The 288,358-nt window shown below is 42.4% G+C and overlaps 9 protein-coding genes and 2 pseudogenes across 36 annotated transcripts in view; 4 read left to right on the top strand and 7 right to left on the bottom strand.

Moving 5' to 3' along the window:
* The first annotated feature begins 6,725 nt into the window (after positions 1–6,725).
* Positions 6,726–7,326, top strand: LOC143670303 (protein FAM3C pseudogene; annotated as a pseudogene).
* Positions 7,327–68,890: 61,564 nt separating this feature from the next.
* On the top strand, positions 68,891–121,837 carry LOC143672057 (thiopurine S-methyltransferase pseudogene; annotated as a pseudogene).
* On the top strand, positions 111,577–131,139 carry PQBP1 (polyglutamine binding protein 1). Of its 9 annotated transcripts, XM_077145289.1 has the most exons (9): positions 111,767–111,891; positions 127,620–127,817; positions 127,996–128,030; positions 128,124–128,206; positions 129,680–129,791; positions 129,989–130,101; positions 130,221–130,484; positions 130,696–130,759; positions 130,925–131,139. In XM_077145289.1, the coding sequence occupies exons 4-9, from the start codon at positions 128,140–128,142 to the stop codon at positions 131,079–131,081; spliced, it is 777 nt and encodes a 258-aa protein (XP_077001404.1). In that variant the 5' UTR covers positions 111,767–111,891; positions 127,620–127,817; positions 127,996–128,030; positions 128,124–128,139; the 3' UTR covers positions 131,082–131,139. The 9 variants fall into 9 exon arrangements, with proteins under 9 accessions (XP_077001408.1, XP_077001406.1, XP_077001407.1 ...); XM_077145291.1 differs by lacking the exons at positions 111,767–111,891; positions 127,996–128,030 and adding an exon at positions 111,592–111,701; XM_077145292.1 differs by lacking the exons at positions 111,767–111,891; positions 127,996–128,030 and adding an exon at positions 111,594–111,701 and having other exon boundaries at positions 127,630–127,817.
* Positions 122,988–127,510, bottom strand: TIMM17B (translocase of inner mitochondrial membrane 17B). Of its 2 annotated transcripts, none has more exons than XM_077145298.1 (6): positions 127,376–127,510; positions 126,381–126,480; positions 124,586–124,649; positions 123,649–123,777; positions 123,457–123,567; positions 122,988–123,362 (listed from the first exon to the last, which is right to left on the bottom strand). In XM_077145298.1, the coding sequence occupies exons 1-6, from the start codon at positions 127,399–127,401 to the stop codon at positions 123,274–123,276; spliced, it is 519 nt and encodes a 172-aa protein (XP_077001413.1). In that variant the 5' UTR covers positions 127,402–127,510; the 3' UTR covers positions 122,988–123,273. The 2 variants fall into 2 exon arrangements, with proteins under 2 accessions (XP_077001413.1, XP_077001414.1); XM_077145299.1 differs by lacking the exon at positions 127,376–127,510 and adding an exon at positions 127,156–127,270.
* Positions 131,140–131,235: 96 nt separating the features above from the next.
* Positions 131,236–139,358, bottom strand: SLC35A2 (solute carrier family 35 member A2). The gene is made up of 5 exons (XM_077145284.1): positions 138,692–139,358; positions 137,043–137,225; positions 134,471–134,622; positions 132,845–133,578; positions 131,236–131,514 (listed from the first exon to the last, which is right to left on the bottom strand). The coding sequence occupies exons 1-5, from the start codon at positions 138,780–138,782 to the stop codon at positions 131,487–131,489; spliced, it is 1,188 nt and encodes a 395-aa protein (XP_077001399.1). The 5' UTR covers positions 138,783–139,358; the 3' UTR covers positions 131,236–131,486.
* A 1,010-nt stretch (positions 139,359–140,368) lies between these two features.
* Positions 140,369–145,235, bottom strand: PIM2 (Pim-2 proto-oncogene, serine/threonine kinase). The gene is made up of 6 exons (XM_077145297.1): positions 144,967–145,235; positions 144,729–144,838; positions 144,004–144,054; positions 142,264–142,636; positions 141,534–141,710; positions 140,369–141,428 (listed from the first exon to the last, which is right to left on the bottom strand). The coding sequence occupies exons 1-6, from the start codon at positions 145,025–145,027 to the stop codon at positions 141,265–141,267; spliced, it is 936 nt and encodes a 311-aa protein (XP_077001412.1). The 5' UTR covers positions 145,028–145,235; the 3' UTR covers positions 140,369–141,264.
* Positions 145,236–148,094: 2,859 nt separating this feature from the next.
* On the bottom strand, positions 148,095–180,336 carry OTUD5 (OTU deubiquitinase 5). Of its 10 annotated transcripts, XM_077145510.1 has the most exons (12): positions 179,933–180,336; positions 178,881–179,751; positions 168,209–168,259; positions 167,697–167,790; positions 160,819–160,883; positions 160,574–160,730; positions 160,331–160,479; positions 151,436–151,639; positions 149,790–149,991; positions 149,588–149,701; positions 149,099–149,190; positions 148,095–148,807 (listed from the first exon to the last, which is right to left on the bottom strand). In XM_077145510.1, exons 2-12 carry the CDS (start codon positions 179,472–179,474, stop codon positions 148,523–148,525), a joined length of 2,007 nt encoding a protein of 668 aa, XP_077001625.1. In that variant the 5' UTR covers positions 179,475–179,751; positions 179,933–180,336; the 3' UTR covers positions 148,095–148,522. The 10 variants fall into 10 exon arrangements, with proteins under 10 accessions (XP_077001625.1, XP_077001626.1, XP_077001629.1 ...); XM_077145511.1 differs by having other exon boundaries at positions 149,099–149,187; positions 178,881–180,332; XM_077145515.1 differs by having other exon boundaries at positions 148,523–148,807; positions 149,116–149,190; positions 178,881–180,332.
* Positions 180,337–181,943: 1,607 nt separating this feature from the next.
* KCND1 (potassium voltage-gated channel subfamily D member 1) lies at positions 181,944–192,848 on the bottom strand. 2 transcript variants are annotated; one of them, XM_077145863.1, is made up of 7 exons: positions 190,868–192,848; positions 188,274–189,420; positions 186,355–186,517; positions 186,163–186,246; positions 185,972–186,070; positions 185,461–185,711; positions 181,944–184,184 (listed from the first exon to the last, which is right to left on the bottom strand). In XM_077145863.1, the coding sequence occupies exons 2-7, from the start codon at positions 189,392–189,394 to the stop codon at positions 183,959–183,961; spliced, it is 1,944 nt and encodes a 647-aa protein (XP_077001978.1). In that variant the 5' UTR covers positions 189,395–189,420; positions 190,868–192,848; the 3' UTR covers positions 181,944–183,958. The 2 variants fall into 2 exon arrangements, with proteins under 2 accessions (XP_077001978.1, XP_077001979.1); XM_077145864.1 differs by lacking the exon at positions 181,944–184,184 and adding an exon at positions 184,201–184,424.
* Positions 192,849–192,952: 104 nt separating this feature from the next.
* On the bottom strand, positions 192,953–214,758 carry GRIPAP1 (GRIP1 associated protein 1). Of its 4 annotated transcripts, none has more exons than XM_077145858.1 (26): positions 214,702–214,758; positions 212,468–212,534; positions 212,272–212,333; positions 211,239–211,265; positions 210,144–210,251; positions 207,337–207,487; positions 206,341–206,525; positions 206,097–206,144; positions 205,373–205,404; positions 205,223–205,270; positions 204,890–204,989; positions 203,321–203,398; positions 203,019–203,111; positions 202,121–202,255; positions 201,219–201,314; positions 200,767–200,979; positions 200,531–200,644; positions 199,054–199,131; positions 198,839–198,934; positions 198,658–198,714; positions 198,461–198,560; positions 196,876–197,006; positions 195,721–195,843; positions 195,489–195,582; positions 194,369–194,523; positions 192,953–193,502 (listed from the first exon to the last, which is right to left on the bottom strand). In XM_077145858.1, exons 1-26 carry the CDS (start codon positions 214,741–214,743, stop codon positions 193,410–193,412), a joined length of 2,526 nt encoding a protein of 841 aa, XP_077001973.1. In that variant the 5' UTR covers positions 214,744–214,758; the 3' UTR covers positions 192,953–193,409. The 4 variants fall into 4 exon arrangements, with proteins under 4 accessions (XP_077001973.1, XP_077001977.1, XP_077001975.1 ...); XM_077145862.1 differs by lacking the exon at positions 214,702–214,758 and adding an exon at positions 214,552–214,650; XM_077145860.1 differs by lacking the exon at positions 203,019–203,111.
* A 47,616-nt stretch (positions 214,759–262,374) lies between these two features.
* On the bottom strand, positions 262,375–273,203 carry TFE3 (transcription factor binding to IGHM enhancer 3). 2 transcript variants are annotated; one of them, XM_077146381.1, is made up of 10 exons: positions 272,779–273,203; positions 270,477–270,590; positions 269,181–269,484; positions 268,218–268,463; positions 268,006–268,110; positions 266,300–266,417; positions 265,882–265,938; positions 265,659–265,734; positions 264,607–264,754; positions 262,375–264,150 (listed from the first exon to the last, which is right to left on the bottom strand). In XM_077146381.1, exons 1-10 carry the CDS (start codon positions 272,892–272,894, stop codon positions 263,707–263,709), a joined length of 1,728 nt encoding a protein of 575 aa, XP_077002496.1. In that variant the 5' UTR covers positions 272,895–273,203; the 3' UTR covers positions 262,375–263,706. The 2 variants fall into 2 exon arrangements, with proteins under 2 accessions (XP_077002496.1, XP_077002497.1); XM_077146382.1 differs by lacking the exon at positions 272,779–273,203 and having other exon boundaries at positions 269,181–269,419; positions 270,477–270,588.
* Positions 273,204–283,066: 9,863 nt separating this feature from the next.
* CCDC120 (coiled-coil domain containing 120) overlaps positions 283,067–288,358 on the top strand; it is a 15,600-nt gene continuing 10,308 nt past the window's right edge. For 2 of the 5 annotated variants that reach the window (XM_077145763.1, XM_077145764.1), the window contains exon 1: positions 284,722–288,264. The gene's annotated coding sequence lies outside the window, so the exon portion shown is untranslated. Of the gene's footprint in view, positions 283,392–284,719; positions 288,265–288,284 lie in introns of those variants that run through there. The other 3 variants (XM_077145766.1, XM_077145767.1, XM_077145765.1) reach the window with 3 other exon arrangements.

Here is a 288,358-nt window from a genome sequence, read left to right as displayed (position 1 = left end):
CAACTTCATTTCTTCTTGTGGGTGATCAGTAATCCATTGTATATATACACCACAGGTCCCACTTCCATTCCTCAGTCGTTGTACCCTTAGGCTGCCTTCATCCATTGTTGATTGCGAACACTGCCACCATAAACACCAGTGTGCAAATGTCCACTCATCCTCACTCTCAGTTCCTTCAGGTATATACTAAGCAAAAGGGTTTCAGGATCATATGGCAACCCCACCCCTAGCCTCTTGTGGAACCATCACCCTGCCCTCCAAGGGGCTGCACCCCTCATTTTCCTTACTGACAGTGAATAGGTACATCCCTTTCTCCACATTTTCTCTAGCACTTGTATCTCTCTGTTCATTTTTTTCTCTGTTCATTTTTAAACAGTTTTAGTCACATATCATACAATCCAACCTAAGCATATAGACATGCCTTCACCATAATCTACCTGAAGACACTTGAAGACATTTCCTTTTCTTCCACCAAGAATCCATATCCCTTCCCCATCCCCCCACTTGTTGACATTTAGTTTTGTAATAATACCTTTGTTACATTCAGTCGAAGCATATTACAATGTTACTGTTGACTATAGACCCTAGCTTGCATTGATTGTACTTTTTCCCATATACCATCTATTTTCACCACCCTGCAACAATGACATTCATTTGTTCTCCCTCATGCAAAAACATTTTTTATTTGTACATTTAATCACCATCATTGCCCACTCTAAGCATTCCTAAATTATCCTGTCTCAGTATTTATCCTCTATCTTTCCTTCTGGCTTCATACAAGCCTGCAGCCCTTCTCTCTCTATCATACTCACATTCAGCTTCATTCAGTATACTTATATTATTGTATTATAATCAGGTAATATTGTGCTATCAATTTCTGAATTTTATAATCAGTCCTGTTACACAATCTGTATTCCTTCAGCACTAAATGCCCAATCTCTACCCTATTTCTATCTCCTGATAACATGTGCTCTTAACTGAAATTCTCCAAGTTCACTCATTAATGTTAGTTCATATTAGTGAGACCATACATTATTCTTTTATTTCTGACTTCCCTTGTATGTGATGGATTGCTTTTCTCTTGCTGCTTTCAAAATTCTCTTTCTTTTTGACATCTGACAGTCTGATTAGTAAGTGTCTTGGAGTATGTCTATTTGGATCTATTCTGTTTGGGGTACACTGCACTTCTTGCATCTGTAATTTTATGTCTTTCATAAGAGATGGGAAATTTTCAGTGATAATTTCCTCCATTAGTCTTTCTCCTCCTTTTCCCTTCTCTTCTCCTTCTGGGACACCCACAACACGTATATTCATGTGCTTCATGTTGTCATTCAGTTCCCTGAGACCCTGTTCAAATTTTTCCATTCTTTTCCCTACATTTACTTTTGTGTGTCAAATTTCAGATGTCCTCTCCACTAGTTCACTAATCTTTTCTTCTGCCTCTTCAAATCTATTGTTCTAGTTTTCCATTTATTTCATCTCTTCTATTGTGCCTTTCATCCCCATAAGTTCTGTGATTTATTTTTTAAACTTTTGAGTTATTTTTCTTTGCCCAATGTATCCTTTATATCCTCCCTCAACTGGTTGATTTGATGTTTGATGAGATTTTGCATATCTGTTTCTACATCCTGAATAGTTGTTTCAATTCCTGTATCTCATCTGAAGTGTTGGTTTGTTCTTTGACTGGGCCATATCTTCGATTTTCCTAATATGACTTGTTATTTTGTATTGGTGTCTAGGCATTTGAGTTCCTTAATTTGCTTATTCTGGAGGTTGTTTTCCCTCTTTTACCTAGGGTTTTCTTGTGGGATGGCTTTGTTCTCTATCTGTTCTTTAACATTCAGTTCAGCTTATTCTAGACCCCTAGCATAGGTTTTGTTTAACTGATCAGAATTTTTCAGTTCTTATTTTTCTGTTTCTTGTCCTGCCTATATGGAGCCTTTTTATTTTGAGCAGGGTCTCCTCAGATATTACAGACCCCAGTCAGATTTTCCCAGACCAGACAGGCCCACATCTCAGGAGAAAATAGTAGGCAGCATCTGTTTTCCCTGAGGGTGGGATCTGGCAGATTGTCAGACTTTCCTATGAAACCTCTAGACTCTGTGCTTTTCCTATCCTTTCCAGTATGTGGCATTTGTCTGCCTGCAGCTTCCCACCAGCTTAAAATGATGTGGTGCCTATAATTTCAGCAGACTTTCCCTGACAGGCGTGTGGTTGAGACAGAGGAAGGGTAATATGATGGCTTTAATTGCTTCAGTTGTCCATTCCCAGGGGACTGATTCCTCTTGAGCTGAGCCCCGCCCCCTTTTGTCTTTGGGAAGATATGTCCTTTAGAGAATTAACTCCTTTCACCTGACTAGTTACTTTGCCTCTCAGACGGCTTAATTCTGCCGTTGCCTGGGGCAATGCTGGAGCCTGACATGCTTCCGGTTCTATTTAATGAGCCCTTAAGGACTGAAAAAAAAAAAGCCAATTCCAAGTTGGACCCCTGCTTCTTCAGTTTGTCAATCAAGAGCTTAAATTGGCACCTGGCTCTATATATCTCAAGGCTCTAAGTGTCCCCTACTCTTGGGATCCAGCCATTTTCCAGTATTTGTGCTGTCCAACTCAAAAAGCTTATTTTCTTTTCTCTTTTTTTTTCATTAGCCACACCCCCTCTCTGTGGGGGCAAAAACTCCTACTTCCTTTAGTGCTAATTCCAGGTTTCTCTGTGCTGGGGGCCTATCTTCAGGAGTCAGAATTTGTTAATTAATTCCTCAATTGGAGCATGGTTGAGCTAAGCCCTTGCTACTAGTAAAGTCTGTTTCCTTTCCCCTCAGGGAACCACCCTGCCATGCCCATGGCAGAGGGCACCAGCCTTTGTGGCTTGGGGGACTTACAGTTCTGTGTGAGAGCTCAGCTGTTTCACCTGATCCAGGCCGATGTACACTGTGTGTCTGGTCACTGATGTAGCCCCAGCAGGTGTTTTGTCCCATTCCTGGCTATTACTAGCTGCTTTCGAGGATGAACTAAATTTTACACCTCACTATACTGTCATCTTGCCTCACCTTCATTTCTCTTTAATTGAAACCCAGCTGCTTTGTTTTTCTGATGCTATGCTTTGAAACTGTACCCTATAGTTTAAACAACTCCTGACTGACCTCACTTGTATCCCCTTATATTGTTTTGCCACCCTGAAATTGGGTGCCCTCACATGTAGCTCCCTGAAGTTAGGTGCATTTGCACCTAGCCCCTTACTAATTAATATAAGTCAGCCCAGAACTAAACACCCCAAATTCCTAAACTATCTTGCCGAACCAAACCAATTCTAATCAAAGTTAGCCCACGTGACATGTGCAGTAGCTGAAGTATGTAACCATTCTACACATACTCAGTAATTAGACTGTCTCTCACGTTGTCGTCTAAAACAACTTTGCTTATTGTCCTAAGCCTACCTGCCTTTGTCTGAATACTATAAAATAATGAATGTTTCTCCAGTTTGGAAAGACAGGTTTGAGGAATCTGTCCTCCTGTCTTTGCAAGGCAAGGCTTTGCTAAATAAACTTTTGTCTTTTCAAAATCCTAGTGTCAACTGATTGACTCTGTGCACATCAGATGAGGACTCACTTTTGAGCTGCAACAATTTGGCACCCAACATGGGGCCAGGTCTCTGAGACTCCTGCTCAAGTACTCCACGATCCCATGAGACAGTGAGTGTCAGCTGCTGATCCTGAGTGGGCACCTGGACTTCTTTGTCTACAGGCTCAGTGGATGAAGCTCAACTATGTCCTTACTGGCATTGCTGATCCCAATGGCGCTTCCTTTGGGGGAGAGAAGCAGTTCTGGGAACAGATGCTTCTTGGGTGAATAACTTTGTATACATGCCTACTCTTTTTTTCAAAGTCTGTTAAATTTGCTTTTGGTTGTGGGCTAAAGTCCCACTTTGGTTAGTGGTTATTGGTTAGTATTGTGGGTTGGTTCCACCTTAGTCAGGCCATTGGTTATAGGTTTATCAGAGTTAGCCACTGAAGTACTCACATTGTTCTTGGATTTGGTATTTGGTATTCTTGTACTTTTCATCTTTGTACTTAATTGATTTAATTCCACCTAGGCACCATGAGTGACAATTGTAGTACTACTAAAAAGAGTTACAACCCTCTTAAATGTATTTTAGAAAATTGACCAATATTAAGTTATGAATCTATGAAAGAGAAGAGATTTTTCCCATAGAGAAAAATATTATATTATAATTAAATTTACTTGGTAGTTTGAAGCTGTTCTGTACCCCAGAAAAGGTCAAGTTCTTCTAATAAATTTCTGTGAGTGTAGGCCTATTGTGGGTGGTATCTTTTAATTAGGTGGGTCTTAATCCTCCTTCTGTAGTCTTTTATAAGAGGATAACGGACACACAGAAAAAAGCCCAGAGAGCTCAGAGAAGCCCCAGAAAAGCTGAAAGACAGAAGTTGAGAGAGGAAGCCACTGAAATCAGAAGCTGAAAGTAATGAAACGTGGGAGAGAAGTACCAGCAGAAATCAGCATGTGCTTTCCAGTGCCTTAATTTGGACATTTTCACAGGCTTAGAATTGTAAACTGATAAATCCCCATTGTAAAAGCCCAACCCTTTTCTGGTATATTGCATTCTGGAAGCTTTAGTAAACAGAAACAACTTATAAAAGGAAAAAAATGAAATGTGTACAATCTTTTGTGTCTTTGTATCAGAATAAAAATTTGCATAAAAAGGTACAAAATTATGGTTCAAACTAGTGAGTTTTGTGCTTTTATGTTTTGTATCTGACTTTCTATTTGTGTTTCCATCTGTTTAATTTATAATCTCGTACCTCTGGATGGTAACACCAAATTAACAAATAAAATTCATAGGAAGGCTCGATTCAAACTGCTTCAAGATAAATGAGTATTTGTGTATATATATATATACATATATATTAGTACTTCTGGAGTCCCAATCTCTGGGACACAGAAAAAAAAAAGCCCAGAGCTTCTGGCACTCTTTAAAATCCACCTGTCTTCTCCCTCTGTGATTTCACTTAGCCTAAGTCTCCTTTTATAATGAGGAGATTTACAAACTCCTGTTGGAGATTCAGTGAATCTTGCAAAGAATTCAATCTTGCCATTCAGACATGTAAGCCTGGATACTCAGACCTTTGCCAATTAATTCACGGGACTGCTGGTGAAGTCACACAGAAATCTGAATAAACAAAACCATTAGGAAAGAAAAAAAGAGAGTCTCTTGAGCTAAAACTACAGCTAAGTAAGTCCCCAATAGACCCTCCAGGCACCAAGGTTCAGGGCACTAGCATTTGTGATTACTATAAACCACCTTGGAAAAGAAAGTCCTTAAACCTTCTCAAAAAAACAGCACTCTTCCAATGCTCTTTGCCCTCTAAGGAAGCCAAGTGCCTTTCAATACTCTGCATTCTGAGGATCTTACAAGAATGGAGTAAAATCTAAAAATAAACCTTTTGAATGCTTATTACTTATGCCTTCATAAATAAAAGTAATTCACTTAAGAAAAAACCTCTCTCCAAGCTTTAAAAGAATTAAATTTGTGTATATACCGAATTTCAAATAATTTGACAAAATTGTAAGGACAAAGTACCTTCATGGATTTCAAAATTCATATACAATTAAATTGTATACAACACAATGCTTTTTAGGGGCAGTGTCACACCTATATGTACCATTAATCTTTGTTAAAACAGTATATTACTGTTTCAAAAACGCATTGACTAGGGTGCAGGGGTGGTTCGGTGGGAGAATGCTCGCCTTTCATGTGGGAGACCCGGGTTTGAGTCCCGGACCATGCACCCCACCCCCACCCCCACCCCCCAAAATGCATTGACTAAAGTGTTTTAAGTGTTTAACATTCTTCGGACAAGTTTGATTTTTATGGTAATTCTATGTTGTAAGATGTTTACTTAAAAACAGTGTCCGGGGGAAGCAGGAAGGAGGCCCAGTGGCGAGCTGCCTTCCTCCTGGCCACTCGCGGGGGTGAGGGGAAGTCGGAGGATCCCGGGGTGAAGCCCAGGAGCGAGTGGGAGACTTACTGCGGGGAGGTCCGAGAGGCAGGTGGGAAGCTGGAGCTGTTTCTTGAGTGAAGGTAATCTCTTGTTGATGCCTTAATTTGGACATTTTTATAGACTTGCTTTAATTGGGACATTTTCACGATCTTAGAACTGTAATCTTGCAACTTAATAAATCCCCTCTTTTAAAGGCCATTCTGTTTCTAGTATATTGCATTCCAGTAGCTAGCAAACTAAAACACCATCTAATCAAAAGTTACCACCCACAATTGGGTGGGTCACATCTCCATGGAAACAACTAAAAAGAGGCTGATGAGGTTCAGGGTCTCTCTCTCAGCTAGAAAGGCACATAATGAGCATGGCAACATCTGCTAACTTTCTTTCCAGGCTTTTTGCTTCATGAAGCTCCCCGTGGGGTGTTTTCCTTCTTCATCTCCAAAGGTCTCTGGCTGTGTGGGCTCTCATGGTCCTCATGGCTCTCTCATAGCTCTGCTTGTTGTTCTCCAGCTTTCTCCAAAATATTCCTCTTTTAAAGGATTCCAGTAAACTAATCAAGACCCACCTGGAATGGGTGGGGTCACATCTCTATGGATATAATATAATCAAGTTTCCAACATACAGTACTGGATAGGTTTTAAAAGAAATGCTACCTCCACAAGATGAAAGCTGTTTTAATGAGAACATGCCATAAACCGAAAAGCCAAACAAGAGGGTAGCAGGTGCTACAAAGTTGGTGATAGCTGTGGCAATATTTTTACTGACATTTTATGTTATATTTCAAGTATTTGAAATAAAAATGGATGCAAGTTTAGGAAATCTATTTGCAAGGTCGGCACTGGACACAGCTGCACATGCTACAAAGCTTCCCAGATATAAATGTGGGATCTCAAAAGCTTGCCCTGAGAAGCATTTTGCGTTTAAATTGGCAGGTGGAGCAGCCAGTGTGTTGGGACCAAAAATTTGCCCAGAAGAAAATATTTTAATCAGTTGTGTTAAGAATAATGTTGGAAGAAGGATCAGTGTTGCCTTGGTAAGTGGGAAAACAGGAGAAGCATTAGACACTAAATATTTTGTCATGTGGAGAGGAGATGTGGTGCCAATGATTGAGTTTCTGAAGTCCATACCAGTTGGTGCAATAGTCTTAATGGGAATGTATGATGATGGAGTAACCAAACTGAATGATGAAGCAAGGCAACTCATTGCTGACTTAGGGAGCATATCTATTATTAATCTTGGTTTCAGAAACAACTGGTCTTCTGTGGTGGAAAAGCCATTAAGACAAAAAGCCCTTTTGAACAGCACATAAAGAACAATAAGGTCACAAACAAATATGACGGATGGCCTGAAGTTGTAGAAATGGAAGGATGCACCCCCAGAAGCAAGACTAAAGGAAATATGGAGAAAATTGAAGAAGGTCCACTTTGACTATTTATGGGAAAGCTGTAACAGAGAAACTCTGTGTAAATATTTTAAGAGCATGCAGCCATCTCGGTGTGTGCATGAACATTGCCTCTTTTGATATCAAGATTATTTATTGCTAACATAAAGAGATATCTTTGTAAATAATCATCATAATGAGCAAATTACTGACCTATTTCTAAGCACAGTTCCCTAATTATACAATGTTTAGCCTTAGACTGCTGTGGTAATGACATTAATTCTATCAGTGTTCTCAACAGATAACTGAACAGGACAGATTGTGAAACGTATAATTGATGTATAAATCTATGCCATGTGTATGGATATATGTACTGGTTGCTGTGAAAATTGACTATGGAATAACATGTATTTTAGGAAGGGGACTATATGTTCTTTTATATACATATTGCCTTTTGATAAGTGTCTTTTGAATTAAAAAGATACTTGGCTAGTTTGTGTGTGGATAACATTAGTCTACAGGCTGACTCTCCTGATGTACATCTTTTCTTAGTCTTTCCCTTCCCTCCCCTCATTCCAATAAAACTGGAAATACAATGCTTGATAATAAAACTTTATATCAGATATATGAAAAGCACAACAAAATCTTTTTTTTCATGTAAACAGTACAAAATAAATATATAAACGTAGATGGTGCTCAGAACTACAGCTTGCTGGATTTTGCGTGAGCAGTGTGAATAACTTTATTTTGTAAAAGCTATTCGGAGCAGGGCTGGAGGTGGCAATGCCACAGAACTGGGGAACTAGGCCAAGTCTCCCACGTGACATTATTAGGTCAATTAGGGTGACTGCACCAGTGTATTTAGAACAATATCGGCATATATTTTCCTCATTTAATTGTTATCAGCGTTGACCAAGTGATTTGCAGTGGGGGCATGCTTTAATGTCAGAATAATTTTCATTCTATATTCACTTCATCTGACTTCATAATATTATTTTCTACCTGAAGTTATAATGGCATATTTAGAGAAGTGTTAATTACTAAGAGGACTAATTACAACTTTTAAAAAATAATTTTTTTCCACAGATGGCAATATACCCAATTCCACATAAACATACGGAAGAGAGATCTAACATTTTTCTTAGCTTGAGATGTTCACTAAATGATTCAAGGTGTGTTTGTTTTGTTTTGTTTTAGGGCACTAAGTACCTATTGTGTATCAAGTACATTAGACTGGAATGTAAACAAATTTAATGATCAAACTGCCATTCACAACATAAGGCAGCACTTAAATTTTGAATCTAAATTTTAGATGGCTTGTATAAAAAACTAAAAGCAGTATTTGTTACTTTGCTGTAAACCAAATTAGAAGATATTCAGGCATCTCTTAAATATTAAGGAACTTTAGAGTAATTTCTTCCTTCAAACTGAATATAATCAATGAATATATGCATCTTACATGTTTAAACAATTTCTGTAAACTTTTCAGATTTTTGGTGCTTATATGCTAAATCATATTCAGCATGTACATTTTGACATTTCAAATACTTTCCTTGGCTCAGTAGATTGAAAGAAAATCTATTTTACAGTTCCAGGGATGATAGAATAAATGTTGTGTCAATCATGAAAATAAACACTCTTGATTTTGCATTGTGGAAAACAAAAAACAGTGTCCAGAATCATTGTGGTAACTTGAGTATGTAAGGTATAAAGGATGTGTTTCTATTAAAAGAAAGAAAGAGTAATGTTGCTCTAAATAACTGGTTGTTACAGAATTAAAAAGAAGAAAATGTAGGACAAATCCTGAATAGACAGTGAAAGTTGCAGAAGGTTCACAGAAAGAAAATTTATTTCTTATAGTCAGAGCTGGATAAAATTTGATGGGCCTATCTTTAAAAAATTTTCAAAACCTGAGCATCAAATAATATAGCAATGCAGAATGCACAGATGGTTCAGTGGTAGAATGCTTGCCTTCCATGTGGGAGACCTGGGTTCGATTCCCAGACCATGCACCCCCCAAATAATTAGAATAATAATAATAATAAAGTGATGCAAAACAAAAATTTTGTTTTATCTCTATTAAAGTTACACAGTTTTCTTGGATTATTGGTTTGTTTTTAATAAGAAGTTATAAAAGTTTTGTTGAATAATCAATATAAAAGGCAGACAGTCTGTGTTTCATCAGAATAACTTCTTGTACTTTATGTTGACTTTGTCATGTCTTTGGTTGTTTAAGAGAATCAAGTCTTCTCATTTTTAAAAGAACTTGGTCTTTTCCTTAACTGTAGTTAAATAAGAAACCAAATATTGTTTCACAACAACCCATTTTCCTGTTTAACATAATGTTCAAATCTGACAGCTTTTAATATTTTGATTTCTTAAAAATCAAACCCTAAAGGATATCTTTTTGGGGGGGTGGGGGGGTGCATGGTCCAGGAATTGAACCCAGGTCTCCCACATAGAAACGAGCATTCTACCACTGAACCACCGTGCACCCTCTAAAGGATATCGTTTTATTCCAAACAGTTGCAAAGAATTTTTTCTTTCATCTTATAAGAAAATGAAGTGGTAAAAAAGTAAAGTTCATTTGATATAAGTTGCATAGGAAATGTTTAGAAAATGTTACAAAAATTAAGAGATTTTCTAACCTTCTTTTGCTTGAATTTATATAGATGGAATTTTCATATAAATATTTTTTTAATTATATAATAGTGGAAAGGGAAAGTTTAGAGTCATGTATGCCACCAGAAGGAAAGCTGGAGATTAAAACATGGGAATGTATAACAGTGTATCTTGTGGTAGACAATGACTGTGATTAACTATAAAAATATTAAAAAGTAATTTCAAAAACTAGAAAAAACACACAATATTATTACAAGGTGTATGGGGAAAATGTACCTATTGTAAACTATGGACTACAGTTAACAGTAATATCTTACTATTCTTTCATCAACAGTAACAAATGTGCCACACCAATATTAGGGGTCAATGGTGGGGGGATAAGGGGTGTGGGAGGACTTGGGTCTTCTTTTTTCCTTTTATTTCTTTTCTGGAGTAATGAAAGTGTTCTAAAATGGTCATGGTAATGTATACACAACTATGTGATGAGATTGTGAGCCACTGATTATATACTTCAGATGGTTTGTATGGTATGTATTTCTCAGTAAAATTGCATTAAAGGAAAGAACAATTATATAAAATTCCTAGAGACTTGACCATGTTCTCACCGTCCATGCTATGTCCTGATTCTGATATGCATAATATTAGTCAACAATATAGTGTTGCTGGTCATGCTTTTAATTATTTTAAAGAAGTTATATGTCACAAAAACAATAAACTCTTCTTATCAATTATATTGTTTTACTCTAAGTCTTCTTTGAAAGTACTTACAGCCAACTGCAAATCAAAGTTTTATCTTAAGCAACAACAACTAGAAGCTTTAAATGAGAAGCAAAGAAAGTATATAAATTGTGTTCTACCCATTAACTAATGTAACCCTAGTAAAAAATGTAAAGAAGAAAGAGGAAAAACTTCTACGATAGTCTGTGATTAATAATCTCTATATAACTTAATTGTCAAATATTTTGTTTCTAGAAGTAGCTTCATTTGGAAAATGCTTCATGTTTTTGTGTTGTTGTTTTGGTTTACTAAAGCTGACAAAATGCAATATAGCAGAAATGGGTTGGCTTGTATAATGGGGATATATTAACTTACAATTGGCAGTTCTCAGGCCATGAAATGTCTATCTCAGGGCATCAGCTGGAAGATACCTGAACTCTGAAGATAGACTGCTCGCATCCAAGATTACCTCTGTCACATGGGAAGGCACATGGCCAGCCAGTGTCTGCTTGTCCTTTGCTCCTGGGTTTCATTGCTTTCAGTTTCTGGCCTCAGTGGCTTCCTTTCTGAGCTTCTCTCATGCTCTTCTCTGTGAGCTTCTCTCAATTTCATCTCTCTACTTCTGTATGTGTTTTACCTTCCTATAAAGGACTCTAGTAAGTGGATGAAGACCCACTTTGAATGGTGTAGGTCGCATTTCAACTGAAATAACTTAATCAAAAGGTCCCACCCACAACAGGCCTACACCCACAGGAATAGATTTAAAAACATGGCCTTTTCTTGGGTACATAAGAGCTTCAAATTACCACAATCATAATAAAAATATGAAAAACACCAGAAAACTCAATCCCAAAAAAAGGAGGTAGTTCCTGATTCTAACTTGGATCAGAAATGATCCTTATTATACCTCAAGTTTCCAATGGCTGCACCACTTCCATGTGCAAGAAACGAGGTGGAAGAGAGCCCCACCCCCTGACTCCAGGATGGGTCTACGGGTGATCCCCTGCCACCTCCTCAGGAAGGATGGTCTTTCCCTCACATATCCAACAGGGTACTCAATTAGGGTGGGAATCTGCTCCATTCTAAACAGGGCAATATCCGCTAAGGCAGGTCCCCTTTAGTATTGGTAATCAGGTAGCAATAGTTAAAAGGCAAATTAAAGATGCCCATGTCTCGACTTGTGGAAATCTATTTGCTATCTACAAGAGACACATTTTAGACCCAAGGACAAACAGGTTGAAAGTCAAAAGTTGGGAGAAGATATTTCATGCAAACAACAACCAGAAAAGAGCAGGGGTAGCTATGCTAATATCTGACAAATTAGATTTCAAAGGTAAAACAATTAAAAGAGACAGAGAAGGACACTATGTATTAATAAAAGGAACAATTCAATAAGAAGACATAACAATCATAAATATTTATGCACCAAGCCAGAGTGCTCCAAAAAAATACATGAGGCAACTGGGACCTAGCCCAGGAGAAACAGAAATATCAAGCTACTTTGATTGGAGCAGCCATCCATCTAGGAATAATATGTCCTGGATGAAACTGGAGAATCACAAGAGAAGATCAATGAATGGACCCCCAATCATGAAACCAAGACCCACTCATCCCCTAGTGTCACAACAGTTTGCCTATTACAAAGGAAAAGGGAGACTAGAAGCAAGAATGTCCAATCCTTTGTAAGAAAAAAATGGAACTCAGACCTGTTATACACCCATGTTTCAACTTCCACAATTTATGAGGGACAACAGTGACCAAGTATGACGAGGCTAGGGGGTACCTTCCAACATTAATAATTATATTGCCATCAGCTACCAAGAGCTCTAGGTATCTCTAAAGGTGGGAAATATGAGGGCAATAAATTCTCTCTTAAATAATAAACAAGGGAGTATATCTTTTAGGTCAGTCCTTGTCATTGGAGTTTAAGACTCAAAAAATAAGCCCTTTTTACATCCACTTGATTGCTAATTAAGAGCAACTCATCTTCAGCACAGTTTTACTATGTGCCATAACAGCACATTCCTTTGCTTAGCTGAGACTTGCTAACTAAACTAAATGCCCAAATTATCTTCTTGTCTGAGAAAATAGATGTTGAAGTGCCTCTGGACCAGGCCTGTGCCTTCCAGGCAGCCTTACTACATCCAGAAGACCTGCTTCTCTGGTGCTAAAAAAAAAACTGCCAACCAAGGTACCATCTGGAGGATAAGCCAAATGCATACTGGAGGGGGGCCAGGACTGCTGAGCCTGTTAAGAAGAAAAGGAGATACTGGCTCAGTCCTGGACACCTCTGTAAATATCAGGCCATTTTACCTGATAATTAAAATGTAAGGTTCAAGGCTATCTCTTCACTAAACCCAGCAACTGTCTTGCCAGAGAATAACTGGGAGGAAACTGAACTAGATACAATTAATTGAAGAAGTTTATTCTAGCTGCTCTGACCTTGTAAGCTGCCTCTGAAAACCCCCAACCTGGAAATGTTTACCAATGGAAGCAATTTTATGAACAAAGAGCACCAAAGAGTGGGGATGCTATTGTAATTCTTCCAAAGACTCTAGGTGCTGGAGCCCTTCCTCCAGGTACATCAGCTTAAATGCATCGAACTCATTGCACTCACTAGAGCTCTACACATAGGTGAAGAAAAAGAGAGTTAATATCTACACTGACTCTAAATACACCTTTTCAGTGATGCATGTTCATAGAGTTATCTAGAAAGAGAGAGGCCTTTTAACTTCAAATCATAAGGACATTAAGCATAAAGCATCTGAAGGAAAGCCCTCCTAAAAGAAATCATTCCTAAATTTGGCCTGCCTAACACTATTCAAAAATGATAGCAGAGGTGCATTTATTTCTTAAGTTACCCAGGAAATGTCCAAAGCCTTGCATATTACTTGAAACCTACATATCCCTTGGAGGTCTTGATCTACTGGAAAAAATGGGGAAAAATGAACCAAACATTAAAGAAAAACTTGAGCGAAAATTTGCCAAGAAACAAAGTTACCTTAGAGCAAAGCCTTGCCTGTTGCCTGCTTAGGGTAAGAGTAGACCCAGAAGCAGACTTGGATTAAGCCCTAAGAAATGGTTTATGGGAGACCATATCTTAAGAATGACCACCATAATAATGCTCACATAGCCTCAGAAATAGAAACTATTAAACATGTTAGATCTTTGGGGACTACACTATCAGTTATTCATAAGTATGCTTTTGAACATCTCTTGTTTCCCACAGATTTTCCTTTATATAACATAGATTGGGTGTGGCTTGAGACCTGGAAAATTCAACATCTGAATAGCCAGTTAACATCTAAATGGGAAGGGCCATATTTAGTCTTACTTGTTACTCAATCATCTGCTAAATTGCAGGGAATCAAGCCATAGGTCCACCACTCCAGAGTGAAATTCCAGACTGTCCAGACAGGAATTACCTCTTCCGCTAGAAGAAAGAACAGCTCAACTTCATCTGAATACATCTGCAAACCAATCTCTGAATTCAAATTCCTCTTCAAAACAAAATCACCGGATAAGTGATGAGCAACACTGATTGCTCCGCTTGGCCTTGCATCTTATCATTACTTGTTGCTGCAATAACTCTCATAATCTTTATTTACACTTCAGCAAGCTTGCTTGTTACCAGAGAGTTGGAATCACTTTTTCTATTGTTGAAACAATAATGTCTCTTTCTAGCCATATTATTAGTCTGCTCTTATTTCCCCTCTTTAAAAGCTTTATCTCCACAGAATGGGAAAGCAATTATCTATACCTGATCTGACCTTGTCACCACTAAAGCCAGCAGCCCCTGGAATCGAGGAGTTCTTTCAGCAACAAAACAAGATGCTCCGTTACTCTTCCATCTCCCCAACTATGCCCTAAATCAGCAGAAAGTAGGTCGAATGGTCATCAGTCCATTTCCTCAGCATTGAGAAAAGGACAGACCCTGCCCCATTTTTTTGTACCACACCAGCACCACTTTCCAAAGTGGCTCCCTCCCTAAATTGTAAGATTTTCCATTTCTCTTTTAACTGAGACCGAGATGCTTTGTTTTCCTGATGCTAGGCTTTGAAACTGCACCTTGTAACCGAAACAACTTCTAACTGACCACATTTGTATCCTCTCATCTTGTTTTGCAACCCTGAATTCAGGTGCCCTTGCACCTAGCCCCTTTTGAATTATTAAGTCAGCCCAGACCTAAACACCCCAAATTCCTAAACTGTCTTGCCAAACTAAGCCAGTTCTAACCAAAATTAGCACACCTGACACTTGTAGTAGATGAAGTATTTAATCAGTCTATGCATACTCAGCAATTAGACTATCTTTAACCTTATCATCTAAAACAGCTTTGCTTATAATCCTAAACCTGCCTACCAATGTTTAAATGCTATAAAATACTGAAAGGTTCTCCAGTTTGGAGAGACAGATTTGAGGAAACTGTCCTCTTGTCTTCATGAAGTTAGCCTTTGCTAAAGAAACTTTTCCTTTTCTCAAAATCCTGGTGTCTACTGTGCACATCAGGTGAGGATTCACTTATGAGCTGCAACAAGACCACATGTATAAGCAATTTTGATGAAACATTTTGCTAAACATTTCTGAAATGATTAAGGCTTTTGGGATATTGTGATAGAATGGATGTATTTTGTATATGGAAAGAACATATCTTTTCAGGGTCTAGAGGGTAGAATGTGGTGGTTTGAAACTCTATGTATTCAAGAAAAGCATATTCTTAAAATTAATCCACTCTTGTGGGTGTGAACCCATTGTAAGTAGGACTTTTTGGTGAGGCTACCAAAGGTGTGACCCATTTCCTTCAGGATTGGTTTTATTCTTCTTACTGGAATCCTTTATAAATGAGATGAATATAGACAGAAAGAAAGCCACAGCAGAAAGAACTTGAAATCAGTGAAACCAAGAAGAGAAAGGAGAAACCAGCAAATGCCTTGCCTTGTGGCAGAGGACACGAGGATCACCACAGCCACTCTTCAGGAAGAAATCATCACTTTGATGATGCTTTGATTTGGACATTTTTCTCATCCTCAAAACTGTAAGCTAATAAATTCCCATTGTTAAAAGCCAATCCATTTTATGGTAGCTGCTTTCTGCAGCTTGGCAGACTAAAATAATGGGTAAATATAAAAGACAGTATAAATAAATATTTTTAACTCTTTTCCTCTCTTATTTGATTTAAAAGATAACAGCATAAAGAAAAAATTATAAAACTGTGTTGAAGGATTTATAAGGTATAAAGATAATTTGCATGCCAATAATAGGATAAATAATAGGGTAAGGAACAGAGCTAAACTGTAGCAAACTTTCTGTATGCTATTAAAATGAAGTTAGTGCAAATACAAACTATATATCTTAAGGTTAAATGGTCATTTTAATCCCCAGGGCAACCACATGAAAATGATTTTAAAATATTGTAATAGAAATAATAAGAACATATAGGCACCTGACAACAGAGCACCAAAATGCATGAAGTAAAGACTGACAGAATTGAGGGGAGAAATAGACAGTTCAATATTAATGGTCAAAGACTTCAATAACCCATTCTCATTAATGAATAAGACAACTAGACAGAAGATTAACAAGGAAATAGAAGATTTAAACAGCATCATAAATAGTAGATCTAATAGACATCTCTAGAACACCTAACAACAACAGAGTGCACATTCTTCTCAAAAACACAAAGAACGGTCTCAAGGATAGATAATATGTTAGACCATAAAGGAATCTTCAATAAATTTAAAGGATGAAAATCATACAAAGTATGTTCTCCAGTCACAATGGATGGAAATATGAAATTAATAACAGAAAGAAAAATTGGAAATTAAAAAGTATGTGCAAACTAAACAGTATACTACTAAGTAACCAATGTTCAAAGAAGAAATCACAACCTCTCTTGTTGCTCAGATGTGGCCTCTCTCTTCAGCCAACACAACAAGCAAACTCACCACCCTCCCCCTGTCTACGTGGGACATGACTCCCAGGGGTGTGGACCTTCCTGGCAACGTGGGACAGAAATCCTAGAATGAGCTGAGACTCAGCATCAAGGGATTGAGAAAAACTCTAGAATGAGCTGAGACCTAGCATCAAGGGATTGAGGAAACCTTCTAGACCAAAAGGGGGAAGAGAGAAATGAGACAAAATAAACTGTCAATGGCTGAGAGATTCCAGAGTCGAGAGGTTATCCTGGAGGTTATTCTTATGCATTAAGTAGATATCACCTTGTTAGTCAAGATGTAATGGAGAGGCTGGAGGGAACTGCCTGAAACTGTAGAGCTGTGTTCCAGTAGCCATGTTTCTTGAAGATGATTGTATAATGATAAAGCTTTTGCAATGTGACTGTGTGATTGTGAAAACCTTGTGTCTGATGCTGCTTTTATCTACCTTGTCAACAGATGAGTAGAACATATGGAATAAAAATAAATAATAGGGGGAACAAATGTTAAAATAAGCTCCTCTGAGAGACAAAGTAACTAGTCAGGTGAAAGGACTCAATTTCTTAAAAACTGTACCTTCCCCAAGAAAAAGAGGGGGGCAACTCAAGTGGAATCCCTCCCTCAAGGAATTCGAGCCCCACTGACCAGAAAACCAAAGCAATTAATGCCAACCTACAACCTCCTCCCTTTCTCAACCACACCCCTGGCAAGGAGAGTCTGCTGAAATTAAAGGCACCATATCCTTTTACGCTGGTGGGAAGCTACAGGCAGACAAGTGCCACATGCCGGGCAAGCCAGGAAAAGCACAGAGTCTAGAGGCTTCATAGGAAACTCTGACAACCTGCTGGGTCTCACCCTCAAGGAAAACAGATCCTAGCTACTCTTTCCTCCTGAGACATCAGCCTGTCTGGTCTAGGAAAACATGATTGGGTCAATAATATCTGAGTAAACCTTCTGCAAAAAAAAAAAAAAGGCTCCATATAGGCAGAAAAACTAAACTGAAAAATTCTGATCAGTTAAACAACCTATGCTAGAGGTCTAGAATAAGCTGAACTGAATGTGAAAGAACAAATAGAGAGCAAAGCGATCCAGCAAAAACACCATAGATAAAAGAGTGAGAACAACCTCCAGAATAAAGTAATTAAGGAAATCAAATGCCAAGATGCCAGCAAAAAATAATGAGTCATACTAGGAAAGTTGAAGATATGGCCCAGTCAAAGAACAAACCAACAACTCAAATGAGACACAGGAGTTGAAACAACTAATTCAGGATGTTTGAACAAACATGGAAAACCTCATCAAAAATCAAATCATGGAGTTGAGGGAGGATATAAAGAAGGCATTGAACAACAAGAAGAAACAGAAAGTTTGAAAACAAACAAATCACAGAACTTATGAGAATGAAAGGCAGAATAGAAGAGATGAAAAAAAATGGAAACCTACAATGACAGATTTGAAGAGGCAGAAGAAAGGATTAGTGAACTAGAACACTGAAAATCTGAAACCCAACACACACAAAATATATAGGGAAAAGAATGGAAAAATATGAGCAGGGTCTCAGGGAATTGAACGACAACATGAAGCACATGAATATACATACTGTGAGTGTCCCAAAAGGGAAAGAGAAGGGAAAAGGAGAAGAAAGACTAATGAAGGAAATAATCACTGAAAATTTCCCATCTCTTATGAAAGACATAAAATTATAGATCCAAGAAGTACAGCATATCCCAAACAGAATAGATCAAAATAGACATACTCCAAGACACTTACTAATCAGACTGTCAGATGGAGAGAGAAAGAGAAAATTTTGAAAGCAGCAAGAGAAGAGCAATCCATCACATACAAGGGAAGCCCAATAAGACTATGTGTGGATTTCTCAGCTGAAACCATGGAGGTGAGAAGGCAATGGTATGCTATATTTAAGATTCTAAAAGAGAAGAATTCCAAACCAAGAATTCTATATCCAGGAAAATTGTCCTTCAAAAATGAGGGGGAGGTTAAAACATTTTCAGATGAGCAATCTGAGAGAATTTGTGACCAAGAGATCAGCTCTGCAAGAAATACCAAAGGGAGCAGTACAGGCAGATAAGAAAAGGCAGGAGAGAGAGGTCTGGAGAATAGTGTAGAAAGGAAGACTATCAGTAAAGGTAAAAAGAAAAAAATCGATATGACATATAAAATCCAAAACGCAAAATGGTAGAAGAAAGTACTGCCTTTAAAGTAATAACACTGAATGTTAATGGATTGAACAACCAAATCAAAAGATGTAGACTGGCAGAATGGATTAAAAAACAGGACCCAGCCATATGCTGTCAACAGAAGACTCATTTTAGACCCAAGGACAAACATAGGTTGAAACTGAAAGGTTGGGAAAAGATATTTCATGCAAACAACAATCAGAAAAGATCAGGAGTAGCTATACTAATATCTGACAAATTAGACTTCCAAGGTAAAACACTTAAAAGCAACAAAGAAGGACACTAAAAAGGAAAAATGCAATAAGAAGACATAACAATCATAATCATAACAATCATAAATATTAATGCACCGAGCCAGAGTGCTCCAAAATATATGAAGCACACACTGACAGCACTGAAGGGAGAAAGAGACACCAATACCATAATAACTGGAGACTTCAATTCCCCGCTTTCATCAATGGATAGAACATCTAGACAGAGGATCAATAAGAAACAAGAGAATTTGAATAATGCAACACATGAATTAGACTTCACATACATTTACAGAACATTACACTCCATAACAGTAGGATACACGTTTTTCTCAAGTGCTCATGGAACATACTCAAGGACAGACCATATACTGGATCACAAAACAAGTCTCAATAAATTTAAAAAGACTGAAATAATACTGAACACTTTCTCAGATCATAAAGGAATGAAGTTAGAAATCAATAATAGGCAGAGGGTCAGAAAATTCACAAATATATGGAGGCTAAACAACACACTCTTAAAAACTGGGGGATCAAGGAATAAATTACAAGAGAAATCAGTAAATATCTCGAGGCAAATGAAGATGAAAACACAACGTATCAAAATTTATGGGATGAAGCAAAGGCAGTGTTAAGAGGGAAATTTATTGCCATAAATGCCTATACTATAAAGGAAGAAAGAAGGCGGTGCAATGCTGGCTCAGCAGGCAGAATTCTTGCCTGCTGTGCCACAGACCCAGGTTTAATTCCTGGAGCCTGCCCATGCAAAAAGAAAGAAAGAGTAAAAATTGAGGAATTAATTGTTCACTTGGAAAAATAAGAGAAAGAACAGCAAACTAACCTCAAAACAAACAAAAAAGAAATAAATAATAAAGATAGAATAAAAATCAATGAGATTGAGGACATGAAAAATTTGAGAAAATCAAGAAAACCAGAAGTTAGTTCTTTGAGAAAATCATTAAAATCAATGGACCCTTTGCAAAGTTGACAAAAAGAAAAAGAGAAAAGATACAAATAAATAAAATCAGAAATGGAAGAGGAGACATAACCACTGACCCTGTAGGAAAAAAAGAGAGACAATAAGACAATACTATGAGCAACTATATGCTAATAAACTAGACAACATAGCTGAAATGGACAACTTCCTAGAAAAGCATGAACAACCAGCACTGACTCGAGAAGAAATAGATGACCTCAACAAACCAATCACAAGTAAAGAGATTGAATCAGTCATCAAGAAGCTCGCAAAAAAGAAAAGTCCAGGATCAGATGGCTTCACATGTAAATTATACCAAGTATTCAAGAAAGAATTAGTACCAATCATCCTCATACTTTTCAAAAAACTTGAAGAGGAGGGAAAGCTACCTAACTCATTCTCCGAAGCCAAGATCACCCTCATATCAAAGATACTATGAGAAAAGCAAATTACAGACCAATCTCTCTAATATAGATGCAAAAACCCTCAACAAAATACTTGCAAATTGAATCCAGAAGTACATTAAAAGAAGTATACACCATGACCAAGTGGGATTTATTCCAGGTATGCAAGGATGGTTCCACATAAGAAAAGCAATTAATGTAATACACCATGACAACAATTCAAAGGAGAAAAACCACATGATGATCTCAATTGACACAGAAAAGGCATTTGACAAAATTCAACATCCTTTCTTGATGAAAATACATCAAAGGATAGGAATAGAAGGCAACATCCTCAACATAATAAAGGGAATATATGAAAAACCCACAGCTAACATCATCCTCAATGGGGAAAGTCTAGAAACTTTCCCCCTAAGATCAGGAACAAGACAAGGATGTCCACTGTCGCCATTGTTATTCAACATTGTGCTGAAAGTTGTGGCCAGAGCAATTAGACAAGAAAAAGAAACGCGAAGCATCCAAATCGGAAAGGAAGAAGTCAAACTCTCATTGTTTGCAGATGATTTGATACTATATGTCCAAAACCCTGAACAATTCACAGCAAAGCTACCAGAGCTAATAAATGAGTACAGCAAAGTGGTAGGTTACAAGATCAACACTCAAAAATCTGTAGTGTTTCTATACACTAGTAATGACAAATTTGAGGAGTAAGTCTAGAAAAAAATTCCATTTACAATAGTGACCAGAAGAATCAAATATTTAGGAATAAATTTAACTAAGGAAACTAAAGACCTATACACAGAAAACTACAGGAAATTGCTAAAAGAAATCATGGAAGACCTAAATAAATGGAAGGGCATACTGTGTTCATGGATTGGAAGATTAATATAGTTAAGATTCAATTAAACCACATTCAATGCAATATCAATTAAAATCCCAAAAACTTACTTTGCAGAAATAGAAAAATTGAATAACCAAATTTATTTGGAAGGGCAGGGGTCCCCAAATAGGCAAAAATATAATGAGAAAGAAAAATGAAGTGGGAGGTCCCACACTACCTGACTTTAAAGCATGTTACAAAACTACAGTGGTCAAAACAGCATGGTACTGGCATGAAGATAGATATACTGACCGATGCAATTGAATTCAGTGTTCAGAAACAGACCCTCTCATCTATGGACATTTGATCTTTGATAAGGTGGTCAAGCCAACTCACCTGGGACAGAACAGGCTCTTCAATAAATGGTGCTTGGAGAACTGGATATCCATGTGCAAAAGAATGAAAGAGGATCCATAACTCACACATTATACAAAAATTAGCTCAAAATGGAGCAAAGAATTAACCATCAGAACTAAAACCATAAAACTTTTAGAAGAAAATATAAGGAGATATATCTTATAAAACTTGTAATAGGAGGTGGTTTCCTTGATCTTACACCCAAAGCACGAGCATTGAAGAAAGAAATAGATAAATGAGCGCTCCTCAAAATTAAACACTTTTGAGCATCAAAGAACTTTGTCAAGAAAGTAAAAAGGCAGCTTATGCAATGGGAGACAATATTTGGAAACCACATATCAGATAAGGGTTTAGTATCCAGAATATAAAAAGAAATTCTTCAACTCAACAACAGAAAGAAAAACAACATAATTCAAAGGGCAAACACATGAACAGACACTTCTCAGAAGAGGAAATACAAATGGATAAAAGGCACTGAAAAGGTGGTCAACTTCACTAGCTAGTAGAGAAATGCAAATCAAAACCACAATGAGATATCATCTGACACTCACTAGAATTGCCATTATCAAAAAAAAAAAAAAAACCAGAAAATGACAAGTGCTGGAGAGGATGTGGAGAAAGAGGCATCCTTATCCACTGTTGGTGGGAATGTAAAATTATACAACCACTCTGGAAAGCAGTTTGGCAGTTCCTCAGGAAGTTAAGTATAGAATTGCCATATGATCCAGCAATCCCATTGCTAGGTATCTATTCAGAGGAAATGAGGGCAAGTACACAAATGGACATTTGCACACCAATGTTTATAGCAGCATTATTTACAATTGCAAAGAGATGGAAACAGTCAAAATGTCCATCACTAGATGAGTTGCTAAACAAGCTGTGGTACATACATAGGATGGAATATTACACAGCTGTAAGAAAGAATAAAGTCATGAAACATGTAACAATATGGATGGACCTTGAGGACATTTTGCTGAGTGAGATTAGCCAGAAACAAAAGGACAAATACTGTATGGTCTCACTGATATGAATTGACATTAATGAGTGAACTTGGAGAACTGAAGTTAAGAATACAAGTTATCAGGAGAAAGAAACAGGGTAGAGACTGGGCAATTGGTGCTGAAGGAATACAGATTGTGCAACAGGCCTGAGTGTAAAAATTCAGAAATGGAGAGCGTAATGCTACCTAATTGTAGCACAATAATATAAGTACACTGAATGAAACTGAATGTGAATATGATGGAGGGAGAAGGGTTGGGGGCACATAAGAAATCAGAAGGAAAGATAGAGATTAAGACTTAGAAGGTATAATTTAAGAATTCTTAGAGTGTACAATAATAATGATTAAATGTACAAATTAAAAAATGTTTGTACATGAGGAAGAACAAGTGAATATCAGTATTGCAGGGTGTTGAAAATAAACGATATATGAGAAAATGTACGATCAATGTAAGCTAGGGTCTATAGTCAATAGTAACATTGTACTATGTTTCCACTGAATGCAACAAGGGCATCATGTCAAAACTAAATGTCAGCCAGTGGGGAGATTGGGACAAGGGTATAGATTCTGTGTGGAAGAAAAGGAAATGTCTTCAGATAGAATATGCTGGTGAAGGCATGTCTATACACTTAGTCTGGCTTGTATGATGTGTGAATAAAACTGTTTTTAAAATTAACAGAGAGAAGGGCTGGAGAAAGAGATGTACCTATTCACTGTTGGTAGGGAAATGAGAGGTGCAGCCCCTTGGAGGGCAGTGTGGTGGTTCCACAGGAGGCTAGGGGTGGGGTTGCCATATGATCCTGAAACCCCATTGCTCAGTAAATACCTGGAGGAACTGAGGGTGGAGACATGAATGAACAATTGCACACTGGTGTTTCTGGTGGCAGTGTTCATGATCCACAATGAATGGAGGTGGCCTAAGGGTACAACAATTGAGGAATGGAAAGGAGAACTATGGTGTATACATACAATGGATTACTTAGCAACCACAAGATGGAATGAAGTTGTGAGGCATGCAACTAGGTGAATGAACCTTAAGACCTGCATGTTGAATGAAATGTCAGGAACAAAAAGACAAATATTATCATGCCTCAATTATATGGACTAATTATAATAGAGAAATTCAGTGAATGAAAGTTGAGAGCATAGGATATCAGGTTGAGGCTTATTGTAAAGAGTCCTAGATTGCAAGCTCTTACAGCAGTCACATATGTTCAGGAAGTGTAATTTGTTAATTCTAAACTCTGAGATATTGAGCTGTTTGTATTTAACATGGTCTTTCCCAGAAACTTCGTGTATTTATGTGACACATGAGACTCAGAGTTAGAGCTCTGAAGCTATGAAAGTCAGCAGTACCCCATTCAGGAACTGCTTAAAAACTTGAAAAACTAATCAGATATTGAGTACAGATATGAATGAAGCTGATTTGGATAGGACTAAGCTATATCAGAAGATTGGTAACGGATGATATCATCCATATTTTAAAACTTCAACTTCTGTGTGAGACTAAAGGGAGAGATGTTTATTCGATGCAAAATTTATATTTTGGATAGTACATTTCCTAATTTAACTTGTATGGTCAATTTAGTTGAATACCATAAATGCATGGAAACTTGAATAGGGCATGAGATCTTATTGGTTTGTCCAGGTTAGTGTGATGCCCCAATAAATCCCAGAGTGATCTGGAGAGTGAATAAATAAATAATTGCAAAGTTCCCTTGCGTAAATGGGGAGAAAGGGGGAAATATTCAACTCCCCCATTTAGAGAATTCCTGATATTCTTGCAAGCAGTGGGGACAACCAAATCAATTGACTGAGCCCTGGATTTTGGGGGTTGCCCCTATGAAACTTGTCCCTGCAAAGGATAGGCTAAGTCTACTTAAAATTAGTCTTAAGAGTCACTCTCAGAGAACCTCATTTGTGGCTCAGATGTGGCCTCTCTCTCTCTCTAAGCAGACACAGCAATTGAACTCACTGCCCCCTCTCCCATGTGGGACATGACTTCCAGGGGTGTAAATCTCCCTGGCAATGTGGGACAGAACTCCTGGGATGAGTCAGGACCCAACATCAAGGGATTGAGAAAACCTTCTCAACCAAAGGGGGGAAGAGAGAAATGAGACAAAATAAAGTTTCAGTGGGCTGAGAGATTTTGAACAGAGTCAAGAGGTTATCCTGGAAGTTATTCTTGTGCATTATATAGATATCCCCTTTTTAGCTTATGGTGTATTGGAGTGGCTAGGGGGAAGTACCTGAACTGTAAAGCTGTGTTCCAGTAGTTCTGTTTCTTGAAGATGATTGTATAATGATATAGCTTTTACAATGTGACTGTGTGATTATGAAAACCTTGTATCTGATGCTCCTTTTTTCTAGGGTGTGGACAGATAAGTAAAAATATGGATAAAAATAAAGAAATAACAAGGGGAACAAAGGTTAAAATAAATTGAGTAATTTGAAATATAGTGGCCAGTGAGAGGGAGGGGTAAGGGGTATGGTATGTATGAGTTTTTTATTTTTTATTTCTTTTGCTGGAGTGATGCAAATGTACAAAAAAAATGATCATGGTGATGAATACACAATTATGTGATGATATTGTGAGCCACTGGTTGTACACCATGTATGGAATGTTTTATGTCAAGAATTTTTGTGAGTTTGTATGGTAAGTTTTTCATTAAAAATATTGAAATAAAAAAAGAAGAGGGCCAGAATGAAAATAAATAAATAAACAACCAAGACTGCAGTTGAATCAGAGAGACTGGAATAAAGAGAGAGGTGTGAGTGTCCTCAAACACAAGCCCCCTGGATCTGGGTGGCACATGAGGATTACAGGTCCCAAGGGATCAGCATATTCCTGCGTTCTGGTCAGCTCCTGGTGCAGGTTGGGGAATCTTCCCTCATGGCCCCATGGCTGGGAGTTCCTGCAGGGAACCCAGATGCAGCAGAATGCTTCCTATGTTGACAGGGACCAGTGGGTCAGTGCATAGTGCTTGATTACCAACCCTGAGGTGGGCTGCAGTAGGTACTTGGTTTTGGTGGAGACCGGGGGTCCCCCCTACCAAGGGAGGAGGGAGGGAGGCAGAGCAGAGCTGGCCCAATAGCTGGCCAATGAGGGAGGCTCATGGGGTCCTGGTCCTGCTCCACTTTACCCATGGAGGCCAGCGGTTCTTGTGTGCAAGGATAGAGAGGCAGAACCAGAGAAGCTGGCCAAGTTACATGCCACTATCACTTCTTCCCCTGGTGCCTGGGTCAGGAGTAGAATTCACGTGCCCAGCATGACAGGTGAGCTTTCTACCACAGACCTACCTGTGTACACATATCTGCCTAGTTTTTTTTTTTTTAATTTTTTTATTAATCAAAAAAAAGAAAAGAAATTAACACAACATTTAGAAATCATTCCATTCTACAAATGCACTCAGTAATTCTTAGTATCATCACATAGATGTATGATCATCATTTCTTAGTACATTTGCATCGATTTAGGAAAAGAACTAGCAAAACAGCAGAAAAAATATAGAATGTTAATATAGAGAAGAGAATTAAAATAATAATGCTAATAATATATATATATATATATATATATATATATATATATATATATATAAAGGAAAAAGAAAAAAAACAAAAACAAAAGATACAAACACACAAACAAACAAACAAAAAACCATATTTCAGGTGCAGCTTCATTCAGTGTTCCAACCTAGTTACATTACACTTAGGTATTATTGTGCTGTCCATTTTTGAGTTTTTGTATCTAGTCCTGTTGCACAGTCTGTATCCCTTCAGCTCCAATTACCCATTATTTTACCCTGTTTCTAACTCCTGCTGGTCTCTGTTACCAATGATATATTCCAAGCTGATTCTCGAATGTCGGTTCACATCAGTGGGACCTTACAGTATTTGTCCTTTAGTTTTGGGCTAGACTCACTCAGCATAATGTTCTCTAGGTCCATCCATGTTATTACATGCTTCATAAGTTTAGTCTGTCTTAAAGCTGCATAATATTCCATCGTAGGTATACGCCACAGTTTGTTTAGCCACTCGTCTGTTGATGAACATTTTGGCTGTTTCCATCTCTTTGCAATTGTAGATAATGCTGCTATAAACACTGGTGTGCAAATGTCCGTCTGTGTCTTTGCCCTTAAGTCCCTTGAGTAGATACCTAGCAGTGGTATTGCTGGGTCGTAATCCATTCTGCCATTCTATGTCTTTTGATTGGGAAATTCAGTCCATTAACTTTTAGTATTATTACTGTTTGGATAATATTTTCCTCTACCATTTTGGCTTTTGTATTATATATATCATATCTGATTTTCCTTCTTTCTACACTTTACTCCATACCTCTCTCTTCTGTCTTTTCGTATCTGACTCTAGTGCTCTCTTTAGTATTTCTTGCAGAGCTGGTCTCTTGGTCACAAATTCTCTCAGTGACTTTTTGTCTATAAATGTTTTAATTTCTCCTTCATTTTTGAAGGACAATTTTGCTGGATATAGGAGTCTTGGTTGGCAGTTTTTCTCTTTTAGTAATTTAAATATATCATCCCACTGTCTTCTAGCTTCCATGGTTTCTGCTGAGAAATCTACACATAGTCTTATTGGGTTTCCCTTGTATGTGACAGATTGTTTTTCTCTTGCTGCTTTCAAGATCCTCTCTTTCTCTTTGACCTCTGACATTCTAACTAGTAAGTGTCTTGGAGAACGCCTATTTGGGTCTATTCTCTTTGGGGTGCGCTGCACTTCTTGGATCTGTAAATTTAGGTCTTTCATAAGAGTTGGGAAATTTTCAGTGATAATTTCTTCCCTTAGTTTTTCTCCTCCTTTTCCCTTCTCTTCTCCTTCTGGGACACCCACAACATGTATATTTGTGCGCTTCATATTGTCATTCAGTTCCCTGATCCCCTGCTCAAGTTTTTCCATTCTTTTCCCTATAGTTTCTGTTTCTTTTTGGAATTCAGATGTTCCATCCTCCAGTTCACTAATTGTAGCTTCTGTCTCTTTAGATCTACCATTGTAGGTATCCATTGTTTTTTCCATTTTTTCTTCTTTGTCCTTCACTCCCATAAGTTCTGTGATTTGTTTTTTCAGATTTTCTATTTCTTCTTTTTGTTCAGCCCATGTCTTCTTCATGTCCTCCCTCAATTTATTGATTTGGTTTTTGAAGAATTTTTCCATTTCTGTTCATATATTCAGCATTAGTTGTCTCAGCTCCTGTATCTCATTTGAACTATTGGTTTGTTCCTTTGACTGGGCCATATCTTCAATTTTCCGAGCGTCATCCATTATTTTCTGCTGGTGTCTGGGCATTTGATCAGATTTCCCTGGGTGTGGGACCCAGCTGGTTGAAAGGTTTTTCTGTGAAATCTCTGGGCTCTGTTTTTCTTTTCCTGCCCAGTAGGTGGCGCTCGTGGCGCTCGTCTGTCTGCACGGCAGTCGGCCCGGGAAACCGCGCGTGGAGGTGGGGGTCGCTGGCCGCCGCGGCTTGGGAGAGTGCCGGTCCTAATTGCCCAGCTGGCCGGAAACGCCAAGCGTGACGGGAGGGCCCCGCTATCCAACGTTCCCAGTCAGACCGGGGAACCACGTGTGTGGAGGAGACCCCAGTCGCCAGCCGCCCCGGCCGGGAAAACGCGCGCCCCTCGGGTAGCTCACCGCAGCAGATTCTCCCTGCCCGTTCAGCTGTTCCAGAATGGGGTACGCTGTCTTTTTGGTCTCTGTCGTGACTCCGGGAGCTGTTTCGTATTGTTTCTGTTTCTTTAGTTGCTTTTCTGGAGGAGGAACTAAGACCCGCGCGTCTTACTAAGCCGCCATCTTCTCCGGAAGTCCTCTGCCTAGTTTTTAACAGACCCTCAGTATATTTCTATTTTGCATGCATGGGCCAGGTGTCAAACCCAGGTCTCCCATGTGACTGGCAGGCATTCTGCCACTGAACCACCCATGCATCTTTTCTGCCTAACTTTTAATAGACTGCTGAGTAGAATTACACACCTTACATAAGGTCCAGGCTTTGGTTTGGTGGGAAATTATTGACAAACCAAGTGCAAAAGGAGACCTTCAACACAAGAGAAATAAATACAAAACTTTGGATAAGTAAAGGGAACCAACTTGCAAAACAGCCTTATTAAACAACTATACACCAACAAATTAGACAACTTAGATGAAATGGACAAATTTATGGAAACACAAACAAGCTACACCAATTCAGAAAGAAAGAGAAGATCTCAACAAACCAATCCCAAGTAGAAATTCAATCAGTCATCAAAAATCTTCCTACTGGGGGAAGAGTGAAATGAGACAAAGTGGCAATGGCTGAGAGATTCCAAATAGAGTCGAGAGGTTATCCTGGAGGTTATTCTTACACATTAAGTAGATATCACCTTGTTATTCAAGATGTAGTGGAGAGGCTGGAGGGAGCTCCCTGAAAATGTAGAACTGTGTTCCAGTAGCCATGTTTCTTTATGATGATTGAATAATGATATAGCTTTCACAATGTGACTGTGTGATTGTGAAAACCTTGCATCTGATGCTCCTTTTATCTACCTTGTCAACAGATGAGTAGAATATATGGAATAAAAATAAATAATAGGGGGAACAAATGTTAAAATAAATTCAGTTTGAAATGCTAATGAAAGCGAGGGGTAAGGGGTATCGTATGTATAAACTTTTTTCTGTTTTCGTTTTATTTCTTTTTCTGTTGTCTTTTTATTTCTTTTTCTGAATTGATGCAAATGTTCTAAGAAATGACGAATATGCAACTAAGTGAAGATATTGTGAATTACTGATTATATATGTTAATGTTTTAGTTCATTTGTTAATTTTTTTAATTACTAAATAAATTTTTAAAAAATGAATGTGTTATTTGACTCCATATAAGTATAAATATATTTTCCAACAAAAAAAAAAATCTTCCTACTAAGAAAAGCCTAGGGCCAGATGGCTTCACAGGGGAATTTTATCAAATATTCCAGAAGGAACTAACACCAATCCTGCTCAAACTTTTCCAAAAAATTGAGGAAAAAGGAACATACCTAACTCATTTTATGAAGCTAATATCATTTTAATACCAAACCAGGGTAAAGCTGCTGTAAGGAAAGGAAAACTACAAGCCAATCTCCCTAATGAACATAGACGCAAAACTTCTCAAAAAAGTACTAGCAAATCAAATCCAACAACAGGTGGTTCAACACAAAAAAATCAATTAATGTAATACAGCACATTAAAAAATTGAAAGAGAAAAATCACATGATCATCTCGATTGATGCTGTAAAAGCATTAGACAAAATTCAGCATCCTTTTCTGATAAAAACACTTCAAAAGATAGGAATTAAAGGTAACTTCCTCAATATGATAAAGGACATATATGATAGGCAGCATCATACTCAATGGTGAGAGACTGAAAGCTGTCCCCCTAAGATCAGGAATGAGAGAAGGATGCCCACCGTCACCACTATTATTCAACAATGTGCTAGAAGTTCTAGTGAGAGCAATCAGGCAGGAAAAAGAAGTAAAAGGCATCCAAATTGGAAAGGAATAAGTAAAACTTTCATTATTTGCAGATGGCATGATACTACACTTGGACAATCCTGAGAAATTTGCAAGAATTTACTTGAGCTAATAAATTCAGCAAGGTGGTGGGGTATAAAATTAATGTGCAAAAATCAGTAATGTTTCTATACACAAGCAATGACTATTCAAAATAGCAGCTAAAAGAATCAAGTACTTAGGAATGAACTTAATTAGGGACATAAGGACTTGTACACCAAAAAGAACATAACGTTGCTAAAAAGAAATCAAAGAAGATCTAAATAGGTGGAAAGACATTCCCTCTCATGGATAGGAATGCTAAATATAGTTAAGATGTCAATTCTCCCCAAGTTGATCTACAGATTCAATGCAGTACCAATCAAAATTCCAACAATCCACTTTGAAGACTTGAAAAAGCTAGTTACCAAATTCATCTGACACTAAATAACTAAAAACATCCTAAAAAAGAACAAAGTGGGAAGATTAAACTTATGACTTTAAAAATTATTATAAAGCCAGAGTGGACAAAACAGCATGATACGGCAAAAAGATAGAAGTATTGACAAATGGAATCAAGTGAAGAGTGAAGAAATGAACCAAATCTATGGTCAACTGATTTTTGACAGGGTCCCTGTTCTACTTTTCTAGCTGCTGGAATGCAACACAACAGAGACCGATGGGCTTTCAATAAAAGGGGATTTATTTAGTTGATGTATAGTTCTTCAGAGGAAAGGCAGCTAACTTTCAACTGAGGTTCTTTCTTACATGGGAAGGCACAGGATGGTCTCTGCTGGCCTTCTCTCCAGGCCTCTGGGTTCCAACAACTTTCCCCGGGGTGATTTCTTTCTGCATCTCCAAAGGCCTGGGCTGAGCTGCGAGTGCTGAGATGAGATATGCTGAGCTGCTTGGGCTGCACTACGTTGAGCTCTCTCATTTAAGCACCAGCCAAATAAGTCAAATGTCATTCATTGCAGCAGGCACACCTCCTAGCCAACTGCAGATGTAATCAACAACAAATGAGCTTCATATGCCATTGGCTCAAGGCCACCGCAACAGAACGAGGCACTTTCACCTGGCCAAGTTGACACCTGAATCTAACTACCACACACCCTATACAAAAATTAACTCAAAGTGGATCAAACACCTAAATATAAAAACTAGCACCATAAAGCTTCTAGAAGAAAATATAGGGAAACATCTTCAAGACCTGATAATAGGAGGTGGCTTCCTAAACTTGACACCCAAAGCACAAGCAACAAAAGAAAAGAGAGGTAAAGGGAACTCCTTAAAAACAAATGCTTCTGCACTCCAAAGACTGTCAAAAAGGTGAAGAGGCAGCCAATTCAATAGGATAAAAATTTGGAAATCACACATCGGATAATGGTTTGATATCCTATATACATAAAAAAAAATCATACAACTCAACAAAAAAAGAACAAACAACCGAATTATAACATGGGCTAAATATGTGAATCGGTTTATGAAGACCAAATACAGATGGCTCAAAAGCACATGAAGAGATGATCATCTTCATTAGCTATAAGGGAAATGCAGATCAAGACTTAATGAGATACCACCTCACACCTACAAGAATGGCTGCTAGTAAGCAAACAGGAAGCCAAAAATGTTGGAGAGGATGTGGAGAAATTGGGACATTTATGCACTGCTGGTGGGAATGTATAATGGTACAGCTACTTTGGAAGACAGTTTGGTAGTTTCTTAGAAAACTAAGTATCAAGTTGCCCTATGACCCAGCAATAGCACTACTTGTCATATACCCAGAAGAGGTGAAAGCAGTGACACAAACAGACTGATGTTCATAGCGACATTACTCACAATTGCCAAAAGATGTAAACAATCCAAGTGTCCATCAACAGACGAGTGGATCACAAAATGTGGTATATAGATATGATGGAATATTATGCAGCAGTAACACAAAATGGTGTCCTGAAGCACATGACAAGATAGATGAGCCTTGAGGACATAATGCTGAGTGAAATAAGCCAAACACAAAAGGATAGATACTGTATGACTCCACTTTTATGACCATGGTAAATGTAAAATCAGGGGCTTATAATAGAGAATATAGGGGACTTAGAGATACAGAGAAGCTACAAATAGGTGGATGGTTAGCTAATGGGGTTGAACTGAAATATAAGGGAATAGATAGAAGTGGTGGTTCGCTAGTGGCTCTATAAGTAATATTACCATATTGAAGGTGAACATGATTAAAAGGAGTTGTATGGACCTGTGTTTCCCACTGATTAACACTACAAATATAAATAAGTTATTACAAGAACTACTTCAAAGGTTTGGTTCATGTACAAAGTGTGTTTAAGTCCAGGGTACAGGGGTAAAAATGGTTCTTGCATGCTATGGATTATGTTTAAAAGGAAAACATCAACAAGACCACAGCAACGGTGGGGATAAATAATGGGTGGAAGGACAAGAGTTCATCGAATTTTTAGATTTCCTATTTGGTGAGGTTATTTTTCTGTTTATTGGTTATCTTTCTCTTGGAAACAATGGATTTATCTACAAATGAGAGTGTTGATGGGCTGTGGACTTTGGGCATTGCACATGATGTCTAATGTATGCAGGTGGTGGAAGGATGCACTGACTGAGTAGATTGGGGAACGATGGTGTTTACATATGATCAAATATTGTGCTGCTGCACAAAGGAACGAAGTCATGAGGCATGCAATGATGTAAATAAACCTGTGGGACATTTGGTAAGGTAAAATAAGCCAGAAACAAAAGAATGACAGTGGTATGGTCACCTTTAGAAAATGCTTGTAAGAAAACAGGGGCCTAGATTGTAAGCTCTTATAGCAGACACATTGAGTCCAGAGTGGTAATTATTATTTCTGGATTTTGAAAGGCTGTTTTATATATCTATAACCTGGTATTTAGAGATAATAATGAAGCTGATCAAGTCTGGATTAAGGTAATTCAGAACACAGAGGTAAGGAAGACACTGTCCATATTTTAGAAATGTACCTACTCTTTGAGACCAAAGGAAGAAAGATATCTTTTTCCTGGCGCCTAAATTTTCTGTACCACATTGTCATGGTCATGTTCATGTGTCAACTTGGCCAGGTGGTGGTTCCCAGTCATCTGGTTGGGCAAGCGCTGGCCTCTCTGTTGCTATGAGGCTATTTCATGGATTTAAATCATGATTATGTTGGCTGCTTCCACAGCTGATTGCATTTGTAATCAGCTAAGTAGAATGTCTTCTGTAATGAATGACACTTAATCTAATCACTTGAAGGCTTTTAAGGAGGATTCAGAAGAGACAGTCACTCTTCCTGCTTCAGCCAGTGAGCCTCTCCTGAGAGCTCATCCAGACCCTCCATCTGAGTCACCAGCTTGCAGCCTGCCCTCCAGACCTTGGACTCTACATTCCCACAGTTATGTGAGACACTTTTATAAATTTTATATCCACAGATATTCCTGTTGATTCTATTTCTCTAGAGAACCCTAGCTAATACAACCTCTCTGGATAGCAAATTTGAACAATTGAAACATAAGGGGGCCAAAATAAGAATGAGGGCCTTTAATCCTATCTAGCTTAATGTAGTACCTGGATTATAATATAGTAAGCAGATAAGCAAAAAGTATCAGCAAAGTCCCTTGAGGGATGGGAGAAAATATATGGAACTATTAAACTTTACCATCAGGAAATCCCCTGGTACTGTGTCAAACATTAGGGCCACCCAAATCAATAGGACAAGCCCTTGATCTTGAGGCTTGCTCTTGTGATGCTTATATAGGTAGCAGAGAAGTTTAGTCTACCTATAAGTATGCCTAAGAGTTACTTCTGGAGGGCCTCTTTTGTTGCTCAGATGTTGCCTCACTGTCTCTAAGCCCAATTCTGTAAGTGAAATCATTCCCTTCCACATATGTGGGACATGACATCCAGGGTGAAAGTCTCCCTGACAACATGGGAAATGACTCCCAGGGATGAGTCTGGCCCTGGCACCGTGGGATCAACAATTCCATCCTGACCAAAAGGGGCGAAAGAAGTGTAACTAATAAAGTATCAATGGCTGAGAGAGTTCAAAAAGAGTTGAGAAGCTACTCTGGTGGTTGCTCTTAAGCAACCTTCAGTTACACATTACTACCTATCACAACTTGCCAAACCCCAACCAAAACCATTCCAGCCAGTCCCAAAGAACACCTAAGACAATATATAAGATTCCACAAAGGTTTCATGCACTAGGGTAGCTTTCTAGAAACTTACAACCACCATACGGGTCCCTGGACCAGATAAGTCCTGAAACCTAGAGGGGCCAGGCTCTCTAGAACATCAGCTAGTTCTATCTTCCTACCTCATATTATTGACAGCCCCTTCCAACAGTAAAAAATTAGAATATACCACTATAGAGTGTGACATAAAAATCAAAGGTGATGGTGGAGTTATACAGAGAAGGTAGGGTTTAACAAACGAATATAATTGCATAATCATTAATTGGATATTTCTTTTAGTCTCCAGTATCTTATAGCAGCTACAAATAAAAACCTAACATCATGGAAATGTAATCCATATCAAACTCTGAAATCTGTTCTACAACTAATTGTTGCGGTGTGCTTTGAAATTTATTGCTTTTGTGTGTATATGCAATTTTTCACAAAAAATGTTGATTGTGATGATAAAAAAATATTTATGCTTTCCAGCCTCCTATATTCTGGAGCAGCTAGAAGGAAAAATCTAAGAGGATGGTATGGTAGCCCATGACAAACTCTGTCACTACTTGTTGAAGAGTGCTCTGAAAATTATTGCTTTTTTCTTTCTCTGTATGTATATATGTTCTATTATACAATAAAAAACTTTAAAAATAATAACTTCATTAAGATAAGTAAATGTCCTGGATACAACAGAAAAATCAGAAAGCATGAAAATATCCATGCAGAAAAAGCCCAGCAAAATGATGAAATCAAAACATGGGAGGGAATACAGAATATGCAACAACTACTCAAATACACTTAAAAAGAAATAAAGGATATCCAAAGGTGATGGTGGAATTATACATAGAAGACAGGACTTAATAAATGAATATGAATGCTGAATCATTAAATGGATATCTCTTTTAGTCTCCAGTATTTTAGAGCAGATAGAAGTAAAAAACCTAAAATTGTGAATGTGTAAACCATGTCAAAGTCTGAAATATGTTCTATGATTAATTGTGGTGTTGTGCTTTGAAATTTATAGCTTTTTTGTATATACATTAGTGTTCACAAACAAGGAAGGGGAAAAAAAGTCGATTGTGATGATAAAAAAGTATTTAAGCCCTCTAGCCTCCTATATTGTGAAACAGCTAGAAGGAAAAATATGAGAGGATCATATGGTAGCCTGTGACAAACGCTGGGATCTACCCTGTAACCACTTTTTGAAGAGTACTTTGAAAATTATTGCTTTTTTATTGTTTTCCTTTGTATATATGTTATACTATAGAATAAAAAAAGTTAAAAAATAATAAGAGATCTGATAGAAATTGAAAGGAGAAGAGAATTACAGAACATGGAGGGTAAAAACAGTAGTATGTGGACATTTTAACACTGTCTAAAATTCATAATTAAAAAATGGAAGTTTAAGTATATCATTTTATGCTATATATGTAGCAACTAGCTGAATTGGAAATAAAATGAGAAGATGAGAGTCAATAAATATTAAAGTTGATGAATAAAAAAAGAAATAAAGGATATCAAGAAGATACTAAAAGATTAAATAGAAAAATAGCAGCTCTCACAGAGTTGAAACATATTGTAGACCAAATTAAAAATATACTAGAGACACACAACAACAGATTTGAAGAGGTGGAACAAAGAATAATTGAACAAGAAGACAGGAAAATTGAACTCAAGTGTACAAGAGAACAAATGGCAAGAAAGATAGAAAAAGTAGAAATGGATGTCAGGGAACTGATGAACAACAAAATAAAAGAATCATTGGTTTCCAGAAGGAGAGGAGAAGAAGAAAGGGCTGGGAAGGTCAGTTGAAGAGAAAAACAGAGAAGACTTTTCAACACTTATAAAAGACATAAATGTACAAATCAAAGAGGCTCAACAAACCCCAAATTGAAAAAATCCAAATAGGCCTTACTCCAAAACACAAATGTTGAAGAGAAGCAGAGAATCCTGAAAGCGGCATTAAAAAAATGATCTACCACATACAAGGGAAGCCACAGAAGACTGAGTTTGTAGTGCACGACAGGTACTATGAAGACGAGAAGGCAGTGATATGATATATTTAAGATGCTGAATAAGATAGGCTTCTAGCTGAGAATTCTTTATTCAGCCAAGTTGTCCTTTAAGTTTGAGGAAGAGATTAAAATCTTCAAAGAAAAACAAAAATTGAGAAAAATAGACAACAATAGATCTGATCTCAAGATATACTAAAGGTCTCAACAAACCAATCACAAGTAAAGAGATTCAATCAGTCATCAAAAATCTTCCTACACAGAAAAGCCCAGGGCCAGATGACTTCACAGGGGAATTTTATCAAACATTCCACAAAGAAGTAACACCATTCCTGCTCAAACTTTTTGAAAAAATTGAGGAAAAAGGAGCTCTACCTAACTCATTTTATGAAGCTAACATCATTTCAATACCAAAACCAGGTAAGAAGCTATAAGAAAGGAAAACTATAGATCAATCTCCCTAATGAACATACATGCAAAAATTCTCAATAAAATATGAGCAAATTGATATAGCACATTAAAAGAATTATACACCATGACCAAGTGGGGTTTATACCAGGAGTGCAAAGATGGTTCAACACAAGAAAATCAATTAACGTAATACAGCACATTAACAAATCAAAAGGAAAAATCACATAATCATCTCGATTGATGCTGAAAAAGCATTCAACAAAATTCAGCATCTTTTTCTGACAAAAACACTCCAAAAGATAGGAATCAAAGGTAACTATCTCAATATGATAAGGGGAATATATGAAAAACCGATACCAGCATCATACCCAATGGAGAGAGACTGAAAGCTTTCCTCCTGAGATCAGGTACAAGACAAGGATGCCCACTGTCACCACTATTATTCAACATTGTGATAGAAGTTCTAGCTAGAGCAATCAGGCAGAACAAAGAAATAAAAGGAATCTAAATTGGAAAGGAAGAAGTAAAACTCTCATTATTTGCAGATGATATGATACTATACTTGGAAGATCCTGAGAAATTTACAGCAAAGTTACTTGAGCTAATGAACAAATTCAGCAAGGTGGCAGAATATAGAATTAATGTGCAAAAATCAGTAACATTTCTGTACACAAGCAATGACCTAGCTGAAGAGTCAGTTAAGGAAAAAAATCCATTCAAAATAGCAACTAAAAGAATCAAATACTTAGGAATGAACTTAACTAGGGATGTAAAGGACTTGTAGACAGAAAATAACATAACATTGCTAAAAGAAATCAAAGGAGACCTAAATAGGTGGAAAGACATTCCCTGCTCATGGATAGGAAGGCTAAATATAGTTAACATGTCAATTCTCCCCAAATTGATCTACAGATTCAACACAGTACCAATCAAAATTCCAACAACCTACTTTGAAGATTTGGAAAAGCTAACTACCAAATTCATGGGAAGGGAAACAGACCCTGAATAGCTAAAAGCATCCTAAAAAAGTAGGAAGATGTGGGAGGATTAACACTCCCTGGCTTTAAAACCTATTATAAAGCCGAAGTGGTCAAAACTGCATGGTACTGGCATAAAGACAGAAGCATTGACCAATGGAATCAAATCGAGAGTGCAGAAATAGACCACCAAATCTATGGTCAACTGATTTTTGACAAGGCCCCCAAATCCTCTGAACTGTGACAAAATAGTCTTTTCAATAATTGGGCATGGAAGAACTGGATATCAATAGCCAAGAAAATGAAAGATGACCCTATTTTACAACCTACACAAAAATTAACTCAAGGTGGATCAAACACCTAAATATAAGAACTAGCACCATAAAGCTTCTAGAAGAAAATGTAGTGAAACATCTACAAGACCTAGTAATAGGAGGCAGCTTCCTAAACTTGACACCCAAAGCACAAGCAACAAAAGAAGAAATAGACAAATGGGAACGCCTCAAAATCAAATGCTTCTGCACCTCAAAAGACTTTGCCAAAAAGGTGAAGAGGCAGCCAACTCAATGGGAGAAAATATTTGGAAATCACATATCACACAAATGCTTGATTTCCCATATATACAAAGAAATCATACAACTCAACAAAAAAAGAACAAACAACCCAATTATAAAATGGGCTAAAGCTATGAACAGGCATTTTTCTAAAGAACAAATACAGATGGCTCAAAAGCACATGAAGAGATGCCCATTTTCATTAGCTATTAGGAAAATGCAGATCAAGACTATGAGATACCGCCTCACACCTATAAGAATGGCTGTCTTTAAACAAACAGGAAACTATAAATGTTGGAGAGAATGTGGAGAAACTGGGATACTTACGCTCTGTTGGTGAGAATATATAATGGTGCAGCCACTATGGAAGACTGTTTGGTCAATCCTTAGGAAACTAAACATCGAGTTGCCCTATGACCCGGCAAAGCACTACTTGGCATATACCCAGAAGAGCTGAAAGCAACGACACAGACATTTGCACACCAATGTTCATAGCAGCATTATTCACAATTGCCAAAAGACGGAAACAAACCAAATGCCCATCAAGAGACGGGTGGATCAACCAAATGTGGCATATACATATGATGGAATATTATGCAGCAGTAACAACAAATGACGTCCTGAAGCACATGACAAGATGGATGAACCTTGAGGACATAACGCTGTGTAAAGTTAGCCAGACACAAAAGGTTAGATACTGTATGGGTCCGCTTTTATGACCAGCATAAAGGTATAATCAGAGGCTTATAATACAGAATATAGGGGACATAGAGATACATAGAAGCTAGAGATGGGTGAACCATTAGCTAATGAAGTTGAATTCCAATGTAAGGGAATAGATAGGAGTAAAGGTGGTTCTCTAGTGGGTCTGTAAGTAATATTACCATATTGAAGATGAACAAGAGTGAAAGGGGTTTTATAGCCCTATATGTGCCACTGATTAACACTAGAAATATGAATTAGTTCTAACAAGAATTACTTCAAAGATATGATTCTTGTACAAAGAGTGTTTAAGTCCAGGGTACAGGGGGGAAACAGCTATTGCATGCTATGAGCTATGTTCAAAAAGAAACCATTAGCACTACCACAGCAACAGCAGATGTAAATAATGGGGTGAGGGACAAGAGTTTAAGAGGAGGTTTAGATTTCCTATTTGGTGAGGGTGTGTTTATTGATTTTCTGTCTCTTGAGAACAATGAAATTATCTAAAGTTGAAAATGTTGATGAACTGTGGACTTTGGGTCCTCTACACGATGCCTGATGAATGCAGGTGGCTGAAGGATGCACTGACAGAGAAGTAGCTTGGCTAACAATGGTGTGTACTTATGAACAAAGGATGTGCTGCTATAAAAAGGAACAAAGCTGTGAGGCATGCAATGATGTGAATGAACATGTGGGACATTTGGTGAGACAAAATAAGCCAGAAACCAAAACAACAACCAGGGTATGGTCACCTTTAGAAAATGCTTGTAGGAAAACATGGGCCTAGATTTTTAGCTTTTAGAGCAGACACATTAAGTCCAGAGTGGTGAATATATATTTCTGGATTTTGAGAGATGTTTTATATATATAACCTGATATTTAGAGATAAGAAAAAAGCCAAACAGATTGAGGTTAAAGTAATTCATAACATAGGGGTACTGGAGACAGTGTCTAAATTTTAGAACCACACATACTCTTTGAGACCAATGGAAGAAAGTTTTATTTGGTCTGGAACTGAGATTTTCTGTAGTGCATAATCTAATTCAACCTGTGTGTATAACTTACTTGAACAATTGAAACACAGGGAGCACACAATAAGAAAGAGGTCCCTTAAGCCTGTATAGATTATTACAATGCCTGGAGACATCCTAGAGTATATTAAGGAGATCATCAAAAAGTATTGGCAAGGTCACCAGAGGAATGGGAAAGAAATATGGATGTATTAACCTTACCATCAAAGAATCCCCTGATACTGTGTCAAACTTTAGGGACACCTGTATTAGGTGTATTATTCTATGAAGTGAAGTGTCCTCATAGCAACAGACAGGCCAGCACTTGCCCAACCAGACAAATGGGCACCAACACCTGGCCAAGTTGACACATGAACCTGACCATGACAGTTCACTCCTTGTCAAATTGGCAGCTATTCACATCACCTTAAACCGTACTTAATTTCTAAATAGAAAACAATGAAAGACTCATTTTTTCCTCGCCTAACAGTACTTAACTGTCCTGCATACAATCGTAAACACATTAAATCTCCCCAGTATAAGGTGCAAGTTCCTTGGGTAATATTCATTCTTAAACTTGATACCTTACAACTTAAATACTATAATATGAACAAAACAGCATCACGGTCCTTGTTTCTGTAACTGACCACATGGTCAAAGTTCATATTCATCACTACCTTCTCTCACTACCCATTCCATGTTCCCTTTACCCTCAGCAAGCACTTCAGCTGGCCGTGGTTCTTTGCCTGGTGGGGTGACCCAAACCTTCATTCCTGAAGTTTCAGAGCCATTGGTAGTCCTGCCTAGATTGTGTTGTTGCAGTTTTCTATTGATTTTAATCACAGGGCACAGAAGTATTAAAAGATGCCCTAGGGGATCTCCTATATTCCAAGAAAACTCTTCTTTACCTCCATTGTGTAGTTGCAGTCCTATTTCCCCCTGCTAGTCAGGGTCAATCACCCCAACCAGTAGTGTAGTCCCCTTCTTGGCTTGTTGATCCAGGGGCGTGAGTACTCCAAAGTGACAAGGTGGCAGTCTTAGATTCCAGTTCATTGGAAACATTGTTATTTCTCCTGGTGGGAGCACTCCCCCTTTTGGAATTAAAATCTGTAGACCAGCAGAGCTCAAGGTCGCAGGGACAGGAAGCAAAAATTTTCCTAGTGGATCACTAGAGGTAATAGTGATTGGTGCCACTTCCATTTCCACCCCTTGGTTCCTGGACCCATGGATCCTGGCTATGGGAGAAACAGCACCATACAATGGAAGCTGATTCAGAGATATATACAGCTTCCTGGAGAACATTACCCCAGCTCTTCAAGGTATTGCCACCTAGTTGGCACCATAATTGAGTTTTCAAAAGGCCATTCGACTATTCTATCAATCCAGCTGCTTCTGGATGATGGGGAACATGGTGAGACCAGAGAATTCCATGAGCATGTGCCCATTCCCACACTTCATTTGCCATGAAGTGTGTTCCTTGATCAGAAGCAATGTTGTGTGCAATACCATGATGATGGGTAAGGCATTCTGTAAATCCATAGATGGTAGTTTTGGCAGGGAAAGCAAACCCATACCCAGAGTATGCATCTATTCCAGTTAGAAAAAATCGCCGCCCCTTCCATGAAGGGAGTGGTCCAATGTAAACAACCTGCCACCATGTAGTCGACTGGTCACCTCGGGGAATGGTGCCACATTGGGGGCTGAGTGTGGGTTTCTGCTGCTGGCAGATTGGGCACTCAGCAGTAGCTGTAGCCAACTCAGCCTCGGTGAGTGGAAGTCCATGTTGCTAAGCCCATGCATAACCTCCATCCCTACCACCATGGCCGCTTTGTTCATGAGTCCTTTGGATAATGACAGTGGTTGCTAGGGAAAGAGGCTGACTGGTATCCACAGAACGGGTCATCTTATCCACTTGATTATTAAAATCTTCCTCTGCTGAAGTCACCCTCTGGTGTGCATTCACATGGGACACAATTATCTTCATATTTTTAGCCCACTCAGAAATATCTGTCCACATACGTCTTACCCAGACCTCTTTGTCATCAATTTTCCAATCATGGTCTTTCCAAGTCCCTGACCATCCAGCCAAACCATTACCAGCAGCCCATGAGTCAGTATACAAACGCAGCTCTGGCCATTTTTCCTTCCAAGCAAAATGAACAACCAGGTGCACTGCTCAAAGTTCCTCCCACTTGGAGGATTTGCCCTCACGATTATCCTTCAAGGACACCCCAGAAAGGGGTTGTGGTACTGTAGCTGTCCACTTTCAGGTGGTACCTGCATATCATGCTGAACTATCTATAAACCAGACCCGAGTTTTCTCTTCCTCAGTCAATTTACTGTAAGGAACTTCCCAAGAAGCCATAGTTCTGGTCTGGGAAATAGAAGGTAATGTGACAGGAGTGGAGACCATGGGAATTTGGGCCACTTCCTCATGTAACTTCCTTGTGCCTTCAGGACCTGCTCTGGCCTTGTCTTGTATATACCATTTCCATTTTACAATAGAGTGCTGCTGTGCATGCCCAACTTTATGGCTTGGTGGGTCAGACAACACTCAGCTCTTGTTAGGCAACTCAGGTCTCATTGTAACTTGGTGGTTAATGGTTAACTGTGCCGTATCTGCTAAGGCCCAGTGGCAGGCCAAAGCTGTTTCTCAAAAGGAGAGTAGTTATCTGCAGCAGATAGTAAGGCTTTGCTCCAAAATCCTAAGGATCTGCATTGTGATTCTCCTATAGGGGCCTGCCAAAGGCTCCAGACAGCATCTCTATTTGCCACTAACACTTCCAGCGCCACTGGATCTGCTGGATCATATGGTTCAAGTGACAGAGCAGCTTGTGCAGCAGCCTGGACCTGTGGCAGAGCCTCTTCTTGTTCAGGTCCCCACTCAAAATTAGCAGCTTTTCTGGTCACTCGATAAATGGGCCAGAGTAGCACACCCAAATGAGGAATATGTTGTCACCAAAATCCAAACAGACCAACTAGGCATTGTGCCTCTTTTTTGGTCATAGGAGGGGCCAGATGCAGCAACTTCTCCTTCACCTTAGAAGGGATATCTTGACATGCCCCATGCCACTGGACACCTAGAAATTTCACTGAGGTGGAAAGCCCCTGTATTTTTGTTGGATTTATCTCCCATCCTCTGACATGCAAATGCTTACCAGTAAGTCTAGAGTTGTTGCTACTTCTTGTTCACTAGGTCCAATCGACATCATATCCTCAATATAATGGACCAGTGTGATATCTTGTGGGAGGGAGAAACTATTAAGGTCCCTGCAGACAAGATTATGACATAGGGTTGGAGAATTGATATACCCTTGAAGTAGGACAGTGAAAGTACATTGCTGACTTTGCCAGCTGAAAGCACACTGTTTCTGATGGTCTTTACTAACAGCTATTGAGAAAAAAGAGTTTGCCAGATCAATTGCTGCATACCAGATAACAGGGAATGTATCAATTTGCTCAAGCAATGATACCACATCCAGAACAGCAGCTGCAATTGGAGTTACCACCTGGTTGAGCTTACACTAATCCACTGTCATCCTCCAAGACCTATCTGTTTTCTGCACAGGCCAAATAGGAGAGTTGAATGGGGGTGTGGTGGGAATCACCACCCCTGCATCCTTCAGGTCCTTAAGAGTGACAATAATGTCTGCAATCCCTCCAGGAATCTAGTATGGCTTCTGATTTACTATTTTGCTAGGTAGGGGCAGTTTTACTGGCTTCCACTTGGCCTTTCCTACCATAATAGCCCTCACTGCACAAGTTAGAGTGCTGATGTGGGAATTCCGTCAGTTTCTCAGTATGTCTATTCCAAGTATGCATTCTGGAACTGGAGAAATAAATACAGAATGGGTCCGGGGGCCAACTGGACCCACTGTGAGATGGACCTGACCTAAAACTCCATCAATCATCTGACCTCCATAAGCCCCCACTCTGACTGGTGGACCAGAGTGACATTTTGGGTCCCCTGGAATTAATGTCATTTCTGAACCAGTGTCTAATAATCCCCCAAATATTCAATCATTTCCTTTTCCCCAGTGCACAGTTACCCTGGTAAAAGGCCGTCTGTCTCCTTGGGGAAGGCTTGGAGGAAGATTCACAGTATAAATTTCTGGCAGTGTAACAGGGCCATCCCCCAAAAGGACCTGACCTCCCCCTCATTCAAGGGGCTCTGGATCTGTAAACTATCTCAAGTCTGAAATTGATTAAGGGGCTGTGACTCTTTGTTTTTGTAATTCAAGTTAGACTTCTGTTCACTTGACCTAGAACTCTTTTGTTTATACATCTCAAACAAGAATTTAGTAGACTGCCCATCTATTGTACTTCTAGGTACCTCATGATTTACTAGCCAATGCCACAAGTGTCTGTGAGTCAGATCATTTTGACTCCTGCTTTGAGTCTGCTGTCTATTATGCTAGCCATATCCATCTTGTCTTTGGCGATTAAGTGCTGCCACCTGGCTTCTGCAAACTTGAGATCCAGTCATCCCCATTGTGTTTAAGGATTCCAGCTCAGTGACAGTAGTTCTCACAGTAATAGCTGACCTACAGAGAAGTACAACTACAGAACTCTTCAGGGATGATGGTGCTAGTCTCACAAATTTATTTCTCACTGTTCTAGTGAAAGGTGCATCCTCCAGACATTCCTGGGGTGTAAGAGCAGCCTTTGCATGATAAATCCACTCTAGCATTCCAATCTCTCTAAGCCTCTAGATCCCCTCATCTACGTTAAACCAGGGCAGTTCTGGCATTTCAACCTCAGGTAATGTTGGCCACCTTGTGATCCATGTCTCAGCCAACCATCCAAACAAACTGTTAATACCTTTTCTAACACCTCAAACTATAATGTTGAATGTAGAATCACTGCTTAGTGGGCCCATATCAATAATATGGGCTGGAAAAAAAAGGCTGAAAAAATTCAGCCTCATCCATTTTTATGTTCCTCCCACCATTATCCCACACCCTTAAAATCCATTGCCACACATATTTCCCTGATTTCTCTCTATATAAATTGGAAAACTCACAGTTTTTGAAGTATAACGTACCTCTTCATGGGTGATACTTTTTACCTCACCTTTAGGGGCCTGTTGGGACTGTAGTCTAGTTACAGGTCTGGAAGAAATGAGGATTGATGGGGGTGAGTCATGAAAAGAATTAGAAATACCTTCCAAGCCATTTGCTTCAGGGCATCCATTTGCAGTTTCATCTGGTGAAACAAGATTAATCACTCTAGGGCTAATCCCTTCAGGTGGAGGTTGTATGGCCAACTCCTCAGGGCAGGCTGGAGGTGAGGCAGCTATGTTTTCAGGGCAGACTGTTATAGGGTTATCTAGAGAAGATTCAGCATGACCTAGGGTTTCAACCTCACCCCCGACATCATTATCAATCCATATGTCACCATCCCATTTTTCAGGGTCCCACTCCTTTCCAATCAATGCCCTCACTTTAACGGCAGACACCACGCAAGTTTGAAATTTCAATTTGTGTTGTGAAGTTGCTACTCTAACAATAACAATAAGATACTGAGTCTGATTTTCAGAGAGCTCAAGTCTACAGCTACAGGAAATAAGATTTTCCTTCAGGGCACTCATAGAAGCATTTACATCTGCAGATGGCATGTAAGCTTCTCATTTGAAGACTTAAGCCTTTCCCTTTCACTCATTAATGTGTACAGTGTATATAACAACAACCAGCCAAGATCTCTACACCTCCTATTTCCACAAAACTCCATAAAGGTGTCAAAAACATTATCCCCTAGAGCCTGGCTTCCTACAAGCGAATCATTAGAAGAATCCAATGGTGATATTTTGACCATCTCTTTTGCCAAGTCACCCTATATATTAGCAGTATCATTCTGCTTACAGGAATCAGTCCTTAATGCCTTTGAGTTCAGTCGGAGTAGAAAACCAATCATAAAAACCCATTTTTAAGATTCTGTTTCTTAAGAACCAATCCTAGTATCAAGCTGTATTAGTTAGGGTTCTCTAGAGAAACAGAATCAACAGGAAATATCTGTAAATATAAAATTTATAAAAGTGTCTCATGTAACCATGGGAATGTAGAGCCCAGAATCTGTAGGGAAGTCAGTGAAGCTGACGACGCCAATGGAGTCCAATCCAAACTCCAACTATGGAGTTTGTCCAATGTCTGGACAAACTCCACAGGAGAGGCTCGCCAGCCAAAGCAGGAAGAGAGAAACTGTCTCTTCTGAATCCTCCTTAAAAACCTTCCATTGTTAGATTAAATATCACTCATTCCAGAAGATGCTCCCTTTGGCTGATTACAAATAGAATCAGCTATGGATGCAGCCGATGTGATCATGACTTAATTCTATGAAATGTCCTCATAGAAACAGGCTAGCACTTGCCCAACCAGACAAATGGGTACCACCACCATGGCCAAGTTGACACGTGAACCTGACCATGACAACACCCAAATCAATAGGCCATGCCCTTGATCATGAGGCTTACTCTTGTGAAGCCTATATAGGTAGTGATGAAGCTTAGACTACCTGTAGGCATGCCTAAGTGTTACTTCTGGAGGACCTATTTTGTTACTCAGATGTGACCTCAGTCTCTGTAAGTCCAACTCTGCAAGTGAAATCATTGCCCTCCCCCATATGTGGGACATGACATCCAGGGGTGAAAGTCTCCCTGGCGATATGGGAGATGACTCCCAGGGATGAATCCAGACCTGGCACCATGGGATCAACAATTCCATCCTGACCAAAAGGGGGAAAGAAGTGTAATTAACCAAGTATCAGTGGCAGAGAGAGTTCAAATAGAGTTGAGAGGCTACTCTGGAGGTTGCTCTTACACAAGATTCAGGTAGAACTTGCTACCTATCATAAACTGCCAACCCCCAACCAGGACCATTCCAGCCAATCCTAAAGAACATCTAGGGCAATATATGATTCCACAAGGGTTCCAGGCACAAGAGTAACTTTCCAGAAACCTACAACCTCCATATGGGTCCCTGGTCCACATAAGTCCTGAAATCTAGCCCAGCCTCTCCAGAACATCAGATAGTTCCATCTCCCTACCCAATATTAGTGACAGACCCTTCCAATATAAAAAATTTTGAATTGCAATAGCCCAAACACCACTAAAGAGAGGGATGGAAAAATCAAAGGTGATGGTGGAGTTATGCAGGGAAGAGAGGATTTAACAAATGGATATGAATGCTGAATCATTAAATTGATATCTCTTTTTGTCTCCAGTATTTTAGAGCAGCTAGAAGTAAAAACCTAAAATTGTAAAATTTGTAACCCATGTCAAACTCTGAAATATGTTCTACAACTAACTGTGGTGCTGTTCTTTGAAATTTATACCTTTTTTGTACATATGTTATTTTTCACAAAAAGAGAAGGAAAAAAGTTGATTGTGATGATAAAAAAATATTTAAGCCCTCTCGCCTCCTCTATTCTGGAGCGACTAGAAGGAAAAATGTGAGAGGATGGTATGGTAGCCCATGACAAACTCTGGGATCTGTCCTGTAACTACTTGTTTAAGAGTGCTTTGAAAACTATTGCTTTTTTATTTCTTTGCTTTGTATATATGTTATATTATACAATTAAAAAAGTTAAAGAAAAAAAGATACACTAAAGAGAGTTCAGTTGGTTTGAAAAGAAGATGACAGGAGAGGGAGGTCTTGAGGAGGGCACAAAATTGAAGAGCACCAGCAACAGTAATTCAAAGGATAAAAAGAGAAAGAGGGACAAGAATAATCAAATCTGAAAAATAAAAACTAAAAGATTAGAAGGTAGATTCAAGAACTGCTTTTACAATAAAAACTTTGAACATTAATAGACAAAACTCACCAATTAAAAGATGCAAATTGGCAGAATGAATTAAAAAACATTATCCTACATTCCAGGGTATATTAAGCAGATAATCAAAAGTATTGGCAAGTAAAAAAATATATATTGGCAAAGTCCCTTGGGGATGGGAGAAAAAATCAGGAACTATTAAACTTTACCCCCAGGGAAAATCTTATACTTTTTCAACATTAGGGACACCCAAAATCAATAGGCCAAGCCCTTGATCTTGAGGCTTGCTCTTGTGAAGCTTATGGATGTAGCAGAGAAGCTGAAGGCAGTGACACCAACAGACATTTGCACACTGATGTTCATAGCAGCACTTTTCCCAGTTGTCAAAAAATGGAAACAATCCAAGTGCCTGTCAACATATAAGTGAGTAAACAAAATGTGGTATACACATACAATGGAATATTATGCAGCAGTAAGATGAAATGAGGTCCCAAAGCATATGACAACATGGATGAACCTTGAGGACATAATGCTGAGTAGAATAAGTCAGATGCAAAAGGACAGATACTGTATGATTTCACTATTTCTGACTCTGGTAAAGGTAATCCCAGAGGTTACACGGTAGAAAATAAGGGAAAATAAAGGAACATAAAAGCTGAGACTGGGGAAAATCTACCCAATGAGGTTGAACTTAAATGGAAGGGAACAGATAGGAATGGTGGTAACTAATTAGTGGGGTTACAAGTAACATTGCCACACTGAAGGTGAATATGATTGAAAGGAGATGTATAGTGCCATGTATTCCACTGATTAAATTTACAATTATAAAAAAGATATAGCATGAACTATTTCAATGGTTTGATATTGGACAAAGAGTAAATAGTAGAGGGGGTATAAATAGAAAACTAAAATTGCATATTATGGCCAATAGTTAACAGAAAGACATCAAAAGTACCACAGCACTACCAGGGACAACTAATTGGGGAAGGTGGGGAAAGTGATAATGGGTAGTTTTTATTTGATATTTGATGAGGCTGTGTTTGTTGGTTGTCTCTGTGGACCAATGAAAATGGTCTAAAATTGAGAATTGTGCATTCAAATGATTGTACAACTAAGTGAGGATACTGTAAGGCAAGGTTTGTTTATTTTGGACATTATCTATGATGCCCAATAGATGGGGGGGGAGCCAAAGGGTACAATGACAGAGAAGCAGAATGGTGAACTGTGATACAATGATGATATAATATGGTGCAGCTACAAAAAAGGAAGGACACTGAGAGGCACACAATGAACTGAATAAATCTTGGGGACAATACATTCTGATAAATAAGCCAGAAGCAACCCGAAACAAAAGAGCAATTATTGTATAGTCTCATTTAGAAAACATTTATAGGAAAACAGGGGCCTAGACTGTAAACGCTGGAGGTCACTCCTTTGCAAGCTTCAGTTGGACGTTGCTACCTACCATAACTTGTCAAACTCCAACCAAAACCATTCCTGCCAACTTAAAGAATACCTAGAGTGTTATATAAGATTCTACAAAGATTCCATGTACTAGGGGAACTTTCCAGACACCTACAACCTCCAGATGGGTCCCTGGACCAGATAACGCCTGAATCACAGAGGGGCCAGTTTCTCCAGAACATCAACTAGTTCTAACCCCCATCTCATATTTTCGACAGCCCCTTCCAACATGAAAAATTTAGAATGTCTATAGCCCAATTACCCCTAAAGTGTGAGGAAAATAGCAAAGGTGATGATGGAGTTATACAGAGAAGGTAGGGTCTAACAAGCTAGTATGAATCCTGAATCATTATATTGCTATTTCATTTAGTCTCCAGTATCTTAGAGGAGTTAGAAGTAAAAACTTAAAATTGTAGAATTGTAACCCATATCAAACTCTGAAATTTGTTCTGCAACTACTTGTTGTGATGTGCTTTGAAATTTATAGCTTTTTTGTATATATGCTATTTTTCACAAAAAAGAAAAAGTATATTTCTTCTAGCCTCCAGTGTTTTGGAGCAGCTAAAAGGAAAAATCTGAAATAGTGGAATGGTAACCCATAAAAAATTCTGAAATCTGTTCTGTAACTACTTGTTGAAGTGTAATTCGAAAATCATTGCTTCTTCTTTCTTTTCTTTGTAAATATGTTTTATTTAATAATAAAAAAATTAAAAAAATAAGCAAGAGGCAAAAGAACAAATATGCTGAGGTCTCTTTCAGAAAATACTTATAAAAAAATTGGAGCCTAGATTGTACGTCCTTATAATAGCCACACTTAGTCAAAAGTTGTAAGTGTACTTCTAGATTCTGAGACACTGAGCTATATGTGTATCAGCTGATAATTCCCTAGAACTTTGAGTAACTCCATGACACCTTAAGTCCAGAAATGGAGTGCTGCAGCCCTGACATTTAGCATAGCTACATACAATAACAGTTAAAATAAAACAACAACAACAAAAAGAAATCAGGCCTCAATGAGCAATAAAATGAAGCCAATGTGACTAGGACTAAGGCAAATCAGAATATAAGGGTAAAAGATGATAGTGTATGTACTCTAGACCTTCACCTACTCTATGAGGCAGGGAGGTTTATTATGTCTAGAACCTAAATTTTCTGTAACACACACTGTAAATCAACTTGTCTGGAGATCTCATTTAAACAACCCAAACTCCTGTAGTCCAGAACAGGAATGATCCTTGTAATTATGTATAGTTTAATGTAATATCTGGATACATCTCAGACTATGGTGGGTTGAAAATGTAAAAGTATTCATAGAGTCCCTTGAGGGTTCAAAGGAAAAAAAATGGAACTATTACATGTCCTCATCTGGGAAACCCCAGATACCTTCTCAATCATTGGGAATACCCAAGAAAATAGGCCAAGCCTTTGATTTTATTTACTTATTTTTTGTATGCTGTATGGCAGGGTCACATTTCATTCTTTTTCCATGTAAGTAGCCTGTTATTGCAGCACCATTTGTTGAGTTTTTGTTATTTGTTTGTTTTTCCCTTTGTTTGTTTTGCTTGTTTGTTTCTTTTGGGGAAGTGTATGAGCCAGGAATTGAACCCAGGTCTCCTGCATGGCAGGTGAGAATTCTACCATTGAGCTACCCTTGCACCCCATGCCTTTGGTTTTGAGTCTTGCCCTTATGAAACTTATTTCTGTAGTGGAGAAGCTAAGACTACCTATAACCAGGCCTAAGAATTGCATCCAGGAAACCTCTTTTGTTGCTCAGATGTGGCCCCCCTCTCTCTCTTTCTCTCTCTCTCTCTCTCTAAGCCCAACTCTGGAAGGAAAATCATTACCCTCCCCCCTATATGGGACATGACATTCAGGGGTGAAAGTCTCCAAGGGATGAGTCTGGCCCTGGCACTGAGGGATCAACAACACTTCCTTGACCAAAAGGTGGAAAAGACGTGTAATAAAATAAGGCTAAGAGAGATCAAATCATGTTGAGAGGCTGTTCTGGAAACTACTCTTATGTAAGCTTTAGTTAGACAGTGTCAATTGCTATCATTAGCAAAACCCCAACCAACATCACTTCTGTTAACTCTTAAGAACATCTAGGGCTCATACTGAGACTCTATAAGTTTCATGCACTAAGTTTGCTTTCTAGGAACCTATAATTTCCAGAGGGTTCCTAGGCCAGATAAATCCTGAAGACCAGAGGGACCAGCCTTTCTAAGATTATCAACTAATTATATCCTGCTATCCTTTAGTGTCAACACCCGTCTTAAACATGAAAATGTCAGAACGGGCATTGCCTAAAGATCCCTATAGATTGGGAGAAGGATCCAAAGAGAAGGAGGAGTTATAATAGAAAAGAGGATTTAACAAATGAGTATGACTGCTGAATCACTATACTGATATTTCTTCTAGCTTCCAGTGTTTTGGAGTGTCTACAAGGAAAAATCTGAAATAGTGGAATGGTAACCCATAACAAACTCTGAAATCTGCTCTGTAACTACTTGAAGTGTACTTTGAAAACTATTGCTTTTTCTTTAATTTCTTTGTATATATGTCATATTTCACAATAAAAACATTTTAAAAAGAAAGAACAAACAACCCGATTATAAAATGAGCAAAGCATATGAATAGATACTTTTCCAAAGAGCAAATAAAATCAACTAAAAAGCACATGAAGAGATGCTCATCTTGATTAGCTATAAGGGAAATGCAAATCAAGACTACAATGAGATATCACCTCACATGTATAAGAATGGCTGATATTAAACAAACAGGAAAGTACAAATGTTGGAGAGGATGTGGAGAAATTGGAACACTTATGCAGTGCTCGTGGGAATGTATCATGGTACAGCCACTGTGGAAGACAGTTTAGCAGTTCTCAGAAAACTAAATATCGAGTTGCCTTATGACCTGGCAATACTGCTTCTTGATATATACCTAGAAGAGCTGAAAACAGTGACAGAAACAGATATTTGCATACTGATGCTCACGTGGCACTTTTCATAATTGCCAAAAGATGGAAACAATCCAAATGCTCATCAACAGACGAGTGTATAAACAAAATGTGTTATATACATACAACAGAATATTATACAGCAGTAAGATGACATGAGTTCCTGAAGCATATGACAACATGGACAAAACTTGAGGAAAATGCTGAGTAGAATAAGTCAGAAGCAAAAATTCAGATACTGTATGATCTCGCTAATATGACTCTGGTAAAGGTAAACTCAGTGGTTTTCATTGTAGAATATATACACAGACGCTAGAGACCGGGCAATGGTTACCCAATGAGGTTGAACTTAAATGTAAGGGAACAGATAGACGTGATGGTAACTAATTAGTGGGGTTATAAGAGACATTGCCACATTGAAAGTGAATATGATTGAAAGGGATTGTATAGAGCTATGTATCCCACCGATTAACTCTACAATTACAAAAAAGTTCTCACATGAACTCCTTCAAAGGTTTTATCTTGTACAAAGAGTCAATAATAGAGGGTATGGGGAGAAAACTACTATTGCATGCCGTGTGCTATAGTTAACAGGAAGACATCAGCAGTACCACAGAAATACCAGGGGTAACTAATCGGAGGTAAGGGACTAGAGATTAGGGGAGGGTTTCATTTGATATTTGGTGAGGCTATATTTATTGGTTCTTTGTCTCTTTAGACCAATGAAAATTGTCTAAAACTGAGAGTGCTGTTGATTTTACAACCAAGTAGGGATACTGTAAGTCAATGTTTATTTATTTTAGACATTATTCATGATGCCCAATGAATGGAGAAACCTGAGAGTACAATGACTGAGAAGCTGAAAGGCAAACAGTAGTATATATATGATGGAATACTGTGCAGTTACAAAAAGGAATGACGTCATGAGACAATGAACTGAATGAAACATGGTGACAATGTGTTTTGCAAAATAAGCTGGAAACTAAAGAATAAACATCCTATAGTTCCTTTCAGAAAATACTTATAAGAAAATTGGAGCCTAGATTATAAGCTCTTATAGCAGCCATACTTAGTCTAAAGATATTAGTGTATTTCTAGATTCTGAGATACTGAGCTATATGTGTATCAGTTGGCATTTCCCTGAAACTCTGAGTACCTATGTGACAACTAATATTCAGAGCTGGAGTTCTGCAGCTCTGAAAATCAGCATTGCTACACACAATAAAAGTTAAAGTAACCAAAAAAGAGATCAGGCTTCAATTAGAGGTTAAAATAAAGGTGATCTGGTTGGGACTAAGATAAATCAGAATACAGGACAAAAGATGATAGTCTATGTACTTTAGAGCTCCAACTAAAATTAAAATGCATACAAGGTAATGATAAATCTAGGTTTTTTGACATACAACCTACAAAGATGTGTGGTAACAAGTACAAAAAACATGGGGAGACAAAGGGGTATAGGAAAATTATATATGCATGCTATTGAAGTTAAGTTGGTATACTCCGGAGCCATCAGCCTTTCTTGAACCAAGATATCTTTATCTGGAGGCCTTAGTTTGGATATTTTTATAGCCTTAGAACTGTGAACTTGCAACTTTATTAATTCCATTTTTAAAAGCTGCTCTGTTTCTGGTATATTGCATTCTGGCAGCTTTAACAAATAAAAACAGATTTTAGTACTGGAGAAGTAAGGTGCTGCTGCAGTTTGCAAATAGCAAACATGTTGGAATGTCTTTTTAAAAGATTCTGGAAGAGTTGTGAGGAGCTTGACAGAGAAGGCCAAGAATCCTTTGAAGAAACTGTTGGTAGAAATGTGGACTCTAGAGGTACTTCTGATAAGGCTTTAAACAGAAATGATAAATGTGTCATTGCAAACTGGAAGTAAGGCATTCTTTGTGGATGGAAGGAAGAATCTGAGAGTATGAATTTGGATATTTAGCAGAAGAAATTTCCAAACTAAATGTGGTAAATGCAGTCTGGCTATTCCTTGTAGCTTATGGTAAAATGTGAGAGGAAAGAGATAAGTTGAGAATTGAACACTTGGATACCAAAAAAAACAAACAAACCTGAAATTGATGCCACCACATTGTTCTGGAGGAGTCGAGTGTGCAAGAAATTGCTGAAAGAAGTCACAGACGACCTAAGTAAATAGAAGGGCATACTGTGTTCACGACTGGAAAACTAAATAGAGTTAAGATGTCAATTCTATCTAAATTGATTTATAAATTCACTGCAGTACTAATTAAAATCTCAGAAACTTACTTTGCAGAAATAGAAAAACCAATAACCAATAGAGGGATATACCACTTGAACTGGGCCCCACCTTTCTTTTGAGGAAGGTACAACCTTTAGCGATTTAACTCCTTTCTCCTGATTAGTCAGTCGCTTTATTTCTCAGACAAGCTTAATTCCACTCTTGCCTGGGGCAGTGCTGGAGACTGAGATGCCTTGCAGTTCTGTCTAGTGAGCTGTTAAGTAATAGAAACAAAGAAAAAAAAGCAGGATCCCAGTTCCCTGGGTTTTGTCAATCAAGAGTTTAAGTTGGTAATTGCTCTGTTTATGTCTAGGCTCTATGCGCCCCCCTTTTTTAGGGACCAGCCCTTTTCAAGTATTTTGTGCTGTCCAACTCAAAAAGCCTCTGGGGTTTCTTTTTTGTTTTTGTTTTTGTTTTTCTCTGCTGGGGCAAAAACTCCTAGTACCTTTATCTCTTATTCCAGATTTATCTGAGCTGGGGGCCTATTTTCAGTAGTCAGAATTTGTTAATTAACCCCACAATTGGAGCTTGGTTGAGCTCAGCTGCTTGCTGTTAGTAAAGTCTCTTTCCTTTACCCTCTGGGAAGCAGCCTATGGGGGAGGGGTACTAGCGTCCTCGGTTTGGGGGACTCAGCTCTGGGTAGGCTCACAGCTGGTCCAGCTTGTCCAGACAGGGGTACACTGTGTGTCTGGTCACTGATGTGGCCCCAGCAGTTGTTCTGTACTGTTCCGGGCTATTTACTAGCTGCTCTGGAGAACGAACTAAATTCCAAATCTCACGAAGCTGCCATGTTGCCTCTGACTGAGATATGACTCTTAAAATACCAGTATGTATGTAGGTACTTGTATACCATGTGCTGCTAAACAGAGCAGGCTTGTAGAAGTACATGCATTAAACAGAGGTTTGGTAATTTATTGTAAACCTAAGAGAAAAAATTCAGACTTTATATTTTTGATAATTGTGCATTGATTTTTTACATTAATATAATTTTTTATAGACATAGAGACTTGTGAAATTTCACTTCAGTCATTTCCTTCATGAGTTGAAATCACTGTACTCTGTTCCATTTTTACAGAGACCTGCCTCAATTCTAAATGGTCATGACTTCCTCCTTCCACCGTTTTTTTTTTTTTATGGTATTTTAAGTCAAAGAAAAATAAGTGCTTTTCAAATCTGTAGTTCTCATTTTTCCATTCAATAGGACTTTTCTCCTTTTTAAGAGGAAATATTCTTGTTTATTTTTCTTGGATTCATTCTATTTTCCTTTAAACAATTGCCAGTGCTGGATTTTTCATTTTGTTTTTATCCATTTACATTAGCTTACAACTGTACACTTACAGGAAATTGAATGTACTTTTACCATCCCATCCTTTCACTATACAAACAGTGATGGCCATGCATATTTGCATTGCACTTTTAGAAAAAAAAATTTTTTAGGTTTCTTCAAAAACATATGGGAGTTCATTTTTATATACCAGTTTCTTAAGGAACACAAAATTCCTGGGATTCCCCTCCCCTGAAAATATTTAAGAGCCAATTCAACTATAAAAGTGTTTGAAAGTTATTTATTTTTCATGTAATTATGCACCCGAAAAAATCTAAACTCTGCGGTTGTGTATGTCCAATGCAGACTAAAGAGGGCCTGCAGCTTGGGAGGAAAGCATAAATAATAAAGTTCTAGTTAAACAATCTTTATTCATATGTTTTCCTTCCTACTAACTGTGATTGTTGGCTATTTGAGTCTTTTTGTCTATGTAGGCAGAAACGTGAAATTGATTTTTGGGAAATTAAGGTTACGGATTGTTTTGGACTTCTGAAATATTACATTTTTCACTTTAACGCTGGATTTGCTGGAAAGGAGATGCAGTATATAGAAGGTAATTTTAAAGATAAAAGCAACTCATTGTAATTAGTTTTCCTTAATCTCCATAAATGAATAAGAATCAAGTATATATAAAACATCTAAAAGTCACATGTATTATTGGGAAACATGTATAAATTCAGTTGGTTGTATTTTATTTTATGGTGTACAACTTTGTGACAAGGAGCAGTATGTGAGCTTTTTCCTTTCTTTATAAAAATATTTAGAAAATGCAATTTAACATTAGAAATAAAATACTTGAAGAAAAGAGGCCTCAATCATTTTATGAAGCATAGTTAAACAAACATACAAATCACCAAAATAGATTTGTGTTTACTTTGTTTGACTAGTTTGCTGCTAATTATGTCTTCATAAGTTTATGAAAGTTCTTTGATTTTATTTTTCCCGTCATAGCGGCTAAGAATTTAATAGGATCCTTAGTAGTCCCTGAGGGCATCATTGTGATCAAATTGCACAAGTGATGTTTAATAATGAATTTGAATCAAGATAAACAGTGAATTCATTAAGAAGGTAGGATATGTGTTGCATTCAGTGATACCAATTTCCATTTGAAATAGCTAAAAGCTTAGTGCTTAAAGTACTACATTCAAGCAGAAAATACTTGGACTTATTCTTTGATAACTGAAGACTATCACAATTCACTTGTAACATGTTTCATTTGGGTGACTAATTTACTACATACATTAATTTATTAAAGCATGTGTGTAAAAAACAGTTTATACTGTTTCTAACTTGGTATTTCATTTGTATTGCTACTGAAATGGTTTAAGGATTTCTGATATTGTTATGAAATTAATGTATTTCGTATATGGGAAAAACATGTCTATTTTAAGGGCCAGAGGGTGGAATGTGCTGGTTTGAAAGGAAGTATGCCCCATAGAAAAGCCATGTTTTAATCAAAATCCCATTTCAACAAAGCAGAGAGTCCACCAGCCAGCGACCTTTGGAGATGAAGAAGGAAACGCCTCCCAGGGAGCTTCATGAAAGCAGAAGCCAGGAGAAGAAGCTAGCAGATGATGCTGTGTTCACCATGTGCCCTTCCAGCCAAGAGAGAAACCCTGAACTTCATCGGCCATTCCATTTCTGGTATACTGCATTCCAGCAGCTTTAGCAAACTAAAATAAGAACAGTTATCAAGTCCAAGAAATTTAACATTGATATAAGACTTACAATCCATATTTAAATTTATTCATATGTCCCAATAATGTTCTTTTGGGTATTTTCTTCTCCATCTTTAGATCCAGTCCAGGATCATGTAATGTGTTTGTCATCATTGTTTTGGCCTCTCTTTTTTAAAACTTTTTTTAAATGGAGACAGTATACAACATAAACTTTCCCATCTCAACCACTCCCAAACGTAACATTCAGTGGGATTAATCACATTCACAATGTGGCAGTACCCTCACCGCCATCCATTACCAGAACTTCCATTACCTCAAACAGAGACCCTACACTCATTATGCAGTAACTCCCTGTGTTAGTAAGCTGCTGGAATGCCATACACCAGAACTGGAATGGCTTTTTAAAAGGGGAATTCAATGTGTTACAAGTTTATAGTTCTAAGGAAGTGAAAGTGTCCAACTTAAGGCACCAACAAGAGGTCACCTTGGCTCAAGAAAAGCCTGGAGCAGCTCTGTGAGCTGGTTAGTCACGTGGCTGGCATCTGCTTGTCCCTTGCTCCTGGGCTCCATTGCTTTCAGCCTCTGTTCCTGTGGGGGCTCCTCAATTTACTTCTCTGGGGCTGACTTTCATCTCTTGGCTTCCCTTGGCTCTCACTAGGTTCTGGCTTGCTTAATATCTTATGGCAATGTCTGCTGGCCTCCAAACATCTCCAAACATCTGTGTTTCTGTTCTCCATGTGTCTGCATCTGTGTCAGCTCTGCTGTGAAGTTTCTGTTGGCTTTGAGGTTTCTGTTGTTTCTGTGAGCTCCGAGGTTTCTGTCATTTCCATTGTTTCTGACTCTCTGATGGCTCTGTTGCTTCCGGCATTTCTCCAAAATGTTTCCCCTTTTAAAGACTCTAGTAATCTTATCAAGACCCACTTAGAATGAGTGGAGTCACGTATCCATCTAATGAAAAGATTACATACACAATTGGGCATGTCACATCTCCAGGAAGATAATCTAATCAAAACTTTCCACCTTGTGATGCTGAATCAGGATTAGAAGAAACAGCTGCTTCCGCAAGACTGAATCAGGATTAAAACATGGCTTTTCTGGGGTACATAATATTTTCAAATTGGCACACTCACCATTCCCCTTCCTTTCCACCCCTGGTAACCTGTACATTAATTTCTGTCTTTATGAATTTGCGTATTCTAGTTATTTAACATAAGCAAGATCATACAACATTCATCCTTTTGTGTCAGCCTTATTTCACTCAATATGATGTCTTCTAGGTTCATCCCTGTTGTTGTTTATGTATCAGAGATTCAGTCCTTTTTATGGGCATGGGAGAACCAGATATCAATAGCCAGAAGAATGAAAGAAGACCCTTACCTGACACCCTATGCAAAAATTAACTCAAAGTGGATCAAACACCTAAATACAAGAACCAGTAACATAAAGCTCCTAAAAGAAAATATAGAGAAGCATCTTCAAGACCTAGTAATAGTAGGTAGCTCCCTAAATTTTACACCCAAAACACAAGCAACAAAAGAAAGAATAGATATATGGGAACTCCAATCAAATGCTTTTGGGCCTCAAAATACTTTGTCAAAAAGGTGTAGAGACAGCCAACTCAATGGGAGAAAATACTTGGAAATAACACATCAGATAAAGGTGTGATATCCTGTATACATAAAGAAATCATACAATTCAACAACAAAAGACCAAACAATCCAATTATATAATGGGCTAAAGATATGAATGGACTTTTTTCTGAAGAGCAAATGCAGATGGCTAAAAAGCACAAGGAGAGATGCTCATTCTCATTAGCTATAAGGGAAATGCAGATCAAGACTATAATGAGGTGCCAGCACCGGCGGCTCGAAGGAGAATAAACTGAGGCCTGGAGCTTGAGTAATTCATCCAAGGTCATCAGTTGGTGGCCCTGGCAACAGTACAGTTACTGGGAACAGACAGCTGCTCTTGAGTCCTGGACAGTCCAGCAGGAGGGAGGCTGCTCTTCGCGTCTGCTTCACAAGGTCGGCTCTCCAACCACCACCATGCCCTCTTCCGCCTTCACCGGCTCCTCTGCCAACGTCCTCGACAGCCTTGCCATCCTCACCTTTCCTCCTCCAGAACAGCTACTAGGGGAGTAGAAACGATACAGAACAGCTCCCAGAGCCACGACAGAGATCAAAAAGACAGCGTACCCCATCCTGGAATGGCTGACTGGCTGGGAGAACCCGCTCCGGTCAGATCACCAAGGGACGCGGGCTTCCCCAGGCGGGGCGGCAAGTGGCCGGAGTCCCTCCCCTCCTCCTTCCCGGGCCAGCTGGCAGAATTGGGCAGGCGGTCCCCTCAAGCCGCAGCGGCTGGTGCCCCCACCACGCACGGCCCCCCGGACCAGCTGGAAGAATTGGATCGGAAATCCCCTGGCCACAGAGAACGGTGACCAGGGGGGTCCCTTCCAAACACGTAACATCCCGGTCCAGCTGGGAACGGTGCACTCTCCCGGGCCGCGGCGACTGGCGCCCTCCCACCACACTTGGTGCCCCAGGCCGATTAGGAAATTCGGACGGGCGCTCTCCCGGGCTGCGGCGGCCGGCGACCCTCCCCACGTTTGGACCCCCGGGCCAGCTGGCACTCTTCCAAGCCGCTTCGGCTGGTGAACCTCCCCCACGGCGAGAGTTTTCCAAAGTTAAAGGACCCACAGCACCTTTTACTAGCGGGACCCGTAGACAAACGTGTGCCACGAGCGCCACCTACTGGGCAGGATAAGAAAAACAGAACCCAGAGATTTCACAAAAAATTCTTTCAACCTGTTGGGTCCAACACCCAGGGAAATCTGACTAAATGCCCAGATGCCAGCAGAAGATAACGGATCATGCTCAGAAAATTGAAAATATGGCCCAGTCAAAGGAACAAACCAATAGTTCAAATGAGATACAGGAGCTGAGACAACTAATGCTGAATATACGAACAGAAATGGAAAACCTCTTCAAAAACGAAATCGATAAATTGAGGGAGGACATGAAGAAGACATGGGCTGAACAAAAAGAAGAAATAGAGAACCTGAAAAAACAAATCACAGAACTTATGGGAGTGAAGGATAAAGTAGAAAAGATGGAAAAAACAATGGATACCTACAATGATAGATTTAAAGAGACAGAAGATAGAACTAGTGATTTGGAGGATGGCACATCTGAATTCCAAAAAGAAACAGAAACTATCGGTAAAAGAATGGAAAAATATGAACAGGGTATCAGGGAACTCAAGGACAATATGAACCGCACAAATGTACGTGTTGTGGGTGTCCCAGAACGAGAAGAGAAGGGAAAAGGAGGAGAAAAACTAATGGAAGAAATTATCACTGAAAATTTCCCAACTCTTATGAAAGACCTAAAATTACAGATCCAAGAAGTGCAGCACACCCCAAAGAGATTAGACCCAAATAGGCGTTCTCCAAGACACTTACTAGTTAGAATGTCAGAGGTCGAAGAGAAAGAGAGGATCTTGAAAGCAGCAAGAGAAAAACAATCCATCATATACAAGGGAAACCCAATAAGACTATGTGTATTTAGATAAGAAATCTTATCTAAATAAGATTTCTCAGCAGAAACCATGGAAGCTAGAAGACAGTGGGATGACATATCTAAATTACTAAAAGAGAAAAACTGCCAACCAAGACTTCTATATCCAGCAAAACTGTCCTTCAAAAAGGAGGGAGAAATTAAAACATTTTCAGACAAAAAGTCATTGAGAGAATTTGTGACCAAGAGACCAGCTCTGCAAGAAATACTAAAGGGACCACTAGAGTCAGATACGAAAAGACTGAAGAAAGAGGTATGGAGAAGAGTGTACAAAGAAGGAAAGTCAGATATGATATATATAATACAAAAGGCAAAATGGTACAGGAAAATATTATCCAAACAGTAATAACACTAAATGTTAATGGACTGAATTGCCCAATCAAAAGGCATAGACTGGCAGAATGGATTAAAAAACAGGATCCTTCTATATGCTGTCTACAGGAAACACATCTTAGACCCAAAGATAAACATAGGTTGAAAGTGAAAGGTTGGGAAAAGATATTTCATGCAAATAACAACCAGAAAAGAGCAGGAGTAGCTATACTAATATCCAACAAATTAGACTTCAAATGTAAAACAGTTAAAAGAGACAAAGAAGGACACTATCTACTAATAAAAGGAACAATTAAACAAGAAGACATAACAATCATAAATATTTACGCACCGAACCAGAATGGCCCAAAATACGTGAGGAATACACTGCAAACACTGAAAAGGGAAATAGACACATATACCATAATAGTTGGAGACTTCAATTCACCACTGTCATCAATGGACACAACATCTAGACAGAGGATCAATAAAGAAATAGAGAATCTGAATATTACTATAAATGAGCTAGACTTAACAGATATTTATAGGACATTACATCCCACAACAGCAGGATACACCTTTTTCTCAAGTGCTCATGGATCATTCTCAAAGATAGACCATATGCTGGGTCACAAAGCAAGTCTTAACAAATTTAAAAAGATTGAAATCATACACAACACTTTCTCGGATCATAAAGGAATGAAGTTGGAAATCAATAATAGGCCGAGTGCCAGAAAATTCACAAATACGTGGAGTCTCAACAACACACTCTTAAACAACAAGTGGGTCAAAGAAGAAATTGCAAGAGAAATTAGTAAATACCTCGAGGCGAATGAAAATAAAAACACAACATATCAAAACTTATGGGACACAGCAAAGGCAGTGCTAAGAGGGAAATTTATTGCCCTAAATGCCTATATCAGAAAAGAAGAAAAGGCAAAAATGGAGGAATTAACAGTCCACTTGGAAGAACTGGAGAAAGAACAGTAAACTAATCCCAAAGCAAGCAAAAGGAAAGAAATAACAAAGATTAGAGCAGAAATAAATGAAATTGAAAACATGAAAACAATAGAGAAAATCAATAAGACCAGAAGTTGGTTCTATGAGAAAATCAATAAGACTGATGGGCCCTTAGCAAGATTGACAAAAAGAAGAAGAGAGAGGATGCAAATAAATAAGATCAGAAATGGAAGAGGAGACATAACTACTGACCTCACAGAAATAAAGGAGGTAATAACAAGATACTATGAACAACTTTACGCTAATAAATACAACAATTTAGATGAAATGGACGGGTTCCTGGAAAGACATGAACAACCAACTTTGACTCAAGAAGACATAGATGACCTCAACAAACCAATCACAAGTAAAGAAATTGAATCAGTCATTAAAAAGCTTCCTAAAAAGAAAAGTCCAGGACCAGACGGCTTCGTATGTGAATTCTATCAAACATTCCAGAAAGAATTAGTACCAACTCTCCTCAAACTCTTCAAAAAAATCAAAGTGGAGGGAAAGCTACCTAATTCATTCTATGAAGCCAACATCACCCTCATACCAAAACCAGGCAAAGATATTACAAAAAAAGAAAAATACAGACCAATCTCTCTAATGAATATAGATGCAAAAATCCTCAACAAAATTCTAGAAAATCGTATCCAACAACACATTAAAAGAATTATACATCATGACCAAGTAGGATTCATCCCAGGTATGCAGGATGGTTCAACATAAGAAAATCAATTAATGCAATATACCATATCAACAAATCAAAGCAGAAAAATCACATGATCATCTCAATTGATGCAGAGAAGGCATTTGACAAGATTCAACATCCTTTCCTGTTGAAAACACTTCAAAAGATAGGAATACAAGGGAACTTCCTTAAAATGATAGAGGGAATATATGAAAAACCCACAGCTAATATCATCCTCAATGGGGAAAAATTGAAAACTTCCCCCTAAGATCAGGAACAAGACAAGGATGCCCACTATCACCACTATTATTCAATATTGTGTTGGAGGTTCTAGCCAGAGCAATTAGACAAGAAAAAGAAATACAAGGCATCAAAATTGGAAAGGAAGAAGTAAAACTATCACTGTTTGCAGACGATATGATACTATACGTCGAAAACCCAGAAAAATCCACAACAAAACTACTAGAGCTAATAAATGAGTACAGCTAAGTAGCAGGTTACAAGATCAACATTCAAAAATCTGTAGCATTTCTATACACTAGTAATGAACAAGCTGAGGGGGAAATCAAGAAACGAATCCCATTTACAATTGCAACTAAAAGAATAAAATACCTAGGAATAAATTTAACTAAAGAGACAAAAAACCTATATAAAGAAAACTACAAAAAACTGTTAAAAGAAATCACAGAAGACCTAAATAGATGGAAGGGCATACCATGTTCTTGGATTGGAAGACTAAATATAGTTAAGATGCCAATCCTACCTAAATTTATTTACAGATTCAATGCAATACCAATCAAAATCCCAACAACTTATTTTTCAGAAATAGAAAAACCAATAATCAAATTTATCTGGAAGGGCAGGGTGCCCCAAATTGCTAAAAACATCTTGAGGGAAAAAAACGAAGCTGGAGGTCTCGCGCTGCCTGACTTTAAGGCATATTATGAAGCCACAGTGGTCAAAACAGCATGGTATTGGCATAAAGATAGATATATCGACCAATGGAATCGAATAGAGTGCTCAGATATAGACCCTCTCATCTATGGACATTTGATCTTTGATAAGGCAGTCAAGACAACTCACCCGGGACAGAACAGTCTCTTCAATAAATGGTGCCTAGAGAACTGGATATCCATATGCAAAAGAATGAAAGAGGACCCGTATCTCACACCCTATACAAAAGTTAACTCAAAATGGATCAAAGATCTAAACATTAGGTCTAAGACCATAAAACAGTTAGAGGAAAATGTAGGGAGATATCTTATGAAACTTACAATTGGAGGCGGTTTTATGGACCTTAAACCTAAAGCAAGAGCACTGAAGAAGGAAATAAATAAATGGGAGCTCCTCAAAATTAAACACTTTTGTGCATCAAAGAACTTCATCAAGAAAGTAAAAAGACAGCCTACACAATGGGAGACAATATTTGGAAACGACATATCAGATAAAGGTCTAGTATCCAGAATTTATAAAGAGATTGTCCAACTCAACAACAAAAAGACAGCCAACCCAATTATAAAATGAGAAAAAGACTTGAACAGACACTTCTCAGAAGAGGAAATACAAATGGCCAAAAGGCACACGAAGAGATGCTCAATGTCCCTGGCCATTAGAGAAATGCAAATCAAAACCACAATGAGATATCATCTCACACCCACCAGAATGGCCATTATCAACAAAACAGAAAATGACAAGTGCTGGAGAGGATGCGGAGAAAGAGGCACACTTATCCACTGTTGGTGGGAATGTCAAATGGTGCAACCACTGTGGAAGGCAGTTTGGCGGTTCCTCAAAAAGCTGAATATAGAATTGCCATATGACCCAGCAATACCATTGCTAGGTATCTACTCAAAGGACTTAAGGGCAAAGACACAAATGGACATTTGCACACCAATGTTTATAGCAGCGTTATTTACAATTGCAAAGAGATGGAAACAGCCAAAATGTCCATCAACAGACGAGTGGCTAAACAGACTTTGGTATATACATACGATGGAATATTATGCAGCTTTAAGACAGGATAAACTTATGAAGCATGTAATAACATGGATGGACCTAGAGAACATTATGCTGAGTGAGTCTAGCCAAAAACTAAAAGACAAATACTGTATGGTCCCACTGATGTGAACCGACATTCGAGAATAAACTTGGAATATGTCATTGGTAACAGAGTCCAGCAGGAGTTAGAAACAGGGTAAGATAATGGGTAATTGGAGCTGAAGGGATACAGACTGTGCAACAGGACTAGATACAAAAACTAAAATATGGACAGCACAATAATACCTAATTGTAAAGTAATCATGTTAAAACACTGAATGAAGCTGCATCTGAGCTATAGGTTTTTTTTGTTTTTTTGTTTTTTTTTTACTATTATTATTATTTTTATTTTTTTCTCTATATTAACATTCCATATCTTTTTCTGTTGTGTTGCTAGCTCTTCTAAACCGATGCAAATGTACTAAGAAACGATGATCATGCATCTATGTGATGATGTTAAGAATTACTGATTGCATATGTAGAATGGTATATTTCTTTTTTCCATTAATTAATAAAAAAAAAGACTATAATGAGATACCACCTCACACCTATAAGAATGGTTGCGATTACACAAATAGGAAACTACAAATGTTGGAGAGGATGTGGAGAAATTGGGACACTTATACACTGCTGGTGGGAATGTATAATGGTACAGCCTCTACGGAAGACAGCCTGGTGGTTCCTCAGAAAACTAAATATCAAGTTGTCCTATGACCCAGCAGTAGTATTACTTGTTATATACCCAGAAGAGCTGAAAGCAATGACACAAACAGATTTGCATGCTGATGTTCCTAGCAGCATTATTCACAATCACCAAAAGATGGAAACAATCCAAATGCCAGTCAACAGACAGTGGATTAACAAAATGTGGTATATACATACGATGGAATATTATGCAGCAGTAAGACAAAATGACATCCTGAACCACACAACAATATGGATGAGCCTTAAGGACATAATGCTGAGTGAAATAAGCCAGACACAAAAGGATAGATACTGTATGATTCCATTATTATGAATATGGTAAAGGTAAAATCAGAGGCTTATAATACAGAATATAGGGGATCTAAAGATACACAGAAGCTTGAGATAGGCGAACAGTTAGCTGATAAAGTTGAATTTAATTATAAGAGAATAGACAGAAATGAAGGCAGTGCACTAGTGAGTCTATAAGTAATATTACCATATTGAAGATGAACATGATTGAAGGAGGTTGTATAGACTCATGTGTCCCACCAATTAACACTACAAATATAAATAAGTTCTTGCATGAACTACTGCAAAGCTATGGACCTTGTACAGAGACTTATAATTTTGGAGTATGGGTGGGGGGAAATGATATTGCATGCTCTATGCTATGTTTAACAAGAAAACATCAACAGTACTGCAGCAATACCAGGAGTGCATAATGTGTGGAAGGGACAAGGGTTAGGAGGAGGTTTGGATTTTCTATTTGGTGAGGGTGTGTTTATTGGCTATCTTTCTCTTGGGAACAATGAAACTATCTAAAATTTAGAGTGTTGATGGACTGCTGATTTTGGACATTATACATGAGGCCCAGTAGGTAGAGGTGGCTGAAAGATGCACTGACTGAGAAGTAGATTGGTAAATGATAGTATAAACATATGACTGAACACCATGCTGCTACAAAAAGGAACGAAGTTGTTAGGCTTGCAACATTGTGAATGAACCCGTGGGACATTTGGTGAGGCAAAATAAAGCAGAAATAAAAGAGCACATGTTGTATAATCTCATTTGGAAAATACTTTTAAGAAAGCTGGAGCCTAGATTGTAAGCTCTTATAGCAGTCACATTTAGTCTGGAGTGGTAATTTCTGGATTTTGAGAGGCTGTGCCATATATATATATATATATATATATATATATATATATAATCTGGTATTTTGAGATAAGAATGAAGCCAATTGGGTTGGGATTAAGGTAATTCAGAATACAGGGTTAAGGAAGACATTGCATATATTTTGGAACTTCACCTACTCTTTGAGACCAAAAGAAGAAAGTTCTATTATGTCCAGAACTTAGGTTTTCTGTAGCACATAATCTAACTCAACCCGTCTGGATAGATCATTTAAACAATCCAAATGCAGGGAGCCCAGTATAAGAATGAGGACCTTTAATCCTGTATAGCTTAATGTAATGCCTGGATACATCCAGAGTATATTAAACAGATAATCAAAAATATTGGCAAAATCCCTTGAGGGATGGGAGAAAAATTATGGAACTGTTAAACTTTATCACCGCGGAATCCCCTGATACTGTGTGAAACATTAGGGACACCCAAATCAATAGGCCATGCCCTCGATCAGGAGGCTTACTCTTTTGAAGCTCATGTAGGTAGTGGAGAAGCTTAGACTACCTATAGGCATGCCTAAGAGTTACTTCTGGAGGACCTCTGTTGTTGCTCAGATGTGGCCTCACTCTCCTAAGCCCAACTCTGCAAGTGAAATCATTGCCCTCCCCCCTACATGGGACATGACATCCAGGGGTGAAAGTCTACCTGGCGACGTGGGAGATGACTCCCACGGATGAGTCTGGCCCTGGCACCATGGGATCATGATGCTGTTCTGACCAAAACTAATAAGGTATCAGTGACTGAGAGAGTTCAAATAGAATTGAAAGGCTACTCTGGAGGTCACTCTTATGAATGTTTCAGTTAGACATTTGCTACCTATCATAACTTGCCAAACCCCAACCAAAACCATTCCTGCCAATCTTAAAAAATACCTAGGGCATTATATAAGATTCTACAAAGGTTTCATTCACTAGGGTAACTCTACAAAACCTACAACCTCCAGATGGGTCTCTGGACCAGATAAATCCTGAAAAGCAGAGGGGCCAGCCTCTCCAGAACATCAGCTAGTTTCATCTCCCATCTCATGTTATTGACAGCCCCTTCCCCAACATGAAAAATTTAGAATGGGTATAGCCCAAATACCCCTACAGGGTGGGAGAAAGATCAAAGGTGATGGAGTTATACGGAGAAGGTAGGGTTTAACAAATGAGCATGATTGCTGAATCATTATGTTGATATTTCTTTTAGTCTCCAGTACCTTAGAGCAGCTAGAAATAAAAATCTAAAATTATGCAATTGTGACCCATACCAAACTCTGAAATCTGTTCTACAACTAATTGTTGCAATGTGCTTTGAAATTTATTGCTTTTATGTATATATGCTATTTAAAGAGAAGAAAGAGCGTAACAGAAGATAGGATTTAACAAATGAGTATGACTGCTGAATCATTATGTTGATATTTCTGTTGGTCTCCAGTGTCTTGGAGCAGCTAGCAGAAAGAAAAAATCATGGAACCGTAACCCATACCAAACTTTGAACTCTGTTCTATAACTGCTTGTTAAAATGAACTTGGAAATTTATTGCCTGTATGTATATAAATGTTATATTTCACTATAAAAAGTTTTTTTTTTTTAAAAAAAAAAGGTTATTATGGTGGTAACAGGTGGCCGAGGAGATCAGTGATCCCAAGGATATGATCTTTAACACAGGAATTAGAAGATCCTTCTATGGAAAGTCTGACCAGCAAAAAGAAAAGAAAAATAATGACCTCTGGGTTTCTGCTACTGATCAAAAAGTGGCTTGGAGATATCTGCTTGTGAGGCAAAGGTGTCTACAAAACTATGATACAAGAACTTTCCTCAAAATTAATGAGTACCCCAATAATGAGGTGCAGAAAAACTGAGTACTAAATATGGAAGAATGACAAGAAAAGTGGGTGAGCCTCAACATTTCATTTCATCAAGAACAAAGACATCAGCTATTAAAGAAGCATTTGGATACTTTTCTTAATGGCAAGAGTGGGCTCGGAATATTTTTTCCTCTTTGTGGAAAAGCAATTGAGACGTGATGGTTTGCAGACTGAGGACACAGCATAGTCAGTTTGGAGATCAGTGAATTAGGGATTTGAGAATTTTTAAAAAAACAGAATCTTTCTTACTCGGTAGAACCAATTGCTGAAATTCCTAGAGCCAAAGTATTTAAGAGCTCTTCAGAGAACATTTCATTGTACTGTTGCAGCATTTTTTATATTTCCAGAGTAAATAATGGTGAATTTGACAGCATTTGGGATAGAGAAGTCTTAGTCGCTGTTAATCTAGGTGATCGAGAATGCTATGTTGATGCAATGTTGTCCGTAACAAGAAAAGGCTTCCAGTACCTCGCATCTGCTGTTTCTTATGATCCAACTAAACATGGAGGCCAACGATTTTGTATTCCAGACACTGAAATTTAAAGGCTGTTTGGCACAAAATGCAATATTCATTGTCTTGAGCAGGTTGATGCTTTTGAAGAATGTCATAAAAGTTGGGGAATTAATTACATATTTGAAAAGTTACATCTATTTGCAGACAAAGCTTAGCACATCAACATGTTTTTGAGCAATTAAAAATCATGCTTAGGCATGGAAATATAATGAATGACTAAAAAAATCATTTACTGATCACATCACAGGTCTTTGTTCAAAAATGCACATAACTTTTTAGAGAAAAACACATAATAAAATGTTTAAAGTGCCTACCTTCTAGAGGAGAGGGTAATTAGGGGTATAGGCAGACTATATTTGTCTGTTTTACATACAGATTATAAAAAATTTTTTACCATGTGCATGTATTAGATGTATAATTAATATATAAAAGAGAAATACAAAGCATATAACAAAGAAATATGAGAGAAAAATTGATATTGAGTGTAATATTTTAATATGGTGCAAGGTAATCTAAGAAATCATATAAAATAATTTTTACTATAAATACTTCTTACGCACCCCTTTTCACATTTTGTTTCTTTATGTAATAATTTTATATGTAATAGAATTAAGAAACAAATTTAAAAGTTTAGTTAAGTGAACTAAAAAAATGTAGCTCTTCAAGTGACTGTGAGGTGGTATCTCATTGTAGTTTTGGTTTGCATTTCCCTAATGGCTAAAGATATTGAGAATCTTTTCATGTACTTATTGGCCATTTGTATATCGTCTTTGGAAAAATGTCTATTTAAGTCCTTAGCCCATTTCTTTTGCATTCTTTTTTTTTTCATTTTTTAAAGCAGTTTTAGTTTTACAGAAAAATCACACATAAAGTACAGAGTTCCCATATACCGCACACACACACACAGTTCTCCTTAATATTAACATTTTGCATTAGTGTGGTAACTTGCTATAATTGATGTAATAACATTATTATAATTATACTGTTAATTATAGTTTATAGTTTATTAGGGTTCACTCTTTGTGTTGAATAGTCCTTTGACTTTTAAAATTTTTATTCTGGCAATATATATATGATCTAAAATTTCCCATTTAAACCACTTTCAATTATATGGTTCAGTGGTGTTAATCGCATTCACAATGTTACCAAAATTTTCCATCAACTCAAACAGAAACTCTATACCAGTTAAGCATTAACACCCCATTCCTCACTCTTCTAGTTTGCTAGCTGCCAGAATGCAACATACCAGGAACTCAATGGCTTTTAAAAATAGGAATTTAATAAGTTGATAGTTTACAGTTCTAAGGCCGAGAAAATGTCCCAATTAAACAAGTCTATAGAAATGTGCAATCTAAGGCATCCAGGGAAAGATACCTTGGTTCAAGAAGGCCAATGAAGTTCAGGGTTTCTCTCTCAAGTGGAAGGGCACGTGGCAAACACAGAGTTTCTCTCTCATCTGGAAAGGCACATGGTGAACATGGTCAGGGTTCCTCTCTCATCTGGAAGGGCACATGGCAAACACAGTGTCATCTGCTAGCTTCTTCTCCTGGCTTCCTGTTTCATGAAGCTCCCCGGGAGGCATGTTCCTTCTTCATCTCCAAAGGTCGCTGGCTGGTGGACTCTCCTTCTCATGGCTATGTCGTTCTTCTCTGCCGTCTCTGAATTTCTCATTCTCCAAAATGTTCCTCTTTTATAGGACTCCAGAAACTTATCAAGACCCACCCAAATGGGTGGAGACATGTCATCACCCAATCCAGCTTAACAACCACTCTTGATTAAATCACATCTCCAGGGAGATGATCTGATTACAGTTTCAAACATACAGTATTGAATAAGGATTATTCTGCCTTTATGAAATAGGATTTAGATTAAAACATGGCTTTTCTAGGGGATGTACATCCTTTCAAACCAGCACACTCACCCTATCTCAACTCCTGGCAATTTGTGTTCTAATTTCTGACTCTATGAGACTACATATTCTAATTATTTCATGTAAGTGAGATCATAAAATATTTGTCCTTTTATGTTTGCTTATTTCACTCCACAGGATGTCTTCAAGGTTCATCCACATTGTCACATGTATCCAAACTTCATTCCTTTTTATGATTGAATAAAAGACCATTGTATGATAGACTACATTTTATTTATCCATCCATCTGTTGATGGACACTTGAGTTGCTTCCATCCTTTGGCAATTGTGAATAATGCTGCCATGAGCATCACTGGTATGCAAATACCTGTTTGAGTTCCTGCTTTCAATTTGAGGGGTGGGGTATATACCTTGAAGTGGAATTGTTGGGTCATGTCATAATTCTATACTTAACTTTCTGAGGAATGCCTTTGCCCATATTTTAATTCGGTTCTTTGGTTTTTTTATTATTAATTTATAGGAGGTTTTTACATATTCTGGATAGTAAACCTTCATCACTGTATTAGTCAGGGTTCTCTAGGGAAACAGAACCAACTGGAGATATCTGTAAATGATATGAGATTTAAAAAATATTTTTATTGACAAAAAAACATACAAACACAAACATACTTAACATACAAACATTCCATACATGGTGTACAATCAATGGCTCACAATATCACATAGTAGTATATTCATCACCATGATCATTTTTTAGAACATTTGCATCACTCCAGAAGAAGAAATATAAAGAAAAAACAAAAAACTCATGCATACCATACCTCTTACCCCCCCTCATTGATCACTAGTATTTCCATCTACCGAACTTATTTTAACCATTGTTCCTCCTATTATTTGTTTATTTATTTTTTAATATTATTATTATGATCAATGAACCGACATACCAACATTCTTGCTTGATTCTGTACAATCATTCTTTTTTCTTTTCTTTTTTTATTACTTCTTAAATTTAAAAAAAATAACAACAAACAAGCACATTCTTAACTTATGATCATTCCTTTCTACATATATAATCAGTAATTCACAATATCATCACATAGTTGCATATTCGTCATCATGATCATTTCTTAGAATATTTGCATCAATTCAGAAAAAAAAATAAAAAGAAAACAGAAAAAAAATCATACATACCATACCCCTTACCCCTCTTTTTCTTTGGTCACTAGCATTTCAATCTACTAAATTTATTTTAACATTTGTTCCCCCTATTATTTATTTTTATTCCATATGTTTTACTCATCTGTTGATAAGGTAGCTAAAAGGAGCATCAGACACAAGGTTTTCACAATCACACAGTCACATTGTGACAGCTGTATCATTATACAACCGTCTTCAAGAAACATGGCTACTGGAACACAGCTCTACATTTTCAGGCAGTTCCCTCCAACCTCTCCATTACATCTTGACTAACAAGGTGATATCTACTTAATGCGTAAGAATAACCTCCAGGATAGCCTCTCGACTCTGTTTGGAATCTCTCAGCCACTGATACTTTATTTTGTATCATTTCACTTTTACCCCTTTTGGTCAAGAAGGTTTTCTCAATCCCTTGATACTGAGTCTTAGCTCATTCTAGGATTTCTGTCCCACGTTGCCAGGAAGGTCCACACCCCAGGGAGTCATGTCCCACGTAGACAGGGGGAGGGCAGTGAGTTTGCTTGTTGTGTTGGCTGGAGAGAGAGGGCACATCTGAGCAACAAAAGAGGCTCTCTTGGGGGTGACTCTTAGGCCTAATTTTAAGTAGACTTGACCTATCCTTTGTGGGGTTAAGTTTCATATGAACAAACCCCAAGATTGGGGACTCAGCCTATTGCTTTGGTTGTTCCCACGGCTTGTGAAAATATCAAGAATTCAACTTGGGGAAGTCGAATTTTCCCCCTTTCTCACCATTCCCTGAAGGGGACTTTGCAAATACTTTTTTATTCACTGTTCAAATCACTCTAGGATTTATCGGGGCATCACTCTGGACAAACCAACAAAATCTCATGTCCTACTCAAGGTTCCCTATACTCATGGTGTTCAATTAGCTGTCTACATAAGTTATACTAGGAAATGCATCAGTCAAAATATAAATTTTGTACCAAATAAACATTTTTTGCTTTAGTCTCATACATAAGTTAAAATTCTAAAATATCAATTATCATCTATTTTCAACACCCTGCAGTAATGACATTCCTTTGTTCTTCTTCATGCAAAAACATTTTTAAAATTTAATTCTCTACAATCATTCTTGACATGTGAACATCCTTGACATAGTTACAATCAGTGACTTACAATAACATCACATAGGTGTGTATTCATCACCATGATCATTTTTTTAAATATTTGCATCTCTCCAGAAAAAGAAAGAAAAAAGTAAAAACTCATACATACCATACGCCTTACCACTCCCTTTCATTGACCACTAGTATTTCAATCTACTCAATTAATATTAACCTTTGTTCCCCCTATCATTTGTTTATTTTTTACTCATCTATTGATAAGGTAGATAAAAGGAGCATCAGACACAAGGTTTTCACAATCACACAGTCACACTGTGAAAGCTATATCATTATACAATCATCATCGGGAAACATGGCTACTGGAACGCTGCTCTACATTTTCAGGCAGTTCCCTCCAGCCTCTCCTTTACATCTTGGATAACAAGGTGATATCTACTTAATGCATAAGAGTAACCTCCAGTATAACCTTTCGACTCTGTTTGGAATCTTTCAGCCACTGACACTTTATTTTGTCTCATTTCTCCCTTGCCCCTTTTGGTTGAGAAGGTTTTCTCAATCCCTTGATGCTGAGTCCCAGCTCATTCTACGGATATGAGATTTTATAAAAGTGTCTCATGCAACCGTGGGGACACATGAGTCCAAATTCCACAGGGCAGGCTGCAAGCTGGCAAACCAATGAAGATCTTTGATGAATTCCCTAGCTGACTGGCTGAAGTAGAGATTAAAGTTCTGTGTTCTGACTGCTGAAGCTATCACCTCCCCCCTAAAAGCTTTCAACTGATTAGATTAAATGTCTCTCATTGCAGAAGACACTCCTCTTTGGTTGACTGCAGATGTAATCATCCATGGATGCAATCAAGTGACTGATGATTTTAAGTCCATGATATGTCTTCACAGCAACAGATAGGCCAGTGCTTGCTTGACCAGACAACTGGTACCATCACCTGGCCAAATTGACACATGAACCTAACTACCATAATCAGATATATGGTTTCAAGTATTTTCTCACATTCTGTTGATTATCTTTCTCTTTCTTGATAATGTCTCTTGATGCACAAAAGTTTTTGATTTTAATGAAATCGAATTTATCCATTTTTTCTTTTGTTGCTCATGCTTTTGGTGTAAAATCTAAGAATTCATTGCCTAATACAAAGCCAGGAAGAGATTTCCCTCTTTTCTTCTAAGAGTTTTATAGTTTTAGCTCTTATATGCAGGTTGTTGATCCATTTTTATTTAATTTTTGTTTATGGTGTGAGTTAGGGGTCATTTTCATTCTTTTGCATGTGGATATCTTGTTTTCCTAGTACCATTTGTTCCTATGTCGGTTTTTAGAATATATATATATACACATATACATATATATTCAGCTAATTGAAATGGTAATAATGGATGTCTTTCTAAAGAGTTTAATATTATAAAGATTTAAAATTGCTACAGGATGTTAGGATTTATTGTGTTAGCTAAAATTGTAATTTCCAGATACTTAACTACTTCATGATGTTAGACAAATTATTAAGTTAAGTAATAAGTAATCCCTGTGTGTCCAGATAATTTCTAAGCAGGAAACAAATACAAAATACTGGTCACTAAACATAATTTTAATTTACCCTTATTTCCCAGAATGGCTTTTAATTAACCAAATATACAGACTTGTTTGGATGATATAATATATATGTTGGGTTTTTCTACCTCAAAATTATTCACATGATATTAAATGAGTGTATGAAGAAAAAAGAACTAAATAATTATTGGTTTCCTGTAATTTCACTCTCTTTTGCGTTTGGAGAAAAAAATCACTTAACTTCCGGAGAAGATGGCAGCTTAGTAAGACACGTGGGTCTAAGTTCCTCCTCCAGAACAGCTACTAGGGAAGTAGAAATGGTACAGAACAGCTCCCGGAGCCATGACAGAGAACAAGAAGACAGCGTACCCCATTCTGGAACGGCTGACTGGCTGGGAGAACCCGCTGCGGTGAGATCACCGAGGGGCGCAAGCTTCCCCGGGCTGGGGCGGCAGGCGGCCGGAGTCCCTCCCTCCCTCCTTCCCGGGTCAGCTGGGAGAATTGGACAGGCGCCCCCCCCCCCACGCACAGCCCCCCGGACCAGCTGGGAGAATTGGATCAGAGATCCCCCAAGCCACAGAGACCGGCGACCGGGGTCTGTTCCAAACACGTGGCTTCCCGGTCCGGCTGGGAACAGTGGATAGGCACTCCCCCAAGCTGCGGCGACCGGCGCCCCCCCGCCACGCTTGGCGCCCCGGGCCGGCTGGGAAATTTGGACAGGCGCTCCCCCAAGCTGCGGAGGCCGGCGCCCCCCCCACCATGCTTGGCGCCCTGGGCCGGCAGGGAAATTTGGACAGGCGCTCCCCCAAGCCGCGGAGGCCGGTGACCCTCCCCACAGGCGGATTCCCGGGTGGGCTGGTAGATTCAGATTGGCACTCCCCCAAGCCGCTTCGGCTGGCGACCCTCCCCTACAGCGAGAGTTTTCCAAAGTTAAAGGAGCCACAGCATCTTTTACTGGTGGGACCCGCAGACAGACGAACGCCATGAGCGCCACCTACTGGGCAGGATAAGAAAAACAGAGCCCAGAGATTTCACAGAAAAATCTTTCAACCTGCTGGGTCCCACACCCAGGGAAATCTGATTAAATGCCCACACGCCAGCAGAAGATAACGGATCATGCTCAGAAAATTGAAAATATGGCCCAGTCAAAGGAATAAACCAATAGTTCAAATGAGATACAGGAGCTGAGACAACTAATGCTGAATATACGAACAGATATGGAAAACCTCTTCAAAAACCAAATCAACAAATTGAGGGAGGACATGAAGAAGACATGGGCTGAACAAAAAGAAGAAATACAAAAACTGGAAAAACAAATCACAGAACTTATGGGAGTGAAGGACAAAGTAGAATAGATGGAAGAAACAATGGATACCTACAATGGTAGATTTAAAGAGACAGAAGCTAGAATTAGTGAATTGGAGGATGGAACATCTGAATTCCAAAAAGAAACAGAAACTATAGGGAAAAGAATGGAAAAATTTGAACAGGGGATCAGGGAACTGAATGACAATATGAGGCGCACAAATATACGTGTTGTGGGTGTCCCAGAAGGAGAAAAGAAAGGAAAAGGAGGAGAAAAACTAATGGAAGAAATTATCACTGAAAATTTCCCAACTCTTATGAAAGACCTAAAATTACAGATCCAAGAAGTGCAGCGCACCCCAAAGAGAATAGACCCAAATAGGCGTTCTCCAAGACACTACTAGTTAGAATGTCAGAGGTCGAAGAGAAAGAAAGGATCTTGAAAGCAGCAAGAGAAAAACAATCCATCACATACAAGGGAAACCCAATAAGACTATGTGTAGATTTCTCAGCAGAAACCATGGAAGCCAGAAGACAGTGGGATGACATATTTAAATTACTAAAAGAGAAAAACTGCCAACCAAGGCTCCTATATCCAGCAAAATTGTCCTTCAAAAATGAGGGAGAAATTAAAACATTTTCAGACAAAAAGTCACTGAGAGAATTTCTGACCAAGAGACCAGCTCTGCAAGAAATACTAAAGGGAGCACTAGAGTCAGATATGAAAAGACAGAAGAGAGAAGTGTGGAGAAGAGTGTAGAAAGAATGAAAATCAGATATGATATATATAATACAAAAGGCAAAATGGTAGAGGAAAATATTATCCAAACAGTAATAACATTAAATGTTAATGGACTGAATTGCCCAATCAAAAGGCATAGACTGGCAGAATGGATTAAAAAACAGGATCCTTCTATATGCTGTCTACAGGAAACACATCTTAGACCCAAAGATAAACATAGGTTGAAAGTGAAAGGTTGGGAAAAGATATTTCATGCAAATAACAACCAGAAAAGAGCAGGAGTAGCTATACTAATATCCAACAAATTAGACTTCAAATGTAAAACAGTTAAAAGAGACAAAGAAGGACACTATCTACTAATAAAAGGAACAATTAAACAAGAAGACATAACAATCATAAATATTTACGCACCGAACCAGAATGCCCCAAAATACGTGAGGAATACACTGCAAACACTGAAAAGGGAAATAGACACATATACCATAATAGTTGGAGACTTCAACTCCCCACTCTCATCAATGGACACAACATCTAGACAGAGGATCAATAAAGAAATAGAGAATTTGAATATTACTATAAATGAGCTAGACTTAACAGATATTTATAGGACATTACATCCCACAACAGCAGGATACACCTTTTTCTCAAGTGCTCATGGATCATTCTCAAAGATAGACCATATGCTGGATCACAAAGCAAGTCTTAACAAATTTAAAAAGATTGAAATCATACACAACACTTTCTCGGATCATAAAGGAATGAAGTTGGAAATCAATAATAGGCCGAGTGCCAGAAAATTCACAAATATGTGGAGGCTCAACAACACACTCTTAAAATCGAGTGGGTCAAAGAAGAAATTGCAAGAGAAATTAGAAAATATCTCGAGGCAAATGAAAATGAAAACACAACATATCAAAACCTATGGGACACAGCAAAGGCAGTGCTAAGAGGGAAATTTATTGCCCTAAATGCCTATATCAGAAAAGAAGAAAAGGCAAAAATTCAGGAATTAACTGTCCACTTGGAAGAACTGGAGAAAGAACAGCAAGCTAACCCCAAAGCAAGCAAAAGGAAAAAAAAACAAAGATTAGAGCAGAAATAAATGAAATTGAAAACATGAAAACAATAGAGAAAATCAATAAGACCAGAAGTTGGTTCTATGAGAAAATCAATAAGATTTATGGGCCCTTAGCAAGATTGACAAAAAGAAGAAGAGAGAGGATACAAATAAATAAGATCAGAAATGGAAGAGGAGACATAACTACTGACCTCACAGAAATAAAGGAGGTAATAACAGGATACTATGAACAACTTTATGCCAATAAATACAACAATGTAGATGAAATGGACAACTTTCTAGAAAGGCATGAACAACCAACTTTGACTCAAGAAGAAATACATGACCTCAACAAACCAATCACAAGTAAAGAAATTGAATCAGTCATTAAAAAGCTTCCTAAAAAGAAAAGTCCAGGACCAGACGGCTTCACATGTGAATTCTACCAAACATTCCAGAAAGAATTAGTACCAACTCTCCTCAAATTCTTCAAAAAAAATCGAAGTGGAGGGAAAACTACCTAATTCATTCTATGAAGCCAACATCACCCTCATACCAAAACCAGGCAAAGATATTACAAAAAAAGAAAAATACAGACCAATCTCTCTAATGAATATAGATGCAAAAATCCTCAACAAAATTCTAGCAAATCGAATCCAACAACACATTAAAAGAATTATACATCATGACCAAGTAGGATTCATCCCAGGTATGCAAGGATGGTTCAACATAAGAAAATCAATTAATGCAATATACCATATCAACAAATCAAAGCAGAAAAATCACATGATCATCTCAATTGATGCAGAGAAGGCATTTGACAAGATTCAACATCCTTTCCTGTTGAAAACACTTCAAAAGATAGGAATACAAGGGAACTTCCTTAAAATGATAGAGGGAATATATGAAAAACCCACAGCTAATATCATCCTCAATGGGGAAAAATTGAAAACTTCCCCCTAAGATCAGGAACAAGACAAGGATGTCCATTATCACCACTATTATTCAACATCGTGTTGGAGGTTCTAGCCAGAGCAATTAGACAAGAAAAAGAAATACAAGGCATCAAAATTGGAAAGGAAGAAGTAAAACTATCACTGTTTGCAGACGATATGATACTATACGTCAAAAACCCGGAAAAATCCACAACAAAACTACTAGAGCTAATAAATGAGTACAGCAAAGTAGCAGGTTACAAGATCAACATTCAAAAATCTGTAGCATTTCTATACACTAGCAATGAACAAGCTGAGGGGGAAATCAAGAAACGAATCCCATTTACAATTGCAACTAAAAGAATAAAATACCTAGGAATAAATTTAACTAAAGAGACAAAAAACCTATACAAAGAAAACTACAAAAAACTGTTGAAAGAAATCACAGAAGACCTAAATAGATGGAAGGGCATACCATGTTCATGGACTGGAAGACTAAATATAGTTAAGATGTCAATCCTACCTAAATTGATTTACAGATTCAATGCAATACCAATCAAAATCCCAACAACTTATTTTTCAGAAATAGAAAAACCAATAAGTAAATTTATCTGGAAGAGCATGGTGCCCCGAATTCCTAAAAGTATCTTGAGGAAAAAAAACGAAGCTGGAGGTCTCACGCTGCCGGACTTTAAGGCATATTATGAAGCCACAGTGGTCAAAACAGCATGTATTGGCATAAAGATAGATATATCGACCAATGGGATTAAATAGAGTGCTCAGATATAGACCCTCTCATCTATGGACATTTGATCTTTGATAAGGCAGTCAAGCCAACTCACCCGGGACAGAACAGTCTCTTCAATAAATGGTGCCTAGAGAACTGGATATCCATATGCAAAAGAATGAAAGAGGACCCGTCTCTCACACCCTATACAAAAGTTAACTCAAAATGGATCAAAGATCTAAACATTAGATCTAAGACCATAAAACAGTTAGAGGAAAATGTAGGGAGATATCTTATGAAACTTACAATTGGAGGCGGTTTTATGGACCTTAAACCTAAAGCAAGAGCACTGAAGAAAGAAAGAAAGAAATGGGGGCTCCTCAAAATTAAACACTTTTGTGCATCAAAGAACTTCATCAAGAAAGTAGAAAGACAGCCTACACAATGGGAGACAATATTTGGAAACGACATATCAGATAAAGGTCTAGTATCCAGAATTTATAAAGAGAGTGTTCAACTCAACAACAAAAAGACAGCCAACCCAATTACAAAATGGGAAAAAGACTTGAACAGACACCTTTCAGAAGAGGAAATACAAATGGCCAAAAGGCACATAAAGAGATGCTCAATGTCCCTGGCCATTAGAGAAATGCAAATCAAAACCACAATGAGATATCATCTCACACCCACCAGAATGGCCATGATCAACAAAACAGAAAATGACAAGTGCTGGAGAGAATGCGGAGAAAGAGGTACACTTATCCACTGTTGGTGGGAATGTCAAATGGTGCAACCACTGTGGAAGGCAGTTTGGCGGTTCCTAAAAAAACTGAATATAGAATTGCCATACGACCCAGCAATACCATTGCTAGGTATCTACTCAAAGGACTTAAGGGCAAAGACACAAACGGACATTTGCACACCAATGTTTATAGCAGCGTTATTTACAATTGCAAAGAGTTGGAAACAGCCAAAATGTCCATCAACAGACGAGTGGCTAAACAGACTGGTATATACGTACGATGGAATATTATGCAACTTTAAGACAGGATAAACTTATGAAGCATGTAATAACATGGATGGACCTAGAGAACATTATGCTGAGTGAGTCTAGCCAAAAACTAAAGGACAAATGCTGTATGGTCCCACTGATGTGAACCGACATTCGAGAATAAACTTGGAATATGTCATTGGTAACAGAGACCATCAGGAGTTAGAAACAGGGTAAGATAATGGGTGATTGGAGCTGAAGGGATACAGATTGTGCAACAGGACTAGATACAAAAACTCAAAAATGGACAGCACAATAATACCTAATTGTAATGTAATTATGTTAAAACACTGAATGAAGCTGCATCTGAGCTATAGTTTTTTGTTTGTTTGTTTGTGTCTTTTTTATTATTATTATCATTTTTATTTTTTCTCTATATTAACATTCTATATCTTTTTCTGTTGTTTTGCTAGTTCTTTTCCTAAATCGATGCAAATGTACTAAGAAATGATGATCATGCATCTATGTGATGATGTTAAGAATTACTGATTGCATATGTAGAATGGAATGATTTCTAAATGTTGTGTTAATTTATTTTTTTTCTTTAATTAATAAAAAAAATCACTTACTTTGGTTAAGGATAATAATACTAGGTAAAAATAATTACATAGAAGTACAAATATGTTCACAAGATAATGGATATGATTTTTATTTGTTTATTAAGAAGTTAATTTAGCTTATCAAGATGGTAATACTATAATAATACATTGTTTTATTTATTACACCAACTAATTGTATTCTTAAACTGTAGTCAAAAACTTTACATCTATTGACTATTTGTATATTTATATTTCCAAGAAGTACTTATTACATATAAAGGTATATTAACATATCCTCTATTGCAAATTATTACATGAAAAATGTACCAAAGGAGTAAATTAGAATTTGGATATTTTTTTCTATACAACGACTAAACTATTCTGTTTCCAGATTAATGGAAGTTTCCTTTTGTCAGCAAAATAATCTATTAACGCTCAGTCGGTGCTTTGGGACATGTTCTTAAATAATTTTTAAAAAGAGACCTTACTTTTGAAAAAAGTTAAGTTCCTACTTATATTATTGTTAATTGCTGTGTGATTTTGAAGTGTTGATTATAAATATTTTTTGTGTTTACATAGCTAGGACATATTTTCTCTCCCCTAAGGACTACTTTTGATTTTTTTCTTTCATCAATTCAGGATAATAAAACTGGTAAAGTGTCTTTTATGTCTAAATTATTTTAGTGTTTCCTAAAATGGCCAATAGGTAACCCAAAGACTTCTCCTTTACCTTAAAAAAGGAAGGATCATAGGAGCAATTAGGTTTGTCTAGAATTCTCCAAATTTTTATTAAAGTTGCTACGAGATCTCTGTGGTTTACTAAACTTAAAAAGAACTAGCAAATCAAAAGGAAACTTTATCTTCCTAGGTTAATTACACAAAAGTAAAATATGTTAATATAAATGTTCCAATGAATTTATACTTTTCATGTTTAAAAGAAGCATAATCATGTTTAAGCAGAAACACTGGTACAACAACTGTCCACAAAAAGATTTGTGATTTCTTTCCAAGGTTCTAGTAACCCATTGTTTTAGTTTCCTAGGCTGCTCAAAGCAAATACCATGAAATGGCTTGGGTTAAACATGGGAATTTATTCACCCATGGTTTTGAGGCCAGGAAAATGTGCAAATCAAAGCATCATGAAGGTGAGGCTGCTAGCTATCCTTGACTCCTCTGCCACATGGCAAGGCAAGTGGTGGTGTCTCCTGGCCTCTCCCTTCTCTTCCTAGTTGTGTTGATTTCAGCTTCTTGCTTCTATGGTTTATGTGCCTGAATTTCGTTCTCTTAAAAAGGACCCCCGACATCCAATAAGATGGCAGAGTAGAGGAGGTTGGGGTCACCCCGACTCCATGCAACAACTAGAAATATGATAGAAAAATGCCCAGGATATGGTGGACCTGGGTTGCGAGTGATCATGGCAGGTCTTCTGCCCTGCATGGGGAGCCCCTGGGAGAAGTACTGAGAAATTCGGATGGAGAGAACGGGGTGAATGTGCTCGGTCACGACTCCGCCTACTCCTGCAGCTGGTTTGGGATGATTTTCCCTTCGGTTTCACAGCTGGGAGTGCCTGTGGTGAATTTGGAAGATAGATGAGCGTTTCCTGTGCATGGACTCCACTTGGACAGGAGTCCATGCCTGCGCCCCACCCTTGCGGCACGTTGCTGTGGGTGCCTGTCTTTGTTTGGTTCTTTTGGTGAGGACTGGGAGGCCCTTCCCTAGGGAGCAGATGAGGAGTATGCCAGCCAACAGCCAACCAACAATGGAGACCTATTTAGCACCGCTCCCCGCCCCCCATGGAGGTTGGAAGCCTACAGATGTGTGAAGCTGAAGTGCCTGGTCCCACAGCCCGGTGTCATCCCTGGGGGGAGTTTGGGGGCCATCAGCTGTGCAGGAGGAGTCTCTCTTGGGGAGCGTGTCATTCGTCCCCAATTCCCAGAGTTGGTGAATTTTGGCATGTGCTTCAGTTAGTAACCCTGGCTGGAGTACCGATTCCAAATCTTAGACGTGGAAGGGAAATAAATCTGCATGATAACTTCATTAATACATTAAAATGCCCAGTCCACAACAGAAGATTACAAAGCATGTGAAGGACCAGGCAGACAAGACTCAGCCAAATGAACAAATTAAATCACCCAAGGAAACTGAATGTGGAACAGCTGCTTAAGCTTGTTTGGAAAGAAACAGAGGATATCCTGAAGATACTGGGGAAGTAGAAAAAGAGGCAGATATGGCTTAGCCAAGTGACCAAGTTAAATTATCCGAGGGGATTCAGAATTAAGAACAACTAATTAAGGTTGTTCATAACAACATGAAAGATATCAAGAGGTTACTAGAGGAGTATTTCAAGAAGAATTTGAAAGAATAAATGGAAAAATATCAGACATCATAGAGGTGAAAGATGGTGTAGACCAAAAGAAAAACATATTACAGATTCACAATAGTACATTGCAAGAGACAGAAGAAAGAATAAACAAATTTGAAGATAAGACAAATGAGCTTGAATGCTCAAAAGAACTAACGGCAAAAAAGATGGAAAAAATGCAACTTGATGTCAGGGAAATGACAGACAACATGAAGCATACAAACATAAAATGTATTGGTGTCCCAGAGGGAGAAGAGAAGAGTAAGGGATAGGAAGACTGGTTGAAGGTAAGGGGGAAAACTTCCCAACCCTTATAAAAGACATAAACATCCAAACCAAATGAGACCAGTGAACCGCAAATAGAGCAAATCTAAGTAGGCTTACTCCAAGACATATTTATCAGAATGTCAAATCTTAAAGAGAAGAAAAAAGTCTTGAGGGCAGCAAGAAAAAAGATATTTATTACACACAATGGAAACTATATAAGACTGAATTCAGACTACTCAATAGGCACCATGGAGGTGAGAAGGCAGTGGTATGGTATATTTAAGATTCTGAATAAGAAAGACTTTCAGCCAAGAATTCTTTATCCTGCCAGGTTGTCCTGCAAAATTGAGGGAGAGAGTAAAATCTTCACAGATAAACAACACCTGCAAGAATTTGCGAACTAAAGACCTACCCTACAAGAAATATCAAAGGGAGTTCTGCTGACTGAGAAAAGACTAGAGAGGGAGGTTTTGAGGGAGGTACAGGATTGAAGAGAAGTACTGGGGACGTATTGGTTTGCTAAAGCTGCCCAAATGCAATAAACTAGAAATGGAATGGCTTTTAAAAAAGGAATTTAGGGTGCATGGGTGGTTCAGTGGTAGAATGCTCACTTTCCATGCGAGAGACTCAGGTTCGATTCCCCAACCATGCACCCAAAACAAAACAAAACAAAACAAAAAACACCGGAATTTAATAAATCGTAAGTTACAATTCCAAGGCCATGAAATTGTCCAAATTAAGGTGCCAAAAAGTTTACCTCACTCAAGAAAGGCCGAGGCCATCCGGAACAGCTCTGTCAGCTGGGAAGTTATGTGGCTGGCATCTGCTGGTCCCTTGCTCCTGGGCTCCATTGCTTTCAGCCTCTGTTCCTGTGGGGGTTGCTCTCATGTTTTTCTAGGTACATATAACTTCAAACCACCACACCTGTCTTCCTTTTTGTTCAGGAAAAGTCTGAACAAGTATTAGGAGTATTGATTCAATAATATGGACACCATCAGAGGCCTACTGCTCTTTTTCAGTCTTTCGTTAGGTCCAGTAGCCAAGGCATATCCTAACCTCCTATGAAACAATGCTGCTTTCCCTTCACACACAACTATCCACTACCACAACGTTCTAAATTCAACCACCCTCTTTCCTTTATCTGAAGAAGCAGAACCCCATGATTGCCTACCTTTGTTAGGCAACTATCTGTACCCTGCTCAGACCTTCTACAGACTCCCTTGGCTCTCCCTGACTTAATCATAGTTATAGATGATTCATTTTAAAACTGAAAAATTTCTAAGTAGGCTATACCATCACAGATTTGAATTCATCCTTAAATATATAAGCTTCTCCCAGAAGCTAAATCAGTTCAAATGGCTAAATTAACTGTTCTTACAGATTTGCCAGTTGACAAAAGGCAAAAGGTGCAAGTATAAATATAGATATGAGGTATATGGCTTGAAATATTTTATAAACAAAGAAATTCCCTGAACACTACAGGAACCCTTATAAAAAATGGACAACAAATAATTAAAGATTTCTACATGTCTTGCTATTACTTAAGGAAATAGCCATAATAAAAGTGGAGTTTAGCAAAAATATTTCATGATATTACCCACAATAGGAGAGGTAAATTGGCCAGGATATTGAAACAACATTGATGGGGTAACTTCAAGGGTGACTTAAGGGTTTTAGTTTCCTAGATGCTAAAACAAACCCCACAAATGGGTTAATTTAAAACAGAAATTTATTACTCAAAGTTTCAGGTAGAACGCTTGCTTCCTCCCTGGGATGGTATCTTCTGGCTGGTTGGCAATCTTCAGGCTTCCTTGGCTTTTCTGTCACATGGCAATGCATACGACATTGTCTTCTCCTTTCTTTTCCGGACTCCATTGGCTTCCAGCTTATGGCAGCTCCCCTGGGCTTCCTCTATATTTCTGAATTTCTTCTGGTTATAAAGGCCTTCAGTTATCATAAGACCCACCTCATTCAGTTGGACCACACCATAAGTAAAATAACATCTTCAAAGTTCCTAGTTACAATGGATCCACACCTACAGGAATGCAAATCAAGACCAAGAATATGTCTAAATTGAGGTATATGATTCAATCCACCACAACAATGGAACAAGATTTATTTTCTAAATATGGAACTATTAAGCTTTACCGCCAAGGAAATTCCTGATACTTTCTCAAGTATTAGGGACACCCAATTCAATAGGCCAAGCCCTTAATCTTGAGGCTTGCTCTTGTGAAGCTTATATATGTAGCAGAGAAGCTAAGCCTACCTATAGTTATGCTTAAGAGTTACTTCTAGAGGACCTCTTTTGTTGCTCATAAGTAGCCTCTCTCTGTCTAACTCTGCAAGGAAAATTTTTACCCTCTCCCTTACATGGGACATGACCTGCAGGGGTTAAAATCTCCCTGGCAACATGAGACATGACATCCAGGGATGAGCCTGGCCCTAGCACCATGAGCTTGACAATGCCATCCTGACCAAAAGGGGGAAAAGAACTATAACAAAATAAGGTATCAGTGGCTAAAAGAGTTCAAATAGAGTCAAGAGGCTACTCTGGAGGCTACACTTATGCAAGATTTACTGAGATATTGCTAATTACCACGGTTTGCCAACCCCCCAACCATTCCTGTTAATCCTAAAGAACACCCAGGGCTCTATCTGAGATTCTACAAAAGTTTCACTTACTAAGATTACTTTCCGGAAACCTCCAACCTCCAGATGGGTTCCTAGGCCAGATAAGTCCTGAAACCCAGAGGAGCCAGCCTCTCCAGAACATCAACTAGTTCCATCCCCCTATCTGTATTGTCAACACCCCTTTTCAACATGAAAAATTTAGAATGAGCAAATTTAGAATGAGCAAAACCCTAAAGATTGGGAGGTGTTATAACAGAGAAGATGGGATTTAGCAAATGAGTATGACTGCTGAATCATTATATTTATTTTAGACTGCAGTGTCTTGGAACAGCTAGAAAGAAAAACCTAAAATTGTGGAACTACCAAACTCTGGAATCTGTTCTATAACTACTTATTGCAGTGTACTTTGAAATGTACTGCTTTTTATGTATATATGTTATATTCCACAATAAAAAAAAGTGAAAACAATATTGATTTTCTGATTCTTCAGCACCCTTTTTTGTTTGAGCTCCTTTATTCTTCTTGACTGTTTTTGTGCCTTGACAATCTCTAGTAACCAACTAAGAAGATCTTTCACTGTGATCTCTTTTATTTTCACCCTGATACTTTTGACCTCCTGTGTCTTCCCTGGTCACTTAAGAAAAAACGAAACTATCTTGGATGTTTTCTCAGACCATGACTACTGCTCTGAATTTAATTGATTGCTGTATCTGCTCCCAAACAACCACACAAAATTCTGACAAAAATTAAATAACTATTCCTTTAAATATCTGAGAAGGTAGCTTTCTTTTCGTGGGTTCCTTCTAGTACTTAAGTTTTCCTCACAAATTAATCCCAAACGTCAGTCTTGTAAAAATTGGGCCTTGACCTGAAAAATGATGTGTCTGAGGGCTATGCCTGGTTACAATAACCAGTCTGTTCTCTTCAGAGATACTCTAGCTTGTTTTGCCATTCTGGCTTTTACTCCACTGGAGGAATCTTCCTATCTTGAGATATACAAATTGGCTCTTCCCTGCTGTGAAAAAAATGATATTTATGTTCTTAATACAGGCTATGTGCTCTCAATTTGGATACTTACTGCTGCTTATGCAGACAACAGGCTTACCCCTGCCTGCAGCACACTAATTTATCTTCTGTATTCAGGGTAATTGCTACAAACATTCAGATAAACTTACAATTCCCACCCTTCCTGTGGGCTATGCTTTTCTGAAGACATCTAGAGATCTCCAAAATGAGGCAAGTCTGAGAGTGGGGATGATACAATTGGAAAAGGTGGTCCAAAATTTGTCTCTGGTCCTAGTAGACGTCTAAAATCACATGCTTTCTACTTTAGAAGCCCAACACGCTAGTTTAAATTTAAGTTCATTAGCCAATAGTTGTCATGAACAATTGCATAGTCCTTGACTTCCCTTTAGCTAGCCATGGGGGGAGTTTACACTTTGGCAAACACTTCTCTCCGCGCCTAAATACTACAGGGAAATGTAGAATGGTCTTTGTTGAAGCTCAAAGCAAAAGCCATCCGGGGATGAAGAGGTGTTCTCCATTCCATAGGTGTGGCCGGAGACCCCACAGTGCTTGGGGGATACCTGAAGTGCAAATATCAGCTTGTTGGTTCATGGGAAGGAAGTATAAATTTAGGGAGGATTAATTGAAGCCAAGGGTCCCTCTTTCACATTCCTGTCCATCTTGGGTCCAGCAGCTCTGCTTAAAAGGTTAACCTAGGGCCACAGGAAATGAAAGTAAGGCTTCACTGGTGGTGTTAAATCCAGGGATTATGAAGGATTTCGGACATGTCCCAAACATTTGAGGAGAAAGGGATCAGTGACATACCTGAGTGTAGCTGTGGACTTCACCATGGACAAGTGGCAGTTGCATGATTGTGCTCAGAGGCAACTCTGTTGTGATGTGAGGCTGGGGAACTTGAGGAACCTAATCTCAGTGGGATGTCCAGTCACTAAGACAAAAGTGATCTTCAGTTGTTTTTTTATGTCTAATTTTGAAGGCTTTCCTGCACTTACTGCATTCATAAGGATTTTCATCAGTATAACTTCTATTATAACTGAATAAGTCTAAATTAGCTTCCAAACTCTTTCCATTTGATTCACATTCATGTTGTTTTTTTCTTGGATAAATAAGGTTTATGTTCAAATTGTAATTTTGAACTTTCTCCTTAGTGTTTCTTTGAAAGTGAACACATATGGGTTCAAAAAATTATCTGTGCTTTGCCATTTTCTCTCTAGCTCATTACCAAGTAAGTAGACAACTTCTGGATAGCTCTAATATGGGTTCTCTCCCTCCACCATCCATGGTGTCCTTGCTCTCCCACAAGGGTCCCATGCACTAGGGTAACTTTCCAGAAACCTACAACCTCCAGATGGGTTCCTGGTCCAGATAAGTCCTGACACCTAGCCCAGCCTCTCCAGAACATCAGATAGTTCCATCTACCTACCTACCCCATATTAGTGACAGACCCTTCCAATAGCAAAAATTTAGAATGGCCATAGCCCAAACACCCCTAAAGAGAGGGATGTAAAGATCAAAGGTGATAGTGGAGTTATACAGTGAAGATAGGATTTAACAAGTGAATATGAGTTCTGAATCATTAAATGGATATCTCTTTTAGTCTTCAATATCTTAGAGCAGCTAGGAGTAAAAACCTAAAATTATGGAATTGTAACCCATGTCTAACTCTGAAATAGGTTCCACAGCTAATTGTAATGCAGTGCTTTGAAATTTATTGCTTTTTTGTATGTATATTATTTTTCATAAAAAAAGAAGGAAAAATGTCAATCACGATAAAAAATATTTAAGAATTCTAGCCTCCTATATTCTGGAGCATTTAGAAAGAAAAAAGTCTGAGAGGATGGTATAGTAGCCCACGACAAACTCTGGGATCTGTCCTGTAACTACTTGTTGAAGAGTGCTTTGAGAACTAGTGCTTTTTCATTTCTTTGTTTTGTATGTATGTTATACTATACAATAAAAACAGTTAGAGATCCACCCTCTCTCCTTTGCCAGAGCTGTGTGGACTGCACCTGAGGGAGCTGCTGGCCTGTGTGGTTCAGGCTTTGAGCCTTGTGAAGACTGTGGTGAGAACAGAGAACAGGAAAACCTAATGTGCCCGGCTTAGGCAAGATGGCGGCTTAGCAATGTGCATGTTTTAGTTCATCCTCCAGAACAACTATTAAATAACCAGAAACAGTACAGAACAGCTCCTGGGACCACATCAGTGACCGGACACACAGCGTGCCCCAGTCTGGACCAGCTGGACTGGCTGCAAACACCCCAGAACCATGAGTTCCCCAAGCTGCAACGGCCGGAGCCACTCCCCCACAGGCTGCTTCCCAGAGGGGAAAGGAAAGGAAATTTACCAGCAGCAGGGGCTGAGCACAATTAAACGCCTATTGTGGAATTAATTAACAAATTCTTACTACTAAAAACAGGCCCCCAGCTCAGGAGAACCTGCACAAGGTGGACATTGCTCATTGGGCTCATGGAAAAAGAGGAAAGGGAAGGAAACAGAGGTTTTAGTGGCTGTGTTTCTACGGAGACTTGGCAGCCTCTGGATTCCGCAGCGGGACTTCTCAGGCTGCAACTGCCCCAGGCATAGGCAGAAACTGACTGCTTTCAGGGCTGTCTCCCACCTGTGCCTTCCCCAGGGGAGGGGTGAAGCCCAACTCAGGTGGAATCCCTCCCTCAAGGAATTCAGACCCCAGGGCTTGGCAATTTGAAGCCATTAAAACCAGCCTACAACCTCTGCTCTGTCTCCACCACGCCCCCAGCAGGGAGAGTCTGTCAAAGTTAAAGGTGCCGCAATATCTTTTGCTGGTGGGACCCGCAGGCAGACAACCACCACACACAGGGCAGGATAAGAAAAACAGAGCCCAGAAACTTCACAGGAAAGTCTTTCAACTTGCTGGGTCTCACCCTCAAGGAAAACTGACACAGGTGACTCCTTCCCCCGATAGGAGGCCAGTTTAGTTGGGGAAAACGTGGCTGGAGTCTATAATACCTACTTAGACCCTCCTAAGGGTGGGGAGGGAAAAGGCACCATACAAGCAGGGCAAGAAACAAGAAAACAAGAACTGAAAAATTATCCTCTGTTAAACAAAACCTAAGCTAGAGGTCCAGAAAAAGCTGAACTGAAGGTCAAAGAACAGATAGACAACAAATTCATCCAGCAAGAAAACCCTAGATAAAAGAAGTGAAAGCAGTCTCCAGAATAAACTAATTAAGGTAATTAAATATCTAGATGCCAGCAAAAAATTACAAATCACACCAGGAAAATTGAAGATACAGCCCAGTCAAAGGAACAAACCAATAGTTCAAATGAAATACAAGAGCTGAAACAACTAATTCAGAATGTACGAACAGACATGGAAAACCTCATCAAAAACCAAATCAATGAATTGAGAGAGGATATGAAGAAGGCAAGGAATGAACAAAAAGAAGAAATGGAAAGTCTGAAAAAACAAATCACAGAACTTATAGGAATGAAAGGTACAGTAGAAGAGATGAAAAAAGCAATGGAAAACTGCAATGGTAGATTTCAAGAGACAGAGGTTAGGATTACTGAACTGGAAGGACGTATCATCTGAACTCTGACAAGAAAGAAACTATAGGGAAAAATGGAAAAATATGAGCAGGGACTCAGGGAACTGAAAGATAATATGAAGCACACAAATATAAGTGTTGTGGGTGTCCCAGAAGGAGAAGAGAAGGGAAAAGGAGGAGAAAAACTAATGGAAGAAATTATCACTGAAAACTTCCCAACTCTTATGAAAGACCTAAAATTACAGATCCAAGAAGTACAGCATACCCCAAAAGGAATAGATCCAAATAGACTTTCTCCAAGACACTTACTAGTCAGAATGTCAGAGGTCAAAGAGAAAGAGAGGATCTTGAAAGCAGCAAGAGAAAAGCAATCCATCACAGACAAGGGAAACCCAATAAGACTATGTGTAGATTTCTCAGCGGAAACCATGGAGGCAAGAAGACAGTGGGATGATATATTTAAATTACTAAAAGAGAAAAACTGTCAACCAAGAATTCTATACCCAGCAAAATTGTCCTTCAAAAGTGAGGGAGATCGAAAACCTAGAAAAATCCACAACAAAACTACTAGAGCTAATAAATGAGTACAGCAAAGTAGCAGGTTACAAGATCAACATTCAAAAATCTGTAGCATTTCTATACATTAGCAATGAACAAGCTGAGGGGGAAATCAAGAAACGAATCCCATTTACAATTGCAACTAAAAGAATAAAATACTGAGGAATAAATTTAACTAAAGAGACAAAAAACCTATACAAAGAAAACTACAAAAAACTGTTAAAAGAAATCACAGAAGACCTAAATAGATGGAAGGGCATACCGTGTTCATGGATTGGAAGACTAAATATAGTTAAGATGTCAATCCTACCTAAATTGATTTACAGATTCAATGCAATACCAATCAAAATCCCAACAACTTATTTTTCAGAAATAGAAAAACCAATAAGTAAATTTATCTGGAAGGGCATGGTGCCCCGAATTCCTAAAAGTATCTTGAGGAAAAAAAACGAAGCTGGAGGTCTCACGCTGCCGGACTTTAAGGCATATTATGAAGCCACAGTGGTCAAAACAGCATGGTATTGGCATAAAGATAGATATATCGACCAATGGAATTAAATAGAGTGCTCAGATATAGACCCTCTCATCTATGGACATTTGATCTTTGATAAGGCAGTCAAGCCAACTCACCCGGGACAGAACAGTCTCTTCAATAAATGGTGCCTAGAGAACTGGATATCCATATGCAAAAGAATGAAAGAGGACCCGTATCTCACACCCTATACAAAAGTTAACTCAAAATGGATCAAAGATCTAACCATTAGGTCTAAGACCATAAAACAGTTAGAGGAAAATGTATGGAGATATCTTATGAAACTTACAATTAGAGGTGGTTTTATGGACCTTAAACCTAAAGCAAGAGCACTGAAGAAAGAAAGAAAGAAATGGGGGCTCCTCAAAATTAAACACTTTTGTGCATCAAAGAACTTCATCAAGAAAGTAAAAAGACAGCCTACACGATGGGAGACAATATTTGGAAACGACATATCAGATAAAGGTCTAGTATCCAGAATTTATAAAGAGATTGTTCAACTCAACAACAAAAAGACAGCCAACCCAATTACAAAATGGGAAAAAGACTTGAACAGACACCTCTCAGAAGAGGAAATACAAATGGCCAAAAGGCACATGAAGAGATGCTCAATGTCCCTGGCCATTAGAGAAATGCAAATCAAAACCACAATGAGATATCATCTCACACCCAGCAGAATGGCCATTATCAAAAAAACAGAAAATGACAAGTGCTGGAGAGGATGCAGTGAAAGAGGCACACTTATCCACTGTTGGTGGGAATGTCAAATGGTGCAACCACTGTGGAAGGCAGTTTGGCGGTTCCTCAAAAAACTGAATATAAAATTGCCATACGACCCAGTAATACCATTGCTAGGTATCTACTCAAAGGACTTAAAGGCAAAGACACAAACGGACATTTGCACACCAATGTTTATAGCAGCATTATTTACAATTGCGAAGAGATGGAAACAGCCAAAATGTCCATCAACAGACGAGTGGCTAAACAAACTGTGGTATATACATATGATGGAATATTATGCAGCTTTAAGGCAGGATAAACTTATGAAGCATGTAATAACATGGATGGACCTAGAGAACATTATACTGAGTGAGTCTAGCCAAAAACTAAAGGACAAATGCTGTATGGTCCCACTGATGTGAACTGACATTCGAGAATAAACTTGGAATATGTCATTGGTAACAGAGACCAGCAGGAGTTAGAAACAGGGTAAGATAATGGGTAATTGGAGCTGAAGGGATACAGACTGTGCAACAGGACTAGATACAAAAACTCAAAAATGGACAGCACAATAATACCTAATTGTAATGTAATTATGTTAAAACACTGAATGAGGCTGCATCTGAGCTATAGTTTTTTTGTTTGTTTGTTTGTTTGTGTCTTTGGGTTTTTTTTCTTTTGTTTTTTTTATTATTTTTTTCTCTATATTAACATTCTATATCTTTTTCTGTTGTTTTGCTAGTTCTTTTCCTAAATCGATGCAAATGTACTAAGAAATGATGATCATGCATCTACGTGATGATGTTAAGAATTACTGATTGCATATGTAGAATGGAATGATTTCTAAATGTTGTGTTAATTTCTTTTTTTTCTTTAATTAATAAAAAAATACCTAGTATAAATAAAAAAAAAAGACCAAAAAAAGTGAGGGAGAAATTAAAACATTTTCAGACAAAAAATCACTGAGAGAATTTGTGACCAAGAGACAAGCTCTGCAAGAAATACTAAAGCGAGCACTAGAGACAGATACGAAAAGACAGAAGCAAGAGGTGCGAAGAAGAGTGTAGAAAGAAGGAAAATTAGATATGACATACAAAATACAAAAGGCAAAATGGTAGAAGAAAGTACTACCCATACAGTAATAACACTAGATTTTAATGGATTGAACTCCCCAATCAAAAGACATAGACTGGCAGAATGGATTAAAAAACAGGATCCTTCCATATGCTGTCTACAGGAAACACATCTTAGACCCAAAGATAAACATAGGTTGAAAGTGAAAGGTTGGGAAAAGAATTTCAAGCAAATCACAACCAGAAATGAGCAGGAGAAGCTATACTAATATCCAACAAATTAGACTTCAAATATAAAACAGTTAAAAAAGACAAAGAAGGATACTATGTACTAATAAAAGGAACAATTCAACATGAAGACATAATGATCATAAATATTTATGCACCGAACCAGAATGCCCCAAAATACATGAGGCAAACACTGAAAAGGGAAATAGACACACCTACCATAATAGTTGGAGACTTCAATTCCCCACTCTCATCAATGGACACAACATCTAGACAGAGGATCAATAAAGAAATAGAGAATTTGAATATTACAATAGATGAGCTAGACTTAACAGACATTTATAGGACATTACACCCCGCAACAGCAGGATACACCTTTTTCTCAAGTGCTCATGGAACATTCTCAAAGATAGACCACATGCTGGGTCACAAAGCAAGTCTCAACAAATTTAAAAAGATTGAAATCATACAAAACACTTTCTCAGATCATAAAGGAATGAAGTTGGAAATCAATAACAGGCAGAGAGCCAGAAAATTCACAAATACGTGGAGGCTCAACAACACACTCTTAAACAACTAGTGGGTCAAGGAAGAAATTACAAGAGAAATCAGTAAATATCTCGAGGCAAATGAAAATAAAAACACAACATATCAAAACTTATGGGACACAGCAAAGGCAGTGCTAAGAGGGAAATTTATTGCCCTAAATGCCTATATCAAAAAAGAAGAAAGGGCAAAAATACAGGAATTAACTGTCCACTAGGAAGAATTGGAAAAGAACAGCAAACTAACCCCAAAGCAAGCAAAAGGAAAGAAATAACAAAGATTAGAGCAGAAATAAATGAAATTGAGAACATGAAAACAATTAAGAAATCAATAAAACCAGAAGTTGGTTCTATGAGAAAATCAATAAGATTGATGGGCCCTTAGCAAGATTGAAAAAAAGAAGAAGAGAGAGGATGCAAATAAATAAGATCAGAAATGGAAAAGGAGACATAACCACTGACCCCACAGAAATAAAGGAGGTAATAACAGGATACTATGAACAACTTTATGCCAATAAATACAACAATATAGATGAAATAGACAACTTTCTAGAAAGGCATGAACTTTGACTCAAGAAGAAATAGATGACCTCAACAAACCAATCACAAGTAAAGAAATTGAATCAGTCATTCAAAAGCTTCCCCCCCAAAAAGAGTCCAAGACCAGACGGCTTCTCATGTGAATTCAACCAAACATTCCAGGAAGAATTAGTACCAATCCTGCTCAAACTCTTCAAAAAAATTGTAGGGGAGGGAAAGCCACCTAATTCATTCTATGAAGCCAACATCACACTCATACCAAAACCAGGCAAAGATATTACAAAAAAAGAAAACTACAGACCGATCTCTCTAATGAATATAGATGCAAAAATCCTCAACAAAATTCTAGCAAATCTAATCCAGCAACACATTAAAAGAATTATACCTCATGACCAAGTAGGATTCATCCCAGGTATGCAAGGATGGTTCAACATAAGAAAATCAATTAATGTAATACACCATATCAACAAATCTAAGTAGAAAAATCACATGATCATCTCAATTGATGCAGAGAAGGCATTTGACAAGATTCAACATCCTTTCCTGTCGAAAACACTTCAAAGTATAGGAATACAAGGGAACATCCTTAAAATGACAAAGAGAATATATGAAAAACCCACAGTAACATCATCCTCACTGGGGAAAAACTGAAAACTTTTGCCCTAAGATCAGGAACAAGACAAGGATGTCCACTTTCACCACTGTTATTCAACATTGTGTTGGAAGTTCTAGCCAGAGCAATTACACAAGAAAAAGAAACACACGGCATCAAAATTGGAAAGAAAGAAGTAAAATTCTCACTGTTTGCAGATGATATGAGACTATATGTTGAAAACCCTGAAAAATCCACAGCAAAACTGTTACAGCTAATAAATGAGTACAGCAAAGTGGCAGATTACAAGATCAACACTCAAAACTCTGTAGTGTTTCTGTACACTAGTAATGAACAAGCTGAGGGGGAAATCAAGAAACGAATTCCATTTACAATTGCAACTAAAAGAATAAAATACCTAGGAATAAATTTAACTAAAGAGACAAAAGACCTATACAAAGAAAACTACAAGAAACTGTTAAAAGAAATCACAGAAGACCTAAATAGATGGAAGGGCATACTGTGTTCATGGATTGGAAGACTAAATATAGTTAAGATGTCAATTCTATCCAAATTGATTTACAGATTCAATGCAATACCAATCAAAATCCCAACAACTTACTTTTCAGAAATAGAAAAACCAATAAGCAAATTTATCTGGAAGGGCAGGGTGTCCCGAATTGCTAAAAGTATCTTGAAGAAAAAAAACGAAGCTGGAGGTCTCACGCTGCCGGACTTTAAGGCATATTATGAAGCCACAGTGGTCAAAACAGCATGGTATTGGCATAAAGATAGATATATCGACCAATGGAATCGAATAGAGTGCTCAGATATAGACCCTCACATCTGTGGACATTTGACCTTTGATAAGGCAGTCAAGCCAACCTACCTGGGACAGAACAGTCTCTTCAATAAATGGTGCCTAGAGAACTGGATATCCATATGCAAAAGAATGAAAGAAGACCCATATCTCACACCCTACACAGAAGTTAACTCAAAATGGATCAAAGATCTAAACATTAGGTCTAAGACCATAAAACAGTTAGAGGAAAATGTAGGGAGATATCTTATGAATCTTACAATTGGAGGCAGTTTTATGGACCTTAAACCTAAAGCAAGAGCACTGAAGAAGGAAATAAATAAATGGGAGCTCCTCAAAATTAAACACTTTTGTGCATCAAAGAACTTCATCAAGAAAGTAAAAAGACAGCCTACACAATGGGAGACAATATTTGGAAACGACATATCAGATAAAGGTCTAGTATCCAGAATTTATAAAGAGATTGTTCAACTCAACAACAAAAAGACAGCCAACCCAATTACAAAATGGGAAAAAGACTTGAACAGACACCTCTCAGAAGAGGAAATACAAATGGCCAAAAGGCACATGAAGAGATGCTCAATGTCCCTGGCCATTAGAGAAATGCAAATCAAAACCACAATGAGATATCATCTCACACCCACCATAATGGCCATTATCAACAAAACAGAAAATGACAAGTGCTGGAGAGGATGTGGAGAAAGAGGCACACTTATCCACTGTTGGTGGGAATGTCAAATGGTGCAACCACTGTGGAAGGCAGTTTGGCGGTTCCTCAAAAAGCTGAATATAGAATTGCCATACGACCCAGCAATACCATTGCTGGGAATCTACTCAAAGGAATTAAGGGCAAAAACTCAAACGGACATTTGCACACCAATGTTTATAGCAGCGCTATTTACAATTGCAAAGAGATGGAAACAGCCAAAATGTCCATCAACAGACGAGTGGCTAAACAAACTGTGGTATATACATACGATGGAATATTATGCAGCTTTAAGGCAGGATAAACTTATGAAGCATGTAATAACATGGATGGACCTAGAGAACATTATGCTGAGTGAGTCTAGCCAAAAACTAAAAGACAAATACTGTATGGTCTCAATGATGTGAATCGACACTCGAGAATAAACTTGGAATATGTCTTTGGTAACAGAGTCCAGCAGGAGTTAGAAACAGGGTAAGATAATGGGTAATTGGAGCTGAAGGGATACAGACTGTGCAACAGGACTAGATACAAAAACTCAAAAATGGACAGCACAATAATACCTAATTGTAAAGTAATCATGTTAAAACACTGAATGAAGCTGCATCCGAGCTATAGGTTTTTGTTTTGTTTTGTTTTGTTTTGTTTTGTTCTTACTATTATTACTTTTATTCTTTTTTCTCTATATTAACATTCTATATCTTTTTCGGTTATATTGCTAGTTCTTCTAAACCGATGCAAATGTACTAAGAAACGATGATCATGCATCTATGTGATGATGTTAAGAATTACTGATTGCATATGTAGAATGGTATGATTTCTAAAAAAAAATAATGGACAGCACAATACTACATAATTGTAATGTAATTATGTTAAAAAACTGAATGAAGCTGCATCTGAGGCATAGTTTTTTTTCTTATATATTTTTGTATTTTTTATTTTTATTTTTATTTTTTCTCTATATTATCATTTTATTTCTTTTTCTGTTGTCTTGCTATTTCTTTTTCTATATCGATGCATATGTACTAAGAAATGATCATACATCTATGTGATGATATTAAGAATTACTGATTGCATATGTAGAATGGAATGATTTCTAAATGTTGTGTTAGTTAATTTTTTTAATTAATTAAAAAAAAGAAAAAAAAAGAAAAAGAAAGTAAAAACACAGCCTACACAATGGGAGACAATATTTGGAAACAACATATCAGATAAAGGTCTAGTATCCAGAATTTATAAAGAGATTGTTCAACTCAACAACAAAAAGACAGCCAACCCAATTACAAAATGAGAAAAAGACTTGAACAGACACTTCTCAGAAGAGGAAATACAAATGGCCAAAAGGCACATGAAGAGATGCTCAATGTCCCTGGCCATTAGAGAAATGCAAATCAAAACCACAATGAGATATCTTCTCACACCCACCAGAATGGCCATTATCAACAAAACAGAAAATGACAAGTGCTGGAGAGGATGTGGAGAAAGAGGCACACTTATCCACTGTTGGTGGGAATGTCAAATGGTGCAACCTCTGTGGAAGGCAGTTTGGCAGTTCCTCAAAAAGCTGAATATAGAATTGCCATATGACCCAGCAATACCATTGCTAGGTATCTACTCAAAGGACTTAAGGGCAAAGACACAAACGGACATTTGCACACCAATGTTTATAGCAGTATTATTTACAATTGCAAAGAGATGGAAACAGCCAAAATGTCCATCAACAGAAGAATGGCTAAATAAACTGTGGTATATACATACGATGGAATATTATGCAGCTTTAAGACAAGATAAACTTATGAAGCATGTAATAACATGGATGGACCTAGAGAATATTATGCTGAGTGAGTCCAGCCAAAAACTAAAGGACAAATACTGTATGGTCCCACTGATGTGAACGGACATTCGAGAATAAACTTGAAATATGTCATTGGTAACAGAGTCCAGCAGGAGTTAGAAACAGGGTAAGATAATGGGTAATTGGAGCGGAAGGGATACAGACTGTGCAACAGGACTAGATACAAAAACTCAAAAATGGACAGCACAATAATACCTAATTGTAAAGTAATCATGTTAAAACACTGAATGAAGCTGCATCTGAGCTATAGGGTTTTGTTGTTGTTGTTTTTTACTATTATTACTACTTTTATTTCTTTTCTCTATATTAACATTTTATATCTTTTTCTGTTGTGTTGCTAGTTCCTCTAAACCGATGCAAATGTACTAAGAAACGATGATCATGCATCTATGTGATGATGTTAAGAATTACTGAGTGCATATGTAGAACGATATGATTTCTAAATGTTGTGTTAATTTCTTTTTTTCTTTTTTTTTCTTTCTTTCCGTTAATAAAAAATAAAAAATAAAATTAAAAAAAAAAAGAGTTGGAAACAGCCAAACTGTCCATCAACAGATGAGTGGCTAAACAAACTGTGGTATATACATATGATGGAATATTATGCAGCTTTAAGACAGAATAAACTTATGAAGCATGTAATAACATGGATGGACCTAGAGAACATTATGCTGAGTGAGACTAGCCAAAAACTAAAGGAAAAATACTGTATGGTCTCACTGATATGAACTGACATTAGTGAATAAACTTGGAATATTTCATTGGTAACAGAGACCATTCAGAAGATAGAAATAGGGTAAGATATTGGGTAATTGGAGCTGAAGGGATACAGACTGTACAACAGAACTGGATACAAAAACTCAGAAATGGACAGCACAATACTACCTAACTGTAATACAATTATATTAAAACACTGAATGAAGCTGCATGTGAGAATGATAGAGGGAGGAGGGTGGGGGGCATAAATGAAATCAGAAAGAAAGATACATGACAAAGATTGAGATGGTATAACCTAGGAATGCCTAGAGTGTATAATACCAATGACTAAATGTACAAATTTAAAAATGTTTTTGCATGAGGAAGAACAAAGGAATGTCATTATTGCAGGGTGCTCAAAATAGATGGTAATTAACATTTTAAAATTTCAACTTATGTGTGAGACTAAATCAAAAAATGTTTATTTGGTTCAAAATTTATATTTTGACTAGTGCATCTCCTAATATAACTTATGTAGATAGTTGGTTGAACACCATAAGTACATGCACCATTGGGTAGGACATTAGATTTTGTTGGTTTGTCCAGAGTGATGCCCCAGTGAATCCCAGAGTGATTTGATCAGTGAGTGGAAAAGTATTTGCAAAGTCCCCTTTGGGAATGGTGAGAACGGGGAAAAGTTCAACTTCCCCAAGTTGAATTCTTGATATTCTCACAAGCGGTGTGGACAACCAAAGCTATAGGCTGAGCCCCCAGTCTTGGGGTTTGTTCATATTAAACTTAACCCCACAAAGGATAGGTCAAGTCTACTTAAAATAAGGCCTAAAAGTCACCCCCAAGAGAACCTCTTTTGTTACTCAGATGTGGCCTCTCTCTCCAGCCAACATGACGAGCAGTCTCAGCACCCTCCCCCCCTCTGCGTGGGACATGACTCCCAGGGGTGTGGACCTTCCTGGCAACGTGGGACAGAAATCCTAGAATGAGCTGAGACTCAGCATCAAGGGATTGAGAAAAACCCTAGAATAAGCTGAGATCCAGCATAAAGGGATTGAGAAAACTTTCTTGACCGAAAGGGGGAAGAATGAAATGAGACAAAGTGTCAATGGCTGTGAGATTCCAAACAGAGTCAAGAGGTTATCCTGGAGGTTATTCTTACACATTAAGTAGATATCATCTTGTTATTCAACAGAGGCTGGAGGGAACTGCCTGAAAATGTAGAGCTGTTTTCCAATAGCCATGTTTCTTCTTTATTATTAATTAATTTAAAAAGTTGAACATTATGCCGAGTGAGTCTAGCCAAAAACTTAAGGACAAATACTGTATGGTCCCACTGATGTGAACCGACATTCGAGAATAAACTTGGAATATGTCACTGGTAACAGAGACCAACAGGACTTAGAAACAGGGTAAGATAATGGGCAATTGGAGATGAAGGGATACAGACTGTGCAACAGGACTAGATACAAAAACTAAAAAATGGACAGCACAATAATACCTAATTGTAAAGTAATCATGTTAAAACACTGAATGAAGCTGCATCTGAGCTATAGGTTTTTTTGTTTGTTTGTCTGTTTGTTTGTGTCTTTTTTTTTACTATTATTATTATTTTTATTTTTTTCTCTATATTAACATTCTATATCTTTTTCTGTTGTTTTGCTAGTTCTTTTCCTAAATTGATGCAAATGTACTAAAAAATGATGATCATGCATCTATGTGATGATGTTAAGAATTACTGATTGCATATGTAGAATGGAATGATTTCTAAATGTTGTGTTAATTTCTTTTTTTTCTTTAATTAATAAAAAAAAATTAACAGCAAGCAAACAAAAACATTAACATATCATTCCATTCTACATATATAATCAGTAATTCTTAATATCATCACATAGCTGCATATTCATAATTTCTTAGAACATTTGCATCTATTTAGAAATAGAAATAAAAAGACAACAGAAAAAGAAATAAAATGATAACAGAAAAACAAAAGATTATACATACCATACCCCTTACCCCTTGCTTTCATTTATCATTTATCATTTATCTCCTCCTTCTCCTTCTTCTTCTTTTTGGGGGTGCATGATCCAGGAATTGATGATAAATTTATTGTCTTAAATGCCTATATTAAAAAAAAAGAGTGCACGAGTGGTTCAGTGGCAGAATGCTCACCTTTCATGTGGGAGACCCTGGGTTCAATTCCTGGATCATGCACCCCCAAAAAGAAGAAGAAGGAGAAGGAGGAGATAAATGATAAATGATAAATGAAATCGAATAGAGTGCTCAGATATAGACCCTCTCATCTATGGACATTTGATTTTGATAAGGCAGTCAAGACAACTCACCTGGGACAGAACAGTCTCTTCAATAAATAAATTTCCCTCTTAGCACTGCCTTTGCTGCATCCTATAAATTTTGATATTTTGTGTTTAAATTTTCATTTGCCTCAAAATATTTACTGATTTCTCTTTTAATTTCTTCATTGACCCACTGATTGTTTAAGAGTGTGTTGTTTAGCCTCCACATATTTGTGAATTTTCTGGCCCTCTGCCTGGTTATTGATTTCCAGGTTCATTCCATTATGATCCCAGAATGTGTTTTGTATAATTTTAATCTTAAATTTATTGAGAGTTGTTTATGAATCAGCACATTGTGTACCCTTGAGACTGATCAATGAGGACTTGAGAAAAATGTGTATCCTTCTGTTGTGGGGTGTAATGATCTGTAAATGTCTGTTAACTCTTGTTCATTTATTGTATTATTCAAAATCTCTATTTCCTTATTGACCCTCTGTCTAGATGTTCTACCTGTTGATGAGAATGGGGAATTGAAGTCTCCAACTATTATGGTAGAGGTGTCTACTTTTCCCTTCAGTATTGTCAGTATTTGTCTCATGTATTTTGGAGCACTCTGGCTCATTGCATAAATATTTATGATTGTTATGTCTTCTTGTTTAATTGTTCCTTTTATTAATACATAGTCACATTCTTTGTCTCTTTTAATTGTTTTACATTTGAAGTGTAATTTGTTGGATATTACCATAGCTACCCCTGCTCTTTTCTGTTGTTTGCATAAAATGTATTTTCTCAACCTTTCACTTTCAACTTATTTTTGTCCTTGGTCTAAAGTGAGTCTCCTGTAGACAGCATATAGATGGGTCCTGTTTTTAAATCCATTCTGCCAGTCTATGTCTTTTGATTGGGGAGTTTAATCCACTAACATTTAATGTTATTGCTGTAAAGGCGATAATTTTTTCTAGTATTTTATCTTTTAGATTTTATCTCATATCTATTTTTTTCTCTTTTTACCTTTACTTATAGTCTTTATTTCTACAGTCTTCTCCAAACACTGTCTCTTGACTTTTTTTTTCTGCTTGTAGTGTTAGTACTTATTGTACAACTTGTCTTTGTCACAAGTTCTCTCAGTGATTGTTTGTATGAGAATATTTTAATTTTACCTTCATTTTCTTTCTTTCTTTTTTTATTACCCCACCCCTGTACCTCATTTTTGAAAGACAATTTTACTGGATTCTTGGTAGGCAGTTTTTCTCTTTGAAAATCTTGAATAAATCTTGAAATGACTCCATGATTTCTGCTGAGAAATCCATACTTAGTCTTATTGAACTTCTTTTGTATATGATGGATTGCTTTTCTCTTGCTGCTTTCAAAATTCTTTCTTTGTCTTTGACATTTGACAATCTGATGGTAAGTATCTTGGAGTATGTCTATTTGGATTTATTCTGTTTAAAGTATGCTGCACTTCTTGGATCTGTAACTGTACATCTTTCATAAGAGATGGGAAATTTTCAGTGATTATTTCCTCCATTAGTCCTTCTCCTTTTCCCTTCTCTTCTCCTTCTGGGACACCCACAACATGTATGTTCATCTGCTTCATGTTGTCATTCAATTCCTGAGACTCTGCTCATATTTTTCCATTCTTTTCCTTATATTTTCTTTTGCTTGTTGGATTTCAGATGTACAGTTCTCTAGTTCAAGAATCCTTTCTTCTGCCTCTTCAAATCTATTGTTGTTTCTATTATTTTCTATGTGCTTTTCATGCCCATAAATTTTGTGATTTGTTTTATTCAAACTTTGAGTTCTTCTTTATGTTCATCCAATGTCTTCTTTGTATCCTCCCTCACCTCACTGATTTGATTTTTTAAATGAGATTTTGTATGTCTTTTTGAACATCTTGAATTAGTAGTTTCAACTCCTGTATCTCATTTGAAGTGTTGGTTTGTTCCTTTGACTGGGCCATATCTTTGATTTTCCTATTATGACTTGTTATTTTTTGCTGGCGTCTAGGTATTTGATTTGCTTTATTATTTATTCTGGAGGTTGTTTTCACTCTTTTACCTTGGGTTTTCTTGCTGAATGACTTTGTTCTCTATCTGTTCTTTGACATTCAATTCAACTTATTCTAGACCTCTAGCATAGGTTCTGTTAAACTGATCAAAATTTCTCAGTTCTTGTTTTTCTGTTTCTTGTTCTGCCTATATGGAGCCTCTTTTTTTTTCTCTTGAGGAAGGTCCCCATCAGATTTTCCCAGACCATACAGGTCCATGTCTCCAGAGGAGAGAGTAGCCACCATCAGTGTGCCCTGAGGGTGAGACCCAGCAGGTTGTCAGACTTTCCTATGAAGCTTTTTGATTCTGTGCTTTTCCTATCCTGCCCAGCATGTGGCACTTGTCTGTCTGCAGCTTCCCACCAGCATAAAGTGGTGTGGTGCCTTTAATTTCAGCAGACTCTCCCTGCCAAGGGTGTGGTTGAGACAAAGGTGAGGTAGTAAGCAGGCTTTGATTACTTCTGTTTTCCAGCCCCTGGCGCCTGAATTCCTTGAAGGAGGGATTCCTCTTGAGCTGGGCCCTATCCCCTTCTCTTGGGGAAGATATACCCTGCAAGGAATTAACCCCTTTCACTTGACTAGTCACTTTGTGTCTCAGACATGACTTAATTCTGCCCTTGTCTGCAGCAGTGCTGGAGCCTGAGAGTGCTTGCAGTTCTATCTAATGAACTGCTAAGAATTAAAAACAAAAAAAAAGTCTTTTCAGAGCAGAACCTGCTCCTTGGGCTTGCCAATCAAGAGCTCAATTTGGTACATGCCTCTATGTATCTCCAGGCTCTATGTGCCCCCTCTTTTCTTCAGGTTTGACCCTTTTCCAGTATTTTGTGCTGTCTAACTCAAAAAGCATTGTGTTATTTTTTTCCCATCAGCCCCACCTCCTCTCTGAGGGGCAAAAACCCCTAGTTTCTTTAGTGCTTATTTCAGGTTTATCTGTGCTGGGGGGCCTGTTTTAAGTAGTCGGAATTTGTTAATTAATTCCAAAGTTGGAGCTTGGTTGAGCTAAGTCTTTGCTACTTTTAAAATCTCTGTCCTTTCCTCTGGGGGACGGAGCCTGCAGTGCCTGTGGGGGAGGGGTACTGACTTCCATGGCTTGGGGGACTTACAGTTCTGTGTGAGAGCTCAACCATTCCAGACTGGTGTATGCCATGTGTCTGGTCACTGGTGTGCCCCAGGCAGTTGTTCTGTACCACTGTTAGCTATTTATTAGGTGCTTTGGAGGAACCTCCCAAAGGTTAGAGGGAGAGGTGGGGGAAACATCTTCCCCCACCTCTCCCTCTAAGTAAATGTCTTAATCATTTTTATCTAAAAGGCAAGAGGAATGAAGCAAGGCTAAAGCTATATTTGGAAAAGAAGTAGCAGTCACTCATATTAGCCAGGATAGAGGGATGTTTGGTCATTTTGTAGTTTGGAAAATGTTCATGTTTACAACTGTACTCAGACTGGATTATGATCTTGTCTTTGTCTTGAGCCATCATGGTTGCTGAGTGGCCTTGTCTGATGTTGATGTTCTAGGAAGGTGTTTATGTTCAGCAAGATAACACGAAGATCTAGCTTATAGTACAAGGCCAGCTGTGTTTCTCTTTCTCAGTCCCCCCTTTATTCCAAGATCGGTGTGATGACCACCCTGCAGAGATGCAATGGACCCCACCCGCACTCCAAATTTGGTTCAGGTGTCAAGACTGATGATGCCAACTACACATGATCCAAGAGTTTATTACTGACAGCATGAGACTTCCTGAGGAGAGCAGTGCAGGCTCCTAATCAGGTCTGAAAATGGCTTTACAATGCAGGGAAAGCAGACTGGTTTGAGTTTTCATTGTGGTTAGGGGGAGGAGCTGGGAGAAGGGCTCCCTCTCACAGGCTAGGGCTTACGTGGTTTGAGCTTTCTGCCAGTGCCAAAGGAGGAAACACCCAGGTTTTCTTATCAGCTTGCCCAGAAGTGGGGCAAAAAGGGAAGAGGGAGGGGGTGAAGCTGAAAACTGCCAGTAAACATCAAAAATGGGGTCAGAGTCTGGAGTTAATAGTATAATTATAAATGTGTGCTTTCATCAATGGTAACAAATGCACCACACAAATGCGTGGCATTAATAATACGGTTGTATTATTAATACACATTAATATTAATGTGTTTTATACATGGCTGTTCCATAAACCCACAACTTCTCCTAAATTAGTGAAGAAAACCCACAACTTCACTAATTAAAAAAGAAAAAGAGTAGAGCCAGACTCTTTATTATAGCCAGATGAAGACAGTCCCAGGACATTAGTCCATGACAATGCAATCTTTGCCATTGACAACTAATGGTGCCATGCCACCTGGAGGTTGCTTAAAGAAAAATGGCCTGCAGTGGGACTACCATTTGTGTCTATGCTCCTTTTGTTGTAGGGTGAGTTCTTGAATCCTCTGATGTGATAATGGCTGTGCAGTAGCATTTAAGACACTGGACAGGATCCATCAGCCAAATGCAACAAAAACAATTACCAGAAACAAGATAATTATTAGCCTTTGAAATAAGCTAGATTATCAAACCCAGGTAATGAAAACATGTCCCAGAATCCAGCTAGTCTATGTTTTAGAGATCCAGATGGTTTTTCTTTTTTTTCTTCTAAACTTTTAATTGTAATAGTATACAACTCAAAATTTCCCATTTAACCTCTTTCAGCTGTACGATTAACTAATATTAATTACATTCGCAATATTGTGCTACAATCCACCAATATCCACTACCCCAACTTTTTTACCTCAAACAGAAAATGCTGCACCCATTAAGCAAAAACTCCCTCTTCTTTTCCTCCACCAAAAGTGATATTTCTGAATGTTCCTTTTAAAAAGGAAAAAAAGTAAAAGTAAAGATATATCAAGGTATAATATATTCTAGAAGGGAGGTGGATATGAAAAGTAAAAGATATGGTCTACATTATGCATGGTTATTTCAGACATGGTTTTTTTTTGGGGGGGGGAGGGGTGCATGGTCCGGGAACCGAACAGACATGTTTTTGACAACTACACTGTGCTGGTTTGAAAGGATGCATGTCCCCTGGAAAAGCCATGCTGTAATCTAAATCCCATTTCATAAAGGCAGAATAATCCCTATTCAATACTGTATGTTTGAAGCTGTAATCAGATCATCTCCCTGGAGATGTGATTTAATCATGAGTGGTTGTTAAACTGGATTAGGCGATGACATGTCTCCACCCATTTGGGTGGGTCTTGATAAATTTCTGGAGTCCTATAAAAGAGGAAACATTTTGGAGAATGAAGGAGATTCAGAGAGGGCAGAGAAGAACGACATAGCCACGAGAAGCAGAGAACCCACAAGCCAGTGACCTTTGTAGATGGAGAAGGCAAGCGCCTTCTGCGGAGCTTCATGAAACAGGAAGCCAGGAGAGAAAGCTAGCAGATGACGCCGTGTTTGCCACGTGCCTTCTCACTTGAGAGAGAAACCCTGAACTTCATCGGCCTTGTTGAACCAAGGTATCTTTCCCTGGATGCCTTTGATTGGAGATTTCTATAGACTTGTTTTAATTGGGACATTTTCTCAGCCTGAGAACTATAAATTAGCATCTGATTAAATTTCCCTTTTTAAAAGCCATTCTGTTTCTGGTATATTGCATTCTGGCAGCTAGCAAATTAGAACATACACAAAAGTCCATAGACTTCAAATAAAGAAAAATAGGTTTCTGTAGATACAAGTTTATGTACATTTTGAGCTGAGTGTAAATAGTTTTGTCTTTCTTCTTGCCAAATCAAAATCACATTCTGTTCTTAAGGTTATGCTGGTGAAAAAAAGAATGAAGTCAATGACAGAAAGCTTTACATGTAGCTAAATACATACACTAGAAAACTGAATGTCAAAAGTTTGGAAATAGTGATTTTTTTTGGATTTGAAGAGACAAGTGCTTACTACAAAGGATTTTAGTAGATATAATTTGTATAAAGTGCATAAATCTATATACTTACGGTACATAAATTTTGGAAGCAATTCAGGCATTTGTGCAAAAATTAAGAATCAGGAGCAATGTATAAATACATTTGTTGCTCTGATGCCTTGATCATTCAATTTTTCACAACTTCCTAAGCTTTATACTCAACAGTAAAACTAGCACTTATAACTCAAAATTTTCTGTAACCTTTTAAATAAAATCAGTAATATCATATAATATGAAATTTCACATGCTTTTCCATATTCAATCAATAGTGTCTTATCAATTAATTCTCTCTTGTTTAAAAGGCTAATTTTAAGTTTCCCACATTCATAAGACTTCCTCTTTTTTATGATTTTTTTATGAAAAATGAGGTTTGACTTCCAGTAAAAAAATTTTCCACATATATTACATTCATGTTGATGCTCTGCCATATAAATTAAGCAATGTTTAAGGAGGTGAGGCTTCTTTGCTTTTTAACTTTTCTTTTTTTTTTAAGTTTCAACTGTTTATTTTAAAAAGTATTTTGAAGGACAAGGTTTAGGGCATGAACATCCAGTTACACAGTCGAGTTTTCAAAAACATCCATAGAAGTTAATGAACAGACCACTGGGTTTCTCATCGAAAGGGCTGCTTGGGCTTAGGGACTGTCTCCTTCAGGGGCATATTAGGTTGTGTTTTTTTTTTTTTTTTTATCATTCCATTCTACATATATAATCAGTAATTCCTAATATCATCACAAAGTTGCATATTCATCATTTCTTAGAACATTTGCACCGATTTAGAAAAAGAAATAAAAAGACAACAGAAAAAGAAATAAAACGATAACAGAGGGAAAAAAAGGTTATACATACATACCCCTTACCCCTCGCTTTCACTGATCACTAGCATTTCAAACTAAATTTATTTTAACATTTGTTCCCCCTATTATTTATTTTTATTCCATATATTCTACTCATTTCTTCACAAGCTGGATAGAAGGAACATCAGACACAAAGTTTTCACAATCACACAGTCACATTGTCAAAGCTATGTCATTATTCAATCATCCTCAAGAAACATGGCTACTAGAACACAGCTCTACATTTTCAGGCAGTTCCCTCCAGCATCTCCATTACATCTTGACTAACAAGGTGATATCTGTTTAATGCGTAAGAATAACCTCCAGGATAACCTCTCGACTCTGTTTGGAATCTCTCAGCCATTGACACTTTGTCTCATTTCACTCTTCCCCCTTTTGGTCGAAAAGGTTTTCTCAATCCCTTGATGCTAAATCTCAGCTCATTATAAGGTTTTTCTCAATCCCTTGATGCTGAGTCTCAGCTCATTCTAGGATCTCTGTCCCACGTTGCCAGGAAGGTCCACAACCCTGGGAGTCATGTCCCACGCAGAGAGGGGGAAGTAGCTATGCTTCTTGATGATGATTGTATAATGATATAGGTTTCACAATGCGACTGTGTGATTGTGAAAACCTTGTGTCTGATGCTCCTTTTATTTACCTTGTCAACAGATGAGTAGAACACATGGAATAAAAATAAATAATGGGGGAACAAATGTTAAAATAAATTCAGTTTGAAATGCTAGTGATCAATGAAAGGGAGGGGTGAGGGGTATGGTATGTAAAATTTTTCTTTCTTTTTCTGTTTTTGTTTTTTCTGTTGTCTTTTTATTTCTTTTTCTGAATTGATGCAAATGTTCTAAGAAATGATCATGATGATGAATATGCAACTATGTGATGATATTGTGAATTACTGATTATGTATGTAGAACGGAATGAGCATGTATTACGGATGTTTGCATTTCTTTCTTGTAATTTTTTTATTAATAAAAAATTATTTAAAAATCAGAAAAAAATTTAGTTTGAAATGCTAGTAATCAATGAAAGCCAGGGGTAAGGGGTATGGGATGTGTAATCTTTTTTTGTTTTCATTTTATTTTTTTTTCTGTTGTCTTTTTATTTCTTTTTCTGAATTGATGCAAATGTTCTAAGAATTGATCATGATGATGAATATACAACTATGCGAGGAAACAAATTATTGCTCTTTTCTTTCTTTGCTTTGTATATATATTATACTTTACAATTAAAAACTTTTTTAAAAAAAAGAACCTGAGGGAGAGGGCTGAAATCTTTATTGGAAACAGGTGGGATGAAATTATAGCTGAACGACAGAGTGAGAGAGATGACCAGAGAGAGGATGCAGATAGGCCATTCCTCTGGTTCCCTGAGACCCCTCAAGCGGGCAGGCAGCTTGACCTGACAGCTCTCTGTTGGTTTACCCTTGAGTCCAGCTCACAACACTATAGAGCAGCCCGTAGAACCACCTCCTCTCTCCATCTCTCCTGCGTTTGCCTCCGTCTGATGTTGAGTGTCTTTCTCTCTACCTGACCCTCACACAGCTTCTTGTTTCTCTTGTCTGCCATTTCTCCTTGCCTGTCTTTGCATGTCTCTTGTATGCCTCCCTCTTTCCTCTGTCTTTCTACTTATCTCCATCACTGTCTCTATCTCCTTATGTGTTTATCTCTCCTTTTCTAGTTCTCGTCATCTCTCTCTTCTGTCTCTGCTATCCTGCTTCTTCCCCTTTCACTGTCTCTCTCTCTGTCTCCACATTTACCTGTCTCTCCATTTGTCTCACTCTGGCTTTCTCTCCTGTCTGTACTCCCTCGCTAGCCTTAACCACACGGGGTTTGTTTATCACCCCCCCCCCCCATTCCTGTGGACTCGCCCAGAAGACCTCATTTAAATACAGCCAGATCTTATAAATTTTCACTAACTTCCTCATTCTTAAACAACCACCAGCTCCCCACTTTGTAAGAAACCTAACTCAGCCAATCAAAAAAGGCTTTCTCATTTGCTTCGGCGTTTGCCCTTTATGAGCTTCCCCTTTCCACCCCCTCAGTACTTTCTGGATGGAATGCTGCCGGATTCATGAATGGCACAATAAAGCTGTGAGATCCTAAACTGCATGAAATGTTTTTCTTTTAGCACCTCTTTTTGGGAAGAAAACCAGGCAGGTGCAAGCCTGGGTCGGGGTAGCGGACAGGGCCTCAGATCTCCACCCAGACCAGGCCTGACTCTTCTCCCCGCGGCGGCCGACCCTTAGCCTGGTCCTTCCGTCACGCCCCTCCCCTGTGACTCCATCCCACCCCGGGCCCCGCCCCAGCCGTGGTCGCCGGAGTCGCCCAGGAAGGCAGACTCTGAACGCCGCGGAGAGCAGCCAGTTCACCCGGCCGAAGACGTCCGGGAGAACCAGCAGCCCTCCGGAACCTAGAAGGTGAATAGGGACAGAGCCCAGCGGTGTTCGGAGGGGCCCTGAAGAGGTGGCGCCGGGCTACCGGAAGGGGCGGGGTCTGAGGGAGGAAGTGGTAGGGTCTAGAGGCCACTGCCCGCCAGGAATTTGCCGAGTCGGGGGCCTGCCGGGGCGGAGCACATTGGGACCGAATCTCAAAGGAACCGGAACCCTTGTACGGTCGGTGAAGCCTTCTAGGGCGGCGCGGAAAGGGAGGAAGCGGGTGCGGGCCTGAGGGGCGGGGCCCGGAGACAAGGGAGTGTGGAGGCTGCAGCGGCATGAATGACTAAGGGGGCGGCGCCTAGCGTTTCCCGTGAGGGAAAGGTCCGGAGGCCTGGAAATGCTGGAAGGTTGGGGCCTGGAGGCCAAGATGAGTAGGGCCGGACGAGGCGGCCGCGCGTGTAGAGCTGCGGGTGGGCCCTGTTGGGGCGTTGACAATGGTGTACGCTATGCCCGCTACCCTTGCCCTGTCCTCACCCGGGCCAGCGGGCCGCGGCCCTCGACCCGGTGGTTGCGCGCTGCCTAGCACTGAGTCGCTCAAACCGGAAGGTGTCATAATTTTGTGCCTACTGAGCGCCGCCAGGACCTGTGGGGGACCCTGGGAGGCCTGCTGAACCGGCCTTTGCATCCCCACGGAGCGGTTTTGTTCCGGGGAGACGGCGTTGCCTCATCTTTCTTTGCAATGATGCGTGTGAAAGGTGAGGCGGAGCTCTGTGTTTGCTTTCTCTGAAGCACACGGTGCAGAGGCTAACTGTTGATTGCTCTCTGGAGACTTTTGCGCCCCCTAGTGACATTTGCACAGCGACGTCATTTGTGCCTCTGCAAAGCATCTACATAAGACTGCGTTTGCCACTTTACACTTCTTTGGAATGTAGCGCAAAAACCAGGAATGAGGCCTCAGGCCTCCAGGAACGTTCCGGGAAGTTAGAACAGGCTGAGACTAAGGATCCCTAGTTTCGGGAAGCAGGTTTTATTTGCTATGGCCATAGGGCTCAGTGAGTAACCTCTGCAAGTCTGAGCCCGGAACAAAAGGCAAACTTAGCTTTTATGGACTGTATGACATGTTAAAGACAAGGTAAACAATTAGCTGATTTAAGTTGAGAATGGCCCAGAGCTGAACCGTTGAGGGGGCCCCACCCCAGGAATGTCTTCTTTTTTTTTTCAAACGGTGAATGATTAATAATATAATTAGCTATTTTGCTCAGTCTGATGAATGAACTATCAATGACAGATTTTCCTATACAGTATTGCATTATTACTCCTGCCATAGTTATCTATCTTAAAAATCAATTACTACAAACATTACTGTGGGCATTTTTTTTTTTTAGAAATCATTCCATTCTACATATGCAATCAGTAATTCTTAACATCATCACATAGATGCATGATCATCATTTCTTAGTACATTTGCATCGGTTTAGGAAAAGAACTAGCAAAACAACAGAAAAAGATTTAGAATGTTAATATAGAGAAAAAATAAAAATAATAATAATATTAAAAAAAGACACAAACAAACAGACAAACAAAAAACCTATAGCTCAGATGCAGCTTCATTCAGTGTTTTAACATGATTACTTTACAATTAGGTATTATTGTGCTGTCCATATTTTAGTTTTTGTATCTAGTCCTGTGGCACAGTCTGTATCCCTTCAGCTCCAATTACCCATTATCTTACCCTGTTTCTAACTCCTGCTGGACTCTGTTACCAGTGACATATTCCAAGTTTATTCTCAAATGTCAGTTCACATCAGTGGGACCATACAGTATTTGTCCTTTAGTTTTTGGCTAGACTCACTCAGCATAATGTTCTCTAGGTCCATCCATGTTATTACATGCTTCATAAGTTTATTCTGTCTTAAAGCTGCATAATATTCCATTGTATGTATATACCACAGTTTGTTTAGCCACTCATCTGTTGATGGACATTTTGGCTGTTTCCATCTCTTCCATTTCTGATCTTATTTATATGCATCCTCTCTCTTCTTCTTTTTGTCAATCTTGCTAAGGGCCCATCAATCTTATTGATTTTCTCATAGAACCAATTTCTGGTCTTATTGATTTTCTCTATTGTTTTCATGTTTTCAATTTCATTTATTTCTGCTCTAATCTTTGTTATTTCTTTCCTTTTGCTTGCTTTGGGGTTAGTTTGCTGTTCTTTCTCCAGTTCTTCCAAGTGGACAGTTAATTCCTGCATTTTTGCTTTTTCTTCTTTTCTGATATAGGCATTTAGGGCAATAAATTTCCCTCTTAGCACTGCCTTTGCTGCGTCCTATAGGTTTTGATATGTTGTGTTTTCATTTTCATTCGCCTCGAGGTATTTACTAATTTCTCTTGCAATTTCTTCTTTAACCCACTCGTTGTTTAAGAGTGTGTTGTTGAGCCTCCACGTATTTGTGAATTTTCTGGCACTCCGTCTATTATTGATTTCCAACATCATTCCTTTATGATCCGAGAAAGTGTTGTGTATGATTTCAATCTTTTTAAAGTTGTTAAGACTTGCTTTGTGACCCAGCATATGGTCTATCTTTGAGAATGATCCATGAGCACTTGAGAAAAGTTGTATCCTGCTGTTGTGGGATGTAATGTCCTAAAATGTCTGTTAAGTCTAGCTCATTTATAGTAATATTCAGATTCTCTATTTCTTTATTGATCCTCTGTCTAGATGTTGTGTCCATTGATGAGAGTGGGGAATTGAAGTCTCCAACTATTATGGTATATATGTCTATTTCCCTTTTCAGTGTTTGCAGTGTATTCCTCACGTATTTTGGGGCATTCTGGTTCGGTGCATAAATATTTATGATTGTTATGTCTTCTTGTTTAATTGTTCCTTTTATTAGTAGATAGTGTCCTTCTTTGTCTCTTTTAACTGTTTTACATTTGAAGTCTAATTTGTTGGATATTAGTATAGCTACTCCTGCTCTTTTCTGGTTGTTATTTGCATGAAATATCTTTTCCCAACCTTTCACTTTCAACCTATGTTTATCTTTGGGTCTAAGATGTGTTTCCTGTAGACAGCATATAGAAGGATCCTGTTTTTTAATCCATTCTGCCAGTCTATGCCTTTTGATTGGGGAATTCAGTCCATTAACATTTAGGGTTATTACTGTTTGGATAATATTTTCTTCTACCATTTTGCCTTTTGTATTATATATATCATATCTGATTTTCCTTCTTTCTACACTCTTCTCCATACCTCTCTCTTCTGTCTTTTCGTATCTGACTCTAGTGCTCCCTTTAGTATTTCTTGCAGAGCTGGTCTCTTGGTCACAAATTCTCTCAGTGACTTTTTGTCTGAAAATGTTTTAATTTCTCCCTCATTTTTGAAGGACAGTTTTGCTGGATATAGAAGTCTTGGTTGGCTGTTTTTCTCTTTTAGTAATTTAAATATATCATCCCACTGTCTTCTAGCTTCCATGGTTTCTGCTGAGAAATCTACACATAGTCTTATTGGGTTTCCCTTGTATGTGATGGATTGTTTTTCTCTTGCTGCTTTCAAGATCTTCTCTTTCTCTTTGACCTCTGACATTCTAACTAGTAAGTGTCTTGGAGAACGCCTATTTGGGTCTAATCTCTTTGGGGTGCGCTGCACTTCTTGGATCTGTAATTTTAGGTCTTTCATAAGAGTTGGGAAATTTTCAGTGATAATTTCTTCCATTAGTTTTTCTCCTCCTTTTCCCTTCTCTTCTTCTGGGACACCCACAACATGTATATTTGTGCGCTTCATATTGTCATTCAGTTCCCTGATCCCCTGTTCAAATTTTTCCATTCTTTTCCCTATAGTTTCTGTTTCTTTTTGGAATTCAGATGTTCCATCCTCCAATTCACTAATTCTAGCTTCTGTCTCTTTAAATCTACCATTGTAGGTATCCATTGTTTCTTCCATCTATTCTACTTTGTCCTTTACTCCCATAAGTTCTGTGATTTGTTTTTCCAGTTTTTGTATTTCTTCTTTTTGTTCAGCCCATGTCTTCTTCATGTCCTCCCTCAATTTATTGATTTGGTTTTTGAAGAGGTTTTCCATTTCTGTTCGTATAGTCAGCATTAGTTGTCTCAGCTCCTGTATCTCATTTGAACTATTGGTTTGTTCCTTTGACTGGGCCATATTTTCAATTTTCTGAGCGTGATCCATTATCTTCTGCTGGCGTCTGGGCATTTAATCAGATTTCCCTGGGTGTGAGACCCAGCAGGTTGAAAGATTTTTCTGTGAAATCTCTGGGCTCTGTTTTTCTTATCCTGCCCAGTAGGTGGCACTCGTGGTGCTCATCTGTCTGCGGGTCCCACCAGTAAAAGATGCTGTGGCTCCTTTAACTTTGGAAAACTCTCGCTGTAGGGCGGGGTCGCCAGCCGAAGCGGCTTGGGGGAGTGCCAATCCGAATCTCCCAGCCGGCCCCGGGATCCGCGCACGGGGAGGGTCGCCGGCCTTCGCTGCTTGGGGGAACGCCTGTTCAAATTTCCCAGCCGGCCCGGGGCGCCAAGCTTGGTGAGGGGGTGCCGGCCTCCGCAGCTTGGGGGAGCGCCTGTCCAAATTTCCCAGCCTGCCCGGGGCGCCAAGTGTGGCGGGGGGGGCGCCAGCCGCTGCGGCTTGGGGGAGTGCCTATCCACTGTTCCCAGCTGGACCGGGAAGCCACGTGTTTGGAAGGGACCCCGGTCACCGTTCTCCGCGGCTTGGGGATCTCCGACCCAATTCTCCCAGCTGGTCCGGTGGGCCGCGCGTGGGGGGTGGCGCCAGCCGCCACGGCTTGAGGGGACTGCCTGTCCAATTCTCCCAGCCGACCCAGGAAGGAGGAGGGGAGGGACTCCGGCCGCCTGCCGCCTTGGCCCAGGGAAGCCCGCGCCCCTCTGCGATCTCACCAGAGCGGTTTCTCCCAGCCAGTCAGCCGTTCCAGAATGGGGTATGCTCTGTTTTTGGTCTCTGTCGTGGCTCCGGGAGCTGTTTTTGTATCGTTTCTATTTCCCTAGTAGCTGTTCTGGAGGAGGAACTAAGACCCGCGTGTCTTACTAAGCCGCCATCTTCTCCGCTCCCCAGAAATGTCTTCTTTTGCCTACGTGGATCTTCACCAGTTCCTCAAGGCTAGGGGATGGGGTTTCTATGCCAGGAAATGTGCCTTATCTCACTTGCCTTATCTCACTTGCAAGGAGAGGGGGTTTGGGGATTTTCCACAGAGAGCACAGCTAAACCAGAAAGAGGGCAAGGCCTGCCTGCTACATTTCCCCCCTTTGATGCTCACCCCGACTTTTAGGGAGGGGTTATAGCATCACTTATATTCCATTTTTATTTATTTGCTGCAGGTGTTGGTATGTTCTGATCTGAGCTGGGCATGGGAAACAATGTAGCCATGCAGGGTTTAGGCCCCGGTGAAGTTGGAGGGGGGTAAAGTCTGTGTTCTCCCTCTGTTAGCCTCAAGTTTTCTTCTGATGGCCCCTTTGTGACTGTGCCTGTCTTAGGTTGTTCCTCCCCTGAGGAGTCTTACCCGTCTTTGGCTAACCAGCCATCTTCCGGGGCCAAGCAGGGTGATATGAGGTGTGCAAGTGAGGGAGCAGTAATAACCCCTGAGAGGGTCTGATCTGTCTCTTTGACAGTCTATGCCCCCTGGCCTCTATGCCCAGTACCTGCTTTGGTTTTTTTTTTTTTTTCACCTGCTGGTGGGGCATTAGCTTTGGTTACATGTTTTTGGGAGCCCATGTTTTTTTCTTTCTTCAGTGAAGGCTAAGCTCATAACTTTTGGGCAAGAGATAAAGTTAGCACCAGCTCCCAGGAGGCTTTCTCAGTTTTTTTGCCATCCTAGAGTAACAAAAACAGCATTATTGAACCTGGTAAGGTGGGATTATAGTATGCTGGGGCATATTTTCAGCCAAGTACAAAATTATTTACTAGCAAGAAAGATGATAAAGGTTGTTTGCATGCAAAAGCTATACAATGTAAAAACAAGTTCCAGGAAGTAAATACTTCTAAGGCTAGGATGTTAATTTCCCTTAAGCAAGTCTCTTCCACACCTCATTGTACTTTATTTGCATATCTCAGCTTCTATTGTAGTTCCAGATCCTGAAAGCTCAGGTCTGCATTTCCTCATAGACTTGTGTCTGCGAGCTTTGGGTTAAACATCAACCTTTTAACTTTTACAAACAGTAACTTATTTTCTACCCTAAAACCCTTTTTATAGTGTTAGTGTGGACACACACACTGAGCAGCAGCTAGGAAGGGGGAAGTTACCCAGGTAAGAGGGATTCCATCAAATTAGAGTAAAGTTGGTTTTCAGGAAGAACTCCAGGAGACCTATTTCCAGGAAGGCTGAAACTGCTAAAAGAAAGACAAATACAAAGAACAAGAAAAGACAGTTAGTCCACAGACCCGGCAGGTCGGGATGTCCATGTGTTGATTTTCTAATTTTTGGCCCTGCGTAGATCAGTCAGCTTCCGGGGTGACTGAGGCAGGGCTTGGAGGTCTCCTCAGGCTTCGGCCGTGCGTTGACTAGCTGCTTCTGGTGAGCTGGAGCAGGGCAATGATGGTCACTCTGGCCTTAGTCGCAGGCTGGTCAGCTCATCTCAGCTGCGATGGAGAAGGGCACAGTGGCTCCCAGAGGATGGTGCATCTCAGGTGTTCAGGGATCAGGGGTGCACCCCCCAGGGGTGGTCTGCAGTGGCCCTTTTGACCTGAGAGTGGTGAATTTATAGGATGCTCCTTACAGCTTTGACAGCTGTTGGGATTACTAAAACAACATGGTGAGGATCTTTCTATTAAGACGGACGGAGCCTCTTTTTTTTTTTTTAATTTTTTTTTCCTCTTTACAGCTTTTTTACCCATACCATGTTTGCTGGTTTGACCTCAGGTAAGGGAGGGTAAATGCTAAAGAGTTTGGATACTGTTTTTTTTTTTTTTTTTTTTTTTTTTTTTTTTTTTTTTTTTTTTTTTTTTTTCTTTTAGAGGGAGGAAGGGAAGGAAAGACAGAGAGAAGGAAGGAAGGATGGAAGGAAGGAAGGGAGGAAGAAAGGGAAACATCTTTAAACATTTTCTTGTTTTATTGTATTTTGTTTGTTTGTTTGTTTTTTACATGGGCTGGGGCCGGGAATCGAACCGAGGTCCTCCGGCATGGCAGGCAAGCACTTTGCCCGCTGAGTCACCGCGGCCCGCCCTGGATACTGTTTTTAATACCTCTCCTTTTAGTTTATTTAGAACTTTTCTTAACTTTGACCATAATTTTCCCTTTACAAACCTTTGATAACTTAGTATATTCGTTCAGGCATTGTCCCACATTTTTCATTCTGCAATGGCCATTCATTTCATGTTAGGACAAAACTATTCTTTTTTTCCTCTCAGCAAAAAAAAAAATATTTTTTATATCCTTCAAACTCAAGTCACCACCTCAAGCAAACATTTCATTATACACAGTTATTATCAAAATTAGTTAGAATAATGTTCAATACTTAAAACACTCCAGTTAATGCATAACCAAAATTCCAACATATAAAAATTTTTGTTGTTTGTTCATTTTGGCTTTTCCTTTCCCTGTATTCCAGTCTCCCATGTTTCCCAGCTTTGCCATTTTATGAAGTATACCAGAGTTGATTGTTTTGTAGCCACAGTGTCAGCAGGGCATTGCTTATTACACCTTTGCACAACCAATGCCAGAAAGAAAGAACTTTTTCCAGTTTGCCGATTAAATTTTTAAAAAGTAGTCTATATGATGGGGTTGGTGCCAATTTTTATAAATTTTATACAGTCTGCATAGTTCAACACCACTCCTTCAGCCCCTGCATTAGCAATTTTGACCATCCAGATAATTAATATATATTTTTTTCCTTTCCTGACCAAACTTTTTTATTTAAAAATATTTCTATTATCTGCTTTATTCTATACATTAACATCCTACTTATCAGGGTTCTAATCACAGTGGCTGTAGCTAATACCATATGTACTTTTTCCTTTGTTAATTTTACCTTATCTTTCTTACATTTATATTGGGCTATATGGACTGTGGCCCTCTCAGCTATTGATTGATAATTAAAACAGTTTTTTTCAAAAACAAAATTTTGATCCTGCAGTATTTACAGTTTCCTGTAATTTTATCAATTCCTTTTCATAGGCTTTTCCTGTTTTATTTTATTTTCTTAATTTTTACAAGGTCCTGTGCATTTTGCTCATTCCTTTGCAAGTGAGGAATAAGGTAAATTATCCCATCCTGGGATTTCTTGGGGTTTTTTTGTTTTTTTTTTTGAGCTTAGAGGATCTTTTCCCCTAAAAAAATGACATTATTTCCTAATCTATGTTAAAAGCCCATGGCTTACTGTTAATTCACTTTAAGTAAACTTCGAAGAGGGCTTACTGACATAAAAATTCCCAAATGTCTTAAAGCATCAGAAAGTATAACCCAGGGAGACAAAATATTTAAATTTAAAACAATTCTGCATACAAAAATACAAGAAAACTGCAACTTTCAATTTATCAAGTATGGTCCTAATAAAGCATCACAATATTTAGAAGAACATATTCCACAGTTTCTGCATAAATTTTTAAAGCTTGTCTCATTGATCTCTATTACTATGAAGCCTTGCTGAAATGCGAATCCTGCTCCCAGTGCCAATTTTGTGCATAAAAGACAATGTGATATTTGGGGCCATTTAATTTATAGGTTCGGATTCGCGGACAACACTGACTTCAGTTTCATAAAAATAGATTTTGTCAGGAAAGTAAGTAAAGAATATAATTAGAAGATAGCAACTAAAAGTCTTTAAAAATAGAGCATAGTTACATCACCAGGTAAGATGGCATTACCACCTGAAGAGAAGTGCTGGAGAATTTCAGAAGCAGCATTATAACTCTCAGTAAAAATCCATAGCAATTTTGGGGACAGCATTCAGAGTCTCCTTAGTTAGGATACATAGCAAAGCATAAGATTTTGATGAGGTACTGTCCATTTCTCATAAGATTTTTCTCTTTCCTCTTTTTACGATAACTTCACATAGTGGCCAAATTCCAATTAAGCTTGTTTGACTAGGCCCAGTTTGGTCCTCTGGGAACTGGCTAGGGACCAAGAGGAGCTTCCTGGGACCTAGTTATTTTTATTAAAGTACACCTCCTTCTGAGAGGATAGCCAGTCCTCCCAGCTAGAGTGCACATTTTAACTATTTTGTTTGTTTTACCAAGGTTACACAATGGCAACGTTAATTGTACAGAACAGATTCTTTTCATGAAGTCAGTTTTAAAACCCTTACATAGATGTTTTCCTTTTACTCTGAAATGTGCAAGATTTAATTTATAAGACAGAGTAATGATAAGCTGTAATATAAGAAAATTTCTTCGTTTTATTCTTCCTAAAAGTGGTCCACTTTAATTCATACAGTTTCCTAAGTCAGTCAGGGGTCAGCTTGATTCCCCAGTCATTAGTGAAAGCCTTTTTTAAAATTAGAAATCATGCATTTCAACTGTGTCTTACTGACTTCACCTCTCACATCTACGGCAACAATGATTAGTGGGAGGGCTTGCAGAAAAACAGCAAAGGGTTTTGAATAAACTGTTACTTCCTTCAGTCTGGCTGCTCCCCCATGGGGACATTGGGAATCTAAACCCCCAGCCAGCCCCCCCCCTTCAGGGTTGCTCACCCTGAGCCATAAGAGGTTTGCCACAAACTTGCAGAATCCGAACTCACTCATGGCCTGGTGCGCAGCCCAGGACTTCCTTTCGTTCACATTCACAATTCCACACACACACACATTCCAACATTCCCCCCTGCACTGCCCTTTCCAGACTGAACCTGAAGACTTCCGTTTTCCCTGGTCCTCCAACTGGAGACCGGTACTCGGGTAGTTTGGGAGGTGATCAGGCTCCCCTTCCACTCAGGCCCCCCTAGCCTTTTGAGTGGGCTGAAACTGATGCACCCTGGTGCTTACCAGACAGATGGGCAGTGCTCCCAGAAACCTGGTTCCAGAAACTGTCCCGGATCCATTGCCGCTCTGGCGGTGACAGGCGCCCCATCCAGGGAGTTCAGGAATCCGAGAGACTGGGATATGCCCCACTGCTGGCACTGAATTCCGTCGGGTCTCCAGTCCGGACGCCGCCACCGCTGTGGGCGAGGGAGGTGACAGTACACCTGCCTCATATCCCGGACGAGCCCCCAGAAATGTAGCGTGAGCCGCAGGCTTCCAGGAATGTTCTGGGAAGTTAGAACAGGCTGAGACTAAGGATTCCTAGTTTCGGGAAGCAGGTTTTATTTGCTATGGCCATAGGGCTCAGTGAGTAACCTCTGCAAGTCTGAGCCCGGAACAAAAGGCAACCTTAGCTTTTATAGACTGTATGACATGTTAAAGACAAGGTAAACAATTAGCTGATTTAAGTTGAGAATGGCCCAGAGCTGAACCGTTGAGGGGCCCCCACCCCAGGAATGTCTTCTTTTGCCTACGTGGATCTTCACCAGTTCCTGAAGGCTAGGGGAGGGGGTTTCTATCCCAGGAAATGTGCCTTATCTTGCTTGCCTGCAAGGAGAGGGGGTTTGGGGATTTTCCACAGAGAGCACAGCTAAACCAGAAAGAGGGCAAGGCCTGCCTGCTACAGGAAGTGACGGTTTTACAACTCCTTGGGGCCCTCTGCAGAGAGGGGATGGCATTTGCACCCTCGTGGAGCCGTCTTAGCGGAGACAGTGTATGGCCCACCTCTAGAGGGTTGCAGGGAAGTTTGGGGACAATGTCCAAAAACACCTCTGTCACATCCTGATCCCCAGATGAAAACCCATTTCTGGTTATTTTTTGGTTGTCCTTTGAAAACAAATACTGACAGTCAAGCACTGAGCATCTGAGAAAAGTATCTGTGAGATACAGAAGGGGAGACTTGCACATAGCACCTGCTCTCCCTGACCCGTTTCCATCCCAGATCCATGGGTGGGGCATAGAGGGAGATTCTCATCACACATGGGGTGACTGGTATCCAGAAAGAAGGGGTTCCTTGTGAGGTCAGACTTCCCAGCCTTGAGGGTGAGCGTGTGTGGGGAGGAGGGAATAGGGTTTTGGTGTGTGTAGGGGCAGCAGAGATAGCATGCAGAACCACACTATCCCCACACCCCAAACCCTTGTGTTCATTCACATCTTCCCAAACTTGTCCCTCCGACTGCTTATGATTCATCATGTGCCCCTCCCCAATTTATGTACCTACTCACATCTTGATTCATTTCCCTCCAATTCATTCATTCCACAAACATCTATTAGATGTCGGTCTCTGTGGGGCTACAAGCCCCAAGTGAAGAGGAGCTCCCTTGGGTAGTTCAAGGAGTACATACACAGGCATTTCAAAACTGGCTTTAAATACTCATCAGGGCACCAAATAAAGGGGCTGGGGTGAGAGCTTGTTACAATGTGGTTATGGGGATGGGTGCCCTGAGAGAGAAAAAGGGGACCCATCTGTCAGGGTAGCTGGGTTGCCCCACCCCCACCCTGGGACAAAGCAGCAGAGTAGAAGCCCTCTCTGGAGGGTCCCGGGGCCAACTGGGAGCCAGCCCTCCCTTCGAGGTAGATCATCAGGGAGGGGACCAAGGAGGGGCTCCCACAGTGGAGGTGCTAGGTGGGCACTTTCTCAGTGGTACTGCTGGTAGCTGGGATAGCCTGGGGTGGGGGCACCATCCTTGGGTGGTAGTTGGCTGGGGTCATCCAGGAACGGGGGTGCTGGGAAGAGAAGAATCAGATAAAAGTGAGAAAAGGAAGCTAAAGGCAAAGCAATTCCTGCCCCTTCCCGGGTTAGCATCTACCAGGTACTCACCATTGCGGAACTGCTGGGCAGTGTAGCGGGTGAGAAGGATGCCGACTCCCTCAATGAGGGCCAACAGGATGCCCCCCATCATTGCTGATCCCACCATGGCCAGTGGGCCACCTGCAGGAGCAAGGGGTAGGGAGAGAGGTGAGGGCAGGCAAGAGGGCAGAGGAGGCTGGGGCTCAGGGATAGGGTACTCACTGCGGGCAGCCAGCACAGCCCCGGTCAGAGCTCCACTGGTGATGGAATTCCAGGGATCCTCCTTGCCCCGCAGCCGTACCAGGCCACAGTCGATGGTGGAAAACAGGCCACCCCACACAGCGAAGCTACCTATAGGGGCCCAAAGCCAAATTACTGTTCCTGGGAACTCCTGAGACTCCACATCCCTGGGTCTGGGGATTTCCAAGGCCTGAAGGCTCTGCCCAAGAGTGGGAAGAAAAACACAGAGGCAGAGGCAGGCAGCAAACTCCCAGGAGATAGTCCATCTCTGTCCCAGTCTGATGGTAGATGCCACTTTAAGCTGTCTACCAACAACAGCCTCACTCCCTTTGCCTTTACAATGTTTTAAAGCAGATTTATCTTTTTTTTGCCTTTTATCAGAGCAACTTCATAACCATCATGTAAAGTTAGAAATCTGGTCTTGGTTTCAGGAAGAAGGAAACAGGTTAGGAAAGTGAATTAATAGCAATGACAGTTAAAATGTTTATTGAAGATTGCTTTGTGCCTACTGTTCCAGGCACTGTTGTTGGATTTCTAAAATTTTAAATTCATTAATATTATTAAAGTCCTTAGTACAGCAGCAGGCTCTTAGTAAATGCTCTGTAAATGTTTATACAAAATTACCAAGGTGGTTACTGTTATCAAAAAGCCCACGTTACCAATGTGGTTCAGAGAGGTGCAGCTGATAGTCCAAGGTCACAGAGTGGGGAAGAGCCAGGGCCTGGATTTAAACACCAGAACCCACGCTCTTGTTCCTCCATATTAAATTGTTGGAAAACATCATCCCGCTGGGAAGTCCTAGGCAGAGTTGGGGTTGGAATCTGGACCCACCCCACAACGTGCAGTCTAGACCTAAAGGAACACCCCCCCCCCCCCCGATATTACTATCACATCTTCTTTGTCTCCCCATGCCCCTTACCTCCAATCTGGGGAGCTCGGATCCTCACAGCGTTGGCACTACCTCTCAAGCGGTGCTGAATTCCCTGGGGGAAAATGAGGAGGGGTGTCAGGACAGTGATGAGGCCGCTGGCAGACAGGCTTTCTGGCTTTTAAGGGAGGCCAAGGAGATGGGAGACCTATTAGGGGTATGAGGGGCAGAGCTGTGAGAAGCAGTCAAGAACTAGGGTCTGGGGAACACTCAGAGCTGGTTTGAGAAGTTCTCATTCATTCATTCAATAAGTGATTGTTAAACACCTACTATATGCCAGGCTATATGCAGAGCTACAGCAGTGAATGAAGCAGACCCAGTCCCTAACCCCTTAGAACTCACATATTAGTTAGTATAAGAGACAGAACTTAAAGATACAAGGATACAGACAGATCAGATGGTTTCAGACAGCAATAAGCAGGAAACAGGATGAAGAGATAGAATAGTGCTGACTGGCAGGAAAGGCTTCTTTAAGGAAAGGGCATCTGTGCTGAGACCTGAAGGAGAGTCTAGGGCAACGAAACAGGAAAGAGAAGTTAAAGTCTCAGGTGACAGCAAGTGCCAGGGCCATGCAGCAGGCATGACACAGGGCGCTGGAGGAAAAATAAGGAGGCCAATAAGGGTGGGGCAGAGTGGGCAAGGAGAAGAGTGGTAGAAGATAGGAAGTAGGCAGTTAGACTGTGTAAGGCAGGGTAAGAAGTTTGGGTTTTATTTTAAGTGTAACAGAAAGCTATTGAATTATAAGGAGGAACAAGGATTGGATTTGCCTTTTTAAAGGCCCCCGTGGCTGATGTGTTGAGAAGAGTCTCCAAGGGGGTAGAGGAAGAAACAAGGAAATGAGTGAGGAGACTACAGCAATCAGGGGGACTCAGGCAAGGATAGTGGCAGTACAGGCAAGGATAGTGGCAGTACAAGTGGTGAGTTGTTGACTTGGGGATATATGTGCTTGGATGCTGAGTACACAGGTTTTGCTGATACATCAGATGCAAGATGGGGTGTGAAGGAAAAAGAAGAGCCAAGAATGGCTGAAGGTTATTGGACTAAAAGACTATAAGGAAGAGGGAATACTGAGATGAGGTAGACTGATGAGATTAGTTCTGGGAAAGAAGCAGGAGCTCTGATTTTGACCTCTTGAGTTTAGATGTAAAGTAGATATTTGGATATATGGATCTGGAGTTGACGGGAGAAACAAGGCTAGTTATAAAAATCACAGAGGGTGGGTGATGGTGGCACAGTGGCAGAGTTCTTGCCTGCCATTCCAGAGACCCAGGTTTGATTCCCGATGCCTGCCCATGCAAAAAGGAAAAAAGGAAAATCAGAGACCTGGGCAAACTGATGGCATTTAAAGTCATGACAATTGATGAGAGCTGCTTCTGAAAGGGCATGGGCAGAGAAAGAAAACAGGATTGTTATAAAAGGATTATTTTTTTACAACTTTAAAGCTGCCCTCTCTCTGACAAACTCCTATCACCTCCCTTTATGCAGATTTCAGACCTGAAATCTGCCTGTAGGAGATAAGATATGTCTGTCTGTGCAGGCACATTTAGGATTTGTTGATGACTGTTTTGACAGCATGGCATGTCCAGGAAGGAGTCCCAGTTGGAGAGGGGGCAGGGGCCATGTTTGCAATTCCCCCTAAGACCCCAGATCCGGGAGCAAGAATTGATGAGCACACAACAGAATGAATAAGTGCATGTGACTGGCAGCTCTAAGAGGTTTGCAGGATAGTATCACTTGTGAATAGGGCAGCCAACCCTCACACCACCCGGAGAAGGCCAGGACTCACCACGGGGGCATTGCGGAAGCCCTTGATGGCTTGGAAGACTCCGCCGCCTATGACACCCATGGTGAAGGCTCCGCCGCAATCATCCACAATCCGCCACGGGCTGCAAGCGGGAGGGGGGGGGAGGGGAAGGGATTAAGGTGAACCCTACACTGTGCGCTGTCACATGGACGAACTCTTTCCAAATCGGAGGAACCAAGGCACCCGGATGGGAACTTCATGAGCGGGAAGAAGTACTTCATATAATAGTGAGCTAGTTCTGTCACTTTTTCTCTCATTAAAGCGAGATATAAGGCAGAGGTGGGGGGGGGGTAGCAGTCTTTGCCCTGCTGACCCGTGCCCTTCGCAGCCAACTGGGGAATGGCTGTCAAAGATTAGATGAGCTGACACTAGCAAAGAGACAGCACTTTTACCTAACCACCACATAAGTTATTAAAGCAGAATGGGGTTGCAACCCCTTCTCCAACAATGGCTACAGCCAATCAAGTCCGGCCCTCCCTTTTAACCGAGCACCGGTGGGAAAAACCGAGAGCAGACGCTGGGGAGGATCCAGCATTCCCCTCTTTGCCCACAATATGATCACCCAGGCCCCACCCTCCATTAACAAAGCGACCTGGGAAAAACCACGCGTGGTAATCCTAGGGATCGCCGCTCAACATCGTAACCCCCCACCCCTTGCCGGAATGGATTCGACCAGCGTGTCTCTTTGTCGTTAACAAGGAAGGGCTGGGAGATACAAAGTCAGAGGTGAGGTGGAGTGGTTCGCCCAGTGCCGCACCTCCAGGAGCGCCGTTAGTGGGCCTCGTCTTAACCGAGCCTGGGTGGGAGGCACCCAGGTGGTGATGGTGGGTGGTGGGGCGAGCGAAAGGAAGTAAGTTTTGCAAGACGCTCCCGAATCTGGGACGCGGCGCCTTGCGGCTGGTGTCTTCCCCGCCCGCCCCCCACGGCCGGCCAGGGCGCCGCCACAACGATCCCGCGGCCTGTGCCCACCGCCGTACCAGGGCTCACGAGCGTACTCCTCCATGGCGCCGGCGTCCGGCCGGGCCACGCCCCCAGTGGCAACGCACACAGGAGTCCGAGCTCTTCACCTATTCTCGGACAAGGGTCGGGTCACTTCCCTCGACGTCAGGCCCAGGGAGCGCTCATTGGCTGCCAGGTTTGTGTCGTGGGTTCATCCCGCCTCCGAGCGTCGCCCAGTTACCTCGAGGTTCAGGGAGAAAGGCTTTCATTCTGTGCTTTGAGGGGAGAGCAGTGTGGTGTCGGTGATCCTGGCGACGAGGAGAGAGAGGCAGCCTGTCTGACAGCCTTCCACTAGCCCCGAGGCTGTATCGGCAACGCTGGGGTGGACGCATTCTTTTGGAGCCGGAGGAGGTGCTGCATTCTGCTCCCCCGTTCCAGCACTTTGGTTCCTCCCACCTGGCAAGCTTTGAGGGATATTGGGTGAGCCCATTTCTCCAGCGCGGGGAAACTGCGCCGGTTGCTTCGGTGGTGGGCAAAGCCTGCGAGAGGAATGCGGGGGTGGGGTGGAGGACCCGATGGCAATCCCGGCCACGAGAGGAGTGCTGGTGTCCGCTTGGCTGACCGTGGCCACCTATCTCCTCCATCTTTTGGCGCGTAGGTTCCGCCCGCCCAGTTTCTGGTGCCAGTCGGGAGGTAGGGATCAAGATGAGTCCATGCTGGAGGGAGGCGCTTGGTTACAGGATCCGGAATCATCGAGCTGGTTTTCAGTCTGTTGGTCGTCCCTAGGTCTGTGCTACTTGCCATGCCGCTACCCGTGGCGCTGCAGACCCGCCTGGCCAAGAGAGGCATTCTCAAACATCTGGAGCCGGGTAAGAGAGCTAAGCGCAAATGGGCTTTCTTTGTGCCGGGTTTGACAAGCACTTTGTTGTTGAGGCTTGACACTTAACACCAAGCTTGGGACTTCTGTGCGCTAAGCAGCTAGGAGCCAGGAGCTGGGGCATCTCATTAACATGGATTCCTGACATCCATTCCTATGTTTGCCGAGCACTGGGGCAGATAGATGTTGCAATCCTTAACAGTTCTGACAGCTGATAGCTCTCTAGTGCCTGCTATATGCCAGGTTCCATAGGGTGGTAAGTACTGTCTAATAACAAGGACGGCTGACATCTAGTGCAGGCTTCTGTATGCCAGGCACAGCAGGGCGTTGACCTTGATACTTTGTTGTTTACCAGACTGATAGATAGTATTTCAGGCCTGCTGTAGGGGAAGGCACTCTGCTGGTGATGTATATACTTTATTCACCTCATTGAGAACTGACATGTATTTTGGGCCTACTAAGTGCCTGCTGGCAAACACATTAGGGTTGAGAGTATAAAATAATGACAGTGAGGAGCTATTATTTAGGCCTTCTGTGCTGCTGCTAATATTTACACTTTATTGTTTATGCTAAAGGTTGGCATTTACTTTGGGCTACAGTATGTCAGGCACTGAAAAAATACATCTTATTGTTCACCTTTATTGATTTCAGCTGCCTGTTACAAGCTTGCAGCGTGCCAGGCAGACTTGATAGTTACTAATACAGATAATGGTCATGGATCTTACTTTTAAGCCTTTCTGAGTGCCAGCTCCTGTGCTGATGACATACATCTTATTAACAATTCTAATGATGGTAGCAGACATCTGTTTGAGGCCTACTGCACCACAGGCACTATATGCTATTGCTGACATACGTATGTTTCATTGTTATGTCCATAGTTTTATGTCCATAGCTGAAATCTGTTCTGAGCTGACCGAGAGCCAGGCACACAGCTGATAAAACATACCTTTTTTAAAAAATTCTATAAATATTAACTGACATCTCTTACAAGCCTACTATGTGCCAGTACATTTTCACCTTGCCACTTAGGAGCCAAGTGGATTTGGAGCAATATTTGGATAAATCCCTTTGCTATCCTGGCATACTTAATACACAGGACTCAAAAACCCCATATTAAGTTTGGCAGCTGAATGGACACATTTTTTCAGATAAATCCCTTGCTGTTTATATTTTATCTATATACATTTGGCTAACACATTGCTATGTCATTATCTGAACATGGGAATGGAATAGATTTGGGTTAAGTTTTGTTAGTTTGTTTTGGTAAATCCCCTGGTATTCAGGTATTTGGGTTTGGAATACACAAGATACTTTGTGTACATCCACACATGCATGTATCTACCAGGTGTGGTTCATGATTGGCCAGGGGTGTGAACAAGGGTCTGTGAGTCTTTGTAGGCCCTGACTGTATGATGAGAATTGCCCTGGTCCTTAACCACTGCCCTCCTCCCCCTTGTCCTGCCAGAGCCAGAGGAAGAAATCATTGCTGAGGACTATGATGATGATCCTGTAGACTATGAGGCCACCCGCTTGGAGGGCCTGCCACCAAGCTGGTACAAGGTGTTTGACCCTTCCTGGTGAGCCTGGGGACCTGGCAGGGAGGGGAAATGACCTCCAACTTCACCCTTCCTGGGCTATCCTGGGCATTGGGGTATATGGGAGATATGGGAGATTTGGGGGGTCCTCCCTATGGGGCAGGTCTAGGCAGAGATTGGGGAGACAGGAGTTGAGGATCTTTGCTGACACTCCTTCCCTCCCTCCCATTGCCCCACAGTGGGCTCCCTTACTACTGGAATGTGGACACAGACCTCGTGTCCTGGCTCTCCCCACATGACCCCAATTCCGTCGTGACCAAATCTGCCAAGAAGCTCAGGAGCAGTAATGCAGGTGAGTTGGCAGATCCAGGAGTGCCTCAAGTGATTTTAGCAATTGTCAAAGAAGGGTCAGGTCAGTGATAGTGGATCTAGTAGGAGCAGATGGAATAAGACAGACCCTGCTGTCCCCAGATGCTGAGGAGAAGTTGGACCGGAGCCATGACAAGTCGGACCGAGGCCATGACAAATCGGACCGGGGCCACGACAAGCCTGACCGGGGCCACGACAAGTCCGATAGAGACCGAGAACGTGGCTATGACAAAGTGGATAGAGAGAGAGAGCGGGACAGGGATCGGGATCGGGAACGCGGGTATGATAAGGCAGACCGAGAAGAGGGCAAAGAACGTCGCCACCATCGCCGTGAGGAGCTAGCTCCATACCCCAAAAGCAAAAAGGGTAAGCCAAGTAGGGCTGGGACTAGCGTGAGGCAAACAAAGCACCTGGGGTGCAGAATTTAAGGGGGCCCTCACTCATGCAAGTGCCTGAAGCTGAGGCCCTAGGGAAAAGGTGCTGCGGCCCCATGGTGTGCCATTTCTTCCTGGGTTGGGAGGGTTCAACGATCAGGGTTCCTTGTGCCTGGATTGGTCTCACTGTACCACTTCTGCAGTGGCAAGCCGAAAGGATGAAGAGTTAGACCCCATGGACCCCAGCTCGTACTCAGACGCACCCCGGTAAGTGACAGCCTCTCAAAGTCCTTCTTTTCCCTCGTGACTCACTGCCTGAGCAGATATCATCCCTTCCCCCGCTGCTCTCACCTTCCCCTTATTCGTTAATCAGGGCACAGGAGTTACCCATTGCATCCCACATTCCCACCCCTGACCCTGTATCACCCCCAGGGGCACATGGTCAACAGGGCTCCCCAAGCGGAACGAGGCCAAGACGGGTGCAGACACAACAGCAGCCGGGCCCCTCTTCCAGCAGCGCCCATACCCATCCCCAGGGGCTGTGCTCCGGGCCAACGCTGAGGCCTCCCGAACCAAGCAGCAAGACTGAAGCTTCACCCTCCCAGCCCCAGCCCTGGGATTTTTAATAAAAGCTTCTGTTGATCATGCCCGTGAGACCTGAGTGCTTCCTTCCCTCTCTCTCTTTCTCTCTCTCTCTCTCTGTTTTGAGGTTTCTCAACCCAAGCCAGCAAAATGGAGAACACATTTTATTTGCAAAAACTCACCTAAGAAAGAGCATGGGGGTGGCAGGGGCTGGAGGCTGAGGTGGGTCCTGTCCATGCCCTCAATATCAAAGAAAAGTTAGTCGTGTCAGCCCTACGTGGAAGCGAAGGGTGGTGAGGAAGGGGAGTTCGATGTCTATCTCACCCCACCCCCAATACTGATCAGTTTGGTCCCAGCTGGACCAGGGCAAGAAGGGAGAACGAGGCCAGGCCAACGTCTTCAATCCCAGCAGCTACGAACCCTTCACCTTGCTGAGCAACCTGTGGTGGGAACGGGAAGGAAAAAGAAACACAGAAAGCTGGGGTGGGCTGGCAGGTGGGTTTCCTGAGCAAGCGAGGGCAACAGAGGTGGTGCTGGCACCCCTGGGGTTAGTAATAGTGCCTATGCAGAGAGCGCGGGTCCCCCGGGTCAGGAAGCTGCACGTGGACTAAATAAATACAACGTCTTTATTTGGCATTAGATATCCTGACATTTGTCCGTTACAGTTCCTTAGAAAAACAAACCAAAAATCAGAACAAATTAATCAAAAATAAAGATCCAACGGCTCTATTTACATATAGCAAAGACAGCCCAGGCATCTCCCATGCACGCACACACCCTGGGATACAGTTAAGGGGTTAATAAGCTTTGGGGTTGCAGGGGGCAGGTTCCACATTTCATAAATTCTACGGACCTCCCCCTCCCCTATCACACACACACACACACACACACACACACAAAATTAGGGTGTATTATATAGCCAGTGGAGTATCAAGAGTGATTGGCAGCTTTATATTTCCTCTCTGGATGTTTCGGAAAATAAGTGTGCATCCAGCAGCTGACTGTGCCTTAGATTTCAGCCAGTGGCTTCAAGGACCTCTCCTCCCCCCTTTCCCACCCCCTGGCCAATAACCTGGATCATTAATTATCTGATTACAGCATGAGTCCCCAAATCACTTAAAAACATTGGCCTCCCCCAGAATGGGCTGAGGCAAGAATTCTCAGCAACCATAAACAATTACTGTTGCCCCTTCCTCCCTCCCTGGGTACTTGCAAGAAGGCCCATTTTCAAGGGTCTCAGTGTCAGGGAAGCGGTCCCAAGGCCACACAGAATACCAAGCCACTAAGATGATCCAGTGTGGTTGTGAGGGAAGAAAGAAGGCTTCCAACTATGGGAAATTGAACCCCACAGGTAGGCATTAGTGATTACTAAAGAGCTCTAGGTTTTTTGTCCAATTTGACCTTTAAAGAGGTGGAAGGATGGCTGGGAGGGACTCTCCCACGCATGAGAGACAGGCCATCTCTGGCAGAGGGAGGCCTGCAAAGGCCTTGAGCAACGATACCCCCAACCCTCAAAACCTGCCCCTGAGGAGTTACGCTGGGGCAAAGAAGGCAGCTGTAAAAACTCTTTCTGGGGTAGGCCTACCAGGAAGGGTTCACATGATGCTCCCCTAGAAGCCCTGACAACCTGGAAGAAGAGACTGCCTTCCCACCCCAGAGGAGCCAGGCCCTGGCAGCAACCTGGGCCCAGCAGATACCCAATACCCTCTACCTCAGTCCCTTTCCCTGTCTCCCCCCACTGCCGCCAGCCCTCACTTCACCAGCACTGACTTTGGCAGAAAAGGCTCCGTGATGAGGTCTCCACGGTGGGAAGACAGCTGTGGTGGTGGCTGCCCTGGAGGCTGCTGGTACATGCAGGGCCCGGAGGCAGAGGCAGAGGCAGAAGCTATGGCTTTGGCTGTACCTCGGGGAAGGCTGTAGAGGTAGACGGCACCGATGACGAGCCCAGCACCAAGGGCAAATAACGGGTCCACATGGAAGCCAAAGAGGCGAATGGAGGCAACAGTAGACAGCACAATGGACAAGGAGGTGGCAAAGCCCTTGAGAATGTTGTCAGCATACTTTACAACAACAGCCACCAGTAGCCCGCCAAAGGCCTGGTTGAGCACCACACCCCAAACTGCAGGCGTATACCCAAAAAAGAAGCCACGGTGGGCTACAGCAGTACCCTCGGCCCACCAGAGTCCCACCAGGCCCAGCGCCGTGCCGAAAAGGCCCAGCTGCAGGTTACGCAGCCACACAGAGCCGGAGCTGCCTTTAAGGATCTTCTCAAAGTAGACACCTGCGAAACCGGAGGAAAGACAGGAGGCTACCACAGCTGCGAGGCCTGCCCCAGGGTTCTGATCCAGTGGCCGTGGGCCGCCTGCCCCGGCTTGCTGTGCCTGCACGATGGCGACGCCAGTGAAGAGGAGGAGCAGGGATGCCCACTGCAGCCGGGAGAGGCTGCGGTTCAGCATGAGCACGGAGAACAGTGCCGTCGTCAGGATCTTCAGTTGGTACGTCACCTGTCAGTGGCATGTGGCAGGCACTGAGGGCTGATCCCAACCCACAACGTGTGCACACGGGGAAAAGCAGCTACTGTGGGCCCCCAGGCACAACAGAGGGACAAGGTGGGGTAGACGACAATAAAAACAGCAAAAATAGCCAGCTACTTGCCACCGAGTTGCAACTAGAGGGAACTCCCAGAAGACAGTAGCATGGCTGTGCCCATATGTCCCAGGCTTCACCCAAGACCACATCCTACCCTGCCACTTCCCAGCTATGTGAACAGGGGCAGAGCACTTGCCCTGTCTGGGCCCTGGTGTCATAGTCTATAAACTAGGGCTGACATGTATTAAGCACCTTCCACAGTGTAGGTAATGAGCAATAGGCTATGGGCTGAGGGAGGTCTTGATAAATATGTGTTAATACCAGTTAATCACCACTATGATAATGTTAACAATGTACTTACTAGGTGCCAGATATGGGTATAAGCCCTTTACATGACTTAGTTCATTTAATCCTCACACCTTCCATATGAGGTGAGCACTACTATAATCCTCAATTTAGAGATGAGAAAACCAAGAGGGGTTAGGTGACTTGCCTGATGTCACACAGCTGGAAAGTGGCAGAACTTGGATTTGAACCCAGGGAGCCACAAGGCTACCCCTGAATAGCTCAAAGCTTATTGCCAACTGAGGGCTCTTCCCAGGTATTATTTCTTTTAATCATCCCAGCAGCCCTGTGAATAGGTATGACTTCACATTCCCAATTTCAGAGATAAAGAAACTGCAATTGAGGGTATGCCAAGGACGTTCCCCAAGTGGCACTGCCCCTGCTCTCTACAGCCCTCCTATCTCATCCCATTTCGGCCAAGCCAGTCAGCTCTCCTGGGGCCACGCTGGGTTTGGGGCTCACCTGGAAAGTGGCAGCTGGTAGGTTGGAGATGGCGACGTACTGGAGGTTATTCTGCAAGGTGTAGATGAGAGAGGGCACTGCGAGCTTCAGTGTGTCCACATATTGCACCAGGATGGCCTCATGGAGGAAGAGAACCAGGTGCTTCACGTTACCTAGGTGGGGGTAGTAGGGCACTTTTTAGCACCGACTACCAAGATGGGGATCCTCTAAAGGATGGGACCAGGCCTGGTCCCTGTATCTCCCCCACAAGATACTGATTCCCTAAGGGCTACAATACAACCACATCTCCAGTAGGCCTTTCTGATAACTCAGTTAAATGGACACAAACGAATCCAGAATACTGTGAATGTGAGATAATCACAAACTATATTTCACTCATCTTGGAGCCTACCTCCCTGGCATAAAGCTCCATTAAGGGCAAGCACTCAATCAATGCTTGTACAACAAAGTAACCATCATGAACTAAGAGTTTATGAAGTAGAAGCTCTAGGAGTGTGGGTGGAAGGCTGTTTAACAAACAGAGCAAGTAAGTTTTACCTCACTTATCCTAGCTCCTTCTTGGCCTGTAAGTTGCCTAAGGGCAAGGGCCATCTCCCATTTGGCCACATTTTTCTGTCAGCCCTAGACACACCAAAGAGTTGTCCCTGCTACATAGATTGATGCAGGCTTGACCATAAAGCAGAAAGTCCAGATATGCCTTACTCCAAAGAATAAATATATCATTTACTATGTCATAATCTTCTTCACACATATTCAGGGCCTTTGCAAAGTTCACGCCACTTCGCCAGTTCACTTTCTAAGTCTCAGCTAAGTGTCACTCCTTAGGGAAGGGCTCCACAATTCTGCACAAGGTTACCCCAAGGACCCTGTTCTTGTCCTTCATGATACCAGTCCCAGGAGTAATTACCAGTCTTTAACCCCTAAGCCAAACACCCTGGGGCCAAATGGATTTTGGCATTCAAAACTTCCCAGATGTTAGAAAGCTAACATGGTATATATATATATACCATATAGATATTATACACCCAGCAGGCTCTGGGGCTTCACATCATAATCAAGTACATTCATATTTCTGCAGTGAATTGTGTGAATGTTCACATCAACTGGGAAAAATAAAGAGCACCAATGTACAAATAGCCCAACATCTGTTCAGACCAGGTTTTACCACCAAACCAATTCAGATAAAAAAATCTTTGGGGGGTTGAAATTGAGGATAAGGGATGAAAGTTTATAATTAAGTCTCGAGCTATTAGCTCTAGGAGGGCAAGACACGTCTGCATCGCTAAAATGTGTACGTCCACAGCCAGTGCAGGGCCTGACACCCAGCATTCACTTGTAAGGGTCTACTGAGTAAAGAGAAAGGCAGTGGGTCTCTAACCTGCCTCCCAAGGAATTAATAGGAGGAGTTAATGGGTGGATATGAATGTTTTCTTTGATGTACACACCTAGGGCAGAGCTGGATAATCCATCTCTATCTTATACATATGCAAGGCCTTTATAGAGAAACAATTTGGGAACATTTTAAGTAGAAGCCCTTCAGGGAGATGTTTAAATCAGTAGATAAAGAAATGATGAATATGCAACTATGTGATGTTATTAAGAATTACTGATTGTACATGTAGAATGGAATGATTTCTAATTGTTTTGTTAATTCTTTTTTTAATTAATAAAAAAAACTAAAAAAAAAAAAAAAATCAGTAGATAAATGCAGCTCCTAATTTAAAGGAAATCTAGAGGCCAGAACATGTTAAATGATACCATGGGGAGGCAATCAGTGAAATCCAGACTGCCCAAAGTCTATAGGACAAATGACTTGATTTCTTCCACAAATTAACTGAAAAAGAGGAAAAAAAAAAGTTGGAGGGGAACCTAGAGACGAACCTAGACTTAGAAACCATTATCGACCAATTACAAAATGTTGACCTTATGCAGACCTGATTCAAACAAATTTAAAAACTCTTAAGACATTTAAGAAATAATTATAAACTTGAACACTGACTGGATATTTGATTGTTTTATTGTTAAACTTTTGAAATCTTGTTAATTTTTGGAGGGGTGCTCTCTAGGTACTGTGCTTATTTTTTAAAATATTCATAGATAAAATAACATTTGGATTTACTTCAAATAGTAAGTGGAGGGATGAGGTTAGGAAGAGATACAGATAATCATTGATGTTGTCTAACTGCAGAGTGGCTGGGAAAAAATTGTTGAATCCGGGGGATGGGTACATGGGAATTTTACTAGTATACTATTCATTCTGATTTTCCAAACGTTTGAAATTAAAGTAAATAAGTTAATCACTAGGTGAGAATCACCTGCTGCCCTATGGGCTTCTTATGGGCACAGACTGTCTCCTACAATCCACATGAGCCAGCTCCTGGGGTCTCAGGGGTAAGTGAAGATGCAGCTACTTACAGCTGCAGGGACGGGTAACAAAGAAGCTTAGTTGCCGCCCTTACACACTCCCCACCAACAGAGAGATTCTCCCCAACAGACCCTCCATGTACATGCATGCACATATATACAGAGTCCCACCCAGGACCCCAGTGCAGCCCCCCTCCCTGGCTCGTACCCCTCTTCTGTGCGAAGAGCAACAGCAGGCAGGTGAGACCTTTGAGCACTTCAGCCATAACCACAGCCGTGGTGGCAAAGAAGCGGTCACCAGGCAGCGTACGGGCGTAGCGGATGCTGAGGATGAGGGAAGCATTCTGGACCACCAGTACAGCTAAGGATATGTACTTGAGGCGCCGGTGAGCTGTGGGGAATGGAAGGGGCAAGGGGGAAGGTGGTAGTCAGAAGCTGCTAGGGCATAGGTATACCATCATCCACCCTATCTCCTTTTTCAATCAGGATCCTCCATCCTCCTAGCTGCTGCCACTTCCTTCCTGTCTGCCCACCCCCCTGCCTCAGCCACAAGCAGGAAGAACCAGAAAGGGAGAAGAGTGTCTTCCCTGTCCAGCGCATACCTGGAATCCTTAAAGAAGTATCAGGAAATGCCTGGCGCAGGCTCTAGGTACCTACCTAGCCCCCTTTCTTCCTCCCCTGATTGAGAAGCAACTCTCCCCTCGGACAAATACCAATAACTACATTCTTCACATTTACTGAGTGTTTAGTGTAAGCCTGCCACTGGGCTAAGGGATTTGTATGGATTACCTCAATAGACCCTTATATTGATCTGATTGCCAATGGAACTATGAGGACTTCCACTTTATGGATGAAAAAACTGATGATTTGTATGAAATAATGCTCCTATTTAATGAGGGCTTGTCTCATGTAAAGAATGACATCCCAATACAGGGAATGAGGCCATTATACGAGGCGTGTCCAATTCCTAAGTAACAGTCTTTCTCCTGTCTAAGAAATCATTTCAATTCCCTCACACCCATAATAGTCTACACCCATATGTAATTATCCTCCCCACACTCAGAATGGTCTCTCCAATCCCTCCCTCCTATGACAACTAACTCCTCCAGACCCAGACTGGTCTAATGAACAAAAGGAATGATTCCCCCACTACCCCAAGGATTTAACTCCTATTATGAATGGTTACCCCAGCGAGAATGGTCTGATTCCCTTATAAGGAACTGCCATATATGAAACCATTTCCCTATACTCCACATGGTCCAGTCGTTTCGGCCCCGCCCCCTCCCGCCCAAGGAATAATTCCTTATTCTACCCACACTGGCAATGAACTCTCCCAGCTATAAGGAAGGAACTGGCACCCTCATAACATTCTTTATCCGCCATATAAAGGAAGAACTCTCCCACTCCAAAATACAGTGAACCCTACCACTATTAAGAAGCTCCCCCGCCCCAGAAAGGTCTTCTCCCCATATAAGGAAGGGCGTCCCCATTCTCAAAATGGACCCTCTATTCATATAAGGAAGGGCCCGCCCCACCCTAACTCACAATGGTCCCTGTCCCTTTATAAGGAGGGAACCACAACCCTCAGAATGGTCTCTTTCTTCTAATAAGAAAGGACTCCACACACAATCGGAATGGTCCGAGCCTCCCAAAAAGGGAATAAGCCCCACACTCAGGATGGTCTCTCCCGGCCCAAACACACAATGATCCATTCCGTCCTCCCTCCCCCATAAACATAGGTTGGTCCATATGAGATGCCCCTTCTCGTTTCTGCAAGGAACCTTTCCAACCCCCAGCGATAAAGAACCTTCCCAATCCCCACCCCGCATCGTACTGTTCTGCCACAGCCTGTCTCACCGGCACTCGCGGTTCCAGGCTCCAACGTCCCCGCGGAGACCGCCCCAGGCCCGACCGCCGCGGTGGAACCGCCAGCCCCGACCGCTGCCATGTTGGCATCTGCCCGGCCAGTCCCCTCGGCAACAGCAGGCGACTTCCGTACTCGTGACTTCCGCTTCCGGGCTCCCAGAGTTGGGGTGGGCCGAGTAAGGGACTGCCCGGGCGTCGCATTCCTTTCTGGCTCCTGAAGGCTAAATGTAAGACGACAGCCTCGGGATTCCCAAATTCCGTCGGGACCGGAACATCGAGGATGCGGCCGGCTCGGTCTAGCTCCGTCTTACAGAAGTTCTTTGATCCATTCCCGTCACTGGACCCGCCTTTATCCTCCTGTTCGCCAGCTTTGTTGATCTGGCTCCCATATCTCCCGCCCATCTCACGCCCTCGTCTCATTGGCTCAGTTGCCATTGGATCCGTTCCCTCCTTAGTCCGCAAGGGTTAACCCTCTTCTATCTCGGCTTTTTATTGGCACCCCCTTCAGGTGGCACTGCCCTTTCTGTGACAAACTGCTAGGCCCTTCCTGGTTGGACTGATGTTCCACTTTCTCCTCTCCCAGTGAGGACCCGCCCCCCTGGAGAGTTCGTGGGTACCAGGGAGGGAACTGGGGTCTTGAGGGGGGGGGCGAGGCAGGTGAGGAGAGCTGTGCGTGGGTAATACGGCAGGTGGGGGCAGGTGAGGGTCAGGCAGATAAGCTAGCAGATAAAAGCACAGCAGATGAAGTTGTACATGCGAGGAAGGCACAGGAGAGTTGAGAATGAAAGAGGGGAGGACAAATGAACCACCATTGACCATGTAAAAGAAGTGAAGGGACAGGTAAGTTTAGCAGATAAGGAGCAAGGACGCCAGGTCATAATAGGTAAGCCAGAATAGGTAAGAGGCTCACAGCATTTAAAAGTGGGGTAGGTGTGGAGGGGACAGCTGAGGTCGGGACAAGCGAAACCAAGATAGAAAAGGGCAGGTCAGTTAAGTCAAGGGTTGAGGATGGAGAGATGAGAAGGATGAACAGGTAAGGAGAAGAAAAGGGAGAAGTTTAAAAGTCAGGGCAAGATAGTTGCATATACCCAGGACCTTACTGGGAAACAGGGAAGGGCCGGGAAAGTTCAAGGCAGCACTCAACCCCTGCCCCACCCTCACCAGTGCCCAGAAAAGGCTTTCCTTCTACAACAGGGAAAAGGATTTCTTTCTTCCCTCTCCTGGGGTTGCGGAGAGGGAGCAGCTTTTTCTGCCTCTGAGCTGACCCTCTTTGGGGATGTGGGCTGGACTCCCAAGGGCTCTTCCTTCTGCTGGCTGAAGCAGAAAGTCATTTTGTATACAAAAGCTGGACTTTTAAAAGAATGGATAACATTTCTGGTTTTACATCCTGTTAGGTGACAAGTACCATGTTCTAATCATCTTCACTGTCTCCTGTATCTTCAATGGAGCCCTTCTGCACACACTTGACCCTGCATAAGTCCTGGAGGGGAAATCAACAGTTTTTCTTTGGGAGCCTGCTTAAACCAACCCATAAAAACTCTTGAGGATGCTTTCAAAAGACTGAGACTTCCCCGAGGGCAGAAGAGAGGCCCATCTAATCTCCCTCTTGGCTGAGCATAAAGTAGGTGTTCCATAAATGTCCTGCTGGATATAGAAATGGCCAGTCACTTCTGATTGTGTTACATTTATTAAATAGTAGGTCTCCACACATGGCTTTTTAAATAATCCAGGCAAGGGGAGAAGGGAGAGGAAGACACACTCAGAGCTCCCCACCCTGCCATATGTAAGTATTTACATCTCTGCAATTGGGCAATCCTTGCTCAGGACAAGGCAGCAAGAATCTGCAAAAGTTGGAGAGGGGAGCCCCAGAAGAGACAGCAAGGCTTATTATCTCCTATCCCAAAAATTACCCATTCACCCCATCCTAGTGTCTGATGATGCCCATCTCCCAATCCTTCCCAAGTCATGGAAGTAGGGTTCTTTTCTCACCAGAATAAGAGCACTTAGGATAACAATAGAGTCCCCTCACCAAAAAAAAAGAGCTCTGGGATAAGAATAGGGCATTACCTCCCCCCAGAATACACAACCCTGGGCTGGGGTAGGCAGGCAGCAAACATGGAATGTGAACTTGGGGAAAGGGTCCTTTTGCCACAATAAAAGCTGCTTGGGTACCAGAAGGAAAGCACCCTTGCCCAAGTAAGAGCATTTGAAATTTATGCAGTGGTAGTAGAAGGTGCCAGTGTAGGGGTTACAACCCATCAGAGTAAGAGTCCTGGGGCTTAGAATGGAAGTAACGTCAATCAAAAAAAAAAAAAAAAAAATCCTTAACAAAATGAGAAGCAAGGAAAGAAAAGACCACACATTTCGGGAGGAAGGCTCCTTAGCAGGACAGGGATGGAGACTGGACAGACTCAGCTTATATTCTCTGACCCCTGATTCCCAACCCCTGACCCCTAGTAACACTGGATTTTTAATGACCTGTAAAACCAGGCCAACAGATGTCCATCTCTCCCTGTGGCATGGTCATGGGATGGATACTCTGGCCAATGGGGACCTGGCCAGGCCTAGGGCAGCAGAGGCCAGGTCACGGGGGTGGGGTCTCCACTGGAGGCGTTGAGGGGTGCATCCCCATCTGGTGTCTGCATCCAGGGGTCCAGCAGAATCTCCTCCAGTGATGGTCGGGCAGAGGGCTTAGGGGCCAGGCACCGGCGGATTAGAGCACAGCAGTCTGCAAATCATAAGTACAGATGAGACTAGCAGTCAGTAGGGGGCGCACTTGTCCTTTGGAGGGATGGAATCGGGGGCAGGGGGTAGGAGTAGGTGAGGATCTTACCTGGGGAGACATGGGCAGGAAAGTGGAGCTCAGCCTCCAGAATCTCCTGGTCTCGCTCAAAGGGAATGTCCCCACATACCATGTCATAGAGGAGAATACCCAGTGACCAGACAGTGGCCGGGAGCGCGTGGTACTGGTGTCGAGAGATCCACTCTGGGGGACTATACACCCTTGTCCCTACATGCAAGTCAGGGATAGATGGTTAGACCACTCTGATCATGCCTTTCTCCCACCCAACTTTCCCCAGGAAGTATAGTCCCCTTACTAGAACTATGAACACTCACTCTAAGAGCAGGGTTCCTCACCAGCATAGGGCTTTAAATAAAATGGTAGGGTCTCATGTTAAAATAACAGAAAAAGCACTTAAAGTGACAGTAGGGTCTCCCCTTTAGAATAAGAGCACATGAAGGATAATAGCAAGAACCCCTCACCAAAATAAAAGCCCTTAAAAGTAACAGTAGGATCCCATACAGAAAAAGAACAGTTGAGATAATAACAAGATCCCCTCATCAGAATAACCCAGAACAAAATCAAGGTATGGTCAGAAGATGGACTGTATCAGAGAGAAAGGCTTGAGAGGCCCCAGCATTAGAAATCAAGAACTTTATGAAGGTGCAATATAGGTCAAGGGTTAGAGCTCACCCAAGTATGGGAGGTCAAAGGTCAAGAGGCCATAAAGATAAAAGATTAAAAAAAAAAATCCCTCTGGTGAGATGTAGGGACGGCTTACCATCAAAGTCAGTGTAGGGTTCATCATGAAGCAGGGCACCGGAACCAAAATCGATCAGTTTGCAACAGCCCCGACGGAGGTCCATCAGGATGTTCTCATCCTTGATGTCACGATGGACAACTCCACGGGCATGGCAGTGCCGAACAGCCGCCACTACCTGGGCAAAGAAGCAGCGGCTTCGGCCCTCTCCCAGCGGGCCTCGCTCTGTGATATAGTCAAAGAGATCCTGGGCGGGCAAAGGCCTCTCGAGGATGAGCATGAAGCCCTCTGGTGTCTCAAACCAGTCAAGCAGGCTGATCACACCAGGGTGCCCACCGCCTTCACCCACCTTCCACAGCAGTGCCACCTCGAGTGGGCATGTGGCTGAGTCTGGCTGAGGTGCAGAGTAGTGGCAAGAGATAAGCAGGGAGAGAAAAGAGAAGGCAGACATTAGGCCAACAGCTCTGAGGCCCACTTCTCTCCTGGGCTCAAATCATAGCCTCTGGCTGTGTGCCCTTGAGCAACAAACATACTTCACTTCCCCGGGCCTCAATTTCCTCATCTTAAGGGTTCAAATGCACAGAACTATTGGGAAGGTGGAACAGCAAAAAGCCCAAACATAGTTGGCGTGTAAAAGGAGCTTAGTAAATATTTTTAAACTAAATGAAAGTGGTAGAGGAAGCACTTTATAAATACCATTATGTAATGTTTTATCTGCCTTGCTCATTGGCACATCCAAAGAGGTTAGAACAGTACCCTACATGCAGTAGGTGCTCAATAAATGTTTGTGAAATAGATGAAAGCACTGTATAGCACAGGGTCTGGCATGGTATAAGCACTCGATAAATACAATTAGCATATTTGTCTGTATTGTTCACTGACATATCCCAAGCATTAGAACAGTGCCTGGTAACAAGGTAGGGGTCAATAAATGTTATAGAGGTGAATGCAATTAGTAGAAAGGACCCGCCACAAAATAAGGTCTCAATAACTATTATATAACATTTGGTGTGCAATATAAATTTTTTAAATAGCTGAAAGTGATTAATCCCAAAGGATCCGCCCAGCACAAAGAACTCAATAAACCTTATCATGCAATATTGTACCACTGTCACCAAGCACCTACTAATGGTTGCTGACTGAGAGTGCTTTTACCATGAAGAAAAGCCTGAGACATCCAGTTAGCTCTCAATAAAAGGCTTAACTGTTACTGGCCACAAAAGCCGCTCCGCCCGCTCTAGAAGCCCCACACTCGGCACACCGACTGCCAGAAGTAGCCTTCCTGCCTGAGGTGGGGCCCTCTCCCGGTCAACTCGGTATCATGCACAGACGCAGACAGGTTTTCTCACGGTGACGCAAATCCCATTGCGCGCAGGCGCATCCTCTCTCTCTGGGGCTTAAGGCCCGCGCAGGCACAGTCTCCCGAAGGCCCGCAGGGGGCACTCCTGCCTTTACAACTTCCCAGACCCGCCCCATTGGCCGTTACCTCGAACAGCGGTAGAAAAGCAGCCACTATCACCGTGGCAACCATTGACCTCTGCCCCTCATTCCTCACCAGCATGCCCCATGTTCAGGGCTCCAGGGGAATTGGGGTGAGTCAGAACTGTGGGGGGTATGGCCGACACCTCAGGGGAGTAAACATGCGCTGGTAGGAGTGTCTTCACCATTTGGGAGTCATCCACCCTCAAATCCGCCCCAGGAAGGTGAGTCCATCATCAGAGATGGAATCTACAGATCAGGGAGGACTCCAAAAATACTCACCAAAGAGGACCAGCCTAGCACGCGATTCCGGGGGATCACCTTGATGGCCACCTGAAGACAAGGACCGAGGTGAGAGGGCCGGCAGGTGACCCCCAGAATCTTTCAGTCTTGACCCTCTTCCCACCTCCAGTCCCCCTCCATTAACCAGTACCCTAGTCTTTCTGGTCGCTAACCACACCGCACCACACCACAACCCACAGAGAGCCAGGGCTTCGAACCCCGGTCCTGTTCTAAGTTCTCAGAACCAATTTCACCTCTCCCACCATCCTGAGTCCCAGATTCTTCCTTCTCAGGCTTTAGAACCCTGTAGGTTCTGAGTTCTGAATCTCCTGACACCCCAAGTCCTCGATCCATCCAGCTCTAGGACATCCCATCGCTGTACCGGGGCACTGGAACCTCATGACTCAACATGGACACCTGCCTCCAAAATCCCCCACATCTCAGACCACGTTCCCACACATACCCAAATCACCTGGATTCCGGGTTTCAAGTCCTCCTGACCCCCACTCCTCAGTTTCACTCCCTGGACCTCCAGAATTCCTGCCCTGCAACCTCCTACCCCCTACATAACCACTTGGGCCGCCGCCGCCGCCACACAAATACCGACACCCCCAGCTATCCGGATCCTCATGACGCTACTACACACATTGCAGGCTCACTCCCCGGTCAGCCAGCATCCCACCACACTACATATTTAACCCTCCCAAGACCCTCGTGGCGGATACCTGGAGTCGGTCTGCGACACGATGTCCCGCGAAGACCGTGCCGAAGCCCCCCTTGCCCAGGAGGGGGCCGAGTCGATATTCGGCTTCGAACGCTTCGCGATCCTTGCCTCCTACGCAGGCGGAGGAGAGGAAGTCAGGGCGGCGGCGTGCTTAGCCGGACCGCGACCCCCTCCCCCCGCACCGCCCCCCACCACTCCCGCCCAACCCGCCTGATCCGGAAAGGGGAGGCGGCGCTCACCTGGCGGCGACGTGGGGGGCACCGGAGGCGCGGGAAGCCCCTGCAAAGGCTTGGTCAACATGGAGGAAGCACTGCGTAGATTGAGCCCGCTGAGCCCGCAGGGCGGGGACGCCCGGGGCAGCGCGGCCGCCGAGCCAGGGCTGGGGGGCGCCAGGGTGGAAAAGAGGGAAACTGGTGGCCCGGGAACACCCGCAGACCGCGCGATGTTGAGATTCACCGCCCGCGCCAGCCCCAACGCTTCTGAGCCGCGGCACGCGCGACCCGGGAGAGTCGCCCAGGGCGACGGCCCCGCCCTCTTGGCGCTGGTCAATCCGGACGCGGCACCTGCTGTACCCCAGCCAATCGAGTCAAGCCTTATTTGCATAACACTCTCAACATCTCCAATGCCCATTATGCAAATACGGTACGTGCCTGGTTTTCCGCGGGGGCGGGGTCTGCATGCAAACGAGGGCGGGCGCGAGGTGCAGCACACGCGAAGAGGAAACTGGTTCTGGGAATCCCTCTGCAGCAATTTGTTTGGGTGGTTGCGCGGGGTTTATATACATAAACTTTTAAAGAAATAACTCCGCCATCTCCTTTTTTAGGAAGTTGCTTTCCTGTCGCCACCGCTTCGAGATTAGCGCGGTGTTAGCGGCCAGCTCGGGTTTCTAAGAATCCAAGCCCTTGGCTATGTAGAACCCTGTCGCGACGGATGCTCCTTAAATAGGTCTGGGGCCTTCTAGGCGACCGGCGGCCTGGTACTCTGGAAGCATGGGTCCAGTGGCCAGGGAGGAGTAACGCCCTTTGACCACCATGGCGGTGGACGTTCTGGTCAAAGGCAATGTTCACATGCCCGGAGGAAGCTGCCTGCGGGGTGTTTGGGGAGCCCTAAACCTACCCAGACCTGGCAAGGCCTTCTTGGGGGAGGGGTGAGAGAGAGAGAGGCTACTACGGAGTTGGTGAAACACACTTAAACACAAATTTGTGACAGACAGCTCCTCTTATGCCCCCCAGGAAGAAAGACATGCATTCCAAGGAGACACACACAGAAACGCCATGTGAAACATACACAAATAGACACTGTAAACTTATAGACACATGCAAACATTCACTGTCAGACACAGACTGACATGCACTGTCTGGCAGGCACGCTGTCAGAGAAATAGTTACGTTCCAGAAGGACACCCAGAGCAGTAGCAGAGGTGGAACAGAGTTGTCAGGAACAGACACCCAGAGATGCACTGCCACAAAAAGGTAGGCACCTCAGAGACTTACATAGACCTATACTGCCACGTGTCAATGACAGAAATGTCCCATAAGACATTGACTTGTCAAAAAAGACATAAGCACCAACGGACATGCACTGTCACAGAAAGAATTGTACTGTCACAGAAATACAAAACCCAGAGTCTCTCAGGAAGATATACAGATGCTCCAGAGACATGCATGCTCTACTCCAAAGGCAGACATATCTATTGATATGATAGACCCACACATATATGCACTGGGTCCCTAAAACACGCACAGATAAACAGTGGACCCAGTCACAGGAACTACATGCATCATCACTCAGATAAACTTCTTCACAAATAGCTAGGCAGAAACTGTCACAGGGATACACACGGATCTACACCTCATCAGATCGAAACCACAGATGCTCTGCCACAGACAGACCCACATAGACATACACTTGTCTCAGATACAGATACAAGCTGTCAGAGGTAGTCTCACACTGTCACCATATGATACACCTGGAAACAAGCCCTTATCATACACACAATTGGAGACACTGTGAGATGCACATGAAGATTTGGACTCATCAGTCACATGCACAGACAGCACTCAAAAAACAAAGACACACATGAACTCTCCCTTATTCATCTAACACTTACTAGGGTTCTTCTATAAGCTTGTCTGATCTGGGGTGGGGGGTGAGGGATATTAAGGATACACGGGTAAGTGAAGCAGCCTAGCCCTTGCCCAGGAAGTCAATAGTACACTTACAGGGAAAGGAGGATTAGAGATACTCATTGATAGAGGTGAAATGGGATGGGTCACATAGGGCTTCTAAGGAGGTCATCAATGTCAGTCGTGAAAAACAAGATTGGTGGCTAGAGACAGAGGGAGGGCACATTCCAGGCAGAGGTAGGCTGGGGCCAGATGGGGTCAAAACTTCAACACTAGAGAAAATAATACCGGCTAACAACTGAGCTCTTAGCAGGTGTTAGGCACTGAGTTCAGTCATAAATTATGGTGACCATATGCATTCTCTTGATGCTCACTCACAACCAGAGAGAGCTTAAGGTAGTAGGCACTGATAACCCCTATTTTATAGATAGGAAAGGTGAAATTCAAGAGAGGCCAAGTGATTTGACCAAGGCCACAACAGCTAGTAAAAGGCCGAGGAAGGTTTCAAACCAAGGCCTGACCCTCCAACAGACACATTTGACCACTGCATTAGAGACATCTCTCAGACACTCAGCCACACCTTCACTTGCAGGGCTGGACACGAATCCTTCCACAGGGACCCAATAACAGATACACAGTAGGAAAGAAAAACACTTGAGAGAAAACCTGGGAGGCAGGCATCCTTTTGTATCTTGGCTTTACCCCAAGAAAGGGGACTGGGAACATTAAAAAAAATCAGGGCTTGGGCCATTCCTTAGCTCTAAAATCCAGTGGGGGGTGGGGGAGCTCCTCTGCCACTTTCACCAAACTCATGTTGCTACGAAGCATCAATTGGCCTTTCCCAAAGCATTTCATCATCAAATTCTCACAAGGAAATAAACATTTATGGTACAAGCAGGCTGGAAAGTTGGAGTGTCACAGGAAATCTGGTCCCTGCCCTCAGGAAGCTAACAGTCGGGTCTCTATCACATGCCCCAGGGGTTGGGAGGCTGCATTCTGTGCCAATATGAGTGTGGTAGGGGTAACAGGCAAAGACGGAACTTCTTCAGTGGTCACAGGTCCAGGAGGTTTAAAAAGTGGCGAATCAACCAAATACGAACAAACTCTACTTGCTCAGACAGACCCAACTGGAAAACATACAGACTGCAGGGGGGAAGCGAAGATCTATATATACTCCATCTTCTCTTCTTCCCAGGGACCAGCCCATCCCCAGCCCCATATAGAACAGAGCCGCTCAGGGGAAACTGACATTTGGTTTATTGTGCCAAGAACTTTACAAATGGCGGATCTTGTCAAAACCTGCAGGGCACAGGTACCCCATCTGAAAAGGCTGCTCCCATTTCCTATATTCAGATCCTAGGTGGGGTCCATGATCCCCAAGGATGGCCCCATCCCAAGATTCCAAAGAGACTGGTGGTGGTGTGGTGGTAGTGGTGGTGGTGGTAGAAGCACAGCAGGAACACAGCGAGGTCAGAGTCTCATTGTCCAAAGCCCATCTGACACCTGTCCACCAAGGCCCCGCCCCAGCTCACATCCTAGACCCTACCCACCTCCACAGCTGGAGGCCAGAGACAGCAACTCACATCTCTGCGCCCCCTCCATGTCCCATGGCCTGCCTGCCCCCAAGCTAGACAGATGCCACTTCCACAGAGCCAGTGCTATTGTCTAATCATTTTTGATTGGTTGATTTTATAAGATAAAAGTACATTTTAATAAAGAAAAAAGTCAACATTGAAGGCTCAGACATTCTTAGGGTACTGGGAAGGGGATTTCCCACCCCCCCCCACTCCCTGGCATCACTGTGGGGGCGGGTAACAATTTTTTTTCTGATCTTGGGAGGAATGGGGAACAGGGAGGCTTTCCTCTGTCTGAATGTCTCTTCCGGAGCTGCCTGGCTGCCAGTTGGTCTCTCTGTGTGCCTCTCGCCTACCTTCGGCACTCTTGCCCGAGTCCCCTGTGGAATGCAGGGATGGTGCTGTGTGGGGGGCAACAGGACACGTCAGCTGGCAGAGACAGGCAGTGGTGGTGGTGGTGGCATTGATGAGAGGGGGTGTAGGGGTGGGCCGGCCAGAGGGAAATGGGGAGGAGAGGAAAGGGGAGAGAGGAAAGAAGGGAAGAAGGCAAGAGGGAAGAAAGCCAAAGAAGATGGGGTGGCACCAGAGGGCAGGAGTGGTGGGGGGTTGGGAGATGGTCTCCAGTCCCTGGGTCTCCATCAACTCTTGTCTGGGGGAGGGTCTCTGTGTACTTTATTTTTCTTCATACTGTCTAGGTATTCCTGTTGGGATACTGCCAGCACCGATGCGAGGATCTCATCATCATCCCAGTCATTCAGACCTGCTGAGGCAAGAAAAAGGGGAGAAGGATGATATGGAGATGAGCTCTCAGCCTGTCTACTCCTCATCCTTCTCTGATCCCTGGCTCTGGAGAAACCCCATCCAAGCCCCTTATCAACCTTCCTCTCTAGAGATCAGATACTCATGGAATACAAAAACCCCACTCATGGCCCCTCTCACTCCTTTCTCTAGGAAAGAGGCTCTTCCAGGACAAAGAAATCCCACACAGACCCCCTTCAAGAGTGCATCCCATGGGCCTGAAAAACTCCCTCCTGAGCACCTCATTCCTCCTCTTGGGAAGATGGCCAGGTCTCCAAAAGCCCCATCTTTGGCCTTGCTTCTTCCTCCAGTCTCTCCCTAACTCCCAGGTGGCACCTGACCCCTAGTCAGAGGAGGCTTACCAAAAGCAGAGGGTGACATCTGCTGAATGAGGGCCCGGCACTCCAGAGCAGGGTAGAGGGACACGAGAGGGGATGTGGCCCGGTCAGCCCCTGACGAGAACTGGCTGCTTGTACCTGGAACAGATGGACAGTCAGAGGCAGGGCCCAAGACCTGGGCAGCTCCTCCTAACCCCAGCACTCTACCTGTGAACGAGTCACGGACCTGGCGCACAGGGCGAAGGAGGTTTGGCAAGAGCTAAGACAGTGCCTGGGGAAGGGGGCTTGATGCCCAGCTCAGCATGCAGCTCAGGATGTTCAGGTGACGAGGCTGAACTACGCTGCCGTGGGGACCGGCTGGTCCACTCTTCCAGGCCACTAGACGCTGCTGCTGTTGCCGAACTGCATGTGGCGCTGGCTTTCCGGGGCTGTGGGAAAGGAAGAAGTAAGGATGGACACCAAGTACAACCCTTCCCTGCCCCATCCTCGAATGCTCCCACCCTTCCCAGAATCTTTGTTATGGTACAGCTTCTACATAGGTCACCATCATTCCAAATAACAGGACAAAAGTTATTTCAACTCCCCATAGGACAAAGGTTTAAGCTCCTTAACTTCTCTCTCTCTCTCACACACACACTCCTCCACCCCCCACCCCCCACGCCCCTGCCAGCCTGATGGGAATTCCTGCTCTTCCTCTTCAAAATATTTTCACAATCTAAACACATCTCACCAGGGCTAATGCAGTAAACTTCTCCTCGCCTGTCTCCCTGCTTCCACCCTCACCCCCTAGACTCTGTTCTACGTCAGCAGTCAGGGGGATCCTGTCAAATCCTGTCCCTCCTCTGCTCACCAACTTCCCACAGCTTCCTCATCCCTCAGTGTGAAAGCCAAATTCTTCACCAAAGCCTACAAATCCCTACCCAATCTGGATCCCATAAAATCCCTGACTTCATTTACTACCACACTCCACTGTTCAGCCACACTGGCCTCCTTGCTATTCATAAATCACACCAGGCACACTCCTATGTCAGGACCTTAGCTCTGTCTCCTCTACATTCCCTGCAAGTTTTGGCTCAAACCTCACCTGTTGGGAAGACGATGCTATTTAATACTGAGTACTCCCACTCAGCCCTATTCATCCCCTTTATCCTGCTCCACAATTTTCATCCATAGCACCTCTCAGCTAATTCATTCATTATGTTTGTCATCTATTTTGTTTTCCACTGCAAGAACGGAAGCATCACAAGGGCGGAAACTTTGGCCTGCCTTGTTGACCAATGTATCACATATACTCACCAATGTACCCCATGCAGTGTCTGTCACAGACCTTCAATAAATATTTGAATAAAGTCCTCAGCTCTTAAAACATCTAGAATCACTCCAAACTCCATATGATTCCTCAGATGCCTATCTTCTTTGCCCTAAAACTTAACCTTCTTCTATTGACCCTGACTAGAGTCCCTACCTCCACCAGCCTCAGAGCCAGGCTCAAGTGCCCTGCAATCTGTTTCTCTCTCTCAAGAGACAGGGCATCATTAAAGGTAAAATGGGCCAGATCTGATTTACATACTTAGCACAGACCCTGGCACACAAAGGACACCGAACAAACATATGTCTCTCTGAAGCTATCTACCCATCCCTTATGTCATCACTACTTGCTATTCCTCATGCCACAAAAGCTGCTTCTACAAAGGTATTGAGAGTTCCAAGGAACAAAGCCAACACAAAGGTCAAGATGAGGTACATACCAGGTTGGAAGCTTCCTTCCTTCCCAGATGTCAAAACTACCTAATTTCTTTCTGCCCATTTGGGGGCAGAGCATGGGAAGTACTAAGGTTCTCAGGCAAACCAGGGACAGGGACCATGACCTACCTGGCTGGGGCCGCGGACCTGGCGGGCCTGTTTCTCCTGATCCCGCAGCCACTGCAGGTAGGATTCCCGAGCCACCTGCTCCTCGATGGCCTCATTCGTGGCCTCCCAGTCTGTGGCCCGCTTCTTGTCTTCCAGCATCTGCTGTTCAATCCATGACTCCTCTGATGTTTTTATGGCATTCTTCATCAGGGACTGCTCCGCAAACTGCAAGAGAGGGGAAGTACAGGGATGTGGGTGACACACTGAACCTTGGCCATAGCCAGAACTGGCTCAGGAAGGCAGGCCCAAAGACCCCAGAAAAGAAGATAGAAAGGCAGGTACTCTGGCTAAGGGCCCCCACAGCAGAATGCCTATTCATCAGGGACTGGGAGAAAACAGACTTGGGTTGTGGACATGTCATTCCCAATTCCTATATGCACAAACACATCCCCAACCCCAAAACACCTCAGTCACACTGTAGCAGAGAGGTGCTCACCTGCCTAGTCAACCCCTCCAATTGATGACTCAGTTTCACAATGCTGAGGCCTTCCTCACATATGCCCAGATGGACCAAACAGAAAAGATCACCTAAGACGTTAGCTTTGTATTCACAGGATAAAAGAGTTTTCCAGCATGTAAGGTGATGAGAGTAGTGTTGGTGTACAACAGAAAGAGGGTGCTACAAATTTGTGGATCATGATAGGAGAGTAGTGTTTTATAGGCTATGAGTTAATAACAGCATTCTTCTTTTTAAATAAAATAATTGAAAACATCAGTATATCCCAGGAAATAAGTGTAAGGACTATTATGTGACATTTTTATTTTCATTACTTTAACACACATACACATCACATACAAATGTATGTGGTAAATAATGATGTAAAAGAAGTCATTGTGATGTAAAATGGTTAATAGTCAAAAAAGTATGAAAAACTCTATGCTGGAATGTAATTAATGCCAGAGAACTGTATACTTGAAAGTGGTTAAAATCGGAAGTTTTATGTTGTATATATGTTAACACAATTTTAAAAAGCTCTTATATTCACCAATTAAAAACCTGGCAAAATGAAAATGTAGAGCTGTGTTCCGGTAGACATGTTTCTTGAGGATGATTGAATAATGATATAGCTTTCACAATGTGTGTGATTGTGAAAACCTTGTGTCTGATGTCCTTTTATCTACCTTGTCAACGAACGAGTAGAACATATGGAATAAAAATAAATAATAGGGGGAACAAATGCTAAAATTAATTTAGTTTGAAATGCTAGTGATCAATGAAAGCGAGGGGTAAGGGGTATGATAGGTATAATCTTTTTTTTTTCTGTGTTCGTTTTCTTTTTCTATTGTCTTTTTATTTCTTTTTCTGGATTAATGCAAATGTTCTAAGAAATGATGAATATGCAACTAGGTGATGATATTGTGAATTACTGATTATATATGCTGATGTTTTATTTGGTTTGTTAATTTTTTAATAAATAATTTTTTTAAAAACAGGCAAAAGATCTGAACACAACTTCAGCAGAATACACAGAGGTCAAGTAAGCATATGAAAAGATGTTCATTTACCATTAGCATCTGCAAATTAAAACAATGAGGTACTACAACATGCCTAATGAAATGACTAAAATCCAAAACACTGAGTATAGCAAATGCTAGCAAAAATGTGGAATAAAATGAACTCTCATTTACTGTGGGTGGGAATGCAAAATGGTACAGCCATTTTGGAAGACAGTGTAGCAGTTTCTTACAAATCTAACCAGTCTTATGATAAGATCCAGCAAACATGCTCCTAGGTATTTACCTAACTTATCAGAAAACTGATGTGTACCCAAAAATCTACACACAGAAGTTTATAACAGCTTTATTCATCATTACCAAAACCAAGAAGCAACCAAAATATCCTTCAACAGATGACTGGACAAGCAAACTCTATACAATGGAAATAGGAAAAAAAACTGGAATAATGTCCTTTTCACCCTTTTCTCCTTTCTTGTTAGATCCCACCCAGGATAACATTTTGTGTTTGACTTAATCTCTTCAGTTGCTTTCTTTTTTAAATTGTAGAAATATATATACAACATAAACTTCCCCATCTCAACCTTTCCTAAGCATACCATTCAATGGGATTAATCACATTCACAATGTTGCAGTACCCTCACCACCTTTTGTTATTAAAACTTTCCCCATCTCCCCAAGCAGACCCTTTACCCCATTATGCATTAACTCACCATTTCCCCTGCCTCTGCCCCTGGCAACATATACTCTACTTTCTGTCTCTATGAAATTGCATATTCTCCAATATTCTCTTTGTGGTTCTATGGAACTTAAATTTAACATCCCAAATTGATAACAATTTCATTTGGTTTGATGCCAATTTAGCTTCAACAATATACAAACTATGTTCCTATACTGCCACCCACCCCCACCTTTACACAGTTCTAGTCACAAATGGCATGTTATACACTGAGTCCAAAGTCACTGATTTATCATTTTATACATTTGCCTTTTATATCCTGAGAAGTAAAAAGTAGAGTTACAAGCCAAAAATAACAATAGTACTGGTATTTATATTCACCACATGATTACCCTCACTGGAGATCTTTATTTCCTCATGTGTTCGCTCTATTGTCCTTTTCTTTAAACCTGCTAAACTCTCTTCAGCATCTCTTGTAGGGCCAGTCTAGTGGTGACCAGCTCCCTCAGCTTTTGTTTATCTAGAATGTGTTAAATTCTCCTTCATTTTTCACCCACAGTTTTGCCAAATGTAGATTTCTTGGTGGGCAATTTTTTTGCCTTCAGCAGTTTATGTCTTACCACTGTCTTCTTGCCTCAACAGTTTCCAATTAGAAATCAGCACTTAATCTTATAGATGCTCTCTTGTATGTGACATGTTCTTCTCTGGTGAGGCTTTCAGAATTCTCTCTTTACCTTTGGCATTAGTATGATCATATGTCACAGTGTGGGTCTACTTGGGTTTATCTTGTTTGTGGAGTTTGTTGACCATCTTGGAGGTGTATATTCGTCTTTCATTAAATTTGGGAACTTTTCAGCCATATGTCTTTGAATATTCTCTCTTCCTTCTTCTCAGACTCCCACAATGCATATATTATTTGCTTGGAAGTATCCTATAGGGTCCTCAGGATCTGTTCATTTTTCTTTATTCTTTATTCTTTCTCCTCCTCAGAGTAGGTGATTTTCAACTGTTTTATCTTCATACACGGACTCCTTCTGACAGCTCCAACCCCTCTAGGGAATTTTTACTGTTACTGTGGTCCTGTGGTTTGGTTCCTTTCCATAATTTCCACTTCTCTATTGATATTCTTTGTGTTCATCTATCGTTTTTCCAATTTCCTTTAGTTTTTTGTTTCCTTTAGCACTCAGCATATTTAGGACCATTCTTTTCCTTCAGTTCTTTCTTCATGTATTCCTTTAGCTCTTGGAATATATTTAAGAACATTCTTTTAAAGTCTTTGTCTGGTATGCCCCAGGTCTGGTCCTCTTCATGGATGGCCTCTAATGCTTTAATCTTCTCCCTTGCCTGGGTTATCACTTCCTATTTTTATGTTTTGCAACCTTATGTTGAAACTTGGACAGTTTGATACTTTAAGGTGTTACTGCTGGAATTTAGACTCTGAGGCATCAGTTCCTTAAGCTTGTATCCAGCTTGTGTTATAACAGAGCTTTCCTTGAATGCCAGGAGCTAACAAAAGAAAAAACAGAAAAAAGAAAAAAAGAAAATACCTTTCCAGTCTTTGTAGATGACCTGCAATCAGTGCTCTCTTTCAGAGCTTATGTATGCAATGAGTTTAGAGAATAGCACCAGGCTAAATCATAGGGTTCTCCCTAATGCTTTCTGTAATTGCATCTTTTCTTAGGCATGTGCATTTGGCCCTAGGAAAACCCCCGTTTACATAGATACAAATGCTCCCTCTTCCCTAGGAAACAGTTTCCTCAAGGTCCCAGGTACTGTACTTTATATCCTACAGCTAGCAACCCCTTGCTCCAAGCAGCCACGAATTATCTGTTCTCCCATACAGACAGCTCTCTGTAGGAGAGTTCTGAGCATGCCATTTATACTCAGGGCAAGCTCTGAGATGGCATGTCCTGGTTGAATCCCTCAGGCCACCACCAGTCAGATTTGGTCAGACATACATGCTCCTAGTATATGAACGAGGGTTACTCTGGTCCCTCTGGGAACTGAGACCAGGGGCCTACACTGGGAGCCCAGGCTGGTTCTGAGCCATTGAGTTGATGGGGAGGGGCCAGCCAGGGTACCACAAGATCCTGTCATTTTTAAGTAGTCTTTCTTGATTCGGCACTTGCTCTGTTACTGCAATCCTTTAACTGATTTCTGGAGCTTCAAAAAGATGTTTCTGCCAATTCCTGCTGATTATTCAAAGCTTCTGTGGGGGGACAGGCCCCGAAGCTTCTCTCTCTGTCATCGTGATTGGGAAAGGGCCCCAATAATGTCCTTTTGAGCTTTTTCTCCTATATTATCAGATCCAGTCCAGGATCATGTATTGCATTTAACTGTCATTGTCTCTTTAGTCTCTCTTTTTTAAAATTGTGGAAACATAAACTCTCCAATCGCAACCCCTCCCAAATAACACCAGTCAGTGAGATTAACCACATCCACAATGTTGTCTAGCATCCAGATCTTGCTTTCTAATAGCATTCTCCAATAAAAGGAACTAGAACTCCTTAGAGAAATGTCTATGTCTAGGACTGGTGCACAAAATATACAAAATAAACCTGGAGTATCTCATAGTTCCAGAAAGTTAAGGGAGTGCCTTAAAAAAAAAAAAGCTCACAAGCAAGGATGGGGGTATCGTAAGGCACAAAGGAACCAACTGAAAAGCACATATTATTTTCCAAGGGTGAAAACTGGAAAAACATACACAACAAAATAAAGTGGTACTATAATCCAAAGTATACACTATATATCCATGAGTCCATACCAATATAAACAAAGGATTAAATACACAAATAAGTGAGGGAGAAGAGCCAATTCTCCCTTGCATTAGAATTCCAAATAATTTATGTAGATTCTGGGTCCTTCAGGAGGTAGAATATAACTCCCTGTTCCTTAAGTGTGGACTGTATATAGTGACTTCTTTCCGAAGAGTATACAGTATGGAAAAAAGGGGAGGGGGGATAGTAACTTTACAGTGGAAAAACCTGACAAACTGCCTGAGCCAGGCAATCAAGGTCAGCATCAACAGTCATAAATCATGTCACTGTACATACTTTTAGTATGATGTAGTAAAAATGACACTTTACCACAGTGATCTTGCTCTCTAAAACCCATAACCCCAGTCTAATCATGGGAAAAACAACAAATTCCAAGAGGGGCATTCTACAAGACATCTAAATCAGTGCTACTCAAAGCCATAAGGTCATCAAAAACAAAGAAAGTCTGAGAAACTGTTGCTGACAAGAGGAGCCTAAGGAGACATGAGGACTTTAGTTAATAATAATGTATCAATATTAATTCATTAATTGTAACAAATGTTCCGTAGCATCTAAGATGTTGATAATAGGGAAACTGTATTCAAGGGCAAGGAGGATGAGGTATATGGGAACTCTCTGTATTATTTTCTCAATTTTTTTGTAAAACTAACACTCTTCTAAAAACTAAAGTCCAGTAATAAAAACTTTTTAAAAATAAAAAAATAAGCCAACAAGCCACAAAAAGTCACTGAGGCATCTTAAATGCAGTGTTGAGTAAAAGAACCCAGTTTAAAAAAGCTACATACTGTATGATTCCAATTGTTTGACATTCTTGAAATGTAAAACTATAGAGACAGTCAACAGATAAGTGGTTCCCAATGGTCCAGGGGTGGTAGTGGGAGTGAGGGTTGAATAAGTGAAGCCAGGACATTATTAGAATTATGAAAACATTCTGTACGATACTCTGACGGTGGATACGTGACATTATGCTTTTGTCAAAACCACAGAATTTTACAGCATAAAGAGTAAAACCTAAAGTACGCCAACTTTTAAAAGATCATTTAGGATGTGGGGATATACCAGGAAGGAATGCAGAAGGTGAGTAAATGTATCACAAACATATAGAACCACCTCACTAAAAGGGGTGGGGCTAAAAGATAATGAACTAAGTAAGTCTGAAAATGAGTGGAGTCTATAAAACTAAAGGTAAAAAGAACTATACATAAGCAATGTATTCTAGGTGATAAAAGTTGTTTCCCATGAGGGTATGAATTAATGATCCTGATACTGATATACATGTATACTGGAACTGAACAATGGTGGATGGGGGAGCTAGGTTTCTCACTGTTGGAGTGAGAATTTATAGATAAGCAAGAGGAAAGGTCTAGAATGATCCATGTGGTAGCAGAGGATTAAAGTTGGAGACCTCAGAATAGAACTCATGGTTAGCTTACTACAGATACACACAGAAAGATTTAGAGACATGTATACATACACACACACACACACACACACACACACAGGTTGGCATACACACGTTTATCTCCTTGCTCTGTCAACTGAAAGGGCCTAGAAGCAAGGGCACTACCCATTAGCAACAGAAACACCTAGCACCCAGATTTTGGTTTCTAATAGCATTCTCCAATAAAAGGAACCAGAGCTCCTTGAAGAAATGGAAGATTCTTGGACTGGGACAAGGAATAGATAAGATAAGCTTGAACGGGTCCCTGGACCACATAAGTCCGAAACACAGAGGGGCCAGCCTCTCCAGAATATCAACTAGTTCCACCCCCTTATCCCATATGATCCAACAGCACCTTCCAACATGAAAAGTTAGAATAGGCATAGCACAAATACCCCTAAAGAGTAGGAGAGAGGTCAAAGGTGATGGTAGAATTATACAGAGAAGGTAGGGTTTAACAAATGAGTACGAGCGCTGAATCATTATGATATTTCTTCTAGCCTCCAGTACCTTACAGCAACTAGAAATAAAAACCTAAAATTGTGAAACTGTAACCATACCAAACTCTGAAATCTGTTCTACAACTAATTGTTGTGATCTGCTTTGAAATTTATTGCTTTTATGTGTGTGCATGTATATATATATATTATTTAAAGAAATGGACGAGTATAACAGAGAAGATAGGATTTGACAAATGAATATGACTGCTGAATCACTATATTGATATTTCTTTGGTCTCCAGTGTCTTGGAGCAGCTAGAAGAAAAAACAAAAAATCATGGAACTGTAACCCAAACCAAACTTTAAAATCTGTTCTATAACTACTTGTTAAAATGTACTTGTACTTGGAAATTTACTGCTTTTTTGTATATGTTATATTTCACAATTAAAAAAAAATGTTAAGGGCAGGCCACGGTGGCACAGCAGGCAGAGTTCTCACCTGCCATGCTGGAGACCCGGGTTCAATTCCCAGTGACTGCCCATGTAAAAAAAAAAAAAACGTTAAAAACTTAAAGGAGCTGTGAAAAGACCCAGATATACAAATAAAGCTTTGTACATTTTTGTGCACATCTTTAAAAAAAAAAGAAAAAAGATGAGCCTGGAGCATCTTGTAGTTCCAAAAAATAAAGTAGTGCTTAAAAACAAACAAAAAAAAAAAAACCATAATGATCAGGGAAAGTTAAAGGTACACAAAAACCAACTGAAGGAGCTCTCAAAGGCCAAAACCAGAATAATGTACACAACAAAATTAAGTGGTATTTGATTATAATCCAAAGTATACACTATATATCCATGAGTCCATACCAATATAAATAAAGGATTAAATACATCAATAAATGGGAGAGAAGAGCCAAATCTCCCTTGCATTAGAATTCCAAATAATTTGTGTAGATTCTCTGCTTTCCAGGAGATGGAACATAATTCCCTACTCCTTAAAATGTGGGCTGTGATTTTTACCACTGTAATCTTGCTCTCTAAAACCCATAACCCCAATCTAGTCATGAGAAAAACAAATTCAAATAGAGGGGGTACTCTACATCTAATAAGTACTCCTCAAAACTGTCAGGGTCATCAAAAACAAAGAAAATCTGAGAAACTTTTGTAGACAAAAGGGGCCTAAGGAGACATAACTATTAAATGAAATACGTATCCTAGATGGGATCCTGGGACAGATAAAAACTAAGGAAATAGCGTAGTCGTTAGCTAGTAATAATATATCAGTATTGGCTCATTAATTGTGACAAAAGTATCAGACTAAAATAAGATCTTAAGAGGGGAAACTGGGAGTGAGGTGTATAAAAACTGTCAATACTATATGGTTAATAATTCTATAAATCTCATACTTTTCCAAAATTAAAAGTTTATTCAAAAACAAATAAAAAAATCCACGTTGTAAAGATATGTTGGTGTTATGGCGGGTGTTTCCTAAAATGAGACAGAAGCACTTTCTGTCTGTAGGAAATAAAACCAGAATAGAAACTATCAAATCCCCAGCAGACCATTTATGCGGAAGGGAGAATGAAAATATATCAGCGCATGTTGGGAGAATGTATTCCCCACCTTCTGAGCACCTACTGTGCCCCAGGCCCAGTGCTTTCCATATCAGCCAAGCGGCAGCCCAGAAGACTTTCCCAATGTGCCCAAGGTCCTGCAGCCAGTAAATGGTGGGGCCAGGCCTGCATTTCAGGTCTCTATGACCACAGCTGTCTATAACTGCTATGAGTTTGGGAGGGGGATACAGGTAGGTGCCACAACACTCAGACCAAGGGTTCACTGTTCTCAAATCTGACTCCATATCCTAAAATGCCAGCTCTCAACAGGCACAAAAGATGGATGATTCACACCAGCTCACAACAGGCAAACTGAGACCAGAGTGAGCCCTGAGAGTTCACCTGGGATAACTCAAGGGAAAACCCAGAGTTTAAGGGACATTTTTGTCACCTACAGGCAGAAGAAGTGAGACTCTGTGTCTAGCAGCTATCTTGGGCACAGGGACCCACTCACCCCCGGTTTGAATGATGGCAGGCCCAGCCCCACACCAATGGTGGCCTTGTTGGGATTCACCACTGAATTGTAGTGGATATTCCGATGATAGCTGACACGGATGGGTTCGTCCTCGTTTTGATGGATCCCATGGAATGTGTTGATAGGTTCTGCAGAGAAAGAGAAGGCAGCATTCACAGTGGGCCAGCAGGGCAGGCTTGGACGAGATGCCATCAGTCTCCCCACTACACACTGGAGAAGTACCTGTGCTATATTGGTACACCTCCACAGGACGGTTGTACATCTCTGCCATGGCCTGCATCTCAATGTGGTTGCCATGGCAGTTGTTTTTCCGCTTCCGGTTAATGTAGGTGGTGAAGTCCTCTGTGACATAATTGGAGAAGTAGTCGGCATTCTTCATCTGCAAAATAAACTGGAGGGTCAAGGTCTGCATGGAGAATAGATCCTCCCACCCTGCCCTTTCCCCGAGACCTCTGGCAAGATCTCACCAGATAGTCCATGCAGTGCTTTCGTACAACCTCATGCATGTCCTGGTCTCCATATACCTGGTCAGCTGTGGGGACAGAAGGAGAAGCTGAGTCAGAACTGCCACCAGAGAAGAGACCTGAGTCAAGGAACAGCCTTGGGCCGGGGTTGGGGAAGTAAGCAGAGAAAATTCCTTTCCTACTATCCCAAGGCCTTGACAGTCTGTTCCCTTGTGGGTTGGACTGGGGTCATGGAAAAAGAAGTATAGGCAGGGACAATCTTGAAGAACAAGAGTGCTCAGGTGAAAGGGACACAATCACAGAACTCTCTGGTGGATGGTTTTGTCTAGAGCTTGCCCAGCCACTCAGACAAATCAACAAACATTTTTAGTCCCACAAGTGGCCTTGAGCATCACTGATTCCTCCCTCCACCCCACCTATACTCTCGACATGAGGAAACTGAGGCTGTTTGTGGCTTGCCCAAGGTCACACAGTTTGTGGGAGTCAACTCTGGAATTCAATTGCCCTAACTTCCAGGAGTCAGTAGAGCTTACATAGGTTATTTTTTTAAAAAAAATAACTGGACTCCAAACAAAGTTCTGCCAGATTCTAGTGAGCTGAGTCACCACAGGCAAGTGACCCAAGATTTCTGAGCCTCATTAGCCTCACCTATAAAATGGGGAAAAGATGGATAACTACCTGGCCTCTTGTGGGGATTAAATGAGATAATGGGTGTAAAATGACTAGCACTGGCCTTGGTATGGAGTAGTCACTCAGTAAATCAGAGTCCCCTTCTCCACAATGAGGCCTTAATGTAGGGTCTGTGAAAGAGACAGAGGTGAGTAAAACCCTGCCCCTGCTGCAAGGAGCACACAGTCTAGTAAGAGGGAGAGGATACATATGTACTTAAGCCTAATCTACAAAAGGCAGCCTGTAGCCCCAAAATTCCAGGCATCCTGGGATTGGGGTCAAAATAAGGAGAGAAGGAGCCAGGATCCTTTTGTCTTGAGGATCTTCGCACTTGCTATTCACTTTTTCCAGGACACTCTTTCTATCCTCCTTGGCTGCCTACTTGTCAAGCACCAATGGGTTCTTTAACAGTTCTCCACCTCCCCCAAGGGAACCTCTTATAATTTATCAAAGGTATATACAAAGTCATTTCCCCAGTCACACTAGGCTCTTGCTGAGGGGCAGAGGATGGTTCACATCTAAGTGTGCCCCCAGCGCAAGGCCTAACAAAGTAAAGTAAATCAGGAGAACTGTGCTGAATGGATGGATAGGCTGAAGAAGCCAAGGAAGGCTTCTCCCTGGGAAAGTAAGATGAGGCTTGAAGATCATTTCTACTAGTGAACGTGCTTTCCTGGGGGACTGGTGCTCTGATGGGATCTTCTCTAGGGTGCTGAGTTACGGGTCAGGTCAATGTAGGGAATACAATTCCAGATTTCCTCCACGACTGCTGTCTGTGTATCAGAAGAACTGTCAGAAGAATGCTCTTCTCTTTCCTCCCCAGAGGTTTCTTTGAGATAATGAGGACTTCTCTAAGATAACAAATGAGGCCCATTGCCTCTGTCTCAAGCCCCCTTGGAGGTACAGAAGCATGAGGGATGGAGGAGAGTGGGGGTTTTGAAGGCAGAATGGGGTAGCCCCTTTACCGATGTAAACAAGGATGTGGGTTCTGTAGCCACACTCCTACCCCCTCCCCCAGCAGCACTTCCAGCAAGTCATATGCCCTGCAGACAGGCTGGGGGCCCCCTAACTGCTGCCTTTCTTAGAAGCCAGAACCACAGAGCCCTCTGTGGCTACCCATGCTGCTTGAGGAGCTATTTCTGTAGGCTGAGCTTGCAGGGCCAGGAAGGCAATGCTGCTGGCAGCTGTAGTAAACAGGAACTCAAACGGGAGTGAAAGGGTTAAATGGAGCTTGACCTGCTAGGCTCAGGAAGATATACTGAGGTGATGGAGAAAAACTGTATCTCCCATGGAGTGGCCACCCTTCATTTCTAGGCCTGGGAGGTATCTTCTACATGCAGGAATACAGGGGGGAAAGGGAGACTATGGATCAGGAAAGAAAGCTGGGGGAGAACCTCATAAGGATCCCCCACTTCCTTGCCACTGACCCCTTTGGCCTCACTCTTGGAGAGGTGTTAAAGCCTCGCAGAAAGGCTCTGCTGCCTCCTAGCAGTGTGGCACTGGACAAGGTCTTTAATGTCTCTAGGCCTCAATGTTCTCATCCATGAAGTGGGAAGAATAACTCTTCCTTTCACAGGGTGTTGTCAAGACAACAGGGGAGGGCCTACAAAAATACCTGAGGCATAATAGGTGTTTAAGAAACAGGAACTCTGTCATGAGGACGATGACTCTTTCAGATGCCTAGCCACCCACAAGTCAGCCACAATGTTGCCAGGACCATTTATCAGGCCCTTCCTCATTTTTGTTGCACTTCCTCAACCAGAGGAAAGCCCCAAATGCAGAGCCTGGGCTGTCCCTCTTCTTGCTGTCCATCCTCAAGGCCAGTATCTTGGGACTGTCTCGACCTTTACTGAATCCAAAGCTCCCTAAGCCTACCTTCTGTGCCCTCAGATCAAAAGGTAAGTAACAAAAAGCAAGAGTTAATAAGATAAGCTTTGCAACACAGGGTCCTTAAGGGAGGCCAAGTTATAACATTCCTAGTCATCCGTAAAATGTAAATTCTCCTACATTTGAAGATGCCACTGATAGGTGGTATGGTACAATACATATTCAGTCACAGCTTTTTGGGGAAAAACCCCACACTGATTATAAGATACACTCTGATTTGGGGATTATTAATGTGGGAGGAAAAAAGGTGCATCTCTAAGCTGAGAATATAAAGCAACAGTACCTCCCCAATAAGGGAGATCAGAAGGATTTTTTTCAATGATAAAAGACAGGAAAAGCATCCGGCACAGGGCTAAAAACATAGTAAGTACTCAGTAAGGATTAGTTTTTTTAGTTTTTCTGGCCCCACCTCTGTCCTCCAGGACCCCCTCCTCCTCTCAGAAGATGCGCATGTGAGCTGGGGACCAGGCTGGACTTCCCTGTGGGGGGGGGGCACCCAAAGTGGGGGAAAGAAAGGCCCAGTGGACCTGCAGAGGTAGGGGAATTCAGAAAACTTGTTTTGATAGAAACTGAAACTTCTCTTCTTGCTGACGCTGCACTTGTGGGCAATCTGCACCTGCTCTCCCCTCCCAGAATCCAGCTGGAAGGGGGTCCCCCACTTCCTACCTCTGTTCCCAACCCAAAGAGAAATCGGAAATCCTCAGTACAATACTACAATTAGTTCTACCAGAGACCTTTCACACTTCAACTCTTTTGATCCTCAAAAAAAAAAAAAAAAAACCAAAAGAAAATAAACCCTACATTACCTAAGAGGGATACTGCTAGAAATGTGGCACAACTAGCCCTTTTGGGAAGGGATGAATTCAGGCACTAGAAAAACTTAGCCTATGGAACTCTGTGTCCTAAGAGATAGGCTGAAAAACCAAACTACCCAGAATGCAGACTAGAATGTCTGCCACAAAGTAAGGGTGGCTCTGCAGGCAAAAGCGCCCCCCTTTTCATCCTTGCCCCAGTGGGGATGGAGGACGAAGGTGAGACCAGGCTCTCAAAGGGTAAGTATAACTTAAAGCACTGCAGGCCCCCGTGGTGTTATCCATCCCACCCACCCACCCACCCCCACCCACCCACACACCCACACTTCAATCCAGCTTTCACTTTAGCCACCTGATTCCTACCTACGGCCAGGCTCAATCCTGCCTGCCTCGTTTTCCCACCAACACAAGCAAGAATAAGCTAGAACCCAGGGAAGACCTGAGAGAGATTACAGATATTAGAGGCTGTACCCCTCACTAGGGCCACATAGGTCAGCATGAACCCTGCCCCCACATCCCACTTCTTTCCTTTCTCTGAGCACAGAGACACAAGAAAAGGAACGGACACGTGTGCACACATACTGCCAGCAGACCCGGCAAAAGATGTTCCCTGAGGCCAAATATCCATCCCCAAACCCCCACAGAAACAGAGAACTATCTTGTTCAATGAGTAGATGTTCTTGACACCAACCAGGACTGGCTGAAGGCTAGACAAGATATGAGGCTGTACAAGTGAGGAACTCCCTCGCTTCCTAGATAGCTAGCTTTCCAAGGGATTAGGTGCAGAGGAGAAAGGATAACTAATAGCTCTAACAGATCTGTTTCAATCTCCCCTGATGCCTGGGGCAAGGTCCTCCAGACCTCTGTAATCTTCCATCTCAGATTTCCTAAAAAGTGATCAAAAAAACCAAATGGGTGTACAGACAGCAGCAGGAGGGAACAGAGACCTGGTCTCTCTCCCACTTCTTTCTGGTCCAGTGGGAATCTTGGCCTCACTAAGATGAGCAGGTAAAAGGCCTCGCCTACCCATCAAGCAGCTGTGGTGTGACCTGACCAGTGACCCCGATTAGCCCAAATGGCATACCAGTGGGGAGTTAGCTAGGGGACAGAACATGGCCCTCTCAATAGCCTGGTCTCTGAGATGACTACTCTTCTGCTCAAGGACTCCCATGGCAAACTTGAGGGAGGCTAAAGGAAGTCTGTGAATGAGAGTGGCCTGTGGGAATCTCTTCCTTCCATTGCCTGGTTCAACCTCAAACACCAGTGTTCTGACAATGGCTGTGACCTAGATAAATAGGGTCCTGGTTTCTTTCGAAGCCCCATTTATTCTCTTACTTTCTCCATCTGTTAAAAGTCAAAACTTATCTAAGATCCATTCCTCTAAGTGCTAATTGTTCACATTCCAAGACAAGCGGCCAGGAAGAGTGGACCTGGCTAATGCTTCTGGGTCCCACTGCTTTAACATGCACAGGACTAGCCACTCTCCCTGGCCCATGCACATGCATGAACATGTGGCCTCCACTTTGTCCAGAGGCCAGTACCAGGGCCAGAGGTTTCTGCTGAGTCAAAGCCACATGGGAAGAGGCAGAGAGGGAGAGATGCAGACTCATGTTTCCAAGAGGAGGTTATCTGAACCTGCAGGGCCTGGCTGGAGGCAGAGTGGGCCACAGGATACCTCTAAGACTCAGGCTTCCACCTCCACCCTACTCAAACCTTCACTGATACTAATGAGTTCCCTGATGGGGTAGTGGTAGAGAACTGGGCACAATTTATGCTAGTTCACACTGGGACTACCCAGATCTCTGGGGTAAAACAGAGGGCAGAAAGCCACCTGCCTGCCTCAGGATTCCCAACACTACAGGATCACATGTTTCTAGATGAGTGAGGTGAGTAAGGCTCAGAGATCCTAGGGCCACAGAGAGAATGTGTCCTATGGACACCACTAGGTTTCCATGCCAGCTGTACTACTGATGATCCTGCACAAGTCATTTCCTATTTCTGAGCCTCAAATTTCTCACCTGTCCCATGGGATAATGATCCCAATTTTGTAGGTAAGCCTGAAGCACACAACTTAATGCCTAGCACACAGTTGGGATAAAAAAAATACCAGAGTGTCTTCTCTATCTATCTGCAATGCCCTCCAATGTGAACATAGTCATTCCACTACTCAATATGTGGTAGTTAAAAGCCTGCAGGCATGCTTACCAGAGCCTAGGGCAAATGCCACTTGTCCCTGTCCAGGCTAGGCTGTTAGCAAGGAGAATGCAGAAAGCTTGGGAACAAAGTCCCTTTCCCAGGCACATGTGCTATGCGCTCTGTCCCAGGGAAACCTCCAGATCAGGCCTGGAGACCAAGGGACCACATACTTCTGGGGAGAGACCACGGGACTTCTGAGGTTTTATGGAGAAAACCCAAGCCCAGCCTAGTTAGGGGAAATGTGGTAGCCATACTACTGATAGGGATAGGCCTTCAACTTGCTCCAGTTAGCTCTTGCTGTTAAGCAGGGGCCCCTTAATGGAAGGCCCCAAGGCAGGAAAGGGTCAGGGGATGTTTGGAGAGAACAGTTAGATACACACACATATACACATATATACTGCTCATGATACAGGTTACTGGACAAGATAGGTCCTCACTAACTACAAGGCTTGCCTCAAAGATGGCCCAAGACACAGATGTGCAGCTGCCTTCTCTGAGGAATAGGGGCAGGACTAACCGGACCCCAATTTTAGTAGAGCTGTTAAAATGGCATTTTAGTTACATTAAAAAAAGAGAGCGAAGGGGAAAGGGTCCTTATCTGTCAGAGGAACACACAGAAATATTTATGAACGAAATGATCCAGTGGTGGGGTTTTGTTTTAAAATACTCATTTCATGGGAGTGAAAAAAGAGTGGGTAGAATAGTGATAAAACAAGACTGACCACGTGTTGATGACTACTGATGCCAGATGAGGAGAAATGAGGGTTCACAATTCTCTCTACTTTTAAGTTAAAAAATAGGTACTATGATACAGATACAGATGGGGGAACAGAGGTCCAGAGCAAACCCAGGTGTCCCATATCCCAGAGGACAGAAATGTGCTGTAATTGAGAACATGGGTCTTAGATTAATCTAACCCAGGGTCTGAATCCTAACTCTACCACTGACCAGCTGTCCGACCCTGAGCAACCTGCTCCCCATCTTGGAGCTACTTTTCTCATCTGACAAATGGAAGCAACAACAGTGTCTACATTTGCCTGGTTTGGGGAAGAATTACAAGGCCTTCCTTTAATGCCTGACAGAACACTGTCATAAAAGATACTATTTTCCTTTATTACTATTATTGATATTCCCATTACATTCACAACACCAGCTGCTGCAGGACCGAACGCTAGAGGCCAGGGACTAACTTGAGGTTGGGGCCTGGAATTCTTAAAAGACAAGCGAACTCTGCCCCCAATCCTGTCTCATGGGCTACTCTAACAATAGAACACAGCTCAGGGCAGCCCTAGGCCCTTGGGCACTGACAGAGAGACTCACCTACAGCCCGGAAGAGACAGGCACCGTCCTCCTTCATCTGCTTGATGATGAAGCCCTTCTTGTCTCGCAGAGCCTTCTCAAACCAATGCTCCTGCTAGAGGGAAGAGGTGGGGATCAGCAACAGTCCCCTCCCCAGGACCCTGCCCTCAAACCCTGTGGGGGCCCAGCTGACTTAGAGTACACTTAAAGTACATCAGCCTCTAAGCTCTCAGCCCTGCTTGACTACTCAAAACCACGGAGCAGGAAGAGACCTTTCTTTTAGAAAATCAGTCTCCACATGAGCATAAGACTTGCTCCCAAAGAGGACCCCAGCTGCCCTGAGAGCAGAGGTACCATCTACATTCTGAACCTACAGACCATGTTAGGAATCCAACACTGGGCCTGGCCCAGGTAGCCCTATGCTCCCTCAGGCAACCAGAGACCTGGGTAGAGAATCTGATTCAACCTCAAGGAGTTTCACCTGGGGACCTTCTATCCACTTGGGGCGGAGGAGATGTTGAGGAGGGAGTTACCGGCAAGAGCCTAGATCCTGAGCTCCACAAATAGCTATGGAATTCCAAGATCTGTTGTATAAAGCAAAAAGTATACAAAGTATGATGCCATTTGCAACTAAAAACATTTATGTCTACTTATGTATGTATACAAACAAATACGCACGCAAAATTGGTAAGGCTATACAACAAAACATTATCCCTAAAAGCGTTGGTATTACAGATGATTTTACTTCCTCTCCTTCCTTACAGAGGTAGACAACTCCTAGTCCAAAATTCCAAAGCCCCAAAAAGCTCCAAAATCTGGAAGTCTCAATCTAACTCATTTGGCACCATAACCTGACCTGACCTGACAAAAATCTATTTTTCCCACTTGGGGGTGACTATTCAAACGTTTCAATGCAGAAATATTCAAGTGTTTGATTATGAAGTGCTGCCCCAGATCCCACTGGAGGCATTACATAATATATGAACCAGGTAACTTCTAAATTCTGAAATTTTTCTTAATTCCAAACCACACCAGGCCCCAAAGGTTTGGGTTAAATGAATCTGTACACACGTGTATTTTTGGATTTTTTTTTAAAATAACGACAATGCATCACTTAAAACATATTTTCCATTTCAAAACAAAACAAACCAGCAGCAGACATTTCAGAGGCTCCTCATGCCCTCTGCTGGCCACCAGAAGCCAACCTGATCCCACAACATGGCCACAAGAACCCAAGCCTGCTCCTTAGGGACACTACCCTACCCCAGGATTTTCCAGGATCCCTGCTAAGGCCTACCAGAGGGGACTATCTCTGCAGGGCCAGGTAAGTGATAGAACCCCAGCCCCCAGGAAAACCGGAGGGAAGTAGGAAGTACAAGCTTTGGAGGCTAAGAGCTATGGGTTCCAACCCCAGCTCTGTCTCTCACTTGCTACATGACTTCAAAGAAGCTGCCTGAACTCACCAAGACTGAGTTTTCATAAAACAGAGGATACATAATCTACTTGACAGAACTGTTGAGAGGCTCAGAGTAGTTTTAGGACCATAAGAAGCTTTGTAAATAATGTACCATAAACTGGTAAGGTGGTCATCAGCCAAAAGGGGAGAGAAAAGCACAGACAGGATACACAACTGAGAGGCCCTCAGAAAGTTCTGAGTAAATGACTGAACAAAAGGGGACAAAGAGGGGTGACAAGAGAATGAATACTCAGCCAGTCCCATCAGGGCCTACACCCCAAGAAGGTGTGGCTGGCTTTCCAGAGATGACAAAGGCACCTGGCAGCCCTTTAATGGGCTTCCATGGGCAGCACAAAGACCCCTGTTGGTGACAACATTCCTGGGATTCAGGTGCTCCTCCTGTCCTGGAGGCTGTGGAATAGCATGGTGCAGCGAGTTTCTACCAAGTCCCTCTCCAACCCCCACAGATTCAGCCAACCCCTGGCACCACTGGGGGCCTGCCTGCTCCAGTCAATTTTCCAAGCTCAACTGGGATGGCCTTTCCAGGCAGTGGTCTCCAGCAGGGAGGCTGCAACTTAAAATTGCCCCAGACCAAACAGAAGGAAGAGTTCTATAAGAAGGGAGCACAGCAACCTCCTGCATCCAGATGTGAGGGGTTGGTGGGAGAGAAAGGAAAGGGAGATCAAAATGGAAGCTAGAGCTAAGGGTCAATAATAGTGGGGGATAAAAAGTATAGGATGTTTTGTTTTGTTAGTAATGAAAATGTTCTAAAATTGATTGTTGATCAATGTACAATTATGTGATGAGGTATACACTTTGGATGGATTGTAGGATATGTGAATATATCTCAATAAAACTTCCTAAAATACATATATATATATATATATTTTTTTTTTAAAGGAAGAGAGGGGCTCCTATTTATTCATCCAACAAAGATTGACCAAGCCACTAGGGTCAGATCCTGGATTAGCACTGAGGTCAGCGAAATTAATCAGACTTGGTCTCTACCCTCAATTAGCTCACAAACTGGAGGGGAAGTACAGAGAAACAACAATGATCACACATAGTGTGAACAGGGATGTGTAAAAGGTGAACATAGGGGTGCCACTGAAGCACTGATGAAGGGACCTGACCCAGCCATTAGAGCTGGCACCTGAGAGATGCCACCTCAGCAAAGGATTAAAACAGCAGGGGATCCAGAAATACCTATCAATTGGATGAAAAACTAAGTCATTTCTGACAAAAAGTAGCAAGGATATCCTGGGATCAGCAAGGAGTTCAGTAGGGCTAGGCAGGTAAGCAGGGCAGTGCCAGAAGAAAGATGAACTTATATCAGTCAAAAGCCTGCCATGCCAGGTGCCCAGATGCAAAGGGTGACTTCATTTAATCATCCTTACCACAACCCTAGATGGTAGGAAATACTATCTTTATTTTACAAAGGAGCTGGGGCTTAGAATAAAGCCTGGTCTAGAGACAGCAAGTAAGACTCCCATGTACTGCTGCAGGAAGACCTACCTGGCAGCCCATCCTGGGAAAAGCCTGATTTGTCCCTAAAAATGAAGGAGATCTGAGTACAGCCCTTGTACAAGCAGGACTAGAGCAGCCAGACTGGCATCTGGGCCTGGATTACACACCAAGTCCCTAGCCACCCACTGCCGTTGGCACCAGCATCCTCAAGAGCTTAGGCTCTGGCTGAGACACCTCTCTCTCCCCCAGGGGAGAAAACACAGGGAAGTCATGATCCTGGGCTCCAGAAAGGGTTGAGGGAGTCCCAGGAGCTCCTAGTCCAGTTTCCCCATTCCCCAAGCTAGACAGGTACTTCTAACAGGAACCTCCAAGAAAGGGGCTGACTTAGGAGTTTGGGGGAAGGGAATACAGCCCAGGAAGGGAGGGGTGGTAGGAATGGGGTGCATGCTGGCTCAGCCATAGATAAGTCAAAACTATATCAATACCCTGGCCTGAGACTTAAACTCAGGTCCTGCACCTTGGAAGTCCACTGCTGAGCCTGTGGCTGAGTGCCTCCCTATAACTGAAACTCCAAAAGCGGGCTGGAGAAAGTCAGCTCTCTGTGGCTGGAATCCCAGAAGCTGAGGCAAGACCTGCAATTTATGGATCCAAAGGCACAGAAGTCAAAGCAGGCTGTGGGACCCAACAGAACTGGGTTCCAATCCCAGCCCCACCAATTACTAGCCATGTGATTAACTGCTTTGAGCCAGTTTTCCAATCTGTAAAATGGAAATAACAAACCTCCCAATAATAAGGTCATTGAACGGATTCAGATATTACAGGGTTTTACCCAACAAGAGCACTTAATAAACTCTCTTCCCCTCCCTGAAAGGGAAACAAGAATCCTCTCTACCCAGTAGGCTGTATAATGGCTTCTTCCAAAGTATCAGGTTACTTGGAACCTGTAAATGTAACTTTATAAGGAAAAAAGGCCTTTGCAGATATAAAGATTTTGAGATACAGAGATTAGCCTGGATTATCTGGGTAGACCCTAAATGCAATCACAGGTGTCTTTATAAAAGAGAGGCAGAGGAAGATTTAAGACACACACAGAGGACAATGTTTAAGACAGAAGCAGATTGGAACAATGTGGCCACAAACCAGGAATGCCAGCAGCCACCAGAAAGAGTAGGAGGCAAGAAACGGACCCTTCCCTAGAGAATCTGGAGGGAGCACAGGCCTGCCCTCACCTTGACTTCAGCCCAGTGACACTGATTTTGGACTTCTGGCCTCCAGAACTGTGAAAGCATAAATTTCTGTTGTTGGAAGTCATCCAGTTTATGGTAATTTGTTACAGCAGCCACAGAAAACTAATAAAGATTTTGGTACCAAGTTTGGGGTGCTGCTGTAACAAATACCTAAAAATGTGGAAATGACTTTGGAACTGAATAATGAGTAAAGGCTGGAAGAACTGTGAGGCCAATAGAAAATGCCTAGATTGCTTTAAACAGACCACTGGTAGAAATATAGAGTTTAAAGGCATTGCTGGTGAGGACTCAGAAGGGAATGAGGAACGTGTTATCGGAAATTGGAGGAAAAGCAATCCTTGTTATATAATGGCAGAAAATCCAGCTGAATTGTGTTCTACAGTGGTGTGGAAAGCAGAAATTATAAGCAATGAAATCTGGATATTTAACTGAGGAGATTATCCAGCAAAGTGTTGAAGGTCTGACCTGGCTTCTTCTTGCTGCTTATGATAAGTACAAGAGGAAAGAGATAAATTGAGGAAAGAAATGGTAAAACAAAAGGAACCAGGACTCGATGATTTGAGAAATTCTCAGCCTATCCAGATTGCAAATGACACTAAAATTAGGAGATTCACTATTAGGAAAGTGTGCTCAAACCACAGGATTATTCTCAGACCTTGAAACTAATGGAATTTGTCCTGCTAGATTTCAAAATTGCTTGGGACTTGTGACTTCTTTTCTCCTTCCATTTTCTCCCTTTCGGAATGAGAATTTTAACTATTATCCTATACCTGCCCCACCACAATATTTTGAAAGCAGATAACTTGCTTTCTAGTCTTACAGGTCCAGAGATGGAGAGGAATTTTGCTCCAGGATGGTTCATACCCAGAATTCATCCATACTGGATTCAGGTGAGTTACTGTGATTTGGGACTCTGACGTGATATTGACATGAGATTTTTGGACGAATTAATACTATAATGGGTTGAGATTTTGAGGATGTTGGGATGGAATGAATGTAGTTTACATGTGGGATAGACGTGAGTCTGCAGTAACAAGGGGGACTGCAGTAGGCTCAATAATTGCCCCCCCCAAAAGAAATGTTCTAATCCCTGGGACCTGTAAATTTCCCTTATAGGGATAAAGAGTCTTTGAGTTGTGATTAGGTTAAGGCTCTTGGGATGGAAGACTTTCTTGGACTACCTGGGTGGTCCCTAATGCAATTACAAATGTCTTTATAAGATAGAAGTAGAGAGAGATTTGAGACACACTCACAGAGCAGAAGGAAATACGAAGATGGAAGCAGAGATCAGAGTGATGCAGCCACAGATCAAGGAATGCCAGCAGCCACCAGAGACTGGGAGAGGGAAGGAATGGATTCTCTTCTAGAGCCTCCAAGAGGGAGTTCGGCCCTTCCCACAACTTGATTTAAGTCCAGTGATATGATTTTGGACCTCTGGCCTCCAGAACTGTGAAAGCATACATTTTGTTGTTTGAAACCACTCAGTTTGTGGTAATTTGTTACAGCAGCCACAGGAAACTTAACACAAACCTCTTGGAGCACTCACTGGTGTCTGAGCTCTAAGGCCTTATGGCTGTGAGGCAACGTGGCATGACTCCCATCCTTCAGGATCCACTTTCCTAGTATCCCTCCAGGGTGGGGTTTAGAATTAAGGCAGGAGCCTGGAATCCCCCTCCCAGCCTGGGAAGCTACTAACTGCCTACCAGTGAAGGGTGGGGGTGAGGGAGAGGGAGGAACAAGGCAGGTGAATACAGTTTATAGACAGATAGCTCTCCAGAGCTCATAGCCAAGATGTGCTTAGTATTCTGATCCTTACAGCTCCATCCCAGCAACCTTGGTGCCAAACCACCCCTCTGTCCCCAAAAACATCCAGGAACCCCCAAAACATTCAGCACCATGGGCCAAACACAGGCAACCTATCCAATGAGAGACACAGACAAATACACTCTTCTCTGAGGACCAACACAAGCCCTCCAGGGCAGAGAACATGCGAGAAGGGCAAGGCCCCAAACTTATTACTAGGCCACTAAGGGGAAGGGGACTAAAACCCAAAGGCCCTATAATTTGGCAAAATTAAAAACTTGAGTACTGATACATACTATGACATTGATGAAGCCAGTCACAAGGACTGCATATTGTGTCAGCACATTTATATGAAATGTCCAAAAGAGACAAATAGATAGAAACAAAAAGTAGATTAATGGTTGCCAAGGGTTGGGAAACTGGAGGATGATGGCTAAGTGGTGCAGGATTTCTTTTGGGGGTGATGAAAATGTTCTAAAATTGACTGTGGGGATAGTTGTGCAGCTGTGTGAATATATTAAAAGCCGCTGAATTATACACTTTAAATGGGTGAGTTGTATGGTATGCTGGTTTGAAAAGGTTTATGTACCCTAGAAAAACCATGTTTTAATCCTAATCCCATTCTATAAAGGCAGCCATTTCTTCTAGTCCCTATTCAGTATCGTATATTTGAAATTTTAATTAGATCATCTCCCTGGAGATGTGACTCAATCAAGAGTGGTTGTTAAACTGGATTAGGTGGAGATGTGTCTCCACCCATTCCAGGTGGGTCTTGATTAGTTTACTGGATTCTTTTCTATAAAAGAGGGAACACTTCTGAGAAAAGGAGAGATTCTGAGAGAGCAGAGAATGACATAGCCACGAGAAGCAGAGAGTCCACCAGCCAGTGACCTTTGGAGATGAATTAGGAAAATGCCTCCCAGAGAGCTTCATGAAACTGGAAGCCAGGAGAGAAAGCTAGCAGATGACGTTGTGTTTGCCACGTGCCTTTCCAGAAGAGAGAGAAACCCCGACTGTGTTTCACATGTGCGTTCTCACTTGAGAGAGAAACCCTGAACTTCATGGGCCTTCTTGAACCAAGGTATTGCTCCCTGGATGCCATAGATTGGACATTTCTATAGACTTGTTTTAACTGGGACATTTTCTCGGCCTCAGAACTGTAAACTTGCAACTTCTTAAATTCCCCTTTCTTAAAAGTCATCCGTTTCTGGTATATTGCATTCCAGCAGCTAGCAAACTAGAACATACGGTATGTGAATTGTATCTCAACAAAGCTATTACATTAAAAAGGGGGGGGCCTGTAGCAGTGGCTAGGTAGAAAGAGGCCAAATGCTGCTTGAAACTTCAGAGAAGTTCACAAAATGTTCACAAAAGGTAACATATACCCCAAAGCAGAGGGGGCCCCACTTAAAACTTTCACTGGAGGTAGTCTGAGGAGGGACTAGAACTTGCTTTAGAGCTGGATGGATCGCTAGATCAGTGGGTCCAACCTCCCTCCTCACCACTAGCCATTTTATGGATGGAGAAACTGAGGCCCAAAAAGAGAATTATCTAAAGACAACACAAAAAAGGTTAACGCAGAAACAGGACACAAACCCAGGTTGCCTAGGCAGAGATCACCTCCTGCTATACCACTCTACCTCTCCACCAGCTATCTATCCAATTCCAGAAGGTGTAAAAAGAGTACAAGGAGTCTGCAAGTTCCTAGGTGCCAAATAATGCATCCTTACTATCAAAAATGGGTTACTATGGGTAGACAAAGGCTCTTCAGATGAACCAAGATGATCCTGGGGGAAAACTGCCCATCCTGGACAAGAGAAAAAAACAGCCAAGGTCCAAGGTGAGTAAGGTCAGGTACTTGCACACTCAGTAACCCTAGGCATGAGTGGACTTTGCAGAAAAGGCAGCTGAGAGAGGAAGTAGTTTGCCTAAAACCTTAAAGCAGCAGCTAAGACTACACAGCTTTGAACTCAAGCCTGCCAGGCTCCAAAGCTCAAACTCTTTCCACACACAACCTGACCTCCATACCATCCAACAGACTCCTTGTCACCACAGCACACCAAAAAAAAAAAAAAAATCAGTCTGCCAACCCTGATTTTTGTACCAATAGGCCACTTGTCCTGCCCACCAAGCCTTGATGGCTGGGAAGGAAAAGAGGGGGCAGGGAAGAGAGGAGAGGAATCCAGTACTTCCTCAAAAGATACCTACCATTCTCTGCCACCTCCAGGTGAGTTCCCTAAAATTCCAAAGCCAAATAACACCTCACCAGCACCCCTTTCTTACCTGATCAATGAAAAAACTGAGGTCCAGAAAGCATAGATAAAGCCTATTCTGGCTTACCAGGCAAAGTAAACAAAACAGGGCCAGAGCTGTCAACCAAATGCCCTGGCTTACAGTGCCAGGCCCAGCTTCTTCAACCAACAGCCCACCTCAGCGCGTGCACACACCAAAGAGCTCTACGCGCACACACACACGCGCACACACACGCACACACGCACACGCACACACACCAAAGAGCTCTGTGAGGTACTTAAGCTCAGGACGTTTACAAGCCATTCTTTTTATAGGGAAGACTCTCAGCAAGGCAGCCATACCTGGGAAAGGAAATCCCTAACATCACCACCACCCTAGCACCTGGACCCCAAAGTACCAAAAGGTCTCCTAAAGTAAGCAGGGGTATGTATGTTCACAGCATTGGGATGAACAGAAAACCTGAGTGGGGCGCCAGATTCACTATCTGGGCTCCCCCTCAACAATTCCCCTCTTTCCAAAGGGTTCAATTGATCTCCAGGTTACAAATGCCTCCAGTGACAGTTCAGGACCAAGACTGGAGTTACAGTCAGCAAAAAGTCTAAAGGCTAGACCAGCCGAAGCAGGGAGAAGAGGAGCATTTTCTTCTGCTTCAAGTACAAGCCTCTCCTCTGTCACTGAGAAGTGAAAGTTTCATGAGCCCACAGGGTTTTATCTCCTTGTTCTTATGAGAAAAAGCAGAAGGGAGGGACTCCCAAACTAGGAGATGCAAAGGGGGTGAAGGGAGGCGTTTTTCTAGCCATCATGACAGCATAGGACTTTCTTTCTTTCTCTCCCTGGGTCCAGGGATGGATCACTCCCTATTCCTTTGGGGAGGAAAGGCAGACTTCACCCCAATTCAGGAGAGAAAAAACAACAAATGATGGGTGGAAAGAGAATGAGAACAGAAGGTTCAAGAAAAGGCCCTGGTCCCTATGAAGTGCATCAAGGGTGAGTGGGATGTGGGAAAAGAATTTCCCTGGAGTGGGGAGGCCCCAAACCCTTTCCCTATCCCTGAAAAGAAGAAAGCTTCTCAAATACAGGAGTTCAGGAAGCTTAGAATATTTCCCAGACTGTGGAAGTGGGAAGCAAGCATAGTTGAGTCAGAGTCAGACTCAGAATACCTCCAGTTCCTGAAGGGAGGCCTCAGATTCCATGTCCCAGGACAGATCCCCTAGAAAGTAGGGGAACCTTCCTGGCCCTAACCTTGAGAGGGTTTAGGGTAAGGGATTCTTATGACCCTGAAGGGGCACTCAGGCTGTTCTGTTCAATAGAGGAAGTTTAGGCCACGCTGGGAGAACCTTAGGTACCTTTCCCTGGTGAGAATGAATTATCTGGTGGGGGGGGGTGAGGGAGGGATGAGGGAGCTGCACACTCAAAGAAGGCTCCAGCCCCAGTTCAAAAGGGGAAAGATCTCTTGAATTTGAGGGGAAGGTCAGGCCCCTGGAAAAAGGCTCAGAGCCTGTGTCTCAGAATCTCACCCTACCTGGTGTCCCCAAGTTGAATGGGGAGTTCTCAGGACTCAGTTCACAAGTGGGGAGAGGATTCTCAGACACAAGTCTCCAAGGCAAGAAATCTTATATCCATAAAGGTGCCTATGACCTGGGTGTGTGTATGTTGTCTGAGATGAGGTGACAGACAGTATCCTCAGGACAGGTTCAAGTCTCAGGTCCTGAGAGGGGAGGATCTTATGTATCTGAAAGTTCAAATGCTTAAGTGGGGGGACCATGGGGATGGGGACACTCAAGCCTCTGCATCCATGTATCCCATGTCCCAAGGGAAACATCTCAGAGCTCCATTCTGGGGGAGGGGGTGGGGTGGAAAGAATACTCCTGTTCCTTGAGGGAGAAGTCCAGTCCTCATCCTTAGAGACACAGCCATACTGTGGTATGTATGTGGGTCTCCTGTCCCTGAGGGAAAGCTCCAAGTCTCCTTGGCAGAGTGAGTATCAGGTCCGTGGCCCCAAAATGGGAGAACTCAGGCCCTTCAAGGCAGGCTTAGATCCCTGGGTAGGCCTCAGACCCCATCCCTGAGAACACTATGGTGCCCATGTTCCCTGAGTAGTAGTCTCAATACATTAAGGGAAAGCACAGATCCTTGTCACTCAGAGGAAAGATGAGTCTCATGTACCTGAGTAGAGATTCTGGTCCCTGGGGGTAGGTTTTGGCACTTGTCCCCAAGGGGGAGGGGGCTCTCACTTCCCTAAGAGATGTCTTATAACCCGGCAAAAAACCTTGTATCATCTCTAAAGAGTATGCATGTATGTGTGTCAGGCTGTTGATTCTAGAAAAGGGGAGTTTCAGGTCCCTAAAGGCAACCTTAGGACCCTTGAGGATGTCTCAGACCTCACTAATGAACAATCCTATACTGTATCTCCCTGGGAAAGAGGGAAGGTGAGGGTTGTCCCAGGCAAAATGTCTCACAATCCTGAAAAGGTTTAAATACTTTGGGATGCTCAGACTCCATCACTAAGGTCTCCACCTCCTTTGAGTTCCACGGAGGAGAAGTCTCCAGCTTTTATCACCGGGGAAAGAGGATCTTGAACCACGGAACATAGATCTAGTTACCTTGGAGAGAGGCCTGAGATCAGCCACTCCCACTCCTCCGGAGGCTCTTCATCCGGCCAGTGTCCCCTGAGGGTTTCTCACCTACTGGCCCTATCAGCTGAGAGCCTAAAGCCCCGAGTGACTATGAACCCTAGAAGAGGCTTCAGACCCCATCTTTAAGTTCCCCATCTTATCTAGGTCTCTAACCCAGAGTCCTCTGAAGGGAGTGATGTCTCGGGCCACTACCCCTAGAAAAAGGGGTGCCAGGCCCTGAGAGAAAGCTCAGGTCCCTCGAGGTGATCTGAAACGAGCCTTCCTCCGATCCCCAACCAGTCTGAGGATCCCATCAGCCATACCACCCACCACTCGCCGCCACCACCACCTCCCAAGCCCTTACCTGCTCGACAGTAGCAGGGTCCATGGCCTCAATACGTGCTGCGGCCGCTTCATACTCGTCCTCACTGTTGTAGCCTGCGCCGACCTCCTCTCGCTCGGGGCTGCCCCCGCCAACCGCGCCAACCCCAGGGGCTTGACGCCGCCGCTTGCTATGCCCCGGCCCAGAGCAGCAGCCGCCCACCCCCACGGTACCACCCACGCCCACCACCACGCCCGCCGCGCCCACGCCCGCCGCCGCTGCACCTAACGCGTCGCCGGGACCGCCGCCGGGACCGCCAGGACCCCCGCACGGAGGCGGAGAGGCCTGCTGCGGCCGGGGACCCGCCACAGCGCCAGGCGGTACGGCTAGCGCCCAGCGGTGAAGTGCACCCGGTGGGCCGGGTAACGGGCCCTGCGGTGGTGGTGAGGCCCGGGGACGGGCCCCCACTACGCCCGAGTCACGGTCGCGATCCCCGCCACCCACGCCTGTGCCGCCGCCGCCCACGCCCACACCCCCGCCGCGGCGCGGCGCCGGGGGCAGCGGCCCAGGCGGCGGCGGCTCGTTGGTGGGGTCGGCGTCGGGAGGCGGCGGCTTCTTTTTGGGGAGAATAGTCATGGCTGCACCACGGAGTACCCCCCAGCAAACCCGGCGCGCGGCACGCCGGGACGGGACCCGGATGGGAAGGGGGGGGTTCTACGATGGTGCGCGAAGCACGCCGGGAACGGCGGGACCCGGATAAAGGGATTGAGACGCCGGTTCGAGAATTGTCGGTCGCTCCCGAGTCACGCTGGCAGAGATCGGATGTGAAGTCCAAGATGCAGGCACCGCTGCGAGTTTGTCGTGGCCTTCTCTCCAAGTCCAGCACGTCTACTGCTACGCTCGTTTCGGCCTTCTGCTTCGAGGGAAACAGAACCAAAACAAGCCCTCTTCGCCCCGCCCCCTTCGCAGGTTCTTAAACTACCGGGTGGGGCCTGGGCGGCGCTACGCAGGCGCGCCGGGATACCGGCCCGCCCTTCGCTCGGAAGTACGTGGGCAAAATCTCCACTGCCGCCACAACAATTACGGGCACCAACCAATCAGATCAGCTGCGCGGGTTCTCAACGACGCCCACGGGCCAATTAGGAGCGAGCGTTGGCCCTCCGAGCCCTCCACCTTGAGACTTCAAAGTCTGCACCCTTGCTTCCCGCTTTTCTTCCCGTTGACCTCGTCCTGCCTTTCGCTTTTCTTCCCGAGGCTCTGCTTTGCAGGTGTGGGTACTGCGAAAGGCCAGTGCGGCCTGTGCCGCGCCGAGTGACGAGCACGCTTCACCTCCAGGCTCGCACTCTTGGCCGCAGTCAGCCGGACTGACTGGAAAACATCAACACTTCCAGTGCAAAGCAGCCCCTGCAACGTCTTTCCGGTCCCACCCACCTGCAAAAACCCATCAGGCAGAGAGGCGGGTGCCGCTTCACCCTGGCAACAGGCCGGATTCTGCGCTGGTTTGCTAGGAGACGCCGTCACTCACGTCGGAAGGGCCAACCTTGGGACAGAAACGCAACCTCCGAGGGAGCGGTAGGTGTTTGGGAAGCAGACACGCCCTCTCTGGGCACTACGGCAAGCTCGCCCTCGCGTTGACCTCCCCGCCCCTTCAGCTAAAGCGCAGGCGCGGCACAGCATTTTTCTGAAATACTGAATTTGCTTGGGTCTAGTGAATGTTTGCAAACCGACTCTGTCACTGGCTGGCGTCTCACAATGGGGTTGGTAAAAAAATCCCTGCTGTTGAGCGGCTGGAGAGCAGCAAGCTCATCCTAGCTCTGCCCTGCCTGTGTGAATGATCCTTGGCAAGTCATTTAACGCACGCACCGTCTTCAATTTGTACTTCTCTAAAATGCCAACGATGATTCCGGTTTTTTAAAAATGAGGATCAGAGATTGATGTTTGTAAAGGGATTGGTGCTGTGCCTGGCACATAGTGCTCAGTAACTTTGTTTCCGTGGCGGTACAGTGGAAGGATCCCAGGTTCGGGAGACAAGATTTCCATCCCAGTCCCGGATGGATCATCACCAAATAAATGTGTGACCCTAGGCAACTCATTGTATTGTTTTTGTTGTTGTTTTGTTTTAGTTTACTCGTGCAAAATGTGAATGATAATGTTTGTCTAGACAACCTCAGGGAGTAATTATGGTGTTCAGATGGATGGGCTCATGAATCAAAAAGTTCTGAAACGTGAGCGGTCCTTGTAATCTTAGGAGGCAAGCTATACAACAGGTTGAAAGAGAAACCATCAGAAATCTCGTCTGAAAGCCACCTATCTTCTCCCTTCAGATGCCTAGCAAGTTCAAGTTCTTCCCTGAGGGGTGCCAGTAATAAACGGGCTCTAGGGGTGTTTTCTGCTCATGAAACTTTATGGAAGTGAGGGGCACACATTTAGGGGCCTACATTTCCTGGACCACTATGTCAAATGACTTATGCACATTATCACACTGAATCTTCTCGAGATTATCTCACTCCAGAGCCATATCCCACTTCCTACTGAATATTTGTTCAGCACTATACATGTAAAACTGAGCTCTTAAGAATAATCATGGCTAACCTTTGCTAAGTATTTACTATGTTCCTGGCTCTGTGTGGCTAACAGCCTTAATGTTCCCTTTGACAGTGAATGGCACCACCATCCAACAGTTGCCCTAGCCAGAAAACTGGGACTTAACCATGACTGCTACCCTCTCCCTCAACTCCCAGTCAACCCAAACCTGCCAATTCTCCCTCCAAAATCTCTTGACTCCGAATTTCCCGCCATTACTCTGGTCCAAACCACCATCACTTCCCAACTATATACTGAAAAGCCTCACTGTTCTTCCTGCCTCCAGGACTCTCGCTCTATAAAACTCCACATTTCACAGCCTTCTGAAACATGAGCCTCACCATGACTCTCCTGTGGATAGGCCTACAGATGTTCCCATTAACCTTAGGATGAAGTCCAAAATCTGAATCATAGCTTCAGAGGTCTTTTGTGACCTGGCCTACCTCTACATCCTCACCCTCATCACAGCCTAACTCTTCCCCAGCCATACTGAAGTACTTTCAGCTCTCTATATACCCTGAGCTCGCTCTCTTAACTTCCAGGTCATTGCATATGTTGTTCCTTCTGCCCAAGTCGTTTCCGCCCCCTTGCCTTTTGCATGGCTAACTCCAATTCATTTTTCATGTGTAGGCAAGGTTAGGTTCTCCTGCCATCTCTATGCTCTTGTAACCCATCTACCTTTCTTCTACCACACTATATTGTAATTGCTTAATTGTCTTTGCCTTCTGTGTTCAACTCTCTAGTTTAGGGACAACGTCCACTTTACCCATCTTTGCATCCCTAGAATAAACGTGTGATATGTGTTTAATAAATATTTGGTGAACAAATGAGTGATTATCTCTATTGTACAGGTTAGTAGACAGACAAGAAAAGGTAAGTGATTCTCTCACCCAGGAATTGAAACCCAGGTCAACCTGAATTCAAGGTCTGTCTTCTTGTTGCTCCACAGAGTCTAGTCATACACCAACCTAGTATAATCAGTAGCCCAAAAGAGAGAATGTAGGGGACCTCCACGAGGAAAAGGAATGCACCAAACTCAGGGATGCTTTTCATTAGGATTAAATTCAGAGCTGCTTGCTACCAGGAAACCTGGGTTTGAGTCTCCTCCAACCAGCTATGTGCTCCCCTGGGTCTCAGTTTCCCCATCTTGAATAATCAGATAATGTCCGAGGGGTATGTCCCAGGGCATTTTCCTAGATCCCCATCTTCCAGAACATATCATTAACCATCCACCTGCTATACCTTAACCACACCAGCCCTTCTACTAGTTGAAAGGAATGGAAATCAGAGTGTTCTTAACCCGCCAGCCCAACCCAGCTCCCAAGCCCCCAGAGCCAGGAGGAGCTCAGTCCTCATCTCTCCTCTCAGATTTTATTGACTGATGGAAACTACATCTTTGTCAGCCACCAGCTCCACGGGGACAGTGCTAGGGACAGGGAACCTGAGATGATGCCAGAATTCAGCCTGAGAGCAGACACAGAGTTCCAGAAGGTGACCCAAGAGGGAGAAGAGAGAAGAATATGTGAAAAGGAGTTTTGGGGGAGGAGGAGGAGGAGATCGTGAAGTTCCTCTTGCCTCCTACAACTCCCAGAGTTCAGGACCAACCCAGGTCTCAGATCCCTTATGCTTCTGGACTCCAGCCCAAGATCTCCACACACAGCCAAGCACTTGCTGGCTGCTAGACTCTTATCTCAGTCAGTCCAGCCTCCAGCCCAACCCAGGAAGGAAGCAAACCAGAGAAGAGAAGGGAGGAATGGTTAGAGGTGGCCCTTCTGATTAGGGAAAATGTAAATGCTGCAGCAAACTGGGCAGAGGCTTTGCATAATGTCAGAGCAGCAGCTGCTATTGCTAGAGTTTGCTGGAGGCCCGGCAGAGGACGGGTTGCAGGGACCCATTTCCAGCAGCCAGGGAAAAAGGTGTTTGTGCTATCTGTGTGTGTTGGCAGGGGTGACCTGACCCCTCAGACAAGGCCTAGGGATGGCAGGTCACTGCTGAGGCCATAGCCCATGGAAGCCTGTGGTTGCATTCCAAGCTTCAGGGTCTGGGAGTCATTGGGCCTGGTAGAGAGTGGGGACCTCTCCTAGCAACCAGATCAGAAGTGAAGGTTATGTTCTCTGAACACCCAAACCTCCACAGGCCAGCCAGAAAGAAGAAAAAAATCTCAGCTCTCCTACTGGGACCAGAGCTAAGATGACAGATGGGAGCTTTACCTACCTCTAAGGGCCTGAGAGTAGGGGCATGCGGGGGGCCAGCTAGGGGAGAGGGACCAGTCCCCAAGTGCTGGGTCAAGGAAGCTGGGGGCCTGCAGACACCCAGCTCTTCAGCTCCCACCAGGAAAATCATCTGGAGTGGGAGAAGTTTCCTTTTTCCTGGTTATTTCCCTACCAGGTGAGCAGTTCTATGAAACTCCATTGCATAGTTCTCACTGGAGGGCAGAAGGGGTCCCCAGGCCTACCCCTCTGTGCCTCCTCAAAATATGGCTTTGGAAAGGAGGTCCCAAGAGTTGAGAGGGCCCTCTGGCTGGGTAGGCCCACCCTTCACAGGGAAGAGATCTTGACAGTCTCAGAGAGGAGGCAAGGGGTACCCAGGCTGGAGTTCCTGAGGGTGCTGCTGGCCCTGCCGCCGCCGCCAGGGGAAGAAGGCTGACTCTCATCTGGGGTGTTGGCAGGAGGGGTAGGGATACTGATAATGGCAGCCACGAAGTCCCGGCTGTCGCAGTTCAGGTCAAGGCTGTCATGGGGCTTGGCATTGAGGCTTGAACGGCTGTGGACAAGGGTGGGGAAGATGGAAGGCTCTTTAAAAAAGTCATGTCTTAATCATTGCCACAGTAATTATGGCATTTATTGAGCTCCTACTAGCATTTATCAAGCACCTGGCACTGTGCTAACTGCTTCCCCTATATCCTCAATCATGGTAGTAGAGAGTACGGGCTCCAGAGTCAGATAGTCTTGGATTCAAATCCCGGTTCCACTTTAACCACTCCAAGCCTCTCTTTCCTCTCATCTGTAACAAAAGAATAATGATATTTCCTACCTCCTAGGGTTGTTACGGAGAGTAGATGAGATAACGAATGATATAAAGTGCTCAGAACAGGGCCTGGGAACATAATGAGCACACACACACAAATATCATCTGTTGTGAACGATGGACCATAGGTAATAGTACGATGATAAAAATGTTCTTTCAGGAATTATAGCAAAAATACCACATGAAGGCAAAGTCTCAATAATACCATGGTATATGGGAACTTGGTATTGTACGTATTTTATGCATGATTATTCGGTAAACCTTTGACTTATCTAAAAAAATAAAATTTTACAACCTCTTACTAAGAGCAAAAAAAAAGTCACTTATTATGCTTGCTCATAATAACACCCAAGTCTTGACAATAGCCTACAGTAGGTATTGCATAATCTGCCCCCCTCTGCGTTCCTTTCTGATTTTGACTCCTACCACACTCCCCATTGTTCACTCCACTCCAACCACAGTAGGAAGCTGTGTCTCTAACATACAGACACAGTCCTGCCTCAGAGCCTCTGCACAGGCTGTTCCCCTTGCCTATAAAGCTCTTCCTCTAGATATCTCCCTGGCTCACTCCCTTAACTCCTTCAAGTTTTGGCTCAGACATCACCTCAGTAAACCCTTCCTGACTACACTGCTGAAACTGCATTAGCCCCTGGTCTCCACTCTATCACTCCAGCCTGATTTATTTTTCTCCTCGATGTTTACAAATGTTTAACATGCTACACAATCTGCATATGTGTTTGTTCATTAACTGTCTCATCCTGCTAGAATATAAGGTCCAGAAGGACAGGGTTTTCTGTCTGTTCTGTTCACTGCTTCAACCCATGTGCCTAAAACTGCCTGGCATTCAGTAGGTGCTCAATAAATGAATGAAGAACAAGGAGTTCCATACCTAACATGGAGGAGTTCGGGTTCCATCTTGATTTGGCTGCACTTAGAATCAGGAAATCTCAGACCTCCTGGTCCAAGATCTGCACTACCCCAGATATGGCCAGCAGGTGAGAGGGATGCTTACCTCTGAGGGCCAGGGCTCCTCCGCAGCCCAGCCAGTGTGTCTAGCTCCTGCATGCTGCCACGGCTGACTGAGGCAGTGGAGTTGGCCAGGCGGATGGCACGGCGCTTGGCCCTGCGGGGGCAGCAAGAGGACAACAAACTGCTGGTCCCCACTGGTTGGGAGGACACCGAGGTGCTCCGGCTGGTGCGGCCACCGAGGGAGACAGCTCCCAGGGCCTCACTGAAGGTCAACTCATCCGTGAACTCATGACACTGTGGGAAGAAGGGAAGCAAGATCACAGGGCACACCACAGAGGCTGGTCCCACCTTCCCACTCTCTGGAAGTCACTCTCACTTCCCTTTCCTTGTCCACCCCTTCAAGGCTCGGCTCTCTCGTGACTTCTTCCAGGAAGTCCTCCAGGATTTCCGCAATTAGTAGTGAGCCTCCCATTCCAGGTACGGAGCTAGCTTGGCAACAGTGTTGACCCCCACCCCCACTTCATTGTGCCACACCTCCTCTCATTAAGCCTCACCGTTGTCTTCTCTAGACAATGCAGCAGGTGATGGTGTTGCTGCTCAAAAGCAGAACGGTTCCTGACATATAGTGCCTGTTCCTCCCCACTGCCGCTGTCCTGGAGTCGACAGAACAGAGAGGAACAAGTCAGCACCTTCCTTCTCCTGTCATTGCTCAACCCCCTCCCACCCAATCCGGGACCCTACCGACCTCAAGGCCCCCATTCTGCTTGTACTGCAGGAAGGCATTGGTGGTACCACTCTTTGCCAACCGGATCCTCGCCAAGCGTACCTTCTACAGAGAGAGGAGGCGGTAAAAGGTCAGGTAGGAAAACCCAAGAGTTGTTTTTTGGTGGCAAGGTGGAGGGGGGATAGGAGGGGCTCAGATGGAACATGCTGTTACCTGCTGTGCTCGGCGTTTGTCAGCACGCTGGTTCTGGTGGTAGATGCGGCTAAAGTTGGACACAATGACTGGCACGGGCAGGGCAATGACCAAGACACCACTGAGTGAGCAGATGGAGCCGAAAATCTTGCCAGCAATGGTGCTGGGCACCATGTCTCCATACCTGGAGGTGAAGGGAAGTAGGCCAAGGTCAGGAAAAGTGCCCACCCATCAGTCAGTTACCCCACTCCACCCTAGCCAACCCCAACTTGCTCAGCAAACCCTGGCCAGCCACTCAAATTCTCTGAGCCTCAGTTTCTTGCTCTGCAAAATATAGGGAATGGCCCCTCTGACCACCAGTGAGAGTCAAATGAGAAATGGGTCCGGCCCTCAGCCCCTACCGTCTGCTGCCCCCATCCGATGCTGAACCAGGCATCTGAGTCAGCTGAAAACCTATTAATACCAAGCATAGGAGAGAGTGAGGAAGTCAGAGGCAGTAAAGAGAGCCTCCTGGGAACCAAGTCCCATCACCACCGGCCAGCCGAGGGGCTCAGATGCCTGGGAGAGAACTTTCTATTGGTTTTGCCAGCCTCTGTCTTACCTTCTCTAGGTAGGACCCCTTCTTATCCCCCCAGGGGAAGCCTTGGAACTGTCATCGTATGGAAAAACAGAGGGGCTGGGGCTTGAAACTTTCCCCTTCCTTTCCCCACTCTAACCCTATCCTGGATGGAGATGGAGTAGAGCCAACCTAACCAACTTGTTTCACAGATGGGAAAACCAAAGTTTAGGGAGTTTCCATAACTGACTTGCCCCAGATTATACCGTCATGGGACCAATAAGAATCACTCCACAAAACACAGACTCTGCAGTCTTCAGCTTCTGGGACTTTTCCTATGCTGGGTCCTCCCCCCTTGGATGGCGGCTCTTCCTTCTTTCTTCATGTTGATATAGACTCATTTTGGGCATTCAGGACTCTATTCCAAAGTCTGTCCAATTTGACTATTTCTGGCTCTGTTATGGGTCATCTCAAGCCATATCCTCAACTATGAGAAATGGGCAGCCATCCACCCTTACAGGGTTGTTGTGAGCCATAGGGTAAAAGGAGTTGAAGCACCCAGTTCTGACCCATTGTCGGGGCTCAATATTTGTTTGTCAATCCTGAGTCTCCAACCAGAATTAATCTGTACTCCTTAGGAACCCCAAAATAATTTTTCTGAATGTCTCAAGGCACTTAACAAGCCCACTCATTCATTCATTCAACAAATACTGGCCACCAACTGTGTACCTAATCCCAGTGACAGAAACTCAGAGAAGGATCGGGCACTATACCTCCCCCCTAGGCAATGCCTTTAAGAACTACATGAGTTGGGTGATTCCGTTTGATACTTTTATCCCAACTCTGTTTCCTCTCAGGAATTGGCAGTTAAGAAATAATGAAGAAAGCATATTTTTCTGAGGAACATCAAGGAATCGCAGAACCACAGAAGTAGTGCCTCACACATCAGACCCTTCCAGAGGGTTGGGACACATGGGTCCTCAGGACAGACAAAAGGGGCAATCAAAAGCCAATACCTATTTGTCTTGCTCCAAAAGCATTCGGACGACTTGCACAACCATGGTGTTTTTGAATCCTCTCTAGATGATGAAGGGATCATCGTTTCACATTTTACAGAGGAAAAAACTGAAACCCAGAGAAAACAACACCAACCAAAAGACAGCAGCTAAGACAATCCTTGAATCCAAGTCTACTGACCTGGAAAATCAAGGCATTGTCAGAGCTAGGAGAGATTTGGAGATACAAAATGATAAAGGCTCATTTTTTACAGATGAGCAAACTGAAGCTCAGCAAGAGAGAAAGATCATTCATGCAATGGTCCTAGTTTTACAGAGAGGGCGAGTGTAACTGACGAGGCAGCTCCCTACATGGGGGCTGCACTCACCCAAGTGTGGTCATGGTGACAATGGTATACCAGAAAGCCGCCGGGATGCTTGTAAAGTTAGTCTTGTTTGTGCCCTTCTCAGCATAGAACATGACAGTGGCAAAGATGATGATGGCCATGGTGAGGGAAAAGAGGAGAAAGCCCAACTCAGAGGCACAACTCTTGAGTGTGTAGCCCAGAATCCGCAGGCCCTGAGAGTGCCGGGAGAACTTGAAGATGCGGAACACCCGGAACACACGGAGGGTGACAAAGGCACCGGAGACATCCTCATTCTTGGGAACGAAAAGCCCAATGTAGTAAGGCAAGATAGCCACCACGTCGATGAGGCTCATGACACTTCGCAGGAAACGGCAACGGCTGGGGGCCGCGAAGAGCCGCAGCAGGTATTCCCCAGTGAATATGAGGACGCAGGCCGTGTCCATGCAGAAAAAGGCCAGCGGGAAGCGGTCACCACAAGGCTGCTCCTTCAGTGTCCGTCGGGCCGGCCCGCGGCATGGGATGGTCTCAACCACATTGGCAATGACCGACACAGCGATAAAAAAGCCGGTCACGTAATAGAAAACAAGGGCTGCGGTGCTTGTGTGGGGGTTCTCGAAGGCGCGCCAGAGACGCTGCCTCAGGGAGCTGCCCGCCGGTAGGGCTGGGCCATCTCCGGCCTGCTCGGCCTCCTCGTCCTCCGCCAGGCGCTCAGCGTTCTCCTTCTTGCGATCCCGGTACTCTTCCAGGCAGCAGTCGCCCACGAGCTCGGGTACCAGGCCGTAGAAGGCCAGCTCTTCATCAAAAGCCTGGATGCACTCTTGCCGTGGACAGTGCAGTCGCCCGGTGCGGTAGAAGTTCAGCACGTGCCGGAACATGTCTGGGTCGCGATCGAAGAAGTATTCGCCGGAATCGGCATCGTAGAAGAACTCCTTCTCGGAACTGCCCAGCAGCGTGTCTGGGTATCGGTCCAGAGTGTTCTTCCACGTCTCGAAACGCCGTCCGCTCACGTTCACCACCAGAACCTCATCTCCGCGGGATGCTTTCACCCCCGGCGCTGGGGGCAGGGGCTGCTGCGCCAGGGGCAGCCAGCCCACGGCAGCCGCGCGGGCAAAAGGCAGCCATGTGGCCACGCCTGCCGCCATCCTGCCGCTCCCAGGGCCCGCGGAGACTTGGGGGGGGGGGGGGAGTGCCGTTTAGGTGGATGTGGCTGTCTCCAGGATGGTGGGGGACTTGGAGACGCCCCGGGCCACCAGGACAAGGTAACTGGGGATGTCTAGAGAGGCCAAGAGGAACTAGTAGTAGGAACTAGAAAGATGGGCAGGGGCTTGGTTGGGTGAAGTGTGTGGGGGGGAGGGCGCATTTTGAGTGTCTGGGAGGCGCCTGGGGGTGTCTTGAGGCACTGGGAAGGGGCTAGGGCACATAGAGAGGAGCAAAAAAGGGGCTTCTAGAGGGCCAGGAAGGATCTGAGGGGGTGTTTAGAGAGACTGGAAAGATTCAAGAGAGGTCAGCGTGTCTGAGTGATGCCTGGGGATGTTTGGAGAGACCAAGAAACACGTGAGAAATTGTCCACATTCTCAAGAGATTTCAGAGAAGGATGAAGGGGCTAGAGCCCCTTTGTGGGGTTGGGAGGGGGTTGGGGTGTCCAGAGGGGTGGAAATGGGACCAGAGGTGTTTGAAAGAGGCTGTGTCTTGGGGGGGGGGGTGTCTAGAGGGGCTCACAAAGGAGGGTTGTTCACACTGCCAGGACTTCTGGGGGAAAAATAGAGTGGCTAGAGCCTCCTTGTGGATCTGGAAAAGGGGCTGGTACATCTAGAGGGGTGGCTATAAAGCCAGAAGGTTGTAAAGAGGCTGAGAGGTGTCTTGGGAGTGCCCAGAGCTGCCAAAAATAGCCGGAGGGGGGGGTGTTGTCTACACTCTACAAGAGTTCTGGGGAAGGAAGGAGAGACTGGGGGGCCCCTGATGGGGATGGAAAGGGGAGTGGGGTACCTAGAGGGCTAGGTATGGGGATGGATTATTTTTTAAGAAGCTGACAGGTATCTGGTGGGGAGGGGTGTATGGGGGGGGGCTGAGAAAACCTGGTACACACTCTCAAGAGTTCTAGGGGGAGGAAAGAGGGAGCTGGGTAATCCAGAGGGCCTGGGGCTCAATTGGAAGGAAGTTAAGCACAGCTCAGGACACGGAGGGGATAAGAAGGTTGGGGATCCCCCTCAAAGTGCGTTGAAGAGGGGGCGGGGTGTTGAAAGGGAGTTGGGTGTGTCTCCAGGGAGTGGGGGCTGCTGGGCTCCACAGGAAGCAGGCAGGGGAGGCCAAATAAAGCTGAGTCCCACCACTGAGGGCAGGTCTGGGGAAACCACACCCCGGGGGGCTGGCGGCAGGTGCTGAGCAGCAGCGGCAGCAGCAGGAGAAGAGAAGCAGCCACAGCCAGGTCTAGGAGAGAAGGCAGCACAAGCAGGGGAGGGCAGCTGGGTCCTGGGAAGGAAGCTCTGGAAAGACAAGGCCCGGTGGGACCCCTGGAAACTGGCCCAGGATGGGCTAGGACGTGGGGGCTGGACCAGGGAAGGACAAGGACAGTGCTATTGGTGGCCCCCTCTCCCTCCCCATAGGGCTGTCCTCACCTGTGTCCCGCTGCAGCAGCAGCAACAGCAGTGGGGCGGGGAGTACCAAGCACCGGAGCTCCCGACCCCCTCTGCAGAGCTGCCCGAGTTCTCGTCCTCCTCTGGCTCTCTCTCTCCCCGCCCCTCTGAGCTTGCTGGGAGATGGAGAAAGAGGCAAGGGAGGGGCCTCGTGGCTCCCAGAGCCCCCTCCCCTAGGACGGCCTGACAGGGACCCTGGGGAGACTCCGCCTCCTACAAAGCTGGTTGGGCCTCAGTCGCGTCATCTGGAAAATGGGGGTGGCAGGGAGTTTTGCCAGTCCTCCCCACCTCCTTCCTGGACTCCCCCCTCTTCCGGCCTAGCTCCTTCTCCCCTGCCCCCAGGGGCCCCTACCCCCACCCGTCTGAATCAGCAGCACTTAGCAGATCCAATCGATGGGAAGGCGTCCATTAATGGCCTCAGAGCAGTGCCACAGGGAATGATGCAGCGCTGTGTCCCCTCCCTGCCCCCTCACCCCAGGAAGTGCAAGGGCTGAAAAAGCCAGGGGTGGGGGTGGTTGGTAAGGGGCACTTCTCTAGGTAGCCAGGCCCCTACAGCTGCTCCAGTGCGGGAATCATGGGTTAGAGACAGCTCTAACCAAGGCTTAATGCTGTGGGACTGAAGCGTTTTCCTGTCTTCAGATATGAAATGGGTATATGTGTGAGAGAGAAGTGCTGATAAGGACAATCCAGATCCCACCCCCATATCAGGTTCTCTCCCAGGCCTGTCCCACTAAGAGAAAGACTCCTTCATCTGTCCATATCCAGGAATATCCAATCACACCTCCTACCCTAGAGGGCTCTGCTCCTGGGTGGCAGGAGCATTGGGTATGAAGTGGCTCTGGGATGCCTCAGTGGGTTCAAACCCCAGCTTTGCCACTGACTTGCTGTGTCCTTGAGCAAGTGACTTGCATTGTTTTCTTAGCTGTTAGATGGGGAGAATGGCCCCAACTTGATAGTGCAGTCGAGAGCATTAAATTATAGAAAAGGGATGACACAGGGCATGGCACACAGAAAGTATCTAATATTTAGTAATTAAAAGTGTGTGGCAGGGCGGGCCAGAATGGCTCAGCAGGCAGAGTTCTCATCTACCATGCCGGAGACCCGGGTTCAATTCCCAGTGCCTGCCCATGCAAATAAAAAAAAAGTGTGTGGTAATGGCGGAGCAGTAATGCAGGGCCAATTTTATCCTTTTAATTTACTCTCTTGTATAATCCTCCGTTTGTTCACTCATCACACCCCTGATTTGCCCACTTCTCCATCCCTCCACCTACCCACCCACCAGTCCCATCTATTTTCCCACCCACACAACCGATTATTCTACCTATCCCTCCACCCATCCATCTATTTGTCATTAATCCATCCACCTCCACCCACTTGGTGATCCATTTATATATTCACCCCAACCACCTAACTATTCACCAACCTATCCTTAAGTATCCATCTTCTATCCATCTAACTCAATCCAACCATCTTTCCATCCACCTCTGTCTACTTACTCACCCATATCTCCGCCCATTATTTATTCACCAACCTTTTACCCTTCCCATTCATTAGCTCATCCATCCGTCTGCCCACTTATCCATCCGTCTGCCCACTTATCCATCCATATGCTCCCCTATCTAATCCATTTGTCCATTTACTCATGCTCCTATATACATCCATCTGTCCACTCACATCCCAACCTAGCTTCCACCTGTCTGACTACCTATCCATCTATCTGTCCATTTATTCCCCAACCTACTCATCATCAATCCATGCAATCTTCCACTTAATTATCCATCAGTCCATCCAACCACTTATTCATCCTCGCATCTGGACACTCATGCACACTCACATCCCCATGCACACTCACATTCCTATGTGTACCCATCCACACATCTACAGATATTTCTGTTCAATTCTGTTAGAGAGGCTGGTCAGCAGTACTGGAGACAGACTGGGTGCGGGTTGGAGAAGGGGAGTAAAGTTGCAGCCAGAGACGACTCATCCTGTTCCAATCATATGACCACCCCCCATCCCCAACACACCCCTCCTTGTTGTAAAGAACGAGACCAGAGAGTCAGTGGGTGGGCCCATCTGGCCAGATGGTATTTTGGCTGCACAGCCTTTACACACACACACACATGTTGCTAGAATGCTGAACATGGACCATACCCCCACCCAACACCCCCAATCCCAAATGCAGAGTAGCCAGGCTTCCAGACATAAATTAAAAAATTAAATTAAATTAAAAAGAGTTGGTCTCTGGGAGGGAGCACTCATGCAGACATGAAGGCAGAGGCCCCTGGGAGCTAGGGCCAAGAAGAAGAAAAAATTGCTGCCCCTCCCCTTAGCATCCCCAATCTCCAGGGGCCCCCACTCTAAGACAGGGTCACTAACACCAGCCATTAGGCCACCAACCCCTTTAATGTCCCGCTTCCCAACCTATTGGTTTTTGGTGCCAGCCTCCATTTTCTCACCACAGCCCAAGAGAACGGAGTCCTGGGGGGTGAGAAGGGCAGGGAGTGGTGAAACCTGCAGGTCTTTAGCTGGCCTCTCCAGGCTCTAAATCTGGATCAGGGGACCCCACGCACTCCTTGCTGAGCCGTACAATTTCCTGGGACAGAACCTCCATGTCCTAAGAAACAAACAAACCATCAAGGGCCAGAGAAGGTACAGGCACAGCTTCCTAACCAAACCTGGGATGTCATCTGTGATTTCCTTTTCTCCCTATTAATCAATGCCCAGCTATGTCTGGCCTAGGATGGGAAGGTACTTGGAGAAGCTCATAAAGCCACCAGCAGTGAGTGGGCTGTATTTGGAAAAAGTGTGTCTGGGGGGGGCTGGGGAATCTCTAGAGATCCTGACACAAGAGTGGATCATCTGTTGGGGCATGGTGCTGCTAAAGATACAATTCCTGCCCTCACCACCTTCTCTTGTACTTTGTACTAAACAGTGAGGTTGTTTCTCTAGGGTAGGGGCTGAGTCTGACTCCCTTCTGATTTCCACAGACATGTGGGAAACAAGTGAAAGAATAAGTGGATGTGTGGGTGGATACATGAGGGACTCATGGGAGGAAAGAGGTGGACAAATAAATTTCCCAGAGAATAGACAGAGAACAACAGGTAGGCAGGCAGATCACTGGGTGGGTTGGTGAAAGGTAACACAAGGGATAACTGATGAGTAGATAAGAGAGAGGTGAGTCAGGAAATGGGTAAAAAGGCATGGGATAGATGATTAAATGGGAAGACAGATGGGCAAATGGTTGGATGGATATATGTATGAATGGATGAGTGGGTAGATGGATGGCTAGAGGGAAAAGTGAAAGACTAAACTAATGAGTAAGTTGATAGGAGGATGGGAAGATGAGAGGATAAAGGAGAGGTAGGTTACTGGGGAAGGGGCTGGACAGAAGGACAGGTGGGTGGTAGCTGAACCAGTGACTGTGTAGGTGGTTAGGCAGGTGGCTGAATACAGATGGGTGGGCTGGCAGGCCACACTCGCCTTGTGCAAGTGCATATTCTTTGTCAGCTGCTCCTCCAGCATGTTCTGCAGCTTCTTGTTCATCTCCCGAAGATTCTCGTCACCTGGCTTCACTAGGTCTCTCAGGACGCTGCCCAGCCCGCTGCGGTCTGTGTGGCCTGCTGCCACAGACACATCTGCAAGGACCCAGGCTGTGAACCACCCTCTCGACAGAGCCAGAAGCAAGATGAACAGAGATAGAGGATAAAAGAAGGAAACAGAGTGGGGGTGCAGGGGGTGCATGGTGGTTCAGTGGTAGAATGCTTGCCTGCCATGCGGAAGACCTGGGTTTGATTCCTGGCCCATGCACCCCCCCCCCAAAAAAAGAATGGAGGGCAGAGAGCCATGCTATGTAGGGGGCATAAGCATTACCATGTGACACCTGGCTCTGTCACTTATTAGTTGTGTAACCCTGTGCCTCTGTGAAAGAGGGCTAATATCTATGTCTGCATGTGAAACACAGAGTACACAGTAAACACTCCGCGCATTTCAGGCAGTCGGCATCATTTTCATTAGTAAGGGGAAAACAGGGAAAAAAGCAGAAGGTTGAAAGAAACAACAAAAGAAACAAAGACAGGGGAGATGGGGAAGGAAAGATAAGAGAAGGTGGGAGGGGGGGGGGAAGAGGAGAGAGGAAGAGAAGGACAGGGGGAAGAAGAGATAAGGACTCCAAGAGGGATATGCATACAGAGAATGAGAATTTCTAAAGATGATACAATAGCAAAAGGGAACAGGAACAGTGAGATCAAATGAAGGGAGGGCGGAAGGAAGAGAGAACAAAGAGAGGGATACAGACACACACAGAGAATGGAGAGTGGAGAGAGAACAGACTGAGAGGAGAGAGATGCCAAGATAAAGTGAGAATGGAGTGAGAAAGAGGGAAAGGTGAACAGAGACCCGGAGAGGAGAGGGACACCACAACGAAGAGATAGAGAACAAACAGAGACACAAAGTTGCTCTCCCCCGCCACCACTGGTGGCCTTGTTGATAACTCTACTGAGTTGCAAGGAGCAAGGAGAAAAGCCATAACACAGAACAGTGGAGGGAGGCAGGCAGGTAAGAGAATGGGGACCGGATAAGGGTGAGGGAGCGGAACACTGACCAATCCGGCTATCCATGACGTAGGTCTCAATGATGGCACTCTTCCGGCAGAGGTCCTCTGCCATGGAGGCACTGCTCACCTCCAGATGCTTCACCTGTAGATGGCCCAGTCCACCTCAGACCCCTCAACTACATGTATTCAGACCTGAGGAGTGGGCCCATCAGAACCCCCCACCTGCCCCTTCCCAGGGTGCTCCAAGTGGGCATGGGCAGGCAGACAGATACCACAGCACCTTCTCTTCCAGCATCCATTTCTCTTGCTGTGTCTCTGCCAGACGCTGAAACAGCTCAGCCACTTCCTCATCTGACAGCTCTGCTGGCCGAGGGGGCTGGGCCTGAGGGCTGCTAGATAATGACTGCAGAGAAGAGCAGAGAAGAGGTCACCTGGAGGCCCTGCCCTGCCTGCCCCAGAGAAGAGTAAGGGCTAAGAAGGAGAACCAGGCTGGAGGTGGAGTGGAGACAGGGTGGGCTCTAAAACTCATAGTGTTGTTGGGAGGATGAAGAGAGATCCTGTAGAAGATGAAATCAAACTTCCAGTTGAGAGGAAAACTATGGGAGAGAGGAATGAGCTAAATGATACCACAAAGGAAGCAAGTAGGAAAATCCAAAAGGTGGGATTTTCTGCATGTTAACTGGCCTGGTTTCTTCAACAAGTTGGTGTCACAAAAGAAGAAACCACATTAGATGAAAACTTGACTTAGCTGACATAAAACAACCAGATGCAACACGTGCTCTGAAACGGGGCCAACTAGGAAAATTTGATTAAGGTAAAAGTATTAGATGAGATGAAAATTTACCTAATTGGGAAGGTAGAGATCAGTTGAACAAAAGGATACTTATGATCTTATTTAGATTAAATATGTTTACACATACACAGAGAGAGAGAGAGATCTTGAGGGGTGTGAACTAAGGATATATAGCAGTGATTTCTGGTGAAAATGGGATTTAAAATTTTTTTTAATCTTTTCTCATCTTTAAAAAAATTTTTTCTATAAAAATGTAATTTCTAACACTTGTAATAATAAAAAAGTTATTTCCAAATAAAAGTGGCTGACACAGAAGCTGGCATTATAGATGACAATAACAATAATGATAATTATAAGCTGGAAAAAGGGAACTTTTACAGGAATGGTACTATGAGCCACACATGTTATGGTCTCAGAAAAGGTGGAATTAGCCCACAGATGATGAAAAAGTGGGTTAGAGAGAGAATGATTTGCCATTCCCAATTTAGCAATCTGAATCCAAGTTGGTGAGACAGAGGAAAACTTAACCAAAAAAATGTATGTGCTGGGCCCTAGTAGGAGATAGATGCAGGTGGCGGGGAATGGAGGGTCCTAGAATTTATGTAGAAGAAGCTGGGGCTGGAGGTTCTCCCCTGCCCTTACCCTGGCTGGAACAACCGAGCTCTCCTTCTCCCGCAAGATCTCACGGTAGCTGAAGGAGGAAACGCTACTGCTGTCCCCTGTCTGGGTCCGGCTTGGTGAGTTCATCTCTGAGAGAACCAGCTCCTCGAGGCCTGAGCAGTGAGGAAACAGAAACCTGAGCCCCAGTCCCCCCTTATGGTCTCAGGGCAGCAACAGGCAGAAAGTCAGAAATAGACTTGATAGGAGATGGAAAGAAACACTTGGGTTTGGGGAAAGGCAGAGGCAGAATTTGAGAGAGAGAAAGAGGGAGGGAAGGAAGGAGAGAGAGAGAAAGAGAGAAATAGAAAAAGGAACTGCCTCCATAGGCAAACACATACAACATAAAAACATAGCCGAAGAGGTCAGGAAAAAGACAAAGATATGGCTATATGGAGGCATAAAGTGGTCTACACTCAGAGTCGGGGTAGAGAAAAGAAACTAAACAGCTGGAGAGGGCAGAGGTGCACACCCACATGCAAAGAGAAAATCCCAGAGAGACAAAGAAAGACAGAACAGATGAAAGAGAAAAACAGAGACCCTGGAGAAAGACCTGAGTCAGAGCACAGAGACAAAAAATGAAGATAGACTCTCAGAACCATGCACTTAAATCTGATTTTAACCTAACAGATGAGGAGAGTGTATAGTATGCAATTCTAAACTTTTTGGTGATTTTTACATTAACCTATAACAAAAGAGAACCAAAAAAAAAAAATCTTCCTTTATTGAAGAGAGGTTACTTAAGGAGATTGAGTGCCTTGGAAAGAAATTGATTTGGTGATACATCCATTTTGCCACATCACTTAAAACACGCAAGCACTGAGCTTGTGCTGCTTGCTCCTGCAGCTGGTTCTGGGTTATCAGGGAGGGGGTTGAAACCACATCCTAAGGGGTGTCCGGGAAGGAAAGGGTAGTTGAGTGGGTTCCATGGGTATCCTGAGTAGGAGGACAAGGGGCAAGTTTTCTCTCAGTCTGTGATACAGGAGATAAATAAGAACCACCACTACACTTTACTTATTTATTAAAACGTATTTATAGGCCATCCTCTTCTAAAAAATGGCCGAAACTACTCAAGTTTTTCTGTGTGTCTTCTGCCTTAAATGGCAGAAATAACATGGATTACATTAGCTGCATAATTAAAACATCACTGCCGATTTTCAAGTCTTGCTCCCTAGCTAGACTGGGAGCTCCTAGAGGGCAGGGACTCAGGCGGTTTCACATCAGGGCCCCTGACTCAGTCAATGTTTATGAAAGAGGAAAGAGAGTGAGAGAAACAAAAGACAGGGGATACAGAGAGAAACAAGACAAGACAGACAGAGGCAGTGACAGACAGAAACAGAGAAGAGATACAGCAAAAAGGAGACAGAGATACAGAAGAAAACAGATAGTGCAGAAATAAAAGCAGAAGAGAAAGTGACAAATGAGAGAAAAAGTAGAAGACCAAGTTCTAGAGTTCAAGACACAGGACAGAAAGAAGAGGCAGGGTGAGGTGTAGGAAAGACTTCTGGCCTTGAGGCCCAAGCTAGTCTTCCCAGTGCCTCAACCTCCCCTGCCTGTCCTAGTCCTTTACCTGAGCGGCTCTTGCTGTTGGTGAGGATGTCCTGCAGGCGCTCCTGCAGCTTGTCTGCCCGTTTCCGCTCCAAATGCAGCTGTCGCTTGAGGTCCTTGAGCTGTGGAGGAACAGGGAGAGAGATGGCAGCTGAGGTCCAGTGGGCCCATAGGTCCCAGGCCATGAGGGGGGCATGCTTGGGCACTTCCCCATCTTACTGCAGCACTGCCTTTCTTCTCCAGGATACGTTGTCCATCCACTATGTCTTTCACCTCCTGTGGGACAGAGAAAGCATGGTTGATAGGTGTTGGAATGGTCACATGCAGTCCACTTCCTTGCTGCCCCCTTACTTCCCACTGAGGTCCAGGGGTGCCTGGGGACCACAGAGGAACCAGTGACCTGCTTCAGGTTGCTGATGGTCTTTAGGTGGCAGTCCCGCTCCTCCTCAGCCTGCTGGAGCTGATCCCGCACACCCAGTAGCTCCTTCTCCTTGCCCTACAAAGCAGAGGGCAGTTCAGCCCTCAGCTTGGGAAAACCTCAGCACCATACGCCCCCACCCCACTGACTAGGGTCTGCCACTCCCCAGAGAGAAGAATATCATCCACACTAGGCACCTTCAGCTCAGCAGTGTGCTGCTCCTGACACTGCTTAAGGGCTTCCTCTTGTTCCTGCTGCTGCTGCTGCAGAGATTCCTGTAAGACAAGTCCCAGGTCTGGCTACAGCCTCCCAGAAAATACATTGCCCAGTTAGAAGTCGGGGGGCGGGGAGGCTGCAAGAGGGCCCACAGTTTGCGGAAAAGAAACTCCTGCAGGGAATAGTGTGTACCCTTAGACAGTTCATGGAAGTTACCACATCTAAGGCTGCACCTTAGATGCATTCATATCCTAGATATAGATTGGTACATACGTTTGACTTAAAATGTAACACAGCACTTACTACACAATAGGAATATTCTAAGGTTTCTACATATATTAACTTATTTTATATAACCCTCCCATGGTACCTAGATAATAAGTATTACTGCTATCTATGAAAGTGGGCCACAGAGAGGTAAGGTACCTTGCCCAAGGTCATATAGCCAGTCCATGGCCCAGACAGGATTTAAACCCATAAAAACAACTAGCTCTTAAAACAATGCTCTTAAAAAAAAATGAGGGCCTAAATTATTTGAGTGGTTCTTTTAAATATCCATTTCATGGAAGATCAAAATGCCGAGCTAAAATGGTGCTTGGTTAAATATAACAGCTTCTTGTGTTATTCGAGAAACAGAATTTTGGTATAATACTTTTGACAATTAGAGAGAATTGTGATGCACACATGAAAGCAGTATTTTTTCTTAATCTAAATATGTTTCAAGTATTTATATATTCTTAAAATAAACTGTCATTTTAGATTTTAAAAAACAGGTTAATTAGCATAAGTGTTATTCATTGCCTAACACAGTAGCAACTAAAGATGCCTTCAATGTTGTGATAGTATGTCATGAATGTGTAAATACAAAAAAACTGTATAGGGTGGTGTGATGGTGGCTCAGTAGCAGAATTTTCACCTGCCATGCCGGAGACCCGGGTTCGACTCCCGGTGCCTGCCCGTGTTAAAAAAAAAAAAAAAGAAAACTATAAATTCCTGTCCTTATGGAGCATAACAAATGTAGCTTTTTAAGTTCCACTATATTACTTTTTCTTCAATAAATGATTACAGTTGTTTTGCTCTTAAAAATTAAAAAAAAGAAGAGACTTTGCTCTCAACTGCTACATGACACTGCCTCCTATGTATTAATATGATTTTTCCAGAAAATGGCAGTAAACGTTCTTGTTCTAACAAAATTAGTATATTGGAATAGTTTTCTGACAGGAGAAGTAGTTTCATGTGGAAGAGATGCCTCTTCAAACGTGCACAAAGGCAGGGAAGCCTCACACACCTGACACTGGCCTATATGCTGGTCATCCCCTGATCCCCTACGGAGAGCTGCTGTTGAGGCCTCAAGCCCAGGGCATTCCAGAAAGTTCTAGGGTCTCATGACTCCTATTCCTCTGGTTTAGCATGGGTGCCCCACCAGTTTCTGTATCTCAACAGATACCACCAACTCACCTCAGCTTCCTTCAAGCGCCGTTCAAACCAGCCCTTGGCTCCATCCATGGAATGTACCTGAGCTTGAAGTTCTTCCACTGTCTGCTGGAGAGTCTCCAGCTCCCGTGTTCGGGCCTAGGAGAGAGCAGACAGTCATGGGCCAGGCAGGGACAGGACCTCATGCATGCCGTTCACTGACCTATTACCAACGTTGTGGTCCCCAGGTTTTAGAGGGAGGCTATCATCTACCTACCCACCTTCTCCTCACGGATCTGCCCACGGAGCTCTTCCTCTTGCCGCTTCTTATCTTCATGTAGCTCTCTGAGCTCACGTTCATAGCGGGCACGCACACCCAGCACCTCCTTCTCATGTCGGAGTCGGACTGCTCCCAGCTCTTCCTTGTGCTGTGACTTTTCCTGCAGTGTTTCCATTGCTAGCTCATCTAGCATGGCCTTCCGCTTCTCAGCACTCTGGGGGCCAGGAGGTTGGGGCAGGAGAATAGCAGTCAACTTCCTGCCCTAATGCTAAAAAAGGCCCCTTACCTTCTCTCCATTCCCAAGGAACTGGCTAAGTCACTCATCCATCCTCATGAAACTGATCGACTTTCCTTCCCCTTCCATTTCCATGGACTTGGCCACATCATTCCTCCATCCCCATGTCCTGGGCCAAGACCTGCCCCACCACCCCACCACCGCCCCTACTATCCCACCTTTCGAGCCTCCTGCAATTCCTGGCTTAACTGCTCCTTCTCTTGCCCTAGTTCTTGAAGTTGTTCCAGCAGTCGACTATTGGCCCGTAATGACTCCTAATGCAAGAACAAAGGGAGCAAGATTTGATAAAGAGCCCTAATAAGTGCTGGTCACCCTGGATACTTCAGGTAGACCATCTCTTTTAACCCTTGTAAAGTCACTGTTATTATCCCTATTTTATGGATGAGAAGTATGACAGAAACCACCAGTTGTTCTCTAGTATTCATTCTCCCTTACTTCCCTAGCAAGAGAATACTTTTAAGTTGGGTGCACAGCTGTCTAGCTGACATTTCCTCTCATCTCTTGCAGTAGGGATGGCCACGTGATTAATTTCTGTGTGCAGAAGTGGTAAGTGTAACTTAGGTCATTCTCTTAAAGGAAAAAGGTAGGCTGTCCCCTTCCCCATTTCCTCTTTCCCTCCAGCTGGAATGCAAAATATGTTGGGGGCGGGGGAGACTGAGTGACCATCTTGAATGACAAGATAGAAGTCTCATGTTGAAAGTGGCAGAGCAGAAATGTGGAAGAAACCTGGGTCACTGAGGACTGAAAAGCTATAGTTCCATTCTTGGCCAACCTATCTGAACTTTTACATGAGAAAGAACTAAACTTCTATTCTATTTAATCCACTATGATTTTTGCTTCTATTACAGTATCAGAGTGCATATCCTAACTAATTGGAGAGACTCAGTCTCACAGAATTGAAATGACTTGTCCTAGGACACGCAAGTGCTAATAAGTTAAGGAGCCAGATTAGAACATAGGTCCCCCTGACTCTACTGTCTTCCCACTGCACTTCTTGGGGTACTCCACTGAGCTAGTACTAGGTAACTAAGAGAAGACAGGCCAGAGCCAGAGTTGTCACCTGGAGCTGGGAGTTAAGGTCATCTTTTTGTCCCATGAGGTCCTCATACTCAGCCTGCCGCTGCTGTAACTCAGCTGCCAGTCCAACAGTCTGTTCCCGGAGCATATTCAGTTCTTGGGTCTTTGCTGTTTGGATCTGAGGAAAGCAGTGGTTATGAGAAGTGTAATGAAAGAGTCCCTGGGGACCAGGTACAGGGCATGGCCTCCCAGTTCCAGGCAGACAGGGAGAGAAGTGGAAAGAGAGCCAAGAGGAGAGAGAGAGGGAATTTCAGAGAGAAAAGCAGTGAGAGAAAGAGATCAACAGGAGTCAGATAAATTGTGGCATTCATACAATGGAATATTACACAGTGATAAAAGAACAGGCCAGTGCTACATATGGACAAACCTCACAGACATAATGCTGCAGCAAAAAAAACAGCCAGACACAAAAGTGTGTGTGATTCCATTTATATGGTATTAAAGAACAAGCAAAACTAATCTACAGTGACAGCGGTCAGAATAGTGGCTACTCCTGGGTAGGGGGTGTTGATTGAGAAAGGGTATAAGGGCAACTTCTGTGACACTGAAAATGTTCTATCTGGATGATGGTTATAGGGAGACACCATATATTTCATATATATGAGACAATCATATATATATATGATTCACTGAGCTATACTTAAGATTAGTACACTTCATGCACTTCTGTTGAGAGAGAAACTAGAATATAAGAGAATCAGGGATGGATGGTCAAAGAGAAGAGGGATGAAAGCCAACAGAAAGGAAAACTGAAAATGAAACAAAAACAGAGGCAGGAGAAGAGCATGGTGTTCAGACCACCCTGCCCCAAAATAGGTCAGAAGTGGAGGGAGATTGGGGAACTGGCAAGGGATCAGCAAGGGCTCCCTGCTGTCCTGTACCTGCTCCAGGGCAGCCAGACTAGTCCTCAAGGCACTGTTCTCAGCCAAAAGTCCTTCCACTTGTTCTTGCGCGTCTGCACTCTGGATGGACACCTGGTCCCACCCCCACAACAGGTGGGAGCGGGCCCAGAACAAAGGGACAGGACCTACCCGCAGCCAAGAAAGAAAGGAGAGACACACACACACAAGAAGCAGGACTGGGGGAAGCAGGACCCCTGGGGCCTTGCCTGCCTGCATACTACCCATTCAGACTCCTTCCACCCTCAAACCCCACCTCCCTGAGCTCATCACCTACAACCTACCTGATCCTGTAAGGCCCGTAGAGCTGCAGCATGCTCCAGGCGCTCCCCCTGCCGCTGATCTCTCAGTTCTGCCAAGGTCTGTGGGGTCCAGGAGGTCAAGGGAGTCCATGCCACACCTCAGCCTCCCCTCAGGTGCATATACCCACAGAGACTCCCTCTTTGACAAACCAATTGCATGTTGCCAGCACCTAAGGGTCTCAAACTACCCAGCCATCAGAGATCTCAGGCTTACCCAGACTCCAGGTCATTACCCACAGGGGCCTCAGACACACTGAACCCCTATGCCACAGCCTCCAAGCAGCTCAGACACAACTAGGTTCCTGCCCTAGGCCCCAATGTTTCCAATCCCCCAGTCCCTATCCATAAAAGGTCTCAGACTCATCCAGATTCCAGATGGGAACCCCTAGAATCCTTAGACATGCTCAGCCCCCAAGGACTGCAGATTCAATTAGCCCACAGATCTCAGATTCACCCCAACTCCCAGGGGTCTCAGACACACTCAACCCCGATACTCCTAGCTCCCAAGAATCTCAAACCTACCCAAACTCACAGCCCTAGATTACAGAGGTCTCAAACTCACCCAACCTCCTAGTTTTGAGGTCCCGGGGAAGTCTGAGACAGTTCCCTCCCCTCAATCATTCCCATCACCAGTCTGGGGATGTTCAGACCCAGCAAACCACTAGCTCCTAGGGGTTTCAGCTTCATCCAGACTTCTCTCCCCGGATCCCCAAGGGTCTCAGGCTCACCTAGCCCCATGTTTCCAGCATCTAGGGACCTTAAATCCATAGTTACCATATCCTCCATTCCAAAGGACTTCAGACTCACTTCCTCTAAGGGGAATCCAACAGGCTTTAAACTCATCCAACTCTCAATGGTCAGGACCTCATAACCACCTAGACTTTTTGCCTAAGCCTTGGAAGTCTCATACTCACCAGTTTTTGTTTCTAGCCCCCAGGGTTCTCAGGACCACCCAGCCCACACTATTCCAGTTCTTAGGTATCTCAGACCCAAACCAGCCCCCACATGCTGAGGGTTTCATATGTACTCAGCCTCCAGCCCCAGTCATCCCACTCTTGGGAATCTTGTAACTACCTAGCTCCTATGTCCTCAGCCTCTGGGAGTGTTGAATTTATGATACCCCAATTCTAACAGTATCAAAGTCACCCAGCCTCTAGGGGTTCCAGATTTACCCCAATTCCTATCCTGAGTCACCATAGATTTATCCAGACTCCTGTCTCCAACCCCCAGTAGTTTCACATTCATCAAAATTCCTGACATACACTAGTAATACACTTTATTTCCCTTTGGAAAAACACACCTGGCAGACAGCCCCCCACTTACTTAGCCCCCTGACTTAGATTCACGCAGATTATTTTCCCTACTGCCAGGGGTCTCAGGGTTACCCAGCTCCCATTTTCCTAGCTCCTGGGAGGGGGTGTGGTTAGGACCCATTCAGTACCTATATTCCCAAGACAGGGAATCTCAGATTCCCCAACAAGCCTTTGTAGACCTCAGACATCCCAGCCTCCCAGCCCTGGTCCCTATTCTCAGAGCATAACCCCTCCTCACCTGATTGGCAGTCTCGAGTTCCTGCTGTAGCTTCTGGGTTCGAACCAACTGGGCTTTGAGATCAGCTTCTTTACGCTGCTGTAACTCCTCAATCTTGTTCCTAAGAGTGATTGGGATGGGGGGGTAGGTGTAATGGGCACAGCTCAAGGCCCATTCTCTCAGCTCTGTGCCAACTGCATTGTCCTACATTGCTGGGCACTGTCCCTGTTGTCCATCAATAGGACAGGGATATATGATGGATGAGATGGTCTTGCCACGCCTCAAATAGAAGAAAACCTGGTCTTTGACCATTCAGGACCTTTGACGCTGGTCCAAATGACCCCTGGCAGTTACCTGCTGTCATTGAACAGAGTCTCTTTCTCTGTCTGTAGACGGCAAAAACTGGGTATAGAAAAAGAAGACATAGATGGGTCAGTTCCATAAGTCTTCTACTCTCTAGCCCCCCCCCAAACTATTCCTCATCTCTGAACAAAAGAAACATACCTTTCTTGCTTCTTTTTCAGTTTCTCAGAAAGCTATAGGGAAAAAGGGAACAGAAAAATGGTAACAGTAAGAATAATATTAATCAAAACAAAAATAAACTTAGTAACAGACACTTCTTACTAAGTTCTCTCTGGAAGATAGAATTTACTTGTGTTACCTCATGGAATCTTCAAAACACCACTGAGAAGTGAGTACTACTGGTTTACAAATGGGGAAACTGAGTCACAGAATGGTTAAGCAATTTGGCCACCCAGCTGGTCAGCAGCAACAGCATGATCTCCATCCCAATCCCTCAAGTTCCAAAGTTCAGCTCTTCATGACCCCCCCAAATATTAATCAATGGCCATGTTATAATATGGCTAGGGTGGGAGGCCTGGAAAGCTGGGCCATGACTTGCTGCCTCCCCAGTGAGTCTCCAGTTCCTAAGATAAGAGCTAGAATTCTATGAATACTTCTAAAGGAATTAATGAATGAACAAATGGACAAATGAATAAGCAGAGCTTGGGGGAGAAAGAAGGAAGGGATGGAGCCTACCATGCACAAGACATAATGGGACTACATCAGCCCATTCCATTCTGAAAGCAACTCCTTTGCTTTCAGCCATTTGACAGATGACAAAACTGAGGCTTTGAAGGGGTACTAGACCCTTTCAAATGATCAGAGGATGCCCAGCAGGTGGGGAATGGGATGGGGCAAAGCTCAGGGAAATGCCTGGCAGCCCCACCTTAGCAAGTTCCTCCTGCAGCCTGGATGTTTCAGCCTGCTTCGAGCTCTGCAGGGAAGGGTGAAGGATGGGGTTGTTGTCAGCAAGGTGGGGGTAAGGCCTCTGATCACCTCTGCCCTCCTGCCTCCCTCACCCTGATCAGTCCACGAGATGATGATGTCACAGACATCTCCGTGGGACCACAGGCAGGGCTAGGGCATCTGCCTACTCCCTGGCACCCTAGCCTCAAAAGACCCATATTCACCTCCAAGCCTTGGAGCTGCTCCCAGAGCAATCTCTTTTCCTCTTTCTCCATCTCCCATTTCAGCTCCACCTCTGCCAAGGGTATGGGGGCTGGGATGGTGGGGGTTGGGCCCCCTGGGGGATCTCCTTGGCCCTCATTGGCAGCTGGGTTCCTCCTGGCTTCTTTCCCATAGCGTTCCTGCAAAGCTGGTGTGTAGGACAGGGATATATAATGGATGAGGCGGTCTTTCCATGCCTCAAATAGAAGAAGAACTGGTCTTTGGCCCTCAGGTAGCAGAGACACTGCCCCAAATGACCCCAAGCCATGTACTACCCACAAGCTGAAAGTTCAGTCCCATCTATGCCTCTCAAGAATCTTTTAGGCCCTACCAACCACTGGAATCCTGTCTACCATTAAATTAGCTCAAGGTGCTTTCTCAAGCCCCATCCCCAGTCCTCCAGGCCCCACACGCAGCCTTCCAAGGTCACACCTACCATGCTACACGCCTACTTCAGCTGAATCCCTCCTACAACATCCTAATTCCCACCCACATTCTACAAAGTCCTTCCTCTTAACTGCCACCCACTACCCCACAAACTCTAGTTACTCTCCAAAAGTCCACACACCAGGGACCCTCCCATACTTTCATCTCAGACCCCATCTACAACCTGGGCTGAGAATGTTTCCCAAGACTCCTTCATTCACTTTCCACACTTTGCAAAGATCTCCTTTTCAATGTTGATCTTCTAATCTCTAACATATACTAGGTTGTAGGCACTGAACTAAATGCAGAATGATAACATCTCTTATCTCTACCACAATCTGTCAGGTGGTGGATGTGACTAGGTGAGGAAGCTTTGGCTCAGAGAAGTGAAATGACTTGTCCAAAGTCACATACCGGTTTATGGCAGGGCCAAGCTTGATTCTGCAGCCTTTCCCCTTCCCCTGGGAAGATACAATTTCCTTGCCCTACTCTAGCTCTGAGGTCTCTGTATCCCCAGGAGGGCCTCCATATACCTGCCACGTTCTTCTGCAAGGCTGTGTTTTCTGCCAGCAGTCTCAGCAGCTCCCCATCCACAAGGGTCCCAGCTTGGACAGCCCCTGCTCTGGCAGCCCCATCTTTCAATTGCTGGTTCTCCTGCTCAAGCTGTTCCATCTGGCTACAGAGCTGAGCAGGGGAACAGGGAGGTGACAGAGAAGCAGAGAATCATAACAATATTCACTGAAACACGGTGCTTGGCACATGCACTTTACACCTGTTCATTCATGTAATTAACATGACAGTCCTTTGAAGTAGGTGCTCTAATTATCTACATTTTACAGATAAGGACACTGAGGCAAAGAGATATTAAGCAACTTCCAATTCACAATCTAGTAAGCAGCAGAGTAAAAGAGGATGAGGATACTGAGAACAGATTTCCCCTTACCCACCCCAAACCCCATAGATGTAACCAAGACCTCAGGCTCCTTTGGAAGCGATTGGTCACCACAGAGAACCCCACTACCACCCCTCTTCTGTAGGGTCTTGGCCCAGGTCCCATAGACAGCTTTCAGAGCATTTCTAGGGCCAGCACGCTAACAATTCCAGCCCTTGGCCTTGGAGGGGTATAAATGCAAATAAAATTAAGCCAGGCCCTACGGAAGTTCTGACAGCAGTCTTGGGGACAAGAGCCCTTGCTCCCATTTTCAGATGAGAATACTGAAGCCCACAGAGAATTTTAATTTTTATTGCTGGGATATTTTCTACACAGAACACTAGTCCTTTCCTCCAGCTCTTACATGACTGGCTTCTTTACATCCTTCAGGACTCTGCTCAAATGGCACCTTTGAAAGTAGCATCCCCTGGTAGACACTCCAGTACTTTCCTTCACAGCACTCTGTTCATTTCCTTCTTACCTAGTGCTTTCTATAATAAAATTTTATTTTGTCACAAATTCTGAAACCAGACTGCTCGGTTGTGAATTTCTACTCTGGCATTTACTAGCTCTGTGACCTTGGGGCAAATCACTTAATTTCTCTGGGGCTCAGTTTTCCTTATCTGTAAAACAGGGATAATAATAGTAAAACCTACCTCATAGGCTTGCTGCAAGAATGAAATTAATAATGTAAAGTATGTCACACAGGACCTGGCACATAGTAAATGCTATAGAAATGTCAGCGATCACTACTATTATTATTTATTTACTATGTTATCATCCTCTTCCCCATCCTTCCCCCAGAGTATAAGCTACCTGAGAATGGGACCATTTTTCAGAACACAGAACACATAGTGGGTACTCAATAACTCTTTGTTGAAGGAATAACTGAGCTGAAATATGTTAACAGGACTTGACCCCTGGTCTCTCTGTGAGTACTTATAGTTCCTGGGAAAAGGAGAAGGAAGGATGTCAAGGAGGGCTTTATATCTGGCAGGGTGCCTGCAACAGGGTAGATGTTGGGAAATACGAGCTGGATTTATGAAGGAATGCTTGTCCCTGTCTCACCCCACAAGAACCATGATACTATTGAGGCTGGAGGCAAGAAGCAGTGAGAAGTAAGGTAGTAACATCAGCTGTGCTGGGAGCACCAGTATCTAACTATGGGTAGAGGGCAGGGAACCACCGGAAGGTTAAGGATTCACGTGATAAGACCTGCAAGTCAGAAGAATCTCCATGGCATGAACTGGTAGAGGGAGCTAAAAGTAAAGAGACCAGGAAGGAGGCTCTGAAAACGTAGCAGGTGAGAGGTGGTAATGGCTGAGGCAGGGCAGAGCCACAGGATGGATATAAAACTTTTTTTGTTTTTTTTTTCTTTGTTCTATTTATTTTTTTATATAAAACTTTTTAAGAGTCAAGAAATACTTTAGAGGGAAAATGAATTAATTAGTAAAAGAATAATATTAGTAGCTAATACTTATATAGCTGATACTATATGCAAGGCTCTGTTCTAAGTGGTTTATATATATTATCCCATTTAATCCTCCCCAAAGTCCCATGAGACAGGTACTGTTATTATCATTATTTTCTTTTTAAACATTTGGAAACCAAGAAAGAGGCAGATAAAGGTTACAGTTAGTAAAAGGTAGAGCCAAGATTTTAATCTAGGCCTCTGGCTCAAGGGCCCTTGTTCTTAACTACTACTTACTAAATTGCTTCTCCTGGTACTGTAACTGCTTTTTTTTCCTTTTTTTAATCTATGCATTATATTCTTAGGTGGAGGCTTGGAAGCACCATTGTTGTTGCCATGAGACTTTTTTCCTTAAAACACACTAAAATCTTAGAAAATTATTAACCATGGATATAGAATATAGAAAAGAAAATAAGAGACAACGTCCCTTGTAGGTTTAGAAACAGCCTGGACACTAAAATCAGTGAGGCAATAGAATTATCTTATCTAGGATGTATCATCTGAAAGAGTTAGAACCCCAGTTCACATGAAGAGAAGAAAGAGAAAAGGGAAGCAACTTGAGCACCTTTCCATCCTATATTAAGTACAAGAACTTTACCTAAGATCCCCTGCTCCAAACACCCTGGGACTACATAGCATCAGCTCCAAATTATAAATAAGACTTGAAGCTCAAAGAAAAGGAGTGACTTAGCCAGGAACCAGCTGACCTCTAGGCTTGAAGCCTTCCAGTCCCAGCACAGTGGGTGACCCCCATCTGTTAAATCGCTGCCTCGACCTCTCCTTCCCCCACCACCCCAGCAGCAATACAAGTCCTGTTTCAGCACCAAGGACAGTACCCCCAGGACCAGCCCCTGTCCAACCATCCTCTGCCGCCTTCTGGTTCAGCCCAAGGGGCCCCTACCCCTTGGATCCCCCATGGCTGCCCGCAGCACCAGTACCTTGCTGAACTCGGCCATAAGTGTGCTGTTCTGCAAACGGAAGTCCTCCTCCTGGCTGTGCAGCTTTGCCTGCAGCATCTCATTTTCACTCAGCAGCACCTCAACCTCCTGCAGTGGCAGACATGGGCCAGGTTCTCCAACAGGGGCAGGAAGGATATGGAAGTAGGGCAAAGAAACAGGAACAGGGAGAAAAAGACAAGGGGGGAGGAGAACATAGGGTATGGTACAGAGAATGACGCAGAGGAGATGAGGAAACACGGGGAGAGACACAGGGAGAAACAAAAGGACAGGAAGAGAGAGAAAAGGAAAGGGGGAGAGACAAGAAAGAGGGAGAGAGAGAACAGGGAGAGGGAGAAAGATGAGAAGGGGAGAGAGACATGGTGGGGGGGAGATATGGAAGAGAGACCAGGATGGGGAGGGAACAGATGGGGGAGCAGAGATCAGGAGAGGGAGAAGCAGGGAGGAAGAGAGAGACAGAGATACAGAGAGTGTGAGGAAGAGAAGAGAAGATATTGGGGAGACAAGAGGTAGAGAGAGAGATGGGGAGTGTGGAATAGATAGGGAAGGAGAGAGGGATGGAAAGGGAGAGAGAAACAAAAGAAAAGGCAGGAAGACAGAGAAATTGAAACAAAAAGAGTAAAAGGGAGAGAACAGAACAGAAAGAGAAGACAGAGGAGAGTCAGAGAAAAAGATAAGTATCAAGAAGAGATAGAGGCATGGGTAGAGAAAGGAGGGAGAGAGAAAAAGAAAGAGAAAGAAGAAAAAAGAGAAATGACGACAGAGACAGGAATAGAAGTAGGGGAGAGACAGAGAGGATTGGGAAAAGAAATAAGAGTCAGAGAGGACAGAAAGGCAGAGAGGGACAAAGAAACTCAAGAAAGAAGAATAAAGAGAGAAAAAGGGAGAAGGAAAGAGATACAGAGATGGGCACAGAGTAAGAGACAAACACAGGAAAACAAAGACAGACAAAGAAACACATGACAGTGAGAGGGACAGTCGCACACACGGAAAGGCCAGTACAAGGAGATCCCAGCATACAGACACATCCCCATTAAGAGTCTCCCAGACATATTCACCCGCCAGAGGTCCTCTTACCTGCGCTTTCTTGCTCTTGCTTAGTGCCTAAAGGGGAGTGGAGTGGGAAGAAAGATAAGATGAATAGAGATGGACCCTTCACTAGAGTATAGACATGACTGGGGCCGGTGTTAAGGGGAGACAATGACGATGGGGGTTCGGGGATGAGAGCATCTTCAACTACAGAACTTGTGTGATGACTTGCAAACCACAGGAATGGATGAGCATGTGACTGAATGAATAAATGAGTGGAATCCTGCCTTGGTACCCTAGACAGAACTCATCCTTTCCTCTAAGCTCTGGAAGATGTGCACTGGGGTTAGTATTTAACTCTTTATGGGCTTGACTCCAGGCTCAGAAATGACAGCATCACTGCATGCTTCTGCATGTCTATGTGGATCCCTTCCATACAACCTGGAAACTGCTGCTCCTTTGCTGCCTGGCCAAGGGCATTGCCAGGTTTGCTGAATCAGTCACCCTACTAAAGAGAAGCCCAGCCTTCCTGACTGTCAGATTTTCAACATTCTATATTCCTTCATTCAACAAATATTTAGCAAGCATTACTACATGTAACATTGTGCTGTGCATGGGAGTGGTGAAGAAAGGAGATAAAGGAGAGCCTTGAATGTTTTGAGGGGCCATAATGCATTGTAGTCTATCTCATCTTTAGAGGAACAGACAGGTGGGCTTAGTTTCATTTTGCCAAAAGTTTTAGGACAGGAATGGGCAGATGATCACAAGGCAGGAGGGTGAACAGAAGATAGGGGCAGATTTAAGGAAAATTTACCCATGGATTTGACCATTTAATTGGAAGTTAGTGAATGAGAATTAGTCAGTAACTGAAATTAGGAAAGAATAAAAAGTAAATTAAAATTAATTAAGCAGAATTAGATAAAATTATCAAATCAAAGATATTTCTATAAGCATTTTTTAAATGACTACATGAAAATAGCACATAACATTGGGCCTGGCTCACTGTAGGTGTTTAATGGATGGATGAATGAGTCAGATGGGTAGAGTGTGAGTGGGTGGGTGGGTGGATGGAAGGAAATACCTTCTGAGCTTTGGTCAACTCCTTATCCAGGTAGGTGGCCCTCTGCCGAAGACTGGTGAGCTCTGGTGTGAGGAAAGCAGGGAGTCCCAGCCTCAGTCAGTGGAAAAAGCTGACTTTCTGCCAGGGCTCTGATGGAAAAAACCTTGGTCCCCATCCTTCAAAGCCACCCTCATCAAATGAGACCCTCTTGGCTTACCAACACCATTCTTGCGTAGTTCATCTGAAAGCTGGTAGTTGTTTGTTCGGAGTTCCAGGAGCTGAGCCTTTGGAGGGAAGCAGGGAAGGGAAAAGACTTGGTCAGGAATGTGCTCCTACCCCCACCATGAGAGAACCAATCCCCAAACCCCGAGGACCCTGGTGCCCTCCATGTACCTCTCTAGCCACTCCCTAAGACCTGTACATGCTGTATCCTTAATGAGCTCTCAGCTTCTCTCACCTTTTCCACCTCCATTTATAAATGCAGTCACCTTCACTCTTCCATCTCCCTGCTGCCTCCATCTCTCCCTCTCCAATCCACCCTGCACTCAGGCTATCACAGAGTGTTTTCTAATGTCCCATGTTGACCCAGTCAGGCTCTTCTTGCTCATATGCATTCCACGGTTCTCCATGTGCACAAGATAAAGTTCGTCCTACTCATCTAGGCTGACCTTCTCACACACTAAACAATGCTCTGACTGTCTTTTTGTTGGGTGAGTATTGTGCATCCTCCTGACCAGACCTGGAGGCCCTGAGAGCAGGAGGCAGGGGTTCACCTTTCTCCATCTTTCTAAAAGGAGAGGGCCTGATACTCCCCTGCCCAACTTTCACTGAGTCAGGGGGCTGCCGTTGCCCTACTGCCAAGGCTCTCAAAGCATGTCCAAGGCCCCTTAAGAATTAAGGGAAAGTGAAGCATGGCCCATTCCAAACAGCACACCCCTCACTACTAGCCCTGTAGAACCCTGAGGTCAGTTGTCTCAAGCCCTCCGTCCCCTACCCCACTAGACCTTCCTCTACCTCCCATAATACCAGTCTCCATCCCCTGGTGATGTGCTCATGGTCAGAGGACTTGGCCCCTACAGAATCATTCCTACACTGTCTTGCCCAGAGCCCAGGGATCTGTGTCCCCCAGTCTTGGCCCAATTGGGACACCCTTTGTATCAGCCCCTAGAGTCCCTTCCCAACCAAGTCCAATGGTTTTCCCTCACTCGTGGTCTAGTGGGATTAACCTTCCTCACTCAAGGGTCTCCCATACCCCTCAAGATTTCCCAAATTGTGATCCAAGGGGATGGCCCTACACCCTTTGAGGTCTCTCATTCAGAAAGCCTTGGGTAAGCCACTTGGATCACCCTTACCAGCTTAGAATCCCCTGCACAGGTTATAGTGTTATTCCCTACTCATGGTCCAATGGTCTCACCTTTCCAGTCTTAAAGTCCCTCACACACGGACAACTAGTTTCCTTCATCCAAGGTCCAAGAGAATTACCCTTCCCCACTTGGGGTACCCCTGTCCCCCAAAAAGGCCCTACTCAGGGTTTCTCCCACTCAGGGTCCAACTGTATGGCTCTTTCTCCTCTGAGAGTATCCCCACACAGGGAATCCAGTGGTCCCCAGTGAGGAATTCCCTCAAAAAGGGCCTGCTCATGGTGCAATGCTATGGCCCTTCATCCCATCTCAGAGAACCTTCTTCCCCCCTCCCCCAGAAGTCAAGTGATTAGAATACCCAGTCACAGAGATGTACAATGATGCCCCCCAAAGAGCCCAGGGATGTCCCCCACCTGCAACCTAATGGTCTCACTCTTACATCTCTTCTAGTCCTCCCCGCAATAGAGATAAATGGTATTACCCATTCAGGGCCTTCTTCGCCCCGGATCTAATGGGATCTTCCCTAATCATCCAATGGTATGGCCTCCTCCAGCACTCGCAAAGGCTCTCTACCTCCGAGGAACAATGACAATATCTGGGGTCTTTTCCCAATCCCCTGGCATAGTGGTATCAACCACAACAATTTCTACCTCCCACTGGCTAATGGTATGGCCTTCTCACGGGCTCCCCCATGACGCAAACAATCCAACGCCCGCTTCCTTCCTCTCCGGACAAAATGGTTTCGCCCTCTCAAGCTCTCTTTCCCTTAAAGCCCAACGTGATCCCCGATCCCTGGCGTCCCATCCAGGGGCCGAGAGGTCTCGTCCCCTCCAAGTCTGAGTGAAGTATCACTGACTCAAGGACTCTGCCCTCCCCCGACAAGGCTAACTGAATCCACCTCCTCAAAACCCCACAGTATCTCGGAATCTAACAGTCTCACCACTCAGAGCCTCAGTTTCCCTTCTCCAGGCCAAGCTCATAGACTCAGGGTCCATCCCAACCAACCCCATCTCGGAGCCGGTGGCACAATCTCTCTCTACCCCGCTCCCCGGACGCGAAGCCTGGTGGTCTTATCTCCCGAGAGCTGCACCTGCATCCGCTGAAACTCCTCCTCAGACAGAGCTTGCGCCATGTTCCTCCCCCCCACCCACCCCCCAACAGCTTTCTGCGCAGACGCAGCTCTTGCCGTCTGCCGGGAGTCCGGGTCGGACCAAACCACTGACCAGGAATGTAGGGGTGGTAGTTAATCTGAAAGTTCAGCATTTTGGAGATAGAAAAAAACGAAACTGACGAATTGGGTGAATTGTGATTTAATGTTTTACTGTAATCCTAGGTCATCTGATCTATCTTTTAAGCTCCCATAGACTATCCACTGTGGTGCGACATTATAGCATCCCTCTCTCATGGGTGGACCCGTCACTAGGGAAGTGTATGTCGGCAGAAAATCACAGTCTCGAGGTACTCCTTTAATGAGAATGGTTGAGAATAATCGTATTAATGAAAGCGGAAGCTTTGCGGTGTCTTGTTCCCGCCCTCCTCCGGGTGACACCAAACAGGAAAACACACCCCTTCGGAAACCCTTGGCTTTTTCTGTTTTTCCCCCTTTCTTTTCCTTTTTCTTTTCTCTCTTTTTTAAGATTTAACACTCATTTTATTAACGTGATGCTGCACTTAATGTTAGGTAAAGAACCTAGCCACCAACAAATTTAAAATCAGAGAGAAAAGAATGGTAGTGAAACAAACGAAAAATGTTTCGTTAAAAAAAAAGAACATTCAAATAACTATTGAAATGCATTATCACCCTCTTTAGTGCGTTCCTTCCCCCTCAGCAAACCACCCTGCCCCCCGCCCCCAAGCAGTAGATTTTTATGTGGGAAAGAAAAAAATTCAGACAGTTTATTTAGCGACAGTATTCCTCTACTAGGATAATCCTTGTTTTCTTTTTTTTTCTTTCTTTTCTTTTTTTCTTCTGGTGTTAATTTTGATGTTCTAAGAACAGAGGAAAGTAGCAAGAATGATACAAGGAAATTCTGTATACCCTTTACACCGATTGATCAATTATTTTGCCATTTTTGCTTTATCAGTCATATATATATACACAAACTTTTTTTAACCAAATGGCTTCAGCATCCATTGATGATTTTCTAGCACCAACATTCTTTTGATATTTTATTGGTTGCTATTATACTATAAGGAAGAGCTTTCTCTTCCCTCTTATTTATTTCTATCAGTAAAGACTAGTGTCTTAATTTATTCTATGAATTACTATCATTATTTCCTTTGACACAAATTGTTCCAGATTTGGCTAGTTGAGGCACCTTCAAGGTGACTTCTGTGTGGTCCCTTTGACATGTTCCCATCACTTATTTTTTAAATCACTTCCTTGCTTTCTGGCACTACAAGATGCCCCAGGTTCACCTTGTTCTTTCCCAGCCCCAGCCCTGGAATCTGCCATTTCTTCAAAGAGTTCCTTTTAGTGGGGAAATGGTATTTAGAACCAAGATCTAGGATCTTGATGAGTTCATTACTACCAGTGTGTAATTCCTTCTATGTCTTCTCAGTAGACAAAACTAGGAAATACGTGCATGAATCCTAACCAATGTATACATACTTAGCAATATGTATACCTTTTTAAAAAACATGAATTCATGCTAATGCCTCTCATTCCAATCCAAAAATGCAAGGTTGATTTAGTTTTTGCCCTTTCCATATTTGTAAATCCCTTTTCAAACAGAAAGAAATCTGGATCCTATTATCCTCAGTAAATTTACTTATTTGTGTAATCCAAGAAAATACTTTAAGTAACTTCAGAATTGCTAATCCATTAGACTGTAAAAATGAGTTTTCCAACTAGAATTCAATATTGTTTACAGTTCCTTTTGTCTATAACCTCATGGTGGCGTGTGGTCAAAATGTTGTGTTTAACAAGCCTGCTAACACGACTTCAATATTTGATGCAGTTCTTTTCATCTTTAATCTGATTGTAGTCAAAATACTGCATTCAAGAATTACTTGAGTTAGTTCTCTCTCTCTCTCTCTCTCTCTCTCACACACACACACACACACACACACACACACACACACACAACACAGGCACACAAGGATGGGAGTATGTCAAAAGGACACAGGAGCCAAGCTGAAAAGGCTGCCAATAGCCAATGCTGGAACCATTTGAGCAACAAAATAACTAACATAGTGTTATATTATAACCCAAAGTATAAAGTAAATATGCATGAGTGATATACATATATATATCACTACAAGATGCCCCAAGCTCATCTTGGACATCTTGGACATTACCTGCCTGTTCCTAGAAGCAGTCATTTCTCTAAGGGAACCTTGGTTGCTTTTCTTGGAAAATGTTGTTAGAAACCAAGAGCTAGGTGCTGGGTATGGGTGGTTGTTACCAGGGTGTCATTGCTTCTAGGCTTTCTCAGTGAACAGAGCTAGGAAATATATGTATGTATACTAAGCCATGCATACACATCTATCTATAATTATTTCTGTATCTATCCATCTCTATATATATTTTTTGTTTGTTTGGTACTTGTTTTTTTTATTAATTAAAGAAAAAAGAAATTAACACAACATTTAGAAATCATTCCATTCTACATATGCAATCAGTAATTCTTAACATCATCACATAGATGCATGATCATCATTTCTTAGTACATTTGCATCAATTTAGGAAAAGAACTAGCAAAACAACAGAAAAAGATATAGAATGTTAATATAGAGAAAAAATAAAAATAATAATAATAATAAAAAAGACACAAACAAACAAACAAACAAAAAACTATAGCTCAGATGCAGCTTCATTCAGTGTTTTAACATAATTACATTACAATTAGGTATTATTGTGCTGTCCATTTTTGAGTTTTTGTATCTAGTCCTGTTGCACAGTCTGTATCCCTTCAGCTCCAATTACCCATTATCTTACCCTGTTTCTAACTCCTGCTGGTCTCTGTTACCAATGACATATTCCAAGTTTATTCTCGAATGTCGGTTCACATCAGTGGGACCATACAGTATTTGTCCTTTAGTTTTTGGCTAGACTCACTCAGCATAATGTTCTCTAGGTCCATCCATGTTATTACATGCTTCATAAGTTTATCCTGTCTTAAAGCTGCATAATATTCCATCGTATGTATATACCACAGTTTGTTTAGCCACTCGTCTGTTGATGGACATTTTGGCTGTTTCCATCTCTTTGCATCTCTATATATTTTAAGATAATCCTGAATTCATACTGAAGTTCCAGTACTACATGCTTCAATCTAGCGTCCCTCCTTGATTATCTATAACCTCTTACTGCAACAGCAGGAAACCCGGATCCCACCATCCACCACCCATTTATTTATTTATTCAATCCCAGTATATATTTATAGTGATTTCTGAATTAACTCATACTTCCATGGGAGACAACTTTACCAACTAGAGTAAAGTGTTTATGTACATTTTCTTTAATAGTCTTGCAGTTGCCAATCAAAACATCATTTTCCAAAGTTACATAGGTCAGCTCATTTTCCCCACCCTCTTCAGTGAGGTTATGTCATTCATTTGTAATACAGTTAGATTATGTTGTCACAGTCTCTATTCCATACAGGCATCTCCTGACTTCCTGGTTGAGTTTTTCTTTCAAATTTGCATACAAAAAGGTGCATTCTTTGTGCTGTAAATGTCTACAGGTTTTGACAAATGTATTTTAGGGTTTTCCTCCTGTAGATTTTTAAAACATTTCTTATTATGTCTCTTCCTAAGTATATTACCTTCTTTGTTGCTATTGTAAATGGGGTTTCCGCTATCATTACATATTCTAACTGGTTATTCTTTGTATATGTGAAGGCCATTGATTTCTCTATTTTAATTTTATATCCTTCCCCTTATGAGGACTTTTACTGCTAGAGTTAGCTTTATCGCTGATTCGTTAAGATTTTCCAAGTACAAAATCTTATCATCTGAAAATAATGATATCGTTACTTCTTCATTTCCAGTTCATATGCCTCTAATTGATTTCTGTCATCCAGTTATCATTGTCCACTAAAAGGAACAGGGCTCCTTGGAGGAATGCCTGATTCCAGGGCGGGGGCAGGGAAATTACAAGATGTGGCTAGAACGTCTTGTTTTATTATCCATTGAATGAAATTTAGTAGAAAAAGAATCCATGAGTTCAAACAGAAATAAATAAATAAATAGAACAGAAGAGAAAACTCTTCCAGAATGCCTACTAATAAATGTAGAAGGGGTGATTGGATTAGAAAATCACTATTTGGCAACCACCACCGTAATAATTGCCTTAGGCAAGAATCATCCATGGATGCTAAAACTAATGGGTGAAAATGTGATGAGGAACGTAATAGGTACATAGCATCCAAGTATTGCCATGGAAATTACTTCCTAAGTGTAATGAGGAAAAAGGTAACTTTACAATGGAGGAACCTGGCAGACACCCCCTTAACATCACCAATATGAGGGTAAACTGGTACCATGTACCTCCTGATGTGATGTGCTGGGAAGAACACAGCATCACTTGTATGGCATTTCTGCCCAAAATTTATAACCTGAATCTAATAATGAGAAAACATCAGAGAAACCCCGTTGAAGGACATTCTACAAAATACTTAGCTTGTACGTTGCTTCAAAAACACCCCAAAGTCATGCGCAAAAAAAGAAAAACTGAGGTGCTGATCCAGATGAATGGAAACTAAAAGCACATCACAACATGTGGTCCTAGACTGAATCCTGGATCAGATTTTTTTTTTTTTTTAGTATAAAGGACATTAGTGGGACAATTAGCAAAATTTGAATAATATTTGCAAAATAGATAATAGAATTGTAACCGTATTGGTAATTATACTATGATTGTACAAGAGAATGTCTTTCTCTTCTATGTCTTTAGGTAGAAGAGCATTAAAACAGTAGGCCTGACACTGCCTATCCTTTGATTTGAAAGACATGATTACAAGACTAGCCCTTGACTGGCATCTGGGAATTCAGCTGATAAACCATTTCTTACACTGATATAACACCTTTCCTAATGGGTAAGCATGGCTCACTGTGCCTCAATTGTTTGTACAATCAATGTGGTTTATGCCGAATACCTACTTTCCTTCTGGGAGTCTGGAATTTCGGTAGGAGCTGGGCAGAGAATACTTACATGACCCAATAAAAAACCTTGGGCATGCTCCGTGGGATCAACAATGCCATCCTGACCAAAAGGGGGAAAAGAAGTGTAACAAACAAGGTATCAGTGGCTCTGAGAGTTCAAATAGCATCAAAAGCCTGTTCTGGAGGCTACTCTTATGCAAACTTCAGCTAGATATTGCTAATTGCAGTGATTTACCAAATCCAAACTGTGCTGGTTTGAAAGGATGTATGTCCCCTACAAAAGCCATGTTGTAATCAAAATCCCATTTCGTAAAATGGCAGAATAATCCCTATTCAATATTGTATGTTTGAAACTGTAATCAGATCGTCTCCCTGGAGATGTGATTTAATCAAGAGTGATTGTTAAACTGGATTAGGTGACGACATGTCTCCACCCATTTGGGTGGGTCTTGATTAGTTTACCGAAGTCCTATAAAAGAGGAAACATTTTGGAGAATGGGAGACTCAGAGAGAGCAGAGAATGCTGCAGCACCACAAAGCAGAGTCCACGAGCCAGAGACCTTTGGAGATGAAGAAGGAAAACGCCTCCTGGGGAGCTTCATGAAACCGGAAGCCAGGAGAGAAAGCTAGTAGAAGCTAGCAGATGACGCCGTGTTCGCCACATGCCCTTCCAGCTGAGAGAGAAGCCCTGACTGTATTCACCATGTGCCTTCATACTTGAGAGAGAAACCCTGAAATTCATCTGCCTTCTTTAAGGTATCTTTCCCTGGATGCCTTTGATTGGACATTTCTATAGAGTTGTTTTAATTGGGACATTTTCTCGGCCTTAGAACTGTAAACTAGCAACTTACTAAATTGCCCTTTTTAAAAGCCATTCCGTTTCTGGTATATTTGCATTCCAGCAGCTAGCAAACTAGAACACAAACCAACATCACTTCTGTTAACCCTAAAGAAAATTTAAGGCTCCCTCTGAGATTCTACAAAAGTTTCATGCACTAAGTTTACTTTACAGAAGCCTATAACCTCCAGATGGTTCCAAGGCCAGATAAGTCCTGAAACCCAGAGGGACCAGCCTCTCCAAGAACATCAACTAGTTCCATTCCCCTATTCTATATTGTTGACACCCCTTTTCAACATGAAAAAGTTAGAATGAGCAAATTGCTAAAGACTGGGAGCAGGATCAAAGGAGAAGGAGGAGTTATAACAGAGAAGATAGGATTTAACAAATGAGTATGAGTGCTGGATCATTATACTGATGTTTCTTTTTAGTCTCCAGGGTCTTGGAGCAGCTAAAAGGAAACACCTGAAATTGTGTAACTGTACCCTATACCGAGTTTTGAAATCTGTCCTATAACTACTTGTTACAATGTATTTTGAAATATATATTTTTTATATATACTTTATATTTCACAATAAAAAAACATTAAAAAAAAACAAAAAAACTTGGCTGCTGTGTCTCTAGTGAGCTTTTCTGGTAGATAACACTTTGCACATGTTACAACTCATGACCGAAGGAATTAAGTGCATCCCATGAAAATCCACTGGGAGATGATGCTTGCAAACATGAGATGGGTATCCTCTGGACTCCTCTCCATGTGAGTTTTCCCTTTGCTTGATGGAGGGAGAGAACATAAGGATGCCTGCACTTAGATTTTTCTAGACTCTACCTATGCCTATGGCTTTTTTTTCCCTTGCAGACCCTATCACATATGCCTTCAATGTAATAAACATTAACAATGAGTACTACTTTTTGCTGAGTCCTGTGAGTTTACAGAATCACTGAATCTGAAGATAATACTAGGGAACCCCAAACACACACACACACAGGCACAGAGAGGGAGAGAGAATGTCGAAGGAAAGCTGATAAAATGTTAACACTGGTTCAGTGGCAGAATGTTCAATTCCCGGACCGTGCACCCCCCAAAAATGTTAACACTGGAGAATATGGATGAAGGATATATAGGAGTTCTTTATTATCTTGGAGTGTTTCAGTGTGAAGTTTGTTAGCCTGAAGTTATCTCAAAATAAAAAGAAAATTTTTAATTAAACCAAATCTGCACCCTAGGTGGGCTCATTACTCTTTGCTAGTGATATAGCATTGTGTCTAGGCATCTCAATGAACAGATATGGGAAGGGCATACACACATACACACACATGCATGCTCAGAGTTCTCTTTCTAACCCTCTTTCTCTGACTATATATAAACCATGAGATCCACCTGACACGTCCCATTCCAATTCAACACTTCAGGGCACATTCATGTTTCCCCCCATTCATATTTGTTACTCCCTTACCATATTTGTAACTCTTTTAGTAAGCATCCTGGCTCCCATTATTCTTAACATATGTATTCATCTCCTCAAGCCTAGATTACACCAAGGAATTTTGAGAAGTGATAAGCCATACGACCACACAAACAAGTCTACTTACTGGAGTCCAGTATTGTTTACAAGTATTTCCTTTCCCAATTGATTTATTTTTCCTTTTTAAATATTTTTATTGGCAAAACTTCATACACATACAGTCCATACATGGTGTACAATCAATGGTTCACAATGTCATCACATAGTTGTGTATTCATCACCATAATCATTTTTAAAACATTTGTATCACTCCAGAAAAAGAAATAAAAAGAAAAAAAAGCACATATATCCCATACTCCTAACCCTTTCCTCTCATTGACCACGGGTATTTCAATCTACCCAATTTTTGACACTTTATGCCTTCTATTATTTATTTTTTATCCTTATTTTTTTTACGCATCTGTCCATATCCTAGATAAAAGGGGCATCAGAAACAAGGTTTTCACAATCACACAGTCACATTGTAAAAGTTATATCGTTATTCAATCGACTTCAAGAATCAAGGCTACTTTGTGTCAGATGCTCCTTTTATCTACAATATGGAAAGATGAGTAAAAAATATTGATACAAATAAACAAATAATGGGGGAACAAAGGTTAAAATTAATTGGGTAGATGGAAATACTAGTGGTCAATGAGAGGGAGGGATGAGGGGTATGGTATGTAAGTTTTTTCTTTTTATTTTTTTTTCTGGAGTGACGCAAATGTTAAAAAAAATGACCATGGTGATGAATACACAACTATGTGATGATATTGTAAGCCATTGATTGTACACCATGTATAGAATGTTTCTATGTCAAGAATGCTTGATTGTATGTTGTTTTATCAATAAAAATATTAAAATGAAAAAAAAGAATCAGGGCTACTGGAACACAGCCCAACATTTTCAGGTTCTTCCCGCCAGCCACTTTGATACACCTTAAACTAAAAGGGGATATATATATATATATTACATAAAATAACCTCCAGGATAACCTCTCAACTGTTTGAAATCTCTCAGCCACTGAAACTTTATTTTGCCTCATTTCTCTCTTTCCCCTTTGTCAAGAAGGCTTTCTCGTTCCCATTATGCTGGGTCCCAGCTCATCCCTGGGAGTCCTGCCCACATTGCCAGGGAGATTTACACCCCCTGGGAATCATCCCATATGAGGGCAGTGAGTTCATGTGCCAAATTGGCTTAGAGAGAGAGGCCACATCTGAGTCACAAAAGAAGTTCTCTGGGAGTGACTCTTAGGCATAATTATAAGTAGGCTTAGCTTTTCCTGTGCAGGCATAAGTTTCATAGGGGCAAACCCAAAGATCGAGGGCTCGGCCTATTGAATTGGTTGTCCCCATTGCTTGTGAGAATGTTCTAGTTTGCTAGTTGCCAGAACGCAGTATACCAGAAACAGAATGGCTTTTTCAAAGGGGAATTTAATAAGTTGCTAATTTACAGTTCTAAGGCTGAGAAAATGTCCCAATTAAACAAGTCTACAGAAATGTCCAATCAAAGGCATCCAGGGAAAGATACGTCGGTTCAAGAAGGCCGATGAAGTTCAGGGTTTCTCTCTCAAGTGAGAAGGCACATGGAGAACCCAGTCAGGGTTTCTCTCTCATCTGGAAAGGCATGTGGCGAACACAGCGTCATCTGCTTGCTTTCTCTCCTGGCTTCCTTTCATGAACCTCCCTTGGAGGCATATTCCTTTTTCATTTCCAAAGGTCACTGACTGGTGGACTCTCTACTTCTCGAGGCTATGTCGTTCTGCTTTCTCAGAGTCTCCCACATTCTCCAAAATCTTTCCTCTTTCATAGGATTCCAGTAAACTAATCAAGACCCACCCAAATGGTCTCCACCTAATCCAGCTTAACAACCACTCTTGATTGAGTTACATCTACAGGGAGATGACCTAATTACATATTCAAACACACAGTATTGAAAAGAGATTATTCTGCCTTTATGAAATGAGATTTTGATTAAAATAAAATCAAACATCCTTCCAAACTAGCACAGAGAATATCAAGAATTCCCCAGCTGGGGAAGTTGAATATTTCTTTTTTCTCCCCAGTCCCCCAAGAGGACTTTGTAAATACTTCTTTATTCACTGCCCAAATTACTCTGGGATATAGTTAGGCATCACACTGACCTGTGCAAACCAGCAGGATCTCACGCTCTATTCAAAATTCCAAGTTCTTATAGTATTCAACTAAACTGACCATACAAGTTAAATTATGTAATGCGCTATGCAAATATAAATTTTGCACCAAATCAACATCTCTCCCTTTGGTCTTACACAGAAATTGAAGTATTAAAACGTGGAAGAAATCATTCTTTACCTATTTACAAGTATTTTTAAGGTAAAATGAACATACAGTGAAATGCACAGATCAAAATTCATAGCATTTTCATAAATGCATATATCCAAGTATCCCATACCCCAATCAAGATATAGAATATTCCATCACCCCAGAAAGTCCCCTCCTGCCCCTTCCAGTGATTACCTTCCCCTATGGGGCAGTGATTGCCCTGATACTTTTTTTTTTTTTGCAGGAGGATATTCAATTGTTCCAACATCAGTTGTTGAAAAGATTATCCATTCTGTAGGCTAAGCCTACTTAAAATTAGGCCTAAGAGTCACCCCCAGAGAACCTCTTTTGTTGCTCAGATGTGACCTATCTTCCTCTCAGCCAACACGGCAAGCAAACTCACCGCCCTCCCCCTCTCTACATGGGATATGACTCCCAGGGGCGTAAACTTCTCTGGCAACATGGGACAGAAATCCTAGAACGAGCTGTAACTCAGTGTCAAAGGATTGGGAAAAACTTCTCAATCGAAAGGAGGAAGAGAGAAATTAGACAAAATAAAGTGTCAGTGGCTGAGAGATTTCAAAGTCGAGAGTTTATCCTGGAGGTTATTCTTACGCATTATATAAATATCACCTTTTTAGTTAATGGTGTATTAGAGTGGCTAGAGGGAAGTGCCTGAAACTGTAGAGCTATGCTCCAGTAGCATATTTCTTGAAGATGATTGTATAATGATATAGCTTTTGCAATGTGAATGTATGATTGTGAAAACCTTGTGTCTGATGTCCGTTTATCTACCTTATTGACAGATGAGCAAAACATATGAATTAAAAATAAATAAATATCTATGTGATGATGTTAAGAATTACTGATTGCATATGTAGAATGGAATGATTTCTAAATGTTGTGTTAATTTCTTTTTTCTTTAATTAATAAAAAAAAATTTAAATAAATAAATAAATAATAGGGAGAACAAATGTTAGAATAAATTTAGTAGATTGAAATGCTAATGATAAAGAAGGGGTAAGGAGTATGGTATATATGAATTTTTGTCCTTTTTTAAAATTTCTTTTTCTGAATTGATGTAAATGTTCTAAGAAATGATCATGATGAATATATAACTATGTGATAATATTGTGAATTATTGATTATATATCAAGAATGGAATGATCATATGGTAAGAATGTTTGTGTTTGTATATTGTTATGTTTAATTAATTAATTAATTAAAAAGATTATTTGCAAAGTCCCCTTGGGGGACTGAGGAGAAAGGAGGAAATATTCGACTTCCTCATCCGGGGAATTCCTGATATTCTCACAAGCAATGGGGACTACCAATTCAATAGGTTGAGTCCTGGATCTTGGGGTTCACCCCTGTGCTTGTTTGAATCTGTGGTGGACCCCAGAAAAGCCATGCCCTTTATTCCTCATTCAGCATTGCTGGCTGGGAGCTTTTTGATTGTTCCCATGAAGATGTGACCCACCCAGTCGTGGGTGGTAACATTTGATTAGATGGCTTCCAGGGAGATGTGACTCCACCCACTCCAGGTGGGTCTTGATTAGTCTACTAGAATCCTGTAAAAGAGAGAGATTCTGAAAGAGAGATTTTGGAGACAGCCCCTTTTTTTGAGCCACAAGAAAGCCACAGCAGAGCTGAGCAGAGCCACAGCAGAGCCATGATGCCAAGAACCCAAGCCACCAGAGACCTTTGGAGATGAAGAAAGAATACGTCCCCCGGGGGAGCTTCATGAAACAGGAAGCCTGGACAGAAAGCTAGCAGACATCACTGCATTTGCCATGTGCCCTTCCAGTTTAGAGAGAAACCCTGAACCTCATCAGCTTTTCTTAAGTGAAAATTTATAGACTTGCTTTAATTGGGACATTTTCATGGCCTTAGAACTGTGGACTTGCAACTTAATAAATTCCCCCCTTTAAAAGCTATTCTGCTTCTGGTATATCGCATTCTGGCAGCTAGCAAACTTGAACAACCCCTATGAAACTTATTCCTGTAAAGGAAAGCTAAGTCTACTAAAAATTAGGCCTAAGAGTCACCCCCAGAGAACCTATGTGTTGCTCAGATGTGGGCCCTCTCTCTAAGCCAACTAGCAGGTGAACTCACTGCCCTCCCCCCACCCCCCCACATGGGACATGAGTCCCAGGGGTGCAAATTTCCCTAACAGTGTGAGACAGGACTCCTGGGATAAACCAGGACCTGACATCATGAGATTGAGAATGCCTTCTTAACAGAAAGGGAGAAGAGAGAAATGAGACAAAATTAAGTTTCAGTTGCTGAGAGATTTCAAACAAAGTTGAGAGGTTATCCTGAAGGTTATTCTTATGCATTATATAGATAACCCTCTTTAATTTATGGTATATTGGAGTGGCCAGAGGAAAGTACCTGAAACTGTCGAGCTGTGTTTCAGTAGCCTTGATTCTTTTTCTTTTTTTTTATATGTATATATATTTTTCATTTTTTAGAAAACATATAACAACAAACAAATGCAAACATTCTTAACTTATGATCATTCTGTTCTACATATATAAACAGTAATTCACAATATCATCACATAGTTGCATATTCATCATCATGATCATTTCTTGGAACATTTGCATCTATTCAGAAAAAGAAATAAAAGAAAAACAGAAAAAAAAATTTATACATGCCATACCCCTTACCCCTCCCTTTCATTTATCACTAGCATTTCAAACTAAATTTATTTTAACATTTGTTCCCCCTATTATTTATTTTTATTCCATATGTTCTACTTGTCTGTTGACAAGGTAGATAAAAGGAGCATCAGAAACAAGGTTTTCACAATCACACAGTCACATTGTGACAGCTGTATCATTATACAATCATCTTCAAGAAACATGGCTACTGGAACACAGCTCTACATTTTCAGACAGTTCCCTCCAGCCTCTCCATTACACCTTGACTAACAAGGTGATATCTATTAAATGCTTAAGAATAACCTCCAGGATAACCTCTCGACTCTGATTGGAATCTCTCAGCCACTGACACTTTGAAAACTCTTGCTTTTTTATTTCCTTGCTTTGTATATGTGTTATACTATACAATAAAAAAGTTTAAAATTTTTTTTAAATGGATAGAGAGATACAAGTGCTGGAGAAAATGTGGAGAAAGAGATATACCTATTCTCTGTTGGTAGGAAAGCTGAGAGGTGCAGCCCTTTCTGGTGGACAGTGTGGTGGTTCCACAGGAGGCTAGGGGTAGGTTTACCACCTGATCCTGCAACCTGTTACTAGGTATATGACTGGAGGAACTGAGAATGGGGACAGGAATGGACTTTTGCACATTGGTGTTTATGACGGCAGTGTGAGTCACAATGGATGGAGGTGGCCTAAGCGTTCAAGGACTGAGGAATGGAAGAGGGAACTAAGGTGTATACATACAATTGACTATTGAGAGGCTGCAACAGGGAATGAAGTCCTGAGGCATGCAACTAGGTGAAGGAAACTTGAGGACAGTATGTTGAGTGAAATGTCAGAAACAAAATGAAAAATACTATCATGCCTCACTCATAGGTACTAACTCTAATAAACAAACTCAGAGAATTAAAAAAAAACAACTCAATGTGATACCAACTAACACTCATGAGAATGGCTATTATTAAAAAAATCAGAAGGTAACAAGTGCTGGTGAGATTGGGGAGTTCTAGGAACCCTACTACATCGTTGATAGGAATGTAAAACAGTGCTGCCACTGTGGAAAACAGTGGTTGGTTTCTTCAAAAGTTTAACATTGAATTACCATGTGACTCCCCTTATATGAAATACCTAGAATAAACAAATACATAGAAACAGAAAGAGTAGATGACAAGTTACCAGGGGCCAGGTTGGAAGGGATAGAGAGTTATTGCTTAATGGGTACAGAGTTTCTCTTTGGGGTGATGAAAAAGTTTTACAGTGGATGGTGGTGATGGTAGCACAATATGGCGAATGTAATTGATATCAATGAAATGTACACGTGAAAGTCATTAAAATGAGAAATTTTATGTTGTATATATGTTGCTGCAATAAAAATTTAGGAAAAGAAAAATAAAAAGAAACCATGCACCCATTAGCAGTCACTCCCCATTTCTATCTTTTTTTTCTTTTTGCGTGGGCAGGCACCGGGAATAGAACCTGGGTCTCTGGCATGGCAGATGAGAACTCTGCCACTGAGCCACCATGGCCCACCCACTAATCTACTTCTTTCCTGTATGGATTTTTCTATTCTGGATATGTCATATAAAGGGAATCATACAATATGTGGTTTTTGCACCTGGTTTCTCTTAGCATTAAATTTTCAAGGTCCATCCATGTTACAACATTTATCTGTGTTTCATCCCTTTTTGCTATTGGATAATATTCTATTGTGTGGATATGCCACATTTTATTCATCCATTCATCAATTGATGGACATTTGGATTGCTTCGACCTTTTTGGCTATTATGAACAATCATTTTTTATTTTGATTCTTTTTATTGTGAAAAATAGCATATATACAAAAAAGCAATAAATTTCAAAGCACACCACAATTAGTTACAGAAGAGATTTCAGAGTTTGGCATGGGTTACTGTTCCACAATTTTAGGTTCTTCTTTCTAGTTGCTGTACAAGACACTGGAAACTAAAAGAAATATCAGTATAATGATTCAGCACTCATATTCATTTGTTAAGGCCGAACTTCTCTGTATAATTCCACCATCACATATGATCTTTCTCCCACTCTTTAGTGGTATTTGGGCTATGCCCATTTGTGTTAGTTAGATTCAGTTGTCAACTTGGCCAGGTGAGCATACCTAATCTTGTTGCTGCGGACATAAGCCAATGGTACGAAACTCATCTGTTGCTAATTACATCTGCAGTCAGCTAGGAGGCGTGTCTGCTGCAATGAGTGACGTTTGACTTAATTGGCTGGTGCTTAAATGAAAGAACGCAACGTAGCACAGCTAAGCAGCTTGGCATTCCTCATCTCAGCACTTGCAGCTCAGCCCAGGCCTTTGGAGATGCAGAAAGAAATCACCCCAGGGAAAGTTGTTGGAACCCAGAGGCCTGGAGAGAAGGCCAGCAGAGACCATCCTGTGCCTTCCACATAAGAAAGAACCTCAGTGGAAAGTTAGCTGCCTTTCCTCTGAAGAACCAACAAAATAAATCCCCTTTTATTAAAAGCCAATCCGTCTCTGGTGTGTTGCATTCCAGCAGCTAGCAAACTAGAACACCATTCTAATTTTTTCACATTGGAAAGAGTTGTAGAGGATATGGGATTGGAGGATGGAACTACATGATGTTCTGGAGAGGCTGCCCCCTCTGGGTTTAAGGATTTATCTAGCTTAGGAACCATCTGGAGGTTGTAGGCTTCTGGAAAGTAATCTTAGTGCCTGAAATTGTTGTAGAATCTCAGATAGAGCCCTAGGTGTTCTTTAGGGTTGACAGGAATGGTTTTGGTTGGGGTTTGGCAAACCATGATAAACAGCAATATCTATGAATAATCATTTTTCACATCAATGTTAAATTTTTTGAACTTGATAACTGTACTTAACGTGGTTACGTAAATGAATAGCCTTGCTTTTAGGAAATGTACATAGAAGTATTAAGTGTTCAAGAAGCATGATGTATACAACTTACTCTCAAAGGTTTACAAAGTAGGTGGTTGGATAGAAAAATAACATAGATAGAAGTTTGCTAGATAAATGGATAAGTAGATAGCTAGCTAGCTAAATACTGCAAAGTGGCAAAACATAAAAATGTTGGTGGATCTGGGTGGGTGATATGAAGTTCTCTGTATGGGTTTGTAGCATTTTTGCAACTGTACCATAAGTTTGAAATTATTTCAAAATAAAAAGTAAAAAAAACATTACCCTAAATATATTCAAGCATTAAGATCAGCCTTTCCTAATGCATCGAGTTATTGTTGCTGCATTTATATCCACCAAGTTGCTGGAAATGCTCAAAAGAAAAGGACGTGCTGGCACATTTTTGTCCCAGTTGAAATACCCCTAAATTTGATGGTGCTGGTTGTGGTAGCACAGGCTTTCACATCTCCCATCTACTGAATTGTTTTTTAGGATTATCCATTGGAGACATAATCAGGTAATATATCGTTCAAAATCTTGTAAATTATTAGGCATAATGGCATTTTGTTGAGTTCTGAATCACCAAAATGAACAATGGTGGTTGAAGGTCTAAATTTCTAAGAATGAGTTACATATTGTATGTATGTGCTGTGTATATGTAAAGAAAGATAGATCATTCTATACATTTTCAAGGTTTTTGAAACATCTAAATTGTAATCTTACATTCCTCTGGGGATATTTATTTCTGTTGCTTCACTATAAACTTTTTTTAATTAATTTTTTAAAAAATATATAACAACGGACAAAAACATTCTTAACATATGATCATTCCATTTTACATATATAATCAGTAATTCACAATATCATCACATAGTTGCATATTCATCATCATGATCATTTCTTCAAACATTTGCATCAATTCACAAAAAGAATTAAAAAGAAAACAGAAAAAAATTCATATATACCATACCCCTTTCCCCTCCCTTTCATTGATCACTAGTATTTCAATCTACTAAATTTATTTTAACATTTATTCCCCCTATTACCTATTTTTCTGCCATACATTTTACTCATATGTTGATAAGGTAGATAAAAGGAGCATCAGACACAAGGCTCTCACAACCACACAGTCACACTGCGACAGCCATATCATCCTACAATTATCTTCAAGAAACGTGGCCACTGGAACACAGCTCTACATTTTCAGGCAGTTCCCTCCAGCCTCTCCATTACATCTTGACTAACAAGGTGATATCTATTTAATGCGTAAGAATAACCTCCAGGATAAACCTCTCGACTCTGTTTGGAGTCTCTCAGCCACTGACACTTTATTTTGTCTCATTTCACTCTTCCCCCTTTTGGTGGAGAAGGTTTTCACAATCCCTTGATGCTGAGTCCTAGCTCATTCTAGGATTTCTGTCCCACATTGCCAGGAAGGTCCACACCCCTGGGAGTCATGTCCTGTGTAGACAGGGGGAGGGCAGTGCATTTGCTTGTTGTGTTGGCTGGAGAGAGAGGCCACATCTGAGCAACAAAAGAGGTTCTCTTGGGGTGACTCTTAGGCCTAATTTTAAGTAGACTTAACCTATCCTTTGTGGGGTTAAATTTCCTATGAACAAACCCCAAGACTGGGGGCTCAGCCTATTGCTTTGGTTGTCCACACTGTTTGCGAGAATATCAAGAATTCAACTTGGGGAGGTTGAATTTTCCCCCTTTCTCACCATTTCCCCAAGGGGACTTTGCAAATACTTTTTTACTCACTGTTCAAATCACTATAGGATTTATGGGGGCATCACTCTGGACAAACCTACAAAATCATATGCCCTTCTCAAGGTTCCCTGTACTTATGGTGTTCAATTAAACTGTCCACATAGTTATATTAGGAACTGCACTACTCGAAATATAAATTTTGTACAAAATAAACATTTTTTGCTCTAGTCTCACACATAATGAATAAGAAAATCTTAAAAAAAAAAAAAAAAAGCGGCCTTTCATGAAGATGGTGCTGAAAGTGAAGAGGGAAGACCCTGCCCCTCCCAAAACCGAAGCCAAAGCAAAGGCTTTGAAAGCCAAGAAAGCAGTCCTGAAAGCTGTCCAAAGCCACACAAAAAAGACGATCCACACTTCACCCACACCCAGCAGGGCCAAGATGCTGTGTCTCAGAAGAAAACACAAATATCTTTGGAAAAGCACCACCAGGAGAAACAAGCTTGATGACTCTGCCATCATCAAGTTCCCCTGACCACTGAATAACCCATAAAGAAGAGTGGAGCCAACAACACGGTTGTGTTCATTGTGGATGTCAAGGCCAACATGAATCAGATCAAAGAGGCTGTGAAGGAGCTCTATGACACTGACGTGGCCAAGGTCAACACTATAAGGGCCTGATGGAGAGAAGGCATATGTTCGAGTGGCTCTGGACTATGAAGATTTGGATGTTGCCAACAAATTGGGATCATCTAAACTGAATCTAGCTGGCAAATTCTAAATACAAATTTTTTGACCATAAAAAAAAAAAAAAGACTTAAGATCAGGGTCAGCAAACTATTTCTGTACAGAGCCAGACAGTATGTATTTTCAGCTTTAGGAATGCAACACTTTGTGTCACAATGCTCAACTCTGACATTGTTGTATGAAAGTAGCTGCAGGCAATACAGAAAAGAATGGGTGTGGCTGTGTGCCAATAAAACTTTATTTACAAAAATGGGCAGCCGACCTCTGAACCCTGAGCCTTCCTCAAGAATATGCTACTAAAGAGACGAAACAATTTAATGCACTGTGTGAACAATCTTGATTGAATTCTGGTTAGAAAAAAAATCAGCTATAATGTGTTATAGGGCATTAGTTTTTATGAGTATGTGTGGCTATATAGAAGTATGATCTTATTCCAAGAGACATGTCTTAAAGTAATTTTATTTTCCTTATTTTTTTATATTCAGCATCATGATCATTTCTTAGAACATCTGCATCAATTCAAAAAGCAATAAAAAGAAAACAGAAAAAAAATTTATACATACCATATCCCTTACCCCTCCCCTTCACTGATCACTAGCATTTCAATCTGCTAAATTTATTTTAACATTTGTTCCCCCTATTATTTGTTTGTTTTTAATCCACATGTTTTACTTGTCCATCAATAAGGTAGGCAAAAGGAGCATTAGACACAAGGCTCTCACACCCACACAGTCACACTGCGACAGCCATATCATCCTACAATTATCTTCAAGAAACATGACCACTAGAGCACAGCTCCACATTTTCAGGCAGTTCCCTCCAGCCTCTCCATTACACCTTAACTAAACACGTGATATCTATTTGATGCGTAAGAATAACCTCCAGGATAAGCTTTTGACTCTCTTTGGAATCTCTCAGCCATTGACACTTTATTTTGTCTCCTTTTTCTCTTCCCCCTTTTGGTTGAGAAGGTTTTCTCAATCCCTTGATGCTGAGTCCCAGCTCATTCTAGGATTTCTGTCCCACGTGGCCAGGAAGGTCCACACTCCTGGGAGTCATGTCCCATGTAGAGAGGGGGAGGGCGGTGAGTTTGCTTGTTGTGTTGGCTGGAGAGAGAGGCCACATCTCAGCAACAGAAGAGGTTCTCTTGGGGGTGACTCTTAGGTGTAATTTTAAGTAGGCTTAGTCTATCCTTTGCAGGATTAAATTTCATATGAACAAACCCCAATACTGGAGGCTCAGCCTATTGCTTTGGCTGTGCCCACTGCCTGTGAGAATATCAAGAATTCTCCACTTGGGGAAATTGAATTTTCCCCCTAGGGGACTCTGCAAATACTTCCCTATTCACTGTTAAAATCACTCTAGGATTTATCAGGGCATCACTCTGGACAAACCTACAAAATCTCATGTCCTATGCAAGGTTCCAAGTACTATGGTGTATGATTAAGCTGTCCACATAAGTTATATTAGGAAATACACTAGTGAAAATATAAATTTTGTACCAAATAAGCATTTTTTGCTTGTCTCACACGTATGTTAAAGTTTTAAAATATTAATTACCATCTATTTTCAACACCGTGCAGTAATGACATTCCTTTGTTCTTCCTCATGCAGAAACATTTTTAAATTTGCACATTTAGTCACTATCATTATACACTCTAGGCATTCTTAGATTATACCGTCTCAGTCTTTACTGTCTATCTTTCCTGCTGATTTCATTTGTGCCCCCAGGCCTCCTAACCTCTATCATTCTCACATTCAGCTTCATTCAATGTACTAACATTATTGTATTACAGTTAGGTAGTATTGTGCTATCCATTTCTGAATTTTTACAACCAGTCCCATTGTACAATCTGTATCCCTTCAGTTCCAGTGACCCAATATCTACCCTATTCCTGTCTCCTGATGGTCTCTGTTACCAACTGAAATTTTCCAAGTTCATTCTCTAATGTGAGTTCCTATCAGTGAGACCATACAGTATTTGTCCATTTGTTTCTGGCTAATCTCACTCAGTAATGTCCTTAAGGTCCAACCATGTTGTTACATGCTTCATGACTTTGTTCTGTCTTATAGCTGCATAATATTCCATTGCATGTATATACCACAGCTTGCTTAGCCACTCGTCTGTTGATGGACATTTTGGCTGTTTCCCTCTCCTGGCAATTGTAAATAATGCTGCTATAAACATTGGTGTGCAAATGTCCATTTGTGTTCTTGCCCTCATGTCCTCTGAGTAGTTACCTAGCAATGGTATTGCCAGGCCATATGGCAATTCTATACTTAGCTTTCTGAGGAACTACCACACTGCCTTCCACAGTGGTTGTATCATTTGACATTCCCACCAACAGTGGATAAGTGTGCCTCTTTCTCCACATCCTCTCCAGCACTTGTCATTTTCTGTTTTGTTGAAAATGGCCATACTGGTGGGTGTCAGATCATATCTCATTGTGGTTTTGTTTGCATTTCCCTAATAGCCAGGGAAGTTGAGCATCTTTTCATGTGCCTTTTGGCCATTCATATTTCCTGTTCTGAGAAGTGTCTGTTCAAGTCCTTTGGCCATTTTGTAATTGGGTTGTCTGTCTTTTTGTTGTTAAGTTGAACAATCTCTTTATATATTCTGGGTACTAGACCTTTATCTGAGATATCATTTCCAAATATTGTCTCCCATTGTGTAGGCTGTTTTTTTTTTTACTTTCTTGATGAAGATCTTTGATGCACAAAAGTGTTTAATTTTGAGGAGTTCACATTTCTTTCTTTCTTTCTTCACTACTCATGCTTTGGGTATAAGGTCTAGGAAACCACCTCCTATTATACAATTGATAAGATATTTCCCTGCATTTTCTTCTAAAAGTTTTATGGTCTTAGACCTAATGTTTAGGTCTTTGATCCATTTTGAGTTCATTTTTGTATAAGGTGTGAGATATGGATCCTCTTTCATTCTTTGACATGTGGATATCCAGTTCTCTAGGCCCTATTGAATAGACTGTTCTGTCCCAGGTGAGTTGCTTGACTGACTTATCAAAGATCAATTGTCCATAGATGAGAGGATCCATATCTGAACACTCTATTAGATTCCATTGGTCAGTATATCTATCTTTATACCAGTACCATGCTGTTTTGACCACTGTAGCTTCATAATACGCCTTAAAGTCAGGTAGCGTGAGGGCACCAACTTCATTTTTCTTTCTCACGATCCTTTTAGCTATTCAGGACACCCTGCCCTTCCAGATAAGTTTGGCTATTGGTTTTTCTATTTCTGAAAAGTAAGTTTTTGGGATTTTAATGGGATTGCATTAAATCTATAAATCAATTTGCATAGAATTGACATCTCAGCTATATTTAGTCTTCCAATCCATGACCACAGTATGCCCTTCCATTTATTTAGGTCTTCTGTGATTTCTTTTAACAATTTCTTATAGTTTTATCTGGATAGGTCTTTTTGTCTCTTTAGTTAAATTTATTCCTAAATATTTTATTGTTTTGGTTGCAGTTGCAAATGGAACTTTTTTCATGATTTCCCCCTCAGATTGTTCGTACTAGTGTATACAAACACTACAGATTTTTTAGTGTTGATCTTGTAACCTGCCACTTTGCTGTACTCATTTACTAGCTCTAGTAGTTTTGCTGTGGATTTTTTAGGGTTTTCGACATATAGTATCATATAATCTGCAAACAGTGAGAGTTTTACTTCTTCCTTTCCAATTTTGATGTCTTGTATTTCTTTTTCTTGTCTAATTGCTCTGGCTAGAACTTCTAACACAATGTTGAATAACAGTGGTGATAGTGGACATCCTTGTCTTGTTCTTGATCTTAGGGGGAAAGTTTTCAGGTTTTCCCCTTTGAGGATGATGTTAGCTCTGGGTTTTTCATATATTCCCTTTATCATGTTGAAGAAGTTCCCTTCTATTCCTGTCCTTTGGAGTGTTTTCAACAGGAAACAATGTTGAATTTTGTCAAATGCCTTTTCTGCATCAACCGAGATGATCATGTGGTTTTTCTGCTTTGATTTGTTGATATGGCATATTACATTAATTGATTTTCTTATGTTGAACCATCCTTGCATACCTGGGATGAATCCTACTTGGTCATGGTGTATAATTCTTTTAATATGCTGCTGGATTCAATTTGCAAGAATTTTGTTGAGAATTTTTGCATCTATATTCATAAGAGAGATTGGTCTATGGTTTTCTTTTCTTGTAATTTCTTTGTCTGCCTTTGGTATGAGGGTGATGTTGGCTTCATAAAATGAATTAGGTAGCTTTCCCTCCTCTTCAATTTTTTTGAAGAGTTTGACCAGGATGTGTACTAATTCTTTCTTGAATGTTTGGTAGAATTCACATGTGAAACCATCTGGTCCTGAACTTTTCTTTTTGGGAAGCTTCCTAATGACTGATTCAATTTCTTTACTTGTGATTGGTTTGTTCAGGTTGTCTATTTCTTCTCAAGTCAATGTTGGTTGTTCATGCCTTTCTAGGAGGTTGTCCATTTCATCTACATTGTCGAGTTTATTAGCATAAAGTTGTTTATAGTATCCTCTCCTTCCTTTATTTCTGTGGGGTCAGTGGTTATGTCTCTTCTTCCATTTTTTATTTTATTTATTTGCATCCTCTCTCTTCATTTTGTCAACCTCGCTAAGGGGCCATCAATCTTATTGATTTTCTCATAGAACAAAATTCTGGTTTTGCTGATTTTCTCGATTGTTTTCATGTTCTCAATTTCATTTATTTGTGCTCTAATCTTCGTTAATTCTTCCCTTTTGCTTGCTTTGTGGTTAGTTTGCTGTTCTTTCTCTAGTTCTTCCAAGTGGACAATTAATTCCTCAATTTTTGCTCTTTCTTCTTTTTTGATATAGGAATTTAGGGCAATAAATTACCTTCTTAACACTGACTTTGCTGCATCCCATAAATTTTGATATGTTGTATTTTCCTTTTCATTTGCCTCAAGATATTTACTGATTTCTCTTGTAATTTCTTCCTTGACCCACTGGTTGTTTAAGAGTGTGCTGTTGAGCCTCCATATATTTGTGCATTTTCTGGCACTCTGCCTATTATTGATTTCCAACTTCATTCCTTTATGATCTGAGAGAGTTTTTTGTATGATTTCAATATTTTTAAATTTATTGAGACTTGCTTTGTGACCCAGCATATGGTCCATCCTTGAGAATGACCCATGAACACTTGAGAAAAAGGTGTATCCTGCTGTTGTGGGGTGTAATGTTTTATAAATGTCTTTTAAGTCTTGTTAGTTTATTGTATTATTCAAATTCTCTGTTTCTTGATTGATCCTCTGTCTAGATGTTCTGTCCATTGATGAGAGTGGGGAATTGAAGTCTCCAACTATTATGGTAGATACATCTATTTCTCTTTTCAGTGTTTGCCTCATGTATTTTGGAGCATTCTGACTCAGTGCATAAACATTTATGATTATTTTGTCTTCTTGTTGAATTGTTCCTTTTATTAATACATAGTGTCTTTCTTTGTCTCTTTTAATTGTTTTATATTTGAAGTCTAATTTGTTAGATATTAGTATAGCTATTCCTGCTCTTTTCTGATTTTTATTTGCACGGAATATCTTTTTCCAACCTTTCACTTTCAACCTATGTTTATCCTTGGGTCTAAGATGCATTTTCTGTAGACAGCATATAGATGGGTCCTGTTTTTTAATCCATTCTGCCAATGTATGACTTTTGATTGGGAAGTTTAATCCATTAACATTTAGTGTTATTACTGTATGGGCAGTATTTTCTTCTATCATTTTACCTTTTGGATTTTATATGTCATATCTAATTTTCTTCTTTTTACCTTTACTGATAGTCTTCACTTCTATACTCTTCTCCACACCTCTCTCTCCTGTCTTTTCATATCTTCCTCTAGTGCTTTCTTTAGTATTTCTTGCAGAGCTGGTCTCATGGTCACAAATTCTCCCAGTGATTTTTTTGTCTGAAAATGTTTTAATTTCTCCCTAATTTTTGAAGGACAATTTTTCTGGATATAGAATTCTTGGTTGGCAGTTTTTCTCTTTTAGTAACTTAAATATGTCATCCCACTGTCTTCTCACCTCCATGGTTTCTGCTGATATATCTATGCAAAGTCTTATTGGGTTTCCCATGTATGTGATGGATTGCTTTTCTCTTACTGCTTTCAAGATTCTCTCTTTCTCTTTGACTTCTGACATTCTGATTGGTAAGTCTCTTGGATTATGTCTTCTGGGATCTCTTCTGTTTGGGGTACACTGCACTTCTTGGATCTGTAATTTTAATTCTTTCATAAGAGTTGGGAAATTTTCAGTGATAATTTCCTCCATTAGTTTTTCTCCTCCTTTTCCCTTCTCTTCTCCTTCTGGGAAACCCAAAACACGTATATTCATGCACTTCATGTTGTCATTCAATTCCCTGAGTCACTGCTCATATTTTTCTATTCTTTTCCCTATATTTTCTTTTGCTTATCAGATTTCAGATACCCGGTCCTCCAGGACACTAATCCTATCTTCTGCCTCATGAAATCTATCATTGTAGGTTTCCATTGTTTTTCTAGCTCTTCTACTGTGCCTTTCAGTCCCATAAGTTCTGCGATTTGTTTTTTCAGACTTTTAGTTTCTTCTTTTTGTTCATTCCTTGCCTTCTTTATATCCTCCCTCAATTCACTGATTTGATTTTTGATGAGGTTTTCCATGTCTGCTTGAACATTCTGAATTAATTGTTTCAACTCCTGCATCTCATTTGAATTGTTGGTTTGTTCCTTTGACTGGGCCATATCTTCAATTTTCCTAGTGTGATTTTTATTTTTTGCTGTCATCTAGGCATTTAATTACCTTAATTAGTTTATTCTGGAGATTGTTTTCACTATTTTTACCTAGGATTTTCTTTCTGGATGACATTGTTGTCTATTTGTTCTTTGACATTCAGTTCAGCTTATTCTAAGACCTCTAGCTTAGGTTTTGTTTAACAGATCAGAATTTTTCAGTTCTTGTTTTTTTGTTTCTTGCCCTGCCTGTATGGTGCCTTCTTTTTTTACCCCACCCCACTTAGGAGGGCCTACTTAGGTATTATAGACCCCAGCCAGATTTTCCCAGACCAAACTGGCCTCCTGTCAGAAGGAAAGAGTCATCTGCATCAGTTTTCCCTGAGGGTGAGACCCCACAGGCTGAAAGTCTTTCCTATGAAGCCTCTGGATTCTGCATTTTTCCTCTCCTGCCCAGTTTGTGGCACTTTACTGCCTATGGGTCCCATGAGCATAAGGTGATGCCGTACCTTTAACTTCAGAGGACTCTCCCTGCTTGGGGCCTGGTGGAGGCAGAGGAGAGGTTGTAGGCTGGCTGTAATTGCTTCACTTTTCCAGGTCCTGGGGTCTGAATTCCTTGAGGGAGGGATTCCACCGGAGCTGGGCTCCACCCCTCTCCTGGGGAAGGCACAGGCTCCAAACAAACACTCAAACAAGCTTAATTCTGCCTATGCCTTGGGCAGTTGGAGCCAGAGAAGCCTTGCAGCTATATCCAAAGAGTAGTCAAGCCATAAAAAACACAGCCACAAAAAAGAAAGAGAAAAATTATTTTCAGAGCAAGGGCCCCTTTCCTCAGGTTTGCCAATCAAGAGCTTAAGTTGGTATGTTGCTCTGTGTATCTCCAGGTCCTATGTGCCCCCTCTTTTCCTTCAGGGCCCAGACCCTGTCACGTATTATGTCCTATCCAATCCAAAAAACCTCTGTGTTTTTTTTTCCTTTTTTTTCTTTTTCCATCAGCCCTATCCCCTCTGTGCCAGAGCAAAAAACAGCAACCTCAACTTTTACTTGAGGTTCAGCTGAGCTGGGGGCATATTTTTAGTAGTCAGAATTTGTTAATTAATTCCACAATTAGAGCTTGATTCACTCAGCCCCTGCTGCTAGTAAAGTCTCTTTCCTATTCCCTCTGGAAAGCAGCCTGTGGTGGAGGGGTGCCAGATGCCATGGTTTGGGGAACTTAAGGTTCTTGGTGGGCTCACAGCTGGTCCAGCTGGTCCAGACTGGGGTACACTGTGTGTCTGGTCACTGATGTGGCCGCAGCAGTTGTTCTGTACTGTTCCTGGCTATTTACTAGCTGCTCTGGAGGACAAACTAAATCCCACACCTCACTAAGCCACCACCTTGGCCCCTCCTCTCTGCCCTGAAGTATTTAAGGGTGATGTCACCAGGGCTGGAATTAAGGTGAAGCACAAGAGGCAAAGTCATGCAAGTGAAGGGTCAGATATCACCTGGATTTCAAATGTTGATATTTTGTTTATTGTGGAATTTTTTTTGCATTCATTTTGAATACAATCATGGTTTTTAAAATTTATTTATTAATTTAAAAAATTAACAAATCAAATAACACATTAACATATATAATCAGTAATTCACAATATCATCACTTAGTTGCATATTCATCATTTCTTAGACCATTTGCATTAATTCAGAAAAAGAAACAAAAAGACAATAGAAAAAGAAATAAAATGAGAACAGAAAAGAAAAAGAAAAGATTATACCTACCATACCCCTTAATCCTCGCTTTCATTGATCACTAGCATATCAAACTAAATTTATTTTAGCATTTGTTCCCCCTATTATTTATTTTTATTCCATATGTTCTACTCGTTTGTTGACAAGGTAGATAAAAGGAGCATCAGACACAAGGTTTTCACAATCACACAGTCACATTGTGAAAGCTATATCATTATACAATCATCTTCAAGAAACACGGCTACTGGAACATAGCTCTACATTTTCAGGCACTTCCCTCCAGCCTCTCCATTACATCTTGACTAACAAGGTGATATCTATTTAATGCATAAGAATAACCTCCCGGATAACCTCTCAACTCTGTTTGGAATCTCTCAGCCATTGACACTTTGTCTCATTTCACTCTTCCCCCTTTTGGTCAAGAAGGTTCTCTCAATCCCTTGATGCTAAGTCTCAGCTCATTCTAGGGTTTTTCTCAATCCCTTGATGCTGAGTCTGAGCTTATTCTTGGATTTCTGTCCCATGCTGCCAGGAAGGTCCACACCCCTGGGAGTCATGTCCTACGTAGACAGGGGGATGGTGCTGAGATCGTTGTTGTGTTGGCTGGAGAGAGAGGCCACATCTGAGCAATAAAAGAGGCTCTCTTGGGGGTGACTCTTAGGCCTAAATTTTAAGTAGACTTGACCTATCCTTTGTGGGGTTAAGTTTCATATGAACAACCCCCAAAACTGGGGGTTCAGCCTATTGCTTTAGTTGTCCACACTGCTTGTGAGAATATCAAGAATTCAACTTGGGGGAAGTTGAATTTCTCCCCATTCTTACCATTCCCTGAAGGGGGCTTTGCAAATACTGTTCCGCTCACTGATCGAATCACTCTGGGATTCATTGGGGCATCACTCTGGACCAACCAACAAAATTTCATGTCGTAACTGAGATTCAATCATGTTTTTTAAAGTCCTTTTTTTCTCTGTTTCATTTTGGTTAATTTCTTTTGTTATGTGTTCAAGTTCATTAATAATTTCTCCTGGAACTTTTAATCTGCCATTAATCCCTTCTGGTGTACTTTTTCTCTTAGATATTGTTTTCATTTCTAGATGTTCCAAGTACGTCTTTTTTTATATATTCCATGTTTCCACTTCATGTGTTCAATCTTTCCTGTAGCTTCTTAAATATATGAAATATATTATAATAACTGTTTTAATTCTTTTATCTAGTAATTCCTTCACCTGTTTTGTTTCTGGATGTGTTACTATTCGTTGAGTTTTCTCGTCATTATGAGTTATATTTTCCTGCTTCCTTGAATAACTGGTAAATTTTGTTGGACACCAGATATTGTGAATTGTGTTTCTGTTTCCTCTAACTATTCTTGAGCTTTGTTCTGAGATGTGAATGAGTTACTTAGAAACACTTGGATCCTTTCAGGTCCTGCTTTTAAGCTTCATTAGGCAGGACCAAATCAGAGTTGAGTCTAGGGTTAGTCTTCTCCACTACTAAGGCAAGATCGTTTTTAGTACTCTACTCAACAGTCCCTGAATTATGAGGTTTTCCCCTCTGACTTTGGGGAACAGGCATAATTTTCTGCCCAATGTGAACTTCAGGTATCATCCGTTTTAATCCTTTCAGGTGTTTTTTCCTGGCTTTAGGTAGTTTTCCCACATGCATATACTGGTCAATACTCAATTGAATATCCCTAGAGACCTTCTGAATCTCTCTCTGCATATCTCTCTTCGGTAGTACTTTGCCCTGCTAACTCTAGCTGCCTTGGCTTTCCCCAGACTGTCAGTTCTGTCTCTTCAGCACAGGCAGAATTCCGAGGCTTTGCCTTAGTTGGCCCTTCATGTCTAAAGGCTTCAGAAGGCTGACCTTGTTTCTCATCTCTCAGATGGCTTTCCTTCATTGTATGAGGTCAAATATCTTGAGATTTGCCGTTTCATATATTTTGTCTGGATTTTTTGTTGTTTCAGGCAAGAAGGTAAATTTGTTCCCTATTACTCCATCTTGGTTGGAAAAGGAAGTCTCCTTACTTTTCTTTTAAATCTATAATTCTATGCACTACTGAGTGAGAGTGTCAAAATCTCTGTTCCATTAGTGTGGATTTGTCTATTTTTTCCTTTATTTCTGTTAGGTTTTGCATCATATATTTAGAAAACCTGGAATGAGGTATTTTTCACATACATGATGTCAACTTCCTCCTAATGAATTCACCTTTTTATCTTATAAATTGTCCTTCTTTATCTCTGTTAATACTGTCTTGAAGTCTGTTCTGTTATTAATATAGTGCCTCCAGCTTTCTTAGGCTATGTTCACAGGATACATCTTTTTCTATGCTTTAACTTTCAAACTATCTTTATATTTATATAAATATGTTTCTATTTAATGTGTTTCTCCTGTAGACAGCATATAATTGGATCCAGTGCCGTGCCACCCCATATTGGAGCCTGAGGCAGAAGGAAAACTGTGCCCCATATACGTTTCAATGTATTTTTTAATGGTTAATTTTTTCCAGAACATTAAATTTAAGTATTTTCTTTATACCCAAACCAGAATTTATTGTAATTTTGCTTTCCTTGCTTGAGTACAAGGATACTCATCAATAATATTTTCAAAGTTTACTTTTTAACTTATCTTGTTTTCTGTTGAGAGAAGTACCATGTTTGACACTTTTTCTTGACCACGTAATCTCAAATAGTTTTTTTTTCCTCAAATAATTTTTAATTAACTTCATTTTATGGAAATTTCTTTCACAGGACACTACTGTAATTGGCAATATTAAAATATTCTCGAGGCCAGTTTCTAATTTGGATAAGATTGCACTGAGCAAAATTTGTGAATCAGTTTTAAAAGATCCAAACACAATGTTGAATTTATATTACAAATTATTGACGTGTATAAACACTTAAAATAATTTCAGTTTTCAAGGCTGTTCTAGTTTGCTAGCTGCCAGAATGCAATATACCAGAAACGGAATGGCTTTTAACAAAGAGAATTTAATGAGTTGCTAGTTTACAGTTCTAAGGCCGAGAAAATGTCCCAATTAAAACAAGCCTATAGAAATGTCCAGTCTAAGACACCCAGGGAGAGATACCTTGGTTCAAAAAGGCCAATGAAGTTCAGAGTTTCTCAAGTGAGAAGGCACATGGCGAACACAGTCGGGGCTTCTCTCTCGGATGGAAGGGCACATGGCGAATGCGGCGTCATCTGCTAACTTTCTCTCCTGGCTTCTAGTTTCATGAAGCTCCCCGGGAGGTGTTTTCCTTCTTCATCTCCAAAGGTTGCTGGCTGGTGGACTCTGCTTCTCGTGGCTATGTCATTCTGCTCTGCTCTCTCTGAATCTCTTATTCCCCTTTTATAGGACTCCAATAAACCAATCAAGACCCACCCAAATGGGTGGAGGCATGTTGGCCCTTAATCCAGTTGAACAACCACTCTTGACTAAGTCACATCATCCAGGGAGATGATCTCATTACAGTTTCAAACATACAGTATTGAATAGAGATTATTCTACCTTTATGAAATAGAATTTATATTAAAACATGGCTTTTCTTAGGAGGCATACTTCCTTTCAAACCAGCACACAGGCATTAAAATTTATGAAAATATAAAGGACTAGAATAGCCAAAGCAATTTCGCAAAAGAACAAAGTAGAAGAACTCACACTACCTGATTTTAAAACCTACTATAAAGTGATAGTAATCAAGAAAATGTGGCATGAGGAAGAACAAAGGAATGCCAATCATGCAGGGTGTTGAAAATAGATGGTAATATTTTAAAACTTAAACTTATGTGTGAGACTAAAGCAAAAAATATGTATTTGGTACAAAATTTATATTTTGACTAGTGCGTTTCCTATTATAATTTATGTGGACAGCTTAATTGAACACCATAAAACATGGAACCTTGAGTAGGGCATGAGATTTTGTAGGTTTGTCCAGAGTGATGCCTCGATAAATCCCAGAAGGATTTGAACAGCGAATAAAAAAGCATTTGCAAAGTCCCCTTGGGAGAATGGTGAGAAAAGGGGGAAATTCAGCTTCCCCAAGTGGAGAATTCTTAATATTCTCACAAGCAGTGGGGACAACCAAAGCAATAGGCTGGGCCCCCAATCTTGGGGTTTGTTCATATGAAACTTAATCCCACAAAGGATAGGCTAAGCATACTTAAAATTACACCTAAGAGTCACCCCCAAGAGAACCTCTTTTGTTGCTCAGATGTGGCTTCTCTCAGCCGACACGACAAGCAAACTCATTGCCCTCCCTCTGTCCATGTGGGACATGACTCCCAGGGGTGTGGAACTTCCTGGCAACGTGGGACAGAAATCCCAGAATAAGCTGGAACTCAGCACAAAGGGATTGAGAAAACCTTTTCGACCAAAAGGGGGAAGAGAAAAATGAGACAAAATAAAGTGTCAATGGCTGAGAAATTCCAAACAGAGTGGAGAGGTTATCCTGGAGGTTATTCTTACGCGTTAAATAGATATCACCTTTTTGGTTAAGGTGTAACAGAGCGGCTGGAGGGAACTGCCTGAAAATGTGAGCTGTGTTCCAGTAACCACGTTTCTTGAAAATGATTGTATAATAATATAGCTTTTGCAATGTGACTGTGATTGTGAAAACCTTGTGTCTGATGCTTCTTTTATCTATGGTATGGACAGATGAGTAAAACATATGGATTAAAATGAAATAAATAAGAGGGGGAACAAATGTTAAAATAAATTTAGAGGATTGAAATGCTAGAGATCCATGAAAGGGAGGGGCAAGGGCTATGGTATGTATGATTTTTTTTCTGTTTTCTTTTTATTTCTTTTTCTGAATTGATGCAAATATTCTAAGAATTGATCATTTTGATGAACATACAACTATGTGATGAAAAAAAGAATGTTCATATTGTATGTTGATTGGTTTTATTAATAACATTTTTTTAATTGCAGTTTTAATTTTTATAGTACTTAAATCATCAGAATATTTAAGAGCCGAGTCAGTGATTGGCTTTTGTAAATCAGATATCATAGAAAGTAACTTTCCTCTGATTAAACATTTAAAATCTGGGCAGGCCATGGTGGCTCAGTGGCAGAGTTCTCGCCTGTCATGCCAGAGACCCTGGCTCAATTCCCGTTATCTGCCCATGTAAAAAAAAAAAAAATCTGAAGATACATTGTTTAATTTTTCATATCTCCATTCCAAATGTGAAATTGGAATGTCTCGAATATCCTTAATTTCTGTTTGATATGCATTTTTCCTCTAAAAAATTATAATCTCAGCCAATGATTCATGCACTTCCAATTTCTGTTCTTTTTCATTTCTTTTCAAATTCAGGAAGTATATTCACATGTTGTGCTAAAGTTGTATATTCATCAAATATTCTTTCAAAGTTACTTTCTCTTACTTGTAAGAAAAGGGATAGGTTCTCTATTAAGCATGCAGCTTTATGTGCAGTCATGGTTTTCTTTTGGTGGAGCTTTATTAACTTTATCTACTTGGTTTAAAATATTATTCTACTCCGATGAGTTGCACAAAAACATGTAACCTAATTGCACCAAGATACCTTTGATTTTAGCACAATGCTATTAGACATTATATCTTTGAATATTTTATAAACATCTCAGTGAGCAAAGTGCCTTTGGGTATCCATATAAGCTCTTAATGTTGTTTTTAGAATAGACATAAGAATAGCCCATATAAAATTTAGTAGATTGAAATGCTGATGATCGGAGTAGGGGAGGGGTAAGGGGTATGGTATGCATGAATGTTTTTCTGTTTTCTTTTTATTAGTTTTTCTGAATTGATGTAGCTGTTCTAAGAAATGATCATGATGATGAATATAGAACTATGTGATGATAGTGTAGTTATTGATTATATAACAAGAATGGAATAATCATATGATATGAACAAAGAAAAAGAATAGCCCATATACCTGTTTAATATGCAAATATATATCCTTTATACAGTACATACTGTATAAATGGTTATCATATTTGAATTCATAGGGATAGCATTTTGTTTATTAAAATTAAGATTATGGTTGAGCAAGGCACAAATTTGTCATAATTCTTTTTTTGGGGGAAATAATGGCATGTACACACTTGTATACACCTCCCACATAAACTAGACAATATCCAGGTTTTTCTTTTGTTTCAATGAAAACAATAAACTTTCTTCTATTGGTTATGACATTATTCCTAATGTGAACATATTTAATAATTTGGCACATTTATTCATAATGGACTATATCTAGTGTACAACAAAAAAGTAAGGACACTTTACAGTCACTAGGAAGGTTATAACTTAAAAAAAACAACAAGCAGAAAATAACAAGTGTTGACAAGAATGTGGAGAAACTGGAACCCTTGTACATTGTTGGTGGCATCGTAAAATGGTGCAGCCACTGTGAAAATCAGTTTGACAATCTCAGCGAGTTGAACCCAGAGTTACCATATGATCTGTCACTCCCACTTCCGAGTATACACTCCAAAGAATTGAAAACAGGGACTCAGATATTTGTACACCAATGTTCATGGCAGCATTATTCACAATAGTCAAAAGGTGGAAGCAACCCCAATGCCCACCAACAGATGAAAAGATAAATGAAATGTGTTATGTACACACAATACAATATTATTAAACCATGAAAAGGAATCATGTTCTAATATATGCTACAACATGGATGAACGTTGAAGACATCATGTTGAGTAAAATAAGCCAGACACAAAAATACAAATATTGTATGATCTCACTGATATAAATACCTAGGAGAAGCAAATTTCACAGAGACATATAGTAAATTATAGGTTACCAGGGGCCGAGGGTGGACAGAGGAAAAGGGTGAGTTACTGCTTAATGGGTGCAGAATTTCTGTTAGAGGTGATGAAAAAGTTGGGGTAATGGATGATGGTTATGGTAGCACAATATTGTGAATGTATTTAACACCACTGAATTGTAGATGTGAAAGTGGTTAAAATGGGAATTTTTGAGACATATATATATATAACTTCATAAAAAACTTTTTAGTTGTATATTCATCACCATGATCATTTCCTAGAACATTTGCATCAATTCAGAAAAAGCGTAAAAAGAAAACAGAAACAAATGCATACATACCATACACCTTACCCCTCCCTTTTATTGATCACTAGCATTTCAATCTACTAAATTTATTTTAACATTTGTTCCCCCTATTATTTATTTATTTTTAATCCATATGTTTTACTTGTCTGTTGATAAGTTAGATAAAAGAAGCATCAGACAACAAGCAGTCTCACCATCCTCCCCCTCTCTGCGTGGGACATGACTCCCAGGGGTGTGGACCTTCCTGGCAACCTGGGACAAAGATCCTGGAATGAGCTGAGACTCAGCATCAAAGGACTGAGAAAACCCCTTGAACGAGCTGAGAATTAACATCAAGGGATTGAGTAAACCTTCTCGACCAAAGGGGGAAGAGTGAAATGAGACAAAGTGTCAATGGTTGAGAGATTCCAAACAGAGTCGAGAGGTTATCCTGGAGGTTATTCTTACGCATTAAGTAGATATCACCTTTTTGTTCAAGATGTAGTGGAGAGGCTGGAGGGAACTGCCTGAAAATGTAGTGCTGTGTTCCAGTAGCCATGTTTCTTGATGATGATTGAACAATGATGTAGCTTTCACAATGAGACTCTGTGAATGTGAAAACCTTATGTCTGATGCTCCTTTTAGCTACTATATCAACAGAAGAGTAGAACATATGGAATAAAAATAAATAATAGGGGAACAAATGTTAAAATAAATTCAGTTTGAAATAGTGGTAAATGAAAGCGAGGGGTAAGGGGTACGGTACGTATAGTTTTTTTTTTCTCTCTTATCATTTTATTTCTTTTTCTGTTGTCTTTTTATTTCTTTTTCTAAATCGATGCAAATATACTAAGAAATGATGAATATGCAACTATGTGATGATATTAAGAATTACTGATTGTATATGTAGAATGGAATGATATCTAAAGGTTTTGTTTGTTAATTTTTTTAATTAATAAAAAAAAGTTAAAAAAAAAAGAAGCATCAGACACAAGGTTTTCACAATCACACAGTCACATCGTGAAAGCTAAAAAAGTATTTTTTTTAAACTAAGGAAACGAAGCAGTCAGGAGTAGCTGGGACTGAGCAGCTGAGTTCAGCTTTGGATAGCTGCGTTATCTCCTGCAAGGCAACATTCTGGTTTTCCTAGAGAAGCCATATATCTGGATTTTTATATGAAACCTCCAGCTTTTTGTTCTTTGTCTCTTTGTAAAGTTTTTAAAACACTGTACCAGGAAACACCACCAATCCTTGAGCTATATCGAGTTCTTGAACCACCTCTGCTTATATCCAAGTGTCTGTTACGTAGCTCACACTAGTAGCAAGGAACTGTCAACTCCAGACTAGCCCTGTGTGCCAGGCACTGACCCACACCTCACGTGCACTCACTCCTTTAATCCTCACACCAGGCTCAGCAGACAGATGATGACCCTTCATTTTCCATTCAAGAGAGTGAGCCCCTGGGACGTTGGGGCGCTTCCTCAAGGCCACTCAGATTGTGGAAGCAGGATGAAATCCAGGCAGTCTGACTCCAGAGCTAATACTTGTAACCTCTATGTTCTGGTTCCTGAAAAACAAAGAAAGCAGCATCCTGAGGCATGCACATTGTGAATGAAACTGTAGGATATTTGGTGAGGCAAAATAAGCCAGAAACAAAAGAGCAAATACTGCATGGTCTCATTTAGAAAACACTTTTGAGAAAACAGTGTCCTAGATTGTAAGCTCTTACAGCAGTCACATTTAGCCTAAGTGATACTTGCTATATCTGGATTTTGAGGGACTGCTTTATATATGTATAACCTGGTATTTAAAGATAAGAATGAAGTCAATCAGGTCAGGATTAAGGTAATTCAGAATATAGGGGTACAGAAGACATCATCTATATTTTAGAACCTCATCTACTCTTTGAGAGCAAAGGAAGAAAGGTTTATTTTGTCCAGAACTTAAATTTTTTGTAGCACACAATCTAACTCAACCTGTCTGGATAGATCATTTAAACAATCCTATCACTGGGAGCCCAGAATAAGAATGAGGGCCTTTAATCCTATATAGCTTAATGTAATGCCTGGAAAAATCCCAGAGTATATTAAGCAGAGAATAAAAAGTCTCTTGAGGGATGGGAGAAAAAATATGGAACTATTACACTTTACGACTCATGAAACCCCTGATACTTAGGGGCACCCAACTCAATAGGCCAAGCCCTTGATCTTGAGGTTTATTCTTGTGAAGCTTATGTAGGTAGCGGAGAAGTTTAGTCTACCTATGGGTGTGCCTAAGAGTTACTTCTGGAGGACCTCTTTTGTTGCTCAGATCTGACCTCACTCTCTCTAAGCCCAACTCTGCAAGTGAAATCATTGTCCTCACACCCTACTTGGGACATGACATCCAGGGGTGAAAGTCTCCCTGGCAGCATGGGAGATGACTCCTAGGGATGAACCTTGCCCTGGCACCATGGGGTCAACAATGCCATCCTGATAAAAAAGGGGGGAAAGGAATGTAGCAAATAAGGTATCAGTGGCAGTGAGAGTTCAAATAGAGTTGAGAGGCTACTCTGCGGGTCAGTCTTAAGCAAGCTTCACTTAGACATTGCTACCTATCATAACTTGCCAAACCCAAACCCAAACCCAAACCATTCCAGCCAATTCTAAAGAACACCTAGGGCAATATATAAGATTCTACAAAGGTTCCATGTACTAGGGTAACTTTCCAGAAACCTACAACATCCAGATGGATCCCTGGACCATATGAGTCCTGAAATGCAGAGGGGCCAGACCCTCTAGAACATCAGCTAGTTCCATCTCCCTACCCCATATTATCAATGATCCCTTCCAACATGAAAAAGTTAGAATAGGCATAGCTCAAATACCCCTAAAGAGTGGGAGAAAGATCAAAGGTGATGGTGGAGTTATATAGAGAAGGCAGGGTTTAATAAATGATTATGATTGCTGAATCATTATATTGCTATTTCTTTTAGTCTCAAGTATCTTAGTGCAGCTAGAAGTAAAAACCTTAAATTGTGGAATTGTAAACCCATGTCAAACTCTGAAGTATGTTCTACAACTAATTGTGGTGCTGTGCTTTGAAATTTATTGCTTTTTTGTATATGTTATTTTTCACATAAATGAAAAAAAACAATTGTGATGATAAATGCACAGCTATATGATGATATTGTGAACCACTGTACACTTTTGATGATTATATGGTATGTGAATATATAATATATATCAATAAAAATAAATAATTTTAAAAAATACAAAAGAAGGCAGCATACACAGGCAGACATATATGTGCAGGGGCAGGAATGGAGCTGGGTCTCCTGTGACCAAAGAATGAAATGAAAATCATTTGAGACATTCCTGAGCAGCAAGAGTGGGCACCCCTGCCATGTTCCTGCTGCCCTACTCCAAGAGTTAGGGAGACCCTTGTTCTGGTTTGTGACAGCCCGGTCTGGATCTTTTAGCACGGGCCCTGGATTTTTCATTTTTAAACAAAGTCTTAAAATTTTATTAAAAATAGTTTTTAATTTATTTTTTTTGGGGGGGTGCATGGCCCCGGAATTGAACCTGGGTCTCCTGCATGAAAGGTGGGCATTCTAACCTCCAAACTACCCGTGCATCCATTAAAAATAGTTTTCAATGGAACTTTTACAATTTTTTAATACAATAAAACCAGTTGCAGTCAACTTTTTTTTAAGGATATATACATATGTAATTTATACTAAGCATTCTCAATGTTCAGAAGCATCTCCATCTTGATGATTTTGTGGTCACTCCCCAGTACCCAACTGAATTCCCAATACATGGCAAACACATAGCCACCATTTGTTGAATCAAATAATTTAGTCACAAAATGTTCATTAAAATACAGATAGTAGAAAAGAAAACAAAAACAAAACAAAACAAAAAAAGAAAAAGATAAAATATATATAGAGATGGTTGTTGAATTTCTTAGCATTCCATTAAGGTGAAGATAATGTTTTTGAATTGCCTTTGTGTCATGCTTTTGGGTCTTTGATGTGAGTGTTACTGCTTTTTAATTTTTTTTTTTATTTTCAGGGAAAGGAGCACAAACTAAAAAAATTAAACTTTTCCACTTGCATTGTTTTCTGAGACTGCATTACTTGAAACTTTCTTTTTTAGTTCTGAAATATACCTACAGAAAAGATCTATTACAAAACAGCTTTACTGAGATATAAATTAAATCAGCATTATTTTAAAAAAGTCATACAAAGAGAAAACCAAAGAAACTACCTATCCACACACTGTATATACTAAAAACTTGTTTCTACCATAAGTACATGGAACCTTGAGTAGGGCACAAGATTTTGTAGATTTGTCCAGAGTGATGCCCCAATACATCCCAGAATGATTTGAACAGTGAATAAAAAAGTATTTGCATGCAAAGAGATGGAAACAGCCAAAATGTCTATCAACAGACGAGTGGCTAAACAAACTGTGGTATATACATACGATGGAATATTATCCAGCTTTAAGACAGAATAAACTTATGAAGCATGTAATAACATGGATGGACCTAGAGAACATTATGCTGAGTGAGACTAACCAAAAACTAAAGGACAAATACTGTATGGTCCCACTGATGTGAACCGACATTCGAGAATAAACTTGGAATATGTCATTGGTAACATAGACCATCAGGAGATAGAAATAGGGTAAAATAATGGGTAATTGGAGCTGAAGGGATACAGACTGTGCAACAAGATTGAATACAAAAACTCAGAAATGGACAGCACAATACTACCTAATTGTAATGTAATTATGTTAAAACACTGAATGAAGCTGCATCTGAGCTATAGTTTTTTTATTATTATTTTTTATTTTTAAAAAAATTTTTTCTCTCTATTATCGTTTTATTCCTTTTTCTGTTGTCTTTCTATTTCTTTTTCTAAATCGATGCAAATGTACTGACATGATGAATATGCATCTATGTGATGATATTAAGAATTACTGATTGTATATGTAGAATGGAATGATTTCTAAATGTTGTGTTAGTTAATTTTTTTAAATTAATTAATTAAAAAAAAAAGTATTTGCAAAGTCCCCTTGGGGGAATGGTGTGAAAGAGGGAAAATTCAACTTGCCAAGTAGAGAATTCTTGATATTCTCACAAGCAGTGGGGACAACAAAAGCGATAGGCTGAGACCCTGGTCTTGGGGTTTGGTTTGTTCATAATAAACTTAACCCTGCAAAGGATAGGCTAAGCTCACTTAAAATTAGGCCTAAGAGTCACCCCCAAGAGAGCCTCTTCTGTTGCTCAGATGTGGCCTCTCTCTCCAGCCAACACAACAAGCAAACTCACCACCCTCCCCCTGTCTATGTGGGACATGACTCTCAGGGGTGTGGACCTTTCTGGCAACATGGGACAGATATCCTAGAATGAGCTGAGACTCAGCATCAAGGGATTGAGAAAAACTTCTGGACTGAAAGGGGGAAGAGAAAAATGAGACAAAATAAAGCGTCAGTGGCTGAGAGATTCCAAACAGAGTCAAGAGGTTATCCTGGAGGTTATTCTTACGCATTAAATTGATATCACCTTTTTAGTTAAGGTATACTAGAGCGGCTGGAGGGAACTGCCTGAAAATGTAGAGCTGTGTTCCAGTAGTCATGTTTCTTGAAGATGATTGTATAATGATACATATAGCTTTTACGATGTGACTGTGTGATTGCGAAAACCTTGTGTTTGATGCTCCTTTTATCTACCTTGTCAACAGATGAGTAGGACATATGGAATAAAAATAAATAATAGGGGGAACAAATGTTAAAGTAAATTTAGTAGATTGAAATGCTGGTGATTGGTGAAGTGGAGGCGTAAGCGGTATGGTATGTATGAATTTTTTTCTGTTTTCTTTTTTTATTTCTTTTTCTGCATTGATGCAAATGTTCTAAGAAATGATCATGGTGATGAATACACAACTATGTGATGATATTGTGAATTACTGATTATATATGTAAAATGGAATGATCATATGGTAAGAATGTTTCTGTTTGTATGTTGCTATGTTTAATAAATAAAATAAATAAAAATGAGCAAAAAATTGCTTCCATGGATATTTTTGCATGTGATAAATTGTATAGACTTCTGTAAATATTGTTTCTAACACAATTCTATATTTATAAATTAATTTATAATGTGAACTGGGGCAAAGTCTTTTTTTTCCCAAAAAGTACACTGCATGTTGCAAATCATGTGAAATAAACATTTTAAGTGGTGTGACTTCTTGCCACTTAAAAAAAAACGTAAGGAAACATGATTTTATTCTAGTCCATTAATTCAATAGCAGCATTTATCCTTGGAGTTTAGGATGTATCTGACTATCATGATTAAAAGTGTGCTTTGTGAGACAATTGCCAAAAAAACACTAAGGGGATCCCTAAGGCTACAGTAGCAAATGGTTTACTATTGCAGGAGACTGATTGGTAGAGGTCTCTGAGGAGCTCAAACCATATGTGCAAAACTTGTAAGATAAAACGAATTTTTATAATCAAGATTCACCTGAAGTTTTTTATTATTTATTTATTAATGAAAAAAAATTTAACAACAAACGAACTAAAACATTAACACGTGATCATTCCGTTCTACATATATAATCAGTAATTCACAATATCACCACATAGTTGCATATTCATCATTTCTTAGAACATTTGCATCAATTCAGAAAAAGAAATAAAACGAAAACAGAATAAAAAGATTATACATACCATACCCCTTATCCCTCACTTTCATTGATCACCAGCATTTCAAACTAAATTCATTTTAACATTTGTTCCCCCTATTATTTATTTTCATGCCGTATGTTTTACTTGTCTGTTGATAAGGTAGATAAAAGGAGCATCAGACACAAGGTTTTCACAATCACACAGTCACATTGTGAAAGCTATGTCATTATACAATCATCTTCAAGAAACATGGCTACTGGAACACAGCTCTACATCTTCAAGCAGTTCCCTCCAGCCTCTCCATTACATCTTTTTTTTTCTTAATGGAAAACCGTAAGAAATACCTACTATTTAATTTTTAAAATTTTTTTATTAATTAAAAAAAGTTACAAGAAAGCAGCACATTCTTATATGATCATTCAGTTCTACATATATAATCAGTAATTCACAATATCATCACATAGTTGCGTATTCATCATCATGATCATTTCTTAGAACATTTGCATCAATTCGGAAAAAGAAATAAAAAGACAGCAGAAAAATAAAATGAAAACAGAAAAAAAAAATTATACATACCCCTTACCCCTCCCTTTCATTGATCACTAGCATTTCAAACTAAATTTATTTTAACATTTGTTCCCCTTATTATTTATTTTTATTCCATATGTTCTACTCATCTGTTGACAAGGTAGATAAAAGGAGCGTCAGACACAAGGTTTTCACAATCACACAGTCACATTGTGCAAGCTATATCATTATACAATCATCATCAAGAAACATGGCTACTGGAACACAGCTCTACATTATCAGGCAGTTCCCTCCCGCCTCTCCATTACATCTTGACTAACAAGGTGATATCTACTTAATGCGTAAGAATACCCTCCAGGATAACCTCTTGACTCTGTTTGGAATCTCTCAGCCATTGACCCTTTGTCTCATTTTACTCTTCCCCTTTTTGGTCGAGAAGGTTTTCTCAATCCCTTGATGCTGGGTCTCAGCTCATTCTAGAATTTTTCTCAATCCCTTGATGCCGAGTCCCAGCTCGTTCTAGGATTTCTGTCCCTTGTTGCCAGGAAGGCCCACACCCCTGGGAGTCAGGTCCCACGTAGACAGGGGGAAGGTTCACCTGAAGTTTTGTTACAAATAATGCCTTATTTCTGGTAACCCTTTTCCCATTTTGCATTTATAACTCTACTGATCAAGTTACCAACCAGAAAACATTGCTACAAAAATACTTTAAAACAACCTGTTATAAAATATTTTCCTATGGCTGAGGAAATATATTAAATAAACAATTTTCAATGGAAAAAAGTAAAGAAACATATTTTGCTCCTTCTACTCTCAACAGTATTTCAGATCTAACACGATTTCCCAGCAGGATTATAAATCTATTTATGAATTTCATTAGACAAATAAGACCAAGATCCCTGTTTATGAGTTTTTTCTTGCTTATGATTAGCTACATGATTAACTATACAAATATTATAATGAGCAGTAAGTTCAACTAAGTTAAGAAACATTCCAGCATTCGGACTTCCACTAATTTCTTGTCCTCTAAGGGATTCATTATTTTTGGCACAACACACTGTAACCAGAGCTCTGCAGACACCAGAGCTGAGTTCCCCTCCAGGCTGAGAGTCTCACTGCAAGAAAGAATTCAGGGATGAGAAAGTAAGTAGAAGTAAGCAGTAAAGTTTATTGAAAGGTTAGTACACTTTAGAGAAATTAGCGCAGACATGGTCAAGAGAGAGACATGCCCCAAGTGGTATGGATTTACCTTGTTTTATAAGGAGATTTTGCAGCAATGACTTTCCATTTTGACCTTTGAATACCAGGTGTCTTTGTTTTAGGAGGAGCTAACTACTGGTGCTTATGGAGCCCTGGCACATACTAAAATTTTGTTCTGGGCACATAATTTAACACATAATTTAATTTAATCTTTATGACCCCAGGCTTTCTGTTATTAACTAAGGGTCTCTTTCAGGCCCATGATTTTACAAGTTTTATGGTTTGGGGGGGTTTCCCGCCCTTAGGGGAAATTCTTGTCCTTGGGAGTTTGCAGTTGTGCATTAAGTCTTTCCGAGCTGGATAGGAAACCTGGGACCACAGCCTCTATGCTCTTTTCCACGCTGCCTCAGCATAACAACATCTAAAATCACTCACAAAATATCCCATCATATTTGTCTTTCTGTTTTTATTGCCTTCTATAAAGCATCATCTATTAAACTCTCAGTTTTAATATTTTTTAAAAAATTATCATTTTAGGAAAGCATCACGGTGAAAAGTGGAATTTTCATTGTTGCAAATTCTTCCAATCTTTGAGACTTTTTTTTTCCTTTTTGTATGCTGTATGGTAAAGGTCACATTACATTCCCACGTGACTGTCCCATTATTGCAGCACCATTTGTTGAATTTTTTTGTGGGGGGAGGTGTACTGCCGGAAATGGAACCCCAGTGTCCTTCCTGGCAGGTGAGAATTCCATCACTGAACTACCCTGGCACCCCCCTGAGACCTCCTTTTGACTTGCAAATACTTGATTTAGTTGTATTGTTGCTGAAAAGTATGCATGGAAAACAAAATAAAGACAAGGATTCTTTGGAATGAACCAATGAATCAACTCACCTTTAGAACATTTTTAAAAAACAGCCTTTGGGAAATCTTAGGCCAACATGTGAAATAGATTCTGTAAAATCTTCATCTTGGTCTTGGTCAGGTTTATGTTCTATTGAAATTAAATTTTTATTTTATCAGAAGTTGGCAGTCAAGATAGAGGAGTATTAAGATTCATTTGCTCTCACACTTGTTACTAGTTACTGAAATTTCTAGTATTTCCCTTTCTTCGTGTTTTCCCTCATTAATTGAAGAAGATTCTTTAGTTAATTCTGAATTTCATGGTAATTCAATGATCTACTAATGTCAGTGTTGGAAACTTGATTTTCAATAGCTGGAATACTGAATTTGTATTGCACAAGTTGTAATGGAGATGCGGATGGCAGTTCTCACAGGCACCACCTGTGAGGAACTACTCTGCAAGATAAAAAAGAAAACATTCCAGAGGAGGGAGGAAGTTGCATGTTTTTCATGAGATGGTTGGGAGATTATCCATCCAAGTTTGGCACTACCTGTGCTTGAGAATTTAATTTTTAAAAAACTTTTGGTGTGTAGTTTTTTGGTATTAGGTATTTTTTAATAGTATTATTGAGAAATCTTCACACACATATGATCCATCCACACCATACAATCAATGGCTCACAATATCATCGTATAGTTATATATTCATCACCATGATCATTTTTGGAACATTTGCATTACTCCAGAAAAAGAAATAAAAAGGAAAAAGAAAAAAAACCCTCATATATCCCATACCACTTACCCTTCCCTCTCATTGATCACTAGTATTTCAATCTACCCGATTTTTTTTACCCCTTATCCTGCCCTATTTATTTATTTATCCTTATTTTTTTACTCATCTGTCCATATCCTGGATAAAAGGAGCACACTATAAAAGTTATATGGTTATACAATCGTCTTCAAGAATCAAGGCTACTGGAATACAGCTCAATAGTTTCAGGTACTTCCCTCCGCCACTCCAATACACCATAAACTAAAAAGGGATATCTAGATAATGCATAAAAATACTTACTCTGGTATATATTGGGGCATCACACTAACCTGTACAAACCAACAAGATCTCATGCCCTATTAAAAATTCCATGTAATTAGTGTTCAAGTAAACTGACCATACAAGTTAAATTAGGTAATGTGCTACCCAAAATATAAATTTGGCACCAAATAAACATCTCGCCCTTTGATCTTACACAGAAGTTGAAGTTCCAAAATATGGATGATATCATCCTTTTCCCTGTATTCTGATTTACGTTAGTCCTGTGCAGATCAGCTTCATTCAAATCTCTAGTGGAAATCTGACCAGTTTTTCACCTTTTTAAACAGTTACTGTATGGGATAGTGCTGACTTTCATTTGTCAATGCTCTAACTCTGAGTCTCAGGTGTCACACAAATTCCAAAGTTTCAGGGGACAACCAAGTTATACACAGATAGCTCAGTATCTCAGAATTTAGAATTAACAGTTACACCTCCTGAATAGATGTGACTGCGTTAGGAGCTTACAATCTAGGACCCTTTACAATAGGCCCCAACCTGATAACCCATGCTCTCGACTTCAATTCTCTCAGTTTGTATGTTATAGTTAGTCCATATGAGTGAGGCATGGTAATATTTGTCTTTTTGTTTCTGACATTTCACTCAACATACTGTCCTCAAGTTTCCTTCACCTAATTACATGCCTCACACCTTCATTCCCTGTTGCAGCTGCTCAGTAGTCCATTGTATGTATACATCGTAGTTCCCCCTTCCATTCCTCAGTGGTTGTTCTGTTAGGTCACCTCCATTCACTGCCCCCATTAACACCAGTATGCGAATGTCCATTCTTGTCCAGACTCTTAGTTCCTCCAAGTCTAACAACCCGGTTGCAGGATCCTCTGGCAACCCCACCCCTAGCCTCCTGTGGAACCACACTGCCCTCCAGAGGGGCTGCACCTCCTCTCAAATTTCCCTACCAACAGTGAATAGGTACACCTCTTTCTCCACATTTTCTCCAGCACTTGTTTCTCTCTGTTCATTTTTAACCAGTTCTATTCACACATCATACAATCTAACCTAAGTATAGACATGTCTTTGCCACCATAATCTACATTATGAAGACATTTCCTTTCCTTCCAATAAAGAAACCACACTCCTCCCCCATGCCCCCTGCCTGATAGCATTTAGTTTTGGCATAATGCCTTTGTCACATTCAGAGGAAGTATATTACAATGTTATTGTTGACTATAGACCCAGCTTGCATTGATTGTTTTTTTTCCTTTATACCACCCATTTTCAACCCCTTGCAATGTTGATATTCATTTGTTCTCCCTCATGCAAAAACATTCTTATATTTGTACATTTAATCACCATTATTGACCACTCTAGGCATTCCCAGATTATGCTGTCTCAGTCTTTATTTTCTACCTTTCCTTCTGGTGTCATACATGCCTCCAGCCCTTCTCCCTCAACCATACTCATATTCAGCTTCATTCAGTGGACATCCCTTCTTAACATGAAAAAGTTAGAATGGGCAAAATTCCTTGCCTTTTAATTGGAACATTTAGTTCATTTACATTTTATGGAAGTATTAATATGGTCAGATTAGGCTCTATAATATTGCTAAATTTTCTATTTGTTCCTTCTGGTTTTTGATCCTCTGTTCCTCCTTTCCCACCTTCTTTTGGATTAACCAAATATATTTTGTTATTCTATTTTAATTCTTCTATCAACTTTTCAGCTGTATCTTTCCTCCTTATTTCCTTTAATGGCTCCCCTGGTGATTTCAAAATGCATCCTTAACTTACCACAGTCAATTTAGAATTAGTACTGTACAACTACACAAAAGGTCTAAAAAACAAAAGATGTAAAAACCTTGTGACTGCATATTTTCGTTTCCCAAACCAAGTCCCAGGGGTCAGTCTGTTTGGGGAGACATGGGAACCAGGCCTGGACCCAGCTCTTAGGGCTCACAGTCCAGGGGAGCGGGGAACATAAGAACCTAGCCCTATGTCCAAGGTGGGAAATCACTGTCTGGTTGAGGAATCTCAGGGACAATATCTTTTTTTTATTATTAATTAAAAAAATTAACAAACCAAATAAAACATTACATATATAATCAGTAATTCACAATATCATCACTTAATTGCATACTCATCATTTCTTAGAACATTTGCATTAATTCAGAAAAAGAAATAAAAAGACAATAGAAAAAGAAACAAAACGAAAACAGAAAAAAAAGATTATACCTACCATACCCCTTACCCCTCACTTTCATTTATCACTAGCATTTCAAACTAAATTTATTTCAACATTTGTTCCCCCTATTATCTATTTTTATTCCGTATGTTCTACTCGTCTGTTGACAAGGTAGATAAAAGGAGCATCAGACACAAGGTTTTCACGATCACAGTCACACTGTGAAAGCTACATCATTATACAATCATCTTCAAGAAACATGGCTACTGGAACACAGCTCCGCATTTTTAGGCAGTTCCCTCCAGCCTCTCCATTACATCTTGACTAACAAGGTGATATCTGTTTAATGCATAAGAATAACCTCCAGGAAAACCTCTCGACTCTGGAATCTCTCAGCCATTGAGCCTTTGTCTCATTTCACTCTTCCCCCTTTTGGTCGAGAAGGTTTTCTAATCAGGCCTAATTTTAAGTAGGCTTAGCCTATCCTTTGCGTGGTTAAGTTTCAAATGAAAAAACCCCAAGATTGAGGCCTATTGCTTTGGTTATCCACACTGTTTGTGAGACTATCAGGAATCCTCCACTTGGGGAAGTTAAAATTTCCCTTTCTCGCCAAGGAATATTTCTTAACAGAACAGCCTTTAAGCAGATACTCATTATTTGTGGGTTCCGTGTTTACGAATCCACCCACCAACTAAAACTTTATCTGTAATCCTCAAACCAATATTGGCACACTTTAAGGGTCATTCGTGGACATGCGCAGTGGTAAATGCCAGCGTGCACATTGTCAGCTGACGACGAACATGGCGACTATACTCTGTCTTTTTATTTCTGCTCTCCATACTGCAAGCACAACAGAAAGTATGCTTTTTATTGGTGGTTTCAGTGTTTGAAAGGGCTTTCAATCATAGGCTGAAATGCTGTCTAATGTTCCTAAACGCAAGATACGCCTTTGGGAGAAAATAAGTGTGTTAGATATGCTTCATCCAGGCGTAAATTATAGTGCTATGGGCCAGGAATTCAATGTTAATGAAGCGACACTTTATTTAATGAGCTCCAATTACCTGCGCCCCCAATGCAATTTATGATTCAACTTGCTTAAGTTTATGTTATGAGGCTTTGTTTAAATGCTGCTTGAAGATGTCTGGAAGATTGCAGTATTGTTAAATGGAGGCAGTCTCTAAAAGGCTGGTGAAACAAAGAACATTTAGGGAATCACTGTATGCAAATTTGAGGAAGCAAAAGACAGGTATCTTTAAACAGAAATGAATATAAAGCAAGCTTATGCATTGAATGCTTATTGAAATGTAGTGACCAGAGATTCAAGAACATAGCTCAGTATTTCTCCTAGGAGCAATGAATGGTTCCTTATCTCTAAATAACAAGAATCCACTGTATTTGTTTCTGTTCACCATTTAAATCCCCCAAGGATGTCATCAGTTCCAAAACTGAGTTGCTTGCCTGTTCTTCCACCTTTGTGTTTTTTGTCTTTACCGTTTCCTTCGCATTGAACACCTTTGTAGTCTGCCAGTGGATAGCCTCATGTATTTCCACGTGTAAGTTTTAAGTCAACTTGCAAATCTTCTTTCCCCCTCTACCCCTAAGTGTGACAATTTTAAAAAACCAGAGCCCTTACTTAGCTTAACTTTACATCGTAGCTGTTCACACATCTACTAGCTGCTCATCTTCAAAATAGCTACTTAAATTCTGTTCCTTAAGTTTTTCAAATATAAAGTGGGAATAAGAATCATCACTCGGATAATATTAAGAGAGAAATAAGGTGAACCATTCTCAGCAGTCAGGACAGTGCTTGGCAGGTAAAGACCTATAATTAGCTACTACTTTTGTCTGCAGATGTGTTTTCATGCAGTTTCTCTTTCTATTGAAATTCTTTTATCTCTTAATCTTAATAATCTCTTTCTTCCAAAAGCCTTTACCCCTCCCAGCCTCCATGAGCCATGTTCATTGCACACAGTCAAAAACAAGAACAGGAGACTCTTTGCCAAAGTTAAAAGCGCATCAAACACGCCTAGCCTTTTATTTTATCACAAACCTACAGACCCCCTCATTACAACCACCAGGGGGGTCTGGCCCCAAACTGACAACCTTGGGTGTTTGTGGTAGGAACGGAAGGGAAGGGGTGGGGTGGGGGTGGGGGGAGTGTCTCTCAATAACTCTGAAAGTGGGGGCAGGGAAATTCCCCCAAATGGAGAACTGAGTGGGGGTAACCTAACTTTTGAGTGGGGGCGCAATAAAAAAAAATCAGATAAACAAATGGGGGGAGTGAGTATACTTCTGCAACCCTCCCTCCAAAGCCTCTGGCTTGGTGGGAGAGTGGCCTCCACTTTTTCCTGGGCCAGGGAATTCCCAGTAATGGCCTGTTCCTTCACACATTGAAAATGGGTAGTAGTCGGGTATGGATTCCGGGAACGTAGACTCTGTCCCTCTAGTCACCATTACCTGGCAAAACTGCCCCCATGGAAGGAGGCAGGGCTCCTCCCAATCCTCAGGATTTGAAGATCTGCCCCCTTCCCCAAAGGTGAGGCCTGCTCAGCGCTGTCAGAACGTTAGGTCAGGTTGGTCCCACGTTAAGGTAGGGGCATCTAAGTTACCACCCTTCCCCACAGTGTGGAATGCACAGATGGGATGTCCCTAAGGGCCAAGGGTGGGGCTGCAATTTCCACCTGGGGTGACCTGATCTTACTGATTCCTCCATGCCTGAAATACCTGTGCTGGGATGTTCCTATAGTGAAGAGGTGGGGCCTGACTCCTCCATTCCTAGAAGGCCCAGACTGAGTTCCCACGGTCAAGGGCCGAGTCTCAGCCTCCCTTCTTTTCCATGCCCAGGCTTGGTGGGGTTCCTGGGGAAGCGCAGCGCTTAACCCCTCCAGAGGTGGGACTACTGACATTTTGATGCCCTCTTCCTTGCCAGGACAGACTAAACGGAGGGTTCCAAGAGAAGGGGTTGAAGCAGCAGCCTGACACTTTCATTTCCCAGGAGGCCTGGCTAGGATGGTCCCAGGGGGATAAGGGCCGGACCTTATCCTTTCACCTTCCCTCCTTCCCTGGACAAGAACCCATCCCATGGGGGCAGAGCCAGATCTCACTGTCTGCCCCTTGTCAGCCTGTGCCTGGCTGTTTTTTGGGAGAAGAACAGAAAGACTTATTACAGGCATGGGCCTGTTCATAAGTCCTCTTCCCCTAGAACACCTGGGCAAGGCAGTCTAGTGGGTTGGGGGGGCGGGGGTAGGGGTAGGGGTAGGCGGGGCCTCAGCCTGCCTAGTCCTCCTTTCCTGAGTGGGAAAGTCCCAGGGGAGGGGTGAGGCCTGATCAGGACTCCTCCTCCATGCTGAAGCTGCTGCGGCGGCTGCTGGCCTTGGAGACTGCCGGGGACACAGAAGAGAGCAAGGGGTCGGAGGCTGCCCGCAGTGGGGACAGAGCGACCCCCGAGAGCCCCCCCACCATCCCCTCCTCCTCCTCCATCAGAATGTCCTCCAGCCCCAGGTGGAAAGGGTCCCCCAGGTCCCCCAGGGGGTCGCTGGGAAAGTGCAGGTCCAGAAGGGCATCTGAGGGCGGTGCTGGGGGCTGTTGGTGGGGAGCACTCTGGGCAGCTCCCCCTCCTACAGGAAATGTTGCCGCCCCTGGCCTGCCATCTTCCTCCACGTCCAGCTGCTCTGGCTTGAGGCTGTCAGAGGCCGAAGTCGTGGCCAGGGAAAGCAGCCCTGGTGTGGGAGGTACTGGCAGACCATGGATTTGGGCCTGTAGTTCAAGCTCCTGCAAATAGTACAAGGGGGAGCGGGCGGCACAGAATAAGATGAGATTCACAGTCCCACAGAGGCAGCTGTTAAAAACGGCAAGGCTGCCTGGGTTTGAATTCAACCCCTGTCACTCAATTGCTTGCATTAAACAAGTCAGTTAACAGCTCTGAGCCTCAGTCTCCCCTATGTCACGGGGGTTGAGGATTAACTGGGTTAATGGAGATAAAGCTCCTGATACAGTGCAAGGCTTGAGATAAATGTTACTTAAACTAACCAACATGTGTTGTTGTTAATGTCAGGATTGTCATTTATGATTATCAGTATTATCCTGTGAGTCAGGAAGCCTGGGGATCCCCTCCCTGCCCCAAGTTTGCCAGGATGGGAAATCCAGGCCTGTTCTTCCTCTGCTTCACTTGCAGGAAGCCCCCTCTTGCCCCCACGACCTGATCCCCACCATTTCATCCCTCCAGACCTGAATTCGGAGCTGCAGGCTGCGGTTGGCCTGCTCCAGAGATCGCTGCCGGCTCTCCAAGTCTTTGGAGCGCTGCTGCTCCTTCTGCAACTTGCGGATGTAATCCACAGAGGCCTTCAAGATGGTGCCCTTATTCCAGCGCATCTCCCTGTGGGGCCCGAGGTGGGGAGAAGAGAAGTGGGTGCTCCGGAGAGTTTTCTACGAGCTGCGGGAATTGCAGCAGGTAGGTGGGCCACACTGCCACCAGCAAGAGTTATGGAAGGCGTTCCCCACAGGGCCCCACCCACCGAACCCCACAAGGCCTTCTTGGACCTGACCACCTCGACACTCATCTCTTACTTATCTCCCTCTAATTCACCTCACTACAGCCACTCCGGCTTCTTGGTCCTTCCCAAGGGGAAAACAACCATTCCCATCTCAGGGTCTTTGGACTGGCTATTCCCCTCAGTCTGGAACATTCTTTCTCCAGACATTGACATGGCTCCTTGCCTCAACTCCTTAAGCTCTTTATTCAAACATCTCCTCATACATTGAGGCCTGCCCTCATCTGAATCCGTAAGCCTCCCCAATACTCTCCTCTCTTTCTTTCAATCCTTTCACTTCTCCATGATGTTCGTCAGCGTCTCACGAGACTTACTTATTTATCTTGTTTAGTCTGTCTGCCCCTATTAACACATTGGTTCTGTAAGATCAGGGTTTTTTTTGTCTGTCTTGTTCCTTCTGGTATCTGCAAGGCCCTAGAACATTGCCTGGCACAAAGCTGCAGCCTAAGAAATGTTTCTTAGAATTAAAAAAGGGAAGTACAAAATAAACAGAAAAACTAGGTGTCAGTGATGTTTGGGAACCAGATGAAGTATACGGACCATAACACCATGTACCCTAAAATTTTAGGTGGGTACACAGTGAACTTGCCCTGCTCAGGAAAGGACCAGAAGAGCTAAAGAACTACCAGGGGCAAGACTCCCTGCTAAGCCCACCTTAAGGTACAAGTTGAGGGGAACAGAGCCCCACCCTACCTCCCACTAGCCTGGGGGCTCCCAGCCTAGACTCACGGGTCACTGGACTTGGGGATGAGGGTGCCCAGCTCCTTGATCCTGTCGTTAATGTTGAAACGCCTGCGACGCTCAACTTTGGAGGTTGGGGGAAGAGAGAAAGAAAGAGAGGAAAACTGTCATGAACAGGCGAAGGAGGGAAGAGAAACTGGGGAGCTGGGAGGACTCAGAGCAAGGCAGGGCCGCCAAGCCTGTTTCCAAGTGCACACGGCCTCTTACTTACTTAGATTGTGATTGTCTTTCTTCTGCCGTTCCTTCAAGAGGGCCTTGGCTTCCGTCTCTGGAAAAGAGTCGGGGTCGTCAGGGCTTCTGGGCATGGGAAACAGGGGAGCACGTGCAGCTGCTAAGGTGGGGATTATGGGTGGAAGCAGGGGAAGTTTTAAATGCCAGTCTCTTTGCTATTTTTTTTTTCCACAAAACCATGGTGGCATGTCGGTTGTTAACGCCAAGATGAGAAGCCATGAGAGGAAGTGGGGTGAAAGCAGGACCGGGGGCCATGTGGGAAAAGAGAGTCAACAAGTCCCCATTTTGTATGTTCCTTCTCCCACAATTAGTACCCATTCCCCAGCCTGGCAGACATGGGGCTGACCCTGTGGCACAGGTACAGGGTGGGGGCATGTGGCCAAGACCCCGGCACTTACCAGAGATTTCCCGTTTGATGTTGGGTAGCTCAGCTGGGCAGGAGTTGCTGACAGTGATGGCTGGTGTGGCCACACCCTGGCTACTGTACACATCAAGTAGATTCCCTGACACAGGCAGCTAGGGTGGGGGGTGGGGTGGGGAGGAAACAACGGTTTGGGAGCAAACCCCAGGCTCGTCCCCTCCTCAGAATCAGGTTCCTGACCTTCCACACACGCTCTCTGGGGACTTCTAACCCAGGGATTGGCTGACTTACCAAAGGAACCCTTTCCTTCTCTTTCGAGGGAATTTCACGCAGCAATCTCATAGGGAAGTCATTGAAAAGCCTGACTTCATCGCCTGCCCCTCCTCAAGCCCCTCTCCCAAGTACTGAGATTGGTTTTGAGGACAAATGCAGGTCTTTGTCGGCTCCAATATAACAGTCCAGCCTGCTGGCCCCTCCTATTGCAACATTCCAATCCAGCATTCTTGGAACACCCCAATCCAAACTTCTCAGACCTTTGTAAATTTTCATGGCAACATGCCATCCCAAATCTGGCCTAGTAAAGAGTTCTAGTCCAACCTCCAGTCTTTTGCTCTGATCAAGTCTTACCACATTATGAACACACTCTTCTGCTGCTGGAAACCAAGGCCCTTTGAGACTCCAGAATTTCCATGCACATTCTGATCTCTCACCTGGCACTGCTGTTATGTCATCTAGATTTTTTTTTCTCTCCTTCACACTCTCCTGCATACACTCCCAAGCAACATGCTAATCAATAAGTGATTAGTCCTGCCTCTTGATGAGTTTTCATCTCTTGAAACTCCCTCTATTGAATCTAATTTAATGCCAGATCCATCTAACATAAGGTCCCAATTTCTAGCTATAGCCAAGTCAATAAAAACGTATTGATAAATCAGTACCATTTTTAGATATGCTTCCATCTGCTCCATAAGTTGGAAAAAGCAAAGGTACAGTCACCTAGTAGGACTCAAAGTGAGCTGTGAGACTCCTGGAATGCTCTAGAACCATCATGTTACAATTTCTTCTTACAGCCATTGCTGCAAAAAGTTTTATCCACTGTCTACAAGGACCCAGCCTCACAGCAAGTAACTTGGTACATTCAAATCACCACGAAGTCCAGACACTTGTTATAGCGCAGGATTCACAGCAAGTGACTTGGTGCATTCCAATCACAGCAAAGTCCAACTACCTGTCATACAGTAGGGTTCACAGCAAGTGACTTGGTACATTCCAATCACAGCAAAGCCCAACCTGCTTGCTATGCTGCAGGGTTCACAGCAAGTGACTTGGTAGGTTCTAATCACTACATACTCTAACCCCTTGTTATAGCCTGTATCAAGTTTTGAGGCTTTTCATATGTTCCAATCACTGCATGGTCTGGGTATGTCTCAATGACTGGAATCCCTTGGTACATTCAAATTCCTACAGGATTCTCACTTCCTGGTACCTCCCAGAGCAGAACCCACATACCCTGATATCCCCTCATTGGCTCCATGAATACCCCACCCTGTATATATCAAATCTACACGGTCTACCTCTTCATACAGTCCAACGCAAGGCCCAAGGGCATTAGTTTGTCCCACTTTCCTCATAAGGCCTCCCTCTTTATCTTAGTATAGTCCCAAGCAAGGGTCTCCTATATATACAGCCAATAGGAGGTGTGGTTGCAGTGACAGAGGCATGCCCTAATTGTCAGGGACTCACCGTGCTGGGGAGCTGCAGTCCTGCGGTGCCTCCGGGCAGATAACTGAGCATTTCATCATTGTAACTGGACTCCAGGCTGATGATCTCATCAATGACATCATCAATCTGGAGGAAGAAGTAAATATTGGGGCAGAGTTAAAAGATATGTGCTTGAGGGTGGGGTGGGGGTGGGGGTGGTAAGGAGGATGGAAGGACAGTCTGCAGTCACTCACCTCCTTCTCTGAGCTGGACCCAATAGTGAGCAGCGCCATGGGGCTGTTGGGAGCGCTGCCTGTAGGGCCGGTGGTATGGGCAGCCTCAGGGGCAGGAAGAGGCTGGGCGCTAGCAGGCCCCGGAGGTGGGGTGAGGGCTTGGGAAGCCAGCTTGGGCCCGAGCGTGGTAGACAGGTACTGTTTCACCTGCTGCCGGCGGGCCTGCTGCAGGTGGTAGCGCGTAGGGTTCTCCAGATGGGTCTGCACCTGTGGCATGGGGGCGGGGAGGAGGCAGTGGTGGAGACAAGGTGGGACAAGGGCTCAGAGGGACGACTCTGAGCCTGGGTCTGACTCGTGCACCGCATCTGTTCCCAGGCTTAGGCAGGAAAACCAGGCCCAGAATCTGACATATCCCTCCCCCAAAATACTGGTGAGTCTTCCCCAAGACCCAAGCTCCCTTTCTCAGAAATCCCTCAGAGCCTCCAAGACTCACAGGATCCCTCACAGTTTCTGGAACACCCTGTCACAGTCCCCAAGGTTTCCTCCTAGTCCCTAACACCTCTAACAGATCCTGGGAACCACACATGGCTTCCTGTGTGGAAGAAATGTGGGGAAGACACACTGGTGGCCCTCAAAGAATTCTTAATGCATCCCTCATACATGAAGCTCTTCATACAAAGTCACTTCACCGATCCCAGGCCCCATGTGAGCGCTCATGACACTGTGGTCCACCAAGACATCCTCACGGCCCCCAAGAATCCCCACAAAAGTGCACAAGAACCCCTCAGAAACCCTAAGTACAATAGGACACTAACTCAGCCCATTTTAGTAGTGGGGACTTCCTTAGAGTCCTTAGGACCTTCTCTAAAAGTCAGCAGAGCCCCCAAGTGCCAACTCCCTTCCCCTAGCTTCTACCACTGCTTACCCTCCTCTCCCCACCCCTCCCCCAGGAACCCCTTTCATGGCCTCTGGACCTCACCTTACCTTGAGCACCTCTCTGGGCACCTGAGCAGGGGGAGGACGGCCCAATGTGTGGCCCCCAGCAGAGACACCAACCACAGAGATGGCAGGAGAGGCAGGTGCAGGGCTGGGGAAGGGAGCAGCAGCAGCCTGTTCCCGACGCTCACGCCTCTCCTGCTCCTGGGCCTGGGCTCGCATTAGCTGCTGCCGCAGCAAGACCCGTGATGAGGAAGATGATGACATGGCAGGGGTCCTGGAGCCCCCTGCAGAAGACGATGCAGAGAGTGTAGCTGGGGTGGCTGGGGTGGCCTGCAGTGATATTGGGAGGCTGTGGAATGGGAAATATGGGGGCCACAGGTAAGCTCTAAGTCTCATCTCCAGCCTCAGGGGTCACAGGGTCATGGAAGAGACACAGGAGCCAGGTTTATTCTCTGCCTTCTAAGGCCACAGCATAGAAGGGAAGACATCGGGACCAGACCCAGTCCCAGCCCTCAGGTTCGCTGCCCAGTGGGGGATATTTCTTCCAGTTTTGAGTGGCAAAGCCTGGATTTGGACCTCTTTATATACTGAGTGGGGATGCCATGGTTAGGGCCTGGGAGAAGGGTTTTCTTCTATATAAGGAGAGTAGAAGGAAGTAAGATTGGGGATGTGGCTATAGAAATTTGGATAGAGGGCTCTGAAGTCCAATTTGGAGGTAGGAGATGCTCCCACAGCTCCTTGGGTAGGTAGCAGGCTACAGAGGCAGCCCCAGGCTCCTCTTCTTCCCCTGTCTGGGCCTCTGATCCTAGGAGCTAGTCAGTCTTGAAAATCTCAGAGATTTCACAATCCTCTCTTCCGGCCCCTCTTCCAGGTCCCCTCCCCTCTCTTAAGAGCCCAGGCCGATGACTCAGCACATTTAGACTCCAAGTAAGAAAGAAGAGACCAGCAGGGGCTCCTCAAGGGGCGGGAGCGGGGGTGTCTGTTGAGTGCTAGAGGGGGCTGAACAGGGATTGTGGATGTTGGATCTGCCCACCTGGGGGGTGGGCTTGAGCAAGCCCCGCCCATCTCCAGGCACTCTAGGAAGTCTAGAATATTTGTGTATGAATGTGTGTACAGATGGGGTGGGGGGAGGCAGGGGAAGACTTCCCAGAGATACTGGAATCCTAGTTTGGCCACCTGTTTTCCTGTGTGACATGCTCTCTTTCTGGCCCCTATTTTACCATGTAAAAAAAAAAAAAACAGGCTGTTGAAAGAATGGGTAGGGTTGGTACTAATGGCCTTTGCCCATCAAGAGGGGACAGGAGGGTTCAGGAATTGGGAGGAGAGTCAGAGGAATCATACCTTGAGCGTAGGGGTAGGGGTTGGCTTTTGAGCTCGTAAAAGCTGTCAGGATCAAGGACGTTTTCTAATTCGATGTCAGCAACAATCCCAGATTCCGGAAGCAAAGAGTTCAGGCTGAGAGTGGGGGGAAGGGATGGTGGTCAGTGCTTTGTAGGAAGGCCTCATTCCCCTCCCCTTCCAGAGAGAGAGAGAGAGACAAACAAGCAGACCAGGGAAACTGAGTGTACCCCTCCCATTCAGCCACCCTGCTGGGTGCCACCATGATGAATTTCCACATCCTCTCCCCTCCTTCATTCCCCCATTGTATCCAGTCTCTTAGGATTCAAAATGATAAAGGTGACTGGACCCCACCCTCCCTCCCTTGCCCTAATAATCATGCATAACAACAACCTGGGCTTGAGGAAAACAGAAATTCAGAATTTAGGAATGACAATTCACTTTACAGGATGCCTGACTTTGCATTCCGAGTTTTCCCAGCACCCAACCCAACTACCCCCCGCCCCCCCGCTGTTTTCCTGACAGTTGAATGAGAGCCTACAAATGTATTATACATAGCATATAGGACCATTCCTCATCATAACAGTCCATTGTAACATCAACTGAATTCTCATCACAAAGAGAACTGGGCTTGATGATTCACTTTACATAAGAATCCAGCAATTCGGCAAAATGATCTTTCCCCCCAGCTCCAGCTTGAGTAGACAGGATGTCAACATATGCCCAAATGCAAAAAGGAAATAGCACAGGGACCCCTCATTCCAACAGTGTGGGTTTACAAGAGGGAGGATATGGGTGGATGATCGCTTTATACAAGCATTCTTTTCTTGGTGGGAGGAGCCTTCTCAGGCCCCTCCAGTTTTTTTGGATAGATCAAAACATATACACAACCAACACCAACACCCATTGACACAGAAAATAAGAAGCCATGTGGAACTATCCCCACTCCTGTGATTATAAAGGATTTAAGAGATGGCAAATGGATACACAGAAGGGCTCTGGCTCAGCCCTGTGTTAGGTGTGAGGACCGTAGCATGCAGGAGACACTAATGCACACGGATGGATATGCATCCTTGAATTTTGTAAAATACTTAGCATCCTGAGAAATTGTGGGTGACTTCACTTGACAAGAATTCTCTCCCCTCCCCAAGGATCTGTCTTCCTTCTTCTCCTCACCCTTAGACGGGGCCCTAAAACCACCCAGGAAGTCAGGAAGAGGAAGCTGGGGGAGCCGCTGAGCTCAGCACAATCCCAGGCAGAAAGTAAGCAGAGCCCCCTCCCATACTCATGTGTCCATTTCACAGGAGTTGGCCGGCAGCAGTGTGGTCAGGGAGGGCTGGTGCAATTGGTACTCACTCCTAAGTGAGCAGGGACTCAATCCTGCTGTAGGGACAGATTCAAGATTATTCCCCCAAGAGGTTGAGAGATAGAGACTGGGAAGATGACATAAAAGTTGCATCTTTCGTGGGGCCGGGGTACCCAGGGCTGGCTGAAAAACTAGGGAGCAGGAACAAGACCCTTCTCTGGGTTCCCAAATAAGGTCTGAGGCCTTCTTCTCAGAGCTAAGAGGTATCACTATCTTCATCATCTCCATCTTCTGTCTGTCTGTCTCCCGTTCAAACCCTTCTTGGGTATAGGATGGGGACTTGTCCACTCTCCTAGGGAGCTGACCCAGGTGAGTGGGTGGGCAGAGGTGAAGGGATTAATCTGGCCAAGTCTTGGTGAAATGTTGCTTCTCTCATTCACCGGTAAGCACACACGCATAAGGCAGGTCCCTAGCAGCATACCTGAGATACTCTCAAATCCCCGGACGCAAGACATACCCAAACACCGTCTCCCACAACCAGCCTCTGGGAGTCACCAAGCTCCCAAGACAGCACCCTTATTCCCTGGACCCTCTCCCACACTGAGGGAAAAGGATTCCATGACTCCCTTAAAATCAGTGCCTCACTTGACGTGTCCCTCCCAATTCATCTCCCTCATGCCTGACTCAAGGACCCCAACTGAGCCTCTAAGCAGAATCCCCCAAGTTCAGCTACCCAGGCCAGTTTCTGGACACGCCAGACTCAATCAAGAGTCTCCCAAATCTGACCCAGGCCCCCTTAATGCACTCCCAGGACTCCCTCAAGCCTCAGCTCAAGCAGGCCACCGCTGGATCTCTTAAATGCCCCTCCAAGACAAGCGGCCAGACGTCCTCCAAGCACAGGCCGAGATCCGCCAATCCTATTCCAGGGCCCCGGCCGCCCCCCCAGGTTAGGCCCCAGGGAACCCCAGCCGGCACTCCCGGCCCCAGGCGGCCTCGCACCTGAGCAGCTGGGCCGAGTCGGCCGGCCTGCGCTTCTCCAACAGCACGAACACGGCTCGAGGGCCCTCCGCGCCGGCCTCTACACCGTCCCGAGCTGGCTCGGCCGCATGAGACATGACGCCCGGCCCCGGGCAAGCCCTGCCAGGCCGGTCGGGTCTCGGCCCGGTCCCCCTAACAAAATAAGAGTCCCCCTCCCCCCGCTCGCCACCACCTCCTCCTCCGCTAAGCCATGGAGCGAGCTCTGCGCGGGCGGGCGGTGTCGGGGAGACGGGATGGGCCGTGAGTCATCCTCGTCCCTGGACGGACCGACACCCGCCCCCCCAAACCTAACCCCGGACGACCGCCTTCCTCCCCCTCGTCCTCTTCCCCCTCCTCCCTGGGCTGGGGAAACTCCACAGGAAGTGACCACACCGGGGACTGACGGCTCACCGGGCCGCGCCTCTTGCGAGAGGAGGCCCCGCCCCAAACTACGCCTCCAACGCAGTCGGAAAACCAGAGTCGGCCCGCCCTCTTTCCAAAAGGGGGTGCCTAGACCACGCCCATAGAGACAGAGGCAAATCGGCTAGGCGTAATTTAGTCGAGTTACGCCCCCATAGTGCGTCACTGCTGAGCCCCGCCCCCTCCCTCAAATTATCCCTCCGCAAAATAATATTAAGCCGCGCCTTCAGTCCGATGCGCCTGCGCACTGGAGTCCGGTCTGCGCGCAGAGGGTCTCTAGGCCATGTTCCTGCAGCCTGGACCTGCGCCCCCTCTCGGTCAATTTTCTAATATCTAACAGCCTAACCGCGCCCCCTCTCGGCCAATGTTCGTTAATATCTGCGCCCTAGACCGCGCCTCAACCTCGATCAAGCAGTGCCATCCTCAGCCAAAGCCATAACTATGAAGCAGAGGCATCTACACTCTCTTGGAGGTGTAGGCCAGAAATTCTGCTGTCTTGGTACCTGCAGTCCAGCCGCCCAGCTGGTCTTCCCAGGAGCGGTCCACCAACTCTATGTCAAATGAATTCATTTACTCACTTTTTCAATGATTGAACAAACATTCGTTGAGTACCTCTATGTGCCAGGTACATTCAAGCCAGCTTGCGCACAGCTGTGGGTCCTGCCCATGCTTCAGGTACACGGCACAGTCTGCTCACAAAACACCAGAACCCACAGCCTTCTTTTTCTCCTTCTCAACATCCCAAGTACCACCTCCCCCCGCCCCCATCAGCTGGCCCTCCAGGAAACGTTGAGTCCCCATTTGCCTTGCATCCTCCTATATTAGCACTCTTAATTCCAAGATCTGTTCGTCTGCTTGGTAAACACATACATGCACATACGCACACAACCGTATCATGGAATAGGGGAGGAACCTGGGTATTTATGGGAATTAGTAAATGATAAAAATGACATTTCGAGTCACTGGGAGGTTTGGGGAGAAATGACTATCTTTTGGGGTGGACACAGCAAGCAAACTCACTGCTCTCCCCCTCTCTACGTGGGACATGACTCCCAGAGGTGTGGACCTTTCTGGCAACGTGGGACAGAAATCCTAGAATGAGCTGGAACTCAGCATCAAGGGATTGAGAAAATCTGCTCAACGAAAAGGGGGAAGAGCGAAATGAGACAAAATAAAGTGTCAATGGCTGAGAGATTCCAGAGTCCAGAGGTTATCCTGGAGGTTATTCTTATGCATTAAATAGATATCACCTGTTTATTTAAGGTGTAATGGAGAGGCTGGAGGGAACTGCCTGAAAATGTGGAGCTGTGCTCTGGTAGCCATGTTTCTTGAAGATAATTATATGATGATATGGCTGTCGCAGTGTGACTGTGTGGTAGTGGGAGCCTTGTGTCTGATGCCCTTTTTATCTATCGATGGACAAGTAAAATGTATGGATTAAAAATAAATAAATAATAGGGGGAACAAATGTTAAAATAAATTTAGTAGATTGAAATGTTGGTGATTGGTGAAGGGGAGGGGTAAGAGGTATGGTATGTATGAATTTTTTGTTTTCTTTTTATTGCTTTTTCCAAATTGATGCAGACGTTCTAGGAAATGATGATGATTAATATACAACTATGTGATAATAGTGTGAGTTATTGATTATATAGTAAGAACAGAATGATCATATGATAAGAATGTTTGTGTTTGTATGTGGTTATGTATCATAAATAAAAAGTAAATTAATTAAAAAAAGAAAGGTGGGGGTAAGGGGTATGGTATGTATGAATTTTTCTCTGTTGTCTTTTTATTTCTTTTTCTGAATTGATGCAAATGTTCTAAGAAATGATCATGATGATGAATATGCAACTATGTGATGATATTGTGAATTACTGATTATATATGTAGAATGGAATGATCATATGTTAAGAATGTTTGTGTTTATTTGTTGTCATATTTTTTTAAAAAATTAAAAATTACTTTAAAAATTTAAAAAAAAGCAAACACTGAAGAGTCTTCTGGAGAAGAAATTCTGCCTCGAAGTTAGCAGCATTAATTCCTGCCTGAGTTTCCAACCAGCCACACTCGTGTGAGTCAATTTCTTAAAATAAATCATATGTATATATGTATATTTATATCTATATATTGGTTTTGTTTCTCTGGAGAACCCTGACTGATACATGGGATGTCTTTTCATCTATTTAGTTGTTCTTTAATTTCTTTCAGCAATGTTTTACAATTTTCAGTGTAAAAATTTTGTACTTCTTTTGTTAAACTTGTTCCTAGGAATTTTATTCTTTTTGATGCTATTGTAAATGAAAAAAAAAAATGCATGCGACAGGCTGGGAGAAAATTCTTACAACATTAGACCCGTAAACTAACTGTCCTATCACACATCCCAAACCAATGAATACCAGCTTCAAACACATTTCAAATGTTTCTATGACAAGTGCTTCCCCATCACATAGTCTGCACAATATGCACACTCACCACACACACACACACACACACACACACACACACACACACACTTTCTACTTTCTCAGATGCATCTGGAGTTGCATTTAAAGGCAGTTGTGTGTGGGGAGTTAAAGAGACATGTAGAGGGAGGAGGGAAGGCAGTTGGATTGTGATGTTGAGGGTGTTTAGAGATAGATGTAAGTGGTGATGAAAGGGAGCTTGGGGTGATGTTTGGGTCTATGAGAGGATAGTTTGCATGCAATGGAAGGGCCATGTGAAGGTCGTTGGGAGGAATAGGGCTGCTAGAGGATGGCTTAAGGGTGTAGCTGGGATGGATAGATGGATGGATGGGTGGATGAATGGATGGATAGATAGAATGATACAGCAAATGTGACAAAATGTTAAAATTAGCCGGTCCATATATCTGGGGGGAAGGACTATGTCGGAGTTCTCTGCAAGGGTTTTGTAATATTTTTGCAACCATCTTGTAAGTTTAAAAATATTTCAAAATAAAAAGTTTAAGGAAAAAAGAAAAGTGCAGGTAGGAACTTTTGGGAAGGTGGTTTGGAAATACAGTTGAGGGGTTGGAAGATGTTTGGGGTGCAATTGGAGGGATTATAGGAAGATAGTGGGGGTGCTTAGGGACAGAGTTGGGTCTGCTGTAAGCTAGTTTAGAAATAAAGTTATTAATTGTGATAGGATGGTGAGGTTGGCTGAATAACAGCCCCCCTCCCCCCGAAAGATATCCATGCCCTAATCACTGAAACCTGTGAATGTTACCTTACATGGCAAAAAAATAAAGTATTTTACAGATGTCATTAAATTAAGGAAATTGAGATGGGGAGATTATCCTGGATTATCCAGGTGGGCTCTAAATGTAATTTCACATGTTCTTACAAGAGGGAGGCAGAGGAAGATTTGACACAGACAGAAGAGGAGGTGGTCATTTGATCATGGAGGCAGAGGTTGGAGTGATGTGGCCACAAGCCAAGGAGTGCCAATAGCCACCAGAAGCTAGATAAAGCAAGAAAGAGATTCTCCCCTAGAGCCCCCAGAGAAGATCTGGCCCTACCAACACCTTGATTTGAGTCTAGTGAAACTGATTTTGGGTTTCTGCCCTCCAGAATATGAAAGAATAAACTTCTGTCGTAAGCCACCAACTTTGTGGTAATTTGTTACAGCAGCAACAGGAAACTAATACAGGTGGCTTAGGGGTAGAGTTGGGGGTCATTGAAGGGACTTAGAAGGTACATAGGGGTAGGTTTGGGAGTTATTGAGGGCAGTTTGTGCATATAATTGGGGACCATTGGAAAGTTTGGGGTCCAGTTTGAGACCATCAAAGAGAAGCTTGAGGTGGGATTGGGCAGTCATGGAGGGCAATTTGGAGGTATAGTTAGGGGACTGTGGGAAGGTAGATGAGAGATGTTTGGGGATAGCATGGGGGCTATCAAAAGGCAGTTTACGCTTCAGATGGTTTTATAGTGTGTCAATATATCTCAATAAAACATCATTAAAAAAGGTAGTTTAGGGTGTAATTTGAAGGTCTTGGAAGGTGCTGTGGGTGGTATGGTTTGGAACAATGGGAAGATGTTTTGCCGGTGCAGTTGCACATAATTTAAGATAAGGTTTGGTGGTTGGGGTCATTGAAGGGTGGTTTGGAGATGTAGTTTGGGGCTGCAGTTGAGGGACCAGGTAGGTAGGGGGTGTTTATAAGCAGAGTTGTGGCCTGTTGGAAGGGGAATTTTAGAGGTAAGGTATGGACTTGTTGAAGAGTAGTTTGGGAATAGAGTTGGGGGTCATTGAAAAGGCACTTTGGGGCTATTCTCAGGAATTGATAAAGGGTAGTTTGAGGGTGTAGTAGGGACTGTTGGAGAGTGGTTTTTGCATGAAGTTGAGGCTCTGGGAGGTTAGTGTAGTGATGCTGTTTGAGGATCAATAGAGTAGTTTGAGGGTACAGTTGAGGGCTGGTGGGAAGAGTTTGGGGGTTGGGGCCTCTTTGGAGGTCTGAATGCAGAGGGCTTTGTGAGTTGTAGTTGGGAACTATTAGTGGATTATTTGGGGAGCAAGGGTCATTGGGTGGAACACTATTTAGCAATAAAAGGAACAAACTACTGATACATACTACAACATGGATGAACCCCAAAACATTATGCAATGAGAAAGAAGCCAGACATGAGAAATCCACATATTGCATTTATATGCAATGCCCAGAAAAAACAAACCTATATATAGAGAAAGTAGATTAGTGCTTGCCTGTGACTGGGGGTGGGAATGAGGGATCTTATTGGGGTGATGAAAATGCTTTAAAACTGGATTATAGACTGCAAGTGTGTGAAGATTTGTCAATCAAAAATATTTTTTTGAAATGATAAAAAACTGGATTATGGTAACTGTTGACAACTTGTTAAATTTACTAAAATCATTGAATTGCACACTTAAAATAGGTGGATTTTATGATATATAAATTATATGTCAATGAAGTTATATTAGGAAAAGATCATGGGAGGGTGTTTTGGGATATATTTGGATCACTGAAGTATGGTTTGGGTGCAGTTTAAAATCATTGGCGGCCCAGAGAATCTCTTTTGTTGCTCAGATGTGGCCTCTCTAAGCCAATTTGGTAGGTGAACTCACTGCCCTCCCTCCTATGTGGGACATAACTTCCAGCAGTGTAAATCTCCCTGGCAACGTGGGACAAAAATCCTGGGATGAACCAGGACCTGGCGTCAAGGGATTGAGAAAGCCTTCTTAACCAAAATGGGAAGAGAGAAATGAGACAAAATAAAGTTTTAGTGGCTGAGAGAGTTTGGATTTGAGAGGTTATCCTGCAGGCTATTTTTTTCTTATTGATTAAAAAAAAATGAACAAACAAAACATTAAGATATCAATCCATTCTACATATACAATCAGTAATTCTTAATATCATCACATAGTTGCATATTCATCATTTCTTAGAACATTCGCATCGATTTAGAAAAAGAAATAAAAAGACAACAGAAAAAGAAATAAAACAATAGAGAAAAAAAGATTATACATACCATACCCCTTACCCCTCGCTTTCATTTAACACTAACATTTCAAACTAAATTTATTTTAACATTTGTTCCCCCTATTATTTATTTTTATTTCATATGTTCTACTCTTCTGCTGATATAGTAGCTAAAAGGAGCATCAGACACAAGGTTTTCACATTCACAGAGTCTCATTGTGAAAGCTATATCACTGTTCAATCATCATCAAGAAACATGGCTACTGGAACACAGCTCTACCTTTTCAGGCAGTTCTCTCCAGCCTCTCCACTACATCTTGAACAACAAGGTGATATCTACTTAATGCATAAGAATAACCTCCAGGATAACCTCTCGACTCTGTTTGGAATCTCTCAGCCACTGACATTTAGTATTATTTCACTCTTCCCCCTTTGGTCGAGAAGGTTCTCTCAATCCCTTGATGTTAATTCTCAGCTCATTCTAGGGTTTTTCTCAGTCCCTTGATGCTGAGTCTCCTACAGGCCATTTTTATACATTATATAGATATCCCCTTTTAAATTTATGGTGTATTGGAGTAGCTAGAGGGAAGCACCTGAAACTCTAGAGCTGTGTTCCAGTAGCCTTGATTCTTCTTTAAAAAAATATTTTTATTGTACACAACAAACAAACATACAAACATTCTTGACATACGAACATTCTATGAATGGTGTACGATCAATAGCTCACATTATCATCACACAGTTGTGTATTCATCACCATGATCATTTTTTGAACATTTGCATCACTCCAGAAAAAGAGAAAAAACCCTCATACGTTCCATCCCTGTCATTGACCACTGATATTTGCATCTAACCAATTTATTTTAACCTTTGTTCCTCCTATTATTTGTTTATTTTTTATCCACATTTTTTACTCATCTGTCCATACTGTAGATAAAAGGAGCATCAGACACAAGATTTTCACAATCAGTCACATTGTAAAAGCTATGTTGTTATATAATCATCTTCAAGAAACATGGCTACTAGAACATAGCTCTACAGTTTCAGGTACTTTCCTCTAGCCACTCCAGTACACCATAAACTAAAAAGGGATATCTATATAATGCCTAAGAATAATCTCCAGGATAACCTCTTAACTGCGTGAAATCTCTCAGCCACTGAGACTTTATTTTTTCTCACTTTTCTCTTCCCTCTTTTGGTCAAGAAGGTTTTATCAACCCGTGATGCTGGGTCCTGTCTCATCCCGGGATTTCTGTCCCACATGGCCAGGGAGATTTATACCCCTGGGAGTCATGTCCCATATAGTGGGTAAGGGCAGTGAGTTAGCTTGCCATGTCAACTTAGAGAGAGAGGCCACATCTGGGCAACAAAAGAGGTTCTCTGCGTGACTGTTAGACCTAATCTTAAGTAGGCTTAGCCTTTCCTTAGCAGGGATAAGTTTCATAGGGGCGAACCCCAAGATTGAGGGCTTGGCCTATTGATTTGGTTGTCCCCACTGCTTGCGAGAATATCAGAAATTCTCCAAATGGGGAACGTGAATATTTCCCCCTTTCTCCCCATTCCCCCAAGGGGGCTTAGCAAATACTTCTTTATTAACTGTCCAAATCACTTTGGTATTTATCAGGACATCACACTAATCTGGACAAGCCAACACAATCTCATGCCTTATTCAAGATTCCATGTACTTATGGTGTTCAACTAAACTGACCATGCAAGTTAAATTAGGAAATGCACACCCAAAATATAAATTTTGCACCAAATCATCATTTCTCACTTCAGTCTCACTCAGGGAGTTGAAATTTTTAAATCTGGATGATATCGTCCTTTACCCAGTCTTCTAATATTCCTTAGTCCTATCCAGATCAGTTTCATTCATATCTCTACTTGATGTCTAATCATTTTTTCAATTTTTTAAACAGTTCCTATATGGGGTAATGCTGACTTTCATAGCTTCAGAGCTCTAACTCTTAGTCTCAGCTGTCACATAAATACCTGAAATTTCTGGAAATGACCAGGTCATAAACAAACAGCTCAGTATCTCAGAATTTAAAATTAACAGTTACAACTCATGAATATATGTGACTGCTGTAAGAGCTTACAATGTAGGATCCTTTACAATAGGCCCCAACCTGATAACCCATGCTCCCGACTTCAGTTCACCAAGTTTTTACATTATAGTTAGTCCATATGAATGAGGCTTGACAATATTTGTTTTTTTGTTTCTGATATTTCATTCAACATACAGTCCTTAAGGTTCATTTACCTAGTTGCATGCCTAACAACTTCATTCCTTCTTGCCACTGCTCAGTAGTCTGTTGTATGTATACGCCATAGTTCCCCCTTCCATTCCTCAGTCGTTCTACCCTCTAGCCACCTGCATTCATTGTGGATCTGGAACACTGCTGCCATAAACACCAGTGTGCAAATGCCCATTTGTGTCCCCACTCTCAGTTTCTCCAGGTATATACTGAGTAACGGGGTTGCAGGATCATATGGAAACTCACCCCTAGCCTCCTATGGAACCACCACACTGCCCTCCAAGAGGCTGCACCTCTAGTTTCTCTACCAACAGTGAATAGGTACATCTCTTTCACCACATTTTCTCTAGCACTTATTTCTCTCTGTTCATTTTTAAACAGTTTTATTCACACATCATGCAATCCAACCTAAGTGTACAGACATACCTTTGCCACCATAATCTACATGAAGACATTTCCTTTTCTTCCACAAAAAATCCATACCCCCCCCCCCGTTGACATTTAGTTTTGGCATAATGTCTTCATTACATTGAGTGGAAGCATATTACAATGTTTTTATTGACTATAGACCCTAGCTTGCAGTGATTGTACATAAAGATATATCTTTTACAATGTGATGGTGGGATTGTGAAAACCTTGTGTCTGATGCTCCTTTTATCCAGGGTATGGAGAGATGAGTAAAAAAAATATGGATAATAAATAAATAAATAATAGGGGGACAAAGGGTAAAATAAATTGGGTAGATGAAAATACTAGTGGTCAATGAGAGGGAGAGGTAAGGGATATAGTGTGTATGAGTTTTTTCTCTCTTCTTTTTCTGGAGTAATGCAAATGTTCTAAAAAATGATCATGGTGATGAATACATAACTATGAATGACATCGTGAGCCATTGATTGTACAGCATGAATGGAGTGCATGTGTGTGAAGATTTCTCAATAAAAATATTTTAAAAAAATCATTGGAGGGTTTGGGGGACACATTTGGGGCCACTGGAGTATGATTTGGGGGTTCATTGGATAACTACAGCAACGTTGTTGATAGCTATTTGGACGTATAATTGGGGACTGTTGGAGAGTGGTTTGGAGTGAAGTTTAAGTCTGTGGACTGTGGTTTGGAGGTGCAGGGAGTGTTGGAGGCTGGTTTGAAGTGCAGTTGGGATCACACCTAAGAGTAGTTGGGAGTATTTGAGATAGTAATGGGGGCTGTTGGAAGGTAATTAAGAGAGGTCAATGGAGGGTGGTTTGGGGGTCCACGGAGCATGGTTTGGAGGTATCATAGGTTACTGTTGGATAGTGATTTGAATGGCAGGTGAGGGCCACACTGCAGATAGTTGAGTGTTTGGGGTGATGTTGGGGACTCTTGGTGAGTGACTTGGGGAGCAATGGATGGTAGTTTGGAGAGTACATGGGAGGTGGTTTTGGGGATAATGAAGCATGTTTTTGGGTGCATATATTGGGGATAGATGGGGGTAGTTTGGAACTACTGTTGGAGGTTAATGTTGGATGATTTCAGGGTTGATGGAGCATGGTTTGGGGGAACAACTTAGGTAGTGAGGGTAGTTTATGGGTGAAGCTTGGATGTCCATGGAGGGTAGATTGGAGGTACTGCTTGCGGGTCAATGGGGGGGGGGGCAATGAATGGTGGTTTGAGGCTGAAATTCAGAGGCAAATGGGTAGTGATTTGGGGGTTGATGGAGTGTGGTTTGGGGATTCATTGATAATTAATTCGGGTGCAATGTTGATGTCCATGGAGGACAATTTAGGGATATAGCTTGGGGTCAATATAGTGTGGTTTGGGCATAGCTTGGCGGTCACTGGAGGGTGGTTTGGGGGTGCATTTGGGGATGACATGGTGGGTAGTTGGGAGCGTTTTAGAAGTCTGTTATAGGGGCTGTTTGAGGGCAGGGTGACCTGGGGTTAGGGGCCCCAGTTTGGGCATTGAGGGGGCGTGGCCTCGGTGGGGGCGGGACCCGGGCCGGGAACGAGAGCGCTCCAGGGGCGCGCACTGTTAGGCCCTGTTCCTTAGCTGGCGCGGCTGCCCTCGAGAAGGCGCGTGCGCACGCGCTTCCAGCTCGTTCGCTCTGGGCGCTCCCAGGGCAGGAAAATTGAAGTCCGGAGCTCGCGCTTGCGCACTTGGGCCCCATCGCGGCTGTGGTCTTGCGCCCCGCCCCCTCCCCCTTCTTCCCGGGGCTCGCGCTCAGCGGCTGAGGCGGTGGTGCCGCCGAAGCCCACAGACTTAACTGAAGGGTGGCAAGCGGGGCTTCCCCACCCGCAGCGCGGAGTCTGGCGCCTCTCTCCCACCCTTCTCGCGTCCCCCGTCTGGCCCCCACGCCTAACGGTCTCGCGGCGGCACGCGGTCCACGGGCAGGGCGCGGAAGGGGAATAGGCGCGCGCCCGGGTAAGATCGGAGCTCGGCGAGGGAAGGGCGCACCCACTACCCCTCCCGGCTGACACGACCCCGCTGACGTCGCGGTGCGAGGACGCTCGGTGAGTCATAACCCGGTCCCGGGCGGCAGGGGAGGGACAGGGCGGGGTGAGGGCCTGGAAATACCGACGGTGGACGTACCTGGGCGCGCACCCCGCGACCTCTGACCTGGTGGCCTCACTCCTGACCCATGCCCTGACCTGGCTATTTCTTTTCCTAACCTCGAACTCGGCCACCCTTGGCCCCAGAACCCCAGCCCTGATCGCTGACCTAACCATGTTCTGGCCTGCTTTGATCATTTGTACCTGTTTTTTTTTTTTTTTTTTCCCCCTTAACCCTCTAGCACTGACCCCAAACCCCAGTTCTGTCCTTGGGATCCTGGGCCTGAACCCGGGTCTTTGTGTGACCCTGTCTCATCTCTGAAGCTCGTCTGGCCTTGTCCTGATGCCCAACATCCACCTCAGTTTCTGTTGTCTCTTCCCTAACCCCCTGTCCAGGTCTCTAACCCCCTCTGGGCATGTTCTACCCCCCTGACCTCAGTCTGCTTCTGCTGTATCCTGACTCCTGACCTCTGACTTCTGTGCTTTCTCCCCACCCTGTACCGTCCCCCTGGCCCCTCCCCTAATAGCTGGTTTACCACCTTTGGAATGTCTCCTGTCCTGTCAGTCCCTTCCCCCAATCCTGTCCTGATTTTCCCAGTCCTCTCTTGTTTCATCACCATCTTTACTCCTTTCCTCATTCTGCCCTGGTCTTTTCCTGTTCTTGACCTCCGTCCTGAACCTGCCCCTTTCCCTAGCCCCTTCTATGACCACTGTCTTCACCTGTCCCGCATCAAGTCTTCTGACTAAGGTTGTACACAGACCTGGAGCCCTGTCCTGGTGTTTTCTCCCCTTGTGATTTTTCTCTTACCCCTGTCCTGAACTTCATTCTATCCTATCCCCTGGCCAGTGTCCTTCTCATTCCCAGGCCTGCCTCCTGACCTCTGTCCTATGATGACTCTGATTCTGCCTTGTCCCCTACACACCTTCCTGTCCTGTCCCTATATCCTGTCACAACCCCGGACCCTATTATCTACCCCTTACTATGCCCCTCCACCCTGCTCCCTCCTTCCCATACCCTCTGAACCCAGAAGGGCAGGGATCCCATTATACCCTGCCCCTGAACTTGGGGATTCCTCGGTTCCTAGGACCTCTGAGGTATATCCCAGATGCTTCTCTTAGCAAGAGGGGGAATGGCATTCTCTCCCTGCCTCCCCCATGACCCACAGCTCCCTGAAACAAACAGCCTTGTAGGGCCAGTGTGGCTGATAGGGTTTTTTGTATGTGATTCCTCCCACCCCCACCCCCACCCCCACCCCAGTGATCTCACACAGAGCTTGCATTTTTCTCTCTGTTCCAGGAGGGCATGGAACTGTTCTTACGCCCCCTGCCCTCCCCAAGTGCAAAAGAACACCCTAAATTATTCAGTGGCTCTCTGGGAGTCTGCACGGTCCAGGTTATGTTTCCAGGCTTGCTAAGTTGGGGACTGCCCCACGTCAGAGGGGGTTGGTAAAAGATGAACCTGGGGTTATGTGTGTCTTCCTGGTCGTGTAACTGCTCAAGCCCTTGGTCTTGATTCTAGGTGTGTGTGCGATCCCTGCCTTACTGGCCTGAAAAAAAAAAAGTCCATTTTAAGTTACAGGCTTCCAGGCTTGGAGTGGGTAGGATTAGGGCAGGAATTTATCCCCCTCTCTTGGCAGTAAACAACAAAAATCTTCATGCTAAGTCCACCCCACCTCTGTGGGGCAGGTCTGGGACGGTGGGGCCGGGAGTTCACTGGATGTTAGAATCAGGCTGATGCAGAAGGAACAATACAACAGCAGCAACAATAGGATCCGTCACTGTCTGAATCTTCTGAATTCTGAGGATGGGTAGGGAGAATTTGGGGGGAATGTCTTATTCAATTATGTTTTTTTTCTGTGTTTCTCATAGAAAGTGGCGAGAGTTTGAAAAGTGAGGGATACCAGACCCAGCTCATTTATCTAAACCCATTAATAATAACAACACAAGCATCCCTCACTCTCCCAGACTATTTGGTACCTGAATTCTGAGAGGGAGAGTTCTGATAGTTCAGACATGAATGATGCCATGTTGTCTAAAGTATTTGAGTTTCCTCATTTTACCTGGTGAGTAGAGAGAGCTCAGATAATGAGGCTCTAACTCAAAAGTATATTCAAATCTATTCACTTTCCTGAATTCCGGTGACAAGAGTTGAAGAGTGAGAAGTACCGTGTTGTGTAAATATATTTCATTGCTGCCTTTTGCCTGGTGAGTAAGGAAGGTTCAGGGAGTGAGGGATAACAGCTCTTTCTCCAAAATATATGTAAATCCATTCGCTCCTGACTTGGGGTAGTGAGAGTTCAGAGCAAACAAGTTGTCTGAACATATTCAATTGCTGCTTTTTCGATAATTTAATAGGGAGAGGTCAGATAATGAGAGAAATCGGCTGTTTCAAATGTATCTGGCTTGGCCAGTAGGAAGGGTTCTGTGTCTGGGTAGCAAATATGGAGGGTTTGGAGGCTAAGGGATACTAGCTTTGTCCCAAGACTGTATCTGAATCCATTCAGTTTCTGATTTTGGTTAGTGAGAATTGGGACAAATTATCTGAGGGAAAACAGCTCTGTTTCACATTTATTGAGCTGAGGGATACTAGTTCTGTCTCAAAAATCGTATCTGGATGTATCTGTTTGGTTCCTAAGTTCTACATAGGAAGGGATGTTTGTAATTCTGACAGCCACCACAAATTGAGCGCTTATGTGTGCCGGGCCCTATCGTAAAGGAACTTCAATTGTATTAACTCATTTAAGGCACGAAACAACCCTGTGAGGGACCTAATATTATCAACATCACCATATTACGAGATTATCAAGGCACAGAGAGATTAAATGACTTCCCAAGCAGCCACTAGCTTTTTGAGTACCTGAGGCCCCCCACAGCACCTCAGTAAGTGGTTGAGTTGGGTCAAATCCCAGACTCATTGCATTCTAGCTATGTAGGACCACAGGAGGCTCAGGACCCGGCTGGAGTGGGGCTTAGAGGTTGTGCCATCTCTCAGGCTGTTAAAAGTCCCGATGTGTTTGCCTCCTGCCCCACCTGTCTGCCTGGCCCAAGAGGTCCAGTTACTCTCACCAGCCCACCTGTGCGGGAGTTTATTGTTGTTGTTGACAGTCATTGGTGACAAGGTGTGAATTTCCTTGCCTTTTGAATGCTTTCCAAGGTTATTTGGGCCTTTCTTGTCTCAGTAACCAACCTTTACCCATTTTGCAGATAAAGAAACAAACCTAAGCCTTGAGTTGCAGTCTGCATTGCCAGCCAGATTCTCTTGTTCCTCTTAGGCGCTGAGTTTATAAAGGTCCCTCTTCCCCACATTCTTGGTGGCTCATAAGAGGCGGGAGAGGCAGTGGCTGAGAGGACACACCTTACCAATACCCAGCTGCCCACCCACTGCTGCCTGCTTCCACCAGCCCCAGGCAGGGAAGGAGGGGAAAATGAGAGGGGGTGGTGATGGATGAAAGGGGCCTTTATGTCCCACGATGGAAATCTCACACCCATGAAGAAAGGTAGATGGGGATGGGGAGACTCCTCTGAAATCACATGCACAGGGTACTACTGTTACAGAGGAACCTCCAGTCTAGGCTTGGCCTGCCCTCCAAGCAGAGACAGATCTTTCCCCATTCTGCTCTGCCATATCAGGGCTTGGGCTGCTGCACAGGCCTGGGTTGGGCTTGGACCCTAAGGTCACAGAGCAGATGGTCCCAAATTGAGAGCAGGATGTATGGTATATGCTGAGGCAGACCCAGAGCCTGGGTGGTGTTGAGCAGGGAGACAGTATGTCATAGGGACTCAGAATCCTCGATTTCCTTATCTGTCATGAAGCCAAATCCTGGCCAGAAGGGCATGAGGGGATGGAATGGGGGAGACCCAGTCTGGATGTGAGGAAGCTCGAGACCCCTTCCTTACTCCCCCTCCCTGGTAGGAGTAGCCTCTGCCCTACTCCACCCCAGGACCCCCCCCCACCAAATTCCGATTCTTTCTGCTCTTATACCGTGTGAGCTGAATCAATCAGACCTCTCCGAGCCTCAGCTTCCACATCTATAAAATGCCATGAGAAGACTGGTTCAGTGTTATCCTCCCAGGTTTGTAGGGACCAAGAGGAGTTAACATACATCAGAGTTTTGTAGGGTATAAGTTGTGGTCAGTTTACTGGGATTCTTTCTTTTGGAGTTGCAGAAAATGGTGTAGTCTCGAGACCTGGCCTCTCCTTAGAAAGGTCGACTTCCTCTGTCCCCACTTGGGAAAGTATCAGTCAGATGAGGGTGGGAATGCCTCAGAGACCTTCCACCACTTCCTGCCTTGCCCTGGGAGGGAAGGATAGGGGCCGCAGGAATGTAATGCACAGTGGTAAGAACCATAGACCCAATTTACACCTGTGATTAACAACCCCCCCCCCCGACCCCCCACCTGCCCAGTTCCAAGTTAATACCCTTGAGGGGCAGGATCTGATCCTCTGGGAATTTGGGCAGCGGGGGAGGCAGCTGCCACTCCACACTCTTAAGCCCCTCTTCCCTGTTCTCAGGGCCTTGTTAGGTGTATCGAGATGAGGAGGGCATTCCAGGCTCTTTTCTTGGCCATGCTGGACATGAGGGAACCTGGCACCAAGACTGTGCCCAGGTGTGGCCCTAGCCTTGGTGGCAGACAGGCAAGGGTTAAAAGGTGTGGGCTGGCCCAGTCCTGTGCCAGGTAGGCTGGGCCTTTCCTTAGTGGGCTAGTGGGAGGTGGCCAAGGTATCTGCCACTACTGCTCACGGCCACTGCCAGCCCCTGCAGGAGCCAGGGCCTGGTGAGACAACTAGCTTTTTGAGTACCTGAGGTCCCCCTACAGCACCTCTCTGGCATTGGTGAGCACCTGGGAGCAGTGGGCCCAGGGGTGGTTGGGTGGGGAGAAGGAAGAAGGCATCTGGAGAACTGGGGTGGGGTGTGCTGAAGTTTCTG

The sequence above is a fragment of the Tamandua tetradactyla genome, chromosome X (genome assembly GCF_023851605.1).
Source record: "Tamandua tetradactyla isolate mTamTet1 chromosome X, mTamTet1.pri, whole genome shotgun sequence".
Classification (NCBI taxonomy): Eukaryota; Metazoa; Chordata; class Mammalia; order Pilosa; family Myrmecophagidae; genus Tamandua; species Tamandua tetradactyla.
This window is presented reverse-complemented; position numbering and strand designations above follow the sequence as displayed.

Coding starts and splice junctions, on each gene's coding strand:
- TIMM17B (XM_077145298.1), bottom strand. CDS start 127,401: ATGGAGGAGTACGCTCGTGAGCCCTG. Junction 124,650..126,380: donor GCTTCCGCAATGCCCCCGTG/GTGAGTCCTGGC, acceptor ATTTTCCCCCAG/GGAATTCAGCACCGCTTGAG. Junction 123,778..124,585: donor CCGAGCTCCCCAGATTGGAG/GTAAGGGGCATG, acceptor GGGCCCCTATAG/GTAGCTTCGCTGTGTGGGGT.
- PQBP1 (XM_077145286.1), top strand. CDS start 127,888: ATGCGGGGGTGGGGTGGAGGACCCGATGGCAATCCCGGCCACGAGAGG. Junction 127,992..128,123: donor TCTCCTCCATCTTTTGGCGC/GTAGGTTCCGCC, acceptor GGTCGTCCCTAG/GTCTGTGCTACTTGCCATGC. Junction 128,207..129,679: donor TCTCAAACATCTGGAGCCGG/GTAAGAGAGCTA, acceptor TTGTCCTGCCAG/AGCCAGAGGAAGAAATCATT.
- SLC35A2 (XM_077145284.1), bottom strand. CDS start 138,782: ATGGCAGCGGTCGGGGCTGGCGGTTCCACCGCGGCGGTCGGGCCTGGG. Junction 137,226..138,691: donor GCCTGGAACCGCGAGTGCCG/GTGAGACAGGCT, acceptor CATTCCCCACAG/CTCACCGGCGCCTCAAGTAC. Junction 133,579..134,470: donor TACCAGCTGCCACTTTCCAG/GTGAGCCCCAAA, acceptor TGCCACTGACAG/GTGACGTACCAACTGAAGAT.
- PIM2 (XM_077145297.1), bottom strand. CDS start 145,027: ATGTTGACCAAGCCTTTGCAGGGGCTTCCCGCGCCTCCGGTGCCCCCC. Junction 144,839..144,966: donor GCCCCCCACGTCGCCGCCAG/GTGAGCGCCGCC, acceptor CCGCCTGCGTAG/GAGGCAAGGATCGCGAAGCG. Junction 142,637..144,003: donor TGCTAGGCTGGTCCTCTTTG/GTGAGTATTTTT, acceptor TCTGCACCTCAG/CCAGACTCAGCCACATGCCC.
- OTUD5 (XM_077145510.1), bottom strand. CDS start 179,474: ATGACTATTCTCCCCAAAAAGAAGCCGCCGCCTCCCGACGCCGACCCC. Junction 168,260..178,880: donor ACCCTGCTACTGTCGAGCAG/GTAAGGGCTTGG, acceptor TTTATACAACAG/ATCTTGGAATTCCATAGCTA. Junction 149,191..149,587: donor GATGTCACCCTCTGCTTTTG/GTAAGCCTCCTC, acceptor TTCTTGCCTCAG/CAGGTCTGAATGACTGGGAT.
- KCND1 (XM_077145863.1), bottom strand. CDS start 189,394: ATGGCGGCAGGCGTGGCCACATGGCTGCCTTTTGCCCGCGCGGCTGCC. Junction 185,712..185,971: donor ATTGTCTAGAGAAGACAACG/GTGAGGCTTAAT, acceptor TTCTTCCCACAG/TGTCATGAGTTCACGGATGA. Junction 184,185..185,460: donor AGGAGCCCTGGCCCTCAGAG/GTAAGCATCCCT, acceptor CCTTGTCCACAG/CCGTTCAAGCCTCAATGCCA.
- GRIPAP1 (XM_077145858.1), bottom strand. CDS start 214,743: ATGGCGCAAGCTCTGTCTGAGGAGGAGTTTCAGCGGATGCAG. Junction 206,145..206,340: donor AGCAGCTCCAAGGCTTGGAG/GTGAATATGGGT, acceptor CCTTCCCTGCAG/AGCTCGAAGCAGGCTGAAAC. Junction 204,990..205,222: donor ACTCTGTTCAATGACAGCAG/GTAACTGCCAGG, acceptor AATCACTCTTAG/GAACAAGATTGAGGAGTTAC.
- TFE3 (XM_077146381.1), bottom strand. CDS start 272,894: ATGTCTCATGCGGCCGAGCCAGCTCGGGACGGTGTAGAGGCCGGCGCG. Junction 268,111..268,217: donor GGTCCAGCTCAGAGAAGGAG/GTGAGTGACTGC, acceptor TTCTTCCTCCAG/ATTGATGATGTCATTGATGA. Junction 265,939..266,299: donor CATCAAACGGGAAATCTCTG/GTAAGTGCCGGG, acceptor ACTCTTTTCCAG/AGACGGAAGCCAAGGCCCTC.